At 39.1% G+C, this 224,981-nt stretch overlaps 9 protein-coding genes across 16 annotated transcripts; 6 read left to right on the top strand and 3 right to left on the bottom strand.

Moving 5' to 3' along the window:
* Positions 1 to 22,417: 22,417 nt before the first annotated feature.
* LOC137589238 (cystine/glutamate transporter-like) lies at positions 22,418 to 28,190 on the top strand. Its single transcript, XM_068306845.1, has 12 exons — positions 22,418 to 22,640; positions 23,631 to 23,757; positions 23,827 to 23,942; positions 24,070 to 24,195; positions 24,349 to 24,448; positions 24,524 to 24,568; positions 24,669 to 24,792; positions 25,564 to 25,667; positions 25,747 to 25,843; positions 26,414 to 26,563; positions 26,663 to 26,840; positions 28,126 to 28,190. The coding sequence occupies exons 1-12, from the start codon at positions 22,418 to 22,420 to the stop codon at positions 28,188 to 28,190; spliced, it is 1,455 nt and encodes a 484-aa protein (XP_068162946.1).
* Positions 28,191 to 31,019: 2,829 nt separating this feature from the next.
* LOC137589240 (cystine/glutamate transporter-like) lies at positions 31,020 to 36,965 on the top strand. Its single transcript, XM_068306846.1, has 12 exons — positions 31,020 to 31,242; positions 32,603 to 32,729; positions 32,801 to 32,916; positions 33,044 to 33,169; positions 33,261 to 33,360; positions 33,435 to 33,479; positions 33,616 to 33,739; positions 34,000 to 34,103; positions 34,185 to 34,281; positions 35,605 to 35,754; positions 35,848 to 36,025; positions 36,639 to 36,965. The coding sequence occupies exons 1-12, from the start codon at positions 31,020 to 31,022 to the stop codon at positions 36,701 to 36,703; spliced, it is 1,455 nt and encodes a 484-aa protein (XP_068162947.1). The 3' UTR covers positions 36,704 to 36,965.
* A 7,083-nt stretch (positions 36,966 to 44,048) lies between these two features.
* On the top strand, positions 44,049 to 54,194 carry si:ch73-352p4.8 (cystine/glutamate transporter). Its single transcript, XM_068307447.1, has 13 exons — positions 44,049 to 44,185; positions 47,767 to 48,001; positions 49,418 to 49,544; positions 49,616 to 49,731; positions 49,859 to 49,984; positions 50,076 to 50,175; positions 50,251 to 50,295; positions 50,376 to 50,499; positions 50,779 to 50,882; positions 50,966 to 51,062; positions 52,768 to 52,917; positions 53,022 to 53,199; positions 53,438 to 54,194. Exons 2-13 carry the CDS (start codon positions 47,785 to 47,787, stop codon positions 53,500 to 53,502), a joined length of 1,449 nt encoding a protein of 482 aa, XP_068163548.1. The 5' UTR covers positions 44,049 to 44,185; positions 47,767 to 47,784; the 3' UTR covers positions 53,503 to 54,194.
* Positions 54,195 to 54,350: 156 nt separating this feature from the next.
* Positions 54,351 to 60,629, bottom strand: foxm1 (forkhead box M1). Its single transcript, XM_068307446.1, has 9 exons — positions 60,487 to 60,629; positions 59,131 to 59,612; positions 58,843 to 58,991; positions 58,384 to 58,575; positions 58,162 to 58,290; positions 57,527 to 57,580; positions 57,098 to 57,146; positions 56,297 to 56,469; positions 54,351 to 56,154 (listed from the first exon to the last, which is right to left on the bottom strand). Exons 2-9 carry the CDS (start codon positions 59,576 to 59,578, stop codon positions 55,339 to 55,341), a joined length of 2,010 nt encoding a protein of 669 aa, XP_068163547.1. The 5' UTR covers positions 59,579 to 59,612; positions 60,487 to 60,629; the 3' UTR covers positions 54,351 to 55,338.
* A 110-nt stretch (positions 60,630 to 60,739) lies between these two features.
* On the top strand, positions 60,740 to 62,775 carry rhno1 (RAD9-HUS1-RAD1 interacting nuclear orphan 1). Its single transcript, XM_068307216.1, has 3 exons — positions 60,740 to 60,877; positions 61,022 to 61,198; positions 61,320 to 62,775. Exons 2-3 carry the CDS (start codon positions 61,037 to 61,039, stop codon positions 62,028 to 62,030), a joined length of 873 nt encoding a protein of 290 aa, XP_068163317.1. The 5' UTR covers positions 60,740 to 60,877; positions 61,022 to 61,036; the 3' UTR covers positions 62,031 to 62,775.
* A 387-nt stretch (positions 62,776 to 63,162) lies between these two features.
* tulp3 (TUB like protein 3) lies at positions 63,163 to 80,778 on the top strand. Of its 4 annotated transcripts, none has more exons than XM_068306893.1 (12): positions 63,163 to 63,267; positions 70,312 to 70,353; positions 73,066 to 73,117; positions 76,007 to 76,169; positions 76,538 to 76,762; positions 78,595 to 78,728; positions 78,816 to 79,007; positions 79,597 to 79,709; positions 79,841 to 79,958; positions 80,044 to 80,142; positions 80,312 to 80,483; positions 80,643 to 80,778. In XM_068306893.1, exons 1-12 carry the CDS (start codon positions 63,248 to 63,250, stop codon positions 80,774 to 80,776), a joined length of 1,464 nt encoding a protein of 487 aa, XP_068162994.1. In that variant the 5' UTR covers positions 63,163 to 63,247; the 3' UTR covers positions 80,777 to 80,778. The 4 variants fall into 4 exon arrangements, with proteins under 4 accessions (XP_068162994.1, XP_068162993.1, XP_068162995.1 ...); XM_068306892.1 differs by lacking the exon at positions 63,163 to 63,267 and adding an exon at positions 67,180 to 67,250; XM_068306894.1 differs by lacking the exons at positions 63,163 to 63,267; positions 70,312 to 70,353; positions 73,066 to 73,117 and adding an exon at positions 74,091 to 74,309.
* A 3,011-nt stretch (positions 80,779 to 83,789) lies between these two features.
* On the bottom strand, positions 83,790 to 85,960 carry trim35-14 (tripartite motif containing 35-14). The gene is made up of 7 exons (XM_068306896.1): positions 85,929 to 85,960; positions 85,322 to 85,773; positions 85,101 to 85,196; positions 84,791 to 85,021; positions 84,689 to 84,711; positions 84,465 to 84,583; positions 83,790 to 84,349 (listed from the first exon to the last, which is right to left on the bottom strand). Exons 2-7 carry the CDS (start codon positions 85,739 to 85,741, stop codon positions 83,805 to 83,807), a joined length of 1,434 nt encoding a protein of 477 aa, XP_068162997.1. The 5' UTR covers positions 85,742 to 85,773; positions 85,929 to 85,960; the 3' UTR covers positions 83,790 to 83,804.
* Positions 85,961 to 108,332: 22,372 nt separating this feature from the next.
* On the top strand, positions 108,333 to 144,315 carry ptn (pleiotrophin). Of its 4 annotated transcripts, none has more exons than XM_068306972.1 (5): positions 108,333 to 108,501; positions 132,976 to 133,070; positions 134,063 to 134,239; positions 137,017 to 137,178; positions 143,653 to 144,312. In XM_068306972.1, exons 2-5 carry the CDS (start codon positions 132,977 to 132,979, stop codon positions 143,706 to 143,708), a joined length of 489 nt encoding a protein of 162 aa, XP_068163073.1. In that variant the 5' UTR covers positions 108,333 to 108,501; position 132,976; the 3' UTR covers positions 143,709 to 144,312. The 4 variants fall into 4 exon arrangements, with proteins under 4 accessions (XP_068163073.1, XP_068163075.1, XP_068163074.1 ...); XM_068306974.1 differs by having other exon boundaries at positions 108,337 to 108,501; positions 134,066 to 134,239; positions 143,653 to 144,301; XM_068306973.1 differs by lacking the exon at positions 108,333 to 108,501 and adding an exon at positions 126,323 to 126,608 and having other exon boundaries at positions 143,653 to 144,315.
* A 215-nt stretch (positions 144,316 to 144,530) lies between these two features.
* On the bottom strand, positions 144,531 to 214,722 carry chrm2a (cholinergic receptor, muscarinic 2a). 2 transcript variants are annotated; one of them, XM_068306969.1, is made up of 3 exons: positions 214,583 to 214,722; positions 190,805 to 190,962; positions 144,531 to 152,631 (listed from the first exon to the last, which is right to left on the bottom strand). In XM_068306969.1, exon 3 carries the CDS (start codon positions 152,588 to 152,590, stop codon positions 151,085 to 151,087), a length of 1,506 nt encoding a protein of 501 aa, XP_068163070.1. In that variant the 5' UTR covers positions 152,591 to 152,631; positions 190,805 to 190,962; positions 214,583 to 214,722; the 3' UTR covers positions 144,531 to 151,084. The 2 variants fall into 2 exon arrangements, with proteins under 2 accessions (XP_068163070.1, XP_068163071.1); XM_068306970.1 differs by lacking the exon at positions 214,583 to 214,722 and adding an exon at positions 213,292 to 213,535.
* Between the last annotated feature and the right edge of the window lie 10,259 nt (positions 214,723 to 224,981).

Here is a 224,981-nt window from a genome sequence, read left to right as displayed (position 1 = left end):
TCAAAGCAAGAAAATTATCCTGTTTAAAAAAATGTTTTTGGTGAACCTTTTAATGGATCTGATGGAAGAACACTCGTCTCCCCCTCTTGTTGTTTGTTGTTGACTCTGTGAGTATTTCAGATCGTCAGGCTTCATATGTTGGATACTTTACTGTTTATCATGGATGATAAAGCAAAGGCCATGATGATAGCGGTTGTGGTTATAATCTTTTTGATGACTTACGAACAATTAGGATTACGAACAACCTCTCGGAAAAATTATATTTATATGTTGAGGACTACCTCTACTCAAACAAAGAACATGACACTGAGGAATAAGAATGTGGTGGCAGTTTATTGTCTTTATTGCAACAGATGTGACAATTAGTCTGTCAGCAACTTTTGCACTCTTCAGGGAGACTGGCAGGAGAACATCTGCCTTGAGAGGGAACAAATAAATCCAATGGGGGACAGCCGTTGGTGGTAGAGGTGGCTGATGACTGATGAGACTGAAAGGAATAAAAAAATGAATGATGATGATTTATGTGGACTGGCCGGTGATGGGAAGGTGGAAAGCAAATGCTAATGACAAAACAGTATAACTGTAGTATTGGATCAATGTGTCCAGCTGATCTCAGATGACTGCATGAAAGTAAGACTGAGCATGTGTAAAAAACAGGACTGACAACATTATATGGGAAATAATCTACAGCCTCAAAATGAGAAACAGGAGTCTTCCTGGCATATTTATTTATTTATTATTTATATATATTTATTTATTTATTTATGCTCAGGCTTTATCAAAATTCCCTCCCCAAATTTCAACTTCCTGGAAGCAACATTTAGAATTTTAGATAACAACCACGTCTGCCTGCTCATAGCCAGCGATTGATGTCACTGTCCTTGGTGCTGAATCTTATGTGCTCTGCAAATGTGCTGCACTGCCCTGCAGCCCAATAAGGGGATGTCACTCAAAAGTTTTTCTATCATCTGTTTTATTTTGAAAACCAACAACCTAATAATAAAGGCAGTGTAAAGGTATGTTTAATTTTCACAAGGTTTCAGCATTTTGCATTTAACACGGATGTTTTTTTTATTGTATTTGATGAAACATATGGATAAAACTCACAATATCTGAGTCTTGCAACAACAATAACCTCATTATAAGTGTCTAATTGCAGTGCGTCTAAATTTTCCTACACCATCCCACTCACCATATTGGCTCTCATGTATTCTCTGCTTCATATTGCTGTCCTTCCATATTAATTTCCCTGGAGGAGTCAGTATAAAGTCTATATAGAAATGACTGTGATGCACTTATACCTTTGAAAATGCATGTGTTTATTGGCTGTATGTCAAAGACAGTTTCTCAGACAAAGCTTAAAATAGATTTTGGACACAAATAGTTTGACTGTCCCATCAGTGAAGAGGATGCTAAAACAGGAACCAGTTAAAAGCCAGTGATCAATGTGATACAGGAATCAAAAAGAAGCTATAAAAAGCAACCTATAAAAAGAAAAGACCTGTGATGCTTCTCAAATCTAATCCTCCTCCTCATAGCTTGAGACACTAAATGCGAGACTGTCATTAAATGAGTCACCCTCCCCCACTTTCGTCATGCAAATGGCCCTCTTCATGCAGCAGGTTAGTGCATGCAAATCTCACATCAAAATCTCAATGATCTCCAAGGCTAAACAGTTAAGCTCCTCACGGCCAATTAAAAAGACATGCACTCAGTCACAAAGCTGCAGATGTGCTGATGTAAATTTTTGTCAAGAATGACGGAGGGACTGGCGTGCACTGGTTGGTATAATGAATAACTATTAATGTCAACAGAAGTCCATATGATGTAGCGCCAAAAGAAATGCTCTCATTGTCTCCAGAGTGGTGCTGCCTGCTGGGATGCCCTGTCTCACCAGATTGTTTCATGGAGGATCAAACGAAAATGTCTATATATCGAGGCTGACATCTTCCACATTTGGTAACATGGTTTTGGCCTGTTTTTCTATTTGACAATCCATCATCTGGTGTCTACATTCCCTTTGTCTTTTTGAGGATAAAAGAAGCCTCCTGTGATTTACCACTCCCAAAAAAGATACATGGACATATATCAGTGAGGAGACAGAGCAGCCAGATGTCTGCTATCTTTATAACTGCCTTGAACCTCTGTTTTTAACGCCTCGCTGGAATCATAAAGCAGGCTGGCAACCTCTTGATGCTTAATACACTGATAACAGAGATGAGCTTGAACTGGGATGTGAGATACATTAGCACAACAGAGAGGGATTACAGGTGTCTGGACTCCTGTAAATCTTTTCATCTGTTGGGCCCACCCCTTGAGAAAACAATGTTATTGCACCTGAACACGCATCTACTGTGTCTGCCAGTATGACAGCATGAAATATAGTCCTTCACAACTTGTATTCCCAGATTAAAAACTCCATAATCCCAGAGCTCAGGACAAGTTAAATGTCTTCCAGTTTAAAGCACCGGAAGTGCTTCTTGTTGTAGATTTGAACTAACCACAAATCATTAGTATGCTGCTCAGATTGCTTGCGCTGACAGTTCAAAAATGACATATGTTCAGTGTGCAGGGTTGCAAGTCAAAGAAAAGCAACAAAACCTCTAATTTGTTGAATAATTAGGGTTGTTTTTTTTACCAGCTACCAGTGATGTCACATGAGTCACATTAAAAAATGACATAAAACCTGAAAATAAAAGAAAAAAAGTCTGGATCTGGAGAAGGTGTTGATATTCTGTGCTTGAGGCCACATTACACACCCAAACCTGGCACTGAGATGGAAGATGAACATGTTGAAGAAAAGGAGATGATATCTTTTATTCTGCTCCATCAGTCTTGATCCGTTTTTAAAAGGATTTCCACCGTAACTCTGACAGTGATTTTAGGCATGCAATTCTGAATTAGCAGGGCAATAAATTAGAATCAAAGCTCTACTAAATTTACATAAGAATGGGAATTAATATTTAATCTCCCCTCTGCACTTACAGTATAGCAGTGGTCCCCAACCTCCAGGCAGCAGACCAGCACCAGTACCGGGCCGTGGGTCAATTGGTACAGAAAGAATTTATAACTTACATTACTTCTGTTTTATTTATGATCTGATTCTGGAAAATTATCTGATTCTCTCCACCACCTCTGTCTGTTACTCACTCTTTATGCTGTCAAAATAATTGCCTCGGTCCCATGTCCACCTTCAAGGCTTTAAAAGGGGAAATTCACTGATGTAGATTCAAACTCCATCAAAAATATACAAAAGAGAAACCAGTCGGTTTGAAGAACAATTTTTGTCTTCAAGGTGGCTTAAGAGGTGAAAGTTAAGGATCTAACAAGTGCCATTTTATAATTTACTGTACAATATCAGTCTCGGTCTCTGTGTTGTTTCCCAGGCTTGAAAACAGCTAATGACTTGACTTGTGTTCTCTGCTGTGTAATGACTCCTACTGTAATAATTATTACACCACCACCAAAAGGTCCCATTTCTTGACAGGGTCTGTGATCAATTCACCATTAATGTAAATGGACGTGATCAAAGTTATGGCCATGTTCACATTTACTACCCTCGTGAGCAGCCTTTTATTTCTTTATGACAAACACTCTTCAAACCAGGGATAGTATAGAATTATCCCTTGGGAGATAAGGTGTTTTAATAAGGAGAGGAAGGGCTAGAGGCACAAATGGCTTGGTGACTAATGGATGACAGTAATTCGAATAGCAGAAAATAATTTGCTGAAAAAGTCTCCTTAACTTGCCATGTTGTATTATACTGTACATGTGATGCACAGGTGATGCAAATAAAATAATTTTTGCAAAGCATAAAAAAGAAAGATGATTAAAGTTTTGTTTTGTTCTCCTATAATCTTGTAATAAGTTTTATTTCGATGGGAAATCATTTTGCTAGAAATCTGTTAAACATCAAACATTTTCGTTGCAGACACAGTTCCAAATGCAGCAACAAAGATGTACAACCTGATGGTACAGAAGTGAAGAGAATCTGATTCATCTTATATTCTATCTGAATGGATTGGCTAAAATTCCCTCCCTGCTGTTCTTAATCATCCTTCATCCTCAACGTGTACTTTATGTTTCTTTCATTGACAATATGAATGCTTAATTCATGCAGTCCCACCGTATAATGACAGCATCAGCTAAGGCCTCAGTGATGTCATGCGTCAGAGATCGCCATCAAGAGTTCCGAGGCCACGTATGTCTCCTTCATCAAACCTCACGAGGACAGGAAGAATAGCACAGCTGCTGCAGCCATTAAGCATTAATTGAAAGCCTTCCCCTGCAATTTGAAATCCAATTGACTTTTTTGTAGCAGGGAAGCAGGAAGAGAGAGATGGGCAGAGCACCAGCTGAAAAAAGAGGTAACTCTTCCTCAATCTGCATCTGAGATCAATGGAGGTTCAAGTCAAGAGGAAGCCCTGGTGTGATGTGTTTGCTGTGAATAAATTACATGCTTATATGTGAACATATTTTGGTTCAAACTCTTCAGTATTCTTCTTTAGCATTTTTAGATTATGCTGATGCCATGAAATTAGGGGTCATATCTCAAACTCAGCAGATTGGAGACTTCAACCAGGGTGGAAATGGTATCACATCAGAGAAGTAGATGGATTGAGAACGGTACTAAATCATTTAAAAAACTTTAAAATTTAATTATAAGAGTGAAAATTATTTTATTTTTATTTAGTTGATTAAGTCTTTGTTGTCACGGGTGCTAAATCGACCAACACAAAGACCAAAGAAAAAAAAAGGAGTATCAGTTAATTTAAGGGAAAAACATCCAAAGACTGAAGATTCAGTTAATAGATTTAAAACTGTTTTATCAGTGGACAGAGAAAAGGGGAATATTAGTTAAAGAAAACAATTCAATTTATTTACAACCAATCATTGCACATCATGAAGTATAAAAGCTGATGCAATAGCGTAAGACATTTCAGGACAGGGTATAACGGAAATGAAAATCTGACGGTTTATTATCACCTTTAAAAAAATGAAGATTGATTGATCTGTTCTACATGCGATTGTAACATATGTAATATGAGTCCATAAATCTACTGTCATTGTCACAGGACAGAGAGGAGAATTCTTGATGAACTGGGATGCTTAGCCCACCACAAAAAAAGGACAGCAAATCAGAACAGTGATGCATCACCTGTGCTCCTCCATCCCAGACATTAGTTGGTGGCCGTGGTCTGAGACACAGAGTGCAGGAATATCGTCTCTAATGGTTGTCTTTATTGTCTTATCTACAGGTGCATTATCTGGTGCATATTGCCCCAGGTGCTTATTTATTACGTTAAGCCACAGATTAGTACCACAGGGATGCATTGCCCTGTGCCTTGCTTCACCTCTGATGCTGTGGATCAAACCATTGAAGGAGAACTGGATGACTTATTTGAGCATCTTGCTTTCATCTGGTAAGACGGGCGGGAGAGTGATTGGTAGCCTTTCCCGCTTGCCTTTTGGGACATGCACGGCTGTTTCTTGGGTATTTGTTACTGAAGGTTGCATGAATGTTTGTCTCGCCGACTCCAGCAAATTCCCCTCAACGGGCCCCTGTTAAAATAGCTTTGGTTCGATGACTCAATTGCCCCTCCGAATGGCCCAGAGTCTGCTCTGCCCTTGAAGTGAATGGCACTGAAGCAAAATCAATTGAAATGGAGAACTCTGGCTCTCTTCTTTATGTGTCAAGGAGAGAACTCCTGTTGCATCCGGCCATGATTGGCCAAGCAGGGTCCCTGTTGCCAGGCAACCATACAGCGGTGTTGGAGGCCTAGCTGACAGACAGCTGCTAATAAAATCCAGGGGGTAGAGGTAGAGGGAGTGTGCTGCTGAAAATGGTTATCGGATCTTTCTTCTTATGCGTTACACGTCCAGGAGTCCTCTGACATGCAGGTACATGATTGTACAACTAAGCCCCCCCTCTGACACACAAACACACACACACACACACACGCACACACACACACACACACACACACACACACACACACACACACACACACACACACACACACACACACACACACACACACACACACACACACACACACACACACACACACACACAAACACACACCAGTGCTCACAAGCTCATTTATGTCCCCCATGTTTGTGACTTGGGCCAGGCTTCGGTGCCTGAATGCAGTCATGTCTCAGCCCCCACATCTTACACCATCATTCTTCCCCTCATCACTCAAGGACTAATATTTACAGTGAAGAGAGGAGTAGCCTGCGTAATCACTGGATGTGATCTGAAGGTTTCGGCAAACAAAGTCTCAGAGGTGTAGTGACACAGATGGTATCTACGCAAACATGACGATCACAGAGTAGAGTGTTGATTGCCGGCGTGAGTCATGCTCAGGTCACACGTAGAGATCCTGCAGAGGGGCATCCTGCACAGTCTGCTCAGACACGCCGTCAATCCAATGGAAGCTACTCATAAATGCATCTAATTTATTTAGTCTTGAAATATAGGCCAAGTGATCAAGAGTGTGTGGGTGTGTTTTGTGTAAGCATCAGCTTGTTTTTAGATTGGTGTAACTAAAGTCAAAGTGTTTTAATTGCCTTGCGCTTGTGACATTTCTATTTGCTTTTTTGACTGCCCCCATCCTCTAGATCCTGCTGTGACATGTTTCTGTAAAGCTAATAATATTACCCTGCAACCTCACATCAGTGTCCTTCTGCACTATGATTGACTGAAGATCTCAAGTTGATCCTATTCATTATGCAAATGTAAATGTAATTGCCGCTTTACGTGTACTGCTAATCCTCAGGATACGAACATCTGACATATGAACATTCATAGATACAAACAACCACACACAAGCCATATCAATGTAATTCCCCTTTCTGCCACAACACCCTGCTGAGCAGCACCGCTGCATATGTAAATCTCCAACACTCATCTCTCCCATCTTTTTCTTGTGTGTCTCTCTGTGAGCATGTCAGCACATCAGGCTTTGCACCTTGGATACTTGGAGGCAAGTGATGATAGTGGTATAGTGGTAAGAAACACGACCTCTCCAATGACTACTCTGCCTCTTACTTTATATAACTTGTCCCCACTCTTCCTCTTCCTTTACTCTAAAAGTAAGTCTCATTACAGTACAACATTATTTCATATGTACATATTTTATCATATTATATGTTTGTATTCTTATTTATTGTACAGTAAAATGATAATATGTACTTTCAACTGCTTACATATGTGACATTACATATCTGTATACATTACAAATCCCCTGTGGAAATATCATGTGTAGGCTAAAAAACAATTTCTAATTTTAGTCAGATTAAATGATGAAAATTTAACTACAGATCACACTTTGAGGAATACAAAATGTACATTTTTTGTTCCTCAATGCAGGAATCCTGGCTTCCAGTTATGCCTGCAGTTTTTGTTTTGTATAATTTTCATCCCTGTCTCATTTTTTATCCTCATTCTTTTCATAATTGAATCAAGTATGCAAGCAAAATGAATCATCCATTCCTGTTCCATATTTAGAAATTTGTATCACAGACTCCAAGTCTGTCGCATCATGTCTGACATCTTCCATATCCAATGAATCATGTTATAGGGGATAAACAAGATCGTCTGGTCCCTTGATAGATAAGGGCCTCCCCACAAGGTCTTTCAGCACTCTCTCCACATGATGGCTGATTGATGCCTTCCTCATAAAGGTTTTATAAGGCTGATGTTCAAGGGCCTTGTACCCTCACCTGCTGTGATTCCTATATTCTGAGCTGTGGTGGACAACCTGTCTGGTTTATTATGGGAATATGCAGAGTGGTGATTATTAGTTATCCAATGTCATATCATATATTATATAGAATCATTTCTTTATATAAGTCAGTGAAAATTTCTCTAAGCTACTTAAAAAATGGCCCCACTTGTCTTTTAAGACACACATGAGTGCTATTAAGTCTTTTCAGAGTGCTTAAACTGCCTGAGGTTGTTTATCTAACTGATAAGAAATTCCTTTTTCCAAATTATATCGTGGATAAAATGTCCAAGTTGCCTCATCCTCCTTTCTCTACAATATATAATTTCCTCCTCTATTTCAAAGGCAAACAGTCATGAGCAACATACACAGCAGACATAAATAATTCAAGTGGTACTAAGGGCATGATACGCATGTGGTCTCGAGAGACTGGAAACCAGTATATCTCACCAGTTCAAGACTGTCTATGGTGGCTGATGTGGGGAGGAATTTTTAATGTCTTGCTCTTTGGCATTTGTCAGGTTTTAATGCAGGATTTAAAATGATGCTGGGGAGAATTTCTGGTTTATTAATGGAGAAGGAGATGTGGGTACAGTCAAAGCCATAATTAACTGCATAGACTGAAGAGTTTTGATGCTATAAACAAGGTCAGTCAAGGTGATTACCTTTGGAGAGAGAGAGTGGCACTTGGGGAAAGAGATGTATGTGTGTTGTTTTTATAAGGGAGGTCTCGTTGCTCTGCAAGATGCCGCGGCTCATTATCCTCAAGAACTGATGAAAATAGTTTAAATGAAGGTGGGTTAATACATTAAAACAGTCAAATGAGTTTGCAAGAACTATCAGAGGGAAGAAATCACTGGGGAAAAAAATGATGGAGCCACGAATGAATCACTGATTTAATTAATGATCTGATAATTGTGAGTCATCAGCAGCCAGGGAAGAATTCCTCAAATCTGCTGCCAAGGAACTTTAATTCCCCTCCAATGGACCTAAAAAGTACATCCCTCCTCCAGCATCAGCATCACTGGACAGTCTATCTATAGTATTCTCAGCAGAAGTATAAATAACAGGCCGAGTTAGACTGATTAAGTCTTCTGGAGAATAGAAAATTTTAGAATTAATCAGAAAGGCTAATTAGCCAAAGCCTTCATGCATGAAATGAGACTGAAGACGATGTAAAATCTTTGGCTCAGTACGTGCATGCATGCAAAACTGCTGTCAACATGCAATGAAGAGATTTCATTGCAGAGAGTGATCAGCAGTGGCACTAAACAAACAGACTTGTCAGTTCATATTGATGTTTGGTTTAACCTTCTAGGCTTCCATTGAAATTATTTAATCTCATTTAATTCACAATTTTAAAGAATCAGTGACAGAAAAATGTTTTCCAAATTTTGAAAAAGTAGTCAGATATCACTCTCCTGGTACTGCCAAAAGTAAGGTCCATAAATCAGCGAAACAATGTAAAGGACTAAAAATGCATTGACCTTAAATATCCATTCCTAAGTGCGGAAGAAAAAAGTGAAATTGGTGGAAACAGGTTCATGTATGTTCAAAGACAGCAATGGGGGAAACAAAATCAGAAAACTAAAATATTATAAAAATCAAATCTTCTTTTCCCTTCGGCATTTCCCTACAGGGGTCGCCACAGCGAATCAATTTCCTCCATCTAACCCTGTCTTCTGCATCCTCTTCTCTCACACCAACTACCTTCATGTCCTCTTTCACTACATCCATAAACCTCCTCTTTGGTCTTCCTCTAGGCCTCCTGCCTGGCAGTTCAAAACTCAGCATCCTTCTACCAATATATTCACTATCAATTATGGATGACAAATCATGCTCAGAAATGACATTGGAAACTGAATTTCATGCACCGAAGAAGGTCACGTTTTACGTGATTGCTATTTTGTTGTTAATTACACACACACACACACACACACACACACACACACACACACACACACACACACACACACACACACACACACACACACACACACACACCCCGAGTAAAAGAAAGTTTATATGTTTTTAATCAGGTAAGTTGAAGTTGAAGTTCTTAATGAAGATTGTATTGATCCATGATTTGTTTGTTCTTTTTCAGAAAATATGCCACAATGGTGCTCCCGTGACAAAAGCTTATGGCCAGCCACAATGCTTCCATAGTATGATTCATAAATCTGGTGGGCAGGACGACTGCATGTGCCCTTTCACTGTTGTTGAATCTGCTTGAATCCTGCCTGTTCTCCAGACCCTGCCTGTTGCCAGCTCCTCGTTGGATCTGTCTGCCTGGTTTTGGATTGCCTTGTGCCTGATTATTGGATTCTGCCTGTTCACCTGCTGTCTGACTTGTCTGCTTGTTGGACTGAATTCCCGGTATCAGAACCCTGCCTGTCTGATTAAGCCCTTTTTGTGACTCTTGACCCATCTGCTTGTCTGCCGCGCTTTTGGGTTCCCCTGCGAGTCGTGTTCTAGTCCTGACAGTAACTGTGTAATCCTATCATGTCAATATGGACCAAACTCTCTGAGGAATGTCTCCGGTAACTTGTTGAATCTGTGCCATGAAAAATTAAGGCAGTTCTGAAGGAAAAAGGGTTCCAACCTGGTACTGGCAAGGTGTACCTGATCATGTGGCCGGTGAGTGTATATGTTATTTAAATAATGAAAGTATGGAAAGAAACGCAAAGGTCATACACACATATGTACAAGCTGCGTCTGTATTCCATGAACAACAAAGTTTAAAACAGTGTATGCAGAATATATATGTTCCCTCTATTGATTTTCCTCAAACTACATTGTATAGTGTCTGGCAGAAAGCAGTGACTCTCTCTCCAGGCCACATTTGAGTTCTTCTAGCTGTCTGTGCCAAGGATCTGACAGATACCATGAGCTGAGCTTAGATTACCCCACTGCTATCAGTCAGTTCCCAGTCCAAACCCCAGTGTCCCTCTGCCGTCAGCCTGGCCTCTCTCCACGGATGTATTTCTGAGTTTGCTTCAGTAAGGTCAATTGACTCCAAGTCACCGGTTCCCGTCAGAGTCGGGAGGAATCATATCTGTGATTTTAAACCCTGTAAAGCTGACTTCATACATCAAGTTCAAATAGCCATACGTGACATGAACTGCATTGGCAGGTCAGTATGTGAGCATTAAATGACATTTGTGACCTCTCATCGTTGTAGTTAGGAGACTGAATGTGCATCTCCTTTTTCACCCGTATCAACACTTTCCCATGCCTCTTATTTATCCACACACATACCAACATTTAATTCAGTTACCCTACTGCCATGGCAACTTGTTACATCTACACCAAATTTAGTCTTTGTGTTACCATTTATTTTGTTTAACATAAAAATTAACTTTGCTTTCATGACAATATTGCTTAGGCACTCATTTCTATATGATAAAAAGTAGAGAGCATAAATACTGAGAGGAAACAGCCAACGGCTCTTCTGAAAACATAAAACGGAATTCCTAACATGGACTATAAGCTCACTAGAGGTCTCCAAAGCACAGTAATTTGTCCTTTTCTCTTGGGGCAAGTAAAAGCAAATTAGAAAACAATATGATGTCACTTGAATAATCGGTGACAGCTCTTAATGCCATTTACTGGCTCTATTGGGAATGCTATTGTTTCCATCGATGGACGTGCAATTTGAAAATGAGGCCTATAGCGCAGCGTTCTTCAAACAACATAGACTTCAAAGTCATCTCCAGAGCGGGAAAGGTTGTTCAGTGGTTTCTCCCTTGGGAAGATCTGGAAAAACAGCAGGAAGAAACCTAAATGCATTTAAAGCCTTTAACATTTACCACTTAATCGTGGTAGGTCAGACTTCATCGACCCATGATGGCCATCTACAAGGTTTGGCTCATTACAATAGATATGCTCCCTGTACTATTGGTCTATAGTGACCAGAAAACACAGGTTGCTGGTAATTATCCAATAGTAATAATTGATCACAATCATAAACCTTCTATATTGAAGAAGTAACTATCAATTTTTCAGTCCTCATATTCTGGTTGATCTGATTGTGAGTCTGAACTGCTGGCTTTGCTGCACATCCTCTGGCCAATTCAGAACCCAAAGCCCTGGGAATGGAATTAAAAATGACTTTCTCCTCATTAACAGCAGTAACGTATGGAGGAGTAAAGGTCAGACACAATGGCCAAGCTGAATGTCAATAACCCTTCAATGTACCCCAGCCCCATGCCCATGCCCTGTATGAAGCATCTGGAACACAATCATAGCCTTGCCCCAGTGGATTTTCATCAGATGACACATCAGCTCCTCAACAATGGACCTTTGGAGACATTTCTGCTCAATCATCCCGCAAAGCCAGATCCTGACAGGCGACCCCATGGAATCAGGAAGAAACATGTTCTGTGCTTGATGTCTCCTCAGTGAGAGCAGTAGAAAACAAGATCTGTTCACCTTTAGACATTTGAGACCTCATTTAAATTTTTCTTTCATGCTTTGCTGCCCTATGACTTATTCATGAATACTCTCTGGACAGGTCATCCTCACAGGAAAGCATCACAGAGAATCGATAGAGCCTCACAAGAAAATAAATCCGTCCCTTTTTTTCCTCCAGAATGGTTAATTTCTCCACTTTGTGAATGACTTATTCTCTTATACCAGTTATCAGGTTGTTTCCACCTTTAAGAGATGCTTAGTTAATTTTGTGAGAATTCCTACTTTTTATACTAAATTCCAAGGCAATCAATAAAGCAGCATACAAGGGCAGAGCTGTGGTGTTAAGTCATAAAGTGAAATAATTTCAAATGTTTAATCAGAAACCAATAGAATTAATAGAAAATTAAGAGCGACCTCCACACCACAAATATGAGGATGGCCATTCAAAATATCATGGACTACAAAAGCAGGAGCATTTCCATTAAGTGTGAGGTCACGCTGCCAGATGAATTAAACACATTTTATGCTTCCTTTGATCTTCTCAAAAAAGCTTTGAAAGCTCCTCTACCTCCAGAGGATCTTCCACTGCAGCTGTAAAAAAAAACAGACAAGAGCAAACATGTGTCAAGCTGCCAGACCTGCTATTGTCCCTATCCATGGGTTAAAAACATGCTCCAATCAACTTGTTACTTTTTTTTACTGACATTTTAAATTGATCAATCATAAAGAAATATGTTTCCATTTGTAGCCTGTGGCCAAAAAATCTGTACCTTCTAGCTTGAATGACATCCCTATTCGGGGGGGGGGGGTCTAATTTATTTTCTCCTGAAGTTTGAATTACTTAAAGATGGTGTTAAAGAGAATTCTTACATTTTAATATAGATTAACATGAAAATGTGTGTGTATGCGTGTGTGCGTGTAGAGTGTGTGTGTGTGCTAAGGTGAATATAAGGTGGATGAATTGGACCGAGTGCAGTATGTGTTTTTGATGCCTTGAGCTTCACCATGGATACTGATTTCATTTCTGTTATGAGGAATGTGTCTGATGATAACGAACAAGCTCTGCTGAGCTTCATCCAGATAGTTGATAATTCAACCCTATTGCCTGTCAGCCTTGTGAGACTAAGAGGTTTCAGGGGGAATACAGTGGAAATAAATATGACCTTTACTGCAGAGCATGCTCTAAGATCAATTGCTTGTCTTGTTTCAGTCTAATATGTGGTTGAATGTTATTTGATCTATGCTGACGGCCTTGCAGAGAAATATCCTTGTGGTTAAGAATTCAAAGGAAATACTATCTTTCTTCATATGGTTAAGGCAAAGAATCAGGAAGTCACCTTTATGACAACAGAACTCCTCACATACGTACATCTCCACCTACAACCCATTTTCACTTTTTAAGGAAACCACACAAAATGCATGGAGGTTTGAAAAAGCCAATAACATAACATTATAAATTTTCCTGTTTTCGAAGTGTAATGGGCCAATAACATAATATCTGGCCAATAACGTAATACATTATTATGAACCCTAATCCACACCCCAAACCTAACCCTAACCCCTAATTACTACAAATAACGGGATGCTATTACGTTATTGGCTGTTATTACATCATTGGCTTTAATAAGGTTTAATCCAGCAGGAAGGTAAACAGGGTAAAAGGTAAATGAGGTTAAATCTTTTCTAAATGCAGCTTAGACATTTAGACAAATACTTCCAGCAATATTATTAACAGAATTAATAGTTTTTCTGTGATGTGGTTCCAAAAATTACTGTTTTGTCTAAGAAGCAAAGACTGAGATATTTACCCAGTCACCCAACAGATCTTTTTGGATGTTTGGATCTTGACTTCTCAATAACCTTCAATTATAAGCAGTAGCTTCCTAAATATAAATCAATTTTAACCACAGCAGTCACAGGTAAGAAAACACACATTGAAATTATTCTGAAATGATCACATACATTATTTTTGGTGTACTGTTGTGTTATCTGGAGAACTTTTTTCTTCAAGCAAGAATATCAGGGTCTACCTTATCTACATTATGTAGTCTATATTTGAGTGTGTGTTTGTGTGTATGTTTTTGTGTTGTCCAGGCTGGTTTTGGTCACAACTAATGCCACAATTTCATGACAAATGTTCATTTACAGAAAAAATGAACAGGCGCAAGTACAACAAACCGTACAATATTTATACTTTTGTATTTTAGTATTGTATTTCGAATTTTATGAAAAATTAAATTGCCAAAAGATTTCATTGACATTGAATGACATGACATTGAATTCTCTCTCTCCCTCTGTCTCTTTCTCTCATTCACTCACTCTACCTTTTTACTCTTTCTCAAACACACACACACACACACACACACGCACACACACACACAAACACTGAGCAAGAGAGGAAGAGAGATAGAGCAAAAGAGAGAGAGAGAAAGAGAGAGAGAAGTTTGCACACACATTTCTACAATGGGAAACCCATACTTCCCCAGGGCAAGGAGGAGTTGTCTCCTAGCAACTGGTTTTCTGCTAAAGCATTTGGTCAGACCAAACAGCTTTTCCACAAAGGAGAACGCTGGCACAGCACTGTGGTTGGTCTGATGTAGTGACACAAAACCAGACATTAAATCAGCAAATGTGAAATAAATAATGCGATGAACTGGGATAAGTTGGAATTTCTGGGATAAGTTGAAAGTTCTAAAATAATAATAAATTATCTTAATGATCGGACAATGTAGCCTATTGTTTCGCTCACATTTCACCTATTATTCTTGGCAATGGTTGAATGTTGCTGTCAACTACTTTACTGTTCTGTGGAATTAATGCACTTCAAAAACCAAAGCAAAGCACTGCATCATGCAAATTCCCTGGCTAGACAGATTTACATTGATTGAGCACACTGAGATGAGCTGAACACGCCTCTTTGGGTAATAGAGTGCCACAGTCAATCACCTATCAGACCGCTATTACAGCTGTATTACTGCCATCCTCCCTATCAGGTAGGTTTTTCCACAAGCTGTGCAGCAATAAATGCAGCCTGTGTGAACAGTGAGGTTTGGTAAGACTGGGGTCGTTTGCTTGAGGCACCAAGGATGATGTGATGTATTCAGATGGGAAATTGTAAGTTAAAATTGGAAACATGGAAATAAACAAGCAAACAGAAAACCCAATCAAATATTTGTTGAAATTGAAAATTTTAGGATAATGATTAAAAATGTAAAAATACTGGAACTGTCAGTAGCAACAGTTACAAGAATCACTTAAGATTCAGGACCAAAAAACGATCTGAGGCTACTCAAATAGAAAGCTTTTTCTATTCTTGTAAAGGTATATTTCTTACATATATTTATACAATTGTCGTGATGGTATCAAACTCTCAAAAAGGTAGTCTAGATTGAAATATTAAGTGTTTATTAAAAAAAAGTAAGAAAACAAATGGAAGGAATTTGAAATTATATGCAGCATTGATAAAATATTCTGCACGGGTGTCCAGTTGTTCAAAAGAGACTTTTCAAGCGTGAACTGTTATTTCGGAGTTTTAAAAAATGTATTATTTAATGTTGTAACATTATCACTTTAAAATGTAATTTCAAGTAATCTTTTCTTACATCAATTATAAGATGAGTGATATTTGTTTTTAGACAAGATAAGAATTTGTGGAACAAATTTCTTTAAATTGACAGTTGTGTACTTCAAAAGATTAATAGGATGACATCTGAGTTCACATTTTAAATTACATTCCAAAGATTGGAAATTAATGGGAAATCCATCAATTTCCCATCAGCGTTGTTTGAGTGCAGTGTGGGATGCTTCATAGGTGGAGATTGAGGTGTTTGGAAGTACCCTAAAAGTCATTACATTGATACAGTCAACCAATAATTTACCTGTAATACCCTCTAAAATTTTTAAATATAAAAGAAAAATACAAGAAGTGTTAGGGATGAAAAAACATCTTATAAGATAACATAAAATATTATGGACTAAAGCTGAACAATGGATCCCTTAAGAACATGTACAGAGTGTAGATCTGTTATGCTGGTGCCGATGCAGAATGACTGATGAAACTGATATGGACAGTTATTATTCAAAATAATTCAAACATTTAGGCATTAAAATTGTATCCATAATTCATGATGCCATTGACAACAGTAAAGTAATTCACAACAAATGACTAGTCAACACCAGCCGCTGATGAATGTGATTAAATATTAACTGTTCATTATTTTAGATTTACACGTCACGCCACACCTGAATCACATTTTTCATATTATCAGTTTCCTCATGCAGCCCTGCAACAAAAACACTGACGTTTCACAATTTGTAATCAAAATAAAAATTAATGTGTCGCAATTAATCACATGCCTAAATTTAAGTTTACATATATATATAAAATGAAAGACATGACCCACTATCAGAGTTTTCACAGCCTAATGACAGGTATGTGACAGCAGGAGCATGATGACTCATCACACTTTACTGTCTGAATCGTCTCTAAGTGGATAAGAGTATGTTCAGAATATGATTTGTCAAAAAAAAAAAAAAACAGATGGAGGGGGGTTCTTTTTTTAATCAGGCAAAACAAACAATCACCGGCTTTTTTAGTTAATGATAGGCCCTATCACCCTAAATTCCAAACAGTCCAATTCATATCTAACATAACTTAAAAAGACGTGAATCCTTTCATTTTCTGTAACGGCCATGATATTGATACTGGTAATGTAAAGATTATTGCATTATAGCCAGTGTTATATAAAATTGAGCATAATGATCACCTTGTATAAGTCTGTATGAGAAACTCTTCAGCATGCACCTTTCAAAAGGCTAGAATTCTAATCACCCATTGTGTGTGTTTATAACTACAGCAGTAAGAAAATGAAAGCACAAAACAGATATGAGTGATCACAGCAGGAGGAGACATCCCCCAAGTGGGTACTGAGTCAGAAGAAAACACATCTTTTTGTATTAAAATGCTGAAGAGCCACAAGTACTTATTTAAGCTTTTGATACTGAGAAGCAATGTTCCCTCTAATTTGTCATGTGGGCAAACACACAGGCTTCCTGAGCGCACTGAGAACCACTGTGAGCAACATCAGATGTGAACACTGTGGCCACACACCAGTATCACACTTGTTCAAAACCTTGGATCATAGCAAGTTGCATGACTTATTGAAAGGATCAACCTCCAGTAGCAGTTTTAATTCGCTTACTTTTAATATAAGTGATTTGGCCCACTTGAAAAGTAAAAAAAACAAAAATCTTGTTGTTCATGAGATGTGCAGTATGTTATCTGTGAGGGTCCTGCTTTGGCCGATGAGGTCCAGTTGTGGCCTGGCTTAGGGTCCTGTTCTGGAAGAAATGACACATGTAAACATTTCAGACATAATATTTTGTTCACATTAAGGCCCCTTCCACACGGTGACGGAACTTTTTGATAAAGCTAATTTTTTCACCGCACATAGAAAAAGATTTGCGTCCACACGACGGCATTTTTCAAAAAGATCTCCGTCCACATGTATCCGCATCAGTGCGCAGGGACATGCCTTGCTTGTTAAGGTCCAGCCTTAACAAGCAACAATCCAGGGCAGCCAAACACACAAGTGCATGATCGAACAGCAGCACATCGTGGCTTGTGCAATTTCAGACTACATTGCAAGCCACTTAATTAAACAGCGAACTCTAGCACGTAGCTGTTACCTTTACTTCTCAGTTGGTTTTATTTATGTAGCATCACTCAGCATCCATCACTTGTAATGGATGTCATCTATTGTAGTGCATGTACATGCGCCAGAGGGCCAGTAACCACTGGGTTGTGATGCTTCACCTGATTGCAGTAAGCAGTATTCAAGACTGCATCATCTGTGACAATTCACATCACAATCTATGCGCTTTATGTTTTTCTGTCACTGGATTTTGATTTTTGAAAATTATTTTATGAAAGCACCAATAAAAAAATAGTTTTACCCGAGTAACTAAATATTTATTCAAGGTAGGGTTAGAAAGTTTGAAATGGCCCAAAGGGTGAAGGACTTCTAAATACACTGTGTCAAAATGGACTTTTTACACTTTTATTATTTAGGCTAACATTTTTTATATTTATATCCATTATTTCTGTTTGTGTACAATTACAGTATAAAACAACAAATAAACAAAATAAGAAATCAGTGTCAGGATTTTTTTAGAACTTTTTTACATGCAGCATATCTGTGTAATGGTAATTAATTACATATGTATAATGTTTTGTTTTTTAAGTCTTGGTACTAACACACGTTTACCAATGTTTCCAAGTCACTGTAGGCTCATGAGTGCTGATTATATGCATATATTCTGTGTATGTGTGGTATGTTGAGTGTGTGGTTGTGTAAAGTGTGTGAAGGTTAATTAATTCCCTGGACAGGGGTACACACATATGTGACAATAGGATTTGTAATGTCCCATTTATGCAAAGACCTCAGCTGGTTTCCAAGGGCAGGCAGATTACTCTTTTCTCCTTTGTTTGCCTTTAGGAAGAGTGAAAGTGTGTTTTATCTTGTTATATATTTCCTATAACCTTTGCTATTGTGTTTTTATGTTAAGTTCCCAAAAAATGCCACAATTGGGTGTATATAAATTGCAACTGTTTAATAATTGAATTCTATATGTATTTTGTATGTAAACTTGCAGTGAAAATAAACTGTGGTTAGCATTATAGCTCCTGCATGTGTTATCCTTTAGAATATTGAATATAGGGGTTAAAAAACATGCCCATGGATTTCAAAATGTTCCTTGACCTTATCATGAACAGAAAGGAAAGGGAAGGGACACAAAACTCTAATGAATGATTGTGAGATTAGGTCGCCATCTTCTGGAAATAAAACAAAGTGCCTCCTGCTTTGACTAAATTATTGTTCAGTAGGACTACAAATTCAACTCCCTCTGCCAGTCAAACAGAAAAATATCAGCTGGATCAATATGTACACTGCCATGAAAATTATGAATGTAATTCATAATTGAATCCATTCATTTATTTCACCCACATGAGTGTTTCTGTTATTAACATCTCCTGTCCTTCCCAGAGGCTTCTTCACACACGTGTATGAAATCAGCTCAGTCTTGTCACCTGTGTTGCTCAGCCATCTGCTGATCATCCAAACTCTACACTACAAATATTCTGTCCAGCATTCAGTTCTTTGCCAGATTGTTAGTGACTTGTTTCTTTTTTCAGAGAACGAACAGATGAGGGCAAAACCATTTCTGCTATATCTTTTGCAATTTAGAGGCTCTATTATAAATTAAGAAACCACTTGCTGAGGTGTGTGGGTGTGTGTGTGTGTGTGTGTGTGTGTGTGTGTGTGTGTGTGCGTGCGTGCGAGCGTGCGTGCGTGCGTGCGTGCGTGCGTGTCACAAAGTCAAGCGTGAAAAAGTCAGTAAAAACCACAAATGTCAGACTCTGAGTGCCATGGTCTTGCTCTGCAGTATACATCGGGTCTTACCTGTTCTGCTGTCAGTCAATACTGACAGTTAGGAAAGTCTGTAAACAGAAATTAAGCATTAGTGGGAGAGTAGGTGAGTCATAACTGAACTGAAATCAAAAGCAAACAGTAAAGTACTTCATAAGACAAACTACAATGAAGAGAAGGTAAAAAGTGAAAAGATAAAAACGAGCAAACACAGAAGAGGAGCAGTGAGTGGGAGGAATCCAAGCGCAGGTATTTCTGTGAACAGGGAAAGAGAGAGAACACAAAGTGACAAAAGAGCAGAAGATATGAGATACACACCTGGCATACACTTCCAGATGTGTACACTGATCCTGACCAACGTCTAATTTGAGAGATTGAACACAGGATAGCATATACCATGACAAACACTTTTGACCTTGATGGACGAGTCATTGGGCAACTACACCCGTTCACTTGACCTGAAATTGATGAGAGAGCAAGCAAATGCATTAAAGCACGTGTGAAATACACAGAATATACTGGCTTTGCACAAATTATAGAGTAATATTCACAGAGTTCCAGGATTCTTAGGAGGAAGCCAATTTTGTACCTGAGCAATAATGAGTGGATATTAAATCCAATGGCCGATGGGACTGAATGAATTGCAACCTGAAAAGACATACTGTCTAGATGTAATGCAAAATTTCACGCACAACAACAAAAGATGTCGTTCCAGATAACCCTGAACATTATCAGCGGGGTAATAATCCATGTCAATAGGCTCCACCAGGAGTGAGATGGGGTTGTTAATAAGCACAAGGCATATACACAGAGTGAACACTTACTGCCTGAAGTCCAAAAGCAAAGAGCAGTGTTTACAATAGGTCAGACATTTCATGATAGCCCCACGGTAGTGCTTATGGTTCAACCGCTCAGTCATTTTCTTTTATAATGTAAATTTAGTCTATAAGATCTTGTATAATCTGGCACCACCACCCCTGAAGGCTTTTGTAAAATCGTGATGAAACCAATGTTAGACCAACTTTAGGTCCTCTGCATTTGGCCAAAACTGTTTCTCAGTCCTAGCTGCTGGGATGTGGAACTCACTGCCGTTATATGTTTGAGAGTCTGATACTCTACATCAGTTTAAACTTAACGTAAAAAAGTGGCTGAAGGACAGTCAGAGCTGTGATCACTAGAGCTTAATGTTGGTTTACCTTGTTTTGATAGTTTGATTTTCATAAACCTGATGTATTTCTGCATTTGCCAAGGGACTACAGATGAGAATTAGCTCTAAGCTATCTCCGGCCTGTGTAACACATTTGTTGTGCAAGGTCCCTGTTAAATAAATGAATAAAATAAATAAATAGGATGAATTAGATTTCTTACTTAGCAGAGTAGGTCAAGTTTTTGGTGAACAGTGTTGTCTATACATACTGAGCACAACTGTGAATATTCTTGCTTTGTGTTTCACTTGAAAGAGTTGCGTTTCAAGACGTGTATGACATAATGAATGTTGAAAAAGGAATGCGCTATGTGAGGAATGCTATGTGATGACTTGTAGGCACTGATGCTAAAGCATTTTACACTCATGACATTCATCCATCAATCCATCCACCCACCCAAATACTGTCCTGTCACAGTATTTGTCTTGTGTTTGGCTGCTTTTCCACCTTGCGGGTAACGTGTGTTGCTGAAGCCTATCTCAGCTGACTACAGGCTTTAGGCAGAGTTCACTGCGATGAAAGACAAACAGCCACTCACACACTAATAAAACACTGTTACGAACAGTGTTTTATTAGATTGTCCTTTAACCTTATAAATCCTGTATATCCAGCTCAGCTCTCATGCGCCAAATAACTTATTCCCTGCGCATTTTTGACTCATGCATTTTGAGGCTATGAGGCTGTTCAGCTTCTTCATATTTTTCAACTTCTCACCACTCTCTTCACACACACACACACACACACACACACACACACACACACACACACACACACACACACACACACACACACACACACACACACACACACACACACACACACACTCACACCTACGGTCAATTCCACAGTGCTGTCTACTCACAACTTATTTTACAAATGACCACAAATCCTATATTTTGATGTTATAGTATCAATCCATTAGTCAGATTACTTTATTCCATCCTGAATGGTACAATAAAGAAAAAAGAGTCATGCCTCTAACCTGCACTAATTGGATGTAACTTTGTCCACTTTGTTCCCAGTTCAGAATAGAGGGGGTTGAATAACGAGGGAAGAAAATTTCCAGGAAAAGTTTGGTGGGGTGGGGGGTTGCCTTGGTTTGTTCAATGTTCACTCATCATACCAGCATCCAAGAGACAGAATACGATTCACCACCTGAAGAATTGAAAAATACAGCGGCTGTTTTGGCATTGACCAGCTGTTAAAAGGAGACCAAATACTGTAGGTAATATTATTGACATTATCTGTTCCTATATCAAGAAGTTTGAGCTTCAGTGTTCAGTGTTGTATGTGTTGCTTCAGACATCATAAGGTTTACTCAGTGACTGCAGAAAGTGCAACATTGTCCATGTTCATTAAGAGGTCTGGATACATGACATATGACATCACAAAATAGTGTCTGACAAATGCAAAGAGGGAAACTCAAACAGGTTGAGTTACATTAAATGTAAAGTGAACTGCAAAACAAACACAGTTGCGGGACAAAAAGCAAATTGCACAGTACTGCTTCATGTGGCCTATGTGTGTAATTTGCGTCTGGAGGGTACCACTTTAATTTATATGTATATAAGTCAAATAAGCAAAACAAGAAAATGTAGTCAGTTGAAGGTGAAGAACTGGAAAATACGGTCACTGAGAAATGAAGAGGATACAAAAAGTTAAACATGGTGAAGAGAAGGAGAGGGATGATGAGGTGGTGTACCTTCGGAGAGAGATCAACATGGTGTCTGCGACTGCATTCATCTTTGGCTCAGTGGTGGGCAGCGGGATCTTCATCGCACCTAAAGGAGTCCTGATGAACAGCGGCAGCATGGGGCTCTCTCTGCTGGTGTGGGCTCTGTGTGGGATCCTCTCCATGTTTGGTGAGATGCTGAGTGGCATGATTTGTCGCTTTAACTTAATCTATCATTATTATTTTTTTTGGTTATTTTATATGTCAAGTAATTTTTACGTATAATAGTAAATGTATCTATCAAATTCATTTTTAGATCAACTTCATATTTGGTTACTCACCAAAATTTGTTTAGTCTTTTTATGGATACAACTGAAAGTAAATAATGTGATAAATAATAATCAAATACAATTACAAGAAACAAACAAGCCATTCATGTTCCCTGTCAAAAATAACTAGCCAAGACCAGCAGAAACACATGTTCAGAACTAAAAATATTCACAATAACTTCAGATGGTAAAAAGATAAAACTCTACTACATTTCATAATAGATGTAATTTATCCAACACATTACATCTACATTACATGATAGATGCAATGTACTAGATTTATAATCCTCTTCAGCAGAATGATCATTTTTTACGAGGAACACCAAGAAACAAATGCAACATGTGGTTTCATCGTACACAATCATCAGCACATGATTGTGCACCATGATGATAATTTGGATGTGTTTAAGATGACAGCAATCTCATGAATTTCACCTTGGGATTTGACATAATCTGAAAAAAGTTATGATCAACACAGAAAATAATGTGTCCTGCATGGTACTCTAGAAAGTTAAGGGGTAATATCAATTAGTACAAATACATTTGCAAAAATATAGATATGAAAAAAATTGGCATTTTTACCTGAATACTGAAAAGGAAAATTTTAGCTGACAAGTATTTATTGAAAATGTTACTAATTATGTCAATGGTTAGCATCTTATCTTGTGAGTTGATAGCACTGTTGTACTTGTCAGATTAGTGTTCAACACCTCCAAACCCTCTGTCATGGACACTAGCAAGTTGCTTATTCTTTCATAAGGTGTGGAAATACTGTATATATGGTAACTCCCCTTTGAGTCACAGTAATGGACTGAAAGGGGAGTCTTGTTTCATGTGTCTTGTTTCATTAGGGGCCCTGTGCTACGCTGAACTAGGTACCACTTTTACAAAATCAGGGAGCCACTACACTTATCTACTGGAGACACTGGGACCACTGCCTGCCTTTTTGCGACTTTGGGATGAATTCATTATTATCAGGTTTGTTATTTTCACCTCTTCTATTTTACCTGATTGAAAGTCAAAACCTACCACATTTAATGTTTCCAGACCAGCTGTGAATTCCTACTTGTCCTTGGCTTTTGGTCACTATGTGGTGGAGCCATTCTTTGCACCATGCACCACTCCCACGGTGCTGGTTAAACTCATCAGCATCCTCGCAGTGAGTGAGTGGCTTTATACTTCCTCTGTCCATTCACAACATTATTATACCACTCAAACACGTCTGTGCAGTGCAACTTGACCATTCATGAACCTCAGTTTTACCAGTTATTTGTTTTTCACTGCTTGTAGCTTTTGTCGTGGCAGTCAACTGCTGGAGTGTGACCATGGCCACACGAATCCAGGTCCTCCTGACTGTCATTAAGATGTTTGCTCTTGTCCTCATCATCGTTCCTGGTGTCATTGCACTGGCTAAAGGTGAGAGACTGTAAATTATTATTAAGGTACAATCATGATTCATTTGTAGATAACACTCAGCTACCCTGTGAATAAATAAATTATTATTAAGTTTAGATTTATATTAATCGTTAGATAATGCTCAGCTACTCTGTGAATAAATCTTCTTTTTAGGAAAAACAGACAATTTCCAGAATGGTTTTGAGCTTGACGTAATAACATTGGACAAGTTGCCACTGGCCTTCTATAATGGACTTTATGCTTTTGGTGGATGGTAAGTAATAATTATGTCATTGGGAATTCTGGTTGGAATTCAAAGAGTCTCATTGTCTTTTTCTTTTTCCTGTAGGTTTTCACTGAATAGCATTACAGAAGAAGTTAAAAACCCCAACAGGTATCAATAATTAGTTTACTCTCCAGTCAGTGTTATTTTTTCTCATTATACTACATACTACATTCTGGTAAATTTTCCTATTTGTTTCCGATCATGTCAGAACCTTCCCACTGGCAATAATCATCTCCATGGTGACAGTGACAGTTTTTTATGTACTTGTTAACATGTCGTACTACACCATGATGACGCCGGCTGAGCTGCTGCAGTCTGACGCTGTGGCTGTGGTATTATTTTTTTTATATTTAATTAATTTTAAAAAAGAAAAGATGATGAAAGGGGTGAATATGAAACATTTTTCTTCATCTCTGTGTCTGTGTCAGAGAGATGTGGATTTGTGATTTTCCGTACAGTAACACCTTGAGATACCAATTTGATTCATTCTGCGATTGAGCTTGTAAGTCAATCTGCTTGTATCGCAAAAGAATTTTCCTCATTTAAATTATCTAAAATAATTTTGATCCATGTCAGCCTTGTAAAAAAGCCCCAAACTCCGTAAATTATGTGTATAGTTAATTAAACGCACCAATGTAATCAAAGTCTACGATGCACTGGCAATGTGTCTGGAGTTTCCTCCGCCTCTCACCTGTAGTCTGCTGGGGTAGGCTCCAGCACCCACGTGACCTAATTAGTGGGAGAAGTGGGGGGAAAAAATCAATAGATGTCTAGATGATAAAATATGTAAAGACACGTAAAAGTCACAAGCACACACGAGCTACATCTTTATTCAGGCTACATGTGGTAAAGAATCAGATGCAGTCTCAGCTGATATCCATCCACGATCTAACAGTGGTGCCCTAAAGCATGACTCTTAACTTGGATTTCTACTCGTATCTCGAACAAAACTATGGATAGGGTGATGGCATGTCTCGCAAAAAAACTTGTATTGTATCTCAAGGTACTACTGTACATTGAAAGGGTGACTGAAGAAACAGAAATCCTGGGGAAAATCCAAGAAATTAATTGTATTACAATTTGGTTAAATATCATGTCTGCAGACATTTGCAAACCGTGCCCTTCATAGTATAGCATCTGTGATTCCCATTCTTGTGGCCTTGTCCTGCCTTGGAACAATTAATGTCAGCATTTTTGGTGCACCCAGGTAATGTGGTCACAGAAACATGATACATTTCATTCAAAAGCCTGAAAATAAGGATGTGACTCTCGTGTTTGTTTTACAGGATGATGTTTGTGGGAGCCAGAGAGGGTCACTTGCCTCCAATCTTTTCTATGATTCATATCCGGAGTAAAACTCCCTTACCTGCTGTGCTGTTAATGGTAATGTAACCTACACCTTACACCCTAAAACAGTGGTTCGCAAGCACTAGGTCAAGACCAGTACAGAATGTTTAAATTAAATTTTTTTTTCAATTGATTGTCAGTCTAAAGGTATCTTATTTGAAAAGTAACTTCTGTGCGGAATGTCGCATAGACGAAGGCGTGCGTCTGTGCCACTTGATGGATCTCGGTCACGTGATGGATTAACAGTCGTTACCCAAAAGGGTAAACCCACAAGCTAGCAAAAATGAGTAAAAAAACAGACATCTTTGGCGAGCTTCTTTGGAAAGGGGAAAAGGCCCAATGAGGAGACAGAAGAAGAGCCTACGACTTCCAAAAAAACAAAATCTGCAGTGTTTCTGGACGATGTGGAGGATGGTGGCCTTAGAGTAGAAAGGGTTGGCCACTGAGGGGGTGAGACATCTGCACAAAGAGTAGATGTCCCTCTCCAGGGAGCGTCCTGTGATCAATGATGTTTATGGCTCGGGTGCAAAATAATCAATTTTACAAATAAAAGTATTAATGTTGAGTATGAATTACAGTCGTTATTTAGCTGTTTTCTGTTTCCAGTACCCCTTGACAGTGTTGTTCTTAACCACCGGAGAGATATACCAGCTCATCAACTTTGCCTCCTTTTCTCGCTGGTTGTTCATTGCCATGGCAACCACAGGGATGCTCATACATCGATATCGCTTCCCTGTCCATCCAAGACCTTTCAAGGTTTGTATTTTTAATCAAGTCAATCTATACAGCATTTACCATAGAAGTTTATCCTAAACAGACAATCTGTTTGATTTGCTTGTCTTTGATTTCTTTCAGGCACCCGTGGTCATTGTCCTCACTTTCACAGTGGTTTGCTTCTTCATCGTGGGTCTGTCTTTGTATTCAGACCCATGGAACACAGGGTGGAGCTGTGCTCTGACACTGGTCGGGGTCCCATTCTATTATTTGACCACTAACCAATTTTGCTTACCGTCTAGATGGAGACGTGCCTTCAGTAAGTCCTGTCAAACTAGCCTGAGTTGATAGTCCAGTATTTCTGTCTGTAACCCTTTTGTCCTGTTAGTGAGAAAGGTGTCATTTTTAATTTTAAAGGGGTCCTATCATTAAAAAAAAACACACACATTTTTTTCAAGTCTGTACATATACATAGTGGAAAACAAAGGCTTCCTGCATCAATAGATATTTGGAAAAAAGTTCCAGACAATGGATGATCGGTAGTGGAAGTGCGTGAGTTCATGTGGCGCATGTAAACAAAACAGACATGAACGCGAGGGGGTAGGGGGTTGCTGATGGAGGGAGTTTGGAGCCACGCCCCTTAACACAGAGAGTTTCAGAACAGAAGTGATTCAAACCATATTCAATCAAAGATATTGAGGAACATGTATCATTTTGGGGCAAGACATTTCAATAGAATGTAGTTGGACATCTGACAGCTGAATGACATGAATTAAAAAAGCATAATATGGGACCTTTAAGGTTTTTGACAGTTTGGGAGTCATTATATTTTGTAGCGAAAATGTGTTTCATTTTTTTTAGATAAATTTGGAAATTGAGACAAATCTGATACTTCCATTTTTCATCACTATGTAAATGATATGATGACGATGTATTTTCGGTTCAATGAAATGTTTTCTCCTGTTTCCTCCAACCTTGAAAAACATGCACTTTAAGTGAATTGATAACTCCAAATTGTCCATGTGTGGTCCTCCAATGAACTGGGGACTCATCCAGTGAGGACTCAGCCTCTCAGCTGGAACAGGTTCCAGTAAACCCATGGCCTGGATTTGAAATAGCTGTTCAAGAAGATGAATGATAAAGGAATGCATGCACATTTTTTTGAACCCAGTCAGATATAAGGAGAACATACAAGGAGAAAAGACTCAAACACAGTCTCTTCTTGCTATGACACAACAGCACTACTCACTGCACTACTCACCCACTGCAAGAAATCCCAGTTATTGTCATGTAACCCAATGTAACGTCCTCGGATGTGGACAAGGACAACAGGTCCTTTGAGGTTAAGTAAGAGGGCCATGAGAGTTGATAAATGCTAAATTGGGGAAAAATAGAAACATTTTCTGGAGGTCACTTGGTTTGTTCAGGAAATTGTACTACAAAAATAGTTAAAAGAAGTTTTTTAAACTTCAAATTTCTTAACACTTAAAAATGACCCATTTAGCAGATGGTTTTCTGTGCTTAACACCACTAATTTTATCCCAGTGAGAGAGAATGAAAGTCCTTCTAACCTTCTTCTCATTCTGATTCTTTGACATTCCCAGACTCCTGCAGCAAAAAGCTGCAAATCCTCCTGGAGGTGGTCCAGCAGGAAATCAAGACGTACTGACGACCTCAAAGCCTACCAGACTGTCTGGATACCACCTGAAGAAGAGCTATAATCATTTATCACTACTAAAGTTTTGTTTTTGGGGTACTTTGTGATGAATTTAAAAGGGAAAGATTTAAAGGGGATTGGTCAGTGATCTTAGAATTTTTTCTGTACCAGTGTGGCTGTTTTCTATTGCTTGAATTTTTCCTGAACGCCTCCGGTTCTGCTGAACATGTTATATTTTAATCCTGAAATTCTTTTTTTTCATAAAGCTTTCTATAAATCAATAAATTTGGTGAGTTTAAATGACTTCAGATTAAATGACTCATATTTAATTAAATGAAGGCAATTTTCAATTTCTTTGCGACAACACACCAAAGAGTGTTTGGTTTTTGATGCCATTTATTGCTTTGTGGCACATTCATTCTCACATTTAACTCTGTAAACAATGGTGGTGATCAAAAAAACACAGTATAGTTATGTACCATTACTGGAAGGAAATTCGTATTGACCAGCCTTGATCTACATGAATCTGTCTAAAACTTTTTAGATAAAACTGAACTGTAATCCATAGCACTATTCTTCCCTAGTGAGTTACCATCACCACAGGTGTACTCACTAACACACACAAACAAACAAAAATATTGCGTAACATATGACAAAGTGTTGACTCTGACAGTGCTGGGACAGACTGTGCAGGGTCACAGGTAAGATACCTGGAGCTGCCATTGAAGAGCTGCCCTCTAATGGATCTTCCTGCAGCTCCTCTTCAAGGTCCAGACGAGGCCTCTTTGAGGGTCTCTTTACAGTTGGGAGTGACACCACAGACATACAGTACATACACAGACAGGTGCACAACACTACCCACTGTGCCTTCGTGCCTCCTACTCACAGCATATCCAATATTTAGATTGTATTGGTCTATCCCAAATGATACTATAGAGAAAGAGAGTCAGGCCTCTAATCTGTCCAGGACAAGTTGGGGGAAAGTTGCCATGGTTTGTTCAGTGTTTGTTCAACATACCAGTGTCCGGGAGACAGAATACAGATCACAAACTGAAGAACTGTGAAACACGCAACTGCCGCATTGACATTGAGCAGATTTGGGGGGGCAGTGGCTTGATGGTAGAGCAGGTCATCCAAAGATTGTAAGATCTGCGGTTTGATTCCCACTCCCGCTCCCCTAGTCACTTGTCGTTGTGTCCTTGGGCAAAAATAATTTTTCCATTGGTTCTTAAAAATTCATTCCACTTCAGTCTGACACAGTTAGTGTTTGTGTGTGTCTGTGTGCATGTGGTGTGTGCATGAGTGCATCAGTGCATGTCTTTGCGGGTATTTTTGCATGTGTGCGTGTATCAGTATTTGTCTTTTTGGTGAGCTCAGTTTAACAAACAAGACCTTCAGCAGTAAATTGTGTGTATGCTAATGAGTTAGTGGCTTTCCTCTGCTGGTTGATGTATTCTCCATGCAGTCTTTGGGGTTTGGAGGTTCACAGGTCATCATCGATTGTTGTTCCCCCGTTTACCTACCACTGCTGCCAGGATAGCTGAGGTGCGATGGCAAAAACAAGAGAAGGGCAGGGTCAGCAGCAGTTATGACCCACAAATCGCCAAAATCCCCAAAAGATGATTATACTTATGAGGACAGCAGACCATAAGACATTAAAAGCAGGATCTGTTCAAAGAAATTTGCCGAATATGAAAACCTATTTGTTGTCGAACTCAGAATTTTTTAACACTTCAGACTAACCCATTTAATTGATGGCTTTCTGTGCTTAACACTACTGATTATATGGCAATTACAGAGAATAAAAAACCTTATCAACTTCTGCTCATTCTGATTCTTTGAAATTCCCAGACTCCTGCAGCAAGAAGCTGCAAATCCTCCAACACAAATGAGCAGTTTCATAAAATAACCTGATAAAGTGTCCCCAATATCAGTTTTTTACCTGATTACCTCATTGGCAGAGACAAACATTGAATCACCAGTGTGTCATTGCAGAATGCTCGAGGGATTAATGTCCTATAGCTGTATCACATAAAACAAACAGAAACTTTTACCTTGTAGTACTCTAAAATACAGAGAATATCACTTAGTAATTCCCGCTCCCGCCAAGACATCCTCCGGAGTGTGAGCTGACGGTGGGAGGTGTCACCTCACCTCCCAGCCATTGCCGAGGCTCCCTTGAGCAAGGCACCGTCCCCTCCCACAAACTGCTCATTTGGGATGCGATCCCCCACGCGACCCTTCACTTTGCCTCTCCCTATATATACATATTAATTGCATGCCTACAGGCCCCATGTGTGTTGTGTTTGTTCAGGGGCCTGTATACAACAAATACAGTTAGACATGCACTACATACATATGTGTGCATGTCTAACTGTATTTGGAGAGTGGTAAAGAGAATTTCCAGTTTTGGGATCAATAAAGTTCGCGGTGCACTGGCGTCGTGCCCGGAGTGTCCCCCACCTCGCGCCCGATGCCGCCGAGATGGGCTCCGGCTCCCCGTGACCCGCTGCGGCGGATATGGCGGTGGTAATCTGAAGATGACTGACTGGGATCAATAAAGTATAATTCTTATTCTTTTTTTTTTTTCTTCATTGTCCACACCAAAGATTTGATGGGGCACAGAAATGAGGAAAGAACATCATAGGAAGGATAAGTAGGGAGACAGGGAAAGGAACTGCTGCCACTGATTATGAAGCATGTTGCAAAGTCCTGCTCCATGTAGCCTATTTGTACAAAGTATGACGAAATTGGACTAAATAATGACGTGCATGTAAATGTTAAATAAATAAAACAACAAACTGAATAAGGTGAAAAACTGGAATCTACAGTCACTGACAAATGAACATGACACAAAGAGAGAAATATGGTGAAGAGAAGGAGAAGGATGTTGAGGTGGTGCACCTTCGGAGAGAGATCGACCTGGTGTCTGCGACTGCATTCGTCTTTGGCTCAGTGGTGGGCAGCGGGATTTTCATCGCGCCTAAAGGAGTCCTGATGAACAGCGGCGGCGTGGGGATCTCTCTGTTGGTGTGGGCACTGAGTGGGATCCTCTCCATGTTTGGTGAGATGCTGAGTGTCATGATTTCATGATTTATTTCTTCAATTGAATTTTACATTAATATTTGATTATTTTGTGTGTCAAGTAATTGTTACATATAATAGTAAATGTATCTATCAAATTCATTTTTAGATCAAGTTCATATTTGACTACTCAACTTAATTGTCTTTATATGGATACAACAGACACCAAATGATGTGATCTGTTAAATTGTAATAATAGCTGAAATATGTAGCCAATATTTAATAATTAAACACAATTACAAGAGACAATTGGATCATTTGTGTTCCCAGTCAAAAATGACTATTCATTATACTAAGGCAGTGTAAAAAAAAAGAAAAAAGAAAGTCTACGTATGAAACCATTATTAGTAATGAAGAGTTGTAGACATTCCCATATTCAATGGTTTAAAAACATGTTACAAATTGAAACTAAGTTGCCTGTCATAAATAGCATAATATGTTTCAGTTGAGTCTTTGTTATTGTCACAATAATCCCCATCAATGACTTTTGTTCTTCTCAAAATAGGTTGTGTGAGGTCAGGTCAGTGAGACCTACAGACAATATTTGACAAACACAAATACAAAGCTAAAATATTTACAATAACTTGAGCTGATAAAAAGTTAAACTATATCAGGTGATGATAGATCTATGGATTTATAATCATCTTCGATAGAGTTGTCATTTTTGTCCAGGAACTCAGGAATTTCACTTAGGGCTTTGATATAATCTGAAAAATGCTACACTATCAAAAGAAATTATATGAGCTGTTTTGTCCTCTTAATAGAAAATCTGTTTCAAATCAAGAGCTATTATACTGTATATAAAGTACATTTCCAAAAATACATTTGCAAATATATTTGGCAGTTTAATCTGCATATACAGTACTCAGAATGCAAAACGTTGGTGAAAACTAGTAAAAATAATTATAAAAACTGTATTGTAGTGTCATAAGAAGTTTATAAATTCATAACAGAGTCTATTTTGTATGTGTGTGGAATCCATACAGAACTTGGTATGTAAGTTTTACATTTCTGTCTGATTTGGACAAATGAAAGCAGACAAAACTGAAAACCAGAGCAGTTAGATGTAACAAAGTAAATATACACTTCACATTACATCATGCAGCTGTCCAACTGTCCAACATTTCACTGCACTTGGGTAAAACACCATCAAAGCCTCTGTCCCAGATATTCTGCTGATCGAGAATTTTTAATTGTTATAAAATGCAGAAAAGCATATTTCCCCTTTCAGTCCCACCAATGAATAACCATTTTAGCTAAATTAAAGAAATGTATAAAAAATATAGAAAGTATTAACACATTTCATGTGTTTATACATTTCATGTGTTTTGTTTCATTAGGGGCCCTGTGCTATGCTGAACTTGGCACAACTTTTACAAAATCCGGGAGTCACTACACTTATCTACTGGAGACACTGGGGCCACTACCTGCCTTCTTACGACTATGGGATGAATTCATAATTATCAGGTTGGTTAATTTTATCCTTTTTGTTTTACCTGATTGAAAGTCAAAACCTACCACATTTGATTTGTTCCCAGACCAGCTGTGAATTCCTACTTGTCCTTGGCTTTTGGTCACTATGTGGTGGAGCCATTCTTTGCACCATGCACCTCTCCTACTGTGTTGGTTAAACTCGTCAGCATCCTCGCAGTGAGTGAGTGGTTTTAAAATTCTTCCCTCCACTCATAACATTGTTATATCATTCAAACACGTCTGTGCAGTGCAACATGTACATTCATGAACCTCAGTTTTACCAGTTATTTGTTTTTGACTGCTTGTAGCCTTTGTCGTGGCAGTCAACTGCTGGAGTGTGACCATGGCCACACGAACGCAGGTCCTCCTGACTGTCATTAAGATGACGTCTCTTCTCCTCGTCATCATTCCTGGTTTCATTGCACTGATTAAAGGTGAGAGACTGTAAATTATTATTAAGGTACAATCATGATTCATCTGTAGATAACGCTCAGCTACCCTGTGAATAAATATTCTTCCTTTTAGGAAAAACAGACAATTTCCAGAATGGTTTTGAGCTTGACTTAATAAAGATAGATAAGTTGCCACTGGCCTTCCATAATGGCCTTTATGCTTTCGGTGGATGGTAAGCAATAATTTATCATTGTGAACCCTGGTTGGAATTCAAAAAGCCTCATTGCCTTTTTCTTTTTCTTGCAGGTTTTCACTAAACAGCGTTACAGAAGAGGTCAAAAACCCCAAAAGGTATCAAGCATCTGTCTACTCATTTCTGTGTTTTGCATATTTTTTACAATTAGCTAAATATTACAATCTGTATCCCATCATGCTAGAACTTCTGAACATTCTGATAATTTTCCCTATGTGTATCTCATTATGTCAGAACTTTCCCACTGGCAATAATCAGCTCCATGGTGACAGTGACAGTCTGTTATCTGCTTGTTAACATGTCGTACTACACCATGATGACCCCAGCTGAGCTCCTGCAGTCTGACGCTGTGGCTGTGGTATTGTTTTTTTTGTTTGTTTTTTTGTTTTTTATTTTATTTAAGTCATTTGAATGGCAAGAGTAAGAGATGGTGAGAAGGGTGAAAAATAATATAAATGCTTTGTCTCAGTGTGTGTGAGTGTGTCAGAGACATGCAGAGTACAATTTCAGATCCATATTTGAGATTTTGCATACTATGATTGAAGAATAGAAACAGAAATGCTGTTGAAAATTGTAAGAAGTTAACTGTATTAGTTTGGTCAAATGTCATGTCTGCAGACATTTGCAAACCGTGCCCTTCATGGTATGGCATTTGTGATTCCCATTCTTGTGTTCCTGTCCTGCCTTGGAACAATTAACGTCAGCATTTTTACTTCACCCAGGTAATGTGGGCACAGAAATATTGCAATGTTCATTTAATGTGTCTAAAAATAAGCATGTGGCTCTTACTATTTGTATTACAGGATGATATTCGTGGGAGCCAGAGAGGGCCACTTGCCTTCAATCTTCTCTATGATCCACATCCGCAGAAAGACACCTTTACCTGCTGTTCTGCTACTGGTAATGTAGTTTACACCCTTCTTCCTGATTGCAATCACACAAATATTAAAGCAACATTAATACATGAAGAGACAAAAAAAGAGACAAAGTATCTTTGTTTGTGTGCATACATAATTATGATGAAGAACTAAACATCTCGAGGGCCATTTACAGCTATTATATGTTTCAAAATGCATCATTCAGCAAATAAAAAGTGTCCAAAGATTCAGATGGCTAGAATATTCAGCGACAAGAAACGCTGCTTTCTCTTTTTGTTTTTGTTTTAAGAATTGTAAAAAGATTAATTAATTCATTCATCTTCTAAACCCAATTCATCCGCTGCCACGGGTCATAGGGTGCTGGAGCATATCCAAGCCGACTGCGGGGGTGAGGCAGGGGACACTCCAGGCGCAATTCCAGTGCATATTAGAACTATACATACATATTTTAATACGCTATTATATGGTTTTATTTTTATTTCATTGTACAGTAACATGATATCATGTCCTTTTAACAGTTTTGTAGTGATTTTACAATTCCAATATTTGTGGCGGATAGATGAAAAATCGAGTCTTTTTTTTTTTTTTAAACTGACAATTGAAAATGATTTACTTAAAACAATGTAAGCTGGGGGATGCCTGTTTTTTTTTTTTCATTTCCGTTGTTTTTTTTGTCCTGTAGTTGTTTCTGGTAAGTCTTACTTTCTAACATGGAGTAGTAATTGAATTTTTAAAAAAAACATAATATGGTGACTGGTGATAGTAATTTAATAAATAGCTACTTACATACAATGGTAAAGGCCGTTGTTTTCTGTAATATCTACAGTGTAACACATCTGATGCCTATTATGAAACGATGAAATGAATCATTTCTTTTGTGCCAGAAATTTTTTGGCACAATTTTCTGTCAAGTATGTTTTAGAAACATGAAAGAAATACAGGATGAACAAGCAGCTGTTCTCTCTCTGTGTGAGTGTGAGCCTCCCTGAGGTCTTGGACTAGAACCACCTCTGATTAACTTCCATTTCTTTTGAGACTAATTCTCAACACAGGAGCATATACCTTATTTATGTTCAGTCTGAAACATGCATAGAAGAAGAAAAACTGAAACTGAAAATCTAATGATGTATAATGTGTCCCTGGGTGTTACCTATATCCTCACTTTCGGCCTTAGAGGAGAAAGGGCTGGCCACTGAGGGTGTCAGGTGTCTGCACATAGAGAAGGAATGTCCCTACGAGGGAGACTCCTCTGATTAACATTTACAGCTCGAGTGCAAAGTAAAACAATATGTAAATAAGAGTCCTGATGTCTTGAGTTAGTCTTTTATCTGTTTTCTGTGTCCAGTACCCCTTGACATTGGTGTTCTTAACCACCGGAGACATTTACCAGCTCATCAACTTTGCCTCCTTTTCTCGCTGGTTGTTCATTGCCTTGACAACCACAGGGATGCTCATCCATCGACATCGCTTCCCTCTCCATCCAAGACCTTTCAAGGTGTGTGTTTTTAGTTTCCTCATAAAAAACTATTCTAAGTGCAGCCAAAACTGACAGAGAAGTGTTTACTTGCTTTTCTCTGATGTTTTTTAGGCACCCTTGGTCATTGTTGTCACTTTCACAGTGGTTTGCTTCTTCATTGTGGGTCTGTCTTTGTACTCGGACCCCTGGAACACAGGGTGGAGCTGTGCTCTGACACTGATTGGAGTCCCATTTTATTATTTGACCACTAAGTGCTCTTGCTTACCGTCAAGATGGAAACATGCCTTCAGTAAGTCCTGCAACCCCAATGTGAGTTGAGAAACAGACAGACAGACAGACAGACAGACAGACAGACAGACAGACAGACAGACAGACAGACAGACAGACAGACAGACAGACAGACAGACAGACAGACAGACAGACAGACAGACAGACGGACTTAGAATTTCTGAACACGTCAGTCTGACCCAGTTTGTGTGTCTGTGTCTGTGTACACGTGGTGTGTGCATGAGCGCATCAGTGCATGTGTTAGTGGCCTTTATCTGCTTGTTGGTGCCTTCCCACACAGTCTTTGGGGTTTTGGAAGTTCCCAGTTCATCATCGATTGTTGTTCCCCTGTGGGTCTAACTGTGCCGCCAGGGTGGCTGAGGTGCCATGGGAAATACAAGAGGAGTGCAGGGCCAGCAGCAGTAATGACCAACACATTCCCAAAATCCCCAAAAGACGACAATGTTCATGTGGACAACAGGATCTAAGACATTATGAAAACCCATTTGTTGTCAAGTTTAGAACACTTATTTAGCTGATGGCTTTTTGTGCTTAACACCACTGATTTTATCCCAGTGACAGTGAATGAAAATCCTTCTCATCTTCTGCTCATTCTGATTCTTTGACATTCCTAGACTCCTTCAGCAAGAAGTTGCAAATCCTCCTGGAGGTGGTCCAGCAGGAAATGAAGACGTACTGATGACCTCAAAGACCTACGAGACTCTCTGGATACCACCTGAATAAGATCTATAATCATTTGTCACTACAGTTGAAAGCTTTGTTTTTGGGGTCTGATTCATAATTTTATTAGAAATGTGATTTAAAGGTGATTAGTCAGTTAACATACTTATAATGAGCATTTTTACTGTACCAATATGACTGTTTTCTATCTCTTCAAATTTTCAAGAATCGCTCCAGTTGTACTGGAAACCTTAATTTTTTCCTCTGAAAATCAAATTTCACAAAGCTTTGTATGAATCAATAAATTTGTTGAGACTAAATCTTTCAGCTTTTTGTCGCACTTCATCAAATTAAGGTGATACTCCATTCCTTTGGTACAGTACCCATGGAGGGGTTGGTTTTTGAAGCCATTCATTGTTTTCATTTTTTGCACCAAGGCAATCAAACTACCCACTGAAACACTGCATTGCCCTGATGCAGGACTGGTTTCTTATTTTTTTTCCCCACTGGAGAAAACTCATTTGTAAGGGTCAGCAGTTCAGATGGGAGCTTGTCCAATTGTCTTCTGGCTTTGTCTGAAAAAACCTATTGACTTATGAGACAATTTTACACAATCAAATGCAACACTTGCATCTAGAGGAAGTTGTGGAAGTTTGTTCAGAGGTCAGGTAAGTAGAAGACTTAACAGGTGGAACAATGGAACCATGAATAGTATTTAAAAAACAAACAAACAAAAACATAGGCTTTCATACAAAACAAACAACTTTCATACAACTGAATACTGGTGATACTGTTGTGTCTTTTTGTCTGAGATTTTGTTGATATGATTGCATGTCAGAGTGCAGCTCATTGATTTTATGTACATATAAAGCTGGATTCTAGTGTAAAAATACTTGAGCTCTCTTACACTGTCTATATTGTCTCCATTACAGTCATACTAAGATAGTCCGTGTGACTGTATAGCAACTTTTTTCCCAAAATTTTGTGGATCATAATTGTTTAAACCACTTTTCTGCTTTCTCCAGTGCATCTGATAAATTGTCAACCGCTCATTTATAGCCTCCCTCTCATGCTCCGGGATGGCTGTCATCTACATGTATGTGTATTTTTAAATCACCCTCACACACTGATGAGAGATCACTACTATGCAATGTAAAAAAGCACTGAACCTTAAGTAAACTTATGTGGTACTCCTGTGGTGCAAGCCCTTGTTTGAGGTAAAGTTTCAAATGTTTCTGTGACTCGTTTCACCACCTATTCTGTTCTGAAAATTACATTACATTATCTCAAATGTCTGAGGGCCTTACCTTGGACAGATAGATAAGACCACCCTGAAGACTAACTGTCAGATTAGATCGCGATCTAATGGAAATCAAGCCAAGTTCTTCCAGCACTGAATAAATGTAATAATAAAGTTTAAAAAAAATCAGTTCCCTCTGCTGGTCAAACAGAGGAAATGATCTGGAATGGCAAAGACATTTACAGTTGAGGTATACCCATACAATACACCTCGCTCTTCTTTTGATAAAATCAGAGCAGGGAGTAGAAAAACTAAATATCTACTTTATTATCAGTTTTATCTTACATTGCTCAAAGAAAAACTGGTGTGTGTGTGTGCGTGCGTGCGTGCGTGCGTGCGTGCATGTGAACAACTGTGTGTTAGAACTGATAACAATCTAACTTGGGAGACAAAATCTGTGATGAGCAGCAAAAACTGAATTTCAGCATTTTTGCAGGTGTGTGTGATATTGTGGTGCTTGCAGGTTATTTCTTCTTTCTCACAGCCAGTCAGCTGGTTTTTAATTGTCCTTTCACACATTTCCATGTTTTATCAGATCTGTGAATTCCACCAATTTTGGACACTTATATGGAACTACACTTGAATCCTACATGTAAAAATCATGATAAACAATCAAGGCAATTTTATGTCACAGCACAATCACAGCATTTAGACCACAACCATAACATGACTCTGCTTCACACTGATCTGTTCGTGTGGCTTTAATCCTTCAGTAAATAATCCTCAAATAGAAGCAGAGCACATTTTAATTTGCTTAGATGTTTTTAATCTAGTTTTGGATCATTTCTACATTGGCACTTTGGGAACATCCCAGTAGGGGCAGAGGTTTTGTCATAGTCAGCACTCTATCATGTATCATGTGAGATGATGTGAAACAGTCACGCGTTTCACTCACGCCAGGCGTTGACTAATCTCACAGTTAGCTTGACTACCTGTTAGATTATTCAAGCTAATATAACAGTTTGCTTGATTGGTTTGTTCTTTGCTTTAGTGACATCAAAGCTGCAATCTGCATGTGCAGGTACCTGTCAGCTGCCTCAGGCTTGCAATAGGATAACCCTGATAACCGTCTTCGGCTTAATTGCCTCACTCACTCGAAGCATGATGTCACTGTCACTAATCTCGCTCAGACGGTAATCAAATTTCTGCCCGATGTGAAAGTTGCGGGGCTCGGCCCATCCAAGCACACCCGCTGTGCACTGTATGTTTGGTCTGTCTTGTATCCTAGCTCGCCACCCAACCAAACTCAATGACAGGACAAGATTAGTTGTCAGCTCAGGCAGGTATCTCTCTTCACCCGAGTGTTCAGAACATATGGTCATAGGTTGGATGATACAACTACGAATTTGGTCAGTGACCTATGATTTAGGGTGTCCTGGAGCCAAGTGCACGGATGGATTATAATAGTTTACAACTATATTTAAATATTATATGTGTTGTGTGACAGAGTTGTATTGCACACCTCCCTCGTCATGAACACATTGCATATCATATAATAGTATTAGAAACTGGTTAAAACTGAAATCGAAGGACTCACAAATGAGTAGCATCTGTTTATCATTACACACCCACACAGTGTCTCTTGATGAATCTTGATAGCTGCAGGCCCTTGGACCAAAACAAAATATGTATGAGATTTTATTCTCATTAATTTGACAGATGACAGACATGTCTGGTTTGGAATGAAGCAAAGTCACGTCCAAAACAGCAGACTTGAGAAATTGTCTGAGAATTGGTGTGAAGTATCATCTAAGTTGAGTTTCAGGTTAAATAGATTTTGATGACAAACTGGATAACAGTGTTAGAGTTATGTTTGTCAGTAATAGTTGAGTTATGGGGTGTATTCAGTGAGTTCTGAGTTTCAGTACTGAACCCAAGATTGTCAAGTAGCGAAGTGCCTCAAAGCCTGAACCTAAAAAGAGAAAACTGTAAAGTGTAAACTGAAAATAAATTTTGGTGTTCACCATAGGGACTGTGGGTGGAGAAGTCTGGCCTAGATTTTTGACGCAAAAAAAAAAACTGTTTGTGGCCTTGGCGACATTACTAGGCCAGTCGTCCAAATTCTGAACATGCGGGAATAATATGTCCTCACCTAAATTCCAAAAGAAAGCACAGTGTTCTGACTATCATTGTGCAATGTTATGATCCATCATGCAGTAAAATTATTAAGAAACAATGTGAAAATCCATTCGCAATAGATCAGACATATCGTGATAAAACCACGATAGTTCTTATCCTTCAACGACTAAGTAAATAGACAAGTGCAATGGTAGATGTGGAGGTGTAGATATAATGTGTTATGATGATGTATCTGCATTTGTGACTATGAAAATATCAAGGTATACAAATATTTTAACTAAGAAAGAAAATGAGATCATGCATATTCCTCTGGGTAACCTCTGATAAAAATGTTTAATGTAATCAACGAGGGCTTACTGTTCATACAAATGAGGCCCATAAAGTATTGAGAGAACAGCTGGAGGAAACAATGACTTGGCAGAACAGACAAGCATTAGATTGGCTCCTTGGTGGAGGAGGTCAAATGTTTGGACAATGTTATATGTAAGTATTCTGTATTACTTTGTTGGATCATACCAGTTCTGAGAAGACAGTGATTGCATCAGCAGAGATGGCTTTTTATTCACCACATAGATGTTGGTTAACTCTTAATATGGTTATTGGTTAATATGATCATAACATTGTTGTCCAGAAACTGTAAGAACACTGGCAAGGTCAACTTCTTGTTTTGACACACGTGTCAAACTCAAGGCCCGGGGGTCAAATCTAGCCCGCCCAATCAGTTTATGTGGCCCGCGAGGGCATAAAAGGTCAGAGTGTCTAACAATAAATAGGTCAAAAGTTTGCTTTGACCAAACACTACATTTCCCACAATGCGGTCATGAATCTCATTTTATCTTTAACAAAAACCTTCCTAAGTTGTGTTTGATGTTATTTTTCCTTATCTTGGATAGTTTGATCCTTGATTGATGGAGTTCTGTGAGTGTAATAACCTGACAAATTAAAAGGATTTATGTTATAACTTAGAAACAAACATGTGTTTTTCTGTTTAACTGTAATGTTTTTAACTTGAATAAGTAATAAATTCAGAGTTATTTAACATTAAGAAGTAGTTACATTTATATTACATTACATTGAGTTACATTTATAAGTTACATCTGGCTCTTTGAGGACAGCCGTTATGCTGATGTGGCCCTCGGTGAAAATTAGTTTGACACCCCAAATCTAAAACATTGACCAAATTTGCTGTTCCTTCAGAAAATGTCAATGTGACCAGCAATGTGCCACAATAACTGTCAAAATCTAATGTATTAATTAGCTGACAACATATTATGCTGTGAGATGTGTTTCGTTTATTCTGGGGATGGGAACTTCACAAGCTAAATGATAGAGTGATCTGTGAAAGTCATGAATTGTAATAATTTACAAATTGCTCATTTGAGGCGCACCAAGAAGGAGCTGCCTGCCACTCTACCTCCCCTGCATGCCTACAGGCCCCTTTGTGTGTGTGTGTGATACAGGGGCCTGTACTCACAAATATATATGTATGCATGCGTTTGTAATCAGTAGCTAGAGTCTGCGTTCTTAATTTCCCTTCGGGGATCAAACCAGTATATAAAATTAAATTTAAAAAAAATAAAAAAATTACTGAAACGTGCGGTCGAAAATTAGTATTTAACAAAATTACAAGCGAGTCAGTAGCCTACATTTCTGGAGGGTTAAATTCATCAGCATGCCATGCCATGGAAATTTTAATTGTATTTTGATAAGGTAAAATGGTTGATGAAAACCAAAAAATTTTTTTTTATATATTCTAGTGTCACAAGAATGCTCTAAATTCTTAGAGAATAACACAGTGTGTGTGGTTAGGGTCTGCCTGTGGGTTTTATGTTTGTCTTAAGTCTGTGTCCAATTTTGATGAATGAATAACGACTAAGCTTGTAACCAGAGCAGATAGCTGTAGCACGGTAAATACGCAGTTTGTGTTCCAACTTGCCGGTCCTAAATAAAGCCAAGATTCTCCAAGAATCTCAGTTCTGCTGTCTTTGCCAGATTAATATCTAACAATTTCACAAAACCTGTTACAATGTAAATATCAAGAGTGGAAATATACAGTATATGTCCCCTTTCAGTCACAGCAATGTATGAATTTGGTTGATAAGGTGTTGCAATGAGAGAGATGTTGTTGATTCTGGGGACGGGAATCTTTACAAGCCAATGGCTTCTACCCATCAACTCTTTTTTTTTTTTTTCGGATGTTGTTGATGTTCCAAAACCGATGAAAGTAAATAACACTAAATAAAACTAAATAAATAAAAAAGTATTCCTATACACTATTGTCAAATTACAGCACCTGTACTGTCTGACTTAAGCAATATTGATATACCAGATTATACTGGAAAATGCACATCAGCTTTCCGGTGTCAAAGTAGACATCTTTAGATATTTATTTTGTCCAGCCAAAAATGATACTCACGTCACGATGATAAAAGACAATGTCAGTAAAACTAGTTATCAACACGAGTGGCAATGGGGGAATGAGGAGAAGGAGAATAGTGAAGGAACTTGTAACCACCAAGCAATAAGAGGGGGGGGAAATGTGAAGAGGGAAAAAGGTGGAAGACCAAAGAAATCTTCAGCAATAAATTAGCCTGGCATTGAATGCATGTGACACAGAAAATGATAGAATGAGCAGACTGAAAATACATACATACAGAGGAGTGGAACAGCAGGCAATACATTTCAGGAAACAAAAAGCACAAAACAACATTATTTTGTTGAACACAGGTAATTAACCAAATTGACACAAAGTCGAACCCAAAGATGAACTCATGCATTACAGTAGAATGACATGTACAGACATTTATTTGATTATACTGCATTTAAATATGCTTTAACAGGAGAGACAAGGGAGGAGTAACAGATAGAGGGACAGGAAATGAATATCAGGGAGGAACAAACTATGTGATTCCTACTTCACTACATCATTTAGTCTGATTTGCATGCATTCCTGCTTAAATAACAATTTATGCACTGCCTATGTAATGTATTGATTGATTTTTGCAACAGTAAACCCTGTCTTTAAAGAATGCATGAGACTTAATAATCCTGATTAACTTGGGGCATATTTTCTTTTCTCAATGTAATCGTTTACATGCAGAATAGGATTTTAGTTATGATGTGAGTTCTTTTTCATTATGGCTGTGTAATTATTACAGTATATTCAAATTATTTTGAGATATTTGTATTGTAATTGTTTTGTTGATTAATTGCTTGGTTTTATGTTGCCTTACTTAATCTTGAGAGAATTATTGCACACAATTTCAAGTTCATATGAAGCCACATCTGCATTGAATCTGCAGGGCAACAGTCACTGAACTAAAACAATGCAAGATCAAGCACAAAGTGAAACCCTTTGGAGGGGACATGGCCCCCTTGGAGTCTGTGCAGCTGCCAGTACACACTCTGAACCGTTGCCCCAGGATCCAAAGGGCCTCTGACAAGCTGTACTCACATGGAAGACCACATGCACACAGAACCATGCAGAAGAAAGAGCCTTTAACCTGCATTCATTAGTGACTGAAGCTGGAGATTGTCGGCTTTGCGCTCAGCTCAGGATGTAGTGGAACAAACATTGTTTATAGCAGTCCTTGGCCCAAATCAGAGTCAGGTGCAATATATGATACTAAAATACACACAAAAACATCTCATTCAACATTTGACATGTCAAAGATATAAAAGTTGTAACGTCTCACTTGTATAATCATTTATAATGTTTGTGTAAACCTTAGGGAATATTAAAGTGAAATATTCTTTTCAAATATGTTTTTATAGCAAACTTATATATCAGTGGACTGTGTAGTATGAAAACATATTAGGTTAACGATTGATTACTTGAACTCCGGGAGCGGCATCAACAAGTCCGCAAGCTGTCGTTCACACGGGAGGAAAACACGCAGGAAAATTTAGGGGAGGTAAGTTGCCATGGTTTGGCCAGTGTTTTCTCAAAGTACTACACTCCACTTTTGCAAATGGGTGTCCGGGAAGGATAACACAAATCACTTAGGGGGCTGTTGAGAGCTATTTGGGGGGAAAGGATCAGTGTAAAGGAGTCAGTGGGAGACGCGTGAAGGACACGGCTGCTGCTGTGGGACTGATCCACTGTCAAAGGACACGAAATAGGTAATATTATTTATATTATGTGTGCCAAATTGCTATAAATATGAGTTTCACTGTTTAAAACTATGCGTGTTTCATTACAGACGTCATAAGATTTTGGCAGCCGTTGCTGAAAGTACAAACTTTCTAAGCGCTCCTTTAACCCTTGGGGACTGATTGGTACCAAAAGTGACATTTTTGTTGTCTTTATGTTTTTCTTTCCCAATAAATCAGTCAATTAAAAGGCTAAATATATTAAATTTTGCCAGTCATTTTCTTTCAACTTTATTTTCTAAATTCCTTAATGCCTGTCATTGGAAGTGTATAGAATAGTAGATTGTCACCGTGTACACACAGGAACCAATTGGTACAAAAATGGTCTCATTGACTCCCATTATAACCACATATTTTTCATATGCTATAGGCATATATATATATATAATATATTAATATATTATATATGCATATTATATATATTACTATATACAATAATGCTGCCATGTTATAATGCAACATGATCTTCATTGTCTGCAGCAAGCCACTGTCCCCACATTGACCCCACAGCCCAGACACAGTCTGTGTTTACTCCTCCTGTTTACTCCTCCTTCTTCTTATTTTCGTTCCTTCATTCACAACAACTACCTTCATGAAAGGTAGTGGGTGTGACAGAAGGACATGAAAAAGAACATGATTTGTTTGCAGGTCTGTGTTTACACACCTGCAAAAATATGTATTTCCATTCATCCAATAGGTGAGCGGAGGCTTCTTTTGATCCAGCAAAATTTGCTGGATCAAAAGAAGCCACAGTAGATAAATGGTCACTTTTAGGGGCCGTTGTTCATTCAAACAATACATGCCTTCCAAACCAGCCAAGTACGGACTCAAAATCTGGGCTTTGTGTGATGTCCAGACCCCTTACGCGTGGAGGCTCCAGGTTTATACGGGGAGGTCTGCGTCAGCTCCGGTGGAGCGCAACCAAGGAATGCGTGTGGCACTGGAGCTCACTGAATCGCTCCAGGGCCACACGCTGACCACGGACAATTTTTTTTTTACATCTTTTCCGCTGGCTGGGGGGGCTGGCTGTGCTCCCCCCGCAGCTCTTAGACAGTAAACAGCGGCAAGTGCAGTCATCGTTGTTCGGATTCACGCATGAAGACAGCGATCGTGTCATATGTCGTCCCCCCCCCCAAAAAAAACAAAACAAAACAAACGTGCTTCTCCTGAGCACAAAACACCGGGAACCAGAGGTCCAGGAATCGGGGAAAAACCCCCCACAAATAATAATGGACTATAATCGCTGCAAAGGAGCCGTCGACCACCTGGACCAGGTATTTACGCATCACTTATTTATTTCACTTACTGGTATTTATTTACTGTTACTCACTACGTTTGATTGTGCGATATAGCAATAGCCTATGCACTTTATTTCGTTGAATATTTTTCTATTTATCAAGAGGGATGTGTGAAATTGTATGCATATCATTCGTGTAATTTGTTTTTCTTCCGCAGGCTTGTGGCACCTACTCCTGCAGCCGGCAAACGCGCCGCTGGCCCAGGTGTCTTTTTTATCACATGGTCCATGTTTCCTGCTACAACGCCTTCCGTCTTTTCTTGTCTGTGTACCCCGGCTGGAACAGCTCTCGGTCCACGAAACGCCACCTTTTTTTGGAGCAGCTCGGCGCAGCGCTCGTCACCCCAGCAATGGAGAACCGACCGCGGATGCCTAGAGCACCGTTTTCGGCGAGCCTGGTCCGTGAAGTCCAGGGCCGGGGCAATCAAGAGGAAGATGGGGCAGGGGAGGAGCCACAGCCGGTCCCGGCCAAATCACGTAAGACTCGCATATGCTGTGCGCTGATCAGAAGGGAGTGTGGAGCCAGTGCGCAAAGTGTCACGCACATGCATGCAAGAGTCACTACAAGATTATCTGTGAGTCGTGTTTCAAGTGCCAGTAAACATTCATTCTCACACACGCACGCACGCACGCACACACACACACACACACACACACACACACACACGCACACACACACACAACAACAACAACAAAACATACCATACCACGGCATACACTGCACAAATATTGTTCTTATGTTTGAAATTTAATGAATGTTGAAATGTTTATATGTATAATAAAATATATAGTTGTACGAAGGTCTCATTTTTGTTTGTCTGCACCGGACACGTTGCCATGGCGAGGCGCATACAATTTCATGACATGATCCGTTTTGGACCATTAGCCAATGTGTTCATTAACTTTAAAATTCTCTTTGTACCAAAAACTAATCATGCATTAAAGTTAATATTGTTACCAATTACTGGCATGGTCAAGGTTGTAATATCTTTATCAGAAATATTTAACCATATGCAAATTTTTCTAAATATTCCATATTTTGTGTTTTTCCCATTGGAAGAAAAAGAGGGTTGTCATGGCAAATTCCATATAGACATATATAATAATAAAAAAAACTTTATATCTATGAATAGGGCTGAAGTAATGGAAAAGATCAGATGCACTGAAAGAAAAAAATATTTCTGTATGGCATGTTTTTTTTAGACTTTTATGAAATGTCAATTTTTTGTCTCTTTGGTTAAAGTGTTTAGAAAAGCTAAAATTCTCATTGTACCAAAAACTAATAATGCATTAAAGTTAATAATCCTACCAATTGTTGGTATGGTCAAGGTTGTAATATCTTTATCAGAAGTATTTAACTGTCCACTAACTTTTGGAAATATTCCACATTTTGTGTTTTTCCCATTGGAAGAAAAAGAGGGTTGTAATGGCAAATTCCATATAGACATATATAATAATGGAAAAACTTTATATCTATGGATAGGGCTGGAGTAATGGAAAAGATTGGTGCGTTGAAAGAAAAAAATATATGTCTGTATTACAATTTTTTTGAAGACTTTTATGAAATGTCAATTTTTTGTCTCTTTGGTTAAAGTGTTCAGAAAAGTTGAAATTCTCATTGTACCAAAAACTAATGATGCATTAAAGTTAATAATCCTACCAATTATTGGTATGGTCAAGGTTGTAATATCTTTAGCAGAAGTATTTAACTGTGCACTAACTTCTGGAAATATTCCACATTTCGTGTTTTTCCCATTGGAAGAAAAAAAGGTTATAATGGCAAATTCCATATAGACATATAAAATAATAAATACAACTTTATATCTATGGATAGGGCTGAAGTAATGTAAAAGATTGGTGCATTGAAAGAAAAAAATATATTTCTGTATTACAATTTTTTTTAACACTTTTATGAAATGTCAATTTTTTGTCTCTTTGGCTAAGGTGTAGAGCCATTTTAATCGGTACCTAAGGGTTAATATCATTCTAAAAGGCGCGTTCGTGACATCACGAAATACTTCGTTCCACAAATGTGACGTGGAAATTACAAAATAGGTATGGGGGGGGGGGGGTAAAACGATAAATTGAACAAGAAAATAAATATAGTCACAGCTGACTAAGCTTGTCGTGCAGTCCTGCGCAAAGAAACTTATTACTGCAATTAATGTCTTGGTGTTGGACGTGGATTTTTTTTTTAAATCGGATTAAAATACGATTTGTATATAAACGTTAAATTAATAATAGAAGCCATCAGTTTAAGGAGAGAAGAGACATGGATGGGACAAAAACAGAGAGAGACGTGAAGAAGACGGAAGATGAGGTGGTGCACCTGCGGAGGGAGATCAACCTGGTGTCCGCGACGGCCTTCATCGTGGGCACCGTGGTGGGCAGCGGGATCTTCATCGCGCCTAAAGGCGTCCTGATGAACAGCGGCAGCGTGGGGCTCTCTCTGCTGGTGTGGGCTCTGTGTGGGATCCTCTCCATGTTTGGTGAGATGACATGATTTAGGTGTTTGTTCATCTTTTCGTTTCTTTCAAAAAATAAAAAAATAAAAAATAAATCTTACATTATCCGTTTACTAAATTGTCACGTGGTGTTAAATCGATCTTAGTTGTAAATTGGATACCTCATCCTGGATTACTGAAAACCTATACAGACATCTACAGTACACTCCCTTTTTTTTGTCTTTAAGCTTTATGATCTTGCTTATACGTGGCATTTGCGCACAGAAAATGTGTTTTTGACTTTTTTCATTGACTTTTGGGTGTTTTATTGAACATATTTAATTGGCTATATACGAAAAATTATCATTATATTAAAAATATCTGTGTGACTAATACCGTTAAAATGTCTAAAACAATTGTCTGAGTTAAACATTAGAAATAAATGACCTATGATAAATATACAATATGTTTCATCTGAGTATTTCTTATAGTCAAAATAACAGCTAGGTCTTAAGAGTTTTTTTTCTTAAAAAAACCCCAAAACAGGTCCCTTTGGCTTACAGACCATGTTTATCAAATGTAAGTAATGCGTATTATTATGGATTTATAATCAGCCAGAACGGAGTTGTCATCTCTAAAAGGAACCACAGCTCCGTTAATTGAATCAACACGCTGTTGTGCACAACGACTATGCTGGAAAAATCAAGACGACAATAAACTCAGGAATTCCATTCTGGGAATTAACAACCTCCGGAAATAAACGTGATGAACCCAGAAAGGTTGGATTGGCCCTATCAAAATAAAGTTAAACAAAATTCAATTCAATAAATTTTGAGGTCTGCTTTAGTCGTGGACACCTCCATGCCGTTGTGATATTGAAATAGTTATCAAAGACAATTTTTCAATGTCGATACACTTCAGACAGCTCATTACTGCAATATTACGAGTTAAATTACTAGTGACATATGGAATGCAGTACTGTACTGCATTGTATGTCTGAGTCTATAATGTGCACACTACTGCCTTGCACTTTGTTTTAAGGCTTCAGCCAGTTGATTTGATCTCTATATTTTTTTCTGTTGCATAGATGAGTGGTTTGCATTTTGCAATTTAGATACTGTTTTCATTGATGGTAAATGCATCTAATATTAAGCAATAAAATAAACGCACTGTGAAAATCAATCCATTCATCCATATCCTTGAAGAAGAAACGCCCTGGGGTACGCCTCGGACGTGTCTTTTGTGTGGCCTTATGCCCACACTCCAGCAAATTCATAAATCTTTTCTTTTGTTCACAGTAATGAAGTAAGAAGAAAAAATGCTGAGTGCATACCAATTTGTGCTAAATAAAAATAACCCATCCATCCATTAACCGTGTACAAGAAGATGCTTGGATGGAAAAATAAACAAACACTATATCTATGGATAAATTTTCCGTGCCTGCTCTTGCTCTCTCATTAGGGGCCCTGTGCTACGCTGAACTAGGTACCACTTTTACAAAATCAGGGAGCCACTACACTTATCTACTGGAGACACTGGGACCGCTGCCTGCCTTCTTACGACTTACGACTGAATTCGTAATTATCAGGTTGGTTAGTTTCATCTGCTCTTTTTGACCTGATTGAAAGTCAAAACCTACCAGATTTGATGTGTTTCCAGACCAGCTGTGACTTCCTACGTGGCCTTGGCTTTTGGTCGCTATGTGGTGGAGCCATTCTATACACCATGCACCGCTCCCACTGTGCTGGTCAAACTTGTCAGCATCCTCGCAGTGAGTGAGTGGTTTTATGCTTCCCCTGTCCATTCACAACATTGTTATATCATTCAAACACGTCTGTGCAGTGCAACTTGGCGATTCATGAACCTCAGTTTTACAAGCTCTTTCTTTTTGACTGCTTGTAGCCTTTGTCGTGGCAGTCAACTGCTGGAGTGTGACCATGGCCACACGAACGCAGGTCCTCCTGACTGTCATTAAGATGTTTGCTCTTGTCCTCATCATCGTTCCTGGTGTCATTGCACTGGCTAAAGGTGAGAGACTGTAAATTATTATTAAGGTACAATCATGATTCATTTGTAGATAACGCTCAGCTACCCTGTGAATAAATATTCTTCCTTTTAGGAAAAACAGACAATTTCCAGAATGGTTTTGAGCTTGACTTAATAACATTGGACAAGCTGCCGCTGGCCTTCTATAATGGCCTTTATGCTTTTGGTGGATGGTAAGTAATAATTATGTCGTAGTGAACCCTGGTTGGAATTCAAAAAGCCTCTTTTTTTTTTTCTTTTTCTTGTAGGTTTTCACTGAACAGCGTTACAGAAGAAGTTAAAAACCCCAACAGGTATCAATAATTAGTTTACTCTCCAGTCAGTTAAATTTTTTTAATGAAGCTACATTCTGATTATTTTCTCATTATGTCAGAACTTTCCCACTGGCAATAATCAGCTCCATGGTGACAGTGACAGTCTGTTATGTACTTGTTAACATGGCGTACTACACCATGATGACGCCGGCCGAGCTGTTGCAGTCTGATGCTGTGGCTGTGGTGAGTGTTAATGCTATAGTGCCAGTAGCCTCGTTTTGTGGAAGCTGCACAACAAGGATATCGATGGCTCCAAAAAAACTGAAGAGACACCCGAGAACAAATCAACTGTCAAATATTTGATTGACTTGAATTGGACGAGTATGAAATTATGTAATGTGCTCCTTTTGTGCCTTTTACAATATATAGAAAGGCTGTCGTAACAGAAAAAAGTTTGAGAAACTACTTGACAATCCTCAGAAATTAATTGTATTACAATTTGGTTGAATGTCGTTTCTGCAGACATTTGCAAACCGTGCCCTTCATGGTATGGCGTCTGTGATTCCTTTTCTTGTGGCCTTGTCCTGCCTTGGAACACTTAACGGTGGCATATTTGGGGCACCCAGGTAATGTGGACACAGGAATGTTATCCTGCTGATTCATTTGCCTGAAAATAGGGGCAACTTGATTCCAACTGTTGACATTACAGGATGATGTTTGTGGGAGCCAGAGAGGGTCACTGCCCTCCCATTTTTTCCATGATTCACATCCGCAGAAAGACGCCTTTACCGGCTGTGCTTCTAATGGTAATGTAGACTACACCCTGCACACAAGTTAATTGTAATGTTAACACATGAACTGACATGACAGTGCAAATATAAATTAAAAATATTTGGATGTTTGAGAAAGCACTTTAAAAAGTCTGTCTGCTTACTGTAATTAACTTCAGTTGCATCTCTCAATCATATGTAAATTCATCTGTTTTGTATTTTATCCGGGCCATGACTCTAGAAGTGGTCAGTGTTTTTTCATGTGTGACACTTTTGCCATTTTAATTTATTTTTTTTTTTTGGGGGGTGTGTTTGTGTTGGGGAATAGAATTCTTGTTCAGTCACTTTTAACTTTGAGAGAAGAAACCTAAGGCAACGGCAAGTTTAAGAGCTCATATTAGCATCACACCATGCCAGTGATACACCAAACCAAGTGCAGACATGTCTTACATTTTCTTTGTTACTTTTTTCTTGTATCCAAAATATGTAATCAAGAATTTTTTATAAATTCATTTAATTGAATGTCCACCTGTGTTTGGAATTCCTTGAAAGTCTTACTATGCTTTATGTTTTGTTTCTGGGGCAATGATTAGAGAATATCTATTTATGCAACATATACCATAAAGGGTATTCATCCTCAGCTCACAGATTGGCTGTACTGGCATGACAATCCAGTTTTCTAAGAGCACCATGTGATTCTTAACGACCTGTAAGTTTTCAACAAATGTTCTCTCCAAACAGCTACATATTATACATGGGATTCAGTGAGATGTCTCTTAAAGAAGCAGAGGATTCATAAGACTGTAAAACAGTCACCGCTCCATGCTACAAACTGACTATGTGCTTTGGCCTAAGATTCTACCTATTACCTCACTGGCCCTGGAGGATGTGGAGGCCGTTGGCCATAGTAGAGAAAGGGTAGCTCATTCTAACTGACAGGTAAAGGCACACAGAGGACTTGGCCACTGGGGGCAAGACACGAAAGGATGTCGCTCCCCATGGTGATGCCCATAGAGAAGTGCTACTGGTTTCTGGTGGCAAAATGGGTCCGTGACTTTAGAACCAAAGTGAAGACACATCTCTGACACCACTGGGTGCAGCCTTCATTATCTCAGGTTCTGACCTTTTCTGCACCAGTAGTCTGCTGTCTGATCCACTAGCTCAGGAATCTTTGCAGGTGTGGTTTACAGACTGTTGTGTTAGACAAAGTTATGAAGCATGTTGATATCTTTTGACAACATAATAGCATGTGAAACTGTTAAAGTGCCTGTAACAAAGTGGTTAATTCTTGTATAAACACTGCTGAAAGAGGTGGATATGATCATTATATTCTTGTTGAGAACACTGCCAAGGTCAACAAACCTTGTTGTTCCTAGGAGGAATGTAATCATGATTATGCTTTAGGTGAAAAGGCTAATATCTGGAAGTGGATAAGAGTACAAACGTCTGTCAAAATTCAATGGATGAATTGGTTGAAAACTTTTAATGTCTGAGTTTTTTGACAACATATTGTAATGCAAGCGATATTTCAGATTCTGGGGGATGGGAATTCCACAAGCCTATTGGCCCATACCCGTCAGCACTTTATTTCGGATGTTGTTGTTGATGTTGTAAATGTGATGAAGGTGTGAAGTCTGTTATATTAACAAGTCCAAAATAAATAAATAAAGTAAAAAATTATGCAACAATACTGTCTTAATATTGAGTGTGAATTAGTCATTTAGCTGTTTTCTGTTTCCAGTACCCCTTGACAGTGTTGTTCTTAACCTCCGGAGACATTTACCAGCTCATCAACTTTGTCTCCTTTTCTCGCTGGTTGTTCATTGCCTTGGCAACCACAGGGATGCTCATCCATCGGTATCGCTTCCCTCTCCATCCAAGACCTTTCAAGGTGTGTGTTTTTGGTTTCTTAATCAATCTGTAGAGGATTTGCCATTAGAAGTGTATCGTAAACAGACAGATCTGTTTGATTTCCTTGTCTCTGATGTCTTGTAGGCACCCGTGGTCATTATCATCACTTTTACAGTGGTTTGCTTCTTCATCGTGGGTCTGTCTTTGTATTCAGACCCCTGGAACACAGGGTGGAGCTGTGCTCTGACACTGGGCGGGGTCCCATTATATTATTTGACCGTCAACAGTTTTTGTTTACCATCGAGATGGAGACGCACCTTCAGTAAGTTCCACCAAACCAGTTTGATTTGATAATTGAACATATCCATTTTTAATACATCTTCAATCGAGCAAGAACTGTAGGTTGAGAGGGTGGGAGATGTTTGTACAATTGCATTCCACTCCAAACTGACCCAGTAAGCTGATGGCTTACTGCGCTTAACATCATTGATTTTATCCAAGCCAGAAAGAATGAAAAGTCTTCTCAGCTTCTCCTAATTCTGACTTTTCTACATTCCTAGACTCGTGCAGCAAGAAGCTGCAAATCCTCCTGGAGGTGGTCCAGCAGGAAATCAAGACGTACTGACAACCTCAGACATACCAGATTCTCTGGACCCCACCTTATGAAAGTCTATTCATATATCAAGGTTCTGTTCATTAAAAAAAATTGTAGTTTTCAGAGTAGAACCTTACCTGGAAAATAGGATTTATAACTGATTTGCTGGTTTAGTTAATACAGTACTTACGTTGAACAGTTTTCTTGTACCAGTTTAACATCACAGGCTAAGTAAAAGCAACTTACTTTTGGGCAGCAGTGGCTCAGTGGTAGAGCAGGCGGTAGAGTGGGTTGTCCGATGTTCCTAAGATCGGCGGTTCAATTCCCACTCCCTCCCAAAAAAAACACCCGGAGTGTGAGCTGACAGTGGGAGGTGTCACTTCACCTTTGGAAGTGACCGAGGCGGCCTTAAGCAAGCCGAGTCCCCCTTCACAAGTTGCTCATTTGGGGCGCTCCACAAAGGGGCTGCCTGCCACTCTATCTCCCACTGCATGCCTACAGGGATCCCCCCCGTGTGTGTGTGCGCTACAGGGGCCTGTACAAACTAACATGTATGCATGCATTTGCAGTATTTACTCACTAGAGTGTGCTCTTAATTTCTCTTCTGGGATCAGATCAGTATACACTGTAAAATTAAAAACTTTTCTTAATCACTGTAAGTTTTCATCATCTCCTAAATATCTTGTCTCAATTCCACCCTGCTTTGTAAACCAGTAAATGCACTGAATCTGAAAGGTTTCAATTTTTATTAAGATGATATTGCTACTCAATTTATCAGGTACAACATATAGGGGTTGGTTTTTGAAGCCGTGTATCCTTGTTGTGGTATTTTCATTTTCCACAAAATGGTCACGTTTTTTTCACACAGAACCCAAAAATGTCAGCAATTTAATTTTTATTGAAAACAATTTGTGGATGACACACAATATAATGATTTTCATTAAGACTGTCATAGAATATTTCAAAATAAACAGTCACTGAAAGCACAAAAAGCCCGCCTGTAGGCAAGTGCTTTTAAGGTGATACAGGCATAGTGACAAACTACAACTGGAAAGATTTAGGAAGTGACAAATCAAAGACTGATCTACAGATAATGTAAAGAAAAAAAACCCCATTGTGCCGTTAGTGCTACATGCCTTTTTTATGGTCTTTTTAACTTTATCACTGTTTATTGCTAACAATCCTTTATTACAATCTAAAAGTTGTCTCCAGAAGGCGCTTGAACCAAACAGCAGAGGCAGCTCACTGTTCCCATAAAGCAGTATAGTCTTTCCATTTACAAACTTAAAAACCACATTATATATATTAAAATGTGCAAATTGACATATATACAAACTGTATTTTAACCAACTCTTTCCGAGCAAGTCCTTCAACAGTAAAATGAAAATTATGTGTAAGAATGTGAGAAAAAGAGTAAACTGTAGGTGGAAACTGTTTATATGTGTGTATGTTTCATTGTGGGGGGAGGGGGCACAATGGACTTTTTTGCCCTGGTAATCCAAGTACTCCCATCATTACTTTCATTCTCTATGGCAGCTAAGATAAAATGTCTTGGAAGTGTAGTAGTCAAACAGGAAGGTGCATCCTCATGATCAAACATCAATGACTAAATCCATTTGATATTAATTTTCAATGTTGGAGATGTTTCACCTATATTTATTTTTGGTTACTCTAACTCAGCAATATAAATTAAAATTAATCTATTAAACCAGCAGCTATTTTACTACTACTATTTATTTATCTTGTCAGTTTTTCACCTTAAAGTTTTGGCCAATCTTTCATACATTTTGCAACTGCTTCAGTGTCATGAAAAAAATCAAACTATGTATATATAACGTAAGGTGTTTAGAATCTGATAAAATCCGGTTACTTCAACTGAGGGATGAACTCAGACCAGCTAATATTGGCTGTACCTAAATCCTCTTCATCCAGAGCTGAGAAGCTGATATCTACTAGAATCTTGCTCAGGCTGTCATTCATTGTGTCGAGCACGAGGCCCTCTGTGATTGAGTGGTTTGGGGTGTTGACTCCTCCTGTATGAAGAAGGTCACCAGAACTGCTATCTTGGAGCCACTTCATGGGAGAGTCTGTTAGTCCACTCATTCTGGAGGGGGCAGAAGTGAGCAGCTCCCTTGGAGAGCCAAACAGAGGCCACTCTTTAAAGGGAGTCATGCTGAAGCTGAAGGTGGTGTAATCGTGCCGTGGGGTGACTGCGGGGCCACCTGGTGTGCGGATGGGACTGAAGTCCAGGATGTCTTGGCTTCCTTTGCCGACAGGGGTTACTTTCCAGGTTTCAGGTAAGACGTTAGTGGGGGCCTTGCTTGGTGTGGATGAGGTCAGGTGGCTGCTGCTTTTTATGGGGGTCTTAAAGGCCAACTCTTGATCAGGGCTGTGCTGCTTGCTCTGATGATCATCCAGCTCCATGTCTTGAACATCTTGGAAAACTGAAACATCGGATGCTACACCGGAGTCAAAAAAAGTATTATCGGGGCAAAGCAGGACGGGCTCCTCTTGCTTAGAGTGAACCAGGCGCTGTTTACGCCGAGAGCTCCGGGCTTGTCGCTTTGGACCAGCGTCTGGGGTCTTGCACTTGATTGGAACACACACCTGCTCTTCTTTCACCTCCACCTTTATGTCTTTGCCCGTTTGAGGATACATTACTGGGGTATTGCTTCGTGCCACCTGTCAGACACACCATGTATTTCAATATTCTAACAGTAATGTTTTCTGTCATACTTTTTTTTTTGTAGCCAGATGAAATATTTAATCTGTCAATCATGCATGACTTAATTTATTGGAACACTGTAAGGGGTGTCAGTATTACCTTAGGAGCAATTCTCACTCTTTTTGCTTCTTTTGGAATGCTACGTTTCTGCTGCGAGTGGGACGGGGGAATCTGGCTTGACGAGGATGGCAGGAAGAGGGACGAGGTGACTGGAAGCTGGATAGGAACCAAGTAGGAATCCGTTCGTGGAAGGAGAGGTTTCATTTTTCTCTCTAAATGTTAGAACAACAGAGATCAGAGGAAGTTTTCAAAATTTAAAATGGTTACCGTCAGCTCTGTGCAAAGATCTTTCATCTCTTGCACCATTTTTTACACCACCAGTCTTTGCATGAGCTGTCTGGTTGCATCAGGTTTGTTTTTGAAGGTCCTTTAATTGTTTTATGAAACTTAATTTCTCACATTTACTTATCAGAGTTACTGAAGACCTGACAGCAGTGTGTGCGGATATTTTTTAAAAGCAAAGTCATGACCTACTTAAGTCTTGTTTTTAACTGAGCTTTTTCTATTTATCTTTTACAGTTTTAATCTGACTTGAATGAAGCATTATTTACTTGTATACCCGTTGAATTATTTACTGATTTATTGTTGTACTCTTTAATTAGGTTTTAATATAATAACAATTATGAATCTTTGATTTATCTATGTATAAAACTATTTATTGTTCATTTTCCTTGTCTATTTCTCATTTTATTTCATTTAATATGTGTTGCTGCCTGTGGTGTTTTTTTTAATGCATTGTGTGAAGCACCCCTTGTTAAAAAAAGATTTCCATGAAAAGTGCTATTTAATAAAGCTGGATTGATCTGTTAACTAAAGATCAATTTTAATCTTTTAACTCACCGGAGGAAACTGGTGACTTCCATGAATCAGGATGCATTTTCTTTAGTTGCTATAAAAAAAGAAAACAACATTGCATTGCTTTTATAAAATTTACTGACTCAGTTAGTTTAATGTGCTCTCATTATTGACCTCGGATACCGCTAACCTGTTTTTTTCCCTTTGTTTTAGTTAAAAAAGCTAGGGCAGACCTCTGCAAACTGAACACACATCATTTGTTTGACTCATAGCAGACTACCCTGTCAGCATGACTTCAGTCTCCCTGCTGCTCTTCCTGCAACAAAAATGTTTCCCTACATTTTATGCATTCAACTGTAGCTTTCCTCTTCTCGTCAGAGTGTCAGGCGACAAATAGACAAGTGCAATTTGAAAATTCTCTAATTTTCTACTGCTAACTGCAAAGATGGAGAAAGAAAGGAAAATGCATCTCACTTGTTGAGGAAGTAAAAGCACTGGCGAAGAAGCATTCACTGAGTCAAAACCAGCCTGTAAAGAACGATGGGGAATAGCAGAGACAAGATCCATATGGTTGGAATATAAAATGACAAAAAACAAAACAAGAAAACATTAATTATACAAAACGTGGAAGACAAGATAGAAATTATGTAACAGATAAACTGTGATATTTGATTTTTTTTTACTATTGCAAAATAATAATTCCTGTTTTTGTTTTATAACCTAAAAAATGCTTTTATTTGATCATTCATTTATAAATAAAGCTCTACAATGTAAGAAGCACATTGTCAAATTGTGTTTGTAAAATTTAGATTTTTTTTCTGATATATCAAAAATAAAATTTGTTTTTAATCTTAAAATAGATTCGTATTAACTATATATCATTGAAAACTGGCTCATTAAGTAAAATGCAAAACTGGGAATTGTTATTTTGGTTAATTCAACATATATCATTTTTCAACCTACATTTTGTCTCCTACTATCAATTATCGACGTAGGGTGAGGTATACCCATATAAGAATTAGAAATACTTTTAGTTTCATGTGTCCTACTTTGTAAAAAAAGGTGGAAAGGTATGACAATGAAGATGGAAAAAAGTAAAAAGCGTTCACCTTGTACACCTGATCAAGAGTTAGGCACCGATTGGCTTCGGGTTCGATAGTCCAGAACGATACTTTTCCGTCCAGTGAAGTCTCACGGATGAACATGTCATGCAGAGAGAGGTTGTGGCGGATTGAGTTCTGCAAGCAAAAATGAGCAAATATATCTGTATGAATCTCTCTTTTTACACACATATACACACGTTTTTGTTCAGTTGTTCAGTTCTGAAGCACCTTCCATCCTGGTTTGGCCACCTTTCTGAAGTAAGGAAAGTTGTCCTCGATCCATGTGTAAATTTCTTTCAGTGTCATCCTCCTGTTCTTCTGGCTGTTGATAGCAAACTGAATCATGGCCATGTAGGAATATGGTGGTCTCTCTGAAATGGATTGTTCGGCAGTATCTGCATCACTTTGTGTGGTTTGTAACTGTGAAAGAAACAAAGAAAATGAAAGCCAAGAAATACATGCGTTGAACTGCACAGCAACATCTTCTATTCACCATTTTTAAAGTCTATTAAAGTATAAAATGTCAACTAAGCTGCCTGGATGAACTGCACTGTTGGTGAAAAAATGTGACATTTTTGAGCTTGACCAGCTAAATAACAGTGTTGTTTCGGTTTTTACTCCTCACATACATTTGCTTTTACACCAGAGGTAACTATCACACTGAGGTGACAAGACGCAGCAACTGACCTGAGAAGTCTGGGAATTTGAGGTTATGTTCTCTTTGTTGGCCATCTGAACAGAAAGATCTGGTTCCAAAGGCCTTGTGCTCATTTTATCCTCCCACTGCATCTTGGCGACGTTGTCATTTAAAGGATCACAATCTAGATCTCTGATCACTAAGAAGAAATACCAAAAAACTTTATTATACACAGAGAAACATTACATAAGAGGGACTTTATCTGTAATATAAATACTGTTAAAACTACAATTGTTCTTTAAAAAGATCAACATAGAATGAGAATCTCATTTCCATACATTTCTTGATTCCGGAGTGAGGTTTAACATCAGGAAAAGACATAGCTTCATCTTTCAATTGTTCACCAAATGCATTTTTTGTAGAGGTGCCACCTTCTTGGGGAGCAGATTGACTAACTGATCCATTGTCAGGGCTGCCATTCGCACTAAGAAGGATGAACTTGTTTGGTCCATGGGCACCTGACTCTTTTCCTTTGGCAGTAAGTGCCCCGATGACAGTATTGAGGTCTGCTGTCTTGGGGATGACAACCACCTGTGTATCAGACAAGGAGGGGTGATCCAGAATGTGGACACCATTGGGTAAGCACTGACTGGCTGCTGATTTTGAAGGTTGTTTCGAATCTGATGAACCATGCTGGCTTTTTGATTCAAGTGCTGGTGGATCATTTTGCTGGAAAGGCAATTTTCTTCTTCCAAGGATCAGGGGTCGCCTTGGGCTCCGTCTCATGGTCAGATCACTGGAAATGGTGTTGATGGATATTCTGTAAACATAAATACACTACAGTTTGAGTACAAACGATATTATTAAAGTGTGTGAAATGTTAGAATTTTTTTTACCAGGCAAAAAGTATCACACCGACCATATTTACGTTTTTCCTATAGGAAGTATCAGAGACATTTAGCCTAAGTTAAACCAAATCTTGAACTGTTTACTGATCGATAGATTAAAGTTATGGACGAAATCAAGTCCCATGAAATAGTCAGAAGAAATATTAAGAATGGATCACGTGATCAAATTCATCTTAGTCACCTGCGCCAAAATTTAGCCACACAATGGGCCCGTTTACCTTACTCCAGATACATACTGGTGATTCGTGACTATGACGTTTTCTGCTGTTGACGTAGCTACGCATTTACTACCAATTTCCTGGTAGTATGTTCTCATTTACCAATTTCCTGGACTTATGTAGACTAAAGTCTACATAGGTCCAAATTAAAAAGTAATAATGACATATTTAATACAATAAAACTGAACTTTTCATAGAGGACTGTACATCATTCCGTGTCAAACAAACCCAAATCAATTCAGTCTGTTGTCTTATCGTCCATCTTAACTGGCATTAAACGTGACAAGGAATGTTTTGATTTTGTTTTTTAAATACAAATCGCATATACATGCCAAATCACACACTTCTTGGGAGATCGTACCGTTAGAACAAGGAAAACGCTCAGAAAATCCGCGAAAATAAACACACAACAATCTGAGGAAAACCAAACTGACCATTGCACCCAGTGATTCTATTACGATTACCAAATCTACAACAGACAACACTAAGCAAACAATGCGGCTAATCGGAACATAACTGCTAGCTAGCTAGCTACTTAATTGTAAAAATAAACTTTGCAGACACAGACCTTCATATTACTGTGGTGCTTCTGACAGTCTCGCTTAGATGGACTCCTAACAGAAGTTGAAAGACTCCGATCATATTCTATTACATGAACACACGCATGATATCTAAGTTATTCTTCGGTCCTCTGTTATACCACACCGCCCGATCGACTGTAACGTTTTTGAATTTTTGGCGCTGTGGGTGTCACTTCCTACATTTTCGTCACGTGGTATCAAAGCGCACCAATAGCAGCTCGACAAAAACTCACGGTGGCACTCGAACACACTGTGACTGGGAAGTTATACAGTACGTAATAGGAAGACGGGAAGCCAAAGAAGTTTATAATACACAGCATCTGTAGAATAGTCTTTATGCAATGAATTACGCATCTTTTGTAATGGTTTCTTTCTCACGTGAGTACCGCATGGTTTGAATGATTTAATGCTAATATTTAGCAATCCACACGACATTGAACCCTAAACAAACTGGGAATGGGCGCGGGTAACTGTTGAGTTACAAATTTGTTACGATCAACTGATAACCGGTTTCCACTTCAGGAATCACTTCTATTAATGCCCCGCAAAGCGACGAAGACAGCGAAGCCTCCATTGTTGTTTCTGGAGTCGCCTGTGAGGGGCGCTAGAGTCCAGAATGTCCCTGAGGTCAGAGCCGCGTTCAACCCAAAAGATTTCTGCACAGAGAAACGGGAACACAACTCGACTCATCATTCCTGGGTAAACAGGTCATCAGTTTTGAAACCGACTCTTCTGTTCGCATACTTGACAGAACACTTTTTGTTGCATATGAAGCAGGTTTATTCCAGCTATGTGATTGCATGTCCGTTTAATCTTCTAGGTGAGCCCACAGTTTGACACTTCGCTTGCTGCACCTCCAGTGAGGCGAGGAAGAAGAAAATGTCATTCTTCCACAGGCGTCTTTCAGAGTTACAGTCAGCTGCCAAAGAAAAACACTGTTTGCAAATTTCCGTCCTTAACCTTTAAGACAAGAGGAAGAGATGAGCCTCGTCAACAAAGGAACACAAATAAAAAGAAAGTTACAGAGTGCACTGCTGTGTCTGATGAAGGAAATCAACCACAGGGACCGTGCCAAACCAAGAGGACAGTTTCTAGCACACAGTACACGGACGCACCGAAGACACAGGCAACCTCAATTAGAAAAAGGAACGTGAAGAGATGTTGTCAGAGTGTCACACCCTCCAGCAGATATTTGGACCAACCTGAAACTCAATCAATTCAAGTGACGGAGAAATGTGCAATCCCTGATGGTACTTCAGCACCTGAAGCCAACTGTTTTGTTCTGCCACCTGATGTGGACACTCCAAAAGTATTACAAGAAGGTGGCAGCTATCCCTCTTTCAGTTCTGAACATTTGCTCCTGTCTCGGTCAAGTTCACCAACATGTAATCATTCACTTGACATTTTGGTGACTGACACACCAGAGAGGGATTATGGGATGAAAGTGACATGGAGGAGAAGGAGGGATTTGATGTTGTTGCTAAAAGAGAGAGACCTTCTTTCTGATTCGGAAATATTAATTCACACCTGATTTTAAGATTTCATCATTAAATAATGATATTAATAGAGAAGACATTTTTTATTTTTCTCTTAAAAAACTACTATAAACCATTTTATTGCACTGACCAGATCTGCTTTTGATTATGGAATTTCAGTTCATTATTGACTTTTTACATTTTGATTCAATTTCGTGTTAGGGTGAACATTGTATGAAATGATTCCCACCTGCTTTGCCCTTCCCCAGTGTTAAGACAAAATGAATCAAAATTGCCACAATTACTGAAAAATAGATAATGTATAACTATTGAGATTTTTACCTTACAGTTATTCAGATTTAAATTTTGTTGTACTGTTGTGCTTTTTTTTCTCCTTCCTTCACAGACAACATAGTAATCGGGCAGCACAGTGGGGTAGCACTATCACAGTAAAACGGTTTTGAGTTTGAGTCCTGTGTGGATTTTGTATGAATTCTCTGTGTCTCCGGTTTCCTTCTTCCCCAAAAAACATGCCCTTCAGGTGGATTGATCACTGCCAAATAATTGTCCATAGGTGTGAGTGTGCGCATGAGTGGTTGGTTATATGTCATGTGGCTCTGATGCACTGGCAACGTGTCTGGAGCGTCTCCCTGCTTCATTCCTGTAGTCTGCTGTGATAGGCTGCAGCAACCCTATGACCTGCAAAAGCGGAGGAAGCTGTACAGAAAAGATGAACCTCATGCAACACTTGCATTGTTTGATAGTCTGCCAGCTTTTTCCTTCAAATGTGTTGCATAAAAATGGAATTGTTGCATCAAAAGGGGGAGACTTTTTTTTCTTATCAAAACAGTTTTCATCCAACAATTTTCAATTAGATGGAAGACACTGTCAGATTCCAGGGAACACACGCACACACACACACACACACACACTGTGTGTGTTTATAATCAGTGCAAGTAGAAAAAACATGTAAATCAAATTAAGATATGAATCATTCTTTAATCCATTTGTTTTGGAAAAGCTTTCTACCAAATTTTCTGTTGCAATGCATTTTGTGGTTGTGAAGAATTTTTGAATGGTATTTTGTGGAGGACAAACCCCGCCCATCCCCAGAATATTCACCAATCAATAGCTACTTCAGTAATTGGCAGACCAATAGAAACGCCTGTTGTTACTGCGTTCGGTAACTAAGGACCGACCTACAGAGTTCTCTACCGCGTATACGAAGAGTGTACCGCTGTACGAGGAGTTCCCTTAGCAACCGCGGATAAAAATGAGTTATTACAGTATAAGGTAATGTAATGCACATATTTTGTACGTTGGGTTTACAGTTTTTCTATTTTGCTGTAAACCTTAAAATGAGTAGTTGCCGTTTGTAGTTGCCGTTTTCTGTAAACGAAAACTATTACCTACAACTTTTATCAAGACACCATTGCTCCGAGCGGAGGCTGGCTTGATGAAGCGTTAGCTGGCATTAGCTTCTAATGGCATTGGTAAGCTAGCTGCAGCTGGCCGAAAAAGACCTCAGGAATAACAGTTATCCCTTTTAAGTTTCTCATTTTAGAATTACTTTAGTTACTCGACGAATGACAGTATTTATAATCCAGCTAACTGTCTCGGTGTCACAGAACAACATTTCTTACCGATTTGTTAATCATTTTGGACAAACAACTTTAAAGTGAAGAAACCCATCGGGTGATGCTTGTATCTTTAACGCTACCATTCATGGCTAATGTGCTATGTTACTGTTTGCTCAGCGGTGTCCACAAGCCTTCAACATTTAAAACGAAATTCATTTGTTATTTAGTTACTACTCAACAACGAAGTAACAATGTGTGTTAATGTCAAATGTTGGCGATTAATTTGTTGCATTTCCATGAATACATACATTTAGCTATTATGGTGTTCTACCTCCTTGGACGCCTTGGGTAACGCCAACAGTTATTAAACAGTTATTATTTATTTATTATTACATCACAGAGAACAACATTATAGTCGTCACTGATTACATGTATCTTTGAATAGAGTGAAGCGAGAGGTATACAGAAAAAAACACGTCTGCGTGTCGTGTTTAGGCTTGCCTTTGTGCAGGGGCTGTTGAGTCAAGCATTCTTGTGTTGTACGAATGAACAACTGCAGACTAGTAATAACAACAAAACATTATTGTTTCTTTTGTTTGTCGTAACATTTTAAAGGAGGGATTGGATGGAAGCATGGAGAGTGACGGTCAGACCCCACAGTCGGTGTCCAACTCTCCTAATGTCGTTACTATCAGTGCTGTCCTTGGATGTCTACAGGCGTTGGGCAGAAGTTGTGTGTGTGTGTGTGTGTGTGTGTGTGTGTGTGCGTGCGTGCGTGCGTGCGTGTGTGTGTGTGCTGTCAACGTGTCCGGTGCGTTTCCCTGTCTAATGCCTGTTAAGTCCACTGGGATAGGCTCCAGCAACCCCTGTGACCTTACTTGAAATTACTTACTTGAAATTCACAAAAAATAATATTAATAATATTGACACCTTTCCCCCCCAGATTTTACAGGAAAGACAATGGATGGATTGATGGACAGATGGATGGATGAAATAATGGATGGAGGGATGGATGGATAATTTTGTTTATAATCACATGTCCCATGCGCTTCAGGTGAATTGGCTGATCTCTCATTGTCCATAAGTGTGAGTGTTTTTCTGTCGTTCATGTGGCTTCACGGTGCACTGGCGTTGCGCCCGGGGTGTGCCCTGCCTCACAACTGAAGTCCACTCCAGTAACCTCGTGACAGCAGAATAAGCAGATACTGAAGATAGGTGAATGAATGAATGAGTTTCAAGCACTTCAGATCTGCATCCATTTTGCTGCGAGATAAAATCAAAGCAGCTCCTACCCTTTCCTGTTTCACTCCTTTTTTTATTTGACGTTTTCCTCTGACAAGAGTTGGAGGCAGTCATGTAGGTTCCCTTATTTATTTGCCCCAATGAAGAACTGAATATAATTTTGAGCAGATTCTGGATATTTTTTTCTTGTTAGAGAGCACATTTTTCTTTTGACAGTTTGCCAATATCATGGAGAATAATGTTAGGACCATCAACATAAATTCCCAGGCACAGATAACTGTGGATTATAATCTGGATCCACAACATTAAAATACAGAGTATATCTGTAATTAAAATCACATATTGGCCGATATTCACATCTAAAATTGAGAAAAAGTATTTAAAAAAAAAAGTTTTAAACTTACATTTGGTCAGTTGGTTCAAATTTGAAAGGTCTGACACAACTGCTACGACCCCCTTAACCTTTACCCCAACATATTTAACAGACTGCAGGTTTGCACATGGTAGAATCTTAGCTTTGTAATGTGACAGTTAAGTAATGTGAGACAGCCGACCCATTCTTGCTCAGTACACCAGCTGCGATGCACACTGATCTGTGAAGTCAGCCTGCTCCGTTTGTGTCAAAGTTCATGACTCACTCAGCATTTATAATGAACAACCTCCAAGGACAGTTTTTTGGAAGATAAGGATATTCTGGGGCTTCTAACGCACAGATTGACTTAGATTTCAAGAACATTTCCCAAATCAATAGCAGTGAGAACTTATCCTGTTTAAAGATATTATCCCTGAATCAATAATAATGACTTCAGTGCTTTGAACTGCAGGCCACACTCCAAAATGTGAAATTTCATCACACAAATCGATGAATCACACGTCACAAGTTTATAGGTAGTCTGCAAATCGCAAGACGGCTGAAGGAAGAGCTGTTGTAGTCAGTAAATAAAGTTGGTTAACATTTTTAAAGTTGCACTTTGTGTATCTTTCAATAATAGAAGATGCATGGAATTATGTGCTTGCCTCATTTTATCACTTTAACACCATGACATTAGCCAAAATAATACTGTAATCTAAATTAGTCATTTGAAAAATGACATTAATAGTAACATTAATAGTTGCTGACTTCTACAAAGAGAACCTATTGTGGTTGAGTGATGATGCGTGTGGTTGACAAGGGCATTCCAAACACATAGATCCCAGCTGGCCAAAATAAATTACCCCTGTTGCTCATACTCTGACAGAACAGCTCTGGTATTTGGATGGACTCTTTCAAACAGCAGTACTTGTAGATTTCATGATAGTAAACGATTAAGTGTTTATGTATAATGGCAGAATTAAGTTTTGAATTTTTAGAGATCAGTATCAAGTGGGTCTCTTGCTGCCAAAGTTTAAGTAGGCAATAGCTGATATTTCAAAAGCCACCTAAAAAAGATATAAACTGTCACTAGAGGAGTTGTGAGTTAAGTGTGTTCCTTGGGGACCCTGAGGGAAATATCAGCTCTTGTAGTTTATTTCCATCATTTGTTTTGAGCTCAATAATTACTCCCATTGGTGAGTGATTCCCCTGCTTATCATCAGCTGATTTAAATGCCATTTTGCTGCAAACATATTCCCGATTTTCTCTCTGCTTTCTTTATCCCACTTTTGTAAGTACGCTCAGAAAAAGATCGATAGATTCTGGTTTCCTAGCAACTTGATTATGGTCTCCATAGCATGTCTGTTTTTAGAAAATGTAATACGTAGGATTTCGTTTGTTGAGTTACTGTTTGATTTTCAATATTTTTATGATGATCGCAGACCGGAACGCTTACTCATATGATGTTGACTGTAATATGAGTTCATTTCAGTAATGTTGATGAGCCACTCAGTTTTAGGAGATACATGCGCTGTATGAAGCCCAATAAATTGCAATTACTGCAAATAAGAGAGAATGTGGTTTTGCAAATGTGGAGTCTTCTCATGAGTCAGAGGGAATGAGCAACTAATTGCTCAGCCATTTAAAAACTTGCTGGAAAGAAGCCTAAAACTCCAAAAAGAGAACAGAGATGGTAGAAGTATCCCTAATTTCATATCACATTCAGCTTTAATGCTGGCCTTTGTGGCCTAATTATTTAGGCCCTTCAATTGCAGATCTAGATCCCTCGGTGAATCCCTCAGTATTGCCTTAAGTGTGAAGTTATGGAAACAGCCCTAAGCCTTCCAGCCTCAGTAGACATCAGCACTGGTAGCTGTAAATCCCCTGGGTGGAACATAGCAACTCTTTCTGAGTCATATAAGAGTAGAGATGTTGGAATCTGCAGGGCATACTCTCAGAGTGGACTCCACAGCTCTGAGCTCTAGTGAAAGAAGATTTTTGTGACACTGTACATGAGAGAGCCTCTGCATTCCTGCAGCTGCATCCATGGACACTGTGAAGAATGGGGGATCTCAGCCTGTCTACAGCCGATGGTCATACAGGTATCCACACATAAACTATGATGTTACTATAGAGGCAGTTAAAGTATTCATTCATGTGTGATGTGATTAATTGTTCCTGTAGCATGACTGGCTCTTGCACTAGCACACAAATGTTTGTGTTAGCTCCCCAAGGTGTATTGACTTTTTCAGGATTGAGAACTGTCAGAGCAGTCAGGGACAGGGGTCAACGCTTTGCCAGTCTTTCTTCCAGCTTCTGGTCCTGCCCTCCAGCCAGCTGAGTGGCTGAGGTGCAGTGAGAGATGTGCCTCTCGCTCATGTTTCTACCGCCGTATCGTTACTTATTCAGAGCGTCAGGCCTCGACTTTGCTGTAACCAGAGTTGGTGATTTGTGTGTGTGTGTTTGTTTTCATGTCCATGTTTCCTCTACGTCATAGCGTCAACATAAGCACACACACACACACACACACACACACACACACACACACACACACACACACACACACACACACACACGTCATGTTTTTATCTTGTTTACAGTTGCTTATGAGTATGGTGAAGTCGAGATGTGGAATATGAGTGTTGGAGATGTGCATGTGGAGCAGTGCTGCTTGGCACTGGTTACTGCAGAACGAGGAACGAGACAGATGTTGTACTTTATTGATACAAACTTTATTGAGTACAGTATTTTCCGCACTATAAGATGCACGTCAAAGCCTTTATTTTTCTCAAAATCCGACAGTGTACTTTATAATCCAGTGTGCCTTATAAATGAAAAAAAGATTTAAAATAGGCCATTCATTGAAGGTGTGCCTTATAGCCCAGTGCGCCTTATAGTGTGGAAAATACTGTAACTTTCAACAGCTGAAATGCAGGACCAATGGATCAGTTTGGGGCAATACATTTCAAATAAAGTGGATGTCTGTCAGGTGTGACATTAACTAAAACATGGGACCTTTAACATGATCAAATCTGGACAGTTTTAAATAAGTAAAACACATACAAGCAGTTTCTTTATTGGGGCTAAGTAATGTTTAGATCATTTTTAGATTTTGCCTTTGTTTTTGTCACAATTCATTGTGATTTCATTTCATTTGAATTTGCGCAAGACTTTTGTGTATTAAATGTTTAAATATAAAAGATAATATAGCATAAAGCAGAGATGAAATCAAAAATTACACGTAACTGCTTTAACAGATGATTTCAATTTTGTGTATTAAGGTGTTCATCACCTGCAGTTGTTACAGCTAAAAATTAGGACATGAAAACAGCATCAGTTCATGTCCTTTGTCTTCTTTTTCACTATTGTCATTCATCACATTCTTGGGTTTTCAGCCTCCTCTCCTTTAATGTACGGGTGTTTGTTATCCGTTATATAGAAACACTTAATAGGCATTTTCTATAATCTTTGTATTGCCGGGGAAACGTTAAAGCAGTGGGTAGAACTTTTGCCTCACAGCAAGAAGTTTTTATGTTTGAATCCTTTCTGTGCGGAGTTTGTATGTTCCCTCAATGTCTGCGTGGGTTCTATCCGGGTTCTCTGGCTTCCTCCTACCTCCAGTAACATGCAATTTAAATGAACTGATCACGCCAAATTGTCGTTACTGTGTGTGTGTGTGTGTGTGTGTGTGCATTTGTCAGTTGTTTGTTCACACCTACTGCAGCTTCTTTAACTTACACTTTTAAAGTCTTTTTAAACACTGAAGCAAACAGTAGCTAGATAAAACAATTGCCCTGTTTCTTTTATTGACAGTGAAAGTTTCAGAGAGATCCATACCAAAGCCTGTGCTAGGTGATGCTTGAGAAATGAATGATTAATGATCAACACAAGAAAAATCAAAAGGTGTATAATTATGCTATTGACATGTGGATTCAGTTCTAGTTGTGGTAGATAAGTGTTTCTTCAGTGAACTATATAAACTGTTTAGAACACTATGTCCTGTTGAGCTTCATGTGGAGAGGACAGACTTTAAGGTTCTGTCTTTTATTCTTTCAAAATGGATTTGGACTTATTCTTTTCTGTGGCTGCCATTTTGTAACCCACAGGGAATAAACCGTTTAATTTTATCAGTCTCCTTTTATTCTGTATCCTTTCATAGCTTGAAGCTCTAGTGCCCGTGGCAGACACTGTTCTCCTTGCGGAAATTCATTTTTGATCTGGCATTGAGGAATTCTTTCAATTAAAATTAACAATAAGTCAAATAGAATGTGTTGTAATTATAAGACCTCTCAGTTTAATGAAATGACATTTTCTGATAGGTTGGATATTCTGTTGCACCTTGAATCAACAGTCGGGTTATTGGTTTCTATTATCACATTATTTATAGCATTTAAATAGCTCTTTGCCATGGTCCTTAAAGAATATATTATATTAGACATTTCACACACGGCTTCTCAATGAACAATCTGATTTTGACATTCAGCTCCAAACTAATTACACACCTCTGCTGACCCTTCTGTCAAGCTTTACAGCGCAGCGCTAAAGCCTCCAATTACAGTGAAGCTCTGGCAGAAGGATTTTAATCAATGCCGGTGGAGGTGCACTTTTGATGGAGCTGATAGCATGACTGTTAGTTATATAGTCTACTCTTTACTCTCGATTCACACTTGAGTAAGGTGTCAAACGTCTTTTTGTTTACTGCCCTGTACTAGCTCTGTGTAATAACAACATGTTTGAATCCAATCAATGCAATATCCCCATGGTTACCTCTTTTAGACACGCAAAGAAGGGACAACAATGGTGTGCTCTTCTCTTGTCACCTAAGCTGTGATGGACTAATGAAATATTGATCGCTCACAGCTGTGATGAGATGCTGTTTGTTGTGCCTGTGGTGTCCATGTTTTCCTAGAACATTTGTACCTAAGGACATTCTCTGAACCCAAAACAGGCCAAAGTACTTATGATAAAGAAAGATTTTTTTCTTCATTGTTGTTGTACCCGTTCTGTCAGATATAACCTCTGTCATAGATTGCAACAACTTGGTTTCATTCAAACCACAGACAAATCTGTGAAAATATATGGAAAACATTTTGTTGTTCTGCTCTTTTCCACATGACCTGTGCTGCTGTCTTCCTTGATGCTAAACTATCGTTTGATTTTAAGACCCTCCAGCTCTACCAGCTTCTCTACTAACTCAACATCAAGGTAAGTGGCAGTACATCAACACATATTCTCATCAAATGCAAAAACGTAAACCTTTTCACAGTTTAGGACTTGAACTTCCAAATTATAGAGGGCTGAAGTTAAAGTTAGCCATGAAGCTATTTAAAATACCTTCATAAATTAAAGTATTATATTTTTGGGCTTCACCACTGAATGATAACGTACTTGGGGAGCTCACAGTCCTCTACTGTTTTTTCTGATGAGGGTAAAAATAAATGTGTCAACAAAACTATATTTTAGTTTCACTCAATATCCAGAGAGCTTTTAACATTGATCTGTTAATCAAAGTTTTTTTTTCTTCTAACCAACATATTGTCTTAAAAGTATAAGGAATGAAGAGAAAGAATCAATCTTTACATTAGATATGCTGGAATTCGAAATTTCAAAAAAAAATTGCTTGAAAAAGAATCAGCTATTAAAGGTAATTTTCTATTTATTAGCTGATCAGCTCTAGCATACAGTATGTGCATGTTAATCAGGCCATCGATCAAAATGTGATTGCGATGTGCTATTTGACAAAAATTACAAAAATACATCTTTTTGATTGTGTTGTTAAAATGAACATGTGACTGAGTTTAGTTGCATTTATAAAGGGAAACATGATTTGATCTACTGCAGTATGTCATGGGTGTGCCACAGGAAATATCACTAAAATATATTGTGTGTTGAGTTTGACGTTATCAGTCATATGCTGCAATGTTTGTAGAGGAAATAGCATACATTTATCAGATTGAGCTTTGTAGTGTGGAAACACCAAACAACAAGATGAATGGGATTGACCTGTATTAAATGACCATTGAAATCAGTAATTGATGTGTCAGTCGGGTTATTGGACTCATTCGCATCAGTTTGAGACAAACAGTCTGCACGTATAGAAGTGTGGTATGACCTAACGTAGCATAGGTGGACTCCTCTCATGCCTTGCTGATGATTTGACCTGCACAGCATTCACCCGCCCCCTCCTCACCGTCCTAGACAGCTCCTAACATGTAATTAACTACTACCATCCCCTCTCCATCCCTCCACTTTGTCACTAGAGAATGTACTCAAGTGACCTCCCAGGAGACATGTGTTTGCAAATGTCAACAGCAAGGGATAATTGGAGGAAGATTTATGAGCGATAATATGACACACCAGTATGAGATGACTCATTTAGACATCGACTGAGTTCAGCGCGCTCGCTCTCGCTGCTGGGCTATTGATGGTGCTGCTGAGCTTGATGAGACCTTGTTAAAGAATTCTAGTTCTTCTTGGGTTGCATGAGTTTTTGGAGCTCCTCGCTTTTTGACACTGACTATTATTGTGACTATTATTTGGACATGAGCTGTGATGTCAGGTCTTTAAGAATTGTGTGTCATCACCTTCACATACCAACTGAGGGAGAGACTGCAGTAGATAGAAACAGGGAAGGAGTATGGGGGAATCAGGTATCTGATGAAATTGCCTGACTGAGAGACTGAGACATTTCATACTTTAATCTTAATCCTGTCAAAAAGAAAATATAGCTCACATGGATATGTGATATATAAAGACGTACCCAGCAGGGAGAAATGAATTAAGTGAGAAATATAGTGACACACATTTGGCATCAGCGAGGATATTTCAACCAACAAAGATTGAAATATCCTCAGTGAACTGGCAGACGGTAACCTGGGAACACTGACCAGGTGTTCCCAAGTTACCGCCAGGCGAGGTCTGCAGAGGTGTTAATAGTTTTTCTTTTGAAGTTGACTAGCATGCGTAGCCCCTGTTCTGTGCAGGCAGACCCAGCTGTAGTACAGTGGCAGAATATGCTTTCTACAGCTCCTCTGTAAATGTTAGCCAGCAGTTGAGAGAGGAACCTGGCTTATTTCATTTTCATTTTCCTTAAGGGAAAACCCCTGGTTGGGCTTTCTTTACCAGGTGGGAGAAGTGGAGGGACCGTGTCAGATTGTTTGTCATGTGGATTCCCAAGAATGTGATGTTTGTCTCTCTTGTCCCTGCTTCACCTTTTCAGTGAAGTGGGCACAGAGAGAATTGTGTTTAAAAATACAATGGGATGACAATAGGTTGGATGTGACTGTCTGGGTCAGCTGTCTCATTTGACAGGCCCAGACAATAATAGCAAGAAAAAGACTGACAATACCTGAGAGTTTTGAATGCCAGTGTCAAGAAAAAGTCTTCTTTACAGAACTTCTGCTGGTGTGTCTGACAGAAAGACAGGAGCAGAATCTGTAACTCCAATGCACATACTCCTGCTTTTGCCTTTCTGTTTCCTCCTGGTAGCTAAGCAACGTGCACCCTGTTCCTCCTGATAGGTGTCTGTGGTCAATTCCCAGAAGATTTAGACAGGAGGCATTCTCTCCGCTAAAGCTTTGTCCTTTTAATTCTTCGCTTTCTGTTTCACTGAATGAGTAATACCACATTTCTCCAACAGGTTCAGAGGGTCATTTTTTCACCTACATCTTGGTAATTTGTTTAGTTTCAGCTTGTAGTCCATGTACGCTTGCTTTTAGCCATTTTGGTTTGGCCAGACAGTTTTAATTTCTACAGCATCTCTAAACCGTATTTTATTTACTGTTTTTTGTTTTCATAAAGGATCACATCGAGACTTTATCTTGTATTAAACTGGACAGGCAGAATAACATTCAGTGAGATGCTGTATAAGATTTTAAACTCTTCATAGTAAGGTTTTTTTCTTTTTTTTCCCCCCAGTGGACTCGAGGATGACGGTTCCAGTCTTATGCAACAGAAACTGGAGAAGCAGGTAAAAATTCACAAATGAAGAACTCTACTGTCCTGTTATTGTAAAACAACTGGATTACACTTTGAGACTTGTTTTATAGCTAGTCTGTCATTTTTTCCATCTAAAATTGACCCTAAATTGATGTGTTGTACCACTCCAATGTCACCTAGGGGTGCCTGCTGTTGGCAGGAATAGCTCCAGCAGTACTGCAGCGGTGTATAATTTAGGGATTAATGCTGGTCTTTGGAAATCTGTGTTTGACCACCAAGTCACTTGGGATTGTAGTGCCTACTTATTCCTGAATGAGAATTGCTTCCTCTTATCCACAGTGTGTGTGTGTGTGTGTGTGTGTGTGTGTGTGTGTGTGCGTGTGTGCGTGTGTGCGTGTATGTGTGTCCCACTGAGGCTCAGTTGTGTAGCACACTTTCAGTTGAGTCCAGTCAGCCTCATTTGAGAGTCTTACATAACGCATGAGGACGCGCCTGTTTATGCCCAGAAGGACGCACACACACATATCACACGTGAGTTATGGAGGTACAGAAACATTGAGGATGAAAAGTCAGAATCATTCTTTTACTGTCAGTTCATAGCAACATCCTACCCTACATTCACTTGTAAAATAAAAACCGTCGAGACATATTACCCAGGGCTCTGTGGCTGTGATGTTGCTCATGTCTCTGTCTCTGTCTCTGTCTCTGTCTCTGTCTCTGTCTCTCTCTCTCTCTCTCTCTCTCTCTCTCTCTCTCTCTCTCTCTCTCTCTCTCTCTCTCTCTCTCTCTCTCTCTCTCTCTCTCTCTCTCTCTTTTCATCTGTCTTTATCTGTGTGTCTTTATCTCTTTCCCTCTGTTTCTCCCTGCGTCTGTCTTTTTTTTACTATTTTTCTCTCTCTCTCTTTTGCCGGAGCACTAATGACTGCTGATTCAGTTAGCAACGGTGGCTGCACACACACACACACATGCACACGCACACGCACACACACAGTGGTGCTCAGAATTCATCGCAAAGACAGACCCCTCTCTCCGTCAGAGGACCACAAAGCTTTGAGGAGGCTGTCGGATTATCGACTGTTAAAAAGCAAGAAGGGAGGCAGAGTCATGCCCACCAGGAGTTCTTCTCCTGGAAGAGAGTATAGTTTCATGTGACGATCAAGACGCTTGGGATTCAGAGAAACCTGATAACTTTGCTTCACTTATTCAAGATGTCAATGGAGCGGGTTGGTAACTTCTAAAATACGTTTTCTTGTATTTGTCTGACGATTGGTTTAGTCTGTACAAGAAGTAATTGTCTTCCTGTCACATTGTCTTCATAAAGACAATCATCCATTTACAAAATAGAATTTGTCGTGAAATCAGATGTATGTTTTAATCTGTTTTTCTCATGTTTTAGCTGAACCAGGAAAGACAGAATGAAGTCACATCCTGGTCTCAAAATACCAAATGCCAGTTCTTTACAAAACAATGAAGTAAAACAATAGATTACCGGTACTTTAAAATAGCAACTTGAAGGAAAGGCAAACCAAGCTGGTCAGAATTTCCTGAAATGAAGAATAGGCCTAGGCTAAAAAGGAAGGTATAAATGAATCATTTAATGTTACTTGGTCTCGTTCAGATGTTTCTCATGACATTTCATTCCACTCTTTCGTCAGTATCCGGAAAAAACTCAGATCAAACCAGAATATAGAGAATAATTAAAATCGAGAAAATCTGATTCATTCTTCCAGCACAATTATCAAACATATTAAAATTTTACTTTTGACATCCATCTGTTACAGTCACAGTAAAGATGTTCATTATGTTAATATGGCCTAATGTTTTATTCATCGGTCATTTTGTTTATGACCAAAATACAAGTGTGCAAATTGTGGTGCTGTTAAAGCAGAGCTTTTCTGTGTGTGTGTGTGTGTGTGTGTGTGTGCGTGTGTGCGTGCGTGCGTGCGTGCCTGTATGTGCGTGTGAGTGTTGGGGGGGTAATAGACACTTTCTTGGTATGAGCAAAATTACTCATGAATTAACAAAAGTTTTGGTAAGTGGAGAATGAAAGACCTGCTGGTCTCTTCCATTTCATTAAACAACAAAACCAGCGTCACTATACAGTACTTGTTGTTGTGCATTTGATGCGTTAATTAATGCACTTGCATAATCCATCTTTCATCTGACTCTGTCGCCTGGGTGGGAGAGGGTGCAGCAAGACCTGGAATAATTTTACAGCATTTCGTAAACATAATTACAAATCTTTATGTGCTGTACCATAGCAACTAAATCATACCAATTATTTGTAGTTTAAATACAAGCTAATGAAACGGTTGCTGATCACATTTTGTTGTTTACTTTTTCTTCATGAGGTTTTCATTGGCTGCATTGTTAGCATGTTTAAAACAGCGTAACATCAAATGAGCCTCAGCACCCATTACTGTATTTAACCCAAACACAGCATGTGTTCTGGCTGTGGTGCAATCATGGTGGTTTATTCAAGGTTTATTTGTTGTCCTACTATTTTTGCTCCACTTTGTGGATACTTCAACAAGTACCTGTATTGATAGAATTAAACACAAATAATCTTGTTAAATTTGTCATCTACCAGTCAAAAAAGAAATCTTTAGTCATTTATCTTTGCGCAACATTCTTCTTAAAATAAAGAAATTTCCCTTTTGCCTTAGCTTTACAGTCTACTGACTGTGCAATGCACTTGTCAATAGAGTCTTTGACATGGTTTTCATCTACAACTGATTTCTTATTGGTCTTTGTACAGAAGGATAACAGATCCGTTTGCACACTCTTAGTAATTTTTTTTTCAGGGTGGCGTACATTTAATGGAAATAGGATTCATACGCATGTGATGATTTATACATGAAATCTGAGCATGTGTATAACTTGAACAAAGTCCAATTTTCTTCTCTTGTTTGTTCTGTAGAGGGCGCTGCTGGAGCAGAAGCAGCGGAGGAGGCGTCAGGAACCCCTGATGGTGCAGCCCAACACAGAGACTCGGCCCCGGCGCACCAGAACACGGCGTGGCGAGGAACAGGCCCCTCTGGTGGAGTCCCAGCTTAGTATCACCAATGACGTCATCATGGACGGTGAGATTATTACATGTTGAAGGTCATTTCAAATACAGATGTCCCCAATTTCCAAGTATTTGGTGGGTATGAAAGATAAGGAAAATTTTTGAGGCAGCCACTGCTGTGAAAACAAAAATTAGAGATACTGCTGCAGAAATTATTTTAATAAAATAGAAAGCAAATTATACTTTTAAAAACATTTATTCAAAGGTATGTTAAAAAAAATATCAGAGCAAAATCAAAACAGATCATATGCTGGGACGGATTAAGTTCAAATGTAAATTTGTTGTATGTTGAATGAAATGCAAGCATTTCTTTATAATTCCCCTAGCCGGAGAAAACGAGCAGCTCTGGCAGCTGCCATCATCTGTCATCTTCTGCTGCAGGTATTGATGGCCCTGCAGCATTCTTGAGCTCGGAAACCCCTGATTCAGGAATGAAAGTCCAAATACTGTCAGTCAGTCACTCCCAGTCAGAGTCCAAGTCCCAGTCCCAATCTCAGACACAAATTCAGTCCCAGTCACCTGCTGCTGTGGAGCCTGACAGGGATGGAGACACCGAGATGCTGCTTGAGCCGAAGACAGATATCCACGAGTTACTGCAGAAACAAGGTAGGTACGTGCAGAGCTTGGTAAATTCCTGGAATGTACAGACATTTTAATATCATCTAAAATATAATGAACTCTACTGGTGCTTTGTGGATTTATGAATGCAGACAGCGGTATGATTTGTTGTGAAACAGTGACAAATGGGTGATCTTGTAATATGCCGGGGCTTTGTTCATACTGCAGTGTCCATCTATGCATCATTAACGCTCGCCACCCACGATCACCAGCTGGCTGGCAGGGATTTGTAAAGTTTATGGAGGATGTATTAAAATCCAGCCTGAAGTGAGTTGTGTGCTTCAGACCTACCTGGCATTAGAGAGCCACAATTCAGTCCTGGGTTGAAATCTTCACAAGCAGCTCTAGTTCAGTGATAACAGCTTTCCTCCTGGGCTTCAGTGATGTCATAGGAACCAAATGTCATTGTCCTTCTCAGTGATGGAAGGCCTCATTGCTACTGTCATTTCAGTTCAACGAAAGAATATGGCCTCTGGACTTCCAGCTGGTATTTTTAGCTCTGCATCTTTTAAATACTCCAGCTCCAGAGGAAGAGAAAGTAATAGGCATTTTGAGTTTCATCCATATTTAACAAGCTCATTCAGAAAAGGTCTGCATTTTTAGCTGACCATGAAAAAAATTGAATGACTTTTTATGAGCCTTCTATGAAGTTTCTGGATGATTGATGTCATAAATAATTGGTTCACAGTTTTGGTTTGTGTTGTAATTACAGTCATGGAGTCACTGCTAGAGGGAAGCAGACACTTGTAATATGAATGGCGGTTTGTACTTTCTCCCACTGATAGCTGCATATTTGTATCCTGTAAATAATACAGGATAAATATTGTGTTTCGTTATGTAACAGTGATGAACAACAGTGACTCTTATTTCCTCGCTTTAAACACAGGATTAGATTACAGCAGTAATGGAGATCCAAAATATCCCATCATTAACAGTATTATCATTCATATAACTTCTAAAAAGGCATTTATTGACAATATAATGAAAAATACTTCAAGATGTGCAGATTTCACATGCATTTTTAAGCAGTTTTAAAATCATAATAATCTATTCTCCTCAGGTAAAGTTTCTTCATTCTAAAACCATTTCTTTACTTCACAAAAAAGCAGTTTTGTTTGATGGTGCTAAACAATGGACAACGGCAATGAAAACGGCATCTACATCATGGTTTTATTTTATTTTATTTTTTTATTTTATACACTGGATTAATCCCTGAAGGGAAATTAGAGGTACACTCCATAGCTGTAGCCAAGAGCTGCGTCCTGGCTCATTAATTCAATTAAACCAAAAAGACAGATGTCTCAGGCAAGTTCGACTGGCTGCTGTCAGCTGGGTCCATTTTATGTCTGCACGACTGCACGAAGCCGTATCTCCGAAACACAGATGTACATCTCGGATGTTCAGCCTTGTCTCTCAACATTAATAATCACCAATGCGGAAAGTGACTGGGACAAAACATGCATTGTTAGTGACAGGTAGGGTTTCAATAGAGGCCAGCAGCCAAACATGACATTTTTTGTAGGGTGAATGCTGAACGCAGTTTGACTGAATGGTTAAATGAAAGCTGCTTTGATTGTTTCAGATGGATTCACAGGGACTTATTTCATCTCCTAATATAATGCTTGAAGAGTCTCCTCTAGCATTTCAAAAATTACTGTAGCTGTTATAAATTTGTAGAAGAGTCACAAAACTGCAGTTTGGAGACACTTTGTTAAAAACACAAAAATGAAATTATTATTTTTTTCTATTATGGGAAATGTTCAGACTGTTTAGATTTTAGGATTCTTTTTGTTACACCTTTTCATCTTCTCCTTCACCAGGTCTGTCCGGCAGCATGAACTTCGATGAAGCCAGCGAACAGGAGGACAATGTTGAGGAGGACAGAACACATTCTCTATCCCCTAGCACAGACACCAACAGACCTGCCTCTGCCGCCAGCAGCAAGGACAATCCCGTAAGGAGCTGACCACATGCATCCAGCATTTGGCTTCTACCATAGACTATTAAACCTCAATCCACATGCTGTATTTACTGTACCCAGGAGGTGTCGACTCCTGGATCTCCAACAGCAGATAGTGTCCCAATGGATGTGGCCAATCTAGAGGAGTTTGTCTGTCAACCAGCTCCTCGTGGCGCCACTGTTAAATGCCGAATCTCCCGAGACAAGAAGGGCATGGACCGCGGCCTCTACCCCACCTACTTCATGCACATGGAAAGAGAGGATGGCAAAAGAGTTGAGTGTGGGTTGGGATGGAGCATCTCATAGTTTATTTGTCAAATATTAAAATATGCATTTTTAGATTTTCACTCTTCTGAATAATTCTTATTCTTTTCAAAAAAACCCCATCACTTTATAGACAGGGTGTACGAGTTTCTGCTAGTCTAAAAAATTGTATTTTAACTGTTAAAATTGTTAAAATATGTTTACATTTAATTGTACCCTGACAAACTCTTTCCGACATAATCTAAAATGTAATCAAGACAGTCACCCCTTTACAACAAACCAATATATGAAGAATATTTTACCCACTGTGAAACAATAATGATCACAATATTCAGAACTTCAATAAGCTGCTAGTAAAACAATCCACATAAATATGCATATTGTTTCCTTGGTATCAAGGTATAAGCTGGGTATTTATTTTGCTCAGTGTCTTTGATAATAACTTTTATGTGATGCTAAATGCTTCGAGAGTTTGTAAATTCTTTCTTTAGACACCTTGAAATTGCTTATTTAGGCTCATACTTTGAACGAGTTAAACCCCCAGGAGTGTACGGTACAGATATTGAGTGTATTTGTCTTGCTCTCTGACTCTTTACAGGTGTTCTTGCTGGCAGGAAGGAAGAGAAAAAAGAGCAAGACTTCTAACTATCTTATTTCAGTGGATGCCACTGACCTGTCACGAGAGGGAGAAAGCTTCATTGGTAAACTGAGGTAAACCCACAAATTGAATTACACTGTTCACAGGTGCATTTAGCTGCCACACGTTATTCTGTTAGCTCTGTGCAAAAATTGCTGCCAACAGTTGACAAATTTTAAATCATCACCAATTTGCAATCAATAAGGTCCAACCTCATGGGCACCAAATTCACCGTGTACGACAATGGCAGCAATCCTTGTAAAAACCCTGGAGTGCTGCTGGAAGAGAACACCACGCGACAAGAACTGGCTGCCATCTGCTATGTGAGTGAAAGACACACACAACACACAGTGTGTCCCCAGTTCATCACAGCAATGAAGCCCTCACACTCTGTGTGCTACTTGGCAGGAAACCAACGTGCTGGGATTCAAAGGACCCCGCAAGATGACTGTAATCATACCAGGCATGAACATGAATTTCGAAAGAGTCCCTGTGAGGCCTCAGAATGTGAGTCTGATGGTCCTGGAGTCATGTGGTCCTTGAGAGTTGAACGTTTTCTAAACTTCTTCGAGAGTCTTTCATATTATATATGAATTTAATGTATATCAGAGCTGACTAAAGGTTTTTGTGTGGAATGTGAATATGAAGTGTTTGATACATATTCAATGTGTTACAGGAGCAGGAGAGCCTCCTGAGCCGGTGGCAAAACCACTCAATGGACAACCTGATTGAGCTGCACAATAAGGCACCCGTGTGGAACGACGACACCCAGTCTTATGTCTTGAACTTCCACGGCCGCGTTACCCAAGCATCAGTCAAAAACTTTCAAATTGTACACGACAATGACCGTAGGTATCCTCCTGTCATAGCTCAATACCATGCTCATGTTATTTTGGAATTATTTTCATCATGATTATCGTGAAAAGTGTGATATAGTACCAGCCAGATTCACCCTTCAAGTAACGATTAACTGGCTGTATGGTCGTTTCTGTTTCCCCGTACTCCAGCCGACTATATCGTCATGCAGTTCGGCAGAGTGGCCGAGGACATCTTCACTCTGGACTACAACTATCCCATGTGTGCTCTTCAAGCCTTTGCCATCGGCCTGTCTAGTTTCGACAGCAAGCTGGCCTGTGAATAAGTAGAGGATTTAACTCAAAAACGGCACCTTTTCCACCCTTCCTAAAATCCCTTTTCAGCAGGATCGTTTGGGAGCTCACGATTTTAATACTCACATGATCAGAAATAATCTCAACAAGGATTTAAGAAACTAATATGAGACTTTGTAAACAAAGCAGGGACGCTGATTATGACATCGCTGCTCTCTTGGCTGATCCAACAACCCACTCTGAGTGGCAGTTTTTTCTTGTCATTGTTACATCAATGCCAGTTTGACCTTTTTGAACAGCTCATCTGTGCTTAAGACAGGCACTCTTCCCAGACATTGGTTGCATCAATAACCACATTTTATATAGATCATGTGATTTGATTATATATAGATTATGTATAATTATTTTTTTATTCTATTGCCTTTTGATTTGTTTTGTGTTTTATCCCACATTAGGGAACTCTAAAACAAACTATAAAGTATGTGAATGACATAACAACATGGCCTTGCCCCTCAGGCCAGAGTTATTTGAAAATGATGAACTAAGAAATGCAAACTTGTTTTTGTATATGTTCACCATTTGTGTGGGGAAATAATTTTTTTCCCCACTTTTATATATATTCAATATATACAAGATGGATCGCGCACGCACACACACAAAGCCATGCAATTTGGGGAGTTGGAGTTGGTTGAGTGAAAGGCAGCCACATAGCGCCCAATATACAGCTTGTGGGGGACAGTGCCTTGCTCAAGGGCACCTTGGCAGTGCTCAGGAGGTGAACTCTCCATTACTAGTTCACAGTCAATACTTTTTTGTCCAGGCTGGTCTTGAACAGACTACCCTCTAGTTCCCAAGCCAAGACCTAGTGGACTGAGTTACTGCTGCCGTAAATTGTTGTTAGTATGGCAACAGAAATCCTGTGTTTGTGTTGTGGTCTTGCTTAGTTTTGACATCATTCTTTTATAATATTGTTGTGCTTTGTTTTATTTTTGTGAGGAAGGTTCATTATTCAGGTCTGTCAGATGGTTTTTGTGTTATTTTTATCTTATAAGTGTGATTTTTCTTTCGATTACAATGAAAAAAGACAACACTCAGAGGTAAAACCTAAGCAGCAGATTGCTTACAACAATTGGTAAAATTCAGAAACTGAATCATAGCCAACAAGGAGGTTGTCTTGAGTGGACAGTGCACAAAAAATATGCTGGTTCCAGTAGTTGGTAAAACTAGCTGAATGCACACATACACATTGATACACACACACATAAACACCTGAGACTTTAAACTCAGAATTGCACATTGCACAGGATATATACATTATATGAACTCTAATGTAATGCCTTTTTATTTTATCTGTTCTTTAAGCATTAACACTAAATGTCATATGAAATGGAATTTTAAGAATATTATATGTTAGGCATTCAAGTTTCTGTTTCTGTTTACATAGATACATTACGGAACTTCTGTTTCTGTTTACATAGATACATTACGGAAGTTGTGCTAAACTTTATTTATGAATTACAACAGTTACAAAAAGGGACATTTTACTGAGACGGACCCAAATTTGGGTCTAGCCTCAAATCGTCAACGCTATAACTGCCTGGTTCTCTCACTGGGGAACTCGTGGCTTTACATGACTGAATACAATCAGAAAATGATATTTCAGTTTGCTGTATGTCTTTGTAGAACAATGCAAATTTGAAAATATTGGTCATGCAGTTTGTGCCTATCAGTGGTCACAGTTCTTTTAATTAGGTTGAATCTGGACCCTTTAAAGAAGGTTCAATGGGACGTCCCACTGAAGCTGCATTCATATTAACCTTGTTTTTCCCGCACAGAAATCATGAATGGGCAAACAAATTCAAATCATGTGTTTAATCCAAAGTAAATTTACAAATTTTTTAGATTTACTGTGTCCAACAATGTGATGAATTCCTTTATAAAATGTGTGCAATTTAAAAACATACGGTTTTAAGAAATTTATGTTTTTATCACAAAAAAATCCGAAATGCATTCCAATCTGTAATTTAAAAGATGGCAGTTGGCAGATGGCTGTATTTTAATAGTTGTAAATAAAACAAATGATCAAACGTGTAATATGTGGAAAATGAAGAGATGAATGTATTCAGTGAACAGTGTATTTTCAGAAAAATAACAAATGTCAAACTTGATTCAGAACTTTTTTGACAGATAAGCAGATGGCATTATTGCTGTCAATATAAAATGTTGGAATAACCAAAATAAAGACATTTGGAAAAATAAAGTGTGAACTAGATTTTATTTGCCTGCCCACACGTCTTCACTGTTGTCATGTAGAACTTCAATGGACATACCTGTACATATATTGTGTATTTTATCATAGTATTTGTCCATCAGTCTCAGTCTTTACCAGCTGCAACATTATATTGATATACATTAACTTACAGACTCAGAATCAAAACTGACCACTTTTTTCTTGACCTTGAAAGTTTTTAACAATGCACTTGAAATCTAACGTTTTTCAACAACAGGAACATTTTTTTATATGTAGGCACCATTCTTGACCATTAACTGGAAGCACTGTTAGCAGCCAGGCTATCATAAATACTGGCCAAAAGATGACTTTTAAGCAGCTGTAGTAAAAAAAAAAAAAGGTGAGAGACCTTAGAAACTCACATCCAAAAGAGAAATTTGTTGAGTTTTTGACAGAAAACTTATATCTTCAAACTTTTTATTTGCAAATCAACAATTTAAAAGGAACAATTTTTCTGTCACATCATTATTGATTGCCCATAAATCATATTTAGCATGCCATGTACCACAACATAAAGTTTGACATGGAAATTCAAAGTCATTTGACAAACTACAATCAAACTACAGTTAGATTAATTATTTTTCTCAGGCTTCACTGCAGCAACTATGTAAAGTTTTAACAACCTAATTTATAGTCATTTAAGGTGCCAACTGAAAAAAAAGTCTTCAACGAGTTAAACCCATAAAGGTTCCAGGAAATGTCACGACTTGAATATACTGAAGTTGTTTTGTGGTGATGAAAACTAAAAATGAAAAAGGTGCGAATGACTTTTAACAATATTCCACAGGTTTCACCGAAACTTCCAATGGTTCAACAGTTAGGGGGCAATGCTGACAACGCACCCAGAAGTAAGGGTACACTCTCTCGGTGATGGCGTGTTTGAAGGTGTAGATGTGCGTGTTCTCGACCGGATCAGAGAAAGACACCCTGCCTTTGTCACAATCCAGATGAACTCTGACCTTCTGTGGATTCTTCTTCATACTCAGCCTTGTTAGAGGAGAGGTACCGGCAAAGTACATTTTGCGGTAAAAGTATACACACAGGTAGCCATTCTTTAGCACTGAAGACACTGTCTCTTTTCTCTTGATGGATGCTTTGGCCACGCCGACAACCCACGCTGTGTTGTCTCCCACCCTGACGTCCCAGACGTGCTTGCCTGAAGTAAAGCTCTCACAGCCCAGCACGCCAGTATCAGGGTCGTACCTCTCTGGGTTGTCAGGCAGTTTCTGCCTCTCGTCACCGTCACAGACACTGGTCAGATCATCTGACAGAGAGAGCCACGGGGCGGCAGTGTTGGGGTCCAGGGTCACCGGGGCTGAAAGGAACAGTACAAAGTTCAGCTGTTAGCGGTGGTTCATTCAGCATCACAACCTCAGGTTGAAAAATAAATCACACCATGACCTGAAAGGTAGAAAAAAGTAGACACTCACTGTACGAGACGATTTTGTGCATCTTCTCCCATACATGAAAGGCAAGAGAGCCCACATGTTTGGACACTTCTATGAGGGCTCCAGGAGCCATGATCGGGTCTTCTACTGTGCAGCTAGCTCTGTGGGAGCAGACCCACTCAGGTTAATCACCATATTTGAAAGAAATTAAATGAAACTTTAAATAGAAAAAACAACAACAAGTTTTTTTCACCTTGCCAACTCACCTTGCCAACGTCTTCTTGCTTTTCTGTGGGAAACAGGAGATGAATGATAAAACAGACCTTGTAGTTGTACAAACATATCCATTCATACACCTCCAAACTTACATGAAGTACAGAGATTCCCTCCAGAGCAAGTCCCTCCTCCAAAACCCTGATGGGTTCAGAGACGGACGCGATATCTCTGCTAATGTCTTCAATCTTTTGCAGCATAGCTTGACTCCTTTGATCCTCCTCCATCTTCAGCGCTTCCATTCGGGCCTCCTCCTCCACTCTTAGAAAAGAGTGAAGCTTTTCGAACTCCTCGTGGATTCTTCTCTCCACAAATTGGGCCTGGACCTAAACAAAACACTTGTATAAGGGTGGATTGGAAACGGATGCTTGAACTTTAGAATTAGCATTTTGAGAAATATTACACCTGAATATATTCTATTGTGTCCTCATAGTTTTTCTTCATTTTGTCAAAAGCGTCCTTCTTTCCCTGCAAAGCGATTAGAGCTGACTTCATTTTCTCCTGTGGAGATGATGAGACAGCATGAATCTCATGGGAGAAACAGATCTGTGGAGAAAAGTTGAAGCTGCACCGAAACGAAAGAACGCATCAGAATGTCAGTTTCAATCATATCTCCAACTCTTTACCTTCACATCAACTACAGCCTCAAAGGACGGACAGCAGTCGTGCTGTTTGTGCTTCCTGGAGGTGTGGCAAACCACACAGATTGGCTCATCATCCACCAGGCAGAAAAGCTTGAGCTTCTCCCCATGAAGGGGACACATCTCCCCCGGATTGCAGTACAAATCCTCAATGTTCTCCTCCACACCCTCGCTCTCCTCCACACATAAATCACACAGGTTCTTGAGGGTGAGGCTGGGCACGGGGTCATCCAAACACTTCTGTCTGCACAGAGGGCAATCCCGATCATGGCTGTGGGTCCAGTACTCCTCCAGGCAGGGTCCACAGAAGCTGTGGCTGCACTTGAGGACCACCGGATGCTTGAATATCTCGCAGCAAATGGGACAGGAGAGGTCCACCTCTGGGAGAGACAGCCTGCCTGCCATTCTGAAGCAGGGCCAAGGGACAGGCACTGATCCTGCACAGAGAGAGGCTTTATTCACACCCACCAGCACTGACTATGTCATCTACTGTATGTTCATCTCTGCATGCCACAGAACACAAGTCTGTCCTATTTCGCCATTACTGCTGTCTGAAAAGTTTTAGCCACACATCTGTGAAAAGCATACGTACCTCGAGGTGAGCACTTCCTGCTTCCTGTTTGATGAGTCATCCAAAGAAAGGGGCGTGTCAGAACCAGAGCAGGCATTTTAACCCTTAAGTCACCTCCTATCTTGCTTGCAGCCTGAATACATGGATTACAAGGGAGCAGCATCTGAGGTCTTATTAAGAAATCTTCTGAAAATACCTTGAATTAAACTGGTCTAAAGTGGGGGATTGGTTAAACTTAACCTAAGAACAACAAACAGCATGAACTTCATGTTCAAGTGGGGAGATTGCTGAAGGTTAGTTCAGACATACTTTACACATTACATCGTTTTCCTCAGTCACCACCACACTTTCCGTATGTGGTGGTTCTTTCAAGCCCTAAACGTTCTTTATCTCTTCTTCTATACCTCTGCCTGACAATGCATCTGCTGCTCTGGGTATCATGCACACACACTGTCAGTGGTCTGAGCACACCATGTCGCCACCTGGTGGCGAAGTAGAGCAACAGCTGTAATCTCAGAACAGATATAGTTCTCAATGCTACTAGTATTAGTGACCAGTCCTACATTTCAATGTGTGCCTACATGACTTGATTCTTAATAGAATATTACTGAGAATATGAATATCTCTAGATCATTCACTGTCATTTTAGTAAGGTGTTCAGTCATAATTCTTTCACATAGCCTTTTATAATACAGTATCCTGTAATCACCCCTGTAATTGGCACTATATTTATGCAGCTAACACAAACAAATAGATCCTCTTTCTTCTTGCTTAATGCACAACTTCAGAGCTTGAATGTGCAGCTTCTTTTTAGCTTTCATTCTGTCCACTTGGCACCCAGTCTTACCCACCCACACCCTCTCCATGGCCCCTGTGATTGCAGCTTGATTAACCATACTTGGCAGATACGATGGAGGGTGCTTGTTAGCGAGTTGAGGTCTGATAACAAGATGCATTTGGACTGTAGCGTATCCTCTCTTGTGTTTGATTATAGCTGTGGACTCCTTGCTGTCATCACTATAATCACTTGAATTGCATGAAATGCTTTAGATGAAAGCAAAACACTTAGTTGTCATATCCAGGGATCCCTCTGCCAATGTTACATCTGAAATGAGGACACCGAGACTGTTTCTGGCAACATGCATTGAAAAGAGATGCAAGGTTTTCGTAGCGACTATATTTGTGGTATGAGTGATGATGTAAAGGTTGAGCATGTACAACTTAGGCAGAGGAAGAATAAAATATTCACAATTAATAATATTAGTCACTTTAAACAGAGAATTGTTGGTTTGATCAGAATTTTGTAGCTTATTATGGCTTCCATTGAGGTCATGTTTTCACCGCCATCCATTGATTTGTCAGTATGTTAACACTATTTCACAAAACATACATAATAGATTTTCGTGAAACTTTGTGGGAGGGATGGTTGAGTGCCAGAGAAAAAAATCAATAAAGTTTTTAAGTGGATTTTTGAGAAAGGGGCAGATTTAAAACCTCTTTTCACTTTCCTTAACAATGTGAGATAATTTCACCACTTCTATTCATTAAGCGTTATCTACCTTAGTGGAGATTTGAGTGTAACTGTACTTTTATGCATTTTTACCTGTTATCACCATACAGGGAATACAGTAGTCTGGTCTGAGTGAGGAGAGGTGGGAAGGCCGATGAATAATCACTCATCGGATTTTCTTTTAAAAGCCTGGGGCTCGTGTCGCCTGTGAGCAAAAGTCCATCAATTTACATTATATAATGGGTTTGAACTTATGTAATTAAAACAGCTACATACAAAAGAAGGAAATACAAAGGAAAAGACACAATATACAAAATATTATATTGCACAGCTAATCTGAACCAAAGTGCACGTATTTTACAACTTCAACAATATTCCTAAAGTTTTATTATATCATGATGTGTTACATGTTCCCCAGCTCCACTGGAGATGCTGACCTTTACTGAGGATATTGTTGGCGGTGGAAGGATTACTTCCATGTAGGAAGGATAGGCCGAGATGTCAGAGGTGGACTAGTCAATCACCCGAGCTGAAGTTACCGAGGTAGTTGCCCAGCTTGTTGGTGGCAGTATGCTGGGGGTGGATGAGATTTATCTTGATACCTCTAGTCTCTGGATATACAGGGATTGTCTTGGTTGACGCATTTCTGCAACATCGCAAGTCATTCGGGGACATTACCTCTGGATTGGCAGACCTAAACTGACTACTTGATCAATCAGCTTATAATCTTAACTGTTCATGAACTGTTAAGATCGATTCATAGCAAAATGCATCTTAATTGTAAGTAAAGAGAAAGGCAAGTAAATTGAAAGTTACATAAGATTTACAAAAAAGTACCCTAAATGTATACGGAAGGAAAGTAGTTAATGACATTCGTAGCACTCTTCCATCTCTGATGTCACATTTACATTTTAGCACTCTGATTCAGCTCACTCTGGCCATGGGGGAGCAGGTAGAGATCAAGAACTCCTTCAAAGGAAACGACGGGACATGAATAGTCATAAAAGAATCCTGTCCCATTCTGTCATTGATTGGAGTGTCAGACACTCAAAAGTTTCAGCTTTGAATTCTAACCAGAATTGGTACAAAACTGGATTTTACTGATTCAAACTTTTAGTTTTACCACTGACTGGCCCGTGATTGGTCATCCTGTCATGAGAACAAGAAAAAATACAAGCTTAAACTCAGAGATTTAAAGCTTTGCTTTTTAAAAAAATATTTATGTGAGGCGTCGATGCTCTGTTTGTCATCCATCAAGGAAACTTGAGTTTCTCTCTTGGAATGACTCAGAGTTTTTCCAAGGTATGTTAATCTTTGACTCAGCAGGCCTTTTTTTTTTTTTCCCCCTGTCCATGTTTAGCAAATGCAGTCATAAACCAGCCTTTCACAGCTCACATTCAAACGTCAAAGCATTTATTACATCCAAAGTGATGGATTTGTGCCTACGTTTCACATTCACATTGCCCCACAACCCATAATGAGACACTTACAGTATATGAAATAAATATTTGACATTATTGCTAACACACCATCTTCTGTCCTTGTTATAATAATACAAACTGACGATAAAACACAGAATATTCTTTTCTAAATGGAGTTTTCTAATGGATGCAGCTGCAAGTTTGCATCTCAATTCTTTGTCATGACATCTGGCACTATAATATCTGACAACAGCTTTGAATTGATTGAAAATAAGTTTGACGTTTTCTGATGTTACAATTATTGCACACCACTTGAGGTCAGTATTTACCCATTTATAGAAAAGTCAGGGAAAGCGCCCAAATTTAACTTCATTTGTGGCGTTCATTTAGAAATAATTTTCAGATTAAGACAGACAAAAATAATATGATAGCTAATAAATGGTCTCATCCTTTCATGATAGGCGCTCTTAAAAGACCTGAGGATAAAGAAAACACTCACACATACTTGGATGTCTCTGCCTCCGTAAATTGGTTGTCAGCCAGTGTCACCCAGGCTAATAGTGATTCATTATTGTTCACACCTCGCAAGCTTTTGCAAAGCTTCATCTGGGCTTAAGGGGTATGAGGTAAGGGTGGGGAGGTTGTGCCAATCACTCACCATCTAATGAGGACGGGCAGACCAACAAACAGGAGAAACAGCCCCAGTTGGACAGGTCTCACCAGCTTTTTCTTCACAGGGAGCATCAGGGCTGCTCTCTGACATCACTTTAGCACAGTTGGACTGATAATAAAAGGAGCTCCTTCCTTTTGGGTGAGGGAACACTCAAATGGCTGCAGATGAGAATGTGCATTATTGGTAAAGCGTTACAGTCTCATTTTAATTTTGCCCTTGTAATGCCTAGTTGCAAATATTTGACAAAAAGTCAATAGTCCATTAATAAAATGGAGAGTCATAACTGAACTGTCATAACTGAGCCATAAGTGAACATAACTGAGTTGTAGGGGGAGACTTCACAATAGAGGAACTGCATCCTTTTTTAGGTGTAAAAGTTGATAATAAGGAGCTACTAAGGTGAGAGTGAAAATTTGATTATTTTTGTTGCTAAGATCAGACTTAAATTGTGCCCCATGAAATATTGACAAGTTGTGACTAATGGCTTTTTTAAGTACTGTAATTGAATTGTCCATGAGTTAAGCTACTATGCATTAATAACCAAACAGCTAAAAGAAACTTGTGTGTCAAGATGATCAAAGATGACTAAAGAAAAAACTGTGCTCTACTGAAAAATGGACCCTGGAATAGAAACATTTTTAGCCACTTGGGGGCAGCAGAAGCAAACAAACTCCAACATTTTATCACTTTTATAGGCCTTATATTTTGAAAAAAAACAAAACAAAACAAAACAAAAAAAACCCACACAATTTTTTTCACGGTTTTTCAACAAAGATGCATGTCCCTAGTCTGTCTACAGTCAACCCAGCACAAGAAAAAGCCATCTTCTCTCTTTTGCTTGATCCACCTATCGGAAGATATTTTCTGTGCAGCAAAATCCAGATTTGAGATCGACTATGATGTCATGCACGCGCGCGCGCGCACACACACACACACACACACACACACACACCTGCAAAATATTTTTTTTAATTATCTGATATAAAATGGGGTGAAGCATTGGGTAGTGCTCTTGCCTCACAGCAAGAAGGTTCTGTGTTCAATTCCTTTCCGTGTGGAGTTTGCATATTTTCCCCATGTCTGCGTGGGTTCCCTCTGATTCTCCGGCTTCCTCCTTCCTCCAAAAATATGCATTTTAGTAGAATTGATCACTTTAAATTGTCAGTAGGTGTGAGTGTCACCATGCATGGTTGTTTGTCTTCTGTGTGACCCAGCAATGAGCGTGCGTCTCACCCGGAATGTACCCCACCTCTCGTCTGCAGCCAGCTGAGATAGGCTCCAGCAGGCCTGTGACCCTCAAGATGGATAAGCGGTTGTAGACAAGACTATTGCTATTGTCTTGTCTACAAAAAGATGATTATGATGGATGGATGATATGAAATGTGCTGATGCTATGTCAGCGTGGAGCTCATCTTAGCTTCCGATTGACTTCTGACAGCCTATCATAATCTCATATTCTTTCAGTTATTGCCATCTGGACACCTCTCCTTTCTTCTTATCTCAAGGGCACAAATTGAGGGTGCAAAATGTCACAAAGTGACAACTTTTCTTCAGATCAGTTTATACCTAACTTCGTTAGACTGATAAAAAGTTACCTTTTTTGGCCACATCCTCTGTATTCAGTCTGTTAAGGATCCTACATAAATGTACCAATGTGTTTTGACAGGCCAAAGTCACACTGATGCCATACTTGATAGGTAATAGTGTTTTACTCAATATTGAAATTGCTGCAGCAAAAAAAAAAAAGAAAAGGAAAGAAAAAAAAGAAAAAAATAGAAAAGAAGCAGCAGCTGTGTGCAGAATGAAGAAGACTTTATAAGATTAATCTCTCATTTTGGTTATAATTGTAATTGTACCCGAGAGACCAGAGACAGAGAGAAGGACAAGGACAGCAGAACTGAATTAGATTTCCTGCCATATCAATATTTGATCTTTTCAAATTTAAAACCAAATCACTTTCAAGCTCTTCTCATCAGGAGAAGCAAGCTCTCACTTTGTCAAAGGGAAATACTATACATTCATTTCGTGAGGGGATGCTTTCATTTAGTCTCTTCTTTCATACATGAAATGCGGTGCCTCATATAAATTGGATTAAATGCACAATTTCAACAGTTTGCTCAGTGCTCTCACCGCAGAGGTGTTCTTCTGTGGTCAATTATCGATTTTTCCCCTTGATGATGTTTGAGGAATTTATGACGACTGCCTCACACTGCAGAGCGTGTGGTAAAATTTAGAGTGAGAGTTTAAGGTTGTTTCCCTGCCAGCTATTTTGCTATATTTGAAAGTGTGTGGGAGGGATTGTCTGAAACAACACACTTTGCTCACGCACACCAACCCGCACATAACGGGGATGCATCAAGGCCCACATATAAGCACCTTGACATTTCCAGAAACCAAAATCAGGAAAGTATTGGAGCTAAATTCGAAGTTATTGGAGAAGCTGCTGGATAAACCTCAGGCGTAGAAAACTGCTTGAGTTTCTGGAAGGTCGCCAGGCCCCCTGGATTCACAGAAAAGTCACCGTCATCTGTATTTCCTCGTCTGTCTCTTTTTCCTCGATGCAGGTGCCGACACCTGCACACAAAAACCAAAACCATCAAAGTTGGAAGGAGTGACATCAATTCAATAAGCCGAGCCTGACAGGGACAGGGCAATATTCCACATCACAGCTGCTTTTTCTATCTCTTTGCTAACCCATTTCCTCTCCTGACTTCTTTCCTTCCCTTTAAGCTGTAGCTCAACAAAGCAGTGTGATGACAATTTTGTTTTGGCCAGATGAATCCTCTCTCTGCGTCAACCCAATTCTTATTTAGGTTTCATCACTGCTCCACCATCAAAAACAGTGTCAGCAAACGTGAGTAACTGTAATGAAACATTTAATTTTTTTTAAGTGTATTAGTTGAAAAAAGAATATCAATGGGATTGCGACATTTAATCAGATTCATCTCATGAGTTGGACTTCTTCTTTTAGTGACTCCATAGAGCTGCATTGACCATCTCCATGTGGGTTACATGGCCCCGTCCACGCCAGAGCCGCCTGTCACCATCAATGTGTCAAACCAAAGAGCTGCAGGCTGAAACAAGAGATTTCACTGGTCCGGGGTCAGAGAGACATCATCGAGCTGGAAGCCAACAGAACACCATTAAATGCAATCACCTCCTGCATCAGGAACTTATCTAGTGTATCAAAATCCACTTTATGGACCAGATCAAAAGCATGTATGTGGTTTTGTTCTGCAGCAACAAATTGGCCGGGGCTTCCCTGCAATTCATCTACTGAGGAGAGGCATGGGTCTCTTTAGGGCTAAGATGGATGTGCTTGCTCTGGCAGTATGACACCCAGAGGGCCCATGTCACGTGATAGCACACATTAAGAGCTGATCTGGGAGACAAATACCCTGTCCTGGATGGCTATATGTTGGGGCAAATGCGAGATATAGATTACTGGATGGAGCTGCACAATCCCCCAATGACCGCGACAAGTCCTCTGTTAGTGTATGTGTGTGTGTGTGTGTGTGTGTGTGTGTGTGTGTGTGTGTGTGTGTGTGTGTGTGTGTGCGTGTGTGCGTGTGTGCATGCATGTGTGGTTGTCAGGATGTGTTCCTATTGGGATAATTGCACAAGACAACACATCGAAGAGTGTGTGATGCACATAATTCGCTTGATAAATGACCTGATAGCCATGACCTGGACAAAACCCCGGCAGAATACAGCCAGCTGCTTGTGTTATCTTTCAGAGGCTAGTCTAGGTACATAAATCAAACACGTCTAAAATGGTTAAAATTCATGCCATGCTTTGATACTGTTATTCCTGACACCAACGCTAATTATTATTTCTGCAGCCGCACACCTCAGAATTACTTCAGTCTGTGACAATTTTGCAAGATTTTATTAATATATTTTAGATTTTTCTTTTATCTCAGCTAGAGGGAGGATTTAAATTACATAAATCTGTATCGCCAGGCAGGGGATAGGAGCTTTCATCTGATTTAAAGGTGTTGAGCAGCTCGCAATGGCTTTAATCCTGTAATCTGGGCAGTCAGTAGCACTGCAAAGGTCCTCACTGCAGTGTATATAAGACACACACAGCACACACAGACTGATAAGGAAACATTAAGACTGCAGCTGCAATCAGCAAAATCACCACCCACATCTCATCTGTTATTATATCCCACCTAATAATCCACACACCCATCCACTTTATTATTTATTCCTCAGCTAAAATGTGGGTGTTCTCAGTGGACTTGCACTCACTCTTGTTCTCTTTTGTTTTCCTTTGAATAATTGCGTTTTTCATTTAAATTATCTCTAAAACACCTTGTTCAATTAATGTATGAATTGGTAGAATTGTTATCATCACATTGGACGAGTTTGAAATACTGTGCAGTATGATGGAATGGTGCAAGTGGTAGAACATAAGACAACACATTTCAAAGGTTTAAAAAGCTAATAGACTTCTATGGGCCTATATTTACAGGACAATAATATTATAATCATTATAATAATACTGAACATATCAATTTGTATCAACAGGAAGAATTCTAAATGGATCCAGTGTTACCAGCGGATGATGGATTACTGAATTTAAATACATAAACAATGCTTCAACATTAAATAGCATTAAAAAGTAGGCCTGAGTGGGCCATAACTTTTTAATGCAGCTCTTGGCATAATGTTTTGTACTGTAATATAAATGCACAAGTATAGCTATATAAGTACACAGCATGTTAATACAAATGTCCATAAACAGGTGCGTCTATATGAGACTGTATATTTTAGTGTAAGCATATGAGACTGGATCCAAATCTTACTGTGACACTGCAGAGCAAACTGCAGCGTCACTGAATCTAAATACAGACACAAAAAACATCTAGTGATAGCAAGGTTGCATCATTATTTTATGTTTGCCTGTTATGAATGTCAGAGGAGCTGAATACTGACATATTATTTGGTCATGACCCACTAAAATGAGTTTTATAAATGTGCTAGTCCACGATCAGCATCTTGTTTGCTTTGGCCGCTGGGAAGAATTTAACACTCATTTATTGCAGTAACCAGTCAGTCCCCTCCTACTCCCTTATGTATAGGTTAGAAGAAGAGACACACAGACACGTTGCTGGGATACCAGAAGGCTGAATAAGATGACTGCGTCTTATGCTTATGAATCGGATTACTGTGACTGTTTGTACCTTATTAGTCTGACATTTCTGTAAGAGGAGGGCACGTCCTCAGTTGGGTCTGAGAATCGGTTGTATTTAAATGTCAGAGTACAAGGCCTAATGATTTTTATGTCTTGACACATTCTAATATGCTTACAAGAGGGGCGGGGGTGGAAGGAGGGGGGACTTTAGATTCTGGGATGAGCAGAAAAACTGATAAGAGACTTTCTTTTTATCACTGCAGTACCTTTCAAAACGAGGAGACACGGCAAACTCTTCAAGTGAAGATCCATTTGAGTGCATTAGATGATAGCACTTGCATAATGAGAATATCCCAAAGCTGGAAAAATCATAGGTTTAGTGTGGGCAAGCCAGAACAATGTTTGAAGTCTTTGTTGCGTTCTTTCCTTTATTTTGAAATATTAATAACTCTCTGATGGCCTGAATCTAATGAATGTCACATCTAACTGGAGGAAGGCATATTGTGTTTATCGCGTCTTCGCTAACAAGAGAAAAACATTGTCACATATTTCTTTGACATTTTTACAAAGACGGTAATCCAGAATTAAGCCTGCACTGCATTAATTTGATTTCTATGATAAGGCAGCCATCCGTACCGATCCGTAGGATTGGACTTACAATAAAGGCTGCTTAAACATCAGCGGGAGCTATGATCCATTGTACACAGTCAATTTTTAGATTAATAAAAAAATGATGTATCATGCCTGAGTAGGAGGGAAACAAGCTGAGATAATTTTTTTACTGATGTTCCCTCTCTGATCATACCGTGCCCTCACTCGAGGTCACACCTTATGAACGCTCAAGCAGCTCGTGTTCAGAGCTATGTGGTTACATAGAATAAGGTTTCATCTATTTGGTGACTTTCAAAAAGTATATGGTAATTAAATCATCTACACGCAGTAAATAAATGTGCAACATAGAGAAAGGGATATTTTGAATTCCACCACTTTACCCATTAGTCGTGTTTTTCATTTTGTGCCTCAATTTTTGTACTATGTTTGGAATTTTGTATCTATATACTTTTAGCTTTACCTTTAACATTTTTTCTGTTTGTATCTGTATTTGGCTTTTGTGCTTATTTTAGTTTATTTTTATGATAATTTTAATGATAATACTTTATTATACTTTTTAAATGCATCTTTACTTCAGCTGTGCCATTATCATGCCTAAAATAATATTTTATCTTATTTTATATGTTGAATATAAAGCCACAGTGATTATCTCTATAAGTGGTATAATAAGCAGTTCTTCCTGCTCTTCTTTCCAATCACCAGCAGGGGGAGATTCCACTGGTTTCAAGAAAGAAAATGAGCACACTGACCCTACTTCTATTTTGATTTATTGCATGTATATAAGCATGACGTTCAATTAGTAAATTGTGTTTGTATTTGAAGTAAAGATAATGAACCAGGGTAGGCTTTAGGCACAACTAATAAGTCACTGTCATGGCATGTCCTCAGTGGTTCAGTCGCACTGATAGTACATGGATGGTGGCAGAGCAATATGTACATTGTGTACTATCTGCAGCTGCATGCTCCTGTCCAAATATGGTCACTTCTGGCTCCAAGAATACCAAGAGAGATGACCACAGTTCCAAAAACAAAATCATGAGAGGTTTACATTTGTTTTTGTACAACTGTCAGAATCGTTTTTCCGCCTTTTGTCTTGTGTCTGTTTAGACAACACATTCTTTTCTGATTCAAAGTTTCAAAAATAATTTTAAATGTTGTTTGCTAAATATATACATAAGTGGTCAAAAAACATTCAGTTGTAAAAGCAAAATCCATATAGATCTGGTAATGGCTGAGAAACATAGAAATTCATTGAAAAAACTTCCACTGGTTGGTCTTTTTTTTTTTTCTTTCATGGTGCATGCTGGGAGAAAGTGGTAGAAAGTGAGTGTGTGCGTGTGACGTCTTTCATTTAGTTTCTTTACTGTATTTAAGAAGAAGAAGAAGATTTATTTTTAGCGTGTTCACTCTTTCTGTTTAATTAATAATGCCTAATGACATTTGGTAGTTTGGTGGGTTTTAGGGAGCAGGGAGCAATCTGGACTCCCCAAACAGGCAAAATGTAGTTTCTTTATTATTTTCTCTATTATTTATTTATGTTATATGCAAAATCTTTCATTATTTGGTTGTATGATGTGATTAACCTGGAAGTTTGATTTCTTTGAATAAACGGGCTTTTAAAAAAACAAAAAATCATTCCTTCTCTCTTATTACTTACTTCCTTACCCAGCTCTACGTACCCTGGGTGTATAATATTGACTTGGAATAATTTTGATATTGGATTGTTTAGATAACAGCTACATAGAGATTAAGTGCGAACTGATTTCATGCTGATGTCCTCCCTGCTGTGCTGACAGAGTGAATCCTCTCCCCACTAAGTGATATGCATGGTCAAGTCAGCTTCTCAGTCAGTTGTTTTTAACCTGTCGTGCTCTTGTGACTGATTGCTGTGAGGTGTTAAAGGTCAACACAGACTGGCTTTACCTGCTTGGACTCAGAGTATTCTCAACCTCATTAAGTGGAAATCACAGAGCTTTTTTTGAACAAGGCCGGTCTCATCTGTATGCTGGGAGAGGCTAACGCAGACGTCGATGTGGCTGGCGCTCTGCGCCGTCTGCTTGACTGAAATTGACCCGAATAAAACGCAAATGAAACACATATCACTGTAGCCGCTTTGCTTGGGTGATTTTCCAGATGGAGCCAGTCATAAAAGGTAACTTGTGAATAGCAAAAATTCAAGATGGCTTCTTTTTTAATGTAATATTCATGAAGCCTGATGCAAAATAGAAATAAGTTAAAGTCTTATCTTGAAATAAAACTTTCAGGGAAGTTTTGATGGAAATTAAAAGCACATACAAAAATCATATGTGAAAACAGAAAAATGAAAACAACATACAACATACGCTGAGCTAGTTTCAAACCAGTTTAAAAGGATTTCCAGTTACTTTTATGTTAAAGACAAGTGTCTGTCTTTTCCCAGCACCAAAAGAAGAGTGACATTAATAACAATTAATGTTATTTTAATGGAGCTCAGAATGGTGAGTTTTCAAAATTAGTCAGAATTTTTTTGGAAAAATGTTAAGGAAAAAAAAAGGGTATGTTTCTGTCTTTCATCTTTGGTACTTATTGAATTAATATTGTAATGAATTAAAATGTGAGCTTTCAATTTCTGTGACATAAACTACCCAGACTATTCTGTGTGGTGTATTTTTGAGTCTGAAAATGTCATAGATGAGAGATGTTTTCCCGGGGTTTACCTGCCTTTCACCTGTAACTAGCTGAAACAGAATCCAGCAGACCCGGGACCTGCAAGGCGAATAAGAGGCTGTAGACGAGATGACTGCAAGAAAAAAGGATGGATGGATAAAAATCTTACTTTTGCATTTAAATTTGCAAACTCACTCGTCTAATTGGAATAATGGAAACCATTTTGGGGGGGGGGGGTGCATTAAAAACTCACTAATGAGTACACTGCACTGGTATACCTTAGTGATAGATGAAAACTCATCAGCAAGCATTAAGCATGGGGCAGTGTGACGCAAAGGCTAATCCTTTGGCATTATCTCTGAAAGGATGTCCATTGCCATCCACAAAAAAATTGCTCACTGCTGAAGCGCATTCCCACTGAGTCTGTGGCATGAGACTTCATTAAAAATGGATGTTAATCAAAAGGAGCTGAGAGTATTGTGATCAAAGTAAAGTCCCTCTTTAAGTAGCATCTTGTCTGTAATTTGAGCTGGATGCCGATGTTTCATCCCAGCTGCTGCTGCTTTTCAGAATGGCATCTTGCATTGTGATGAATTTGTCTCTTATTTACTCACACAAGAGACAAGTTAATCAAGAAGGGTGCTTTTTTATTTTTTTAGACCAAAGGAAAAAAAAAAAGAAAGACTTCAAATCAAATACTGCAGTAATGCCGGTGAAAATCCTCTGTTTAATTAAAAGTGATAGCTTGCTACAATCCCCTGCTAATTTTGTTTTCAATAATGTACTCCATGTGATGATTATGAATCCCAAGGAACATGGGAAGAGCCTAAAAACCTGCATTCTCCAGAGAGCTGATTGCAGATGGTCCGAACTGTGTTTTCAGATGGGCTTTTATTTACTTTACCACCTCCTGGATTGACAGTGAGCACCTGCAAAGGGCAGGACCAGCGCCCGCCAAGCTGATGCGCGTTTACACGCCTGGCTGACTCAGAGAGTCTGCAACTGAAGAAATGAAGCACAGGGGCCCGGTGCCAATCAAAACACTTTTCTTTTTGTCTTGCTAAATCCCCTGCAGAAGAGAGAAAGAGTAAAGAAATCTATCAATTTTACATATGGTCACTATTGCCCTGATGCTGTATCAGTACTAAAAGTATTTTTTAATCTTTTTTTTTTTTTTTGAAAGAACAGATTGGGTCACCTGGTGGAATTGCAGGTGTGGCCCAGTCTTTGGTTGAGTTTGCCAGTGGTAATTTCTTTTCTCATTGATTGAGATTACTGGCTCATCCAAGCATAGATTGGTGGTCTTCATCTGGATTAGACTGACATTTGTCAATTCGCTTAAGTGACACAAGTTAGCCATCTTTTTTTATAAAGCTTGCTAAGGGGAGGCGGTAGTCCAAGCATCACATGGAAACAGAGGCTTACAACTCTGTCCAAGCAAGCAACTACCATCAACAAACGAGAGTCAAGAAAAAGAGGTATTGGGAGTACAATATCCTCAGGCCAATGCAGAGTTTTCTGCAGCATTCCCCAGGAGGAGGTGGAGGCGGGAGGTTCAGCATTTGGTCACAGAGCTATTTCCCTTCCATCTTTCTCTCAATCGGCAGATAAAAGGGCTGAGCAGTGCCAAACAAACAACCTCCAACCCGGTGGCGACTGACTAGATGACAGAGTACAAGTCAAATAGAAAGACAAATGCTCCCTTGGGGGTTCCTTCATCAGTGATAGCAGTGATCTCAGTCAGTTTTTATCCTCACCTCACTTGCCGTTTTTGCCACTCGGCTTGGCACTAATCTCATTGTTACAGGTGACTGCTGGGATCACAGCGATACTCTGAGCACACGTATAGAGCTCTGTTTTTTTGGATGATGACACAAAGTTACTCTCACAGAGCTATGTAAATATGCTTTTAGGTTATCCTTGACTGTCACACTCAGGGCTTTATTCTGTCCATGCAGCAAAATACTGTATACTTGATATGGGACATGAATTTAGACACTTTCTCTCATGCTTGTCCTATGTGGGGTCATAGAATGGAGTGCAGTGCACCTTGGGTAAATCACCAGTTTATCACAGGGCCACATCGAAAGCCAAGCAACCATTAATGATCGCATCCTCAGGTGGATTTGAAGCCACAACCTTCTTCCTGCGTACGATCGTCTTTACATTTTAAGAGTGGTTAGAGTGTAAATATGAATATTGATCTAAATACTCTTCAAGGCAGACGCACCACTGGACAATCCTTGACAATCTAAATAAATTTGATATGTATTTACAGTATATATCAGATATACAGTATTTTGATATATATCATGATCTCTTATTGCAGCTTTGAATCCATTCATTTATCACTAAGAATCTCAACAAGGCCAAATGCGAACTTGAAAAACTTTGACGTGATTTATATTTGTCATAATAGAAAAACTACCACAATATTCTCCATTAAGAAAATCCCCAGCTTTCTTGGTTAGTTCACTCATGAGAGACAGGTGCATTCTTTAAGTCTTTACCTAATACAGCAGGTATGTAATAATTAGTCTGTCAGGATGTCTGACATGTGGACTAATCTTAGAGAGATTATGAGCAAAGGGCTTCCTACCTGAACCGAGCATCTGTGAGATAAATCCCCATCTCTAGACTTGACACTGGTGGCGGTGGCTAATGAGTCCACTGAGACTGATGAGGGTGAAGAGGCTGATGAAATGAAGTGAAGGAGGTGTTTGGGATGAGGAAGTCGTGCATAACAGCAGCCTGATTGAACTGGAGACATTAAAGCAATTTAATTCTAAATGGCAACAACAAGATGGTAGGTTAACCACAAATACAGTATGTGTTACTTTTTTTGACGGATAGATGTGACCAGCTGAGGAGAAAAGGCGATAGAATATGAATTGACAGCTCCAAAACAATTTTGATTGGAAATGCATGGCTTGTGAATGACAGAACAGTATGAGAAATAAAGCATGGCTCAAATGTGTAACAGAATAATCTGTCTGATTGAACTTCGCTTCACTTCACCCAGTGTCTTTCGGTGTCCCAAGTTAATAATTTTTGTTTGAACTATGACTTACTTGAAACTTTCATACATTTTCATGTCCTGTCATCATCTTCCTCAGCAGATCTCAAGCTTGATTATATGCAGTGCTCACCATCAAATAACTACAAGGAGGATCACGTACATTTTCTATTTCTTATCTAATCCTTCCGTTTTTTTTTTTCTTCCTTGAAGAGAAAGACAGTTCATAATCTTGCTTCTGCTCTGTAGAATAAGATTGAAAAAGCCATTAATGAGAACATACACAGACCATACTCAAAACACAGAATTAAGTCATTACAGATTAATGAGTTTTCTGGTGGGTAAGTGTATAGTGGCAGATAAATGCTGGGTGACAGGGTCAGACTGTTGCAAGTAGACGAATACGCCTAGAGCTGTTTTTGCCAACACCGTCATGCTCCACTCACCACGCTGGAGTGTTTTGGCTCCTTCAGATTAATTGTCAGTCATAATTTAAGTTGTGCAGTGTTCAAACACGGCGGGCAAGACAGGGGCTTTCACTGATATGGTTATACATGAGTATAACTGAGGACAGGCTTGATTCAACTGGTTGGAACAACATTAAAATTTAGTTGAAAAGTTTTGAGACATTGTGCACAGCAAAATGAAGCCTGTACTACATCAGATTTCCATCTGTATGACTGTCAGGAATGCCCACAGTCTAAGAGTAACTGGAAATTTGACATCTTAAGATCCCAGGACATCACAGGTTTCCAGTGAGAGGGATGAAAACAAAAAAGCAATAGGCTAATAAATCAGCATTTATTCATTTTCAGTGCGATTATCTTCCTAATCAATACGTTTTCTCCATTACTCTGCTGACGCAAGAAGAGCATGATGACTAATTAGCAACAAATTGATTTTAAATGGAGATTAAATACAGCATTAAGGCCTGAATAACAAATGCATCAGCAGTCTCAGAAGCAAAACCTTCGCTTTTTTGCAATGTGCCAAAATGAAAATGTGAAAAATAAGTCTCGGTTGAAGTTCTAAGCCACTCAACAATAACAGGAAAATAAAATATATCTCACTAGGACTTCAGAGAATGGTCTTAGGAAGTAAAAGTTTCCTTACTTTTATTAGTTAGGGCACAGGGATATAAATATTCATGTTCAACCAAGGCCTTATGCGTTATTAATGAAACTAAACTTCTCATGAAATTAAATGAGCATAATGGAATACTGTTCACTGTCTCATGCTGAATAGATGAGAGCCATGGACTTCATCAGGATCATCGGGATACAAAAGCTACGCTTTCATAAAGACTTGTGATGGAGACTGATTGTATAGGAGGTTCTGCCTGATTACATTTAGAGTTCATATATAACAGCTCAGGTAGGGTAACAAATGATCCCAATCTGAGGCGACCAATCAGCGCTATGAAAATAACAGTGGTTCAATAGTTGTGTAATCTCAAAGGGGTCAGTGCAGTAACAGACACACAGGAAATCATTAGTTCCCTCAACTTTAGACTGTGAATTGGATTTTTTTTTTAGCTCTATGCTACCTGCTCAGCACCAAATATGGTATTACTGACCATCTGGGGAGCATCTATCAGCCAAAAAGCCAGAAAATTCTCAAAGATCAATGGAGACCAAAGTTGTACTGAATATCAGAGTGAATCTTATAGTGACGCACTGCAATTGAGCTTAATGAGACTTAATTTTGCAGACTTATTTTGTCTCCATGGGGTAATCTAATGATTACAGTTTCATTAAAATATATTTTTTGTCTATGTGTCTTTTTTTCTAACTGCGTAATTATGTAATTGCTTGACATTTTATAGGCTATGTGCTATATTTTGAGTTCTTCATAATTTATCTACCAGTGCTATTGCTACTTTTTTCAGCATATAAACACTCATAGTGGATGTTATATGCAACGAAGATGACAAAACCCTCTGAGACAAACTGATAAATAGAATTGAAATGAATGAACTTGACTGTCATTCAGTGTACTGTTGACAGCTGGACACAGTATTTACCTGAGCACAGATTTAAATGGGGGTCAGGACCCCACAGATGTCCAGTGTGTGTGTGTGTGTGTCTCATCAGAATATATACCGTATATATATATATATATATATATATATGTATATATATATATATATATATATATATACACACACACACACACACACACACACACACACACACACACACACACACACACACACACACACACACACACACACACTCACACTCACACACACACACACACACACACACACACACACACACACACACACACACACACACACGCACACACGCACACACACAGAGAATATACTGTGAATCACACAGTGAAGACATTATCTTCTATTTTCCACTATCTTTGCATCATGCATGAAATACTGTATATGAACCACAAATGCTATGGTACCACATACTTGTCCTTGGGATTTGTTTTTATGGGGTTTCTATGTGGTGTGCAGGGTTATCTCACATCTTAACAGTCTGTGATTTGAGAGGAGGCTCTGAAACAGCTATTTCTGCTCCCTCCTGTACAGCTTTAAATTCAATCTCCATTTGCTCCTAGACATGTTGCACAAATTGAATACTGGCTTTGAAAAAAGGTGCAGAAAAATGACTATCTGCCCTTTCCTAGCTTCCTCATCTGTCGGGGATACATTGAGGCATCTCTTGTAGGGGAACGATGGGTTGGAGAGGCAGAGCCGTTGGAGCTGTGGTTTAAGACAGAAAAAAGAAGAAGCTATGGCCGTCTTGACAGGCTGATTTCATTTGGTTTCATCAGACTCTCACCGCAGACAGGCCCAGTCACCGCTGTCTTCTTATTGGGCTGCCAGTGGACATGTTATGCAGGGTTAGTGGGGCTTAACGGCAACTTCATCCCCTAGCTCTGCTGCTGCTCGGAGTGACAGCAGGCGGTAAGGAGTGGGTAAAAATAAGAATCTTGAGTTAATGCAATGCTTCTTAATTATTTTCTGTTGCACCCCCCCTAGTAAGTAGAAAACAATTTGCGGCCCGCCACTTTCCGCCACGACTATAAATAATATCGATTGTCTATAAAGTTGTTCAGTACACCTCTGCATAACATTGTATCCTTATTAACATTAAAGAAATAAAAAAATAAATATAGTTCAATTTATAACAAAGAATAATTTTTGTAACATTATTTTTTAGCAAAAAAACAGAAAAGATTTAAGTGCATCAATTTGCCTGAAATTTAAAAAAAAACCTTGTTTAAACTGTAAACATTTTTGACCAACTTATTGCACCATTTGATGCTGAAAAATAAAATTAAATAAAACCAATAAATAACAAAAAATTCAAATTCAGTTCAGCAACATTAACAGAGGAGCACAATATACTGTATAGAAAACCTTAACCTATTTTAAAAAATGAATAAAACAATTTGTGGTAATTTTTTTTTGTTTTTGTTTATCAAAATGAGGAAGTCAGACAGGATTAATGTCTACAATGAGCTCCTTAAGGCAGTGATACTGAATGGTGGGAGGTTTTTTGCACTGAGCAGTTTGCTATGCCACCTTACATGATGCTAACAGAGCTCGCTGGTTTACTGAAGTAGCATTCACAAAACGGGATGGTTGTTGGTTTTTGCACGTTTTCGCTGTAAAAAAACTCCAATGGCTTATCAGCGTGATTGGGGTGTAATGTCTTTAAAAGGTGCCTTCATTTATTTTGCTTCATGCTGTCTACTGTCAGCATTTTTAGACACATTAAACACACCGGCCTCTCCTCGTCTCCAACTGTAGTCACAGTGACACTCAGCACTACAGACGCTTCTTCACGCTTCTTCATAGTTCCTCGAGCTACTACTCCCTGCGTACACCTGACAATGGAGAACGCCACTGCTAACTACTATAGTGGATGTGCAATTACACTTTACGGCAAAAAAGCATGTTCCCCAGGGTCACACGCGCACCCCTGGCATCGCACCCACTATGTGAGATATGCTGAGTTAATGTAAGGATCATTTTGTCTCAAACCCTTTATAGAAGTCTAACTCATATTTTGTGATTTCAGCACAAGAGAAAGTCAAATCTTAGAGCACCAAGGATCATTTCACATCATAGTTTCATCATTTATCATATGTGATTCAATTAAATGTTGGAAACGATATGATTGGAAAAACTCCTTTTAAATGCCACTAAAGCATATCACATACACACAAAGATTGAGTTGAAAGGGTGAAAATGGATGCAATGTATTATTAATGAGTGGCGTATAAGACGGCAGCAGTGGAATGGTATATCATTATCAACACGAGGTATGAGTCATACTAATTACTAACCATCAATGAAGGCAAAGCTCAAATTCCCAAAAGTGCAACATGATGCCGAACATGTTGTGCTAACTCTGTCACAGAAGAAGTTTGAGAGCAACATCCGTGGGTTGTGAGTGATGAATGAACTGAATGCTGGGCTACAGGGCAGGGTAATTATTTAAAAAAGCAAATGCAACATGGTAATGTACTCTGTGATTAAAAAAATGGACACTAAGAAAACTTTTGTCTGCTATGTGCGGAGGGTTTCAAAATATGTTGCTTTTTTATGCCTTTTTTCCACGTGTGAATTGTGTTATTTCTCTCTCGCTACACAGCTTAAACGCTCCTCATTCATGTATCCATTATTTTGATGCCGGCAAAAGGCTTTGAGACTTTAAAGACAAGTTTTGATTCATCAGGATTTTGAATTTTAATAAGTTTAAGTGAAGTTTAACAAGTTTTAAAAGTTTTAATATCTATGATTGAGTAGTAGCAATCATGAAAATCACATTTTTGGACTTGCATCAGAAAATCTGGGTATTGGCCTGAACCGCTGTTAGACTCCCTCAAGACTTGTTGTGAAAGTAGAAATATTAATGACTACAATCTTGATGATATGAAACCACCAAAGAATAAATAAATAAATACAAAAAAAGAAAACAGGGAGAGACGGGCCTCACACAGTCAAAGATCTTGAATATTCGACTTGTGCATCTGTGCTTTTAGATGGTAGTATTTCTAAAAACTTCTAATCCAACTGGGATAAACTCACGAATCAAGAATGAAGAAAACATCACTAATAGAACATAAAACACATTTTATGTCTGTTGAAGTTTTCATGGTAAAAATGATCAATTGTTTTGTTTTTTTAAGCAATGAATTCAGAAATTGATGGGTTTTCATCAGCAGCATCTTAACTTATAAATATAGAACAGATATCTGACAGTGTGTGAATACCGGAGAGAAACTTTCCTTCGAACCAGTTTGAGGCTAGAGCATCTGAAAGCCCAAGTTACACTTTTAGATTTTTAAAAATAAAACTTTGCCTTTTCTCTACATGACTTGAGATTCGTAGTACACAAACTTTTGAGGAGCTGTCACCACAGGTTGGCAACGGACAACGAGACATCTCATCAAGCGATCTGCTTCAAGGTGAGCCGAGAGGAGGGAGGGACTCTGGAGATGGTCCAGTGTCTCAGAATGAGGTTAACAGCTCCGCAACAGCTAGTAGAGTGACTTTGCAGAAAGAATATTTACTTAAGTTTTAATCAAGGTTTTGAAACTGGCAAATTGCATGTTTTGCAATTACATTTTTTTTGGCAAGCGATGACACTGAACTTGTCTTGCTGGAAACTTGAAGAAAAGCACAGTTCTGGTAGGAAGTGCTTGTGAAGAAAGTTGACCACATGGGATCATTATTGCCAATGTTAATGGTGCCTGTCTTTGAATGAATATTGTTGAGTCTCACACATTAAAATATTGAAATGGGCATTATAATCACAATACGAATGGCTGTGAACAGCGCTTCAGCCACAGGCTTTGACAACAGAAAGACTTATCTAATAATGAGCTAAAAATCTGTTTTTTTTGGCACTATTCAGTTATTTATATTCTAGGACAGAGTGAATTTGTGCCAGGCACTCAATCAATAACTCAGGCCAGGAAAGACAGCTTTCTATGTTGAAAGATAAGGCAATTTCTCTGTGTGTACACTGGAGAGATTACAAAACTGGTTGGATATCAGAATTGCCCACACAGCTTTGTCGACAAAACTAATGGTACTCTTTATTGATTGTGTGTGTTGTAATCTGTCAATCCTGACTTGTCCAGCTGCAGTAGATGCCGGGCCGCTCCATCGGGTCACCTCCAGCCATCTGCTGTTCCAAACACCCTGAGAGCATTCAGCCTTTATTTCCACATGCCTCCTAAAATCATATCCGGCCACAAAAGAGGAGGAGATTATCTGGCAGATAGAGGCACTATTAAGTCTCAGGTTTAATTATCTAAACTTGACAATTAAAAGAAGCCTAATTGTTGTCATTAAACTGTTGTTGTGGGGGTGTGAATATTAAGCTTCACTGACTTTTTTCCTGTTGATAAATTTGATGTTTTATTCAGTAACAGTTCATGAAACAAATAAATAAGTATTTGGTAACTTATTTGAAATTGTAAACAACTGGCAAGTACAATGAAATAATTACTTATTTACTTTTATTGAGCTATTGTGACCATAAACACATTGGAAATCTATTTAGAAACCACATGAGACACATATCCCACATCCTGTCATGTTGGTGGAGTCCTGTGCTCGTTTGTCCTGTAACATGGATCCACCATTCCGTGTTCCAGATGTTGTGGTGGGGACAAGAGCACAAGTCTAATTTTCCACTGGTTGGTCATCTCATACCAGTTTCATCATAAGCTTCCGTTTCAGCTGAAAGCCATCACGAGCCCCACAGACTGAGATGCCAATGATGGCGTCAAGATGAAAATGCATTGTTTTTGCACACAATGAATAAAAACAATCACAATTCTTCTTTTGTGTTGATCATGTTGTCATAAAACAAGAGCATAATCTGATGCCATGCAACGCCGGACCATTTAAAATGCTGAAAAACAAATCCGGTGCCCAGCTAGGGTTTGTCAATATTTCATTGATTGTTGCGGTCAGGCTCACTTTTCCATAGATCAACAAGATATTTTATATAACTGTGTGTGGTTGGACTGGGCAGCTTTTCCTGGTTTGCTCATTCTGTGGGCTAATCTAAGACTTCTAAAGCCATATTTTATTGTTGCACTGCCTGAATATCTGCCTCTCTGTTTGTATTTGGATCAGTGTCTCTCACCGTCCCCCTCTTATTGTTTATACGTATTTGCATCCCTTCCTTCTCTCTCAGCTCTTTCTCCTTATCCCCATGGATTTCCCAGGCACTTTGGCTCTTAACCACTCTCTCTTTCTCTCCCAGTCTCATCGTCCATCTCACATCTTCTCTCCGATGTCTCAGGGAGTGCCAGGCAGGGCGTCCCTGGAGTGACCTTGTGGGTAATGAGCTCCTGATCACGAGTCAGGAAACCCAGCATTCAACACCCAACCCATTACCCTCCCCTCACCCAATAACACACACACATGCACAGACACGCAAAAACACCCTACACAGCTATCGTATGCTCAGCCCACGAAGAGAAATAGTATTAGAGAGACAGGGCAGTAGGGCAGAGGTGCAGATGAAAAGAGTCCACAGAAACTTCTCCAAGCTCTGATATACAACTACCAGACCTCCAAAATAAAGTAAGTGGATTTCTTTTGCCGTTTTGGTGCACAGTTACCGACACAGCTGTGGGTGAGGTCTATTGGGATGGTGAAGTGGTCCTTGACCAGTGAGGTCCAGACATTGAATTATAATCTGTGCAGGACTAACTCAGAGGAGAGGGAGACCGAGATTTATTCCTCATGCATCTGTATTTATGTTATGGTGAGATTTATCTGATTACTTCACCAATATTATTCCCTGTTGTTTCACTTTTTAAATCTCTCCATAAGGAAACTTTGGTAGAGTTGCAAAAGAAAGTTCAAATTTCTCCAGCTATCAATACAATGTTTTATTTTTTTGTGCTTTTTTCCCTGATATTTGGCAGCATAACTTTACTTTTTTCGTCAGAATGCATCTGTAGACACGGTTCTAATCGCTTTTTTTTTTCACATCCCAGTTTAAGCAGATTTTTCCCTGAGGTTGTTGATAAGAGATAACAAACATATGAAAACATAACACCCTATTAAGCTTAAAATGTTGAGAACTACATCCATGGATGAAAAAAGTGGCTTGTAGACATATTAGGTAAACAACTGGAAAATCCCAATAATCCAGAAGCCATGGGCGGTGGACCGTGGTGTTGAATCATTAAGAGGGCCGTTTCCTCTGTGATTAGACTTCAAACATCCATATGTTTTGTTTATTATCGCTATCAGCCAGTTATGCGAGCCCAATTAAGTAGGTCTGTGCATATGTGCTGATTGAAGTGGGCCACGTTTGCCCAAGATGTCGCAATTTGGGTCAGGCCTGACTGGAATGACAAACCCCCAAACAGCCGTATTGTGTCGATGCTATGTGGTCCGGCAGACCTTCTGCTTGCGTTGCCATGGCTTTCCTCAACACTGGTATAGCAACCCATCTCAGACTACACAGTGTTCCTCTATGTCTTATGGGCATTCCTGCTGTGGACAAAAGCCTCCTCCGGCTCATTCTCGCTCAAAATGAGGTGTCCGCTTCATTTCTTTAGAATCAACACATGGTGTGGTCCCTAATGAAAGCGTTGGGGGAGATTAAACATGAGGTGGAGATGAGCTTGAGAAACCAGCTTTGGTTCGTAGGAAGTCAGAACATAATGTGGATTATGCTGGACAACAGCCAGCAGGCCCAAACACATTAAAATATCTGGTTTCCAAACAGATCCATTTTCTTTCCAGGTCTGCCACATGGAGACTCTTCACTGACACTTTAGGCATTTTGCCCTTTCCCCTTGTTAAATGTTTGCCCCTTAGACTTCACCATACGATCTCGCCTATATGTCAAGCTGACTCACAAAGCCAGTTCATTTCCGTCTGTGTCTTCACAATTGCTTTGACGAGACTGCTATCCATGAAGGAGCTGAAGCAATAAGGCATAGAATTGCACTGTTAGGGCCCTGAGAAGTCCTCTCCGGGGGGGAGGGAAGAGCTGTGAAAGGAACCAATTCTCTACTATAGGGCACAAGTAAGTGAGAGAGCTCGGGAGAAAAGGGGTAGGGGGATGAGGACATACACAATGATTCTCACATTGAGTGGCTGGTTTATTCTTGTGGGGTACGCACTGACCCCTCACATGTGGGATGAACAGAATGAGCCTTGATGGGGTCCAGAGGGCCTCCAGAGAAAGGGATGACGGGATAAAGAGGAATTGAAGAAAACAGGAGGGGAGGGATGCCAGGAGAGGGGCTTGTCAAGGAACCATCCTTCATTGCGTCCATCCTTGGACATCAGAGTGCAGATAATGCAATAAAGTGGAGCTGAACTGTGGTGAAAGAGGTCTGACAGAAATAATCTAGGAAACAAGTGACAAAAGAAAATAGAATCAAACTAAATGGCAGAAGCTGCTATTTAGTTCCTAATATGGGTCACATTCCAAAAACTCTACAATCAGTGTTTTCTGATAAACCCCCCCTCCCTGCCAGGTAAACTCTTGTCTCTTTCTAACAGCTTGTAACCAAGGTTTGAGATATTAATGTGTGATCTCTGATTTAAAAACATCTCCAAGGTAAATTTCACCAACCAGTGCAAAATGGGAACATTTAGCATCTTTTCAATTATTCCCTCAAATTGAGCGTAATGAATGAAATAAGTACTGGGCCTATTTAAACAACTTTGAGATTTCCAAGACTGTTGACATCCTTCACAGTTTGCAGGCTTCCTGGTTTGCATTTGACCTGCCTTCCAAAGTGCCCTGTGTGGAATTATGAATTATAACCACCACTTTGACTCCAATATCTCTAATTAAAGAAGCTTAGGTAGCATCATGTCTTGTTTCTTATATGTCAGTCTGACAAAATATTTTTTATACTGCTCTTCATTTCAGCAGAGTCAGCATATAAACCCACAAACTCTTTCCAATAACTAATGTAATTATGGAAGCAGATATAAAATATCTATATGTAAGTTGAAATACAGCTTGACCTTAGTTCATCAGGCAAAATGGGTGCTTACAATGAAAGCACCAGAATTTGCTGCTGATTTCTCACTTACTCTTTCATTCAGGTATGGTGATGAGCAGTGACTGCAAGAGGTCCAGCACTCGAGGGGTTAGGTTAATAGTGGTGTAAAAATGTGAACGTTCTCATGGAAAAATTGACTGAGTAGCTATCTCATTACTGGTGAGGGTGAGGCAAACAAAGCTGTCTGTAAAACCTCTAAGCTGATGAGAGAATGTTCCTCTAGTGTGGAGTTGGCCACAGTTGTTTGACAGAGACCACTGATGGGGATGCTAATGCCTTTCGTGGATGAATTTATACCCGCAATTTGGCATTTGGTGTGATGCATTAGCTGAGGCATAATGAGAATTGCTTGTGTTTTGATCAGCATTAAAGTACTTTATCACCGTCTCGCTTTGCAAAGGTACTCATTTCTTGCCTTCTTCAAATGCAGATGCATCTTTTAGTTTGCCTGCATCTCTCTGCTCTGGTGCTGACTAGATCTGGTGTTTCATCATCAGATAGCTAAAGATAACCCGGAGCTTTCCACTGTAATCATTTTGCTCGTTAGAGTCCTACTAAGACATTCAGCCCCCACACATCCTCACAGTATGCATAAATGTACAGTACATAAACCGTCTCCATGCCCACCAGCAGGTGACTGGACTAAATGAGGCCAGAGGTCAAGAGGCTACAACAAAAATTTGTAACTAACTAAAACTTATGAAGGTAGCTTCATTACATTTAAGTTGATTTGTGTGATTGAATTCCAAAGTTATGGAAATGTACAATTAGTGGCTTGGAGTACTCATCGTTGCTAATGATTTTGAAAGCCATGCTAACATATTTTTGTTGATATTTATGTAATCCATCTGAATCCAGGCATCAATTAAGTGGTGCAACAACTCCATTAAGTTCCCAATGGGACACGATAAAATATTGGTGTAAATGTGACATTTTCTGTAAGATTAAAAGCCGTAAATGTATGATCAACAGTCTGCTAATGAATAAAATACGTAGTTTTCAATGTGGACTTTGCATGTTCTCCCTTAACTGGTTACATGGGGTCTCTAAAGCACAACAAAGGATTGAATGAATGAATGAATGAATGAATGAATGAATGAATAAATGAATGAATGAAAATAATTTGCTGAAAGGGAGTAAACCCAGATGTGACACTCTTTGTAGTAAAAAATGTGATGCTTGCATTAGCTGATTGCACAAAACTAGTTGCAAGCATAACCCAGACATCTTATTAGCTTACAAAGCTAGTTCACATGTTAGCAAGCAAGGATTTTTTTCACACATCGAGCAGGAAAGGAGCAACATTAGCATTCATGCAGAGTTGCATCCACCTGATGAAATAGAAGTCCAATATTAATATTCCTGTGGGAAATATCGTGTTGCTGCACACTGCTTTCGAAGTAATCGCCAACTTTGCCGAGTAGGTTGTGGTGCAGGATTTTGTTTTTAGGGATTTTTTTTGCAGGGGAGAGTTATTTCCAAGAGAAAATTAGATTGATGGGAGGAGTGAAGCTGGCTGAAAAGCTTTGTAAGTCTGTAGACAGATTATGTTTAATCTGTCTATTTAGTACTGCAGTCACATGGCATATGCTTATCATTAAAATACTGATCAGGGCAGTGTTAAGTAATAAATTGATAGGAAACTTTTCCTAAGGAGCATGCAAATTTGCAAGTCAGCATGTGTGACATTCAGTTATCTCGTAATCAGTTTAAACAGTGCAGTGCAGAGCAGTAGCTTTTGACAGAGATGTAGGAGTTGTGTATCTTTAACAAATATCATGAAGGGAATACAGATCCAGAGGGGGTTCCATCACTAGTTTGTATGTACAGACTTCAGAGTGTGAAGCACAGGGGAGTGAGTTGTGTTTATATTTCTCTAATGAACTAAGGCATGATCTCTCCCAAGCACTGTTTCATCAGCTGAAGAGAGAGGAACATCGGAACTCAGATAAAGATGAGCCAGACAAACAAAGCTACCTCAGCTTCAGCAATAAATAAATAAATAAATAAATAAATAAATAAATAAATAAATAAATAAATAAATAAATAAATAAATAAATAAATAAATAAATAAATAAATAAATAAATAAATAGAAAAAATCGTGTTGTTAATGTTGGAATAATATGAGGGTATTGGTACTTAAATTGGTTTTAAATGAGGTCATGCTTCCATTAATCCTTCAGCAGAGGAAATAAAAGTATGCCTTATTATCATCTTGGAAAAGTTTCTCCCCAAGGCAGGCAGAACCTTGCTAAATGGGTGGGAGGTAAACCCTGAAGGGACTACTAAATAACATAGAGCCAATAGGCTGCCAAAGCTTCACCTAAATGCTGTAATCTCTTGTTTCAATCAATGCAATCTCCTTTTATTTAGAGACACTCCTTGGCTACTTCATAGCCGGGATTGGATTCGATCCGGCCGGTAGAGTTATTAGCAATATTATAATCATTTCTATAGGGGGGCTTTCATCCTTGTGATGTTTAAAGAGTGTTTGTGGATCATAAAAGTAGGAAAAAATAGTTATTCTCAGATGCATGGCAGCAGCCCACTGTTTTGTTGTGGTTTAGCCATTGATGCTGAATAAAAGTTAAATTGATCGTGAGGCTCACAATGGAACACAGTCTTCCATTTTGTGTCCTGATTCCAGACCCACTGCTAATTGGATTGCTAATGCTAATAATACACTTAAATGTCAAATCTGTGTCTAGAAGGTTCTAAATGGTTTTTTCATAAAACTTATTCCTATCTGTCTGTCCGTCTGTCTCTCTTTCTCTCTGTATCTCTCTCACCCCCCTCTCTCTCTATGTGTATATATATATATATATATATATATATATATATATATATATATATATATATATATATATATATATATATATATATATATATATATATATATATATACATATATATATACACACTGTATATCATGGTTGCCATTATGGTTGCAAATATTCCATACTTCACAATGAAATTATTTCAAACACTTTATACAGCCTCCTAATGCTAAAGGGGGTGTCTAATCCTTGGTCTCAGCAGGTTTTAATCTGGCCCAGAGTTTCTGCAACTCTGGTATGCCTTCCTGTTCACTCCTTAAGGCACTGGATTCTGGAGAAAGTATTATTTGCAAAGTTAGTTTTTGGATGGATATGCAGAGGATTATACAGGCCCACACTATGGCCACAAACATTAAGGATGGTTTTATGTCCACCCACCAATCAATGATTAGGAACCAGGATCAGTAATGGCGGAGGTGTGTTCAACAAAGCTCCAGGGGAGAAAACCTATTGAGGATATGCTCATGCGCCCTAAATACCTCAAAATTCACATGCAAAGCGGTTCCTGCGGACATAAGAAAATTGTGCATTTTGAATCCCCATCCCTCACATGAGAAAAGAGAGAAAGAGGAGTGAGACAGAGCAAGGGAAAGAGGTGAGGGAGAAATATTAGACATATATATTAGTATTCCATCCACAGCGTGTGCTGTGAGACAGCCGGTCTGTCCAAACAAACAACCAGCAGAGGGGGGATGCCTCATTATTACTTCCCCTCTTTTTCTCACCCAGGGTTCACATTCCATCCGACCAAAAACACTGGACTAAGTCTGCAGCTTCACCCTCCATGTCTGCTGGAGTTTAGGGATGAGTAGCAACAACTCTCTTGTTGTCATGTTCACAGCATAGAAAGTATGGTGATGTACAAACCAGGGTCCTAGCAGAGGGAAGATGAAAATACAATGTGAAATCCTAACGTTTAGTCACCTGAACGCTTAGAGTTGGTGCCCCCTTTACAGCCTGATGCATCTTCTGATAGAGGTAGAGTCCCTTTTTTTTTGCCCTGAAGACATTTTCATGCATATCTGTTCATCACTGAAAAATCCCAGAAGGAATACGTTGCACCAAGCTCGGCAACATAGCCGCAACTAATAGACAGAACATCTGAGAGAATCTACATTAAAATGTTGCAAATACCAGCAAAAATCATCACATTCTGTAACCACCTTCATGTGACAGTACTTGTGAGGACATGGGGAGATTACATGATTAATGGAGCATGACTAACTGAATGAAGGCACTTCTGTGGTGCTTCCCACCTAAGATGTTGGTTTTTAAATAATGGATTTGTCTATTTGGAACAACACAAAACCCCTGGTGTTTTCATCAGCCTTAATGGTTCATAGAGGAGTAGGTGACATGCAACAAAGAACCCCTCTGGATTTGAACCGGGAGAAGTTGCAATTATGTTCAGTCCCAAACAGCATGAACCAGGTAGGAGCATCAGTACTGCAGCATCAGGGTGTACTTGAAAGATGTCTTCCCAACAGAATTGCGATTTTTCCACCTCAGCAACAGGCTTGTTTTTCCAGATTTGTGGTTGCACTAGATACTTATGCACAATTTCAAAAAAGGCATTAGATTATATGTCATCAGACTCCAGCTAATCTCTGACTTCTTTTAAGTAGCCTTACATTGTATTAGATTACAAAGGGTTACTTGAACAAGTGAATTAAGATACTTTTTCTTGACCTAATGTAGTAAAAATCAGGGGATATTGAATATCTTGCCACAGTTTGAATGCCCCCCCCCCTTTCCATGTAACCTTGGATGCCTTTATCTATCATTCCTTTCTGGAAAGCATTGCCACAATAATAATAATACCTTTACCACTTTGAGGTCAAGCACTGTTGTGAGTAATTTAACCTTGGTCCTGTACTATGCAGAGTCCCATCTTGGAAAGCTGTCATCTTTCAGTTGGTAATTTTTTTTTTAAACTTCATTAGAGATTGGCACAAATTTCTATCAAATTTACAATCTAACACCCTTTGCCCCTTATATGAAAAGATGAAGAATCACCCTTACTATCACTTTTTTGGCTCTCCACTAATTTAATCAGGTATTATGTTTTATTTGCAAACCATTTTTATGATGTTTATGACAATAATATGCTGGTGGTTTTCAGAAACCTAACTAATGACCTTCTGCAATGATACATTTCTACATTCAAGTATGGAAAATGATTCTTTTCCAGTGTGCTCTGCAGACACCACAGGATCTGCCTTTGCGTTATCAAATCAACTAGATGTCATCTATGGGAAGTTGCCCTTGCACACAGGGTGAAACTACCTTGACTGCAATAGCACATTATAGTGAAAGAGGGTTGCAGCAGAGGCAGAGGCCCTGCCACCCTCTGCAGAGTTTGCCCATGACGACTCACGTCTCCTCTTGACTGTTCTAATGTGCAATGGCAAGTTCAGAGATCGCGGTTAATGCTTCAGGCTTTGTCTGTGGGCGAGACCCACTTCCATCCACCTTACCCCGTCCTTCCTCTGTCTAGCCTTAAACCCCCACACCCACCCCACAGCTGAGCCCATCCTGTGTCACAAAGGGGCAGCTGAAATTTGCACAGCAGCTCCGGGCTGTGTTTTCATTTCGAATGCGAATAAATGGATGTGTCCACACCACAAAATAGACTCCCTTATTTATTCGTAACTTTTGACACATATAGTGTTGCCACATTTATGGTTGCTACAGGAAATAGTGTTCTGTGTGAATGAATGTAGACAATACACAGAAAATCTGGTGAGCTGCATTCATGATGGATGGAAACGGCATTCTGCCGAGGCAGTGCAATAGTTTCAATAGACGGACATCAGCAGATACTGTGTTGTGAGAAACAACAGTGGATCGGTTCAGATGGTAAATGGGCTGTATTTTGACAGGAGTGAAAATCAGGTCCATTGTCATCCCTTTTTATCAGACAGTGCTACCATTACAGTGTGAATAAATGTTTCAACACTCGTTGGTGAATGTGGCTTATTAGAACCGCTCGATGCCCTATTTTATGGAAACTGCAGCAGCAGACATGACAGGAAATGAACAGGCCTGATTCTAAATTTCAAATTCACAATTGATGTTTGAGGCTTTCCTCCTTTTTTCTCATGTCTTAGCAGCTTAGCAAACCTCTTCAGCTGAGGGAATCTGTGGTAAACTTCAGTCACGTTCATTGGACCCAGCCATCAATGGAACTGCAGACAAACAAGCTCCAGCTCTATTTTTCAATGTGGAATAAATTATGCAGCGTGGATGCTGCGTATTGAATTCCCATTAGTCCCTCCAGCTGACGTCAGAGGTCCTTGGGCGTGCAGCACTCTGTGGTGCTGCACGTGCCATCCTTGGTGACTGCTCCACACTTTAAACTTTCAACCAGCTTCCTTTGTTGTGTAACCCAATAATAACTGTGAGTCAAAATTTATCAAGCTAAACCACACTATTTGAAGTGTTACAGACTCCACCAGCTGTAGACTGGACTTGTCCTTTGAGAAAAGCATTAGATGAAGGCAATGCGACAAGTTATCCTCCCAGTTCTGTCTCCTTGTGCCAAATTGCCAAAGACAATACAATGAAAAAAAGGATTTACTTCCAGGAAGTTACATCCTTGACAGATCTTGGATGTCCAAACTTCCTCTGTCCACCATTCTTAGCAAATAATGTTTCCATTTTGTGTTCAATAGCTGAAAATACGACTGTCACAGGGCTCTGGTACATAGTGTGTCAAACTATGCTTGATTCATTGAGGGGCAGTAAATTGCAGTAAACAAGTTAAAAATAGTATCTTTGACTTCTCTCTTCTCTTTTCTTTACTAGCTTTTTCTATCATTTTTGCTGATATTTGTGTGCGGAGATCATTTCAAGATGGTGCCTTTTGAATTCAGAAGGTTTTTAAAAACATGGCAAAAACTTTTTCTCAACAAAAATGTTGCTATGCAAACGGGCCATAAGTCTGGTGATAGCTGAAGGGTTAATTGCTACAGGCAAACTCCATACATGTAGTCAGCCGACCAATTCAAAATACATAATTTTAGATAATGGATGTGAAGTATTCATTGATAATGTGACTCATTAATTACTCATAAAATGACTGATAATATGGCGCTGGTTTATGTTTGAGGAAGACACAAAGCAAGTGAGGTACCAGCTATATGTCTCCCAGTTTTGACCCCATATTTTCGGAGAGACAGAAGTGAAGGTTTGACAGGTTTGAGAGGTTCCTGCAGTCGGAGGGTATTTCATGCCTGTTTCACTGAATGAATTTTGATGGGCTGCTAGGGTTCAGGCATTTTTAGCAGTCTCGACAAGCCTTTGTTCTTTCCCTATTTTCATGTCTGATCCACAACAGCCCACAGGGGGAAGCTCTGTCGGCCGTTCACTCCGAAAAGCTTTTCTATTTGATCAACTTCTAACATATTTGAACAATTTTGGCAGGAATGAGTGGAAGTAATCCAACGGCTGCCAAAAGAGTATTTTTAGGAGATGAGAAGATGCCCCGGTTCACGAGGAGCAGAGAAGGAATTCGGCTTTCTCATTTCAGCATTGCTGCATACCCCAAAACTACCAATAATGTGGCTGACATCTTCCATTTGTGAAAACCTTTTGAAATTATCCAATCCCCTCCTCTCGAAAACACCGCTCCATGGCACTACTTTTCTTACCCAGTAGAGGCTAGTGTGCAACTGATGAATATGAATATGAATATGAATATGAACATCCTATGAATATGACAGCTACATTGGAAAATAAGGCTTTGGAATGCATTCATTGGAGGTCAGGATAAAGGAGGGGTGGGCAAACCATTTCAACCAATCCAAATAGGAGAATTGCCGTAGGGGAATCAATGGGACATTGAGCAACAGGGCACAAAGAGACAGTGTTTGACAGTTGTGTAAGGTAAATGTTAAAGCCATTCGTGCCATTGTTTGAGGCAGAGAAAACAGGGAGAGAAAAGCCCTGTTCAATATTCCCATGAAAGGATGCTGATGGTGGGTGCCATTAAATACGGCAACAGAGTGCAGATGAGAGTTCAGGGCCATTGAGGATAGATCATGAGAGCCCTCTGCTGACAAGTATATCAACACAAACCAATATCTTTATCTCCACCAAAAGAAAGTCTCTTGCATCCAATTTCTGCTAAGCATTGAGAATAAAAAGAAAAAAAAAGACTATGGAATCGGTGTGATTATTCTGTGTGGTTGAGTCATCAGAGATAAGATGCTTTCTTTCTCATCCATGTGGAGACCTGAAATGGGACTGGGAAATTGTAATCATCATTTAGCACTAAAATCTTATTTATGGACACCCACCTACTGCTGAAAATGAAATAAAGAGATGATTTAGTGATAAAAGGGTACATGTGGAGGAGATATGTGCTGAAATTGTGAAGAGAGTGGGCACTAGTCTCTCTTTTTTTTTTTTTAAGGTTTAGCATTAATGTTGTGAAAATTTGCAATCTCTTTTAACAGATGTGAACCTGCAGGGCAACAAATATGTTGTTCTTTACTCTGTATATGTTATAGAAGTGATATTTTACTCAAATTCTACTAACATTCTGTTAGTGGTTTGCATCTGGAATGAAGTCAACTTAAAATTTCTGATGTGCATTCATTTATTTACTCTTTTCAAAAATGTCATACGAAATTCATTGACATTGCATGAAAACAATATATTTTTACCTCACATCAGTTGTTTATTCACCTCAGTCACACCTCCAAAGCCATTTCATTCATTGAAAAAGCCAAAAGGACTGAAAATGTATTCATTATTTTATCTCCTGAGAAAAAAAATCCATTTGACATGTTCTGTATGCCACAGGTTTTGTGAATAATGTCAGAAAGGACAAATAAAACAACTTCCCTATCCCTCTCTGAGTTTACCACAACCCTGTTTGGCTATCTTTCACTTTCAGACATGCTACCAGGGGTATGTGAGGAGAAATTGTGCCAGCAAAAACAAATCCCAAACCACGACAGCAGAGAAACACTGTTATTGAATGGTGCACCTAAAATTCACATCTCTCTGTGTGTCGTCCACCAGGGAGTAAAATGGGAATGAATATTAATAAACCAAACATTTCAAACTAGAGGTGAGAATTTTTGGGATGTGCGTGATCTACCTGGCGGGAAATCTGCCTGTGTTAGGCAGAATGTGATGCGAACAGAACAGTTGCTGGCTGGTGTCCTTCGGAGAAATTAGAGGAAAACGACCATTGATGATTGCCTCCCACCAAACCACAGAGGTTAGTGATTAAAAGGACAAAACTCACTCAGTTGCAATCATCCCTGAAATTGGAAGGATATGGAGGTAAAGCTGTGACTCAAATTCCTGCAGGGATAGACTATTATTATTAATTTTAAAATCAATAATTTTTTGGGGGGCTATTACTGTTTTGTATGTGTGTCTGTTATTGTGTGTGTGTGTGTCTGTGTGTGAGTGTGAGGGGAGAGGGGTGTTGCAGGGGGGGAAGGGGGCTTTGCTGGTCGAACGGTGCTCAAGGTGTGCCTAGTAGATGTTGAACTGTAAACATTTTTCTCCAGCACTGCCCTGTGATCTGAGTTGAGCCTCAGCTGAGAGGGATATGTACAGCTATTTGCTTTTGTGAGGCTTTGGTAATGTTCAGTCATGCTTTGCTCCCCTGCTTAACAGGCTACAGGGGAACCAAGAGGGCCGCGGCCCTTCAACAAAACAAAGAAACCTCACCGTGTCTTTGTTCTTTCACTTTTACAGAACATATAGACTCAGACCGTTAACATCTATTTCAAGAAGGCTGAAGAAACACAGAAATGCACCTCTGAATCACAGCATGTGGGCTCAGGAAAGCACCATTTTATACATACATATTTATATACATGTGTGTGTGTGTGTGTGTGTGTGTAAAGTGTACTGTATGTTTTCTCCAATATCTGTATATATTCTCCAGTATCTGTTAGTGGCACTAATACTGTAAACACAACGTTACATCTCCACAAAGTTCCATGAAGAGCTGTCAAAGCTGTCCAACATGATTTGTTTTTCCAAAGTGAGAAAATGCATTCCGCCCACACTTTCTCTGTTATTGTCTTACTTCGATGTCAGACAGTCACAACTCCGCGTCTGAGGCATGTCTCGGTGACAGTGCAGTTTAGCATGCTTTGCAAGCTAATGCCACCGCCAACCTCAACACGGCTTCACCTCAAGATGCAAGATGACATCTGCAGGCAGAATGCACGACGAGTCGGGAGAGGAACATTAATGAATCCTTCATCAGACCGGCTCACATCCTCTCCGTCAGGTCGCAATGTTCTCTGCATAATGAAATGGAAAAAAAAAAAAAGACAATACATGCAAAAAAAAAAAGCTGATCATCCTGACTTGGAATTAGCTACAAATAATATATCATAAGAATCATCTGCTGCACTTTATTAAGCACCGGCCTGATGCATGAACCTATTTAATCTGGTAGAATGTAGAAAGTGCTGTAATGCATTTCGGATAAAAATATCCACCAAATAGGTTATGTTATATAGGCATATATCCTCCCCAGCTCCTTCACTCATGTATATTTCAAATGCCTGACCTTGAAGCTCTATTGTTCTCCAATAAGTGTGGAGTGGTGACTGGATTTGCATGACATATATCTTTAAACCCCCACGGGTGTCACGTTGCAGAACACATTATTTTGCCTGCAGATGTCACGCTGACAGAAGCATCTGGCTTGTGAGACTTGATATTTGGCTTTATTATATTCAGTCTGTGCAAATTTCCAACCCCTTGCATGTCCAAATCTTATCATAGGTGCAGTTATTCACATGAAGGAAGGTCCTACCCTCGTATTGCTTCACTCCTACGGATGCCCGTAGTGACTTATGTCATTTCCCGCTGCACTTATGCATTTTATATATCTCAGCAAATGTAAATTTTTACTTTAAGTAAAGCGCTCTTGGTGAAATAACAAACCTCTTGCAGTGTGCACATCTACAAAGGGAAACTCTGACATTTTCTCATAAACAAATTTAGATTTTGCTCTCCAGCCCACGCTTATCTTAAAAAGGCACAGATTTGCAGCTCCAAACGGCAAATGTTTGTACCTCCGTGGATATCAGTTAAAAAATAATCCAAATTTAATGTTTAGGTCGCCGAACAAAATAAAGCCACTTTCAGGAGATTGAGCTTTAAGAAGAAATATAAAACACTGATATTTGGAAAAAGGTGTGGAAAAGCGCCTCAGAAATGTATTCAATTTACTTTCTGCTTTGGGTCGATACAGTTCATGTTTTTATTTTAGTGTACATTGGTCATATACACTAAAAATGTGTGCTGCTGGGGGAAATGGTATGAGTGAAGCTGGTGTGGTTTACAGGTAAAGGTCTTTATCTCTTCAGCAACAGCTGTGGTCCTGCTCACACTCAGCCCTACCCTGTGACCCCTGTTTTGGGGTAAGTGGATGGTAGACCTCTGTGGGAAATGTTTTCATATGTGTAGGTGGTATATATAGGTTATCTGAGACCGGAAATGTGTTTAAATACAAAGGATTTAAACACATAAACAATATTGTGCCTTTGGTTTGTGCGATACAATATGAGGTGCTGAATAGGAGGACGTATTGTTCAAGGGAGAAACTTTTTATCTTACCTTGGTTACTGTGAAAATTGGAGCCTGAGTCAGCTTGTGTGAAGGAATCAAGTTGCTTCTTCATGTCTCATTATCATCAGGGGGTGCCTAAATTTGATTACAGTAATATCCTTTTCATTTTTGTCAAGTTTAACTTTATGTACCTAATGTACCACATGCGACTATAGTGAATTTGAAATTTAGGAAGGTGCTATGAAAACTTTGGAATCTACCTGAATGTGTAACATTTTATTGTGTGTTTTTCAGTGTAATACACTTTTAGAGGCAAGAAATAAACTGGTAGCCACTAAATTTACAAAAAAATGAATTTGACTTTAGCAGAAAATGTAGATTATTGTATCAAAAACTGAGACTATAATGTTTCAGGGTCGCCGACAAACTTCAGAATGTTGGGAATCAATATTGACATGAATCAAAGTTTTGGATTTTGCTAAACTATAACACATTTCATCATCTGCTTGAAATATTTTGTGACTAAAACAATACCTTTCTTCTTTCTAAATTATGATATTTATCCAAACTAAACAAACTAGGGCATGCAAAACCATAATATCCTGCTGTTTAAAAATGTATTTCTGCATTTAAGCATTTACATAGACTCTAGATGAATAAACACCTTATATGTAAATGCAAAAACATATGCTGTTTAAAGTCTGTTTTACTCCCATGAGACAGATGATGAGTCTGGCAGCTTAAACTAACAGTGGAATCATACAGCTGTGTGAGTGAAGGTGGTAGATATGTGACAGGCTTGAAAGTCTTGGATAGTCTCAGTGTTGTTGTTTTTTTTTTTCGAAGAAAGCGCTGGGGCAAACACATGGTTTAAGTCTCATTGATATTTTTTCATTTGTTGTGCCTGCATTTTGATAAGACCTCATTTTCATCTGAGTCGAACTTCTTTTCTTTGTGTTTGAGAAACCTTTTCATGTGCGGCAGCCTCTACCTTACATGTATTTGTTTGTGTGGATCCTCATTCATCCTGCTAATCCTCGAAGATGGAATCCAAAACAACTTTCAAAACTGGCGAAGTCCAGCTGCTTTTGATTCAAACTTTGAGGAGTGCTTCTTTTCATTACTTTTATCTTTATGGAGGGGGGTAGTGTGGGGCTCACCACTGAATCAACACCAGGTTCAGGTATTTTAGATTTGTGGTGAACAGTGTTTTGCAAACAACAAAATAACTAGGAACCAACATATATTTACCCTTTTCGTAACATAGGCTGGAGGCGAGACGATTATAGTCATCTTGTCTTCAAGAAAATGGAAGGATGGACATTCTAGTTTCAGCTCTGTTGTGATTTCATGATAAACACTGTCGACCTTATGAATGGTACTTATATGAGGTGGGACTTCAGAGTCATTTTATAGTTTACTGGGGATCACTTTGTGATTCCTAATGACAGATTGAGGCTGTGTTATTATATGGATTTCCTTGCGAGACTAAAAAATGACATGAAAGTATGTACCGTCACTGTGTGGTATGATACGTGAGGAAATGCTAGAGCAAAGCTTCACAAAACATTAGTTTATGTTAAACTTCATAAATCCAAATGATATTTAAATTTGAAATTTTCAATGAATTATTCACGGGTGAAGATGACTGGCAGACATATCCGCTACAGCAAAGCTCACCTTAATCAACAGCATTTGAAGCACATTCCTCACTTCAAAGAAGACTCACTCTGGAATCTTTGGTGAAATGTGCTGCTATTTCACTCTAAATATAAAAATCCAGCCTGTCGACAAGGAAAATAACAGAGATTGAAGAAGAAATTGCATAAATGGACAGAGGCAGGGTTCTCTGTGAAACGGGAAGTGGAGGAAGGAAGAGTTAGAGGGAAAGAGAGACGGAGACAGGAGGGCTTGATCAAAAATATGTAAAGATCATGCCAATGTCTGCAAAGGATTTCTTGTCCAGCATATTTTAATGAAGAAGTGACTCGAGGTGCTTTCAGAGTTTTCCTGAGAGGAACACAGACTGACACAAATACAAATGTGGATAATTTAATTAGACCGACTCGTCTAAATTGGTACTTTTGGAGGGCAGGCAGGCAAGAGATTCTGGGAGATGAGAGAGGGGAGCCTGTGACCGCTGATTCTATCAGTGGGGTTTGAGAGATGGAGCTCTGCTTCAAGCCTGTCAGGTGGCTGCCAGGGGGTTCCTGTCCAGTATTTAGACAGCCAGGATCTACAGGGAAGACTATTATTAGCAATCAAGAGGCTCCCAAGCCCAGAGAAAAGCTTCTACACTGAGAATAACAGAGATTAAGGGTGAGAGTAAAACTGGGCAGTGAACAGCAAGTCAGAATCAGCGTCACCCTGGCTGACTAAAAACTATCCTCATCCAGCGTATTCTGTAAATGCTCCAAATACTGTTGTGTAGACTGCAAAGACTTCAGTTGTTAATTAATGGAGAAACTATACGCGGATGCAGCTCAAGTAAGATTAGCACACATTATTAAAGTATCATTATTTATTTACTAATGACACAAGGTCTCAAATTCAAGTACTGTAGAAAACAAGTAAAGACATTTCCTTACTGAGGGAAATGTTGGGGAGGTTAAGAGATCAGTTAGCTTTAGCTGTTTTAATCAGTAAGTATTTCATCATTTTCAATTACATTTGGTAAAAGCCTTTGGTTTATAAATTAGATCTAGATAAAGTGGATACAGATTCCATGAAACTTGATAGAGGAGTGAAAAAAGGACCTAATGATTTTTAAAAAAAATTCTACTTTCTACTGAGTGTTTTCCTACTTCATTTAAGCATTTGGCATCTTACTTTTACTCATTTCTAATTGCTGAAGTCATCAATCTTTTGTAATAATAGTGAATTACATTCCAGGGTTAAAGGTTTCATTTAAGTTTTTTAAATAGTCTGCTCCTCATGAAGTATTGTTGATATTTTTGATATGAGCAGACCTTTTTAATTCTGCAGAAAGCCATTGCTGTTGTTGATGATAGTTTCATTGAAAATGAGACAGATTCTTTGCATAATTTCCTGGTAAATAAAGAGAAATTACAACAAAAATGAACTGTAAAAACATTTCACAAATGCCTATTGACAGGTTTTCACTGTTTGTTTTATCTTTGGTTACAGAAAATGTGGTGCTATGTCCTTGGGAAAAGTCAGACAGAAAAATCCACTCCTGAGTGGATTTCCCATCTGGATGGCTGCGATTCAGAGGAGTGAATGCCTCACCGAGACACGGGACATATTGAAGGGATTTATGAGATTCTTTATTGGGATTTATTGAGATTCTTGCTCAGATGAAATGAGAAATGTATCAACACAGGCAGGCCTTTGAAACAGGCAGGCAAGAACGTGAAGTCAAGCAACCGGTGCTAGTTCACTGCCACGGATAATAGCTCATCAAACACAAGTTTGATGATGACTGCCCACAAAGTAATCCAATTCTTTAAAGTCCCCAGGATGCCTTCATTGAAGCTCACCACTGTTTCTGACGTGTCTAGGTAGAGATGATGAGAGGAAAATGCCACAAATTTTCTGACTTGCGTTTTGTAAAGGTCAGCCAGTGGGGGGGTGAGAATGTGTGGAGAGGGTCCCTGTTATCTCTTAGAACAGCCCTGGAGGAGTCCACAGGGAGCCGCACTCGAGAACAAAAACAGTGTGTGTGGTGCTCTGTTTGTGTGTTTCTGCCTTTCTGTGAGTGTGCATTATATTTGAGGCCAAGTTTGGGAAACAGAACTTTGTTTGAACAGCGGGATGGAATGACAGCGTTGTCTAATGATAAAACACGGTAATCAAAATGACAAACAATGGCCCTGTAAGAGCATTGGAGCTGAAACAGCTGAAATTGAATACTTCAATTTCTGCATGAATGCCTCCATTACAGTGATCATATTATAAATATACGCCTGCGCAAATCTACTCCATCGCTTATCCTCCCACTCATCTCTGTGCCCCCTCTTTCTTTATTATTAGCATTCATTGAGGACCCATGCTTTCACTGCTATGACAATTTCAGAAGTTTTCAATTATTCGGCTTCTTTCAGGATTAGAAACTGCAATCCCACAAATGAAGAATTCTTTCTAAATGCAGCTCCACTCCCGCCTCAGACTTCTATCAGAATCTATTCATCTTTGTCATTTTTTTGGACCTTTTCACATGGAAGTAAAGCCAAGGGGGATACAAGTGGATTAAACTTTTAATAAGAAGTTTTTTTTTTTTTTTTCGAGTGGAGACAGGTTGGTAAAATACCAAAAATAAAATGCTATTAGTACTGGCTCAAGGGGTAAACATTTCAAACAAACACAGAGAATGTTCATCTTAAGGACGTTGTAAATGATAGTGGAAAAGTCTGAAAGTTTGAGGGCTGTTATTGTGAAAGTTTTCTCCCACTTTTAACAAGAGGATCTGTCTTAAGCCTCACATTATGCAAAACATTCTTCCAAGAGGAGCTTCTTTTTTGCAGCAACACAAATATTATTAATTTAGGATGAAACAAAGGATGTATGACGGAAGCAAACATAGCTGAAAAAAAGGTTCAAAAAAGAGTAAGAAATTTGAACTACAAAAGTATCAAAGACCAAAGGCTTAGAGAAAAAATGAATACAATATATTATTATTTATACTTGGGCAATTGCCGTATTTATTCTTTTTTTAAATTTTTTTTATCAATGCTAAATGTCAAAAGTTTTTCCCCACAAATTGTTTAAACTGATGGCCCCAAGCACTACTTTATGGGCATTTGATTGCTGCACGAACAACACTAGCTAGCTTCAAGGGGATGTGCTACAAATTTCAGGTCCAGAAATAGAACTGGGTTTTGCTATACATGTACAAAAAGAGCATTTTGTCTGTTTTATCAACTGACATCTGCAGATATTCGCTTTCATTACCCTTGGCCTATTTCTAAGTCTTTAACCCAGCTGTGGTTGTTAAAGCCTGTCTGCGGTCCCTTTTTCCTGAGACTGTCCTTTAGGTTGTTACATACAGTAGATCAATGAGTCAGCTGCATAGCCTCCTCATAGCAAAGAGATAGTGAGCAAAAGTTGAGCAATACTTCTTTACTCCTTTAGGTCCATATTTTTGCTCTTCTTTTAGACCTGCAGTTTGTGACCTTGGTGGCTGTTTTCCTCAAGAGACCAATATTTACCACTTGAAACAAAACTGTGGGTGGAAGACGAGAGCAACCTTGGCTTTCCTACCAGTATATGAGATGTATCTTCAGAACTGAAAATGGCTGTAAGATGACGGAAAAGCTAGAGGGAGAATTTGGGGAAAAAGCTTATTTTTGCATAAGAGAAAACATGCTTATTGCAGCATGTTTGCCATTGCCGCCTACAACTTTCTCCTTTGCACAAAATGCACACGGGGTTGGGCTTTTATTCTTGTCTGGCTGTGCAGTCAATTGGCCTTACATCATGGACAGCGCTTGGCCGCCTTCCCTGTTTTTACTTTGCAGGTGAGTTATGAGGTGTGGGGCAGGTTGTTCCTCTCTGACCTGGTATTGAAGGCTGTTCCCTGTTCCACTCTATCTAAAACAGAACAGCAGTTATGTATTCAAGTCTGACCCAATTCACAACCACGTACACCTTTGTCTGCCATTCATAACCCAGTGAACATGCAATGGGTTGGCCTCTTTACCCAGATCCACTTCAAACCTTCTAAACTGTAATCTTGTTAGCAAACAAAGCAATAAGCAGATGATGGCTGAAGGTCATAAAATCTTAAAAAACGTATAATAAAGTAAAAAAAAAAAAAAAAAAGAGGAAGACTTCCCTTTGGAAACTATAACGTTTGTTATCTCAGGGGTAAAATATTATTAAAACATGTTTAATTCATGTAAAGCTAAGTGATATAAAAAGCACACATGTGTGTTATGATAATGTTAGTGTTCATCATTAATATGCCAGAGAGGGTTGTTTACATAACTACGTGCATTTAAGCAAATTCTCAGATTAAGAGCTACAGTTTGAGACATTAATGCTTTAAATTAAAGATACTAAAATCTAATGTTCACAGAACCATAATGGTGGAAATCTTTTTCACACATACAGAACAGTAGCAACTCAAATCATATCCAGTTGGTTTTAACACCAACTCGTTTAATGGCTTCATCCTACTTTAACTTCCCCTGCTTCAGGATCAGACGGAGGTGAAGGAGCTTACAATGTACTCTCCTCCATCTTCTCATAGTAATGACATCATTCCCATTAAGGGGATGAAGAGAGAGTGTTTGTCTGCGCCTCAGAGTGCTGTCCCTGTTTATTTGCTGGAAAACACAAGGATTTACTGAGGGTCTATTGATATGTAGACAGTATTGGTTTTCCTCCTCTATTCTTTTCACCAAGAACCCACAGCTGAGTTAGGATCAATGGGGCAAATTGAGAGTTTGATAGGACTAATTCTCACTGGCTCATGAGCCACAATAGCCACTAGATGATTCTGATGTTTCAGCTTGAATGACCCACACGGTCTGATGTTTGCAGACATCTAGTTTCCATCCTGGGGGAACTCTGATTCTACATTTAGACTGTGCTTCAGATTTAATTGCGAGCAGTTGCTGAACATGATCTCATCTGAATCCCTGGTTTATTACAAGCAGATTGATACAATATATTTTCCTTTCTCATAGGCTCCTTTGCATTGAGTTTAATTTCCTTCCTAGATTGCATTGCATTTTGTAACATTAAATAGCATAAATTAAATGCTTTCATTGATTAGTCACTTGATGGAAAATCAAATATTGGTCACAGGGTTTTCACTGATAAATGTCCACTGAAATCAAGTACCTACTAAAGGAACTCACACAATGTCTCCCTAGCATGTAGGGACCAAGAAAAATCTAAAGGATGGATTGCAAAAACTGTCCTTTGTTCTGCATTTTTTTTATTTTTCCCTAAGATAATGAGATATTTAACATTTGCTTTGGTAAGTTATTTCTGTCACCATAATGCGCAAATAGGGGAGAGAGGCAGCTTGCTCTGTTATAATACCAACCAAACCTTATACTTCTGTCACAGCCTTTAAGGTTCAGTTTTCATCGCCAACTGTTATTCTGATTGATGGAATATCCCCAGAGCTAACTTCTCTACATAAATAAAATTATGTAAAGAGGTGGCCCTTGGAATGGCGAAGAGCTTAGATTTTTAGAAGCATCCAGATCAAGGTGGGGATTCAGGAAATTGTTTTGCAGCCTTGACAGATGTATGCATCCTTGTCGTTGAGTCGAGTACATCATTCTGAAAACAGTTCCATGATCTAACTTGAACAGGACGTGCCCCGTCTTAACCTCTCAAACCAAACGAGGCAATACAAAAAACTACTTTAGTTCAATCATGGATATCTGAAGCGACGAGTCATGGTCAGGTTGTCGGGGGGTGAACACTTGAAAAAAACATCAAGCTGTTCTTCTCCCTATCACAGAGTATTGAGTCATAGGTGTGTCTGTCAGCATGTTTGTTGTGAGAGAGGTAGAGCATTAATGAGGAGAGCATGGTGACAGCTTTTAAGCTGGCAATCCCCCCGTGCTTCTTATCGAAGCGTTACACAGACAGTGCACATGCCTTCCAAATTATAGCTAAATGCTGCGATCCACCCAGTCATCCATTATAGATGCTGTCATTCTCTGAAAATAGGCGCTACATGGCCGGGAGAGGATTCCATTTTATTTATTACTCAGAGGAGGAGTGGGAACTCGTCGTCTCACATGTGGATTTGATTCTCTTCATGGGGAAATGGTTAATTCAGTTTAATTTCGAGACCCATTTCTTCCTTCAGATGGCTAGATGGTGGATGTACTCATTCAAAGTCATCAACCCCATCTGCTTTTATGCCTACACTGCACCAAGAGCCCATCACTCTGCCTGTGACTAACTAAGGAAAAGGTTTTCTTATCTTTTGAAAAGCCACAATGCCTTTCTCTTGGAAAATGATCTTTATCTGTGAAGCTCTGAGTGAGTCTTGACTCTGAAACCCTTAGAACTCATGTGCACACTTCACAGAGTTGGGATTCAGTGTTTTTTTCCTTAATTTTTAGGTTATGGAGATGAATAGTTTGGAACCTCTTAAAAAGATTCTATAATGAAAGAAAAAAAAAGGAAGTTGGGAGTCTGAAGTACTTAATCAAAACAGGGTTAGCGCTGCGACAGTTGCAAAAGTATAAAATCAATCATGTGAAGGATTCGGAGGACTTTTCTTGGCAGGCGTATTAGATTTGCTGCCACAAGGGTTGCAGTGAGTGCTGTAGAAATTAAATTCGAGGTAGAAGGTACTACAATAAAATCTTATAATTAAGTATACATTTTGAGTATTTTATTTTATATTCAGAGGTGTTGTTTGAACAGTTATAAACTCATTTTGGGACTTAAACAGGTAAAAGAAAAAGCTGACTGTATTCCAAAATTGAGCAAAGGGTTTCAGCACCAGTTTGTCATTAATTAGAAATGGCAGATATAATTTCCTTGCCAGCCTTAACCTTTCTACAGGAATCCAAGCGCAGAAGAGCGTTTTTCACCATCAGCCAGGTAATTGCCTGTCTATATATCTTACCGTCTATATATCCATCTGAGAGGATAACGTCACCACAGTGCATTACACTGGTGATGGGGAGCCAGCAACAGCTTGAGAAATTTGAATGAAAAGCGATCCTGTATCAGCATAGCCACACTACAACATAATTTATTAACTCTGCAATTCAAGTAGAGGACAACAGAAAAAAAATCAATGAATAATGAATAGTTGTGTATGGAGCTAAATTGTTAAAATAAAATTTTAAAAAAACCTTTAAAAATCTACTTTTATAAAATACTTTTCAACTGCTTTTCTTACATGGAAAGAAGTTGTCAAGGAAATGTTTAATGCCGATTAGTTAATAAAGTATTTACTCAAAACTCCTGGTTTTGAAACAAAATCAACTCAATATCTAAATGCTGCTAATGTCTTAGCAACAATAGCAGAGAATGCTTAAAAAAATGGTATTTCAGAACAACTTTGGATTACCTCAGGAAAGCCTCCTCCACAACCAGGACTAGTGGTCCTGCTCATATGTCAAACAGAACTATGGACAAAGTAATGGCTTGTATCTCAGGATAAACATGTATGTCAAGTCGCTTGTATGTCATGGTACTACTGTACTATTCTATAGATTTATAACTGACATTAGGTGTTATTTCTTTGTCTTCTGTGTCACTTTGACACTTTAGGAATAGAACAGTCACTCTGAAATGCAGGATTCCCTCTGTAAACATTACAAATTTCATGAACCATGAATTTTCTTTCCCGTTGATACACGTTCATTCATTCGACTCAGAGCACTCATCTGATGCAAACACTTTTTTTCCAAATTAAATTCTGAGTTTCTCACCATGGATCATTTTATTGAAGGTGAAGTGCCGTGATGAAGCTCAGCTTGCCGTGACAGCGAAGTCATCTGTAGGGAGAATCTTAATACAACAATGACGTCAACAGTATGATTCATATCCCGGTCATCTCATCTCATTCTCATTAACACAGCAACCTCTCCGTTTGCATCGGTGTTAGACCCTCAGGGTGTAAGCAAAGCATTTTGCTGAGTAACAAACATATTGAATGCATTTCCTTCATGAAACATTGTGCAAAAATTAAGGCATGAAGCATATTAGGGTTGAATCTTTGAACCTGACAGTATCTAGTCTTTTAAATAATCAAAGCTACGTTTTAGGCATTACAAGGATCAAACCAATCAGAAGGTCACCTTCCACTAAATATCAGATGCGCATGGTTCATTAATATGCAAACAGAATGTGTGCTTGATCAGGGGATCCTCGGTCTCATCATCATCTCCATTTAACACCATATGAGAAACTCTACTGATGCCTAATTCAGAGGGAGGTGAGTTATAATGTGTGTGTAATAAAGATGCGCAGAGCGGATTACTCATTTATTGTCTGCAGCAATCCCTGAGCTGCTGAAACAATATGTGGCTCTCCCCGTTAAGAGAGATGCTGCATGCATTTGCATCCAGTGTCAAACAGAAACAGTTCTTTGTTTGTCTACATTTCTGGAAGTCTACACACAAACACACAGAGTCCAGTTTCACAGGGTGGACTTGTTTTCAGTATAGCTGACACCCACCTGATAAATCCTGAGGCATTCTGGAAGACGCATGAAAATCAATGTCAGATAATAAAAATTTCAACCTTAAAGTGTATCGTGTGCAGGACTTTACTTAACTTCATTCATAAGTACAGGGAGGTAAATAATTAACATGGTCAATATCATTTTCAAATATGTTCAACTTTACTTTCGCATCAGAGGTCAGAGGACAGAGAAACAAGATCGGAGACAAATCAAGGCAAACTCAGCACAAGCTTGAAGAGAGTGACAGCAAGTGCATATCTGACTGACACAGCGGCAGGAAGACAATCAAAATGTTGATATTGGAATCCATCTTGGTGTAAATTCCCCAGGCTATTCCTCCATCTCATAACATTTGGGAAAACTATTGGTTTTTCTCCATCTTTTTTTTCTGTTCCACCACAGAGCTGAATGTGAGGAGTTCATAGATATTTTCCATGACTTTTCAAAATAAAACACTACTTTTCCCTTGTTTTCCCATGTCTCTTCCAGAATGAATGGACAGAAGCAATGGGCACGAGTGGCTGTGATGGCACTCCTGGTGCTGACGGTGATGGCAGCTGAAGGAGGCAAAGCAGAGAAGCAAGGTGAAAACAAAATCTGTAGCAAAATCTTGAATAATGACAGATACAGTATGTGTGTTCAGGTTGCCACAGTCTAGCAGAAATGTTTCTACAGTACTCACTGCTACACTTCTGTTGGATCAGCAGTGTGTGTGTGTTACATAAGACGCATCGGATGGAGCTCATGCTCCACCTTTTCAATTTCTGTCTATTCATCTTATCAACAAAAAGGACACACACTGGATTACTCCTTGGCAGGATGCACTGTGGGCGTTGTCCCTCTAAACGACTTCTTTAGTCGCAACTCCTAAGAAAAACAATGCGAAAACGAAAAAATAACCATTGGGATGAAAGTAATTTGTCTCCTTTGAGAATTTAGCAAAGACAAATAGCATTATCTTGCAAAAAGGCAAAATAGGTTAGACAACTCCCACTTGAGGAAAGAAAACAAGGTTCAGCCTAATTTAAAATGAACAAAAAGTTAATTTGCATTGGAAATTAAGGCTGGAAACTAAACCCATTACATTTGCCTTGATGATAATTTAAAAAAAAAAAGCCAACAAGGGGTAAATATTTTTTATAAGCACTAAAAGTTTACATTTCTTCTTTCAATTAAAACAATAAACAAAAACCAATATCATTCTGACAAATTATTTTGAACCACAGTTGTAGATATGGGAACTTTGTCAACTTAGACACATTGTTGAATATGATTGACAGCAACAGGCTACACTCCTTGCAGACAGTCACAGCCTAAACATTAATGTTAAATCAGTAGGCTACTTCATTGAAATTATTTGTTCCGAGCAGGAAAACAAGGTTTTAACTGGTGTAAAAGAAAAAAAGTTGGCATTCAGATAATTAATGTACATACAGTTACAAGTCTTAACAATACTCTTGAGTCAAAAGGTCGCATTTTGAACATGTTGTAGTGGGTTAATCCACATAAAATTGGAGGGCTTTAACACATTGACAACATTTAAAGGTTGTACAGAGTTGGTTTGTGTTTGGTTCAGCAGGAAAGAAGGAGCGCAAGTCAGACTGTGGGGAGTGGCAATGGAGCGTGTGCGTAGCCAACGAAGGAGATTGTGGGCTCGGCACCAGGGAGGGAACTCGTACCGGCACCGACTGCAAACAGACCATCAAGACCCAACGATGCAAGATTCCCTGCAACTGGAAGAAGAAATTTGGAGGTGTGAGAGAACCTTTGAGACTTCCTCACCTACCTCTCAGCTAAAGTTTTGTTTCACATGTGTAGCTAATCTAGGACAGGCAAAAGATCCAGAGAACATCCATCCCTCTATAAAATGCCATGCCTCCTATTCCCTGTCTCCCTTCCCATAATGTATACTGGTCTGTCATTCATATGAACAATGGTCCCATTCTCACAATAGGAATGAGAAAGCTGGCTAATTAGAGGTACAACAGAAATGTCTGTTAAGGACGTGATACATCATTATGGAAGACACAGGCATAATCATCCTGCTTTCTCGTTTGCTTTTGGGCTTGAGGCTGTGCACCCTTCACAGCTAAAACGTCTTATACTGACAAGCCTCGGGGACTTTTGTTCCCCCAGTAAGGACTGGCAGGCAGCAACCTGCTGCTCTGCAATGAGTCTGTCACGAGTGATGAACACACTGCAGGAAATAATGGCCCTACTAACTGGCTGTATAGATTATAACAGCAAAAGTTTTGGAGAAGTGGCAAAAAGTTACATGCCTCTGGATAGAAAAGTAAAGACATTAAACTAGCCTTTCTTCTTCTGCAGAAGCTGAAAATCATTACAAATTAATGTGAGAAGGAAAAACCTTGTAAAGACGGTGTGACCTTGCCTTTGCAAAATTGCTCTCGAGTGTAAAGGTGTAAAAATAAAGAAAGTGAACATTAGCTTTTAAGTGTTCAGTACATATTTTGGAGGGATTGTGATGTAACAATGGAGGGAGAGCATAAATACAATGCTAAGGTAATGGTTGTAGTCTCACTGTTACTGGCATTATGACCCCAAAAATATATATAATTGTAACGTATTGATGTAGGTGACAAACTCATGTTCCTCAACCACAGAAATATTGGACTAACATTTATCTTAGTTTTCAGGCCGACATCACATAATACAATTCCTCAGATGAGTGGCTTGTACCATTGGCAATATAAATGCCATACACATACGCACATATTTTCTTCTCACTGAATTGCATGCGTGACAAAAAAAAGAGGAAATGTATTTCATCCTCCTAATAGATTATAGAGGTAGTTAATTTTCTGTAAAGAGACACTATCCTTCTGTAGTTCATTGGGTATAGGTGATACATACAGTACATAATATTCAATATCTAACTATAATTATTTCTGCATCATGTGGCTTAATGTTTTGAAAGGACAGAGAAATGCATTTCATATTCTAGGTCAGCATCTTTTTCTTTGCATTTAAGCCATTCATGGGGAGAACATCTCACACATCAAAATCACTTCATCTGTTATAAATAAGCCTGCAGTTTGCAGAAACAGTTGAATCATAATATCATCCGTGGATTAGTAGAAAGTCTTAAAAAATGATTTTTAAAACCAAACCTCCAAACAGGTTTTATGGAAATCTGATGGATCTCATGTAATGTTTTGTGTGTAATAATATTTGGTTGTTATTAACGCTTATTATTATTATTACGGAGGTGATGTTTTCACCCCTGTCTATTTTGTTGGCCTGCCTATTTACCAACAGGATTCTGCAAAAATTACCAAGTGGATTTTCCATGAAATGTGTTAGGGAATTTTCCAAAGACAGCGAAAAAAAATTCAAAAGATCGGATGTTTTCCAGCCATTCTGTCCTTTCTTCACACATACTGGACTCAGCATTGCTGCAGGGTTGCCAATGCGTGTGTGTGTGTATGTCTGTTTTTGTGTGTGTGAGAGAAGTACATTGGCTGCCTGACCGCCAGATTCCTGGGAGTAAGCAAACAAAACTCTCTCTCTGAGACAAATTAGGGCGGAGCGGGGTTTTAAAGGTGGATGCTCGGGAAATCTCTGTTGGATTCTTGCAACAATGGCCCTGTCATTTGCTCCCCCACTCCCCGTTCCTCCTCTCCTCACCCCTTTCTGTCCCCTTCTACCCTTCTCTGATGAGCACCCTGGGATTTCAGAGGCAGTGACAAGGGGCCCAATGCTTTCATGTGAGAGGAAGCTGTGGAATGAGTGTCACAGTCTCTAGGGAACCTGGCTAGAGTGGTAACAAAATAATGGTGGGAGATATGAAAGACATGGACATATACCACACAAACATAAAACTGTGCTTACACACAGACACACACACACACACACACACACACACCTCTTCAAATACATTCTGTTAAGATGCACAAGCCATTGCTGCTTTTCTAGACCAGTCCTGGATCCTCTGGGATGTGTTTACTGTGTTTTAAATTTGATATCCAATCAAGAAAAAAAAAAAAAAAAAAAAGTGAGGTGCTGCTGGACGTACTTCCAACGATCTACTGTGAATTAGTATTTGTTCATTATTTTCAAGAGGAGCAGCAACCAGTCTGTTTTTGATGACATTCATCCATCAGCGGGTTTCATTATATGAGAAATATAAGACGCCATAAGGCAGCATCTGTTCCTGTTTGCAAAAATCTATAAGTACCTTTTATGTTGTCTTAAATAAGAGCATCTGGTGATGAGGTTTCAGCAGGACTGACTCTAGATCTTGGACAGTGATAAGAAAAAAAATGATGGCGAAGGCATTAAAACTGCTCATCAAACAGCCATTCAAAGTGCATGACGCAGAACTCCCCAGGCTGAAGAGGCTCCTTTCAATGACTGACTGCAAATGACTGCTTTTTAAAACAAATATAGATGCTGTTTTGTGTCATCTTACCACATTGTCTGCTTGATTGCTCCTACATTATCGCCCTCAGAGCTACTTCACCAAACAAAAGCCTATAATTAAGTATCTGATTTCTCTGTGAGCTATAGGGGAATGCAAGTACGACTTCCAGGCTTGGGGGGAGTGCGATCTTGCGACAGGCAAGAAGAATAGGACAGGTGTTCTGAAGCGAGCCCTTATGGATGCAACCTGTGCCTCAACTGTTACAGCCACCAAGCCCTGTGGGAAAATCCCCAAGACCAAGCTGCAAGGTAAGCTGTAAGGCTTAAATCACCACAAGATGAGAAGCAATTGTCAATGGGTCACGACATAAAAAAAATAAAAAAATAAATAAAAAATGGCATGTTATGGTATACTGTCCAGGAGCAGAATTAGCAGAAAATCTTCATAGATGACTACAAGTCAACCACATCTGGCTGCTGGACAGTCAGACAACAACTACACCATGTTTAAGAACATTTCACTTGTCTTTTCACACGTTTAGTCTTGAAGCATGAAGTTACGACACTTTCTTCAGGTAACCTTTTTAGGGACATGCAGTTCCTAAAAAGGTTAGCTGAGGTTAAATCATTAAATTGGTTTGGTTTAGATATCGCAGCTGCTTGTCTTGTTATTTTAATTACATTATATTCAGATAGCTACTTGCTAAGTTCAACTGAGGATAAGTCAATGTTAATTTCTGATTTTATACAGCAGTCACACTGTTCTTTTGGTGATAGTCATAAATTTTTTTGATCCATATGCCACCATGACCTCCAATTTGCATAGGCTTTTTTTTTTTGCACACATTGAGATTATTTTTTCTTTCTCTGATGCAGAAAGACTTACCCAACGTTTATACGCTGATGACACTCAAAAGGAAAACAGCAAATCTTGAAGGAAATTTGTTCACATCAGTGTTCCAACACGGAAAACTTACACCTTCCTCAGTATCGCCTGATGTGGCCACATCTATTGGCACTATTTTGAAAAAAAGGAATATCATCCCTGATTATCTGTGTTTGTACAAAAACAATGAGTGAATGAAGCTAGGAAATGTGTTAATTTAACTGTTCATAATAACTACTACAATTTAGCCAAAAAATATCTGACTTCACATAAAAGGTTTGAGTTTGAAAGCAGGGAATGTTATTTGCTCTCCGAAGAAATGCCCTGTTGGGTTGGTTTTTATCAAAAGAAGCATCTCTGCAGAACTACACTAATAATTTACAGTTGTTCCAGTTCTTCTTAGCGATGTCAAATCACTGTAAACAGTTACAGGGAGTGCTGGATTAGTTGGTTTGCTTAATTAAGTATAGCTGAGGGGTGTTTACCACTTGGATGCCTCTGTTTATTTAACTGAACGGCTGATATCCTTCCTGACAAGCTTAAATATGTTGCGCACTTTGGGGAGTTGGTGCATTTTATCTGTAACACAGGATGTCGAAATCTTAGATAAAAGAATCTGGGTTTCATTTAAATCCAGATCTGTTACCGATAGTAACGGTGTCAAGGTGTATTTGAGAGCGAAGTTGTGTAGGTACTTATCCTGTCTTCGGTAAGTGTAAGACTGATTGTGTCTTCGGTTCATCAAATCCTTTCAAATGATTTTGAAAATCAGCCAATGCCAGGCATCATCCACACCCAGTCCAGTCAGTGTGATGTAATTATGAACCTTGAACTTTCTTCAATCATACCAGAGAAACTAAAGTCAGGCCATTATTTTAGATGCTGTGGAAATTTGACTAATTAAAGATCTTGAATTAACGCAAAAATAAAACTGAAGGTATACTTATGAAATTATCATGTGGATGTACTAAAAATATAGATTTTATTACACTCTGCATCGCAAAATGCCTGTTAAACCGATGTTCGGCAAACACATGATTTATTCCAAGAGACCGGATGCCCTTTGTTGCTTGTGTAAACAAGGAAGTCACCGACCCCCTATGAACACCTTGCTGTCCAAACTGGATTATAATGAGTGCAGAATTGTTGCCAATATCATAAACTGCAGCGTTATCACGCTCAACAGATGACATGTGTGCACACAAGGTTGGCACATGAAGTTTGCTTAACCTTCCAGTCGCTTCATCAAACAAAAACTGTCAAGTAAAGCCGCCAAAATACCAAGATAAGACAGAGCGAAGACTTCTTAGACAGTTTTCTTTACTCCAGGATGTGTTCAGCTGTGGCTCTGACTCCTGTAATGCATCTGTCTGCTCTTCTATTTGTTTTAGGATTTTATGCCAAACTTTGTTTGATTTTCAAACAGGGAGCCTGTTAAACGTTTTGCTCCGCGGCACATTATTAATTCATTGCGACAGTACGTTTCTGGAGGAGCTGTGCTTGCCATCTGTGCCAAGCTTTACAGCAAATATATAATACAGGATGTCAGTGTTGAAGCACAGACGTATGAATCTGTCATGGGAAGGTGCACAGAAGTGTGGGGGATTTTTTTAAAATCATCATTTATTTTGAGTGTCAAACAACATTTGCTGTTATTTTAGACAATCTTTGCAAGGAAACACAGCATGTATTGGTCATTACAGTACATGCCCGATGACTGCATATGTTAAACCTACAAAGATCTAATCACCGTAGGTGAGTTCTTACTCATGCACACTGAACATAAAATGCAAATTCATACATTGGATTTAATGTTAATTTGGATTTACTCTGTAATACCCTTCAATTCTATGTAATGATTTATGCTGTCAAGAGGTGTTGAGGGTGGATCCTCTGTCACAATGCAAGTGGTGAAAGGTGAAGAAGGGTTCACCACCTGTCCATCACATTTATATTAACTCTCCAGTCGGTTTTCCAAACCCACATTACCTTATTTTGCTTGTGCCATCATTCAAACATGCTATTAAGAACTAGACAGGATTCAGTGAACACAAGGCAGCTCAATTACCCCATTGTATCACGCAGCCCAATGATCAGGATCCCCACTAAAACTTAGTCATTGATTGAGCCAAAAAAGAAAAAAAGAAAAGAAATAAAACATCATCATAAAATGTCTATAAGCTTTTGAGTGATACTACCTCACAGACAGATAATAGAAATGCAAAAAAAAAAAATGTAAATGAAAAGAGAGTGATCCAAATTTACCCCTTTTGATGATGCATGATTTCTTCCTCATTATAATCAGATTATTCTGCTTTTAAAATAGAATTAGTAACGATTCATTTGGTAAGAATAAAATTATGTATCATTGACTTTTCATATTAAAAAAATTCAAATGAAATGATACAAATCCATGCATGTACATGACTGAAAAAAAGTATCTGATTTGCAACCTTGTGCTTTGGGCTATGTACTAAAGTACATTAGCTCCAATGAAGGCCAGATGTGTGGCTGTGGAGTGACAGGCTAAGAGGTGAGAAAGCTGTGAGCAAGGGAGAAGCTGAGAGCAGATGACAACTGCCGAAATGAAGGGAGGCTACTGGGGACAGTCCACGCTATCGGAGGAGTGTGATTGAGTGATGTGTGGCACGAATTCCCGTGTCTGCCAGTTGGAAGATAAGCCCTAGAAAGCAGAGAGGTAGCTGGGAATGGAACGAAGGGGGTGAGGGGTGCAGATACACAATGAGGTGTGTGCAGGGAGGGGGATTGTGTATGTTTTTCTGTGTGTCAGGGGATGGAGATATAACCTACACCTGTAAGATCAAGAGTTTAATGGAAAAAAAAAAAAACCCAGACATGTTTGGAGTGGCAGGGATTTAAAAAAAGTGAGGCGACCTAACCCCTCTGGATGGGAGAAGAGGTTTACCTAACCAAATCTGCAATTCTGAGCAGTCACCTTTGCTTTTGGAGGTAGGCTTCTCCTCACTGCAGCTGGTTTCTGTGACAGAGGTAGCATCTGTCATTTCCAAATTCTGGAGGAGACAATGCCAAGAGGTGCCTCGGGAGTGATCTGAGATTCAGACTTGCGTGTCTTTGCTCAGGTGAAACGCAGACCCCGAGGAGCGAATGAGAGAACAAAGAGTGACAGAAATGAAACATCATGAATACCTGTACAAACCTCTAGGTCCCTGCCTCTGCTTTCAGAGGCAGGGACCTAGAAAACAGGGGTGAGACGTGGATGAAGGAGTGTTTGGACACCCAGGTTTGATTTCAGGTTAAACAAAAGGAATTATCTCATATTTTAATTTGTTGGGTTTCACAGGACAGAATGAGGCTTTTATATCTAGCAAAGGCGTGGTTCCTCTTCTGCTGAATCAGTAGCCCAGAACAAACATTGGCTTTGAACAGGCCCTTTCATGTTTTTGTCAAAGTAGGATTCTGCTCTCAATAGTTTGAATAGACAAGGTGGAAACAGTCCTAGAATACGATTCTCTGTCAGAAATGGATAGGAGAGAGAATAGGGTTGCATTTGAAGTACTTCAGCCTGGTATTAGAGTTTCGATCTCATTCCTAAAGCAGATACGGAGTCAGAGTGAATCCTTTTATCTTATCTGTGCCTGAAGACCAGTACATTCTGATATAAACAACAGAGAGGATAGAAAAATGAAATATTCCAACAGTAAATATAAGCAAATATAACGAAATTGAATATACAGTATTTGCATGGCTGAGAGTGTTTTGCATACTAAGTCTAAATGCCTGTGGAAGTTTCCTACCAAAATATAACAGTCGAGAAGAGATTTTTTAAGATTTCCATGAAGTGTCACTGAAACCTCTTGAGGAAGCGTACCTCTTTGTTGAACAGGGTTGCTTGCCGACAAGCCATTGAAGATTTGTGAGTTATGGAGGTGAATTTTGATAATTTCTACAAAAAAATGATGCAGGAGTTTAGTATTAGTCTTTTTAGATATTACCACATTAATTAAGTACATCTACTGTTTTCGCCTCTGAAACAAAACAATACTTGTCAATTTTCATTTAAAAATCTTTAATTTATATGAAACTTTTTGAGCTAGGAGACCATAAGCAATGTGGGAGGATTTAAATTTAGTATTGAGTGCTGCAGTAGGAACTTGGTGTTTAGGTCTGAACAAAAGCTTGGCTGACACTTCTGTTCAACATCTCTGAGCTGAACAGCTTGTTAGAAAATGCAACTTATATAGCAGTAAGACTAGAAGTGCTAAGCATCAAAGAAATACAAAACAGACAGATATAGACTGAAAACTATGATGATGAAACTCACAGAAAGGTAGAAGAAATGCTTTTAATGACCAGTTTTAAGCTTTCTTCTCACCAGACTTTTGCACTTGGGATTGATGGAAAAGCAAAGGTAATACTAATTATTTTAATGGCTCTTTTCTATGTATCACATAAGTGAGAGTTTGTTCCATTTATTTTAAACCAACTTTTCTTGTCTATCCAACTGGAAACAGGGACCAGCAGCTGACAGGGCTTCATTTAGGCCAGTAGGTAACAAATGTGCCTACTTAAACCAAAGAAGCTCAGCAATCAACCTGTTGCATCTTGTTTGTTTGACTGTTAACCTTGTTTCAGTTTATCCTTTAGTTACTCAAATTGGTCAAAGTGGAGAGATTCTGCCTTGAGACTTGGGCCTACTCAAAGTTTCTTTCAATTAAAAGGCACTTTTTCCTTATTGCTGTCTCCATATTTTTGCTCACTGGGTCTCTTTAAGACCTGATTTAGAGCTGATGTTTTTGGAAAAGTGTATTCACATCATGTTTACTGTGATTTGATTTTGTGTAAAGAGATTGACTTATTTTGTCATAGCTTCAAGTTTAGCATACTGTATGTACATTGTATCTTTCGACATTTAAAAGTCAGTAATGCTTGCGTTACTGAAAGTGAAAGCTGGGAACACATTTTAATTTTCTTAGGAAGCTACGTACATCTCTTCACAGTGTTGGCTAGGTCCGAAGTAGCTCAAATAGCTTTGCATTCATTTCCCATCACCCCACCTGCTGGGCTGGACCAACATTGCTGCTTGCAACCCCTCCAACATCCCAGCATCCCCCTACCTAGAGGCTTTGGTTATGGGAATTCAAGAATCATGAGGTCACACATTACCATTATTTGTATAAGTCATTAAAGGAAGAAAATATTCAAATGACTTTTCAGCCATGATAAGTAGAACATGAGTTTGATTTCTCATATAATTTTTAATAAATTGTGAGATACAAAACAAAGAAGGGCCAAATCTATATTGCTTGTTTTATATATTTATTTATGTATTTATTTACAACCGTCGCTACTATGTAACATGTAAGAGTTTTTCATTAGAAAAATCACATTTCTAGCTGGTTTTATTACAAATGACACTTAAAAATGTTGAAGAATTAAAAGACTCAAAAGGCTGTTTTAGGAGATAAAACATTTCAGGTTGTGCTCTCATATGCATCACCAGACTGGAGAAGCCACACAGCAGAAAAGGGACTGCATAGACGAGGGTTTGATAGCTTCCAGGGCACCAGTGTAATGTTGTGGCAAGTTGATTTCATAGTGCATACACACAGACACAAAATCAGTCCCCAGGAGGAAGTGCATGGTGTTACTACATTAAACAAGCACAAACGCGCGCGCGCGCACACACACACACACACACACACACACACACACACACACACACACACACACACAAACATAAATAATGAATAAATAAATAAATTGATATGGTCAATTACAACAATCAGAATTGGAGCATCTGTGCTCTTCATGGACACAATGGGATTTGTTTTATTTTCAAAAAGATCACCTCTGGCAGAGAATTCATCTCCATAAGCGCTGCAGGTTGTAAGTCTTCCTCTCCTCTGTGCTTGCAGATGCAAAGAAGCAAAAGAAGGAAGGCAAGAAACGAGAGCGCACCCAAAAGGACTGATGATGCCGCTCATCATCAGGAGGAAGGAAGAAGGTGGAGAGATGTCCACTGCCCTATTTCAACATGATTCCTCTTTATATGTCCTGTAGGTTGACAGTAGGGAGCATATAGAGCTTTGACAAAACCAGTGGAAATACGACTTTAGTAATGTTTTACTTTTTTATTCTTTCTAGCACCTGATAAGAAACAGCTTTTATGTTGTAATAGGAGACATAATACTCAACGGTAGGGGTGAACTATGAATATGGAAGAGATTTGTTTACTAGTTCTTACATAATGATGCTATCTTTAGGATAATTTTTTTGGAGAACAAATTGGATAGGATTTGCCATACAGCTGCATAGCAGCACTCTAATTTGGAAAGCTTTGTTCCATGTCCTGATATAATGATGCATTTTGCTAAAATTGCAGCTCTTTAACATCTTCCTCTCATTAAAATGAGCCAAAAAAGTTTTTCAAGTAGCATACGCTGACGGTAACACTTTCCACCAACACAATATGACTTTTCTTTCCTCCCGCTGCTCTGTTGTACCTCAATTTATACCCGTTGATTTTTACTCTCAAGCTTTTGACTGTAAAAAGTTAAAATCTTCACCATGATAGTCAGTTAACATTCCCTGTTGTTTCCTGTTCCATTTTCAAAAATAAAAAAAAGACAATGAATAAAAAAATAAAGGCAGACATTTTTTCTTCCAAATTGTGACAGTCAAAAACTGCAATTTCTAACACATTTTGGTACATTTTTATTTGAATTTCATTCTGAGGGAATATGGCACATAGTAAGAATGCAGGTAAATTACAGTGTTATAGGTGGCCAAGGATAGTAAAGACTCAGATTTATTGTCCAGAACAGATAATCAATCAATAATTCATTGAAAATAAAATCAATACCATTGTTAGTGTGCAGGAAGTATAGTGGGGGAGGGGTGCAGAATAAATGCGAGACTCTGGGGTGGGGGGTAGGGGTAATTCAGATAGTAGCTATTAAAGATGTGCATGTACATTTGAAATGTACCACATTTGAATTACATATAATGTATTATCATATAGATATATACAATGCAAACAATAGACTTAATTTTTTTTTTCCTATTGCGAGAAAAGCCACAAGCCACAGTGCGTGAACACACAATGAACATTTACATATACAATATGAGCAAATGAAGAATGGACACTTTAACATTTAACACTAGCAGCAGGCTATTGATTTACTTTTTTTTTTTTAAATCCTTTTTGTTGCTGATTTTGTTTTAAAACCACATTGTTCAGTTCATATCCCATCAAACAGCTCAACTGTAAACACTTCTATTGCTCCACAAAAACAAGAAGTTGCAAAAGTTATAAAGTGTGTCCAGAAACATAGCGACCAGCTCCATCCCAAGGTGAGTGTAAGGCTTTGTAAATTTACATGTGGAATCGGAATGAAGACCTTGGCTCTGGGCGTCATTTTAAAACTAGTTTTATTTTGTCCTCATCCAGGTTTGTTCTTCTTTCTCTTTTTCCTCTGTCTGACTGCGCAAGTCTTCAAATCCCATTGAACGTCGCTCCATATTTGAAAAGTTTGTAACTTGTTGGTCATTTTGAAAGGCAGGAATCAACTTCTCAGGAAATCATGCCCCGAGAAATACACATACAGTATATCATACCTTACACTTTAGTTGTCACATCATCTTTGAAATACTTCCATAACCCATAATATTCACATCTTTATAGATTTTCAAAAACATTTTTCATTTTAAACAAAAGCAACTGTACACTGATCGTATTCTAATTTGAAATACATTTTTATTTTGTACAATGATCAAAAAAAAAAAGATTTATAAAATGTGATAGAAAATGTACAGTATAATGTATTTACATGTATTCCAGTACCACATAGATCTGTGTCAAAGTGAGTCTTTGGAAGCCTGTTACTATTGAAAGACTGTTCAAAGAGGAAGGAGTGATGACAGAGAAACACAATCACACTGTGTGCATCTTCCCTGATGTGTGCCATGATATTTTGTCCAATCAGATGTCTTCATGCTGAGGATGCCATTTAGAAAAAAAAATATCACAAGCTGCACATATACACACACACCACACACACACACACACACACACACACACACACACACACACACACACACACACACACACACACACACACACACACACACACACACACACACACACACACACACACACTCAAATGTTACAGCAATGATCTTCTTATAATGACAAGCACACAGGGTTTGCACAGGGAATCACAATTTCCTATATGACAAAAGTGTACTCCCACACACAGATACACACACACACAGATACACACACACAAACACACACACACACACACACACACACACACACACACACACACATACACACACATACACATAATGGATGGGAAAATCAAACAAAGTAGCCCACTGTGCCTCCGGGGTAGTATTTGAATATGTCACTGTTGTGTATGTGTGAACTGTACAGATTTTGATTTTAAATGGTAGCGAGACGATTCTGGATTGATCAGTCAAAACTTTCATTGCTTCTGCAATCAGGCAGCTGCTGCTAAAATAAAAACTATAGCACTTGGAGCTCAGAGCTGGAAAACACAATACCCTCAATAAAACAGTGCAAAACTAAATTAAAAAATTTGAATGACACTCTATTTAATATGCATTACACTTCAGCACAACCTAAAGACCCTCCTTGCAGGCACACCAAAGAAACCACAGGGATTTTGGGATAAAAGAGCAATTTGTTTATGTCACTCTGGATAAGGCACTTCAAATTGCTCTGTACAATCTGTCGATATACACTCTCTGATAAAATTCACGCGGTATGCTCGGGCCGCCGAGATCTTGCCTCTTGCATGGCTGCACATGATTCAGATTATTCTCAGCAACAACCCCCGTGAGTGAAGCCAGAGAAGTTTGAAGTCATCTCCGATAAATGTTACATGTCAAGTGTTCTCCGTAAAAGGAGTTTAGCCCTTTGACATTAAGCCGTACGAAGTGGAGCCCAGCTAGCTCTGACGGCACATGGTGATCAGTTGATAACGATGGAGACGATATATTATAGAACTACATGATGGATGAACATCAAAATGTATCCTGTTGCATGAGCATGTATGTAGTATGGACAAAATTACAATGTGGTGGATTTTGTTTGCACAGCATGAGGAGAAGACGCAATAAAACTCAGGAAAGCTAATCAACAGCGCTAAGTCACTATGTGTTTACACCAGTCTGCAGGTTTTGTCTGGGACACTCGGATTCCTGTAGCAAAACCCTTGGCTGACCTGCCCAGAATGGCTGCGACTTGTCCAAACATGGTCGGCACGTGGTGTGATCTTCTCGCTGTGGATTTTGTCACTGACAGCCCTTCATGCTCCCTTATTTCCCCCTCGACCCCCTTAAACCATGACTACAAAGACAAGCTTATCTGTTTCATGTGAACAAAGTGTAGACCTTCAGTGCTATCAGTCGACATTACCCCGAACATGCCTCATAGCTGTTCTCCCTCACTGTCACCCAATGGGATGTTCTTCTTTTGTTCCATCACACGCCCATGTTCTCTCACCTCATCCTCTCCCTGTTTCACCTCCCATCACAAAAAAAAAACAAGGTGCAATACAAGAATGTTGTTTTGTTCTTGTCTGCAGAACAACTTGGCAACGAGAGGAGGTTTTTGAGAACTTTGCTCCTCTGTTCATAGTGCATGGCGTCTCTTCCAGCTCCAGGAGGTGATAAACTGCCATCACCTTCTGTCAAACACCCAAACAGTCGCTCGCACCGGGACCCCAGAACCTCTGCTCGAGCTGTGAGCCACTTACTTTCTTGCTGGTATCACTCAAACGACAGCTTAGGGAGGATTAATCTTATATTCCGGACAGTGCTTTGCCCACAACTGAGATGTGTGACAGATGTCAGACAGACGTGGCTTGACTGTATCACTGTGACGGATGGTTGGATGTTGAACTTGAATGGATGGCTCGGTTCCTGGTGAGGCTGCTCTGATAGATCAACACGAACTATCTGTGTATGCGCAGCAGTGGTGGAAAGCACATTTATTCAGCTGTTACTTATCTATGAAACATTAAACACTGCATCAACAGGAGCAAAATCCAAAATACAACATTCAATATTAACTTTTCACGTATTTTGCTAATTCTTCTATACTTTCAGGTGCTTAGCTATAAATATCTTATGCTCATGGCTTTTTAAAGAGAAAATGGGCTTATGTTCACATTTTAGGATCTGAAATCAATAAATTCCTGGCTATTTTCGTAAAAAAAAAAAAAAAAACAAAAAAAAAAAAACCCAAAAAACCAAAAACCACTTACTTTGTCACGACCCGGCTCGTGAGCCATGACAAAAAGTGGACATACGCAGTCTTTGAGGAAAAATTAATAAATTTATTTTACAAAAATAACTTAATTTGGAATAATAAACCTGCAGACAAATTGGTCAATGGACAAAATGCCTCAGGCCTATGCATTCACAAAGTTGAAAGAGAATTTCCAGTATAGAGAAATGGTAGTCTGGATTTTACAAGTCACAGTATTTGTAAAAAGAATGGATCCAAAATTCCCATAATGCTACTTATACATATAATTGTAAAGTTCAGACATAATTGTGTCTTCTGTGTGCCCTTTTCTCTCATGATGGGTGAAGCTTGAGAAACGTGGACCAATCAGAATTCAGCAACGTTTGAATCAGGACCTGACTGCCGGTGGCTCGTTGGGTCTAAACTATTCAAACTGCATCTATACAGAACCAATTTAACAGATGAGTTTTAGTTCATTGAAACTTGACTGTTACTCCAAAGAATGTAACAGTAAGCAGGATTGTCAAGTACCTCTTCACACACTGATGATTGGAGCTACGCTCATGGCTTCGGAACATAATTTCAGCATAGCATTTACCAAATTAGGTTGCCAGAAAAGAAATGTACAGTTCTGTGTGTACATTTAATGCAAAAATGGGACTTCTACAACTTTTGACATTTAAATGCAAGAGCAAAAATAGTTATTCTGCTAGTTCCTCCAGAGAAAGCCAATGAATGCATATGTGATATTTACATTTAAGACCGCATAAAGGAGGTAGAGACTATAAAAGGATCTAGGCTTAGTGGAGCACTAAGTGGGGCACGGATGTGCAACATGCAACCACAAGCTAAGCGTGTAATGGGCAATCTTTAACATCAAATATAGGTGTTCCACGTGGTCTTATAATCTGATCAACCTCATGGTGAGTTTTTATTACAAGATCTGTCCCAGATTTGTTTTAAGTAGACAGCCTTGAGGTGCGATTCGGCAAAGACATGATTCTGTGTAAAGCCCCCCTACCAGCCACTGTGACAGCCTCCTGATGGCAAATTCTCATACATATTCATAACTACCAATGGTGAGCATACATTAATGTAACAGAGAATTATCTAATAGCTTGAAATGATGGATGACATGCATGAATACACAGTACATGTCGTACACTAAATTGATATTTTCTCGTTTCCTTCATTATTAAAAAAACCCCCAAATGTTAAAATCTTTCAATTTAAGAATAATATGACTCAAAAATAATTCATTAACTCATTTGTTAATTTTCAAAAATTAAACAGATGGTTTCAAAGACATGTATGATGAACATGTGGAATTAGCCCTTATTTAAATCACAAGGTCATGACCTGTGATCAGAAATACACTCCACTCTTGGAGCAAACACACACACCAGCATTTACTCACACTCACCTGGCAGAATACAACAGACACACCTACAATATGTAAGTACACACTCATTCACAATGCACTGAAAAACCCAACAACCCCATAATGCTTTCCTACAGACGGTACTGACACAGCTCTGAGCTCCAACCACTAATCATTTGAGAACCACCATAAATATACATCAAACAGCTGCTGTGGAAGCTGACATGTGCTATGAATGGCTGGCGAATCAAGCAGTGCAAATGAACAATCTCATTTTCTTTCTATTTAGCCATAATTTGTGTTGGTTGCTGTCAGAGCTATTTGGTTATTGTTTAACATGACACATGGCAGGTTGTATTTTGTGTCTGTTCCTTGATGAAATATCAGAATGTGGATCCTGTTATGGATTCTGCGGGGTTCACATGAGGGATTGTTCCTTCACCAGCAGCAGAAATTTAGTCACACTGATCGCAAGGTTTAAGACAAATTACAAATAATCTCACACATAAAAAAACATTGGAAAAACTGCAATTTGGGTTTGGTTTTATATTAATGAAACAAAGGAGATATATCTTTCACATGCTCCCAGTTTATATGCTACACTTACTGCTAGACTATAATGTGTGTACAAATGTTGGTGGCACATTTTCAATTTAATGCCATATGTTGTCATGTATTAACAATTCATTATAAAGTATTTCACTTTAAAAATCATTATTAGCCAGGAAGAAGAAATTCTGCTCATAAATTTTTAACAACAAATATATATATATTTTAAATTATAGTGGAAAAATAAAGCAAACTACCCGGTTGTTATATTACACACCAGCAAGTAAGGGTTTTTCTTTTATATGCAAATGGCCTTTAAGTTTGAAATAAATTGTAACTACTATATTAAATTACATTACTACATTTCAATTCACATTTCGAGTGTTTATATATCTATATATCTATTCTATATTGAAAGCAACCCATCCCCATTTGTAGATTAAGTGGCAATTTACGGAGGCAATCTATACAAGCTACCGCACTGTATTCTACATGTTGCTGGTTGGAAGTCCCATAATGACGATGACGGAAACATCGGAGGAATGCCAACAGACGGCACACATGAGTGCACACACATACTCTGGGAGAGCACGCACACACTCGCGCACACTTAAATATTGAGGATACACTGATATGTACAGTTATCTACAGGTTATCTTCAGTGAATTTCAAACTTCTGAGGTTTGTAAATTCAGACAGCCCTATTTTCCCCATTTTGAAGTTTTCTTGTGTTTTTCGTACAGCGCAGATCTTCCTCCGCTCCTCATCTTTTTGTCATTTTTTATCAGCTCAGCATCACTCTCAAGCTCTCTGCTTTATAAACTCTGGTCTTTTTTTTTTGTGTGATTGAGCTGGCAACACTGAATGAATCTGAATTTTTCACAACCCTCCTTATCTATGCTGCTTCTGCACGACACAAGAATGCGACTGGTATCAGTCGAACTTGTGTAAAGTGCTACAACCGGTTATTGAGAAAAAAAGTAATAAAAAAATGGTAAAATCAGTTAAAGTAATTTCAAAGATACTCTTTCAGTCTTGAGCATTCTCCCAACATATATTTTACTGACACCCTCTCACACATATGAATGGCACTGAAACACAGGCAAACCTACACTTCAACACTTTAAGTCGTCTGTATTTATCTGGCTGACCTAATATTTTTATACTGGCAGAGGAGAAGATGTTTGAATGTCTTTTTGAACGTAACATTGCACAGAGCGTAGCAGGCTGGATTGATGGTGCTGTTGATGTAGCACAGCCAGTAGCCAATAGTCCACACTGTGTTGGGAATGCAGCTGGAGCAGAAGGTGTTAATAAGCACCATCACATTGTAAGGGGTCCAGGTGGCTACAAAAGCTACCAGGATGGCCATTATGGTGCGGGTCACTTTTTTCTCCCTTGATGGTGGCGCTTTCTTCTTCTTAGGAGGCTGCTTTGTCATCTTCACAATTTTCCGTGCCACGTGATTCTGCCTCTCATTGGCTGGGACAATCTCAACTGTGGCGTTGGATGGGGTGTAGCAGTCACCTTTGGGAGATTTAGTCTTGATCTTGATGCAGGTAAGTTTGGAACCCCCAGCTTTGGCTCGCTGATATGGGATTGGCTGACTCGTCTCTGCGCTTGAGTTAGCCGCAGATGGTACCACCTCATCATCCTTCTGATTGGATGCAGCTGCACTGCCAGATGTTGAATCATTGGAGCTCTCCTTCTCTTCTCCAGGAGTGCAGTTCTCTCTTGCCGCCTCCTCACCTTCGGTTTCACCTTCAGCCGTGGTGGAGGAAGGTCCTTTGCCATTTTGAAGTTTTCCATCATGCTGGTTTGCGCCATCGTCAGCATTCTGGCTCTGAGAAAGTCCTGTGTCTTCTGCTAATACATTGTTATTGTTGGGTTTTGGCACGTTGTTTCTCCTCTGGCCAGGTGACAGGGGCTCTGGATTCACTCCTGACGGCTTGCGATTTTCTTTCTTCACACGGCACTTGCTTGCTCTGGAGATCTGCCAGTAGAGTTGAATCATGATGATGACAGGCAGGTAAAAGGCGGCAATAGCAGTGCCAAATGTGACTGCTGCATTAGAGAAGAACTGGATGTAGCACTCCTTCTCAGGCACTGTTCGCCCACCAACAATGAACTGCCAGAAGAGGATGGCTGGTGCCCAGAGGATGAAAGACAGGACCCAGGCTGCAGCAATCATCATTCCTGCCATCTTGGTGGTCCTTTTGACAGGGTAGCTGAGAGGCTTGGTGACACAGAAATATCTGTCAAAGCTTATAATGAGAAGATTCATGACAGAAGCATTGCTGACAACATAGTCCAAGGCAAGCCACAAGTCGCACACGACTGGCCCCAGGGGCCAGTACCCGATTACTATGTAGACTGTGTACAAGTTCATAGAGCAGAGTCCAATAATTAGATCAGCACATGCAAGGCTGAATAAAAAATAGTTGTTGACAGTCTGTAAGTTCCTATTAACTTTGATGGAAAGCATGACCAGGATATTTCCAATAACTGTCACTAGACTGAGGGAACCAGCCACCAACACAATGAACACCACCTCCACAGTCTTGTAGGCGCTTTCGCTCTCTTCCACGACTTCTGTGTCATTGCCTTCAGAGGCATTCAAGTAGGTGAAATTGAATACATCCATGGCATTTGGTCTTTTCTTGCCACCTCCTACTCAGACGGGACCTGGAAAAGAGTGCAAAACACCACTGTCAGCTTCAGGTTTTTACTCATTAGAAAAATTTTAACAGGGTCATGGTGAAAACATGTTTATTTTAGACTATTCAAATAATTCATTCAGGAGTACTCTATTGCTTTCTCAAAACTGAAAGGATTGATTTAAATTTCTGGGCGAGGCATTTGTTACTATTGGTGCACAGACAACAAATTAACAAATTATAATAATAATGATGGATTAGATTTATATAGCACTTTTCTGGACACTCAAAGTCACTTTTACATTGGATCCATTATTCATTCAATCCTCATTCATACTTAGTGATGGCAGACTGACAGAGACGTGGCTGCCAATTTGCACCTACGGCCCCTCCAACCACCACCGGAACGATCACATACATTCACACACCAGCGAGTGCCCCACTGGAGGCAAGGAGGGTAAAGTGTCTTTTCCAAGAACACAACGACAAATGACTCGGTGGGGGCCGGGAATCGAACCGCCGATCTTGAATCATAGGACGACCTGCTCCACCACTGAGCCACTGCCGCCCTAAATTAGAGCTTTATTACTGATTAAAGTAGACTGCACAGCCTAAATGTTCATAAATGGCTGGAGAAAATTACATGAGAAGAAAGATGCCACAAACCAAATGAACCAAATGAGGATATTGCGATGCAACAAACATTTTGGAACACACAATCCCTAGTAACCCAAAGTACTAATAGTTTCAATTACTGTGTTTTATAGATGTGCTTCCATACCTCTATATTTGCAGGAAATGTGATCTTTTTTTTTAACTGTGCAGAGTTGGCGCATACAAGCTTTAAAAGGACACGGAAAACTGTAATTATATCCTGTGAGTTCAATGAAAACTTTAGAAAGAATTATTGACAAAATTGGCTCTGACATTTTATTTTCAAAGGTCCGTTTTCAACTTCCACTTGAAAATTCTTTTCATATAGTGCTATGAAATTCTTTTGATCCTCGAGTGACTCTGGTTCTTGCTTTTAGCCTTAAACATTTTCCCGTGTGATAGACACTGCTTTGATTTCTACACTGCTCAATTCAGACGCCTGTAATATGAGAAGTAATGGAGTTTGTCTGGTCTGCTTTTGACTCACAGCTTTTAGAGGTGTTTCAGGTGCTGTGGTCGTATTTTATGTCACATTTTATATCTCATAATACAGACTAGAACAATCTCAACTTTTTTTCCAAAGCTCATTTTTTATCAAAGTTTATTCAGTCTGTGGTGTTTAATGTAAATAATAATAATAAAAAAACATTTTAATTTAACTTAAAAGATCAATATACTATTATGTTAGTTTCTTGATAAGCAGTGATTACAAATTTAAGCCTCATATGACTAAAACCCATAAAGAAACTACATACATTTATCACATCTAAAGTCTATTAAAGGAAACTAGATAAAATCTTCTATTCAATTACGTGAAATCTGAAAAATCTGACTATGTTTAAGAAAGCGCAATGTTGAGGATATAAAGCTAGGACGTAGAGTCTATTTTATTTTCTTCTCCAGTTCTAGAAAATTAAAACTTATTATCTTCACTAACATGCGATATGCAAATCATTGACTTGCATTAACCCAGATGGTGATGATCATTGACCATCTGATGAAGTAAAACAATGTGAAACGACTTTATCGCTCCTTCCTCATTAAGAATTTTCAAGGACACACTGCTGCAGCTATAGAGCTGTTTTGTCCAGACTTTGCCATTTTGGCTTAAGGTCTTTAACAGTAGAGCACAATTGCCAAGTAACTAGTGAATACTCACTTATCTGCTATGCCAAAAATCCCTAATCATTGCATTAGGCATTGAGCTAAGCTGACCTAATCCCCATAAAATGTTTAAGTCCACCGCTTTATATTCAAAAACACCAATAATACAAATGGGACACACTTGTGGCTTACTCGAGACAAGTGGATTAGAGAAGTAAAGTGGATCAGTATAGATGGTCATAGCACAGTGGAGGCAGTTAACTCCCCTTGCTGCTCTTTGTCCACCTCCAGTTGCCATAAAGCTTGTCCCTCACCTGTAATCTCTGCCACAACATGGCGAAAGCTGTGAACTCACTAGGTCAAATAAGGATGCACAAATCCCTTTCAGCTCAATTGTACAGCTGTGATTTTCTGAAAGGGTCCCAGGGAAGCCTAGACTTAGTTTTAATGCATCCATCCACAGTTTTTTAGAATGTCAGCATCAACCTATTACAAAAAGTTATTCGTATTTCCAAGCATAGGCTGGGATTCTGCTTTATGTCAGTCATCATACTGCTGGTTCACACTCCTCCCTGCTACTGCTCAAATATTTGGGATCATGACTTTCAAATACTCCTCATGGGAAGTGAATCTTTGGTCATGTGGACGATTCCATGTGCGTATGTTATCACAGCCACAGTGAAGTACATGCTATAAGAATAAACAGTCTAAATGTGTGTTGATAAGCTTGGGATGCTAATAGCAGCATAAGGCATTGCCTTCTCTGCTGTGTGCATGCTGTCAAAACAACATGCTGCTCCCAGTTCCAAGCCAAAAGAGATAAGCATGAAGTAAAATGGCAAAACTAATATAATCCCATATGTTATTTCTCTTATATGTCGGTGAATCATGAATGTTGTTTTTGCCTGAAATGCTCATCTTGCCTCCCCAAGATAGACCAGCAGGTTGCACGGAACAGAGCGAAAATGTCTTTGCCTCTGTTATGACTGATAGAAGCACTGGCATCCCAGCCCAGCAAGCTTGAGTGTGGTTGCCATCACCTGGGGAGAGCAGCAGTGGCATTTCTGGCATAGCTATCAATCACAGAGAAGTCACAGCATTACGCCAGCGCATCTGACAGAGACCAATCAGAATGTGAGAATACCATCCTGGGTGAGATGAATATTCAGATTTTTCTTTGTTTATTTCAATGGATAAACACGCAGCATTCTTTAGGCAAAGTTCAGTGGTTCATCTACTCCATTTGGATATTTCTTCATCGAGATGTTTTTATGTTGATTCTGCAGTCTTGAATTTGTCATTTTTGTTTGGTGCATTAGAAAAAATGTGAGACAAGCCATTTGTTGCCGTGGGAGAAAGTGCATTAATGAGCATGACTGGTGTTCTGTGTTCCATCTTAGGTATTCCTGGAACTGGCTCAGTAAACCTGAAAATTTCTTATGCCCTACGGGAATCAAAAACAGCCACCCTCATCCTTTTTGTGACTCCTTGCCTTTTGTGCCCTTTTTATATATATAAAAAACTTAGGATAGTCAGATGACTGCTGAGTAAACCAAAATGTTCAGAAGAAATAACTTTTTTTTTTTTTTAACCTGTATTGCCTTGTATTTGACGCCACAGTAAATAACCTACACAGGTCTATGGTTTTGTCAGGGACATACAATAGGGTGCCCCATTTCTGTTGATGCAGCTTCAAGCTTTCAAAATTAAGCTCTGTCTCCAAATGTGGCAGCTGCATAGCTGTTCTTAAGCTGATGCAATTGGCTGCCTCCCTAGAGTCAAGATTCCTATTCCTCATTTCTGAGTACTGATCCAAGGTAAAGCCCAGGGCACCTGCCCCCTGCTTTCAATGATTACATGCATTTTCATTGCTGGCCCTCTCCATGGGAGTGTGCAGGGTTAGGCCTTCATTTACTAGCTGTTTGCAGGGAAGCATGACCGGAATGCAAAAGCCATCATTGTTGCAGTAAAGCTGCTCTACAGGGGGGTATAGATACATTCAGTATTCCTCCCACCATTATTCCTGTTAATGGTTGTAAGCAAGTTTGTTTGTTTTGTTTTGTTCTTTGGATGATATCGGCTCATTTTGTCCCAGGCTTGTATCATTCTGACAAAAAAACTGATATATCGCTGAGATACGCACATCGACACACATGTATACAAATGCATACACATGTCTGCCAAGATATTTAGCAGGAAATGAAAATGAAATGCTTCCTGATAATAATCAAAGTAGTACATCATCTCTGTGTTCTTGTGAAAAATGGCTGCATAACAATTGGAATCTTGACATAGTTTAATTACAAATTAGCATTAATTTCCTCAAGCTCTTTCCACTGTCTCGGGGGTATCATACTGTTCAGGATAGACTCTTACAGATGCCAGAAATTCAGTGCAAGTATTTTTATGGATTATCATAGCAATTTCTCAATCTACCTTCCGCTATTAATTTGGGTGAAGTGAATTAACAAGGTAGGCCTGATACTCTCCCTCTTCATGCAAAACCTATCTTGATAATTTCCGGTCTCTCCATTCCAGGAAAAAAACAAAAAAAAAACAACAACAACAAAAACCTGGATTTCTACTCAGGGGGGTACCACCACAAAGAATACCCCACTGAGAAGCATTCAAGTCAAAATTACTGGTCCTTTTCCACTAAGCAGGAGTTCTGCTTTAGGCTTTCCACCCTGCTCTTGTAGGTCCAAACTATTGAGACAAAAACCCTCTCAGGCATGCTCCTTTGGACTATTTCCATTCACATTACCTGGATAAAAGCAAATCAAATTACAAGGCAACTTTTTGAGTTAAACTCTTAACCTCCTAGCAGTCCATTACAATACCTGTAAGTGCTTGTCAGTCTCATGTTTCGCTCAGGTGTAGTTTTAGGGTCAGACCTTTTGGTGGTGGTGGTGGGGGGGGGGGCTCTCAGTGCCCAAGGGGTACACATGTTGGTACATGCAGAATTTTTTTTTGTTGACTGGTAAATAAACAAAAAACTAAACATGGCAGGAAATTTTGTAATCAACTGGCAGATAATACATGTCTTGTTAAAGTCATGTTCAATACATAACAATAAATAAATGTACAAAATAAAATCTTTCATTTGTAATTGAGTTTGATTGAATTTAGTGTTTAGTTCTCTGGAAATGCTTGTACCTTGATTGAACCACACTGATTGCCTTTTACAATTCTTCAAGCTGAAATTTACAAATTCCTCTTGTCTGGGACAGAAAACAGCGTTTCTCCTCTGTGAGTACTCCAACTATCTAAATCTTTGAAACCTTTTGGGTTGGAAGACTTTTTTTTGTGTGTGGACCAAACTGATCTTGTGTCAAACAAAATTCAGTTAGCTTGACCATGCAGCCTGAACCAGTATCGATTTTAACTTGATAGCTACTGAAGCGCATAAGTTTGTTGTTAAGGGTCAAGTTCCTATACAATCATCATTTCCAACTTTCAATTATCAATTTGACACACGTAATGCAGCATATAGTGAACTACGAATACAAACTGGTTTTTGGATGGACAGTGATCTTAAACTGGATAGGCAAATTTGTGCTGTGGTTACGCTGAGTTTCTTCCACATTCGGCAGCTGTCTGAGGTGAAGCCCTTCCGTTCACAGCAGCACTTGGAAACAGTGAGCCGTGCCTTCGTAACATCTCGGCTTCATTACTGTAACATATTAATTTTGTTTTCAGCCAATCCTCACTTGCACGTCTCGAGTTGGTGCAGAATACAGCCGATCAGCTACTAACTGGAAAAAGTAAAAGGGAACACATTCTTCCCATCAATTGAGTTGAGTTAAGTTGATGCTGCATGTCTCATTCAAGCGGACACCTAGTATTATCCAGCTGAGCATGGAACCATCAGCCTTCATCCATGAGAACCAGAGTCACCGAAGTCGTCACTTAACACAAAGATGGGCAATAAGATACAGCTGACAAAAAACAAAATCAACATGTACAAACATGTGTATGAACTTATTTTTGGTAAGAACATGTACAGAGGACATGTTCCACGTTCCGGCTGTTACTGTACAGCCTCCCACAAAAGTGCACTTATAAGTCCAAAATCCAAGAAGGGTGGGGGGATTCTAAGTTATCTGCATTCTGTATGGTGTCACCTCATTCTCATTAAAACTTTATTCAAGTCGTCCTTGGAGTCACTCCTAATCTTGCTCGTCACTTGGGGTTGATTTATCTAGGGAGATCCTACCAGGACTAGCCATCCCCTGACAACTCTTGAGGTCACAAGGGCATGCTACCTCTCCAATATAAGCACCTGATTAACTGATGGAATATCAAACCGCTATGGAATAAATTGACACTGTCCCCTTATTAGAAGTCACACAAAGGCATTATGCATGAGAGGATGTAATTACAGGAAAACCCTCTTCTTTGCAGGTGTGACGAAGCCTCAGAAACCCATAACTCTATGGTAATGCTTGTATTAAGTGGACATGAAGCAAGAGAAGTAAATGGAGAGTTAACAAGCTGGAAATAGCTCTCATCTGCAAACAGTCAACTACCCAGACCTTCCCTGGGGAACCTGTAGGTGGCCATGTGTCACTTTCTGCCAAGTGAGGGGCATGATATCAAAATGTACACTAGGGAATTTCCTGTCTTTGTGTTCTACATATTTTATTTGGAATAGAGTGAGGGGGAAGTGAATATACAGTCATTGGCCAAAATCCTCTCCATTTTTCAATTCTGACGCGATTGAGCAAATCAAGACAGAGTGACTGCTCCACTCCCTCTTTATGTCTTTTGATCTACTGTCTGGAGACTTGACAGCAAAAGGATCATAATTCTTTTCACTGTGACCTTTAGATGCCACTTCATAGAAATTATATTCATACTGATTTAGCACAAATCATCTTCCGCATTGCAGGAATGTCATTTAAGGTGCCTCCTTTTTATCCAGCTGCTTTCCTTGCATCGTCAGAGATTGTTCACAGGTCAGCTTATTGGTATTCTAGTTACTTTTCTATGTCCAACTTCACACCATCTGTGAAAAATGACAGTGTCACACACGACCTCTGCTGTTCTACCAGGCAGGCTGGCCAACATACTCAGATCCGATTCACTGCCACATTCAACCCCCCAACCCCGCAAAAAATATATGATATGCATTTCAAAGATACAATTATTGCAAGCTGTTGAGGGAAGATTACACATAGCCTCAGGAGTCAGATGTGAACAGTGGCAGGTCGATGGAATTATCTTTTTTACCTCTAACCATAGTTGACAGTTCACAAGTCACACTGGAAATTATTACAATCCTTCTGGGAAGCAAAAAAAAACAAAACAAAAAAACACTGGAGCTACGCCAGTAATGAATAAAAAAAAGTCCTCAAATGAGCTTGGAAGGTAAGGAAGATGAGTCAATTTTCTCCTGTCATACAGAGGCCTGCAGCAGCTGCGACTTGACAAAGATTGTCGCACTGCATACTCTCTGACGCTGGCCGTGTTACCGCCTTCTTCGCCATAAACAATTTATTTCATATAGGCATTTTACTAATAGCTGGAAAATCCTGTGCTATAGCTATGATCTGCCTCTAATTAATAGATGATCATATTTTTAACAGTAATTCGCCTTAAGATAAAAGCAGTGGTATGATATGGCTGCTCCTCTGCCTTGTTCAATGTTATTGATCTGAATCTAAATTTGAGCAAGACTAATGCCATGGATGGAATAATGTAAATATAAGTATCAATCTGATTCAGTGCATGTAGAAATCCTTTGAGTTGGATAAAGTGTACTGATATTTCCATATGCTCTGCTACAAAAAAATGGTTATCTAGTCTGTGTTTTTGTATGGGTACAAAAAAGATAATTACACTTGCACAATGCTGCACATTCCTTTCTCTAAGGCCTGTCGCATCATTGCGTGGTAGCGTTGCTATCAGCTAAGGGCATATCCCACATAATGTACACAACCATTACAATGACAATGTGGGCTACTTCCTTCCCTATATTGCCTTTGGGACTTTCCCAGTTTCCTAGCTTCTCCATACTATGCATAGCAATGAAGCAGGCCTGTTCGTCTCTCTTGGCAGTTGCCGGCTCATTACTGCTTTCACACGGAGCATAGACATGGATGCACTCTGCATCGAGCCACTGCATTCATATAGTAATCGTGAAGCAGAGCCCCTTTGGTTCTACAAGTACTCTTGGGCATCCTCTGCCAGGCTATCATTGGTTAAACCTTGCTCCTGCAACAACAGAACAGGCCTAGAGTGTCATACTCCACAGTATGGAAATTTACAGGAAAAGACTGGTGAAAAGCTGTGGAAATACACACTGGAGGGTTTGGGATAACATCTTAGAATACAAGGAGTAAAATAATAATGCTGTGAAATGTGACCAATGCATCTGAAGAATGAGATTTCGTTAAACAAGCAGTCTTTTCGACATTGTGCAGTGATGTTCCAGTCGTGTTCCCATCTGTCACTGCAGAATGACTTTGTGACCAGACATTTAAACCCAGCCTGATGAGCAATTAGAGCTCACCTTGGACAAGAGTAGGCTTTTGGGGGAGGACTGCAAGCCTGTTAATGTCACTCCCAATCTGACATTCTGAAAGAATTGTTCCTGAAAAGATGGGAAGTGCATTGATAGTGTTAAGTAAAGGATGATTCCAGAGAAATAATAATATTACACACAATCAGGATGTAGAGCTTTATGTATTACAACTAGTCTTTTGAAATAATTTTTAAATGTTCTCTTTGAAAGTTATTTTCCCTCCTTTTCCACCATTTCTACAAGCTTTACGATAATTCCACTTACATATACCCTCTTTAAATACCCGTATGCATAAATTTAATGAATTAATTACATTCAATTGTAATCTATTTTAAATTGCATTAGTGCTCTAGTCTCTTCTGCCTCCAGTCCATTCATCATACTTTTCCATGGACATCATTTACAGAAGGAAAGTTGCAGCCGTATGCACTAAAGGGTCTATTGTGATACATTCATTTTTTTAGCATAAAGAATGATTATATTTACTTAAATATGCGGTGAAATCTATGATGAACTGATCAGATGCAGATCAGTCAAATCTCAGTATCTTCGTAGTTTTTGTGCACAATCTACTGTGTGTCTACAATGTTGACACCAACTCGATGTATACAAAGCAAAACATGTAAAGTCTGTATTTCGTTTACATCTGGGGGAAGACAATGGTGCTTCAGCCACGCCCTTGTGCACGATGATGCTCTTTTGCTCACTCTCTGAATCAGCAAGCCTGTCTAAGAACACTTAATCGCTCTGCCAGCATCACTGTCACCCTGCTACTGTCCTGTCCTTGTTCCCCTTTATGTGTTTGCCTGTGATGTATCGCACTGGCACCGTCCCTCCATAGAAAGCCGTGGTACTCATTAAGATGGAGAAAGATAGCAAAAATGGAAGAAAAGGCAAGGAAGGCAAAGGGAAGGAGATTAAACATGCCTGCTGGATTTGCTCTGCTTTATTGTTTCTGTATTTTTCTGCCCATGCCCCCTCATACACAATCTGTCTTTCTCCTGTGACACAAAGTTTGTGATAGAATGCAGACCTACAGGTATATCACCCTTGAACATGTTGCTATATTTACTGTACATGTTCTAGTGTTCTTTTCCATCGTTAGGTAGCAGCATTTTACAAGGATGATGTACAGCTTTGAAGGGAGAATGAATAGTAAACTCTTTTTTTTTCTTTTTTGCTGGATTGGAACAAATTCTCATCTATAAACTCCAAATGCACTGAAGAAGCTTAGAGTCTATAACACAAGGTATTCCAACCCTTTCACAGAAATGACACTGGAATTCTCACACCTTAAAGCATACTTGTATTTTAGATATTGTCCAAGCAACTTTGTATTATAAATACTGTAACTAGAATGACATATATTTGCTATTTATTGATGGTATTGCAATGAAAATAAAAGTTCCTTCTTTTTTGCCGGGGACCCCTGTGGAACGCCGGTCAAGGACCCAACATTGAAAGATGTTGCTATAACAAACTGTCTATTTTAGTGGAGCGTTATGGGACCTGCAGCCCAGCAATCACCGATGCATGAAGACTCTCTGTGGTTGTTTAGTCGCAGAGGGATCTGTCTCACACTTGTCAAGAAGTGACTTTAGCCAAAGTCAGATCAGAAAGTAACACAGTGAGCCACAGCCAGTTACAAGATGACACCAGCGGCCATATTCTGTGTCCAAGTGGGACCAAACTTGTTGGTTAAATAACAGATGCACCATCAGCCAAACTCCAAGTATTCCAACCTGAGGTCCTCTCAAATAGACATAAACTTTGTCAAGGTTTCACTGAATGTGGACTTTCCTGAATTGATTATTTCATCACAAATTTTCATTTATTCCCTGAAGAAAAGAGGGTAGCAGTTGAGCAATGGTATCCGTTAATATCTTGTGCAACACCCTTTCTAAAAGAGACCTATGATAACTTTGACAATTTTCACATAACTTAAAATACGTTAAACCATGGATTTGTCCAAATGGTTTAAAAAATGCTTCTTGGCTTCCACAAAATGAAAAATGTTAATAATCTTCAACACATCATAAATTATACATGTTGTATATTAAGTACTCCATCTCCTCTATCTGCTTTCTAATTATTGGAAAGCCTCAAGAGGCTATCCCGCCTCGAAATAACCGTTAATAACTGGTTGACTGCTTACTTAAAATGTGTTTGTGAAGTGTAAAAAGATATATACAGTAGTGGAGACTTACTGTTGTTGGAGACTTGCTGTCTCCAGCAAGTCTTCAGCAATAGTGGAGGATCCAAAGCTAGATGCCCACATGACACATCATCATGCTCATGACATCCCAAGTCCATCACCTCCCCCCACTCACTTGCAGGTCAAAGACCTTCCTGGCCTTGTTCAGGCATTCTATGCCCCTCTTCCTGGCCCACCTCCCCTACACTTTATGGTGTAAGGCAGCATAAAGGACACAGCGGACTGGAAGAAGATCCAAAGGAACAGAACAGATGTAGAAAGAGGCCAGCCTCCTTAGGAAGTGCATCCTATTCCACTGACAACAGTCCTTGAAGGCCATCACCAGTCTCTTGTACTCCCCTCCTCACCCTCCCACACACATCACAAAAGCAGTGTTTTCCGAGAACTTCTACATGTGGCATGTAACTGAGTTGTACTGGAAGTCCATGGTGTAGAGCAGGGCTCTCCAAACTTTTCCCTGTAAGGGCCACATAACTTTTCCCTTCTCTGATGGGGGTCCAGGGTTAGTGTGTGACAGAAAAAACTGACGATCGAAGGGGTGCTTAAATGTAAACATTTATTGTTTTTCAGAACCAAATATCAATAACCCTTTCTGGTTAGTGTGTCATTTGGGAGAGCAGCACAGAAGTCAATGAGACTGTCCAGCTTGAATCTTTCAGAACATCACAGTTCTGTAACTCCGCCAACTCAAACTGATAAGAAGTCTGGGCTTTATTGATATCTGCAACAAAGGGGTTCTGGGGGTTCTAGCATGTAGTCCACAGATATCGAACTCGGCCTTCCACATGAACATTCCTGGGTGTGTCTGTGAGGTAGTCGATGATCAATGATCCATCTTACGAGGTGAGGGTCCACAGCTATAGAGGTCAGTTTCTCCTGCAGGAACTGGTGCTGGATGGTGTTAAAGGCACTCAAGAACTTGAAGAAGACCAACCTGACAGTTCAGCCCCCAATGTCTAGGTAGGTCAGCACACAGCGGAGGAGGGGTAAGACCAACTAGTCGATTGTCATAGAGCTGGGTGGGACGTATCTTCTTAGGCACAGGGACGATGCAGGAGTATTTCCACAAGGACAGGACCCTCCCCAGCTGAGGTTGAACACATGTTGAATAGGGTTGTCCCAGTTCAGCAGCGCAGTTCTGTAGGACACTCAGGTAGACCTGGTCCAGTCCGGCCACCTTCCTAGGACAAAGGCTCCTCAGTGTTCACGTCATGTGGTTTTGGGTAACAGCAGTGTGTGCGGGGGAAGTAACAGTACAGCACCAGTACCCCCTACTAGTGGACATACTAATGTTGGGAGGGTCCAGTGAGTGTATCAGGTGCAAATGGTCCAGTATACGCAGGGCGTTCTTTAAAGTGCTCTCCAGAGCAGTAGAAGAGGTAGAGGTAGAGGAAGTGACGTCCAGATAGAGAATTGAGGCATTTTAAAAGGCATACTCATACTTTGATTTGAGCCATTTGACTGTTGTTAGTCTTCAAACTAGGGATAACAAGCAGTAAAAGAAATTTAATAACATAATGGTTTTGTCACCACACATGTTGGGAGGACTGGGATAAAATAATGGATTGTTATTCTTTTTCTTCTTATTCTTGCATCATCTTTGTCCATCTGACAGAGAAATGTCCTGTTTATAGGACATACAAAAACAACTGTTGTAAAATTACTGTGGCAATATGAAAAAAAAAGTTTGAATGCAAGAGGTGTCATCTATGCAATTAGCCCTTCTTGGTCTGTCCTCCCCTTTCTTTCAGTATCTCATTCCCTTGTGCTCTGACTGGCAGTCTTACATTTCAGAGGTAGCTCCCTCAAAAAACACTCTCCACTGTTAATACAGGGCTAATTGGTGTTGCACATTTTGATGGAACAACAGTAGAGCATCATAACATTGTGCCTGGAGCCAATCAAATCTTTCCAGCTAATTAATCCTTAGCAGATCTGACACTGACGAAGGCTATTCTGTCAGCATTACAGCGTGCAAGGGAAATCCCCCCCAAGAACACATGCTGTCACTTCTGATTGTGTTAATTGGTAAACTTTGATGTTGTGTCGCCTGTAGTTAAAAATTCACTGAAAATGTTAATCTATGACCCACTTTCATCAATAAAACAAGTTTTGATCAAGTGTAATTTGCTATACAGTATCTACTGCCCATTGTTAGTATGTGAAAAAAAATTGTAGTTAGAAAGTCTTTGCATGTATAATATTTAAACAAACAATAGCAATTCATGAGTTTTAAGATGTTTATATGGAAGGTAAAGCCAACATATGCGTATATGACTGGCAGCTGGTGTAATAAAACTCAAGCAGATAACAGGAGCTGTGTACTCGATTTTAATAGGGTCTTTAACAGCGTAGGTCATAATTTAGTCCTGGAAAATGAGACCATGGCTGTTGACAAACTGGTCATATTGGCTCATAAGCAACAGTTAAATCTCATATTTGGTAGCAAAGGCTCATGGGAACTCCTGGAAATCATTCTCATTGACAAACTTTATTATTAAATGAGTCCAATCAGATTGGTGCTGCTTGTTGAAATGTAACACGTCTCTGACTTGCAACTCCTTAATGAAAGAAAACAAGTTAAGGAGATAATATAACCCAATTTATGCAAAGCAGCAGATTACGTACATTCTTCACAAATTATATAAAGTAAACAAGTTTTGTGTGTTCTGAGTTAAACCCCAGGAATAAACTGCTTCATAACAATTTCATGCAAGCATGGACAACGGTGACACACACACACACACACACACACACACACACACACACACACACACACACAGACACACACACACACACACACACACACACACACACACACACACACACACACACACACAAAAGCATATTCATAGTAATTCAGAAATTATACCAATATCCACCCATATTATCTTAATAGACCAACTTAATGCATTAGTAGCATCTTTCAGCTCTCAGGGAATTAATCTTTTGGCAGGCGTGCTTCAATCAAGATTATGGTGCATTAAAGATGATACCCTGCTAATATAAATTGACAAAACCAACAACTTGAAGCACACAACGCCTTCCCAAGAATGCTGCTTCCCTCCTGCAGCACAGTAAGCATTTAATCTTAGGTCAATCTCAGCGGTTTGAAATTTTTTACTTTTCACCTTGAGTTAGCAAACATAACACCTTCCACTTCTCCCCCTCTGCTAATCAAGCTTCTCCAGTGGAGCTTGTCACTCATCTTGATGAGCTGTCTACTTTGTGTAACCGCATTCAGGGTGCAGCTGACGTCATGTCACCTGCACCACAGGCAAAGGAGAAGGACGGAGAATTCAGCAAATCTGGAATAGAATAATTCCTCAGTGCTCCAGTCATGTTGATGTTCATTCTCAGATGCCAAATTTAGATCTAGTGCTCCTCTCCGACTAACTCCGACCATTCATGTTTCACCCACACACATTCAACGCAGTCGAAACAAATGGCAATCACTCCTTAATTTCTGTTTTGCATGCATGTTAGGGAATTAAGACATGTACCATTAGTCACAGGCAGATTGTTAATAATTGGAACCTTTATTTTTAGTAAAAATACCATATTTTTGCTTTATTCTCTCCAGGCTGGGAATTTCACCACATGAACATAGTGATAGAATGTAAATGGTATGACACATTTGCACACTGATAACAAATTGCAAGTGCATTAGCTTTGCTACCAATGCCCCTATGTTTGTTTGTATTGTGCTTTTCCGTGAGTGTAATTCCCCCTTATCTTGATTGGAAAATTAATGAAGCATGTGTGAATATATTGAAGTGATTGTTTGTACATCCCTGTAATCACCAAAAGGTAACAACAACTAAATTATAGAACACAAGTAAACACCCAATGACCATAGCTACATAAAATGACATTTAACCATTCATGCTAAAGTGATTTAGTAGTTGGTCCATCAATGTCGGTTAAAGCTAGACTACAGTACTCCAAATCAGGGGTTCTTGAAACTGATTCAATACTATTTGCCCCATGAATAAGTCAAAGACCCTTTTCTAACCAACCCTTTTATAAGCTACGACGGAAAACTTTATAATTAAGCAATTAAGGTGAAGCATTGTGTAAAACAAGCGTTGGCTGCATGTTATACTGAGATCAGAAACATCGGCATTAATAATAAATTGTGAAGTGTATTTTGCTCACAGAGCAATAAACAAGATAAAACTTTTTCCTTCACCCAGCTTAATGGGGCAAAACTGAACTAAAACAAATCCAAAGGGAGCCTCTTCAAACTTGGCTTCTACCAGAGACAGAGTGCAGCTACTGAGTGTTTAAGTGCCTGTGCAAATTTGACAGTGACAAATTTAGATACATTCCAATAAATCTTTTCCACATATCTGCTCAAAATTTGTCACGGTCTATAATTTGCAGAAAAAAAGTGCCAGATTTTAATCCTCTTTGTTGTAATTTGATTCACAGGACCAGTGATTACACACAGACAAATAAAGATAATTGACCAGAGGATAAATTAAAGTCTGTCACAGCTCATCTTCATGCTGCAATGCCAGTGTCAGTCAAATATAGAAGGTGAAATTGGAAGAGCAGAGAGAAAGAGTGTAGCAGCTTATTATGAAGAAAAGAAGAAGTGACTAATGTGATGTGCAGTCACACTGTGGGATCTTGTTTCCTGCACTTGTTTACAGCTTAGTATTTCCTCCACGCTGATCAGAATGAGTATATCTGATTCTGCATGACTCTTTTATCTTATGTCATTTTCATTTACCGTTCTAGGTCATATTGTATCAACAGTTTTCCAATAATTGCTTGTAACTTTGTCTCAGCATTGCAGACTTTTTCCATCCATCCATCCATCCATCCATCCATCCATCCATCCATCCATCCATCCATTCATTTTCTTGGATGGATGGATGGATGACCCCCACCTTGCAGGTCAGGGGTCTGGTGGAGCCTGTCTCAACTGGCTAAAGGCTATAGGTGGGGTACACCACAGATAAAACACCAGCTGATTGCAGGGGAGTCTTTTTCATTCATAAAATATATTATCTGTATTTTTTTATTTTTACTTTTTGGATTAAAAGGGAAAAAAGACTGGCAGCAAAAAATGTTGTGAAATTCTGGGTGAGTGAGGATTACACTTTGTTGAGTTTGGTGTTAATTGCATGTCAATATTTGGCCTTGAACCATTGATATGATTTGAATTGCTCTGCACAAATTTTCCCTTGCTTTTGCAGAGTCTTATGTTGCTATTTTATTTTTGCAATTTATTGAACTAAAATTTCCATATGTAAGTTGATAAATTTTGTCATTTTAAAGTTGCTGTTTTGTTTTTTTTTAAATTGTAAAGATTGCTATTTTCTGTGCTTCAGGCAGTTCTCTCATGAATTTATGATATTATCTCACTATCATCCCATTCTCAATTTCTCCACACCCTCCTGAAGCGTTGAGGGCTTTTCTTGCCTATTTATAGACTGTAACCTTCACACTTTCTAAAGCCATTTTGAATCCATTCAACTAAAATGTCAACCTGGAACATTGTGTCCACTTGTACACTCAGATTTGCTGATTGGGCTCTAAATTGCACTAACCAACATTAACTGAGTTATAGAGGAGGGATTCATAGATGCAAACTATCCAATACATGAGGATTATAGCTAAAATTAACTGCACTGCTAAAAAAAATATATTTATAAGGTACAGATACACAGGAGTATGAATGTTGTGGATCTATTCATGTAGTTTTCTAAAAGAAACAGTAATGCATTGTAGCAAGCCATGCATTACATTTGATTTCACAAGGAATCTTTTGATGATTCTAACACAAAAAAATATTTATATTTGTTTTCTTAATTGCAGCCAGACTGCTAAAACCCAAGCTGTTGATCCTATTCGCAAGTTCCAAAGTTCACATGCTAACTGTTGTACATTTTTCATTATATTGTCTGATATCTGGTGTTACCCCATTGTGTTTACTACGAGTCAGTTTACATAGCCTATTTTTAAGTTCCTTTGTAACTTAAAAATATTTGACATACAGTGGTTTTTTATAAGGCACTTGAGTATTACTGTATAGAAATTAAGATATAACGAGATAAACTGCTATGAGCTGTGAATCATTACAGAGAACAGCAACACATCACATGGCCTTTGACTTCAGAAAAACTTACCAGCCCAATACACATGAGAAAAAGTTTCACCCATCGCCAGATGAAAGTTCCTGCTTGGCTTCTTAACATTCTTATAGATAAACAATGACAAGAACCGCTCGATATCCATTGTATTGATTCTAAGCTAAAATTTTGAACTTTTTCATTTGTAAAGTGAAATGGACAGTAAGCAGCAGATATTCTATTGAGGGATGGCATGGTGGTGCAGTGGGTAGCGTTGCTGCCTCACAGCAAGAAGGTTACGGGTTTGATTCCTTTCTGTGTTGAGTTGTCCCCATGTCTGTGTGTCGGGGAGGATTATCATCATGCAGGCGGATAGCAGCGCTGGACTGCTCCCATGATTTGGACTGTGTGTACAAGAGGGGTCAGAATAGACTGTACTTCCTGAGAAGGAAGTACATCCATCAATCCATCTATCCAAGTATATGGATGGATGGATAGTCTCTGGAATGGTCATTTAACATTTCCAATACCATCAATTAGTAAAGGGAATCTTGTGTTTAAAATCAGTTGGGTTAAATAATAGTTCAACATTTGGGGAAAGGCATTGATTTGCTTATTTACTGACCCTTAGATGAGAACCTCGCTACAACTTAAGTGTATACAGCAGAAATTAAGCTGAAGCCAGCAGTCTGTTCGATTAGCCAGGGTTAGCTTAGTCAATACCCACATCTTATTTTCATTAGTTCACTTCAGGTTTTATGCATGAAAAAACCAAGAATAAAATATCTTAAAATGTGAGAATGAACTAAATTTTTTAATCTCTTTCCCAGGAAATGACAAAGCCCTTTCCCCCAAATGTTAAATAATTAATCCTAGACCTACTGTATGGTTTTATTGCAAAATCCCTAGTGAAAGAAAGGATACTTGGATAGTAAGTCCACGTTTATTTTTACCTTTATATCTGTATTTGTTGTCTGTCCGTCTGTAATCTGATATTCTGCTTCACTAAAAAAAATTACTTGTAGTCCTACTAGATCTTACATCTTGTGCCTCCTCTGAGCTCTCTGGAGGTAGCTTATATCATCTAATTGGATCATCTAACAACTGAGTGCCTGCAGCTGTAAGATGTCGGGTGGGGTCGAAAAAATGTAGACGGTAGGATTTGAGACCATCACGCACTCATATTGAGATTTATTTATATTCCACAGATGGACTGAAGTGGAAACATTTTAAATCCTTTTATTCATCAAAAATTCGGTCTGGCCTCCGCAAAATGACATTTTATATCTCACTAATTTGGTACGGCAAATGTGTTTATAAAGGAAATGTAATCACTGCCTTGATTATGTTTGCAGACATTCATTTGATTCTGCGAAAATTACATTTATGAGCCACACTACAGCCACAGCGACTTCATTTGGCAGGCATGTAAAGCACAAGACACTAATATTATATGTTTAAGTACAGGACATCACTTGTGGTTCAGGTTAGCAAAACATTATTTTCTTGGTTAAGTCCATGTGGAAATTCTTATTTGCAGAACGAGAAGCACACAGAGGAAAGATTATGGTCAATATCCACTTCATCTTTTCTAAGTCACCACTACTGGAAGCCAGTTTGTTTATTCTCTCCTGCAACCTGTGCTCACCATGTTCATACTCTTCCTACAGTTGGAGGGGAGTCGACCAACGAACACATTTAATTTCTGGTGGATAATAGACGATTAACGATCCTTCAAGGAAGCCTCCTATGCTGTGTTTGCTGGGTTTAATGATTTTGATTTGTTTGTCTATTCTCTCCTCGCGTCTCTGTGTGATTCTCCCCCCTGGCTCTCCTGTGGAGCTGTGCTAAATGAAGTGTAGTCAGCACACAAACATACACCCAAAGTGGCAATCACGTCTCGCAGCAAGCCGGGGGGTGGGGGGGGTGGGGGGTTGGTATCCACCACCGCAGGAGACATCCCAGAGGAAGTGACTGATTTTGAGTTAGCCAGATCACCTGATGGATTTCACAGCTGATAGGTATTACTTTGTCCTTTGAATTTTAAAGAGTCAGATGAGCTGGCATCTTTTGAAAAATGAAGCGTAACATAAAACAATATGGTTTGGGGCTTTCGCATTAACTAACACCATTCCAAATATGTCAACCTCAACGGTTGCTTTCCTGGGAGACTTTGATTAAAAATCCTGAAGAAAAAGAAAAAAAACCTTAACAACAATAATCGCTTTTGTGTGACTTGGTAGACATCCTAACCTGACAGACTTTGCTTTCTTAAAAACCACATTACATTATTGCTTCTTCCAGTACTACATTTTTAATTACAACCACTACCATTTTAAGTACTTTTAGTTTTTTTTTCACAACTTTCCAGCTTTGACTACAGCAAGTGTAACACTTTCTGATGCAAGAAGAGGAGCTGGTGAAATTCTCCATAGACCAGACAGACTCTTATTCAACAGCACTCAGAGCAAAGCTTAGTGGACAGCAGCCTTTGTTCAAAGGGAGACACAGCTGTTGCGTGGGAATACTTAATATAATATCTGATCAATCAGTTTTATTTGCTAATGAGTCACTGTGGGTCAGTCGTCTGACTGACCAGTGTTGGTAATTACAAACAAACAGAAATATAGCTACAAATACGCATGCAAGCTGTTCACAGTTTAAACCACGCAAACACTTTATGATGAGGGAAATGGCAATATATTTGCTCAAGTTCCAGTGTGCAGGATGCAGTGGCATCTAAGTTTCCGATTACAGCCAAGTGAGCAACTCTCATTTCAGCCTTGCCTTCACTGGATGCCAAAATACGCAAAAGCCCTTCTCTATAGCCAGATGGCTCCAAAACCCATAGTAGAAGAGGACCTGTAGCTCAGTCTACCATGCACACGGTGATTATACCCATTCAGTAATTTTTCATTTCAACTCCTACATCCTCCGCAATGGACCTTTATAGCCCAAACTTTACTTTGTCTTTCAAACAATGAACAGTTTTATATTTTCTATAGTTTTTCATGCTTGCAGTTCTTTTAACGCCTTCTTACAAACAGCTGCAGACACTTATCTGACAATATTAAAAGCCTATAATTTGAAATGTCTTCATCTTTAACACTTCACATGACCATAATCCTTTTACAGATGATACTTTAACACACATTAACATGTGTGTGCAGTCACACTGATGAACTACTAACTCATCTACATTAGTCTGCTCCATCTATTCCGTCTCTTGCGTACTCGGCTATATCTATCTCTTAATCAGATTAGGACATTACATTTGAGGTTGTTGGCCTAATCAGTGCTTGAAGAGGTCTCTGAGAGCATTGCTCCCCATTAGCTTCATTAGTCTGTGGCTGAAAAGAGGCCTTTGTAGAGACTTTCTGATCACTGTTGTGTGGAGGAGGCAAGCAACCATCCCTCTGGTGGGCCTATCGATCTGTTTACTCCCATAAGAACAGGCAGGGCTCGTAGGAGTTTGCCACCACCAAGGAGCAGAGCTGCGGTTCTGTTGTGTAACGACTTCATTTCTTCTGCTGCCTCCTGCCTTAGGAAAGTAATACTATGCTGCTAGAATGATGGTTTTACAGAGGTTCACCTGGCGTGTTTTAAAGCAAAGAAAACAAATGCTGAGGAAGTGGCTTCGTCTTTGGCTTTACATGCAGTTCCTACATCCAGATTGCTTATTTTCAGACTCGATTCTGCCTGGATCTGCGTTGTTTTAGTTTTGTCATGAGTGGCTGAGTCTCATTGTCAAAACAAGGACAGTGAGATCAAACAGCTGGGACCAAATTCAGCAAATTTGGATGAGCCGTCAGTGTTGGGAGCGAATGTTGTTTTGTAGATCCTTTTTTTTTTTTTTTTTTTTCTGAAAGGCAATAAATGCGAAGGGAACGGATAATTCCGTCTGGCGGTGAACCAGAGCTGTGACTTTTGTCAAATCTATTGTTACAGAGTGTTGTGTGTTTCGTCTTGTGATGACACAGCGCTGAGCGGTTTTAATCTGCAAGCCTCATGCTGTCATAGCTTCCTGGCACAGTGGGTTTGATAAACCACTGCTTAGCGCCGTGTGCTTCCGATGGCAGGAAGCGAGCAGTCGTACTGTCAGGCGTCAGTCCAACTGGATGGCCACAGCTAGACCTCAGGGATTGGCATTGACATGCTACACTTAGCTGCGGTGCCTTTATACTTGGGGCTGAGTAGGAGTGGCTTTGCAAATCTGATTTATAGCCCCAGATTAGTAGCTGCATCAGAAGCTGGAGGTTGTCATCCTCTTGTGTATAAGCGGGGATGCTCTTAAGGCATGAGGAAGGTTTTTTTGTGAACTTGCACGCTCATGCACATTTTGGAAGCACAATAATGAACAAGAAATCTTTGCGAAAATGAAATGAAGAAACATAAAATCTGTGAGATCTAGAGAACCTCTCTGCTTGCACATACAATGATGAAAGGACTGTTACGAATGACCCTGTTGCACTAAAACGAGCAGCTTTGAGCGTGTTGAGCTGCAGACCCTGTAGTGAGCAGCCAGAGGCCAGACTTGCACACATTTAACAGAGAGCTCCTCAAAGCATTCTCTTCTGCCAGCTGCCCTCATCAGAGGATGGCTTTTCTCACTACAGATGTAATTGCCAGAAGTTCAGAAGTGCATATTTTATGAATTTGCTATTTGTATTGAGGCAAATTAACGTAGCAGTATGGTATTTGATGATTCTGCTGATGTTTGAAATAAAGTTTGGGGGAAATTAATTTGTTTAAACTATTAAAATTCTTTGAGACAGCAGGAAAATTATACTAAAATAGCTGAATGTGCATTATATTAAACCTTATAATAAAGTGTGGGTGGAAGTAGCAAAGACTAACCTGAAACTCAAACACGCTTAATTCAGTGTAACTCTATACTGTATGTCAGCACTGTATGGAAAAATGACTACATTTACATTCATTGTAAAACCAATCTGTGATGCATAATATTTTACATGAACAAGTACATCATTAAGTATTCAGTTCATGACTGCTGAATCATTTATTCTGCTTCCTGTTCATAGTTCAAATGTTCATTTTAAATTGAGATAATCCCTGAAAAGAAATGATGTTGTCATAGTTCCACACATTCAAATATATTGTAAAACCTCTTCCACTTTACTTTAAGTTAAGTGCTTTTTCCCCCCACAAGAGCAAATTTCCAACCTGGTCATATTAAAAGAAATTGATTTTCTCTAAAATCAGAGCTGTATTAAAGCATGTCACTTTCAGGCCCTGCCAGATTACTCCATCGATACTTTTGTGCCAATACAAACAAACTGATTTATGCCTTCAAACAGTACTTAACCATTTTTTAGAAGTAGGAGGCGCTCATACACCAGCTAAAGAATGAGTACAGTCACCTATGAGCCAAGTGTCTGAATTATCCACCACTTTGACAGCTACTTCCAGAAAGGGGAATATGTAAGGGATTGCTTTAGTATTCAAACATCGTCATTGTTTTGTATCTTATGTCTTGACATAAATCACTTAAAAATATAGCACATATACACTATTGGCCTGTTGACAAAAAGTGTGAGTTTTTTTTTAATCTTGAGTTTATAATACATGCTCTAAACCCAGAGCAAGGGAAAACTTTAAGAATTATATTCCAGCTTGTGCCTAAATAATTCCAATACACTGTATTTGCCCATATGATCATATCCCACCTGGGAAATTGATCAGAGAGAGACTCCTCTCTTTTAGCCTCCTGATTGGCTGAGATGAATGGGACTGCAGTGTAACGGAGGCGGCCATCTGAGAAATGACCAAAATGGGCAATGTTGATCGCATCAAATTAATTCTGCTCTGCCTCTGCAGCCTTGCCCCGCCTGCACTGGACGATACCCAAAAATTTCCCTCAGCAACAAAATCATCCAAGACACGGTCGTCGCCAAGAGCTCCTAAGGCAACAGCACTCACTCTCAAACATTGTATGATATCCAGGACTTGTAGCGTAGCACCCTGCTCACTATGTAGCAGCTTGTCATGCTTCAAAATAAAAGTGCTGTTGTGGAAAAGTTGATTCACTCTGTACTTGAGCCAGGATCTTACCGACAGTGACTGCTTAAGTTAAGGAATAATGGCTTTCAGTACTTGTCTCTCGAAATAAGAATCACAGCAAGATGAGTTCAAGGCTACTTAAAGTTCAAGAACTTGAAGTTCATCACAATGTATTCAACAAACCCACAGTTCAGACACCAATGGGGCATAAATCAGTTCAACAAAGAAACAAGAACTCTTAGGGATTCTTGGTTACCACCAAAAGTTTATATTTGTGGATTTAAGGAATGATCCTGAAAACCTGGAAGTCTGGTGGAGGATTTAGCGTTGTAAAAATAGAATTACTTTTGGAAGGCAAACTGAAGTCAATAAGATGGAGTTGATTATCAACAACGTATATTTAAATTAAATTTAAAAACCAGAATATGTATCCTTTGGCCATCAGTAAACTTTAAAGGTGACTAAAATTAAACAAGATATCAGAAATTAAAACTGACAATTTGTACTGTATGGTTCACCCAAAGGTCTTTACAGCACTAACATTTCTGTTTGAGGAAACAAATAACACTTTCAATGATGGAAGGAAGGATGAGTCGAGATTAATTCCCTGGCTGCTAATGACGTCTGCAGTTGTCAATTACGTTTTTCAACGGGGAGGGCTGGGGGACGGTCTGGCGGAGCTTGTCAGTAAAAATCAAACTTCTAATCATGAGAATTAGCATAACGATGACTGATCCAGCTACGGAACAGAGGATGGAGAATTAGAGGAAGACGGAGAAGGTATGGGACTTTTGATGCAGCAAAGTTTGCGTATGTTTTCACCACTGTAGATTAATAATCCTTAAATCTTAATTAATTAGGATTGCAGATTAAATCATTTTATGTGAAAAGGGTAAGCATGATAAACTATAGCTAAACAACATATGTCAAAGTCAAGTCCTGCGAGTCAGATCTGGCCTGTTGCGAATTATTTATAGTCAGCTTGCCGTGACCCGCGACAGCTGATGAAGCGGTCATGACAATGGTTTGATGTTTATCAGCATTCAGAGCAGAGGTTACATTTAGCTACTCCCCTCCTCAAAAATGGCTAAAAGGAAAGTGGACGCTGAGAGCAGGGGGTTTCAAGCCAGGTGGGAGTCAGAGTACATGTCCAAAGAGGTAAAAGGTAAACCTGTGTGTCTTCTGCTAAATTTGCACGTTTCATCCCCGACACAATGCCCCAGCTGCGCATCCAAGCTGCTCGGACGCTGTCTTTGTTTTGTAGCACAGACCTGTGTGAACAGTTGTTCTCTCCGATGAAGCTGAACAAAACTTTACACAGGAGCTGTCTGACTGATAAACACCTTCACTCCAGCCTGAGGATTTTCTCAGCTCAGCACCTGATCCCTGAATGAACCCTGACCCCTGAATGAACCCTGACCCTGAACATTCATGAACTTGTACAAAAGATGAGCCACCATCGAATATCAGGGTCAGCCTCACACAAGACGTGATGTCTCTTTGAAGGTATTGTTTTCTCTGTGTGCCATTGATTTTTGTATTTTTATTTATTTATATATATTTCAGTTGAATGGACTCAGGGAAAATTGCAGATAAGAGCCATGAGAAAGGATACAACTATTTGATTTTTTTTTAATTTTACAATTTGAAAGCAGTGATTGGTAGGATCGTAGAGCAGCACAATAATTTTTTTAAATTAAAAAAAAAATCACAATAATGCATTATTATTGTGCATGCAATAATGCATGCATAGTAATGTATTTATACGGCATGCAATTTTATTTATCCATTTATCTTGATATTAAGGAACATATTTTGTTTTTGAAGGACATTTACTTCTTTGCTGTTTGCCTGTTGACAAGGTTTCCCCTTGAAGTTACTAACAGAGCCAATAACAAAATATTGCTTTATTTACTTAATCATTACATAATATGCACTGTGTTCGCTCTCTGTTCAATAGACTATGTTCATTTCAATATATTTAATAAACATTGAACCAGTCCTGCCCTCGGCTTGTAGCAAATTTGTTTTTTTTTGGCCTTTTTTTGTATTTGACTTTGACACCCCTGATCTAAACGCTTTCTTGAATCCCTCACATTTCTATTGAAATGTCTTTGAATTAATTGGTTTCCGTATGTGCAAAAAGAGAGAGACAAGCTAGTGAGAGTTAAAAATTTGTATTTCATGGATTAAACTTTGCAACCAGATAAATAAGAAATATTTTCACAAGTTTAGCATAAATTATTTTATTGGGGGATTGTCAGATTCTTGTACCATCATCTGATCAGTCATCTTTCATTCTGTCCTAGATCCAATCATCTTCTGCTGCTGCCCATCAGAGAACAATCTCACTTTACTGGCATAATGTGCAGACTGTTCCATGAGATTCTGTTTTCCAACTTTACTGGTTCCATCAGGACCAGCATACAGACTCCCTGGGGATGCTGTCCTATCTCCTATCTCCATTGACCTACTTTTCCCAAAGAGTCTCTGCTTTGAAAAATGACCTCTCCATATCCAAAAGCAGAATAAGGCACTGTTGCCTCGAATACATTAGAATTTTCTCTCTTTTGCAATGTAGCAACTTCTGTTATCAGCTCCACTGCAGCTGCATTGGAAATAATTTCCCATGATGCAGGTAAAATTTAATTGCAAACAGTATGAATAAGAGTTCACTAATCAATTCTTATAGGTCTATAAATGTAAAGAACATTAGATGTAATGAAAAAAATTAATTATATTTTCCAAAGAGTTTCTTTTGCTGCTCTATACTCAGCTCCTAAGCGACTCCAAATAGTGATTCAAGCACAGACGACAACTTCAGACTTGATCAAGGTGAAGTGACATTCAGTAGTACGAAAGGGAAAATTACAACAGCGGAATAGAGTCATGTCTGGCACTCCGCCAGCCTAAGCATCTTAGTCAAAGTTCTTGAACAATGACTTGTTGCTACCATTCAGTAGAAGGATTACTTAATACGATTACCAGCTCCGCCGAGTCAACCGTGATGAATGCAGCCCATAATTACAGCGAGAAGATGAGGAAGGTGTATGACAGAGATTAGAACAGGTGAACTCCGGCAAGCCATACAAAGCATGCCCCCGCCCAGCTTTAAACACCCTTACTGGGTTTACAACTGTACTTCTTTGCTGGAGTTTTCACAAAACATACTCTTTCAGAAAATTGAAACAAGCCATGAAAACTGTTTGTTCTGTCTTCTTTGAGGCTCAGTTTTGAACTGGGTTGAGCCTCAGCATGTTATAACAACAAAAACAGTGCTTTCTTGTCAAGTCACTCCAATTCACAAAAAGTTGAAAAGCTGTGTCAGAAAAAAAACACAAAATGTGAACAGTTGTTAAAACGATTTAACATCTACTCAACTGAAGACAGCACAAAGAAAGTGTATTTAACGTTTTGCCTCAACGCCTCAGTTGGCTGTATTAAACATTTTCAGAATATCTTGCCAACACCATTTTTTCCAAAAAGACTTAGAAGAGGACAGCAAACAAATTTTAAAAATGTGGGGTGCTTGAAAACACATGTGGAACATTCCATTATTCTGGATCAGGATTATAAACAAAGTGGGAATTAAATATTCTTCCAAAAGCCAGATAAAATGTTATTTTAGCAACACAGTCACGACAAAGAGTCTATAGCTGTGCTTGCTACTTATGGTTTTATGCTAGATGTTAATATCACCATGTTGAAATGCTACAATCGATGCTACATGCTGATGATTCACAAGTTTTTAACAAGCTCAGAGACGTAGTTGATCTTGTCAGCATACAAACATGTACTATTATTTCAAAACTCAGATATGGTATGGGTGCTAAATTGAAAGCTGAGTGATCCCTAAGAGTGGGGAAACTTTTTTCAAAGTCTCTAATGTAAACTTTATGCATGCCCAAGAACAAATGTCAAAAGATGACCAATACAAATGCAGCATTGTCTGAAAACAATGGATGTCTGGAATAATTTATCAAAGAAAGCCACTCGTTTTTAATACGTGTCTAGCATGGCTTTAAAGTAGAAAAAAAAAAAACAGTAAGTGTTTTTACTCTATCACTTGGTGAATAAGCAAAAATCTGAAAAAAAACTACTTCCATTGCCAGACAACACTGTTGGCTCAGTTGGAAAATTCCGTATGTTTGTGGCTTGGTTGAACCGACTAAGGATAAAGGACATCCAGTCTCATCAAACATGACATTCAACAAGACCATACTAACTTTTACCACCTTGCTACCTCATCTCCCATGTAAGGAAACATTAGTTTTCATCACACGTCACACACGTGTTGACATTTCATTAACTCGACTCAGCTGGGATTCACCTCAGATCAATTGCAGTCGCCCTGGAAGATATGGTAAATCTTCCTAATAGGACTGGCCTTAGGGTAAATGAAAGTGACAGTTGTATATTTTGAGGTGAATTTGCAGTGACTGTATTATGTAGACAGACACGGAAATGAGCCCGTGAAGATGTTTATGTGTATCTTCTGTTTACTCTGACGGTAGAGAAAGACAGGAAGGAAGATGTGATTTCAAAACCAGTGAATTATGAAGTGACAAGTGATTTGAGACCCATCTAGTTTCTCTTTCTTTAAATCATCGCCTGTCCATTTGTGCGGGCCATCCTAATCATCATCCATCTAAAGCATTGATCAGTTTATATGGAAATTATAACATCAGCAATTGTGATTTGACTTGCTTGAGGCACACAAACTTGAGTAAGCAGCATTTTTGTTCTATAAACCTGTCTTATGAAATGTATACTGTTTGAATTTGTGTTAAATTGAATACTTTTGTTTGTCTCTTGCTCATTTTTATTTATGTTGAACACATGCTGTGCTGATAGACAATTAACTGATACCTAGCTTTTAAATTAAACATTATCTGAGGTGACACAAACAAACTGATAAATCATTAATATGCTCATGCAACACCTCCGAGGCCCTGCTGCACACTAGGTTGTCTCTTAAATGGTATATCATATATTTTTCATTATCTTGCATTTTATCATTTGGCTTAGTTGGTAAAAAAATAAATGCAATCAGTCTAAGATGCCAGTACATCCTTCAACCAGTGTTGAAGAAATTTCATAGAGTGCACAAAGTCAAGGCCATCAAACAGACCAATGAGTAATAAGATCTCCTATGCGATACAGACAAGGCTCTTTAATGTCAAAATAAAATCTCTAGCTCCCATACTCCCTGTATTCTGGTAGGAAAAAAAGAGTGTTATCTCTGAGGAAGGTAGCCATCCATCAGCAATTCCTCTCAGTGGATATCAGCCAACCCGAGACAAAATGCACAATGATATCAGGCATTAATCAACTGCTGACAACTCACATTCAGAACTGAGACATGTACCCTTTTCTTCCAGCCCAAATCTGTTTATTCTACCATTTCTCTGACTGCAGATCTAAACCGTTCTGTTGCTTTGCGCCAATGTTGTACAGCTGGAAGATGGTGCCTGGGCCATTTGAAAGGGCAATGCCTGGAGTGTGCAAATGCAAAACACCAAAATCCAAAAAGCATAATGCTAACACTGTTGTCGCTCACTTTTTATCACACAAATGTGTCAAAGTGTTTTTTGAGGCTGTGCCTTGCACACACTGTGGCTACATGTCATCATGCTGGAAATAATCTTGTCACTGCGAACAAGACAAGGGGCAAGACAAGGAAAACAAGCTTGTAGTGGTGGAGGTGGCTGTGTCTTCTTCGAGACTCCCCGCTGACCACCCATTCTTCTGTTTAAAAATTACTGAGTGTTATTGATGTACTGAATCGAAACCCTCACAGGACTGAGGCTTGTAATAAATCAAATATCTTGGACACTGTGAGGCCGGATGATATTCTACATAGAGCTTTATCCATGTCAAAACATTAATCTAACAGCGGAAGACAAAGGTTTGCCAATGCAGAGCAAAAACTAAATGAAAGTAAGTCAGATATGTTTCATTCAGCCTCAGGGAGTGCTTTTACTCTTGATCATCTTTTGGAGGACTCAAATGTTTCTGATGGATTCTGATGTTGATTTTAAAATATTGCAGGGAGCCAGTTTTACACTTTTTACTTTGTTCTCATTTCTATCAGAGAAAACAAAGTTTGGCATAAACTATCAGTTGAAGTAGAGATCTTTTGGAATTTCAAGGGCCCAAAAGTATCTTGATTACACTTAAAAAAAAATCTTCAACCACAACTTGTAAATTCTTCACCTGCAATTTTCAGATTAGGAATGCAATCACCGTGTAAAATAAAGCCTCCGAAACGGCAGCCAACATTAATCACAACACAACTGACCTAAACTGATTTTATACTTCACAAGGGAGTTGCAGCAAAGCTGCCTGCAAAGTAATGATTTATGGTACGGCATCTGAATTCATCTGTTGATGGCAACACCACATCACTAGACCTTATGGTGCTTTAATTATGTCGCCTGCAGTAATTGTGTGTTCTTGCTTCCATTTGCTCTGTGTTACAGTGCAGTGCCTATTACATCTTTAAGTATGGAACTGGACTTGCTTCCAGGACAGGAAATTTCTATTGTTGATTTTCACGCAATATTCTCATTCAAGTATTTTGATGAAGAATGACATTTGCAGTCTTGTAGGGTAAATTATTCTGGTAGAAATAGCTCTATAACCAAAACACAGGTAGACAAGACTGGCCTGTATCTGTATATGAACAACATTGAAGAATATTTATCCAAATCTTTCATACTCTCTCTGTCCTAAAGGAACTTTGTTAAAGAGCCCGTTTACTCAAGCCAATTATCGACACTGCTACCACTCCACCTTATCACCAGACAAGAATATTAGCAGAAAAAAAAGGGTTGTAAAATTTAGGGTTGTAAAATTATTAATGTGACGCAAGTGTTTTAAAATTTCTGTTACTTAATTTGTAGTAACCACAAATATTTATACTGTAACTACCATAGGTTCTGGATTAGGAAAAGATCTTGTTTACAGGAAATGCAGGAGTAGGATTAGTCAAGATTAGGCCAAAAGAATACTTGATCTGGGTCAGGGAAATATGGTGTTTGTCCCTTGTGAATGCATGAACATAAAGTCATTTGTGTGCAAAACAACTTCAAAAATGGAACCAAAAGGTGAAACATGCATGGGTCGTTAATTACAGTCTCTCCAGTCTATAAGGTGGGCTGACCATTGGGAGCATTGAAAGAAATCTGGCGGGCTGGTTGCTCTGTGCACCGCATGAGCAATCCATTATACCGATGTCAACATAACTGCTGAACCCCAATTATTTGCTCCCTATGGTTGTTCCATTAGTTTGTGAGTGATTGTGTGAATGGCTGATGGTTTCAGAGAGCAGGAGGCTTCCTGCATGGTAGCCTCTGCATGAAAGTGCATGGGGATTGTGTTATACAGACATTCAAACTAAAAATTGATAAATAAGTTATTCTATTTACAGTGTACTAATCTGGGGGATACAGATTACTAATGTATAGTTGCATAGATGTGTGCATTGTTCTACACTGAACTAGAGGGACCGATTCATTTTCAGTGAGAATTGTAATACCAGCGCTGCCAAGTCAAGGGTGACTGAGGAGAAATGGTAAATGATTATGCACAACCCCCAGTTTGGTGGTTGCGGTGAACTGGTCCGCATAACAGTCTGTCTCTGCTACTACCTCAGTTCTCTCAGAACAGTTGGATCGGATGTAAATCATAGTGTGCAATATAAAGGCAATTCGTGGGCACACTGGACTGTTTCATTGCAGGGGTGGCCAGTAGATAGATAGGTAGATATATACTTTATTAATCCCGGAGGAAATTGCAGTAGTCATTAAAGATGGTGTTCTCTTTATGAACATTTTGATATGGTGCAAAATATTTATGGCATTGTATTTCTTTTACTGAGGTATGACAATGTTTAATGTCAGATAAACCTTTTGCACTTGCAGTTGAAATCGTAGGAAATTTCAGCAGCAGTATAATTACAGGTGGCTTGCTCACTCTATCTTGATCTCGCTCTTTCACACACAAAGACAAACACACAGCTGCCATCTTGGTTGAGAAGTCACGCAGAAAATTACATTTTTCATGTTACACACTGACTTAAACACGTATGTAAATTACTGCAGCCTGAGACTCCGTCAGTGACTTGATTGGAATGGCTTGTAATGGAAGATTATATCCAGTATATAATGTGGGCACACAGAGGCAATGTGCATCTTTTATGAGAGCACCTATTTTGATGATAATAGCTGTGATGAATGGTAATGACCTGAGAGTGCAGCCTTATTGTGTTCCCACTGCTAATACTCAGACAACAAGCCACCCTGTATAATGGCCCTTAACCCCCCCTGCAGACAAACAGTGCATCGAGATAATTCAATATTTTTGTCATTAAAGTACAACAAGAGTGCTATTTAGATTGACACACGGCTAATGTCCTTTCCTGGTTGCATTAACATTGTCCTAACCCCCGACATAATTGAGAAACTCGGACTGTCTGCCTTGTGTGGTAAAATTAGCGGTTTAGAGATGATGTCCTTTAGAGGTAACTTTCTCTGAATGCAAAAAAAAAAAGTTTCTGTTTTTCAGGTCTTTAGATGTTCTCTCAACCTTGTGTTGGAACATATGCAATCAATAGATTAAACATGAAACATTATACAAAACAAACATATACAGCACATTTATTTTATGTGAAAAATATAGTTTGAATCATCCTTTGCAAAGCTGTAGTTAAGGTATGGCATTCTTTCACTGGAAAGACATGGGTAGACCGTGCTAAAGCTGTGATTACGCAGAAGTTTCATGAATGTGCATGAAAGACAAAAAGAAGAAGGATCTGAGAGACCATTTGTGAAGCCTTAGGCCACCAAGTAGCTCAAGGGAAATCTATTTGTTTGGGGCGGGCGGGCTGTTGACCCACATCATTTGAGCATAAATTACACTCATTCTCTTGGATTACCTTTTAAATTTACAATATCATCTATCCGCAATTCCAAAATCCACATAGATCTCTTTATAATGTGACGATAGCTTGCACGGTCAGGTTGCCTTCCATGTTCTCTTCACCTTTTCATGCCGAGGGCAAATCTATAAGGCATGCATAATTCGCACTGCTGGTGTGGCAAAATGAAAAGATTTATCATGGCACGTTCAATAATTTTTAACTTTTGAATGTAAAGGAGGAGTTTTATCAATTTAAATGTCTGAGTTAAGCTGGTTTGGTAACATGTGTAGGTATAAATAAGATTTGGTGCAAATACAGTCTTATAAATGGTAGCCATGAAGTCAAATGTCTCTACCAAGTGGATATTTGGTGATGTTTCCCAGACAGATAATCCCACAGGGTCAGTCAGACACAGAACTGTAATCAATGACATCGTTCCAGTAATTAGTGTTTACTTTAGCTCATTATTCCACTGGCTTTGATTAAGCAATAGACCTCATGTGACGCGTATGTGCCCTAATTGGTAGTTGCCAGGACAAATATCTTCTACTTGTCTTGTGATTCACATCAGAAGAATGAGGGTCAGGAAGTGAAAGATGCAGCGTTAAATGACCTGGGCTTTGAGTCATTCACATACTCTAAATGTCCTCCTAGCCAACATGTGCCAAAACAGGAAGATCAGTCCTTCATACAGCAAGTACTTCCTACACACGGTGGAGAGGAATGGCTCGTAATTTGATATTTATAAGCAAATTAAAATCAGGTCATTAAAATCAGGAAATGATCCATGAAAGCTCAGATGGTCATTTCACACAGGTGATTGCACAAAAGCATTGTTGCAATCAGGCAGTCGAACAGATAATAATAGGTATGAAATGTATGAAAGCCTTTGTATAGACAGCGATCCCATGCAACATACCATTATTCAACTCTATACACATATTATTACATCCCACTTTATACTTTACTTGCTTTCATAGATCAAAGCTGGTGCTTTGATCTTTAACGTATGCAATAGATCAGGGTAAAAATTTTAATTCAGGGTGTCGTGGGATGTTGTAGTCTCTGACTGCATTGTTCAAGTATTGCTTATCCCACCCAGCTGGAAAACCTGCTCATTTGAATTGCTGAAATCCTTTGATGATTAACATATATGACTGTCAGAGAAACTCGCATTTGCGATATTAAAGATGTATGTATGCACATAAATTCCCCATTACCTTATGTGTTTTGTGTAGGAGCTCAGAGGAAAAATCTAGGTAACAAAATGTATCAAAGATGGAATTTTAAATGGAACAAAGTTGTTATTAGAATATATTTGCACATCATTGCATTATTTGTTCACAAGCTCATACGCACTAAGCCACCCAAGGCTGAGCGGCGTTGGCTGTCACATTTAACTTATCAAGAAGAAACATGCCTCTCAGCCACTTGTTTCAGTCTTGCTGGCAATGGTGGACATAAGCTGAGCTCTGGTCTTCAGGGAAGAGGACTTTGCTGTGCAAAGAGCATGAAATGCTTGGTTGTTGTTTTTTTTACGTTTGAGAATAAAACTAACTGCAAACTAAATTATAAAAAACTATTAACCCATATAAGGATGGAAATAAATATAGCACAGATCTCCTCAATTATTCACCCCAGACTTACTACATACCTCTGTCTGCTATGACAGCCAATCCCCGAGCTCCATTCATTAAAATGTCCTTTGAGTCCTTCGCTGCAAAGTGCAATGCAACCTACACCTCGTAATTCAGTCAACCCCCCCCCCCCTCACACTTACGCACACATTTGCAAAAGTATGACCAATTGCGCAAGAACTTGCTGTAGAGATATGTCATGCTGCATTTGTCTCTGCAGGAGCCCCTGTCACGAAGCTCACAGTAGCTTGTTTAAATCGGGGTTCAGAAATTGTACTAACTTTTCTATACCCTGAACCACATTTGTCTTTCAATGGGCTTCCACATGTCCATTTCTGAATCGAAAAGGTACTTGTTGTTTAGTGCATTAATCACTTACAGCCGGGTTTTTCTCTCATTTTCATGGACAATTGACTATCCAGCACATGGAACCAGAGACCCACAGGACACACAAGGGAACACTGAGATGGAAGAAATTGAATTGCTGAAGCATGTCTAACAATTTTTCCCTTTTCCTCCAATCACACTCTATATCTTGTTGTTCACTTATTAATTGTATGCTTTTGCTCACCTCAAACCCCTCATGCTCTGCACTCTATCCATCCACTTTCATGTTTCTAAATATCCATCTTGAGCCATGCTGGTCTCTTCTCTATTTGTCTTGCCTCTCCTTAATTTTTCTCCACATTCTAGTGCTACCATATCTTGATTAGACCAGTGGAAACAGTCAAGCAATTTCCTGGTAGGTCATGGATTTACACAGTATCAATCAGAGCAAGCGTGGGGCTTGCAATAACCTTCCATCACTGGAGTGAGCTGTTTTCGAGCTAGGGTCACAGCCCACCACCAATGGTGGTGATGTGAATGTTTTCACTCAGGCTCCCTGCATGACACTGAATTGAAGTCTTTCAGCAGACCTTCTCATCTATAATGTTCAACAATGATCGTCATTAAATGTAATCCAAAAGAATCAGGCAGTCACTGACATAAAAACAAACAAAAAAAACACAGGTAACCTGACAGCAACCACCACAAATGAAGATGAGTTGATCTTGGTGACTGTTCATCCAAAGGCTTGTACTTGGATTTGTTTCCTTCGTCAATGCCCAACGAATGAGGTCACATTTCCCTGACCTCGGGGCATTATTACCCTGTAATCATGAGTTTCTCTGCATGGCTACATTTGTTATTTCTTGTTGACAGCCTAATGTTGGAAGAAAGCAATTTTAGCTGATGGATGGTCATAAGAGGAAGGCTATATCAGCTTCATGTCTCAACAGAGAATTATCTGGAACAGAATCCCATAGATGCCAAAAACTGCAGCTCCACAATACCTGACCCCTTAAATATACCACCAGTCTTCATGCATTACACACTGGATTATTATAGCCTGAGTTGTGAAGACCGCTCAGCCTGTCATAATGTGCATGAATCCGAATCATTACCATACCATTTACTTGTCCTGTTAAATCAAAATGGCTTTCAGTCCATAAATTATGAAAGCTCTGTGAAAGACTGTTGACTTATTTTCAAGCAGTATAGGTTGGACATCTGACTCATAGGTGTCAGGTCATTCATGATCACAGGAATCAATCCACACTTCTCCTCTGGTCCGCACTTTCTCTGTTGGCGGCAATAGGGATAACATGTCAAAGTGGGCCTACTCAATCTTGTCACTTTAAGCGCAATCAATACTGCTTCCCCGCCAACCCGAAAGTCTCTGAATACCACCCTTCTCTCCTCACACTAGGCTGAACATTTCAATCAATATGTGACCAGAGGCTAAAAACATCGACAGAAGCAACAACAAAAAGCAAGCCTGGATTCAATGCTTTACAATATACTGAAGATAACCATACATTCTGCAGGAATAGCACTATAATGAGTTGGATTTAAAAAAAACAACAACAACAATTCTCTGAGACAGTCACGTCTTAAAATACCATGCTTTTGTGGCTTAAATGATCAAGACTCTCAAACCAAAGCACTTTCTGTGAAAACAAGTCACTTGTGCAGGACTGGGTACACATTAACCCAGCTTAGCACATCAAACACCACATCACCACTCAATTAGTACTGCAATACAATTAGCAGAATTGAAAGGTTTTTAATCTGTAAATGCAGCTTTTCCAGCATTGTTCTCCTCTGTGAATATGTGGTCCCCAGAGCACCATACATCACTGCTGACAATTTTCAATGTATGGCCTGCCGTCGGCTTCCAGATGGTTCTAATCCATAAAAGCAAGCCTCTGGCCAATGTACCTGGGAATTAGTCAACCTAAAAAATTCAACAAGCCCAGGGAGAGGTTTGGTATGTGTATCTAGGTGCTTAGCCCCAAAAAGGATTGCATTAATTGCCAAGAGGATCGAGAGACACAGACCTCCATTCCCTCATGCATATTTGACAATTCTAGCAGCCAGCTCTGGCCCAAGTCACAGCTAATGGATGATGTTTAGTTGGCTGCTGCATAAGTATTAGCTACCAAGTTATGAGTGGGTATGCTTGCAGTGAGCACACCCACCTCCGTGTCTCCCCAACTGTCTGAGCATGTGTGTCGGTTCTCTTATCTCCAGCCAGCCAGGGTGTAGGTCTGAGTGGTCAGGGTTGGCCTGTCCTAATTTGTGCGTCTTCTCCCGCTACTTGTGCCCTCAAAGGCTGGCGGTGCCCTCTGCTGTTAATCTTTGCCAGGAATTTGGCTGGCTTGACACAAAACTGACCCGGCAGTCCTTTGGGGCTGTGTGCACTAAGAAAACAGTGGAAAATTGAATTCATAAAGATTCTCTTGAAAATGAGTAGCACAGATACTGTAGTCTCTGGATGGACAAAACGCACACACATCTACACACAATCTCAATCTCAGTGAAATGATAGAGGCACAACTCCATTTGAGATATGGCCAATACTGCAATGACAGAGAGGGGAGCTCTTGATGGTGCTGTTGGCGCAACTGCATCAAACAGTGCTGATTATGTGTGCGTGTGTGTGTGTGTGTGTGTGTGTGTGTGTGTGTGTGTGTGTGTGTGTGTGTGTGTGCAGATGCCACTTTGGCTGAAAATATCAGCAAGCACTCACACCGTGCAAAGTGAGCTTGTTGATGTGTGCTCACATGATGCTCTATACATGATGTTCCATTTGAGTGCTGAGATTGTCGGACGTGACGGCTGATTTGACGTGTTTTGAAAAAGAACCATACGTTGGTAAATGCGTTTTAACTGGGAGGCTGATGGAAAAAATTATGACACCATTGGCTCTCAGAGGAGAGTCTTCCATATCAGTAGTGTGTCTGGAGATAGAGGGCATCATTTGCAGTCCAATCAATCAATATGCAATAACACTCTCTGCAATGCAACATTTAATTATCTCGATTCAACTTTATAGGCTTAGAAAAATGATGGCTCGCTAATGTGCATACTGATGTTGATGGCTGTAAAAAAAAATCAATTCATAATTTCCCTATTTTGGATTTGCAGTTATAAAAAGTTGTGATGGTTAGACACAAGAGAACAGATCTACAGCAACGCAAAGTATTGAAGCATAGTAGGTAAATGCTAATGTAAAGATGCTAAAATATTCGCACTGACAATATTAACATTATGCTAAGCTTGTACTATATAAACCATTTTCATGATGACGGTTTAATTTGTTGGCAATCACTAATAATAATAAAATAATAATAATAATAAACTTTTTTTTTTTAAAAATTGAAACTTGAAAAGGGCGGCATGGTGGCGCAGTGGTTAGTGCTGTCACCACACAGCAAGGCGGGTCCGGGTTCGAGTCCCGCTTTGTGCGGAATTTGCATGTTCTCCCCGTGTCTGCGTGGGTTCTTTTTGGGTTCTCCGCTTTCCTCCCACGCCCAAAAGACATGCACTTCAGGTTAATTAGCCGTTCCAAATTGCCCGTGGTGTGTGAGTGTGAGCATGCATGGTTGTCTGTCTCTGTGTGGCTCCATGGTGCACTGGTGTCGTGCCCGGAGTTTGCCTCGCCTCACGCCGTAAGCCAGCTGGGATAGGCTCCAGCTCCTTGTGACCCACGACGGCGGATAAAGCGGTGATTAAAGAATGGATGGATGGATAAATGAAAATTGAAGAAAATATATTAATTTTTGAAGATCAATTTTGAAAATATATCCTGAGGAGGTCGTGATTATTTCTAAAAAAAAAATTATTGGGCTAACTGATTAAGCAGTTAAATCGTCCTACTGAATACATAGTACTTATACCATTGTTACGTTAGCACAGAAGATGACAAGCAATCACCAGCATGGTTGGGATGTATTCTCTCAGCACCACATTTGAAAGAAATCTGTTAAGTAGTTATTCCATTGTGGACCACATTGCTGGATAGATAAATACTCCGTATATTACGTTTTTCAGAACTGTGCAAAACGTATGGCTAAAAATCGTATGCTAATGAGTACCAGTACTTACCTGGGGAACAAACCTATCCACCTGCTAACCTAAGGCCTCTTCATTTTCAGAATCTTTACATTCAAGGTCACATGAACAAAATGTACGGTGCCTGAGGGTACATTCTATTTTTTTCTTCATGGTCTTCATCTAGAAAAATTATTGTAGTGGCACTAAAGACAGAAAAATGCCACATACCGTACACATGCTGTACTAATTGCCCATTCATATAAACCAAAGCGTACAGCCCTCATGGTGAGAACCTCTTTATCTGTATGCAGAATGACTACATTGCTTCACATGAATCATTAATGCCACCTGTCAGGTTCAGTGAAGTGATCAGGCTTGAGGGGATGTATGTAAATATGTAATTTATGTGTGCATACATTTCACTCTATTAAGATTTCATTGGTAAATTAAAATTCACTGTGAATACTGACCTAAAGCAAAGTCAAATCACATATTACCACGGACGTAACCTTTTATGAAAAAAAGAAAGGATCTGTGCAATCCTTGTGTATAGCCGGAGGAGGAAGCGCAATTTGGAGAATATAAATTCATTCAGAAATCAAAGCACTAGAATGAGTTTGGGTCTTTGGAGGTTAGACTCCAGAGTGTGAGTACTTACAGCAGGTGTTAAGCAGTCCGTTGGGTTTCCTCTCTGAATATTACTTGGATCGCATATTCAGAGTGTTTGTGTTCAATGTAGCGCCAGAGAAGCTCTTTTAGACATAAGGAAGTGATGGGAATGTCTGGTTCCGGCTTCATGGTAAGTAGTTATGGTCACTGCAAGAAAAGAGTAAATGATTATGAGCAACTGGTTTCTATTGCTACATGAAATCTGCCTGAGTAGGTCTATATGTTAAATAGTTTGAAACAATTTCTAACACTCGAGGATTTCTAATACTTAAAGCCAAAAGTTGTTCGGTAATCTTGCGGAGGAATCTATGACAGGTACAAATAGTTTTTTGGGGGGTATGTGACTGTTTAGCCAGGTTTTAGATAAGGATTTCAAAAACATTTCCACATCAGCCAGGATCTTCTGAAACAGCAACCCTATCCGAAGTGATTAAAATCTACCAGCACTACCAAAGCTCAGTCATCAACATATTACATCACTGCTACCATATTAAGACAAACACCTAATGGTAAAGAGGTCACCTTCACCTTTTAAATTATTTCCTTAAAAAAAAATATACCAACTGAAAAGTTTGGGATCATCTTCTTTTGGCACAGAAACACCAATAAATTTTCCTTCAAATGTCAAACTATTACTTTAATGTTTGGTAAAGTTAATTAAAAAGCATTTTTGAGAAGATATAAAAAAAAATATTTGTAACATTATATATGCATCTATATATATATATATATATATATATATATATATATATATATATATATATATATATATATATATATATATATATATATATATATATATATATATATATATATATAGACACACACACACACACACACACACACACACACACAGGAAGATCAGCTACATGAACCCAACTTCGTACTAAAGCTTCAGTCTTCACTATATATTATACAGCTCTCATTTCCTAAACTACTTTATAGACATAATGTAGACATCTTTCATTGCAATCAGCTAAAATAGTGGGGCCTATGACTGCCTCCAATGTAAATGACTTCGGTCTGACGTGTGTGTCCTGCATGGAAGCCACAGCTCTGTGAGATCATTACCCCAGAGTGCTGCAGCTCTCCCTCGTACTTCAATATGAGCCACTAACAGGAACATCTCATGTTTAAATTTAAATTTCAGCCATAGAACCTTACAGGAAATTTATAAAGTCTTTACATAATCTGGAAAGGCTGATTAAAAAAAACCTAAACAACGAGCTATTTGTGTATTTAGCATATGAAGATCACAAAATAAAGGATGTCACACCTGTTTTGAACTGCAGGAACAGAAATATCTTGAGTTTAAGAAGTGAGGGAAAGACAGGCTCTGCTGATAAAGGGATAAATCCTAAGGCCATATTGTTTAGTACACCAAGTCTGTCTGCATCACCAAAGAGATGAATGATAACAACTTGTGTTTATGGCGTGTAGCTGTGTGGACGCATTAGCTGTTACTGTCTGCAACACGCCATTCACTGTTATGACTAATCACACCAGCCGGGCTCACATGTTTGAGACGCAACAGCTGCCTCATAGGAAGAGTGTTTGGGCCAAATGCAAACAGCAGTACGGCTTAAGTTAGCGAAGGATTTGGGGAAACATGGAGTGAAACATGTTCAGGCTATGTGACAAATTGCTGTTGGGCTACATTGTTAGACAATACATTGTCCAAATGATTTCCCCGTGGTGAGAATGTGCCTAATGATCTTTGTCTCTGGTGCTCCAATTCATTTATTATGTTAATAGGAAAAGCTGTTTGTCTGATCAGACACTGCACAAACATAAGTCTACTTCAATGTTCCCTAATCATGCTGGAGGAGAATATGAAGGCTTCCAGCAACAAGATGATGAAAATTATTCATAAAGTTGTCAGATAACGATAAGAGTTGAAAATATCTAATAGACAGCCTCAGATTGTAATCTCCCTCGCCGACATGCTGTTAATTTCCCCCACGTGTAAATCTGAAAATTCAGAATGCGTGCCACGGCTTAACATCTACAGATGAGATAGACTGCTCATTGATTGGCTGCTGAGTGGCACAAGCCAAGATGAGTTTCTTCGCTGCTCTGAGCAGTGGACTGTTACTGTATGTGTGTGGTGGTGATAATGTCCATCAAGGTTATAAAGAACAGAGCGAATTCTCTCGGGCGGATGGTTTTATCCACACTCTATCACATTAATCACCCAAGAATTTCCTCGACCATTGGGGTGGGGGTGCTTTTATTGAATGAAGTGACTCACTCCCACAACAGATTTTCATCACGGAGGAGCACTAATGGTTGGTAGAGAACATTGCTGAACTGCTTGGACACTGCACAGACCATAAAATCCGTAGAAGTGTCTAAGCCAAGTGAACATATAGGAGTTTTTTGGGGTTTTTTTCTCATTCTGATTCTGTGCTGGACTCATGAAAATCCTGCTCAAACATTGTTTTTGTTCTTATTTATTTTATGTCTGAGTGTAGAGCTTCAAAATGAACACATTTAACCCAATGGATGCACACAGAATTACATTTTGTTTTTCATCTCTCTGTATTTACCACAAGATGCATATTAAACTTAATACCTTCGAGCTGGTTGGACTGCACGGATAAATCATTTTAACATTTTAAAATAGTAATACAAATCTTTTGGATGTGTATTTCACAAACCAGGATTTACTAAATGTGTTGAAGAAGTGCTTGTTTTTCTTATCTTATTTATTACAATGCTTATTATTGATTTTTATAGAAGTTGGTCTCCATTTGACAGTAAAAATTGACATTCCATTTCAGATGAGAAGTTGGTAACCTGTGTGACATTAATGGCGCATATCTCAAATAGTGAGCTTCTAGTACGTATTCTAGTATAGATAATTTTTTCACTCATGGTTAGTTAGTAGATTTTTTAAAACATGCATACATACATGTGTACAGGCCCCTGAAACAAACACACACACGAGGGGCCTGTAGGCATACAAGTATATACAATGGGACACAGAGTGACAGGCAGCTGCCTCATAATGCACCCCCATTTGAGCAGCTTAGAGGGGGGCGGTGCCTTGTTGAGGGGCATCTTGGCAGTGCTCAGTAGGTGAACTGACACCTCCCGCTGCCAGCTCACACTCCAAAATGTTTTTGGCCCATGCGGGTCCTGAACCAGCGACTTCGGGTCCCCAGTAAGACTGAGTGGACTGAGATATTCAAAATCAAAATGCATCTTCAGAAAACAGTCTTTTGCATATCAACATTTAGATTTATTCGCATCCATAGTAGTAAATATGTCTTTATTGCTGATTGCATTTAAAATAAATAACAAGGACTAACCTTTACTTCTTTCTACTCATATGTTCTTTTTTTGTCAGTTTCTCAATTGTAAGTATTTGATTACTTTTATCGTCTTTCAAATTCGGTCCAATGAAACAAGATATTTGAAGGCATTTTTAAAAAAAAAAGAAAATCCTATTCAACAAGGTAATCTGGAGAAAACCTTTCCTGGCTTTTTCTTTTATCATTTGCTTGTATCTGGGACATTTCTTTGCATCAAAGTTTCTGTTAAATACAGATAACGTGGGAATGAGACTCTCTGATTTACTGCACCTTGAGTGTGTTCAAACAGCAACCGACAAATCCAGCCTTTAACGACATCGCCTCTGGGTTATGAATGAGAGATTTTTTTTCCCGCTCGATAATGAAAATAATCCTTCTCTGCCGCCCTAAGGCAAATAAATCTGTGCCGTGTCACAGAGCACCATCGCCAGTCACAGGTTGAACCTCACATGTCCCACACTGTGACAGTAGACTTCCGGCGGGGATTCAAACAATTTCAGGTTCAGCAAATTTGTTTGTCATGAATATGATTCACTCTGTGTCAGCTGTGCATAACATTATAATCAAATTCCATTAAGAACAGCACCATACACAGATGAAACGCAGGTTATGGAAAATGAGAAAATGTGCTTGCCAACTTTTTTGATAACCACAGAGATGAACCCATTCATCTTGTATCCATCCCCTTTTAACTCGTCACAGCTTCACCTCAGAGTACCCCTGTTTGAAATTGCTATTCTATGTCTGATGACTTCTGTATCTGCACGAGATCCTCCTAAGAGGTGCGTTTCATCTGTCTTATTACAAAAACATGTTCAACCTGCTATGAACTGTCAGAAGCGCTTTGGTGAGACCTCATTGAAAGCATAAGCAATAAAACAAGGCTTCCAGTGTTTCCAATTTTAAATACTCTGATGGGATCTGCCGTAATGCAGTTTCCTAGTACTTGGTGTCCCCTGACTACAACTCCCTCCTTCAAATGTGGGCTGCTGTTTTATTGCAACATCAGCGTTACAATGGTTAAGAGGGAGGGGCTGCTTCTCTATGTCTGAACCCGATCATAGATCTCAGTGGACGTCTACACTGACTCTTCATTATCTGCTCTTATCCAAAATCCCAGCAGGGGGGCATGTGTCTGGATACAAAGCCTTGATTATATAACTGTCTGGGTGTCAGGCTGTTTACTAGCCAATACATCAATCATCCTGCTGCTGCTGCATATCTGTAGAATATTTGGGCTTTCAGTACACATGATGGATCTACGTGAATACACAATCGCCTCGTTGTATTGATCGAGAAAACTAAATCACGACTCTCTGGCGGTGCGTGGACAAATGCCAGCACGCTTCACATTGTTCCTATTTTCAGGAGGTGATGTATCTGCATGCTCACCTTGCCAAACATTTAATTTTGAGGGGCAGAGATACAGCTCAACTCAAAATGTGCAGACGTCCATGATGAATGCAAAACTCACAGTAAACAAAGCGAGTGATTAGTGGATCTGTTTAACCTCAGGGCAGACGGTTCCCATTATTAGATGGGAGAGTTTACTTAGCTATTTGCTCTGCCATCTGCCTTCCACCCGTCCTCCTCCTCTGCACTGACACAGTGCCACTCAAGACTAACAGCTCCAATTACAGAAACCACCCTTTGGTGCTCACACCAAAGGGTGGTATCGAGTTCGAAAAGCCTTTTACCTGTGTTGTAAAACATATATTTGAATGAAATTGAAAACTGATATTATTCTGGTAAAAGTGAGAGTCGTCCACATAAATACAGATGACACCTCTTTGAATCTGCCTGCCTCTCTGCCTGTCTGTCTGCCTGTCTGCTTATTTGTGTGTATGTGAACATGTTTATATTTGTTTGTCAGCTTGCTTGCTTATTTGCTTGGTTGATGTATTGATTGATTGATTGATATATTGATTGATTGTGTGATTGATCGATCAATCAATTGGTTGATTGATCGATTATTGAATTGATTGATTGACTGTATTGTACTTGTTTCTTTAATTGTTTTAATTGTATGTGTTTGTGTGTGTGTGTGTGTGTGTGCGCACGCGCGTGCGTGCGTGTGTGTGTGTTTGAAAGACTGTGTGGTTTTGTTTTTCTCCTTTGTTCTCCTTTGTTTGTGTGTTTCTGAAATATGCGTTCACACAACCCCTCTCTGTATAAAAATGAGCCACTTTAAGCACTGCACAACAAATAATTGAACTTGACTGAAGGTTTTGCAAAAGACCACTCAGGATTACTAAGACTTTGAAGTCGACTTTATTTTTCGTGCCATTCTTAATTCATTTTTATCACGCATGGTTATTTTTTCTGTATATGGCCGTAATCTGAGTTGAAATGCTCCCGTCAGTTGATCACATCTTTCCAACAGCACAACATCACCTTCAATATCAACCAACTATCTTCCTGCTGCTGTTTTGAGTTTGTCTTCTTTATATCTCTTGTTCCTTAGTGCTCCTATTTCATGCCCCTTCCATCTCCCCATCATCGCTTAGTCTTTGAAGGATCTTCAACTTCATCAATCACTGACTTCACCAGCATTATCAGCCACCGCCACCAATGTCTGGACTTCAGAGCATACAGTATATATCTTGTTGCTGCCCAGAACACACACTGTTTGATATCAATCTCTGTGACAAGTCTAAGGACAAAATAGTACCTGACAGCAAAGAGTTTCTGACACCAAAGACAAACATTCTACCATCACATTCTGAGGCATAACACTAAAAGGACAGACCACCTACTCTTCATGACTCATTATCAACACAGATGGGAAAAAGTGTGCCACTTTCAGTACATCTTCCATCAAAAGTGAGTGCAGTGTTGCTTTTTCTTATTTGTACTGCATAGCATCACTGAGTTCATTAGGTTCTTTGAATGACACAGCATGTATGTCAACAACAACAAAGTTCATTATGTTTTATGGGTTGGGTGCTTCACCAGAATTGACATCAATGTCATAGATATTACCAAACGTCTAAAAGTAAAGCAACAAAAAACCTCTAAGCTCCATGATTTTGTTCCATCATATCTTTCAAAAATAGAAATTTTAATTGAAAAATAATTTTTTAAAAATTCAATCTAAAGAGGTCTCCTCTAAATTATTTCCATTGAGTGTAAATAATAAGTTAAAGCTGATCAAATAAAACCACTCCACAACTACTTCTTTTAGGCTTTTCAAAATCAATGCTTCTGAGAAAATGACGTTTACACAAAGATGAAAAACATATCGAGCTGAAAGTTCAGCATGAGGCTTCAGATAAAAGAAGAGATTCAAACAAATACTGATCGAGGATAATATAAAGGGTAGCTCTTCATAATACAGCCAATCAGAAGGAGATTAGATGAAATTCCACTGTGCTTTGATTTCACAATAATCTTGATGGCAACTGACTGGACCTTTCACACAATGCCACTGGGGTTTATAATCATACTTGTCTGAAACTGAATTTCAAAGCTCCACTCAAAAAATGGAACAGACATAATCACATGTCAGATTTGTCAGTTCCACTTCAGTGGCTTCTTTCACTGTATTGTAAAAGATGCAGATAAAAGACAGAGGTGAAGGATATCAAAACTATGCTTGGACTGTAATTAAAAGTCATCATGGATTATTTCTTTCAGGGAAACTTATATTCCTTTAATAATTTGTCAAACAGCAGGGAATATTCTTACCTTGAATAGCACTGAAATAAAGGTTAAGCAGTTATTCGTGAACGTTATTTGCCCTTTTAAAATTCTGTGAGTCTTTTAAAACAGTGGTCCCCAACCCCCAGGCGGTAGGCTGGTCTGCACAGAAAAAATACATAGCTTTATTATACTTAATTATTCTCATTTTATTAATTATCTGGTTCTAAAAAATGTTTTTTTAATTGAAAATTAGCAGATTCTCTCCACCACATCTGTCTATGAGTCACTCTTGATGCATGTCAAGATGCTTGCCTCGGTCACATGACTACTTTCTTAAAAGGGCCGCTCCAGCCGGTAACACAGAATACATTACCGCTAAATTGAAACTCCCACGCTAGCAACATGAACAAAAAAACAACGCAATCTTATGAGGACACTTTGCTAATAAAGTTGCGTATACATTGTATTAACGTTTTTATGCTGGTCGTATCATTTTATTGTGTTGTATTTATCCGCCACATTTTAATAGCTGGTCCGTGAAAATATCGACTGAAGTTAAGATGGTCTGTGGCGAAAAAGAGCTTGGGGACCACTGCTTTAAAAAACTTGACATGCTTCTTGGAAATACTTGGAAAGGTACATTTATACCATTCTTGATCAACATAATCCCATTAGAGGATTAGAGGAGTAACATTTTGGAGGAAACTAAGTCAAATTGATGTGATTTCAGCTTCTTTGTCATCGTGCTATAATTCCCTTATCCAATGTGAAGATCAATTATTACAGTACAAAGCACAGGGAGCCATCATGGAAACTACACTCTTTAGTTTGTTTTCTGCAATTTACTGTTTTCTCCTATGTACAAAATACACTTGCATAGTATTTAGGGGAAAAAAACAGTTTCATGTACACAAAAATCAAGGAATACGGGAAACCATAATAATGATAATGGCCTGGCCCAAAAGATGTGGGGTGTTTAGATTGAAAATGAGTGTTGTGTGAGATAATTCCTCCCTGCAAATGCAAACAGCAGTAAACACAGCAGTTAAAGCAGCAGTTAAAGAATCTGAAGCATTCCAGTGTTGAACACAGTGATTAAATGCTGCGTTTCAGTCAGAAACCGCATATAATTTTCCATGTTGATCACACAGATAAATGCAAGAATATATGTAATTTGACCACAATAAGTGTAAAGAATTGTGCCATGGGATTAATAGTCTCTTGTATCAAGTTATTAATTTAAAAACTAATATATTATTTATTCTGGTCAGATATATTTATTTAAAAGTGAAAAGTGAGAAAATAAGCTTAGGAAAAACTACAAGTAGCTCAGGTAAGTTTGGCTCTTCCTGTTGTATTCTTGTTCCTTGATTCTGCAGAAACGTTTGGAAGATGTGACTGCTTGTATAACATAATTTCTGGTAAAACATATGTAAATGTCCTGTGACAGCTTAGGGCTTGCCGCACATGTAGTTAGTCTGTGGCAGTATTGCTCATTTTACCCCATGACATGTTGATACAAAAGAACTCTATGTTCTAATGTTTTAGGTTGTATCTTTTTCATTTTTACTGCCATGGTTTGAAAACACCTCTCATCAGGACAGATGACAGAGAGCATAGATTTCTCCTTGCCTCCTCTGTCCTTTGGGTTCTAACATGTGACACGTCAAGTATCTCACCCGGTCACATATGTGTGACTCTGATATGACAAGTACGATCATCTCTAAAAAGACAAAAGTGTCACCTCTAGATTTTTGCTCCAGCTTGCTGATCAAAAGAAATTGTCCGCACATGACACTAGCACAGAAACAGAGACTGGAATAGAACAGAATAATTTCTCCCATTTGCAGTTTCACTGTGTAATTATGAACAAAGCCTCAAGGCCGCACATATTCAATGAACAGATTTAAAAACATATTTTAAAAAAAACATAATAATTATGTTTTATGGATAAATATTGGCATATGACTTTTTTTCACAGGCTGAGAATCATCTCCTTAATCCCTCTGCAAATCAGCAAATCATACTGCAATTCTGTGGGAAATACCACCGTACCCTGTGCCCTAGATTAATACCAATGCATTTCTTTGGAATTGATTATTTAACAGTTTTGTGTTGTGTTTTATCTGAGTCTGGCAGAATGACTCGCCGCTGTCATACAGGGCTTTGACGGTGAATTGAAATTCTTCAATGCAGGTGTGGAAAGCGAGAGTGATGAAGAGGCTCCTTCACTTCTGTGTTCTGCTGATAACTTTAACATCTGACCAGGATTTTGTTCAGACAGCCGGCCTTATGAAAGCAAGCAGCTATGCTTTCCTCCACACACATTTGTGTTCTCAAATGGCTTTGAGGTTGGGATAATCAATAGATGATTCTGCACAGACTAGATTAATGAGTATTTCTTATCACAATTCAGCTTATTTTGATGCAAGATTGGTGTATAAATTGAGAAGTTAGTAGTGAAGCAAATTTGTGACAATATGTATTTTGTGTATTTTTGTGTTTAATTTACCTGCACTGTGAAATACTTTCTGACAATCAGCAGTTTATAATTCTCAGATCCAGGTTGTAAAGAAAAATGGAGTTCTGGCATTCAAATGCCTTTAAAATGAATTAGTCATGCTTGGAAATGAAAACCACTGTCAGCTGGATGGCAGTCAGGCCTGTTCTCACTGCTGCTACACGAAGAAAAAGATGAAGTGCCTGCATGCTGATTTTGCAACTGGGCTATTGGTAACCCCCACCCCTCTAAATCCCTGTTCTTTCACTCTCTCCATTTCCTCCTCCTCTCTTTCTACTTTGCTCTCGCTGACATGTTTATGGACTACTTTCATATTTCATAAAGAAACTTTAAAACTAGAATCATGAGCACATTTTCAATGTGGAAACATGCTGTTTTCTTTTCCCTCCACACTCTGACCTTGTTTTTGCTCTTACTAGTTACATACACAACCAAGGAACCATTTCCACACAACTCACCAGCCCCCCACACCCCCTCCATCACCAATTCCTGTTTTCACACTGCAGCCATTTTCCAGAGTGATTTGAAAGGATAATAGCGCTCACAAATCATCTGTGGGGCAGTGGAGCCCATGAAATTGATGCGACTTCATTTCAAAACAATGGTGGTGCCTTATGAGGGCCTCATGATGTCATAACTTTAGTAGCTGACAGGCCAGGCAGGTGTATTTTGGCCCCAGGATGGGATATAGCCTGCTGAAAATTCGCTCAGGAGAGTTTAATCAATCGCGGTATCGAAATATATGGCAAGTGGGTGTGTAAGCAGCCACAAGTCATGCTCGATCTCATTCTCTGTGCCAAACAACCTGACCCGGCAAACGGGCCTCCTTATCTCTGTAGACATAAACAATACTTCAAGTTCAAGCCAAGGCCACGTCTTCACAGTTTAAAGCCACATAAAACAGTCCAAATAATAAAAAAAATATCTCAATCTCAGACTGAATAAAATCACCTGTAAAACCTGAGATACAAGTTAAAGTCTTTCAACTTTGGCCTTTCCAACTTATTCTCCCTGATGCTGTTCTTGCATGATCAACATGCACGATGCCAGTAGGATGTTTTGTTGGAGGGATGGATTGATAAATTATTCATCTGACCAAGTGAAGTAAAGTATAAATCTCCTGGGTTTTACAACTATAAACGAATGGGCCAGGCATCAGCGTCATCCTGATCTGAGAGCAGTTATTAAAATGAATGAACAATATTTTTCAAAGTGAAAACTTTATCCATCACACACATTGCCTCTCAATTAATTCCTACTGCAGCCCCTTGACATTTTCTATACAGGGTGCATGGGTTACACGCACCTTCTGTAAGAAAAGATTAAAAAGCCACTTATATGTTGAAAAGAATTATGGATGACTAAGGAGCGCAGCTTAATTGGAAATTGATTGACTTGGCCGAGTTACACCTGGTCTCATAACGTATTACATCGCTCATGCATGCTGGTTTGATGATTATTTCAATAAGCAGCTCCGAAATTTTACTGGTGTCTCTCCACAGAGAAAGTTACGAGGATGAAACCGTGTTGCTCCAACAGATCCAAGACAACACTTCAAAGTGTTGGGAGTTGATGTTTGCATGAAGGATGCTGCTGTCCTGGCTAGGAAAAAGGTTCCACCTCTTATTTAAGTTTCATGAGCTGCTGCCCAAACATGGCGTAACTCCTTTTTTGAAACATGGGTTGCAGTGTTAGGAGTTATTTTAGTGTTGTTTTATGAGCCCACTGATTTAGTCTGCCTGACTGATTTTATTTGCTTTGTCATTGCTTTTACAAATATGTTCCAACCATAGCTTTAATACACCTATCATTAGCATGTTCTAAATTAGGGCCCCAATCTTTTCTCAAAATATTATGACCCCACTGTTCTCAATCTACATGTCACTATTGTCAGATGTTTTGTGTAATTTTTATTAGCTGCAGTTTTCTTACTCAATCAAAAATGCTGAGAATTACATTTCTGGATCAGACTTCTCTTCGGAGAGGATAACATAAAGCCGCAGCAGAACACTCTTTAGGGCTGTTTATAATTTGAAGATTATAACTCCAACAACATCCACAATCAGAAGTCAGTAGACTGTTCACAGCACTTACTTTGATTATTTATCGGAACCAAAAAATTACGCTATAAGTCCAACATTCAAGATTAACTACCAAAAATTAATACCTTACTTGTATAAAAGAGTACATTAAATGTGAAGAATAGCATAAAAATACTTTATTACAGTCCACAACTGCCTAGTTGAAAATAGAAGCAACCGCAGAAGTCAGATGTCTTATTAATGGGTGCTTGCTGGCGCCAACTGTTTGGTCAAAATCCAGATGGTATGAACTCTTCTGGGATTCATTGCACCAAATTTGCAACACGGTATGATTATCGCTTGGTTGATATTACACATTTTGCTCATTTACACACCTGGAAAGAAGACTTTATTTGGACTTGTGCATTAGAGTTCCATTTTGCTCAAATTGGATTTGTTAAAGAACTCCTCAAAGATTTTGGCTATAAAACCTTGAGCCAGAGACTCATGCAACTTCATGATCAATTACAGCCTAAATATTGATATCTAAAGATTCATTTAAATGAATTTCACTTGCTCATTGTACATTTTATGAACCCTTAGCACCAGTCTGATTACCCAATTCAATTTCCAGTTACTAATAAATGGCAGCAAATATCCTGTACAAATATACATTCAATAGAAGGACATGACTGACATTCCATATTTTGTATTTAGGAGGAAGCTGGATCAACTAGTAATAATAATTAGTTAAATGAAGATTTACAACAGCCTTAAGAGAAACATTTAAAACAAGGATAAAGTAGTTGCAACTATGTAAGTACATTACACACTGGGCTACAGCAGCGAGACTGGGCAGAGCAGACAGGGACCATCTCTGTGATGGGGGGAAGACATGCATGACTGCTCTACAGGCTCCAGACAGACGCAGACTGACAGCAGATACATGGGGATGGCGGACAGAGGAAACTCCTCTCCTCTGCCAGTGTGTGTCAGCTGGGGCCACTGGCACAGCAGTCCTAGCACCTAAGCACGTTAGCAGACGGAGAGAGGCACATCTCTTTGCGAACGGACAGCATCTCTGGATGTCAAATCAGACAGACGAGGTGGAGGGAGGTCAGAATGACAGCAGGAGCAGCCAGATAGCTTGTCAATGCTGTTGACAAGCAAATGGATGAACTTATATGTTCAGGACTGGCAGTTCTAGTTTCCTGTTCCACTTGGGCACGCCCCAAAATGATTGTCCTACTTTTAATTATTCGTCACAAGCATTCTAACAGGTCATTTAAACAAGCCCTGGTAGATAAATGTGAAATTTTACTGTCTCTCCCCTAATCTGTTTGCGTGCATCTCCTCTCCATCTCCTCAGCCCGAGCCATGTATCTATACGTGTGGTTTATTGGACTCGGATGGCTCAAGCTGGCACATTCATTTGTCACTGATGTGCAGGATCTGATCCCAGAGTCAACATTAACATTGCTGTTCTAGGGCAGCAGTTTCATTATTGAGCTCCCAGCATGGCAAACCTCACCATTACTGATCTGAAGTGAAAAAGAGAATGAACAAGGAGCGAGGAGGGGAGATGGATAGATGAGTGAACCAAAGATGTAGGATAAGCAGAATGATGGAAGTGGAGTAAGGGAATGAGGGAGTGTGAATGAAGGATGCTAGCGTGGGGATGAAGGAAAAAAATACATGACCAAATAAATCACCAGCCAACAGATAATTGGACTAGGAGCACTCAAGGGACCGTCCCTGCACCATGAAAAGTGACACTGTGATTTGCAATTAACTCCAAGAGGAGAAATGGGCATTTAGTTCCCTTTGGATTAATTCCAGCAGTGTGATACCTGACAATATGGTGGCCATAATGAATCTGCTGGGCTGCAGGAATGATTGTCATCATTTAACTCACATAATGTTACTGTCTGTAGGAAGCAAGTTTCTCCACCTGAGAAGCATAAAACATCAAATTAGACCTGGACATTCAAAGATCCACAGTAAGTAATGACTTTTCTCTACAGACTGCTTGTCACTCGAACTGTTTTCGAAGTTTTTGGAGTTTGAAGTCATCTGCTGTCCTTGAGGAAACCCAAATGTTTTCCTTTACAAGTCTTGTAGTATTACTAAGAACTTGTTTTCAAGGGAAAAATCCTCCAGTCTTCCTACAAAGACTTCATTTTTAAGACACTCAATATGGAATTCTTGTTGGTTTATCAACTAAAATATGTGTTTCCTGACAAGGAAGATATGGTCATTTAATTTCATTGATGTGAAAGGCAATTAAGGATTTGTGAATTCTACAAGTGGCAAAACAATGCATTGGAACGAAAGGGGAAAATTCATTGTAGATTATTTATGCATTTTTACCTTTTAAAAAAAAGATCTGTTGATACGAAATAACAATAACAAGACCCGAATAGAGAGAAAGCGAAAACGAGTGACATGACCAAAGACACCATAGTTATAGGTTAAACCCAATCAAACCCTTCTAGCCTTTTTCAATAACTACAAAATCATTTTGCCTTTATCTAACCTTACTTTGTATGGAATAGTACATTACATTCATCCAATAACAATGGACTTGATAATTACTCATCTTGATTATCATCAGACTCAAGCATATTTTTTATTTTTCATAATGGATGTTGTCACTGTGTGTGTGAAGCAAACTGTCTGACCTTTCTGAAAGACTCCTCTGATAAAACACATATTACAGAAAGACTCTCATTAAAATCTAAGCGATTGTACATAAATGTGTCTTTAAATACAAAAAATACTCAGTACTGATTGCAGGAGGCTGTTATCCTAAAAGTACTGTACCTAAACCTTGAATTAATTATTCATATGAAGTTTTATTTAAAAAAAACTAAAATCTTCAAAGTACAGCTGATTACTGTCTCTTTCAGAAACTGGAATCATCGAAAAAATGTTAAATTTCCCAAATACCAAGGTTAAGTCCATTTCCATGTCTTAATCATTTACTATAACATGAAAACACATTTCTCAGTTTTACATATGTTTTCTTAACTTCACGGTTTTTCTTTTCTGCTAAACTGAATGCCAAAAGGCAAGATATGGAATTCTGATATTACATAAAAAACACATTTGGCCTAATGTGATATGAATTGATTGTATTGGGGTTTTTAAATTATGCACCATAATAAGGTTGTTTACCGTCCCTTTAAGCACTTAATCTTTAGGAGTGAGGAAGTGCAATTTTCATAACACTCAACACTTGTTGTTTAGCTTTTAGCATAAGGTAAATGATCCTCAGTCTCTCACAACGACTTGGGAGACGCTGAGTCAATTGATACTCCTGTCCCGTCGTCCATGTTAACAGCTTCCAATTATCAGCCGACTGTGAACTGAGACCTCACTGATTTAGTTATGTGGGAATTATTGATTGGACTGGAAAACAGTGTAAAATTGAAGACAAGTGGGATGACCTTGTCTCTTGCGCTGCCTTCCTGAGTGACAAACAAAGCAGAGACGGCTGTAGAGATAAACCTTTGCAGAACAATCCACATTTTATTAATACTAAACACATCGAAATACATATAAGGTGTGTGTCTGTTTAGAAATGGTCACACACCTTAGATTAACAACGGCTGTAGCTATTTTCTAACATACAAACCGTTGTAAAATGCTCTTATTTTCACTCACTGTTTTTTTTTTCCAGAAGATCAGACATGCACTTTCTCTGCTATGACTTTGTTTTTGAGAGGGCTGTCAAAAGGGCCATCAGAGAGTGTGAATAGGCCCGGCTGGCGCCTCACACAGTGAATGTATCCCACCGTCTGTTTGTGTTCCACTGACACAGTGTAGTCTCTGGACTCTGTCGGCTGTGCTGTTCCTGTCATGTCAAATAACAGCATTTCAGATGGGCTCCCCTCTCTGACGCGACCCATGCTAGCTCAACTGGAGGCCAGAAAAGCTTCAAATAGCAATTTGGGAAATGTACAGAAGTCCACTGAGTGTCCCTGGCAGAATGCAAAAAAGACGCCTCACAAGTTCCACAGTGCACATACACGGATGAACATGGTTACCCTAGAATTGTCCACTTTCCCTCTTGCCGGCGTTTCTTTCAAATGTCAGCTCATTCACCTGGAACAAGTTACACAGACCTTCAGGGATCCTTTTGGAGAATGTCAGACCAAAACCATGAATCTGTGCAAAGCTCTGGATAAAGTGCAATGTCCATTGGCTTCTCATGGTGAAGCCTGAGGGGAAGAAGTGAGACATCCAGGCCTCAGACAGTTCGGTCACGCTGCACTTATCAAGTGTACATGCAATCTCAGGCTGTGTTCTGTCTCTTAAATAACGCTGTCATGTTTATCCTGCGGAAGCATCTCGTGACCCGGTTTCCTGTGCATCTCATAATAATACTGTATGCCTGCATTCTGTACGGATACATCATCTACCATCCCTGAAAGCACCTCAGAAGGAGGACAACTGTCTTTAGAAGGAAGTCTCCCAAACGCCATCAGGGTGGAGAGTTATTTACTACCGTTATCTGGCCTTTGTCACGTGTTTACTTTGAAACAAGAAGTTGATCTGGCTGACTGCATAAAATGAAACTCTCTGGGGAATATAAAACATCGGATGAGCCTAGTTATACCTGACGCAATAAACAAGTCTCCACTTGCAAGCGTGTAGAAATAAACTCACACAAGCCAGTAACACTAACAGACAATAATTGTCACTGGATTTAATAATATTGGCTCAGGATGGTATATATAGCTCCTTCTGTTGGTGCTGTTGCTCTCTTGGCTTGTAGAAAAGAATGTTTACTTTCTGATCTGACCCACAACACGATGCAATGAACTGAGGGTGAATTTGGTGATGTTTTAATTGGTAGTTCCAACTAAATGAACTTGTGTTTTATACAAAGGAGCAAATTTCTAAAATTCTTTGAAAAGCTGAAGGTCACATTTGTAAACTGAGAGTGAATTCAGTCTCTTAGACTGATTGGGCCCAGCTGAATGATAGAAAAGTGTTTTCTAAAGCACACACAGGTTGTACTGTTTAAAAGTCCTTGGTAAGTCTGCTAGCCATGCAGCTAATGTTTACTATCATGGTGGGTGATTTCACTGTGCTTGGAGCCAAACATGTCAAACATCTGTGTTAAACTTTTTTTTTTTCTTTTTTATGCTTCTAGTGACGCATTCTGCTCATGCTAATTGGTCTTTTCTAAACTCATACTGTGAAAGATATGAATATCCACACTTACATTTTGTAGCAATCAACCCTAAGATCACCGAAATATCTCCCAGAAACATAAATGTTGGGACTAAATGAAAATTTAAGGTATAACCAAGTTCATAGAAATTCATTATCTGGTCACCATGAAGAGATCTACCAACTTTTGTGACAACCAAACAGTCAGATATCAAGTGTATGGTCAGTATTTGACTATTATTCTTCCTCAGCTTCAGGCTACTACATTCAGGATCACAGTTTGACTTTTAGTGCCTGATCAATTTAAAGTTGAAACCTGGAGCTCAATAGTTGTACTGAAAAGTGGATGGATAGATACTACAATGCATCACATAGTTGAGCGTAATCTGTGGCAAATCTACAAAAGTCTCACTGGGATATTATACAGCTATGTCTAGTATTTGGGTATTTTCTGCCATTTTGAAAAAAAAAGGTCCCTCTGTCTTGTTTGTCTGTGTAAATTAATTTAAGCTGCTTTTATATCTGCATTTGCTTTGCTTCAAGCAAATCCTTTGGAAAGTAGACTTTCCAAGCTTGGATTTCATCCTCTGAAATACCAAGCTTTCTTCCTGTTGGCGAATTGCTTGTTAGTGCTCCCAACCCATGAGAGGAAAAAGTCACACAGGGCTACTTCAACCCGACCACACAAGCAGCAGCAGCAGCAGCACAGTGAGATATCATCGAGCCTGACATGTTGGCACCTTTTACAAGAACTTGTGACACGAGTCGAAGATGTCTCCTCCTGATGCCGAAGCTGCAGTCGCCCAATTAGAGAGGAAAAGCAATCACACAACAAATATTTCTTCACATCCTTTGCACTCCGTTCAAACTATTAGCTTTTCTGTCAGTGCACCTTCAGCTGTGAGTCAATTTGAATGTAGAAGTCAGAAGTGAACGTTCGATTTTAACTTTTTTTGGATGTATGTTTTACAATTTTCCATGAAAGAGGAGCTTCACCTGCCAAGAATTGAAATAACTGCTCCCTGCCGTGGTCTGATGAGAGCCGACACACATGCTGAATGTTTTATGGAGCCAACAATAATGGCAGAGCAGAAGCTTGAAGTAGTCGGCTGGAATTATCTGGTACTGAAGCTTAGAGTAATTAAGAGCAGGGAATGGCCGCCCAGCATTATTGCTGGATGAACGGCAAGACTGAGGAACACCTGAGGCTTCTGGAAGCAGAGCATATTTAGAGGGATCTCCTGAGAATTTGAGGACAGTGCTACAACTGCTGCTGCCGCAACTGAGCTGCTATTCTCACTTTACAATGACTGAAATATATGGATCTACAATGCTGAGGAGAAGGCAAAAGGCAATGAGATTCTTGTATTATGAAAAAAAATATATTTCACGGACAGCCAACATTATGTTTAGAAACAAACAGAATATTGGTTTTTACAGTAATTAGAATGCCTGAGGTAAACAATACACCTCTTTGCTACAAACATTAATTTTTCTTGTCTATTTGATATTCAGTATCACCATGGCGATCTGCTTTACATAAAGGCAGCAACACTTTGCCTATCAGGAGCAGTTTCAGATTTTATTCTATTTGATGATTTCATTCTAACCTTCATTATTCATTATGGGAATTATTTGTTGTACATCACTCCTATTGATAAACATATGCTACATGTGAACTGATATATAGTAAATAAATAATTATATATGCAAATTATAATATATTTATGCGTGTAATTCACAAGTGTCATTTTTTTCCATCCGTAAAGAGGTAAATTGTATCAAATGCCTGAAATTATAACCAACTTATTGTTTGAAAAATTGTCCCGTATCGACTCCAGTCATCTAAACATGAAAGGTGAAACTTTGACATTTTTATTCTTAGTTTTATCTACATGTGTTTGCACACAAATCTGCTATTCGCACGTTCATTTCATCACCCTCTTCTTCATGAATTACCTCTCCAGCACCACACAGCCCTGAGTATTTCTACTGCCCCCAAGTGGCCAAAAAAATTAGTTAATGTGTTTAAAAAAAAAATATATATATATATATATATATATGTGTATATATATATATATATATATATATATATATATATATATATATATATATATATATTTATATATATACTGTATATGTGTGTGTGTGTGTGTGTGTGTGTGTGTGTGTGTGTGTGTGTGTGTGTGTGTGTGTGTGTGTGTGTGTGTGTGTGAATACACATACTGTGTACACACACACACACACACACACACACACACTCACACACGCACACACACACTGAGTGACAGGAAAATCAAATCACAACTCCATATCTCTGGAGGGTTTTGTTGGGTTTTTCTGCCAGTAAAGGCGCCTCAAAATGTCCGTTGATGTGATTAATGGCTTTATGAATAAAAGCTGATTGATTGATTGATTGACTGATACATCTGCAAAGACTGGAGCTAAACAAATCCCTTTTACGTCTGATACCTGTCAAGCGCCTCAATCAACTGGTATGTATATCAGCACTGAGGTTGTCAGATGTCACACAAAACATGGATCCGCAATGACCGCAAACTTCAGGGAGCCTCTGAAGTGATGTCATGGATTTCATAAGCAATTAGGGGGTCACTGAATGTACCTGTGGGTTGATGAAATATGCTGACACAATGCTGTACGTAATGCTTAGTGCTGTGACTCCAAGTCTTTGTCACAAATACAATTACACTGCAAGCATCATTTAACTCTCTGTCTGCTGGATATTGACCTTAAGGAGGAATCTCTCTCCTCCCATCTTTTCCAATCAATGCCACCTTGTGTGGTGTTTAGTGCCACTTCATGTGAGAAAGCTCTGCAATCACTCAACATCTGATAAGGGGCACAGTTAAAGGGCAGCATGTGTGTTTTCCCCCACTGGCTGTATGAAGAATGTGGAAATCTGTATGCTCTGAATGTAAGTAGTTCTCTGCACGGATATATATGCTGGTAAAAGCATATTTAGATGTAAATACGAGTCAAAAACATCCTGTCAGTCTTTTCATTTGTGTAACCTTTATCCTCACACATATATACACATGTATGCCTTGTGTTTGAGTCTATATAAACCCTTTCATAGAATGTCATTTCATCTGCTCCAAAGAATTCCACATACTGGCAAAGCCAAGCTTCTGTCTATGCGCAATTATGGCTTCCTTCAACCCTAGGCTGACACTGTGTGGACTTCCTCATCCGCACAGAGCAAAAAATAACATTTTAATTGCATAAAAATAAAATAAATAAGTCAGCAATGGTAGAAAAGGAAAGCGATTAGAGCAGGAGCTCAGTGCAAATAGAGGAGCCCATTGCGGTTGAAAGCATGATAATTATACATTCCTTTCTGAGAGTGCCAACTACACAGATTCACTAATGTGCACTGTGCAGCCGCTCTTCAACCGAGAAGCTTATGTCCACAGAATGAGATGCCCCACCAGCTAAATTTAACTTTTCACAAAGGCAACCTCGCCTGTAGAACTGTTTTCCGTGCCAAAAACACAGATTTAGAATGCAACATGCATTCATGGTAGGTAGGAGCGTTGGCAGGAGCCTCCTCCTTCAATCTCGTCTCGTATTTCTGCCCTTCACGTGAGTGAAACCAAGGGGGAGTGATATACTCCCTTGTATGTGTGTGTGTGTGTGTGTGTGTGTGTGTGTGTGTGTGTCCGCACACATGCATCTTAACATGAATGCATTTTGTTTTGTAACACACATACTGTAACAGTAAATATTCCTGTCCATCTTCAAACTGTCAAAATCACTGGTTGATTTTGTTTTTTTAACTACAGGAATTCTATGTTAAACTTAAATAAATAAATCCCTGCATATGTAAATCGTTCTCAGTCAACATGCCAAGTTAGGGTATACTAATGCAGAATTATTCGCCAAGTTTTATACAGAGTACAAATCAATGTACTGCATCATTTACTATCAGAGCACATGGACACGTCTGGTAATTATTATGTGTGATCTATAACATTTTGATTTCTAGCACAATATCAATGCATTTCATAAAAGATATTGAATAAGGAGTCAAATATCTGACCTAGGTAAACCTCAGAAACTTGGAGGAAATTGAAAAACACGTCAAATAACTGTTGGGTCACGGTGCATCCAGAGGTCATCCATCAACACCAGGATGTCCAAAAAGTAGAAGCAGAGAGCAACAAGTCACAGAGACCTCTCCAAACTTTCTGCACAGAGAGTGGCTCGGTGGGCAGCGATGCAACACGCTGGTATTTAAGATCTTATTATTTTCTGTGGACGTTGTGAAAGTTCACTCAAGTGTGCTTTTAAAAGTACATAAATAAAACTGTCTGAGGGCATTGTTGAGTGTATGATAATAGAAAAGGAGAAAATGTGAGTTGTCAGAGGATGGAATTCAGCAAAATAGCAGCTGTTAAAGGGCAAATTAATCATCTTCATACTTGTAATAGATTGTAAGAACAGTGCACAAGTGTCACTAATGTCTAAATGAGTATTGTAATGATTAAAAAATCCCAAGAATAAAAGTAAATGGTGTGTTTTCAAGCTATTGCCAATTTATTCTATAGACAACATAACTGAACCATATAATACACCCCGTAATAAAAACAGCAATCTCAGACATGCAAGAGGAATTGTTAAAGGCTTACTGTTTGTTCTAAACCATTTCAGGCATTTAAAACATGCTTCAACAGGGTTCGGTGATTGCGTTGACTGATTTATGTCACCAAAAGGTTTTTTGTCATCACACAAATTGTGTTTTTTGTGGAAACATAATAGGCTGTCAAAACCCTTTATATAGAGGTAAACAAATGGCTCTTTTTGCTGTGCTTGGATTGCTGCTGGGTGCCTTCTCATACAATTTCCAAAAAAAAAAAGAAGACACTGAATTATGTTTTGTTGTCTTTTGTGTCCTTTTCTTTGGTTTTCATCGCAAAGAGCCTCGGCGATAACTCTGATAATGATTTACCAACTACTCTGCACTACAAATGTGAACTCTTAAACCTTCCCTTGTTCTCCTGAAGTGTTTAAAAAAACGCACACAGCTGAAGTGATGAAAACTTTCTGATGGATTCCAGGCAGTAGCGAAATGGAGAGCCCCTCCTCTTTTTGGGAGTACAGACCATATAAAATTCCCAACTAAAACGCTATACATGAAAGTGAGTGAGCAAAACCAGCATCACCAGGAAAGAGTCAGACATATAAACAGATGCTGAGACGTTTGTTATACCAGTGCCGTAATCTTCAAACAAAACCAATTACCAGCAGAGAATCAGTCCAGGTCAAGCCACATACTTTGCAAAGCAATGTGTCAAATGAAAGTCAGCATAAGTTGTTGTTGATCAACTGCATTCTGGTAAAAATCCATCTAATATCCTTTGAAATAAAATGTTATTCAGCACATGATCCTCACAAATAAAATGTGTTCATTCGTATCACAAGGTTTTCATATTAATTGCAATACTTTTACAAAGTACACACTGTATAATCAAAGGATTGAGCCTCCCAATATTTAGATGCAGTATCTGAACTTCAAAGCAACCAGTAAACAGATTTTCCCACTCAGAATCATTTATCATTTCCAGTTTCATCATCTTCGCTTATTCTGACATTCGCTTGCTCATTAATGTCTTTATGTAGTCCAGTGATCCTTATTCAACTGTAGTCGTTTCTCCGTCCAAGTATCTTGCCTTCCTTTTATAATAGATGCGACTGTTAATGTCGTTCCTATTCCATATGTGCAGGATAAAACTGAGTCATAAAAGAAAAGCAACTTCATAAATCATGGCTTTACCTTTTGGGTTCCGTCCTGTCCTGGGTCCTCGGAGGATTTATGATCAACTAAAAATCACCGTCCATCATTTGAAGTACATTTTGGGAGATCCTATGTGCGTAAAGCAGCTCAACAAGGAGACAACAGTCACACAGTCCGACAAAAACCCTCCTGTCTCTAGTCGCAGCTTCTTTCGCTGCGCTTTTACGCACGTAGGCAGTGGTGACACGAAATCGTCTCTTAAACCTACATAGGTTTTCAGTGATGTAACACCACGAGTTTTTATTTACTTTGCTTTATTAATCAGACGGGAATCAATTGAAAACGACTTAAAATAGCATAATTTCCATCCCTAACATGTGATCAAACGCGATGAAATTGAGAATGGCTGATCGAATCGAGGAGACTACAGACCGAGCTGCTCCGGGGCAAATATAAACTAGAGCAGATCTGCATTTCTGCTATTAGATATCAGGATTTTAAGGACAGACGGAATGCAAAAGAGGAAGAGCTGTGGAGAAGCCAGATGTTGTATAAAACCAAGAATGAAACAACATGGAGGACATTTTTTATCCAAAGCGCATAGAGGGAGCGAACATCACTGGTAAACCGCATTTCCCCGCGTAATCAATCAAAACCCTGTCAATAAAATTGCTCAAGAAAAGCTGTGAAGACATTTCTGAGAAAAACAAACTGTCATCAGGTGCTTGATGGGACATTTTGCGCTCTGCTAAAGGTGCAAGTGTTTGAATGTATTTTTAAACAATAAAAGTAGTGATGGGATTAAACCACACTTTCACATTTTCAGTTGGTGATACCGGAAACTATTAGAAAGTGAAGTTGGGGCTCTCCTCTCCCTCTAATACGGCACGGACAGCGCAATTGAGCTCCGACGTTTTGAAGAACATTCACTGATTCCCATCATGTACATGTTGGCAGGCACAATCAAGGCTGTTTGAGATATTTAAATTAAAATTAAATACCACGAGTTCCACATTTTTTGGCGTTTTACGCGCAGCATGATCATGAATTCAGGTGTTGACACTGGTGGTTACATGGACAGTCCCTTCCCCGAGAAGTCTTAAAGTTTGATTCCCTGCAACAATTACTCCCTCCTGTCGGAGTGTCCTCGAGCTTGACAGTTTAATGAAACATGCTGTTCTCTCTTTCACAGAAAAAAAAAAAGGTTCTCTCTCCTGGTCTGAGTGAGTCGGGCGAACGATCTTGACAAATCTCAATTTCCTTTCTTTTTATTATAGGAGGAAACAGCCTGTCGCCGATTCAGGGAAATGGTATTCAGGTTTTGGCTTACCTGCTTTCATGCTGTCACGCTGGTGGCGTCCGCCGGTCCGCTTCACGGCACCGTGGCTGCATGTCTGAGGACATGCTTCTGGAGACGGGCTTTGGAGACGAAAAGCGCCTCGGCTGCGCGAGAGAAAGTGAGGAGGTGGGAGGTTGTGTGTGTGTGTGTGTGTGTGTGTGTGTGTGTGTGTGTGTGTGTGTGTGTGTGTGTGTGTGTGTGTGTGTGTGTGTGTGTGTGTGCGTGCGTGCGTGTGTGCGCGCGTCAGAGAGGAAGAGAAAGGGGGAGGGAGAGAGACTTAGAAGGCAGGCTTACATTATCTTCGATGATCGCAGCAGTCTTTTGGACTTTTTGATTGTGGGAAACCACAAATACCGTTAACCACAGGTGCCACAACTCGTGACCGACCCTGTCCAAGACCTTAAACTGCACTCTTGGTCAATAGTAATCACAGGATCAGACAGAACTACAAAGAGATCCACTCAATGGGACAGCGGCGATCCATCCGAGAATACACTTGTACATGACATTTGTTTTTTACTTCTTTTGTCACACCGAACAAAACACCGAAATGACAGCTTCTTTGCGCAGATTTTCTAGTTTCAGCACCGAGGATAGCGCAAATCTGGAACTGCGAATAAATAAGCAAAACGTTCTCATGCTGTCTAGATATCACCTCCGCAAGATCTAATATTTTGTGGCTCTCCTCTCTTTAGCGCAAAACGCTCCTGTCATCCAGGGGAAGCTGCTAATACGCAAAACTTAAATCTTTAATATTACAGCCGAACAGAGTGGGGATGCGCCAGTGGGAGGGAGACAAATCCGTGTCTAAATATTTTGGAGGAACAAACAGTTCCTCTTAATTTGACGCATAGCTTGAAACTAATTCCAAAGGGTTGGCTGACATTTAAAAGTTGACAAAAGAGTAATTTAAATGATTGTTCTACAGTTTATTCCCTTTTTTTCCCCCTGTGCGTGAACTTGTTCCCCACTGGCAGCATGTTGATTGAACGCATGGCCAAGACGATCTGGTGTTCGTCACGACGTTTCCGCGTGGCCTGCTCCCCCACTCTGTCTGCTGACAGCTGCTGGAGTCCAGTGACTATCACTAATGAGTGGCACTCAGTGAGGTTCAGCCACTTAAATCCTGGTGTTCTACCTGCCAGATTTATCACCATGTTACACTTGAATACAAGCCTGCAGGTATTAAAGGCTTAGAAACATTATTTAACAACTTCAGCCAGTTGTAGAGCCAATATTATCATGGAAAATGCACACAGGGTGGGATTGTTTTACTGACATCTACTGGGGAAATAATCCTAAAATACCAGTATGTGTGTATGTAGGTGTGTGCAGCTGTGTACCTCTTACAGGTCATTAAAGTAAGTTTCATACGCATCGGGCCCCTTCCTCCATGTCTTCTCACCGCACTGATGGACAGGCAACACCAAATTTATTTTAATGAATATGCCCCATAAAGAAAATAAATCATCAGCTGTTGCCGTTTCCTCCTCCACATCTCCTCCATCACACAACGCCATCGCTCCAGATTTGATCCTGTCACGGTAAAAACTTTTATTTTAGTAAATTCAGAGAAATAAGTCATTAGATACAATTTGAATGGTGCCATCGTGAACCTTAGCTGTCAATTAAAACATATCAAGTGAGAGAGGTTTGGGAAACACATACATAATGTACCTGAATTATTTAGCAGCGTGGCTTTTGTAGCAACTGAGAAGTATAAATTGGTATACTGGAACACAGAAAGGTTGCATGGGAAGTAGGATGGCTGAGTGAAGAAAATAAAAACTGAAGCTGTTTGCGTTAGGAGGCAGGTGTCAGACACGGGTTTACATATTTTAATTTTGAGAGAATAAACTATGTGTCCTGTAAAAGTTCCAGGTATGTCCATGTGTTTTTTGACGCCACAATAAGACTTATCATCTGATGGCCACAACCATAATGCATGTCAAATTAAAATCACCACATAATTTAGCTGTTCCACATTCATCACATCCTGATCCGCTCCCTATTTTGTTGCAGAAAAACATAATTCACCATCCGTGTTGCATATGCACCTGTGTGATGCTGATGAACAGGAGAGCCTCAAAGGCCACCTTGAGTGGACCGCAATTAGATGAAGAAAATTCTGGTTTATCATAACCACAGTGAGAGAGATGCTGAACAAAGCCTTGTCTAATACACCTGTCTGTAAATTGCAAATACATCAAAGTGCATTTTATGAAAATGAGTGTTGATGCATTTTCTTTTTGGTTGAGAAATTGTTCTTGCTACCCGTCACAGCTGCCTTTAGTTTTTGTCCTCTTTTAAGGGTCAAACGTTTTATCTGCTTCTGTCTATGAACTTGTGAAATTCAAGGTATAATGGCCTTTTATGTTGTATTCTTTTATTTGACTGTTCAATAAGAAATTGCTTTTGAATCTTATCACATCGAATGAGAACTTGTATGGAAATTGTTTGTGTGGGAAGGGGCGCCTCAATTTTCTGTTTCATTTTTACAAGAAACATTTTTTAAATGTCAACATTCAACAGTGTCTGTGGCTAAAATCTGTTTGGTAAATAGTTAATACTTTTGGTTTACTCATAGACGTCCATTTATTCCAGACAGATGAACGGACAGACGGACAAACACACGAAAACTGACGATTACAATAGATAGATAGATAGATAGATAGATAGATATATACTTTAATGATCCCAAGGGAAATTCAGGTGACATCTGCTCGCAAGAGATACAATAAATACAATCACCGCTTTGAAGCGGGATGTAAAAAAATTGCAGAATCAAAGAAACAGAAGCTAGAAAGTGAGTGCAGAAAATATCAGACAAAGTGGCAAAATCAATAATTCTTTGTAGAAGTCAGCGCTGGATGCTGTCTGTTAACACTGAACCAAAGCAAGTTGAGAACCAAAATGACTGACAGCATCTCTGTGAAGTCCTTTACTTCTAAACCACCAAACCGACTTCAGGCCTGACAGCCAGCCTTCAGTTAAAAACACAGCGACACTGCTCCCTCTAAGAACAATGCTGTTCTCATCTTAATATGTGAGTCAAAATCATATTACTCATTTATATACTGACAAACCCAAATACTTCTGAATTTAAGTCTAAGTTGATTTTCGAGTAAATGTTAATTGATTTGTTAATAATACCAATGACTTTTATGCATAACTTAAATGTAATCACTTGTCCATTTATATTTCCTCTTAATAAAGAACTTGAAGGGAGGTCTCCATCCTGAATCCTGAATCCATGTGATGAGTAATTTGAATGCATTTCTTATAGAGATGAACACGGTATTGTAATAAATAGCCTGCAGCACTGGGATGGTCAATCTGGGACAGCTAGAATGTGCTTCAGCTCTGACTTAACAAACAATAAATTATATTTTTAACGGTGACTAGACTTCCCCTTTTTCCTTGATAAATAGTGTTGTTCCTCAGGGGTCCATACTGGGTTCTATTTTTATTGTTTTCATTCCACTGCTATGCTGATGTACAGAGTTGTATCCCCTAGCAGAACACGCTGAGTCCTCAGATGTCTTTGCTCTCATAGCTTGCCTTTGCTGAAATCAACATGTAGATGAGTTTGAGTTTCTTCATTTGGACTTCAGAATGGTGATTTTTCAGTCGTTCTGAAGGTCCTCATCATAATAGCCAGCAGTATTCATTTGGTTTATTATCAGTTACTAGTAAACTAAGTGTTTCATTGTAATCTCCCATTAGACTACAAACATCATCCACTGTTACAACCAAAATGTCTGGAACACTGCCAAAATACAATCAGTCCTCAGATTTGTACTCAGTGTATAATTTGGGGTTTGATTTTCTCACATTTTGATTATGGCAATAAGTCTTTCAAATGACCTTTTTTAATCAAACCATGAAAAGATAATCCATTACTTCAGATTTAACGACCTTTCTCCAGCTGGTCATTTGTTTTAAGGTTATTATTAGGATTTTACTTTATTTCCTGGCCTGGTCCAGAATATATATTTCAACATCTGTCACTTTAACAGCTGGTGCACAACTTGAGCTCCTTGTAGGAACCTCCTGACTGTACTTAGCTCACATTTAGAGACTTTTGGGGACAGAGTGTTTATTGTTAGAGGTCCTGTAGGATGATACCTGTACAACGCTGTCTTATATATCAGCAATTTCTTTTAAATTGTTTAAATTGTTTCAAAACTTAAGTCAAAAACTTTCTTATTTTTAAATTATAGTTTTTTTTCTTAACTCTAATGCACTATATTTCAGTTTAGATGCTATTAATAAGTCTTGGAGAATTTTTTAAATGCACACACTTTCACATTAAATGTTATCTATTTGTGGTTTTAACCAGATCATTTATCCATCCATCCATCACCTGATCTGCAACCACTTATCTGCCTTGTGGGTCATGGTTCTGATGGAGCCTATCTTAGCTGGCTATCAGCAAAAGACAGTATACTCCGGATCAGACATCACATCGTCATGGGGCCATTTAATTTTATTCCTTATTTCATCCTCATTTATGAAGGCAATGCAGTATGTTAATTATTTATGTTTAATTTTTTTCATTATTATTATTATTATTATTATTATTATTATTATTATTATTATTAGTAGTAGTAGTAGTAGTAGTAGTAGTAGTAGTAGTAGTAGTAGTAGTAGTAGTAATAGTAATAGTAGTAGTAGTAGTTGGCTTTATAGATATGATTTTACAAAGTAAAATAAAATAAATCAAAACTTTAAATAACAGAAGTTTAAGCATTTTTCACATTCTCTTAGAAAATGCAACAGTCTGCACACCTTAAGTGCGTTCATTGATTGAGCTCATGATAGCAGCTAAGTGTTGTTTGTCTTCCTACTTCTACTTTGTAAACTATTGAGTGCTCTCTTCGGGCAGTAGGTCCTACTTTAGTCCTAATCAATCACCAGTTTGTCAATCAACGTAAACTGCTATCAAGGGAATTCAGTAGCCATTGAGAGAACAAAAGGGGCAAGTCGTTAAATAAAAAAGATGAAATAATGACTTTGATGCATCAAAGCAAATCCCTACATTGGGTTTCTTTGCAAAGTCCTCTTGAAAATGGAAAGATTTGTTGTTTTGTGTCTTGAAATTTGACCGATTGAAGTGAAATTAAATTTGAATTTATTTAAATAAGCTGCAAATGTAACATTCACACCAATGCTTTAATATGCCATCTATAACTAGATCCTAAGAGCACCATGTCAACGAAAGAAAGAGAGCTGAAGGATCCAGTGTGTGCAAATCAATAACGAGGATTTGTATACAGGCTAAAAAAAAGTTTAAAATTAAAAAAACAGCATGGCAATTTGATATGCAGGGTAAATATTAGCTCCCATGAATCTGTGAGGGAGACAAAATTGCCTTGGACTTTATTGCCCAGCCTTTCTTCGTCTATGCTAATTATACTTGTGCACCTGTTTCCAGTTTGGCACAGTAGCAAGTGAGGGGACTGTTGTGTATTCATCAGCGCTTTGAAGAATGTTTTGCTGGAGTCTGGTGACCTCCCTACTGCTTTCTACATTTTGCTGAGCTATCAGACTTTGAATCTGGCAGTGGTATTCGCATGGCAAATCCACAGCTTCAGCATTATCCAAGCCACTGATGGACACACACTGGATGGAAACACTAAGATGAGTGATGTGCTCGTCTGCATTAATCCGTCTCATGGTTTAATTACCTTTTTTTGTGTGTCCTTTTTGGTGTTTATGCTTATTTAAAGCAGAATGAATCAGATTTTATCCTGATTCTTCGCAAATCAAAATTAAATCAATGTAATTTGGATGCTATACGGCTTGCTAATCAAATTAATGAAACTTAAACTTCGAGAGGTTGTGCACTAATCACCAATTTTACATTACATACATATTTACATTTACATATTATTTTTTTCAATAAATGACACATAAATGACAATAAATACCAAAACAGATAAACCATTTTACTGTAATGCATTTGCACTGTATGCTGAAAGGAAGGCAGATATAAATGGATAAGTCCCCAAAATCAGGACTAGTAAATGCTTTTTGCTGACAGACACAACAACAAAGTAGCAGTATGCAAATTACAATCACAAACTTTCTGTTACATGTCTGTCAGAAAGATAAGTGAAGGGAGGAAAAAGAAGAGAAGAATGTGGATCAGGGACATAAAGCGACTTCACAAAACTAAAAAAATGAGGACAACATGACTCAACACGACAGCAAGATCATTTTACTTGTCAAGAAATCCTAAATTAAGTTGGTTATAGATCATTCGTTATAGAACTTCCTGTTTATCATGGACAACAGCTTTGTTCTTTGTAAAAGAAGTTGCAAAGTCTTTTTTAACTTTATAAATACAATTGAAGATTTGTAACTAATGAGGAACAATATCCATGGATGCTGTGAGGCTGATTTTTAGTGCTAAATAGATGGCTTCCAATTCATATCTTCACATCTTTCTCATGAAGCAACATGTGAACATCAGCGTGTCTAATCTCCCAGGTTGTTCACCTCTTGTCAAGTGGAGCAGATGTCTATCAGCAAATGTTGACTCAGTTATCTGGTATTTTAAGGTGGATTTTCTACTTAAAACTCGTATTTTCTGTCTGTAGAAAGAGAATGAAAAAGGGAGTGAAGTGGCTTATCTATCACGCCTGGGGTTAATAGCCCTCAATCCAGGATCTCCTTTTGAATGTTTCCACGTCTCTAAATGAGTTCATTAGCAATTCTTTGCAATTCTTTTATAGTGTCTTAATTGAGGGTAATTAAATGAAGTGATGGCATTAGTGTATTGGCGGACAAAGCATCAAAACCTCTGTGAGGAGTGTAGCATACATGAATACATCATTAATGGTGACATGCAAGAATAAACCCTACAGCCTTGTGCTGAAGCTTAGATGAGCGTTATCCATGAGAGTTTTTTTTTTTTTTTTTTGTTATTTAGATAAGTGGCATAATTGAAATAGAGCTGAATGTTGCACCAGAGCACAGATGTGCAATAAAGGTTTGCTGAAATGGTGCAAGATTTTGGCCTCTGTGTCACGCCTCAGGGATCCAAACCTCTCTAGGGTGCACTGGCTCAAATCTCAAGGGAAAAATGCTCTCTTAAATTACTGAACTGAAATAATGTATTAACAATAGCATGCACTTATTATATTTTCAAAGATCAGTGCACTTGTTTCCTCTCTTAACTCTATCGTACAGAGCTATAGGGATTTATTTTTTATAGCATACAGAAGGAGAAATTAAACACTGCTGTCTTACAAAGTTTCTTCCAATCTTTTACATGAAATGTGAAGTCTTGAAATCCTTAAGTGTTCAAGCAGTCAGGGGCTAAAGAGACACACTGGGGAAGGCGGCGCCTGAGATGTCTATGTGCACACTGGAGCGTTGATAATGAGGTGATAAAAAGTCAAATTTAAAAAGAAAAATTCAGAGTTTTTGTCTCATGTGGTTTCAATGGAGTCTACTTGTCCAAATTCTATAATATTCACATTTCATATATGAAGGATTTAGCGCCAGTGAACTCACAGCACTTTGTGTCTGGAAAGCCACAAAGAGTCTTGTTGTTTCAATTGTTCATGTTCTAAATGTGGTGAGAACGGCAAATAAAAAGCTTGTCATTTTAGCCTTGTGTTTATGCTCTAATTCCAAACCTCTGTTTGAATGTGAATTGAGGGAATGCTTTCTTTGAAATGTACAAGTATATATGCATTGTTTAATGAACAAATATCCATGTTACAGTATATTATTTATTCAGTAACATTGTGAAAACTGTCCGTGTATTAAAAAAGTTTTTGTATACATATTTCACCACCTAATCTTGGTTATGTTATGTATTAGCCAGTCTCTGAGAAATGTGATTTCATTTCATATGACCATTTTTCTAACAATTCTACTGGAAGCAAACATGAAATAATAACCGGTACAGTTCATTAACTACAGTATAATTTAAGTATCAACAGTAGCAATGTTTTGGCCAATTTTCTATATTAACGAAAGAAAATAAGTTGAAGAGAATCTTTAAAAGGCTGCATTTGAAGGTTGTCCAGTGCTCACCCTGTTCTGAAATAATGAGTAGAAGACTTGTCTTACAACACAAGCTGTTTGTTTTGGCTCTGCTCCATGTCAAACATGTTAAAGACACCCTGCTCCTTTTAAATACCGTTCCTACCTGCGACTCAGAGGAACATAAGAGAATGCCGTGCTTGTGTTTTTTTTTGCAGATTCCTCACTGACATCAAAAGCCCAGGGACCCTGTGACTCACCAAAACAGTTGTTTTGATTTGTAAAATGCACCATAAAAAGCCTTTGGCCTTTTGATTTATGGAGCTCTCATGAAATTATGTGTTTCAAATCTGTCTGGTCCTGGCAGCTGTTGTGCCCATAATGGTAATTCTTCATTTGCAAACAGTCAGAGGACATTTAAACGTGTTCGTTTCTTCTCTCAGCTTTTTTTTTTTTTTTTAACTTATTCCTTTTCCCATTTTGAAACAAACTTCTGCTTTTGAAAGTTTTAGCTGCTTTATACAGAGTCTACTGAAAATCCCAAACTCACTCTGAGCTGCGTGTGGCGGGAGAGCAGTCCTGCGAACATGGTCTAATTATCAGTAAGACATGATGAGAGCAAAAGGAAATGGTCTGTGGCAATGCTGCAAAGCTATCAGAATGGAAAATTGCTTCAAAATCTTCGTGCACAGACTTTGTGTCCAGACAAACTGCACGATCAGCAGCGGGAACCATTATGAAAAGGTTTCTGTCACTGCATTATTAACTGAATAAAGATCTCACAGGAACTTTTGGTGAGAGAAAAAAAGTTATTTTCTGTCTGAGCAATTGCATAAACACTTGCAGTTGCCTCTGGGGTGTCATTATGTCACAATGCAAAATTCAGAGCAAATTTCATAGGAAATGACAGAATGAGTCAGAAAAATAAAAACATCTGTGTAGGTTCTCAGTTATCCAGGTCATGGTTATCCAAAGCTGTTTAAATCAATCCACTGGACTTTAAGAAAGTTTCTTGAAGACGTTTGGACTCTCATCCAAGAGACTTCATCAGTTCTGAAGTTGGCTGGTCTTGTCCCAGTTTATTAACCCTGTTGGGTGTGGTCAGTGCTCTTCACATTTCAACTACGGTCGTTGAAAGGTGCATGGCTCAACACAGAAGAGCCAACTCATCAGGACAGGACTCAGCAGTCTTCCTTCACCTCAAGAAAGAGGGACGCTCATTCCAGGATACCGATGTTCAGATCTTGGACATAGAAGACAGAGAGTTTGAGAGAGGAGTGAAAGAAGCCATCCATGTCAATGTGGAAAAAGTACGGTCATTCAACTACGGTCATTGAAATGTGAAAAGCACTGACCACACCCCACAGGGTTAGTAAACTGGGACAAACCAGCCACCTTCAGAGCTGAAGAAGCCTCTTGGATGAGAGGTGAAACGTCTTCAAGAAACTTTCTTAAAGTCCAGTGGATTGATTTAAACAGCTTTGGATGAAAATGAACATGCTTTTCTTGTGGGATTCTTCTTTATTTTCAACCTTTCACTGTGTCCTTGCATGGTGTGAACAAAAATAAACCTGAAATTGGAAAAGATGACCAGACTGTACAGCTATGACTCCTAAAGTCCACTCCATCTTCTGCTCAAACCTGACCTGCGATAAGCTGTGGTAATGGAATGAAATGAAGTGGAGAGCAATGAAGGCTGGAGGAAGAGATGGTTGTCAGCTTTTTGTAGTGGTGTAAATTATAAAGGATGAGGAATAAACTGATGCAAGATGAAAGATTTCCAGCCTAATGTTATCTCCAAATAATAGGAAAGTGACACGGATGATGCCAAATGGAGCGAGTCAATGTAAAGGAAACTGGAGCATACTGCTCTTGAAATTCAGTTCCAAATGAGGGAAGCCGGGACTGGCTTCCAGCACTGACAAAGGATGCTTGAGCTAATAGTGATTTCCTGGTGATCCAACATTTTATTCTGTATGTAGACTAGAGCAGACTATTGAGGACAAGGGAAGCATGATTATCTTGTAATGAATACATAAGATAACCACGGTACAGGGACTAAGTGTCCTTGGAGTCCATGTTATTTCTGGTCAGTACTGAGGTCTGCAGCCTTTCTTTCACTTGGGCCCCCTTAACATGAACCACATGCACTTGCGTTCTCTTTATCACAGCACATAAACCTGCTTTTAATGTGCTTTAAAGTATCTTCAGACCACAAATATGTGGTCCTCAGCAACATTTGTGTAAATACAGGACACTAGAGACTGAATTTTTAAGTTGTTCAGAGAACCTGAACAATAAATATAAAGCAAACAAATCATGCTTTATTTCAGAAGTGTAAAATCCAGATAGTAAATTGAACACGACAATTAACACTGTTTCTTAACCC

This window comes from Antennarius striatus, chromosome 22 (assembly GCF_040054535.1).
Source record: "Antennarius striatus isolate MH-2024 chromosome 22, ASM4005453v1, whole genome shotgun sequence".
In the NCBI taxonomy this organism is placed as follows: domain Eukaryota; kingdom Metazoa; phylum Chordata; class Actinopteri; order Lophiiformes; family Antennariidae; genus Antennarius; species Antennarius striatus.
Note: the sequence above shows the minus strand (reverse complement) of the source record. Positions and strands in the feature narration are given on the sequence as shown.

Bases quoted from the DNA above. Each gene is read 5' to 3' on its own strand.
- trim35-14 (XM_068306896.1), bottom strand. From the start codon at position 85,741: ATGGCAGGCAGGCTGTCTCTCCCAGAGGTGGACCTCTCCTGTCCCATT. The intron at 84,712-84,790 runs GTAAGTTTGGAG...TGTTTCCCACAG, and splicing joins AGGGAATCTCTGTACTTCAT to AAAAGCAAGAAGACGTTGGC. The intron at 84,584-84,688 runs GTGAGTTGGCAA...CTGCTCCCACAG, and splicing joins AGCAAGAAGACGTTGGCAAG to AGCTAGCTGCACAGTAGAAG.
- rhno1 (XM_068307216.1), top strand. From the start codon at position 61,037: ATGCCCCGCAAAGCGACGAAGACAGCGAAGCCTCCATTGTTGTTTCTG. The intron at 61,199-61,319 runs GTAAACAGGTCA...TTAATCTTCTAG, and splicing joins ACTCGACTCATCATTCCTGG to GTGAGCCCACAGTTTGACAC.
- tulp3 (XM_068306892.1), top strand. From the start codon at position 67,195: ATGGACACTGTGAAGAATGGGGGATCTCAGCCTGTCTACAGCCGATGG. The intron at 76,170-76,537 runs GTGAGATTATTA...CTTCTGCTGCAG, and splicing joins CAATGACGTCATCATGGACG to GTATTGATGGCCCTGCAGCA. The intron at 79,008-79,596 runs GTTGAGTGTGGG...GACTCTTTACAG, and splicing joins AAAGAGAGGATGGCAAAAGA to GTGTTCTTGCTGGCAGGAAG.
- LOC137589240 (XM_068306846.1), top strand. From the start codon at position 31,020: ATGAACATGACACAAAGAGAGAAATATGGTGAAGAGAAGGAGAAGGAT. The intron at 33,361-33,434 runs GTAAGCAATAAT...TTTTTCTTGCAG, and splicing joins CTTTATGCTTTCGGTGGATG to GTTTTCACTAAACAGCGTTA. The intron at 34,104-34,184 runs GTAATGTGGGCA...TTTGTATTACAG, and splicing joins AGCATTTTTACTTCACCCAG to GATGATATTCGTGGGAGCCA.
- foxm1 (XM_068307446.1), bottom strand. From the start codon at position 59,578: ATGAGACGGAGCCCAAGGCGACCCCTGATCCTTGGAAGAAGAAAATTG. The intron at 58,992-59,130 runs GTATGGAAATGA...ATTTCTTCTTAG, and splicing joins TCACTCCGGAATCAAGAAAT to TGATCAGAGATCTAGATTGT. The intron at 56,470-57,097 runs GTGAGTTAAAAG...TCTAACATTTAG, and splicing joins GAAGTCACCAGTTTCCTCCG to AGAGAAAAATGAAACCTCTC.
- si:ch73-352p4.8 (XM_068307447.1), top strand. From the start codon at position 47,785: ATGGATGGGACAAAAACAGAGAGAGACGTGAAGAAGACGGAAGATGAG. The intron at 49,732-49,858 runs GTGAGTGGTTTT...GACTGCTTGTAG, and splicing joins TGTCAGCATCCTCGCAGTGA to CCTTTGTCGTGGCAGTCAAC. The intron at 53,200-53,437 runs GTAAGTTCCACC...CTACATTCCTAG, and splicing joins GAGATGGAGACGCACCTTCA to ACTCGTGCAGCAAGAAGCTG.
- chrm2a (XM_068306969.1), bottom strand. From the start codon at position 152,590: ATGGATGTATTCAATTTCACCTACTTGAATGCCTCTGAAGGCAATGAC.
- LOC137589238 (XM_068306845.1), top strand. From the start codon at position 22,418: ATGAAGAGGATACAAAAAGTTAAACATGGTGAAGAGAAGGAGAGGGAT. The intron at 23,758-23,826 runs GTTTGTTATTTT...TAATGTTTCCAG, and splicing joins GATGAATTCATTATTATCAG to ACCAGCTGTGAATTCCTACT. The intron at 24,793-25,563 runs GTATTATTTTTT...TCATGTCTGCAG, and splicing joins AGTCTGACGCTGTGGCTGTG to ACATTTGCAAACCGTGCCCT.
- ptn (XM_068306973.1), top strand. From the start codon at position 132,977: ATGAATGGACAGAAGCAATGGGCACGAGTGGCTGTGATGGCACTCCTG. The intron at 133,071-134,062 runs GTGAAAACAAAA...TGTTTGGTTCAG, and splicing joins AGGCAAAGCAGAGAAGCAAG to CAGGAAAGAAGGAGCGCAAG. The intron at 134,240-137,016 runs GTGTGAGAGAAC...TGTGAGCTATAG, and splicing joins CTGGAAGAAGAAATTTGGAG to GGGAATGCAAGTACGACTTC.